The sequence below is a fragment of the Mesocricetus auratus genome, unplaced genomic scaffold (assembly GCF_017639785.1).
Source record: "Mesocricetus auratus isolate SY011 unplaced genomic scaffold, BCM_Maur_2.0 Super-Scaffold_100676, whole genome shotgun sequence".
NCBI classification, from domain to species: Eukaryota; Metazoa; Chordata; class Mammalia; order Rodentia; family Cricetidae; genus Mesocricetus; species Mesocricetus auratus.
Window position 1 is genome coordinate 158,208,439 of NW_024429266.1, and position 288,358 is coordinate 158,496,796.

General features: G+C 43.9%; 1 protein-coding gene across 1 annotated transcript; it reads right to left on the bottom strand.

The window, feature by feature from the left end:
* Positions 1–17,642: 17,642 nt before the first annotated feature.
* On the bottom strand, positions 17,643–206,952 carry Frmd4b (FERM domain containing 4B). The gene is given in 24 exon segments (XM_040737352.1): positions 17,643–19,262; positions 23,450–23,582; positions 26,940–27,745; positions 29,417–29,536; positions 31,443–31,525; positions 31,527–31,591; positions 33,651–33,707; positions 36,622–36,850; positions 37,967–38,086; positions 38,175–38,308; positions 39,895–40,036; positions 40,453–40,591; positions 42,085–42,161; positions 54,459–54,545; positions 56,334–56,391; positions 58,536–58,601; positions 59,809–59,892; positions 83,332–83,354; positions 84,166–84,222; positions 123,139–123,223; positions 139,074–139,166; positions 146,782–146,876; positions 148,055–148,120; positions 206,618–206,952. Coding segments are annotated over 24 exon segments (3,102 nt in total). The 5' UTR covers positions 206,780–206,952; the 3' UTR covers positions 17,643–19,141.
* Positions 206,953–288,358: the final 81,406 nt, after the last annotated feature.

A 288,358-nucleotide genomic window follows, 5' to 3' on the forward strand; every position in this document is an offset into this window, starting at 1 on the left:
CCCAAGTAGGGCTCACAGACTCTGCCTTACCTCCTTGTAAGTACTAATACACTAGCACCCGATGTCACCTCGTCATTCATCATCATCTCCAAATGCCTTTGAGGCAGCCTATTTGTTAGCAATTATGTGTTTGGAGCTGGTGAGATGGCTCAGCAGGGTAACACAATCAATGCTTGATGACCTGGGTTTGGTCCCCTGGACCCATATGGTTGGATGGAGAGAACTGACTCCTGCAGGTTGGTTTCTGGTCCTCACATTTGTGTCCGGTCTCATGGGTATGTTTGTGAACACACATACTGATAAATAAATACAGCTTTTTACAAAGAGACAAAGAGAGAGAAAGATGGTGTGTGAGTGAGCAACCAATCAGAACCCCCGTCCCACCTGGGCAGAAGTGAGGTGTGAAGGAGAAACCATGAGGGGGTACTGATGCATAGAGAAGCTCCCACCTCTCTCCAGACCTGAGAGCTGGAAGTGGGGTGTCAGAGAGGATGGAGTCCCAGAGATGGAGTTGTTGCTTCAGGACAGGTCAATGTGGTTGGCCGCTGTGTGACTCAGCCAGGTAGGGAGGGGTGAGTTGCTAGACATCTTCCCAAATTCTTGCTTCCCCCCCCCTCATTTCTTTGTAGTGTCTCCCCTGGACAGAGCCCCTTTGGAGTCCTTTGATGAGATCTATAAAAGGCAGCCTCCTCTGGGGACAGGAGATGTGGACTTAACACCCAGGCACTAGATAAAGTTGAAGTGATATGGCAAGCAGGTGGAGAGAGGGGGGAGGGAGGGAGGGAGGGAGGGAGAGAGAGAGAGAGAGAGAGAGAGAGAGAGAGAGAGAGAGAGAGAGAGAGAGAGAGAGAGAGAGAGAGAAGACTGGCATTGTTGTTTCCACCCAAGGACAAGCTAAGGCCACTCATGTGAAGCCTCTCAGCCACCAGAGTTCTTGAAGGTGGAGCTTAGGCTCTGCCACCTGCCCCACATAGACCAGTTTTTTCCCTTCAAGCTGTGTGGTAGAACCAGAGAGACCAGCTGGTCGCCAACAATAAGAACGGTGAGCAGAGGAAGGTGTAGTCAATGAGGCCACAACAGGAAGAGGAAGAAGGAAGGGCCAGTGACCTCTCAGGTCTGTGCTCAGGGTCCCTGAAGTGAGATTTAGGTTTAGAGAGAAGGCAAGAGGTGTGCTTCAGTAAGCAGTCTTGTCAAGACCAGGTCCTGATGGGCCTGTTTGTCTCTTTGTCTGTCTGTTCATCCAGAGGACCTGAGTTCAATTCCCAGCACCCACATGGAAGCTCACAACTGTCTGTAACTCCAGTTCCAGGGGATCTAACACTCTCACACACATATGCAGGCAGGTAAAACATCAACACATATAAAATAAAAATAAACAAATCTTTAAAAACAAAAAGAACAGGCTGTGTCAGAGAATGCTTATTGGTTCATGTTTGAAATTGATATACACATATAATACACAGATCTTATAAAAATAAGGAATAACGGTTTGCCCCACAATGAATAAATTACTAATGGATGACGAAAGGCAGGGAGCTTGCTAGAAGCCATCGTTCTAGTTGTTAATATATTGTTGATCAGGATCTGTGGACTCTGAGTTTGAAGCTATTTTCTTTCTCCCCCAGGGTCTGATTACTTTGCTAGTCTACTCCATGGCAACTTGTGACACTGCCCCAACAGAGACACTGGGCTAAAGATGTGTGTATCCCTTGAGATCCTGGTCCACATCCAGAGCAAACCTTATTCCTCTGTTGCCAGATCAACTGTCAGTGCCAATCCAGCAGCTTCTAAGGAGTCCACTGGACCTTTATGGCTACTCTGACAGTCTTCATGTATCTAATTTATGCATCTAAACCTACAAATTATGGTGTGGTTATCAAGTTGCTTGTATTAACTGAAACCAGAAATTTAAATTTATTCACAACATGAATTCCAAGAAGCTCTTCCAAATAGGACTTCAGCCAAAGGATATTAGTTACCAAAGGGGCCTCATTAGTAATTGGGCTCATTTCTAAAGTGGCCCGATGGCATTGTTCCCAAGAAAAAGAACCAGTAAACCTAGACCACGGTGCTGTTGGGTACCGTGTATTTACATACTCAGTCTACCTTTCACAACAAGACTTCCTCCCCATTCCCAGTTGAAAGATGAAACCTGATAAGTATCTATTTGTTTATCTGCAAAAGAGGACTCATGATGGTACCTGGCTCACCACACGCAGTGAGGTTGAAATGGAACACGCAAGCTGAACCTAACCTCAGGCTTACCTATTGCAGTTCTTGACTCCCAAGTCACTAGCACTTCTTATCATCTTTATATTTAGCAGTAAATGACTCCCAAGTCATTATACCTCTCAGGATAGCATGTGACCTGCCAATAACCAGAGTCACCATGTTTTCAGTTACTTGCATGCAATCTTAGGGACAGCTCCTACAGACTTTGGCATACCCATGCATCTTTTTCTATTTCCCAATTTTAACTTATTGTCTCATCGCAAGAATTCTCTTCCTTCAGCTGCCCCTCCAGGTTAAGAAAGACAAACAAGCAATTTGTACATGGCTCCCCCTGTAAGGCATTCTTTGATTGGGATTTTAGGAAAGTTATAATTATTTTAATGCGATATGCTTGATAGCAGAAGATAAAGGACCCATTAGAGGAAGGCTGGCCTATAAGCATAGGGCTGGGTAGTAACCCTGTAGTTGGCAAGTAGGCTGTAACGTTAATAGCGCAAACTGCTCTCTGCTGACTGCTCTTGGACAGATACCACCAGTGTTCTCTGACACTTGGCAAAAGAAAGAGGCTAACCAAAGCAATTGTCTTTCTGTTGTTAATTTCAGTACATGTCCCAGACAAGCACCCCACCACTCAGCTGTATCCTCAACTCAGTCTTTACTTTTTTTTTTTTTGTTTTGTTTTTTTGTTTTTTCAAGACAGGGTTTCTCTGTATTGTTTTGGAGGCTGTCCTGGAATCGGCTCTGTAGGCCAGGCTGGCCTCGAACTCACAGAGATCCGCCTGCCTCTGCCTCCCAGGTGCTGGGATTAAAGGCGTGGGCCACCAACGCCCGGCTCAGTCTTTACTTTTTTATGTTGAGATAGCTTTTAATTTTAATTTTTATTATTATGTGCATTCATGCGTGTGCGAGTGTGTGTGTGATGTGTTGTGAGGGTACTGAATACTTTAGCGTGTGTGTAGGTCAAAGAAGAGCTTTTAGGGAGTCAGTTCTCATTCCGTGTGGGACCCCTGGATCAAACTCAGGCTGTCACACTTGTACAGGCCCTGCAACATCATTGAAGGAATAATTTGCCCAGAAGTGCCTTGAACTTGCAGGCTGAGAACTTGGTATCTTCTGACTCAGTCTCTCTAGTAGCTAGGATCACCAGTTTGTATATCACCCCAAACACAGCATTCTTTCTTTGAGGAGATGTAGCAAATACTGAAGTTGCATGAAAATATACACAGAAGTTACTTCTTCCAGAAAGTCCACCTGGACTCCTCCAACATGATCAGTAGTTTAGCTGGTAGCCTGCACCCAGTCCCCTGTTGGCTTTATATACTCTTCTCGTTGCTATGACAAAAGCATCTTAAGGAAAGGCTTATTTTGGCTTAAAATTCAAGGACACAATCCATTGTGTCTTGCTTTTCTATTGCTGTGAAGAGACGCGCATGACCAAGGCAATTTATACAAGAAAGCATGTAATTGGGGGCTTACTTACAGTTTCACCATGCCAGGGAGTAAGGCAGCAGGCAGGCATGATACCAGGGCAGTAGCTGAGTTACCATCTTACTGGGAAATTGGAGGTGGAGAGAGAGCTAATTGGGCTTTTGAAACCTCAAAGTCCAACCCCAGGGACACACCTCCTCCAACAAGGCCACACCTCCTAATGCTTCCCAAACAATTTCAACCCTGATAGACCAAGCATGGAAATATATGAGCATATGTGGGCCATTTTCATCTAAACTGCCACAGAAGGCCCAGGAGCAAGAGTGTGAGTCAGCGGGCCTTTGCATTCAGACAGGAGCAAACAGACATGAACGCCAGCGCTCAGCTTCCTGGTGTCGTGCGACTTTAGGGTGGGTCTTCCCACCTCAGTTAATCCAATCAAGAAACCCCCAAAAGACAATTCTAGAAATTTGTCTCTAGGTAACTGTAGATCCCGTCAAGCTGACAGTCAGTGTTCTCCATCATATGAGTTAGGTACAGGGCACATCGTTTTGTACTGTTTTATAGTTACCTATCAACCTGGCCTAGTCCTAGTACTGGACTGCAAACTCCCTTGGGGTAGACCCTGAGTTGGAGACTATGGTATTCCCACTACCAACACATTATAGGTATTCAGCAATAATTCAGTTTTTATCTTATGTGAGTGTTTCGTAGGCATCTATGGACATGTACCACATATATGCAATGCCCGAGGAGTCCAGAAGAGGGCGGGTGCTGGGAATGGAAGTTGGGTCCTCTGAAAGTGTAGCAAGTGCTCTATCATCACCAAGTTCCAGCTCTTCTGTCTTAGCTATTGCCTCATAGAGACTATAGTACTTTTTCCTGTTCATCAAAGATTCTAGAGTTGGAGTGTGTGTTCACATGCAGGGTATCAGAACCAGGTGTGGTGGTGCTTTTCTTTAATTTCACCACCCAGGAAGCAGAATCAGGCAGATTCCTGTGAGTTTGAGACACACTCCCACAACTGAGTGGTTGGCAGTTATATAAAAAGGCAGTCAGTGCTCTGGGAAAGATGTGCTTATTTGGGACGGACCTAGAAAACTTCCTTAGGTCAGAAGACTCTCAATTAAGAATTGAAATGATCCTAGTATTTCACTCCTCTATAATTAAAAAAAAATGAATGCCTCAAACCCTCCAATGGTAGCTAACACGCAGAGGTGAACCTAGAGACATCTCTGTCTGCATCTGCCCACAGTCACATTATTAGAAGAAATAACTGCTTACAACATATTCAATTTGCTGAGCTCCGAGGAGCTGGAACCGGACTGATGTTTCAGCACCAGGTGGGCAACATGATTACAGGTATTTTTAAAGCCCTCAATTCACATGTTTGCAATCATTTGCATCACACCATAAACTGAAGTAGATTACTGGCAGAGGTCTGGTTGTTGCTCTGTCAAGGAAGTAATTTACGTTGTCCATAGATGGAGAGCTCAACACACAAATAACATTTGCAGGATGGGCAGGCAACCAGAGCACTCAGAGCATGTCCTACACTTAAGCATCCATGCAAGGACTGTCGAGGGACACTGGGGAAGACGGTGCAAGCTCAGGCTGTGCCTCTGCCTTGAAACCTGAAATACTGAGCCGGTTTTGACACCCTTTTCTATGCGTTACTCTATTAAAGCCATTTACTGATCTGTGCAGACCACAGAAATGAGAGTCCTTACCCAGGAGATCCAGGCCATTTTGAAATTGTAACTCTATTTATTAAACTGTCAGGTTGCCTGGGTGATGGGGCAAAGGATGGCATTGTCCAGCAACACAGAGGATACACGCGGAACATGGCCGCACACTACAGGTTCACCTTTGCTTGCTTCAAATTCAAACGTAACGGCGTATTCTTGGTTTCCACTTGCTCAATGAGGCACCAGTAAACTCTAACACATGGCCAGTAAAATTAAAGCTGAAGTTAGAAAACGCTGAGCCCAAATCAGTTTGCCAACAAGCAGTAGTATGAGGGCAAGGGCTGTAGCTCAGTCGGTGGAGTGCCTGGCCAGCATGTGCAAAGCCCTGGGTTCTGTCTCCAGCAGAATCAAGTAAGTCAAATTTGGTGGTACACACCTATAATCCCAGCACTCGGGTGGAGGCAGAGGAAGGGAGGTCACAAATTCGAGGTCATTCTCCACTGCATAGTAAAAGGGAGGCCAGCGGGGGGGGGGGGCACGTAAGACTCTGTCTCCCTCTTTTTCTCTCTTTCTCTGTGCCCCCCCTATATGAATGGGAAAAAGAGTTAAAAACATGACCATCAGCATGGGTTCCAGTGCTGCAGAGCTAGCCCACATGTGTGAGGCTCTGCGTTCCCCTAGTACTGTGGTCCTCCTTCATATGCCATTTTTTTATTTTTTATTTTTTTTGGTTTTATGAGACAGGGTTTCTCTGTATTGTTTTGGAGGCTATCGGTCCAGCCTGGCCTCGAACTCACAGAGATCCGCCTGCCTCTGCCTCCCGAGTGCTGGGATTAAAGGCGTGCACCACCACTGCCCGGCTCATATGCCATTTTTAAAAGACCTCTTGTGCCAGGATTGTCCAGTGGGGTGACTTCCAGACTGCACTTGACTGTGTAATCTTGTCTTTGTTGGCATGTCTGAATGGTTATCCTGAGGTCTCATTCTTGTATCTGAAAATGGGCACTGAAGACAACTTGGCCCTCTTGTGAAGTGTTGGCCCTGCCCCCCAGGTAGGGCCCCCATTTGGTGTCTGAGGCAAAGGAAAAATCAGTCATATCAATCCCATCTTTATTTAAAATCTGTTTTTAAAACATAGAATTTGTGTGTATGTATGTATATATATATATACATATGTGTATACATATGAATTTTGATTTTATAAAAGACTGTGCCAAAAAAATCTTGACAGCTGGGCTTCTTTCATTTTTTTTCACCTGAGAAAATACCTTACATCAGTCTTTGTCTTGGCATTTGGTGACTATTAAATATTGTTGGTATTTAAGTTTTATCTTATTGATATTTAAATTTAATGCCGTTACATGTTATCAACACTCTTACAGAGTCCCACTAGAATCAATAACAAAAGCTGACTTACTTTGTCCCATGAACTGGCAATTGTTACTTCTAAGGTCTTAAACGTTATTGAATCCTTACAATTCTGTTACCATTGCTTCTACCTTACAAATGCAATGATTTTAAACACAGAAACCACTTCTCCAAGAACACAGCTAGTAATCACAAGTGTTGGGAATTAGAAAGTAGAAGCTGGGCTTCTTGTTTACTTTTGTTTCCCTCCACCTGTATCCTGTTGCACCTTGTTCATATAATATAGAAAAGTCTGAATTCAGGCCAGGGCAGCTAGGAGCTCATGCCTGCAGTAAAGCAGGAAGGCCTCTAGGTGTCCTTCTTAACCAATATTGCAAGCTTGGAAAGTCTAGGCACAGCCGAACTAACAGAAGAAACTTGGCCTAGCCTAAGAGGTTCTGTTCAGACCGCGGGCCGCCTTCTCGTGGATGGGAAAGGCAGGACACCATCGGTGTGTTCCTCCACACTGCAGACATCTCACTCCTGTGTGGTACTGTCCCAGCTAACTCTAGACAGAGGCTTTGGTAATTGGGTTTGCCTAGTATTAGGTCTCAGAGAAACCCGGGACACTTGGCTAACTGAAGCGCTTATTAGCGTATCAAAGCAAATGCTGGCTGGCTCTCCTAGCCTTCACTCAATATCTGTGACTCCTCCCACCCCGCCCCTATCCCAAGCCTCTCCAGCCTAGGGGCTGGGCTTCCCTTCTCCCAGTCTGTGATCGACGTGTCACTAAGCCATTTTGGCTACACGCCTTCTTGCTGTCTTGGTTCCTGGTTCCGCTCTTGGTCTGCTTGTTCCCGCCTCCCCCCAGTGCAGTCTCGTCCCTTCCAGAAGCCTCTGGCTGTTCTCTCCCTCGTATCTACAGTAAAACCGTCTCCTCCACCATACCTATCTAGGAGGGAGTCATGTCCTTCTTTTTCACTTGCCTAGAATCCCAGATCTACAGGACCCTTCCTCTGCTGGTACTGAATGGTTTTGTCCTAAACTTTGGTTGATTTCTCCCCTCCCCCCGCCCCCACGAGGCCTTCAAAAGCTCTGGAAAAAAAAAGATTCTAAAGAACTGGCACTTAGAACTCCTTTCAACATTTACCTGGCCTCTTGTAGTTTTTGAAAGTCTCTCTGCCCCACTTGTGTAGAAAGGGCAGGAACTTGTCTTTGGGCCAACATCAGGACCCGAGCCTGCACGAGCTAGGGCGGTGCCGGGGGGGGGGGAGGTGCCTGGGCGTCTGATTTAAGGTGGCATTCACTCATGAGCTCTCACGGGTGTGCTTTGCCCTGGCCTTTCCGGGCAGCGGAGGAAGGAGGCGGTGGAAAACGACTTCCTCACATTCCTCTAGTACATACAGTCTTTCTACTCCTTGGACTGTGGGCTGCAGGAACTCGCGGCTTCACAAAGCCTGTCTCTTCTACTGTGGTACCTGGAATCCACCCCTGAGTGCTTCCTAACTACACACTGGGGCAAAAGACTAGCTTCTGAGACCTTTGGTTTGAGATTAATAATGGTGGCTTCACTGTGATGAATAAATAAGAAAAAAAATTCTAGGAGCTGGGGACATAAATCAAGTCTCAGCTGTAATGATTATTTCAGTATTGTCATTTTAGTGGCTAAATTAATGCACCCTAAATCCTTGAAAACCTCAGCTTTGGGACTGGGGAGATGACTCATTGGATAAAGCAATTCCCCTAACAGCAGGACTTCAGTTTACATCCTGAAAGTCCACATAAAGCTGAATGATGGGGCTGCACATCTGTACTCCAGTGGTCCCACAGAGAGCTGCACATCTGTAACCCAGTGATCCTACAGAGAGCTGCACATCTGTAACCCAGTGATCCTACAGAGAGCTGCACATCTGTAACCCAGTGATCCTACAGAGAGCTGCACTTCTGTAACCCAGTGGTCCCACAGAGAGCTGCACATCTGTAACCCAGTGGTCCTACAGTGAGTTAGTAGGCAGAGACCAGAGATTCCCTAGAAGTCCATGGGCTGGCTAACACTGCATAAACAAACAGTGCTAGGCAAACAAGAACCTTACTCTCAAACAGGACCTGAGGTTGTCCTCTGGCATTCCCACGGACACTGTAGCAAGTGTACCATGACGTGTACATGCCCCCATTCACACATAGGAACAAGCACATACGTTCGTGGGCACACACACACACACACACACACACACACACACACACACACACAGAGAGAGAGAGAGAGAGAGAGAGAGAGAGAGAGAGAGAGAGAGAGAGAAACCTTGACTTTCTAGATCATGTTTACTATGGAACATCTCCTATTGCTTTCCCACAGAGTATTTTCGGAAGAACCTGCTGGTTACATGCTGTGCTGTGTTTGTTGAATGCATTACACTGTACAGTGCCCTTGTGATTTCTGTACCAAGGAGGAATCTGAGGCCCAGGAGATTAATGCTAGCTCTAGAAACCAACAAGCAGTGGGGCTTGGATAGACTCCAAGTCTGATAGTCTGTCTCCAAGACTTCAAAGCCCACATCCCTAACCACTACTTTATGAAGATGGTGCTGTCTGCCCAGACACCACCATCAAATCCCTGAAAGACTTCTCCAGTAATTGAAGGGTGGCTGGGATGTCTCTCCCAACCTGGAGCTCCTGGGATCCCTGATGAGATCTTTGCTATTTCCCAGAATTTGATCTTTTTAGGATGCCTGTGCCTTCTGAAAATGAGGAAAGGGCAAGCTGGAGAATGGGTTCTCTGACATGGGGTGCACGTGTGTATGTCTGTATGTGTGTTTGTGACAGGAAGGAGAGGCATGGGATGGCGTGAGGCTCCTTCCGTGCAAGAGAAGCCTTTGGGGTACAAGTTGTAAATGCTGCAGCTCATTTCCCTCTGCATTATTTGTGACGATTATTCCAGATCACTGGTTGTTACCTGACCCTTCATCAAGAATCTCTCAAATTGTACCCAAGGAGAGCATCTGAACCGCCTATCTTGTAAATCACCCCCTGCAAATTAGGACTATGCTTTCCTCCTTGACCATTGGTTGAGATTGTCACCCTGCTGAGATGCTTTCCAGCCCTTCCTTCTTCCCGGCCTTTTCCTCTCTTTCTTCCTTCTTTTTCCTTTTTATTGGTTTCCATTTAAAGCAGTTGCTCTGTAACTGGCTGCCTTCTAAACAGCACCATGGTCACCACAGAGCACCAGATGAGGCGAGATGAGGCATCGAACGCACAGGGCTCTGAAATTCTGGCTTTACCACTTACTTATTGTGTGGTCATGGAATCAAAGGCTTGGCCACCTTTCTGAGCCACTCCCTCCATGGTCCAGTCTTCCTGTTACCCAGATTGCTTCAGTATTAGCCTATGCTGGCCTCATGTTCCTTTAGTTCCTAAGATGCTGCTTCCCAGCTTTGGGGAATGTCCCCGATGCAGCAGCATCTCCAAAGGGACCCAGCTAATCTCTGTTAGCATCCGTGCCCTGCTTTATTGTCTCTCATCACCCTTGATCTTCATACAACAGTCCTATCAAGTCATTCAAACAGTTACACTTCTCCCTCATGGGACTGAAGACTATGGGGAAACAGCCCATTCCATCCAATTGCCTGGGTCTGTGACTCACGGATATTCAGTTGGCACACCAGTTAGCTGTTGGGTGGCTTCCCACCCCTCCCCCCCAATTACATACAATTTTGCCTGACTGTCACTATCATTTTTCCCTTCTTCTCCTCTATGTTTTAAGCTGCGGAATACAGTGCCCAGATGTGACACCTGCTCCTAGGTACACAGCCCAGGGTTCCCCGAAGAATCACCATGCCCAGTCAAGGTGGGATAGTTTGCTGTGCTTATTATTCCTGGGTCCCTAAATGTCAATTTGTACCAGGATTTTTCTTTTCCTCTTCCTTTTTTTAAAAATTTAAGTTAGAAACAACCTTGTTTCACACATCAAACCCAGCTCATTCTCCCTCCCCTCCTCCCCTGCCCTCCCCACCAGGTCCCTCAGCCCCCCACCCAATCTCCACTCCGATCCCCAGGGAGGATGAGGCCCTCCATGGAGGATCTCTAGAGTCTGTCATTTCATCCAGGGCAGGGCCTAAGCTCCTCCAACAAGAGTCCAGGCTGAGAGAGCAGCCCTCATTGTGGGATGAGCACTCAAAGTCCATTTGTATGCCAGGGATAAATACTACCCAAGGCCCCATAGATTACCTAGGCCTCCTCACTGACACCCACACTCAGAGGGTCTGGGTCAGTCCCATGCTGTCCACGCAACCATCAATCTGGTGTCCAAGAGCTCCCCCCTTGTTCAGGTCAACTGTTTCTGTGGGTTAAACCAGCCCAGTCTTAACTCCTTTGCCCATCAGGCCTCCCTGTCTGTCACTGGATTCCAGAAGTTCACTTCAGTGTTTAGTTGTGGGTGTCTGCCTCTGCTTCCATCAGACGCTGGATGAGGGTTCTGTTTCCCAGACTCTCTGGCAGTGGGATTATAGGCTGGCACTCCCCTGATTTAAGTCTAAAATCCATATATGAATGAGTACACACCACACAGCATCACTCCATTCCTCTGTTTCAGGTGTAGCCTTGGCAAGAACAGTGTACCATTTGTGACTGGGTTACCTCACTCAGGATGGTTTCTTCTAGTGCCATGCATTTGCCTGCAAATTTCAAGATTCCATTGTTTTTTCCTGCTGAATAGTACTCCATTGTGTAAATGTACCATGTTTTCTCTATCCAATCTTTAGTTTTGGGGCATCTAGGTTGCTTCCAGTATCTGGCTATTACAAATAATGCTGCTATGAACATAGTGGAACAGACGTCCTTGTTGTATGAATGTGCATCTTTTGGATATATGCCTAAGAATGGAGTTGCTGGGTCTTGTGGTATACTGATTCCCATTTTCCTGAGAAATCTCCATACTGATTTCCAAAGTGGCTGTATGAGTGGCATTCACACCAGCAGTGGAGGAGTGTTCCCCTCTCTCCACATCCTCTCCAGCATAAATTTTCTTTAGGCCATCAACCGGCTCCAAATCATGACACAGAGACATTATTAGTTTTGAATGCTCTGCCTAGCTTAGCTCTCTTCTGCCTAGCTCTTTGAACTTATATTAAACTGTTTCTCTTTATCTACCTTTCATCTCAGAGCCTTTTACTTTTCTTACTTCTGTATATCTTACTCACACTGATTCTTATTGCTTCTGGGCCTGGGTGTCTCCCCCGCTCTCTCCTCCTCCTTCTCCCATTTCTTCCCTCGTTCTTTTCCTCTCTCAAGCCTAGAGTCCTCCTCCTATTTATTCTCTCTGCCCACCAGCCCCGCCTATCCCTCTCCTTCCTAGCTATTGAAGGTTCAGCTTTTATTAGACCAATCAGGTGCCTTAGGCAGGCAAGGTGAAACAAATACAACACATCTTTTCATAATGAAACAAATGCAGCATAAACAAATGTAACACATCTTTGCCTATTCAAATAATATTCTACAACTTCCGTCAAATTTCCCAACCACTGGGGGAATCTAAAACATGCACACATACTTCCCCAGTGCTCCACAGGGGCCAGCACAGCTGTACTTGACACTCACAGGCTTCTTTAGCTTTGGGTGCTTTGTGAATGGTTAGCATTGAAGAAAAGGCTCTGAAAATGCCTAACTGGGTCAATCCTGCTCTCCTCCCAGTCCCAGGTCACTGTTCTTGCCAAGGCTACACCTGAAACAGAGGAATGGAGTGATGCTGTGTGTGTGTGTTTGCATGCAAAGGCCAATGCCAGGCAAGTGCACCAGAGCAGGTCTCCTACTTGTTTCCCATTTTCTCCTGCCAGCAAGTCAGATTCTTTTACTGGCTCCATGAAGGAGGAAGAGGGTGAGGGTGTTTTAAGGGTGTTTTTGTGGTGCACTAAGATTCTGCTTGGAGTCTAATCTTAGATCACTCCTTCTTTGTGAGTGCCCAGACACACAGGGCTGACTTCCCAGGTGGCTTCTCAGCAACTCCATAAAGAGTACACCATATTTCATATTACGGTACTGCCCCTGAATCATCAACACGGTAAGGATCAATATGCAGTTTCAGGGCTACTAATCACTACTTAGTTCGTGCTTATCGATGCTTATAACAAGTCTGCATGTATTGGAGCAAGAGACTTTATCAACTAGAAAAACTGAAGAAGTAGCCGGGCGTGGGTGGCGCACGCTTATTAATCCTGGCACTGGGGAGACAGAGGCCAGCCTGGTCTACGAGTGAGTTCCAGGACAACCTCCAAAGCAATAAAGAGAAACCCTGTCTTGAAAAGCAAAAAAACAAAAAGAGAAAAAAAAAAGAAAAATTGAAGAAGTGGATTTGGGCAGTGGTGGTGAATGTCTTTAAACCCAGCACTTGGGAGGCAGAGGCAGGTAGATCTCTGTGAGTTGGATGCCAGCCTGGTCTACAAAGCAAGTTCTAGGACAGACTCCAAAGCTACACAGAGAAAGCCTGTCTTGAAACACACACACACACACACACACACACACACACAGAAGTGGATTTGGTCTATGGATGGACTCATTTGGCTTTTAATAAAGAAGCCTCGTGAGAAGCCAGCCGAGATTTGGTGACACCCTAGTTACAGGTTATCATGATCTGTGCTTGCACACAGGTCTCATTCTGCTTTTTGTCATTGGCAAATGCAATTTAGGTTTATTAATCATGAGAGCTGGGCTTAGAATGTATCACACAATTTTCATCAATCCATTAAAAGTATGTTTTCTTTTTCTTTTCTTTCTTTTTTTGGGGGGGCGGTGTGTCTCACCACTTAGCCTAAGCTGGCCTTCAATTTGTAGTCTTCTTGTTTTAGTGTCCTGTGGGCTGGGATTGTAGGTACAAGCCTCTATGCGGGGGCACCAAAATGAGATTTCATATAGTATTTTCGTTAACATTGTGTAGAAAGCAAGGATTCATAGTCTGGACTGTTTTACTCGTGGCTTCAGGTTGGTGCTCAATAAGCCTCAGGTTCTGGGGAGGGGGGTTGGAGAGAAGGCTCAGTGGTTAAGAGCACAGTCTGTCTCCTCTTATAGAGGCCTGGTTTTAGTTTCCAGCAAGCACATGAGGGTACTCACAATAGCCTGTAAGTGCAACTCCAGGAATTTAACACCCTCTGCTGGCCTCCAAAGGCACCTGCATGTATGTGGTATACATACATATACTCAGGCATATTCGCGTGCATGCACACACACACACACACACACACACACTAAATAATAAGTCTTTTAAAAAACATTACAGGTTTTGGCTTCTTGTGTTAGGAACTTTCAGTAGCTTAGAACATGGAGTTTGACCAGTCAGGATGTATTTCTTAACTTTCTCCAGTGCCAGGTTCCTTATTATGACGTGGAGAGATTCAGTGCACCTCACTAGCCTGTGGTGAGGACTAAATGAGGAAATGCACATAAAGCTCATATACATGCCAGCCTGTCTCATGTCCAACTAGCAGTGAGAAGGTTCAAGCCCCTTTCCACATCCCTCTTTCTATCCCTAGGCAGATGAGTGGGGCTAGGAGGCAGGCAGAGCAGAAGAAAAGACCTGGGGGTTCCAGAGGAGGGACAAGAGGGTTAAAACAGAGGAGAAGGGGAGCTTCCAAATTTTTATTTATTTATTTATTTATTTATTTATTTATTTATTTATTTATTTGACAGTGTCTTAATCAAGTTGACCTCAAGCTCACTGTGTAGCTGATGACTGAGTTCCCTCCTGTTCCTTCTGCCTCTACTTCCCAAGTGCAGGGATTGTGGGTATGTCCCACCACCATGCCCCGTTTATAAACTACTGGGCATGGAATCTAAAACTCTTCATGGTAGGCAAGTACTCTGTCAGCTGAGGTGCACCCATCCCCAACCCTCTCTGGCACACTGAGCCGAAAGGGGAGGTGTTTCATTACCTTCAGGGTTTGTGTCTGAAAGTGTTTTCTTTCTTTTTAAATGTATTACTTAAATCTTCAGATTTTTTTAAAAAAAAGATTTTATTTATTTATTATGTGTACAACACTCCATGCATGCCTGCAGGCCAGAAGAGGGCACCAGATCTCACTATAGATGGTTGTGAGCCACCAAGTGGTTTCTGGGAATTGAACTCAGGACCTCTAGAAGAGCAGCCAGTGTTCTTAACCTCTGAGCCATCTCTCCAGCCTGAGTGTTTTCTTTCTGCGGAAGTGGGTGCTGTCTTCATGGACTGTAAGATTATAAAGGACAGTGAGTGGCTTACCTTATTAAGAAGCATGGATGGAGCTTGGACGTTTATATCCAGGTCAGTGCTATTCAGAATACAGTCTGCAAACTGCAGTGTGGGAACTCAGGGCAAGTCAGTATCCAGACAGTGACTTTACTGGGGAGGTGTTTGTTTTTGAGACAAAGTCTCATCATTTTTCCCATGCTAGTCTCCTGGGTTAAAGGTGTCCTCTGCCAAAGCTGCCTCAGCTGCAGGGACTGGAGGCATGCACCAGGGTGCCTGGTGATGGAGTAACTTCTCATCTGCCAAAGCTAACAATAAACACCAGTGTATATCTGGATCTCTATTAACCAACTAGGAATTTACTTTTTGAATTAATTTTCTCATACAATTCGGTTTATTTTACCTTACTAATCTATAGTTTCACAATATATTGGAAAATTTAAAAACCAGTATTTTACCATTGATAGTTTGAGATACACTATAGCACAACATAGTGGAAACTTAATCAAAAGCATTATTCCAATACTGACAACTCTCTAAGGTTCAATATTAGGAAACTTCTGATCCTAAGAACTGTCCTAACTAACAGCTTAAAATGATTCTGTAATTTTTATTGCTTATTGCATGTTAGTTCATGAGTACAAAGGCAAAATTTGAATTTTTCAAATATAGAACAAAATACTAACATCCAAGGAGGCAAGTGTACTTTTTAAATCTATTGTATAAAATATGCATATTTGCTTATTTATTTTTATGTGTATGGGACTGTCTGTGAACCATGTGCATATTCAAGCCAAAAGTGGGTGCTGGATCCCCTGGGACTGGAGTTACAGATGGTTGTGAGCTGCCATGTGGATGCTAGGAATCGATCCCAGGCCTTTTAGAAGAGCAAACAGTACTCTTAACCACCGAGTCATCTATCCAGCCCAAAATGTGCATATTTGTGAGGCAGATAAATATGCACTGATAGTGAGGCCCAAGATATGTTAGGCCATTATATGCATATAATAATATGGAAGGGAAATACTTGTAATACAGTGCTAGGCTAAAAAAAATTGCAGGGACATAAAAGGTTCCAAGCTAAGGTGTTAAAGAGATGTTAAAGAGTATATCGGTGACTTTCCTGTTGCTGTGACGAAATACCATGAACAAAAGCAACTTAAGGTATTTTATCCTGCAATTCCAGATCTGGAGTTCATGTGGTGGGAAGGCATAGCATGCCATCAGAAGCAGGAAGCTGGCTGGTTACATTTTCAACTACACACAGGAAGCAAAGAGAGGGAGGGGGGAGAGGAGGTAGGGAGAGGCTGTAAATCCCTCCTCCAGTGACTTAACTTCCTCCAGTTAGGCTCTGCCTCCTAAAGGTTCCATAATTTCCCCATGTAGTACCACCAATAGGGAAGCACATGTTCAAATAAACATACCTATAGGGGGCGTTTCTCATCTGATCCATCACAGAGTGCTCTGTTACTCTTCCACAGGACCTGGGTTCCCATCTAGCATGCACACTGGCTGGGCGCACGTGCACTGCTTATGACTCCAGCTCCTGGGGATCTGCCACCTTCTTCTGTCCTCTGTGGGCAGCTACCCCCTTGTGCACATACACATATGCAGATGTACACATACACAACATTTAACCTTTTTTTTCTTAAAAGAAAAAAGAAGCCAGGTGGTGGTGTTGCACGCCTTTAATCCCAGCACTGGGGAGGCAGAGCCAGGCTGATCTCTGCAAGTTTGAGTTAAGTCTGGGCTACAAAGGGAGTTCCAAGACAGCCAGAGCTGTTACACAGAAAAACCCTGCCTAAATGAAACAAAACAGAACAAAAAATGCAAGAAAGAAAAAAAGAACTGCAAACTAATGTAACAGATTAACAATTGCATTCTGGCGAGTAACACTTGCAGGACATGATTCTCTGTGTTTCAAATGCTCGCTGTGAGTGTGGGATATTTTTGTAATAAAAAGACAATGTTTACATGTTGAAAATTTGCCTTGATCAGTTTTGTTTTTGAGTGAGCAGTTTCTACAAAATGCAGATGTGATCCCATGGCAGACCACTGCACCTCTATTCTTGAAACTTTTTCTCCTATGAAGAAGCCTGGTCCTTTTTCTCTTTGAAGGTTCTGCTTGTGATTCTAAGCACATGTTTGAGCAGTAAAGGGGGATTTTCATGTAGGCTTCAGGCACAGAAACCCTCATTTGAGTTTTCCCTCCAGTTCATTTCTATCCCAGCTCTCTCCAATAAAGAGGATAAGAAGGAACCTGAGATGTTTTCTTCAGTTTAAAGGGCTTGTTTTTAAAATGAAGATAAATTACTCATTACCAGTCACTAAAACCTAAAAATTCTCATTAGTCATTCTCAGTGAAGTGATTAACCCCAAACTTAGGGGAAGGCACAGCAGTGGTCTGGGGTCTACTGCAATAGTAGAGAATCTGCCTGGTGTGTGCAAGGACCTAGGTTCAGGCCCACACTGAAATAACAGAATGAAACAACATTTTATGCATCACTAAGAAAGAAATAAAAACAAAACCCAGCTAAACTGAAAACAAAAACCCAACCACAGTCAATTTCATTAGGAACTCATGAATATACGAACCCTATTTTCAGATGTATATATTAAAAAACCATGTATCTTGGAATCAATAAAGCATTGTAATAGTAAATGAATTTGATTTCCTTCTTAGAGCACTTCAAACTGTCTCTTGTGCACCCCAAACATAAATGCAAGCACTCAAACTCATGTTCAGTAGTACACTCTCAGTTTATTGACCTATGTAAAAAAATAACAGGTCTCAAAAAGTCAAAACGATGAAAGTATATGCAAAAGGCTATTTCCAATTCCAGAAGGCTATACAAATATGCAAAAAGGAATAAGTTATTATTATTTTTTTACTTGTGTCTTTTTTTCCAAAAAAATTTCCCCAGACTTCATTTCTAATGATACAAATGACTAAGGACCAGTTTAACAAAGCATCTTTATGTATATATTACATGCTTTGGAATACAAGTAGAAAACTGTCCCAGAAAAGCTGTTGAGAAATGTTTCTATTCACAATATGAACAAGAAACTCATATAAAAGGGAGGGAAAAGGAAGCACCTTTCATGGGATTTGGAAGCTGAATAAAGAGACGAAGATCAAGGCTGCCCTAAAAGCAAGCAAAATCCTACGAACAACAAACCTAGCTAATGTGTTCCTCCAGAAGGGGTAGGAGGTAGTTTAAGCCTCATGATTCAATCTCCTGCAGCTTGGAGTAAATTCTCTTTATGCCAATCTTGTTTTGTCACCGGGTGACAGATTTACTTCTGGAGTTCAAACTGGAGGTTTCACTTTCTACTGTTCACCACGTTAAGGCACACGATTCATCTACGATGATGTGGGTTGGCTTTGTCCTCTGGGGTCCTTCCTCTTATCATCAGGGAACCTTCTTTTCAGACCTGTGGTTCCACACTCTTTCCATCTCAAGCCGACCATTTCAAATGACAGGCAAGGTGGAGAGTCACCAGTCTGCGAATTCAGTGTTGGGAAGCACAACAGGGATTGGTGATATGTACCTTAAGAACATTCTCCAAGCAGAGCTGGCCAGTGACTTCCTCTAGCTGGGCTACAATCAAGTTATGGTGTGGGTTGCTATAGCAATCAGAATGACTAGAGTCCTTATTTATGGTGCTTACGAAGACATCTTAAAACATTTACACTCATTCAGAACTTCATGAAAATCTAACTTCTCTTCAAGTAAGTTTCCAATACTGCCTAAATTGCCATCTGTTTGTAGAAACAGTGTGTTTTCTGTCAGCTCATGAGTTCAAACCTTGTCATGGGGAGCCATGACTCGGGAGCTTCTGGGTTTCCTCTCTCAGCATTCTGAACTGTGCTTAAACTCCCATCCTCCTTTCCGTGGGACAAACTCCTCAAACATGTCCCCAGTTTCAAGGCTTGCCTTTGACAATTGTTATTCCCCTTCCTAAGAACTCGCTGTGTGTCAAGGCTTCATGTTGGTTCTCTTGACAGGAATTCCACAAAGGGATCAGACTTAGTGATGGGTTAGTGCCTAGAGTTTGAAAGGCAAGTCCTCATCCCGGGCTTTGTGGGGCTTAGTGTGTGATTCACTTCCAAACCACAGAAGTCTTCTCTTCCCCCTTTGATGCCTTTTGTTTCTAAAGCCTTCTAGGAGACGAACACACTTTGCAAGGCACACTAGTGTGAGAATGCGCAGTGCTTGGTCAGGAGGTCCAACTGCATTCAGACTAATGTTCCAGGCTTGGAGTCTTCGTGCCAAAAGAGTCTCTGCTCGCCACTCTCCAGGTTGTCTTCCAGCTGGTTTCCATCTGTACCGTCCAGCGGAGTGGTCTCTGCGTACTGTCTGGTAAGGGGAACCAAGAAAATTACTATCTGCATCTATTTTACTCCCTCAGAACAAACAGCTCAACAGGTTAGAAGGAAGCACTGTTAGGAAAAAAAAAACTTTCCAGAACCGAAGACAGGAGGCAAAGAGTGTATATTCTTTCCAGAGCACAGTAGAGCATTGTCTAGCACACACATAAAAGATTGTTGAACTCTCAGGAAAGTTCTACCTTTGTTTAACTTTCATTTACTACTGATTAGGGCCCAGAAGGTATTAAGTTACATGTTAACTTGAAGGCATTTATTGGGGAGAAATACAAATGTATCCTTTGCAGCAGAAAATATTATGGGTTACAGTTTATTGCCCCATTTTGACACTGACTGGCTTGGTGTGTAATTTAATAATCTTATCCTAACGCTCACTCTCTTTTATTGTTTTGAATTCCCTTTGAAGCGCCATAGCTGGTTTCCTTATTAATAACAATTAAAAAGTGAATCTGTGACACACGGTTGCGTCTTAATTTGTTTTTTTTTGTTTGCTTCTTAATTTGTTAATGAATCATATTTTAACTTTAAAAAAGCCATATTTTGACAACTTTTCAAATTAAGAGAATAAATTTCATGTTTTATTCAAGGGCAAGAAAAATACTTAAAGTTAGCAGGGATACCTTGGAATATACATCATGTTCTGAGGGGTTATATGGCAAATATGAATTGTCACTGACCCAGGAAATGGCATCATATAGGCATTTTATTCTGAACAATGCCAGGCCAAAAAAAAAAAAATAGAAACACATGTTTGGACGGTGTATTCAAACAAGCACAGTCTATTATACAAACGCTTCAGTTAAGCAAACCATGTTTTTTAACAGTAGGTTAAAAGAGGTTAGATAGTTAGTAGGCTTCTGTTTTCAATTCCAAAATCTTTTAGTAAAGCTGAGTTAAAAAAAAAAAAAACCTTGGAAAGAAAGCTTTGGGAATGGATACTGTGTAAATTCAGGATTTTTAGTGTTTTCAGGAAACATCAAAGCAAAGTCAAATTTCACAACCTCACACCGCAGGCAGGAAGGGCGAAAATCCTGCTGTGCAGAAGCAACAGGCAGACTGGAGCAATGTACTTACTCCCGCTGGCTACACTGAGCAAGACAGAGCTTAGCACTGATCTCACTTCGGGAGCCACAGCCATTCTCTGCAACAGAGGGCCTCGATTGTGCCTAGTGATGGGGAAAGTTAGACAGGAAGAGGAAGGGAAGAGGGAGACAGGAAGTGAAAGAAAACACGTTCATCTGAAAACTGTAGCTGGAAAGCTCAAAGCTGCCCCTTCTGAGATACTTCTAACACAAGAGACTTCTGCCTGGCTGCTTTGGGCAGTCCACCAGTGCCAAGTTTACCAAACCAAACTAGGAAAAAAGTTGCCAATACAAACTACTAGCTTTCTATAAATAACATTCAGCTCATTAAAAAAAAATCCACTTGTATGCTGCTGAGCGTTTTCGGACTTTAGTGTGGACTAGAGTTTTTTCCCCTGCATCATGAAATTTATTTTGTCTCTTACTTTTATTAACACAATGTATTAATTGTACAAAATAGGGTTAATTACAACAGTGTATGTATTCTGTCTCTGATTTTAAACATTGTGTTTTTTGTTGATTGGCTTGCTGTGTGTGTGTGTGTGTGTGTCTGAGACAAGAGTCTCACTTTATAGTGCAGACTGACCTAAAAATCATTATGTAACCCAGACTGCCCACAAGTTTGCAGCAATCCTCCTGCCTTCGCCTCCCAAGAGTATGAATCACTATGTCAGCTTTAAAAACAAGTTTCCATAAAAAAATGTGTCATGCAATCTTGAGGCAAATTTCTGAAGTTTTAGGAATTATTATTGTTGTGTTTGGCTTGTTAGTAAATTCACTTAAAATGACCAGATTGTATCACAGTTTTTAAAATCCTACATAAGACAGGTATGTACTTCTGTGAACCCTTGGGTGCCAAAGTTCCCATTCTTCTGAAAATAGGGAATTTAATGATCACACTTTTCAGTTTGAAGTATTAACTGTACTTTGGGGATGAATCCTGAGGAGGTGGTCTGAAATGCAGGCAAACACATCACACAGGATAAATTAATATCACTACTAAGAAAAAGGCTAATAGTTGTTCAACAATATGGAGCTCTTGGATAAAGCATCATGTGTTTAATAACTAGGTATATATGTAAGGTTTAAAATGTTTAATGATAGCCACATAAAAGGTGATGCACATCTTTAATTCCAGCATTCCGGAGGCTGAGACAGGAGGATCTCTGAGTTTGAGGCCAGCCTGGTCTACATAGTAAGTTCTGGGACAGCCATGGCTATACAAAGAAACCCTGTCTTGAAAAACCAAAACAAACAAACCAACAAAAAAAGTTTCACAACATAGGTTTGAATTTTTAAGTTACTAAAGTTTTAAAATGAGATGTGTAATTTCATATGTAACAAAAGGTGCAAAACTGTATTTACTGTATCATTATGAGCATCTTCAAATGGACAGAGGGTTATGGAGAAATGTGTCAAATGTTAGCAACACTGTCTCTGGTTGGTAGGTTTATGGCTCCACTGTTATCTTTTCTAGTCCTTTGTTACTTTTCATGTTTTCTCTACAGTGAGTGTGCACACCACCCACACCACAATGGAGTTTTAAATAACTTCCAATTTCCTGCACACTATGTCCCCTCTGACCCTGGCCTCCTCTACTCAGCCGTCTTGGTCTGAAATACACAGGCAGACTTGGTAGGAACAGATCTTCTTCTCAGAGTGTCTAGTGCTTCCTGGATTCAATGAGAGCAGAGTTAATGATAAGCGCACCCTGGTGTACACTGTCTCAGCAGAAAGGAGAGATACAATCTATTAGCCAAACTGATGAGAGCCGTGTTGAAAGGGTTCAGCTCAAACTTTCGGTTCCTGCTGCAAACTCATTTTAAAGCATTATTTATACAAGCCCTAGCCCTCTAGCATCCTGTGAAGTACAGTTCCACCGTGTCTATTTTGAGCACACCCTTTGTGGAGTTGAGACAATTGGCTTCATATTTCAAGCCAAGAAAAACTCTGGTGGAATGCGGGGAAGAAAAACAAGGATTGGGGGACCAAGTACTTCATTTAGCCTGGAACACCAACTGACTCTGTAGGGAGCTGCTAACTTGCCAGGTCTGCTAGCACAGACACTGTACAAGCCGTAATCACCCTACGTCTCCTTCACCAGAAGCGCCAATGGGACTTAAATAAGATCAAATTTTCAGCAACAACCAAAAAGAACCCAGACAATGCTTGTCTTCACGGCATTGTGGGTGTGGACTGTTGGGGTAAGAGGAAGGAATGAAGCTAATTCCTCCTCTGCCCCAAAATTGCAACTGTGTAATTCTAAGTTTGTGATTCTGGGGGCCCTTGTTAAGCTTTATTCCGATCTGTTTGAAGCACTTTAATAGACCTGAGGTGAGTTGATAATCATTTGCTCTATCCAGCTTCTGTCATCTGTGTCAGGGGAGTTACACGCTCACTTGGGGAGAAGCGGGTGAGGTTTTAGTCGCACTGGACGGTGTTGTGCGTGTGAATTCCCTTTTCTGTTTACAAAGAACTATTTTAAAAGACAAACAGGACAGCTGGCTGTGTCCACGTGTCTTAGTGAACACAAAAGGACACCAAGTGGTGAAACCTAACTGACCAACTGTTGGCTGGACTTTAGCACAAAGCGCTTAACCAGGGGAGAGGTATTTTGCCTGCAGGTTTTCTCTTTCCCAGAGAAGACTTAAGTGGACCTTACCCACAACACAGTTTTAAAGACACTCTTAAAATGGAAGAAAAAGAGAAGCCCAGCTGTGGGCCTGAGACTTTAATGCATACAGATGTAAAGACAGGACGGAACTTGGATGAGTTCAGAAACTCAGCAAACTTTCCGAGTGCAGCTGCATTTTTGGCTTTGCTGGCCATTTGCTGTTTGTCAAAGCCATTTAGCTTTGTCCTCAGAGTGTGAGCACACACACGGCTAACATGTGGAATAATGAGCATGGCCATTTTCCAATGAAACATTATTTACTGAATGAGGTGGCTGTTGGGTTCGGCCTGTAGGCTCTTGACCACACCCTGTGTTATATCTCTTCACACTGAGACTTAAGTGTAGGAGCCAGGTATCTTTGCAGAGAACTAAGATTCTAGAATCTGGTCAGTACTTCCTCACCTGCTTGGAGAGGGTAAGGGATTGTAGATGCTGCCATAGCAGCTGGTGTAGGGAGAATGCACTGGGTTTTCGTATTCAGACAGCCCCACGGTTAATTGGGTCCTCCAGTTCCCAGAAGCATTTGTAGAAGACACTAGAAATAAGAATGGGAAGAGAGAGTACATTAGATGAAATACTTCAAGGGACATCTGTTCAGGTTGCTTCACAGTCAGGCGTGCGTGGAGTAGAGAGAAGAAGGGCCCATGTTGCTTTTGTATTTGCCGGTGTTGGGGACCGGTCCAGGCCTTGCCCCTGTTCTACCACTGAAACAGACTCCTATTTGAGCCAGAATTTGCAGTCAATGTAATTTGTTGGCTTAGAGACTGAATGACCTTGGGCCAGTATCTTACCCTTTTCAAGGCTGTTTCCTTGTGTGTGGAGAGAATAATAACAGGTATACTCAGTGTGGTTGCATCACCACGACTAAAGGTAACCATGAACACCTTTAACCTAGTGTGGAATCAAGAATCATACATGCTAAGTATTATTATTAACAGTAGACGGAGGGAAGGACAAAACATTTTCAAGTACACAATTTTAAAGTAGCTCAGAAGAAAAAGGGAGGGGATTGTTATAAAGGGAGAGAATCTTGGGGGCTGGAGAGATGGCTCAGAGGTTAAGAGCACTGGCTGCTCTTCCAGAGGTCCTGAGCTCAAGTCCCAGTAACCACATGGTGGCTCACAACCACCTGTAATGAGATCTGGTGCCCTCTTCTGGCCTGTAGGCATACATGGAAACAGAGTGTTGTATACATAATAAATAAAAATAAAAATCTTAAAAAAAAAGAGGAGAGACTCTTGTCACAGGGGTGTCAGCTATCAGGGCAGATGGTACCTGAGAGTAAGTAGAGGTTGGGGAGGCAGAGCATTCAGCCCGTGACTTGTTAAGACTCCACTGCCAAATGCAACAACCCTGACCACTGGCACGACAGGACATTTTCGGTTGTTGAATCAAAAGCAGTGGGGGTGGGGAGAGAAGCCAGCAGCAGGAGGAAGAGACTAGTTTTGCAAAAGGGTGGAACCAGGAGAGGACACGGGCATCATTTTGAAGCAGAGCTCTATTGAAAGCCTGTCACTGGTTTCTGCTGTTCTCTCTGTAAAACCTGTCCTGCTTCACGCCTGGGCTATGCAGGTGGCCCTATGGCCTTGTGCATATCCAAGTCTCACAAAGACAGTCCCCACCATGTTCTTCCTTGTTCTCCATTATCTGCTCCCAGCTACTGACCTCTTTCCATACCCACAAACCACTTGCAATCACCACAGACAGACACACTTCAAAATGCATCTGTGCATTTGGAATACAATAATATACTCAATATGTATTGAGTATTGAATATATATTAAATAACATATATAACATAATAAATAACATATATATTCAATATATGGAATATATTCATAATGCCACATAATTTTCACCCACTGATGTAGGGGTCCTCCCGGTGGGTTTCCAAGACTGGGTGCTAAGTAAAGGTCCTGAGGCTTTGGGGTTACACTGTTTGAGCTGGAACAGAAGCCCCATTTAGTTACCTGCCAGCCTAGAGCTTAAGCAGAGTCATTCAAACTCTAAATCAGAGTCATCTTAACTGCAAAATAAGAATAACAAACAGAACAACAGCGCCCACCCTACAACACTGCTGCTCACATTAAAAAGCAGAGCATCCTGGCACAGATTGCTGCCAAGAAAAGGTGCCTACCATCCCTGCTGAAACTGAGTCACCACGAAGCCTTCAGGTGGTGCCAAATATGACTAACCAGAGACAGGAAATGTAGCTCTCTGTGTGAATGACGTGTGCCTGTAGACACACATCTCTAAAGCTATAAAGTTAGGCAGGAATGAGGAACATTCCAGAAGGGATTTCAGGAAGCCTTGATTTCATCCATTTAATTCTTTGTAAAGGGCAGACAGGTGTGGTAGGACAGGCAAGGGAGAGGCCCTGTGAACTTGAGGCCAGCCCAGGACACACTGTACGATCCTATCTTAAACCGCCAAGGGGGGCTTAGGGGGAGGAGTGCTCTCTGTGGTACTGTCAGCAGAGCTGACACCACGTTAGAACCAGGAAGTATGACCTCCGTTCTCACCCTTGCCCTAGATACAAAGCCAACAGCTGAGACAGGGTTCTGAATCACACCTGGGTTTCCTTGGGTGTGTAGTGTCCCGTGTCGCGCCCCCCCCCCGACCCAAAGCCATCCATAAGACTTTCTTTGCCTTTATTCTTGTTGACAGGTGTGATCTGTGAAAGCTTTTCAAACTTCACCCTGAACTTTGAGAGCAAGACAGGCACCCTCCAGGTCAGAGCTATAAACCACAGGAAATAATGACAGGAGCCACTTTCTGGTGTTAGATGTCGTCATAGGTGGGATAGTCCTAGCAGAAGTCCAAAGTCCTGGAAATAGGAACAAAGTGGAACCCAAACAGAAGTCTCCATGGCAATGTCTGTTGTCAGCTAACTTATGAATCTTAAAGGTACAGTTCACCCTACTGTTCCTCAGGCTTGGAAATTCCCACATATGTTTAAGGGAGGCAGCAAACCTCTCAAATCTGAAGCTTACTTAATTTTCATACATTCCTTCAGCTGTTGACTAGCACCTGAACTCAGGGAGGCCAGACATTGCTTTAGTACTGAGTTCTCATCATGACAGGCAGCCGGCTCCTCAGCTCCTACTTCTCTACCTAAATTACTGAGAACAGGTTAGGGTGTGCAGCAGGTGCTCTGCAAATGTGAGCAGAGGGCGTGGCCCAACCCCATCTAAAGGTTAAAAAGGGAACACTGTTGATGATCGAAAATCATCTACAAAAATTCCTGGGGTTTTGGCCAATGATGTTGGTCATGGAATCAGGTTTTCAAGCCCTCCAGGCAAGCACCCAGTCCCTCAAATTCCTTACATTAGCAATTCAGGAGAGCACATCCTGAGATAAGATAGAGAAAGTAAGTAGGAAAATACTTGACAAATACCTATCAGAATTACTGAAATCACTGCATAATTACTTATGCAGACAGGCACATGAATATTCAATCTTGGAATGGATCTCATCTTGGCTGTCAACGAAAAGGGACGCATGATCCTTAATGCCCTCAACTCAGCTCATGTGCTTCTTTATTCTTTCAGAGTGTCAAACTCCAACCATGAAACTACATGCAAGAGGTGTGGCTACCGGCGTAAGACACAGATGACGACACAGCTGGTAAAAGTGCCAACACAGGACAGCACACAGACTAGGTACTCGGCCTGTGTTTGCTAGGCTTGAATCTACAAATGGCTTCATCAGACTCTCATGCTCTGTGAAAGCCGCAGAGCACTGTCCAAGTCGGCAGTTGGTGCTATGGATCCACTGAATGGTGACTGCTCTTAATGACCTTGGGGACCAATCTCATGACCTTAGACAGGAATGGTTTGGGATCATGATAGATAGTGGCCCCAGGGGTGATGTGACTCCCCAGCCATCTTACCTGAAGAGTAGGAGGATGCTCGACTGCTTGGAGAACAGGGCACCTGCAGCCCCGGAAATCCCAGGCACCTCTGTGATCCCCTGTCTGAGTCAAAGCTAGTCTGTGGGCTGTGCCCCTGATCCTTTTGCCCAGAAGCCCTCTGGTACCAGCCACGCAGGTGCTCAGCAACTAAGGCCTTGTGGATGTTTTTGGTGATGTGCTCAGATTTCACGGCAGCCTTCCTTGGCAGCCGGAGAGTTGCATAAGGGTTATGGGGTACGCGGTCTACCTCATCTTCATGGAAAGACCTGCTGTAGTCCCTCTGTCGGTCGTATCCGTAGTGAGCAGAGGATCGGTAAGAAGGATTGACACTGTACTGTCCCTCGGTGTCATTCTCATAGACATAGCCACCACTGTAATACAAGTCACACTCCGCATATGGAGTATATCCGGCGATATAGTAACCAGAAGGATCCTGACCCTTTGAGTAGACACCATTTCTCAAAGTATCCTTTTGTGCTAGGTTGGGCATGCTTCCTGAATTGGAGGTAGAAACATTCTGTTTCTTGGACCTTCTCCTACCCCTGGCTCGGGTGTCCAGAGTCTGGGTGGTGTAGTAAGGGCCGGAAGCAGGTGTCACACAGTAATACTCGGAGCTTGACTGACTGGTGTAGGAAGACCCATCGTCGAGGATCTCAGTGCTACTGCTTCTTTGGGATTTGGAGAGGGTGAAAAATGGCTTGTCACTGTCCATCTCAGAGAGCAGGTGGGACTGGGACTCCAGGCTTCCGCTCCGCTGGCGGCAGTGCTGAGATGAAGAGTCGGGTCTGAGGGAAGAGAAGGGGACATGAGTACAATTGAAAGACCCAAGGAAGCAAAAGGAACACTAGGCTGAGGGCTGGGGGGGGACGGCTCTGTAGCAGAGTGCTTGCTGTGTGAGCATGAAAACTTACTACAGAACCCATGTAAAAAAGACACACCTGCTTCCTGTAATCTCAACGCTAGGGAGGTGGTGACAGGCAGATCCCTGAGGCGTGATCTAGCATAATTGGTGAGTTTAGGGTTTAATGGGAGACCTTATTTCAAAAAATAAGGTTGTGGCACAATGACAGTAAATGCCTTTAATCCAGTACTTGGGAGCCAGAGCCAGGTGGATCTTAGTGAGCTCAAGGCCATGCCTGGTCTACAAAGTGAGTTTCAGGACAGCCAGGTCTGTTACACAAAGAAACCAGTCTTGGAAAAAAAAACGTGGAGAATGATGGAGAAAGGTACCCTATGCTGACATCTGGGCTCCACATACATGGACTGTCATGCATATGAACACCCACACACATGCACATCGAGGAACACATGCAACACAGAGAAGAGAACATGCTGAATAGATTGATAACTTCTAAATTCACTTGGACTTTGCAGGTTTCCAAGTCTGAGCACGCAACAGAGTTCACCTGTTCACACACACACTGGTTCACACCGAAGTACTTATTATAGTTTTTTATAAGGGAGGAATCGGGTTCTGTTATTGTGCAAGCCAAATCATTTTTGAGGCTAGGGAAGATACACATACATATGTATGTACATACATACATATATACATGCATGCATGCATACTGGTGTGCAGCCTGAGTTAAAGCTGGAAGATGCCCACCAACAGGTCTTTGGAGGCTCCTCTCTTCTCACATAGGGTTAGGTTACTTAAGTATAGAAGAGAGGCAAGGTGGAGTGGAACCTGAGCCTATATTAGAGATTCTGGTGCTGACCACAGTTTGGCTGGCTATTCATCAGCTGTAAGAGTTAGGCAAGATACTTCTCCCAGTTCTGCTCCTGTGTTTGTAAAATGAGATGAAAGTGGTACCTAACACCCACTTCATAACAGGTTTGCTGTGGGTACTAACTAAAATAGCATGGGTAAAAAGCATTTATGGGTTGAACATACAGCTCAGTTGGTAGTGCTTGCCTGGCAGGCATGAAGCCCTGGTTTTGGACGTTGGCACCACATGTGGTGTATGTCTGTGGTGCATGTCTGTGGTGCATGTCTGTACCCCAGTGCTGAGGTGGTGGAAGCAGGAAGGTGAGGAGTACAAGGTCATTTTTGGCGACATAGTGAGTTCAAGGCCAGCCTGGACTGTATGAAATGGTGTTGCTAAATAAATAGTATCTTTTAAAAAATAAGAGAAGATAAGACTTTCTGCACAGAACTCCACAAATACTTTAAAAATCCACTGCACTTATTCTCCACCTTAATAATGAATGATGAATGGTAATATCTAGTCAGGGAAATTAAAGTACTAAAAATCCAGTATGTACCTGGAGGAATCAAGTACATGGTGTTTACTCACAAATTACAAACTGTAAGTTAGCGGGAAGTGTGGGTTGGAATGAGTCAGGGCTACTGGCAAGTAGAAAGTCACTTTAAAAGATTTAAAAGGGCAACAAAAGCGAGACAAACACTCAAGTCAAAGCTGATGGCACTGAAGCAGCAGAAAGGGAGCTCTTACTCCAGGTGGCTGCTGCTGTAGGCGTTCCGAGTCAGGACAGGTGTGGTGGGCATGCTCCGTCCTCCTTGGGGCCGCCTCTCCAGCGTTTTGTAAGGGCTGCTGTGGGTGGACAGCATTTCTCTGCAATTAGAAGGAGTTGAAAAAATGATGACTCCTGGCAAACTTGCTACATATGAAACTTACTAGAAAGACCTGGAAGGAGAGCATGGGAGAAGGATGGAAGAGGGGTCTCTGTAGGTGACCCCATCCTGAGGGGTCCTGGATGACTTTTAGTGGAAGCACATGTGGTCTGACTCTTTGGAGTCATGCACACAGCCAATAAGAAGATGTTCAATAGCGTAGACTGAGAGCTACTACAGTGAGGTTCTTCAAGCCCTTCTTTCAAGTCTAGTAGAAAGGATCTGAGGTTGGACACATACACAGTATAGAAGAGCAGGCGTGACTGTGTCCCAACAAAACTCAATGTAGCTTTCAGACATCACTAGATATTATTGCTTTTGGCCTGTTCCCTCCAATTTCTTAAAAATAATTTCTTAAAAAGTCAGCTCTTGGTGGCTAAGTTGGTCCAAAGTTGTTATCCATTGGAATTTGACTAAAGTGTATCATTTTTAAATCATGTTTTTCTACTTCCCAGAATTCTAAGAACATAACTGCCTAAGGGGAAGGCATAATACTGGCGCCATAACACACAATTAGCACACACAGATCCTGGTAGCAGCTCCCCACTGCTCAGAAGGAAACTTCCCAAAGAACTGTCTACTTCCTGTGAACGCAAACAAAGTGCATTACAGCTCAGAAACACAAAGACAAAGATTTGGGTATTCACAAAGTGAGGCCACATATAACATAAAATTTTTTCATATACTTTTCCTGTGTGTATACATATATATATATATATACATACACACACATATATACTTACAAACATCTATACTTTTATACTTTGTATTTTCAATAAGTACTTAAAAATTGAAGTTGCATATACCATTTTTGTGCTGCTTAATTTTGTTTATACTTTTAAAAATTTTATTGTCAGTTACTTCGTTAATTTTTTTTTTTAATTTTGAGGACTGGATCTCTGTTGGTAGCCTGGGCTAGCCTTCAGGCTAGCCACAAACTTATAGTAATCCTTCCTTCTTCAACCTCGTAATGCTACACTTATAGGCACAAATCACTATTTGGGACTCTACAATGTCACTCATACTCATTCTACCATGTGGTTTTATGGTAATTTATGTAAACAGTCCTCACGTTGAAAGTTGCTTTAGATCCGAGGTTATAAAATTAAACTGTGGAGTCCTAGGCCTGCTAGAATTCGACTTGAAACCCTCCCAGGGATGCATGGGTTGAAAACTTGGCTTTTAGCTTGTGGGGTTACTAGAAAGTGATGGAAACTTCGGGGCCTGAGACAAGTGGGATGAAGTTAGGGTCATCAAGGGCATCTCCTGGAAGGGGAAATTAGAATCGGCCACTTTCTGTCTCTCTCTGATTCTGAGTCACCCCAAGATGGGCACTCTGTTCTACCACATACTCCCATTACAGTGCTCCCCGAACCACAGACCCATAAGGAAGGGGCCAGGTGACCATGGCCTCCAACCTCTTGAAGCCACAAGCTTTTTCATAGGTCGCTTAGCTCGGGCTAACATCATTCCCTAATCTCAATTAGATGTTAAAGAGTCAAGGGCTTTTTAAAAAGCCCTGTTAAGAAAACACCCTCTGGGTGCCTTTAATCCCAGCACTCAGGAGGCTCACTCTGTGAGTTTGAGGCCAGCCTGGTCTACAGAGTAAGTTCCAGGATAGCCAAGGCTACGTAGAGAAACCCTGTCTCAAAAAACAAAAACAACAAAAACAAAAAGAAAACTCTCACTCACTCTCAACAACAAACCTCTGGATTATTGTCTTTGCCTCAGTTTCCTATTAGGATATTGTCTAAAGGGATAAGTAATAAGCAAGAAAAATGAGTCCCTGTTTTAGAGAAGGGACTTCTTGGTTTCAAGGCATCAACCTTAAGACGAGAACCGCTCACCTGGACTGCCTGGTGTCCATGAACTGGTCATTGATGGAGGATTTTCTAAAGTGGATTCGCTCGATGCCAAGAGACTTGGGGGGGCAGAATTCTTGGAGAATGAGGTACTGAACTTGGTCGCTGCCCAGCAAGAGTGAAGGAGTCATTGGCTAAAGTGAGTCGAAAAGCAAATGGATAAAGATGAGCGAATCAGTAAATGAGTAGCCTGTCAGTCTTTCACAAAGAAATTGGCAGATCAGATGAACAACAGTTTTTCTCTAGACTCTATTTGTAGGGCTATGTAGTAGGAATGCTTACATTTTGTAAAGTTAAGCCTTATGATTGGTATGCAAAAAAAGAAAAAAAAAAAAAGAAATATTGAAGTCTGAACCACTTTTTCCTCAACTCACAATGACCACTCTGAGTAAGAAAATCACTCAGGTGCAATGGGTGACAGTGTCACTTTAAAAACCTTTTATTAAAGACAATCTGCAATTTGCCAGGTGTGGTGATACATGTTTTTAAGCCCAGCACTTGTGAGGTAGAGGCAGGTGGATTTCTACAAGCTTGAGACTAACTACTAGTTCCAGACTACACAGAGTTACCTAATGAGACCCTTGTCTGAAAAGAAAGGAAGGAAAAAAAGGGGGTTTTGTTCACCTTTAAAGACCTCAGGCCTCTGAGGCTTGAATTTATCCTATGGGGGATGGGCTCTGTTGTTGCAGACATGGTATGTTCATGACCAAACTGTACATTTTCAAAAAATGAAGGGCAAGTATGTTGGATTACAGCTCAATGGAAAGATCCTGAAGTTGTGAGATTTGATTTTATTGACCATCAAACTCAGAGAAAAAGCAGTGAGGGACTGGTGCAGGGTAAAGGCTTCCTGGAATTCTTGAAATCACTTCAGATAGATAGGCGGTCAGCTGACTACGTATAAAGGGATACAAGGAAGTACTCATTCCCTTGATATGAAACACATTCCATCCCCAAACTCACTGAACTGTTATCAGCCACTGTAGCCATACTGCTTACTTACAGGAAATGGCAAACATGACATGAAATCTAACTCATAAAATGTGCCTTGCCGACACATAGGGGGAGGGCCTGGGCCCTGCCCTGGATGAAATGACAGACTCTGGAGATCCCCCATGGAGGGCCTCACCCTCCCTGGGGAGTGGAGTGGGGATTGGGTGGGGAGTTGGGGGGGTGGCTGGTGGGAGCCTGGGGGAGGGAGACGGACCTGGTATTGACATGTGAAGCAAGCTTGTTTCTTATTTAAACTAAAAAAAAAGGATTAAAAAATGTGTCTTGCTTCCTATATAAAATAAAATCAATTCCTACTTCTCCAGAAAACAGCGGTCTGCAAAGTGCATACTATAATTTGCTGGTTTGGTGATGGAAATCGTAAGTGAAGGACTATGTGACTTACACAGTTCTGTGTCTTTAGTTTTTTAGAAAGTTAAAAAAAAAAAAGCACTTTAATATCCTTACAGACCGACTTACTCATGCTATGGATTTCTGATTGGGTGGTCCTGTTTTAATATGTTAGCCTGCATAGAGAACAATTGTAGACCTCTCACCTCAATCATTTGTATAAAGATAGTTTATTCTACTTTCTTCCTTCCCCCTTTCTTTCTTTCTTTCTTTCTTTCTTTCTTTCTTTCTTTCTTCCTCCCTCCCTCCCTCCCTCCCTTCCTTCCTTCCTTCCTTCCTTCCTCCCTCCCTCCCTCCTTTCCTTCCTTCCTTCCTTCCTTTCTTTTTGTTACTCTTTGTTACAGGGTCTTATTGTTAAAACTATTATGTAGTAAAGGAAAGCACTGAACTCATGTCTTGCCTCCGCCTTCCAAGTCCTGGGTTATTTGGTGTTGGGGACCAAACCTAGGCATGCTAAGCTGCATCCTATACCCAAGTTTACTTAAATTAAAATATCTTAGGGACAGGAAATGAGGCTCAGCTGTTAAGAGTGCTCACTGTTCTTCCAGATGACCTGAGTTCACTTCCTAGCACCCATGTCAGAAAGTCTCACAAAATGGCCTGTTAACTCCAGTTCCAGGGGATCCTGCCTCCTTGGATACTCCCCATACATGTGGTCAACACACACACACACACACACACACACACACACACACGCACACACACACACACTAATAAAAATAACTGTTTTGAAAAATGATCTTCACACTTCACAGTACCTAATATTTTTAAATGAAAAAGGGAGCCACTTACGATCATCATAGGTGGTGGTGTCGGACAAAGAACTGCTTTCTGATGGAATTATGTCTTCTGTGAATAAAAACAGTCATCTTTAGTATAATTGTGCATTTATACAATTAGAATGAGTTCAATAGAGCAATTTTCAGTGGAGTGCATTTTATTTTCATTTAGATAAATGTAAGCAATTACAGTGCATTAAGAATGATTAGCTGTTGTCAGAATCACTTACATTCTACTAGAGATAAAAACTTCTGACCTATTGTACAGATGTTATAATGAAGTGGTCATTCCTCGGTATCCACAGGAGATTGGTTTCTGGTGGTCTCCCCAACAAATCTGAGGGTGTCCCAAGTTCTCTTGGATACTGTGAATACTCTCTCTATTACTTATAATTCCTAATATGTTGTGAATGTTATGTAAACAGTTGTTATATTGTAGTGTTTAGTACAAAGACAATTTTCCCTCAAATATTTTTACCTGAGACTGCATGTATCTGTCTACAGATGTGGAATCTGAGGATAGAAGGACAGACTATATTTCTTTTTTTATGTCTTTCTTACTCTCTCTCTCCCTCCCTCCCCCCCCTCTCCCCCTCCCCCCTCTCCCCCTCCCCCTCCCTCCCCCTCCCTCCTACCCCCTCAACACAGTCTTATATAGAAGGCCAGGCTGCTCCTGAACTCTCTATATAACTAATAATAACCTTGATGCTTCCATGTCCCAAGTGCTAGGATAACAGGTATACACCACCATGCTGTTTTCTTGTGTTGCTAGGAACTGAACCCAATATTCATGTATCCCTACCAATACCAACTGAGCTACATCTTCAGCCTCTGACTCTATCACTTAGAAAAGGATTAATATCCACAGAGTTTGCCTCTTAAACCGGCTATGGTTTTTTAATACGTTGAAAGGAAACTGCATCCCATATTTGTTCTTGGGAGTTTCTTTGTGCATTATAGAAACTATATCTATTTAAAGATCTGAAGCAGCACTCTTATACTCAATTTCAATAGCCCAAAATGCCTACAAATATCATCAACTATTTCTAGGGTGGGGGGTATGGCAGGCAAAATTGTCCCTACTTAAGAAGCAATGAATTGGAAGATGAGTTTAAATCTCATTTTTGTCATTTATTATTTTTGGGAGCTTGGTCAAGTTGCTTCATCTCAGTAAGGATCATTTGGCTCTGCTCTGCAATAGGGATAATAACAAGGTCTATTGCATAGTGCAGAGATTAGCCATTTGATTAACTAATGACGCAAAGACCTTAGCCAGCTCCAGGCACACAACAAATGCTAGATAATAAATACCAACTACACAGGTTGGAGAGATGGCTCAGTGGTTAAGAGTACTGGCTGCTCTTCCAGAAGTCCTGAGTTCAATTCCCAGTCACCACATGATAGCTCACAGCCATCTATAGAGGGATCTGATACCCTCTTCTGGCATAAAGTCATACACAGATAAAGCATTCATATATACAAAATAAATCTTAAGAAAAATGCCAACGATGCTTCTTAGTTTTACTACCCGTACTCAGCCACCTAATTAGAAATGACAGCCATAGTGTTTTGAGCATTTCTGGTACCCATTTGGCAAAAGAGACATCTCAAATAAGTTGATATGATTTTGCAAACCATTCCATATTCTGCGTCAACTGTTTTGGTGAAAGGTTCTATACAACACCTTGATGTAAGTTTTAAGCCCATTATGGAGGGACTGTCTTCATTCAAACTCAAATGCTAATCTTTATCAGAGCCAGGTGGACTCTCTCTTAATTAGACATACAGTGAAACTTGAAGGCGAGGTGCCAGTATAGTCAGCTGTTGAGTACGCTTAAAAAACATCTATCCAATATATGCTCAACCAATGGCACCATCTGCTGCCCAAATGTCAGCCACCAAAAAGAACATTTGGGTCTAGCACAGCTTGAGGGTGAATTGGCTGTGACAAATGGCCACGAACATTAAGCACACTGTTAATCACCCATGTCTGGAGGCAAAGTATCAAACCACCATCAGACCAACTGGATTGCACATTTACATTCTCCAGCTGTGGTGGACTAACATTTGTGTGTAAATGTCTGTATATTCACTTTCTGAAATTCGTATGAATCACAGGCTCTAAGCCTGCTCTGTTCTAAACCCAGGTACCACAGCTTATCAAACAGAAAGTATGTAATTATTTCGTATTCCAGTGAAAATGTAAGGTACTGCCAGTTATGATTATACCACTCATCCAATGGAGGAATGAATTCAGTTTCTCAGGTGTTAACACATAAAGTTTGTCTAAAAAGCACATTAGTATGTACATAAAGTCAATTAGACTTTAAATAAACACAATAAAGACTTCTCAGTTTTTTTCTGAATATGAACTTTTTAGATACATGATGTCGAGGATCTTGGAAACAGAAGAGAATCAGCTCTCGAAATTCGAAGACTGTTAGTATTTCGAAATAGTTCCCAATCAATCATCCTGTGTGCAGGTTTATACAAAGTCAGGATTACCTTGTGGTTATAATCTTATCTCTCATCTTGCCGCATTCCATGTTATCATCTGACATTTGCTTACTTGTAAATACTGTCTTGAAATGGGATAGTCCTAAGACCTCTCCTCTTCTATACACATGCAAGATGGGGTCTCTAAGGAAGTGCAGGGTCTTTCACATTCAAACACCTTCCAGAAACAGCCCGCATCATGAAAAGTCTCTAGGGCACTGTTGCAGAGGAGTCTGTTTTATCATGGGCCAGCATCCCTGTGAGCCTTCATCCTGAAAGTTTAAGACCTGTCATACAGAACTGCCGCTGTCATACAGCCTGCTACTGAACATCAAGGTCACATGCCCTAGACACTGAAAAGTGGACCATTTTTACGCCTGCTTTCAATGCTTGCTCTTCTGCCTTTCACCAAGTAACCAAGTGAAGGAACACTACCTCCCAGGAGGAAGACCGGGTGCAGGGTCTGCTGACAGCTTCTGCTTACTAACCTGGTAGAACGACTGTAGTCTTCTGGCTGGGTTTCTTCCCACACCGGATTCGGTATTCGTTGATGGAATTTTCAATCTCCTGCAGCCTTTTCACAGCATCTGTGTAATCTTGCTTCCGTTTTTTCTTCACGGTTTTACAAAGGTCTGGCTCACTGGCAAGTTTCTTTGCAGCTTCAACCAGCTTTTGCTGTATTAGGAAATTGCTCTCCAATTCTTGCAAAGCTGGATCCTGCATTTAGACAATAAACACTGCTTTATTTTTACAGACACATGCAGTCACTTTCTCCCATTGTTTTTTTTTTGTAACAACGAATTATTATTTATATTCTTGAAATGAAATATTCTGTGTTTTAATAGCATAGGCATCCTCACTCAACTTCCAAGAAGACGTCTCTCACCCACCCTAACCTCACCTTCTCATAGTCTGACCTCTTTTCCTTTGGAAGGAGGAAAATGACTTTGCATTTATTCACTTGGCTGGGTTAAGACCAGTTATGAGAAAAAGATGCTAAGCTGTGACTCACTCTGGCAGAATGTTACATTTATATGTGGAGCTTTAGAGACACGTCATTTGGGTCTGACTGCACTTTCTGGTTGTCCCTGGTAGCATGACTGAACATACTACTCATAAATAATCTTTTAATACTTTAGTTTCCTGAATTGGTAAAAGGAAGAAAGTACTTTACCAAAGCGTGCTGAAGATTAAAGACACACCGTGTGCTGCTTAGGTCAGAGCTGAGCGCACAGGCAGGCAAGCGCCCAGCGAACATCAAAACTTGACTCTATTATGAATGGAAGCAGAGATGGCCAAATCCCTGTAAGAACCCTGGGGTGGGTCCTAATGGCATAATTGCATGTGATATGCAATCGAGAGAGCACACACTATGTTGCCCATCAAATCTTTTAACTTAATTACCCTGACTGCTGTATATGTGTTATCTCATTTAGTCCTCACTACACCCTGCAGAGGAGAGTTCCACCGCTGTTTGCCCTTCACAGATGAACCGAAACTTTAGGCTGATGAAACCATTCGATGAAGGCCACTTGGCTTTAAGAGAAAGCATCTAAAGCTAAAATTCAATCTTAATTTCTGTAATGCTATTTGCAACTCACACACAGGTTTCCTTTAATGTGCTGGGACACGGGAAATAGAATAGCAAGAAATAAAATCAATTTCCCTCAGAGCATGCATGAAAGATTACAGTGCAGTTTGATTTACTCTATCTATTTCCATGGCTTGGAGAAAAATCTACAGCACTGACTTGGAACTTAAGGTGCAGATGGAGGACACCAAATAGATGGCCATCCTGTCTGGGCACAGGATGGCTCAGTGCCATGCTCGTACCTCTTCAGTAGGCAGCAGGTTGTCATCTAACTTGAACGTGGTCCCCACTCGCCTCCTGACCTGAGGGGGCTTCTCGCCGATGCTCAGTGGGTACTCCTTTGGCATTCTGCCTGTGAGTTCCTGTAAAACAGGACAGGGTCAAGAGTTCATAATGGACACAGGCTACAGCCACCCAACACAAGTGCCTGGAGAGGCCAAGGCCACTCACAGCCTCGCGAAGACAGATCTTCTTCAGCTCTTCAACTTTCTTCAGGAGCTTCTCTTGCAACAGTTTCTCCTTCTTCTTGAGTTCTAGGATTTTCTCTCGTTTTTGCTCCTCCATGCCTTCTGAGTCCTGAGAACCTAGAGTGGGGGCAGGGCAGGGAGGCTCACACAGGCCCTGTTTCCTTCCTCACTGAGGGACAAAGGGCTGTGGAGGCAAAGCTGCTCCTGAATGCTGGTTTCAGTTCTTTTTTCCTTGTTTCTGAATATAATGAAAGGAAACCGGGAAGCATTTCACATGCTTCTGGGCATCCGAAAGTGCCTGGTAAGAAAATTCCCGGCAACCACATGGTGACTTATAACCATCCATCAAGATCTGGTACCCTCTTCTGGCCTGCAGACATATACATGCAGGTGGAATACTGTATACATAATAAATAAAAACAATTTTAAAAAAGAAAATGCCTTTTGCACTTTGTGGCTCAGTCATTTGGAGGACCCTATGAAATGCCTTGTGGTTCAAGTGCACACAAGGACAAACTGCATTTGTTTTCTAAGAGTGAAGGGGAGATGATCCCTGAGATAGTACCACTCAATGTTTCTTTAGGAGGTAAGCAAGAAAGGCAATGGACTGGGGCTGGAGAGATGGCTCAGTGGTTAAGAGCACTGACTACCTTCTGGAAGGACCTGGGTTCAATTCCCAGCACCCACATGGCAGCTCACAACTGTCTCTAAGTCAGTTCCAGGGAATCTGACACCCTCATACCAATACACATAAAATAAAATTAAATAAATCATTTTTTAAAAAGGATCAGTCAGTGAGCCACCCACAGCACTTGGGAGGCAGAAACAGGTGGATCTCTGTGAGTTCGGGGCCTATCTGGTCTACTGAGTGAGTTCCAGGACAGCCTTGAAAGCTACAAAGAAACCCTGACTCTCAAAAAACAAGAAAGAAAGAAAGAAAGAAAGAAAGAAAGAAAGAAAGAAAGAAAGGCAATGGACTGTTCTATGCAAAGGAACCCCCTCCCTAACCCCCATTTCTGCAACTGAGACCCACAAACTGAGAGGGATTTAGGTGAGACAAGTTAACTTAGTGATAAGAAACTCCAGAATTTCTACAAAGGAAAGGACTGGGCCCAAGGATTACAGCTCATGAACTAAAGTGTGTTTGTATAGAATTATATATTCTGTGGAGAATTAGTGGCAGCAAACAGCTTTCCAGACAATCTTGGGTACTCAATATCTTTGCATCTCATGTTATTTATACAGCCTGACTACCTACAATTTTACTTCATATTCTTTAAAATTAGTTAAAGGCAGATCTCTGTGTGTTTGAGGCCAGCAAGTGCTATACAGTGAGCCCTTATCTTAAAATAAATAAATAGGTTTAAAATGTTATTTGAAGCTGTTGCATTTTGCTAAAAAAATTTCTTTTTGCCTCAACAAGATGCATGTGGGAAAGATGTAGAACAAACACACACACACACAAACCAGAGAGAAAGAGAAAAGAGAAAGAAATAAAAAGGAAAAAAAGATGGCTTATACTTTCTTTTTGGTTTTCGAGACAGGGATTCTCTGTATTGTTTTGAGCCTGTCCTGGAACTTGCTCTGTAGACCAGGCTGGCTTCAAACTCACAGAGATCCGCCTGCCTCTCCCTACCGAGTGCTGAGATTAAAGGTGTGCGCCACCAACACCTGGCTTAATACTTTCTTGAACAAGGAAATACCTGAGGATATCAGGCTGCCATTGCTTGCCATGATGAACTGACTTTTTGCTTCCAGAGTCACTAGTTTGGAGACCCTCTGTGCTCCAGTCTCCGTTAAATCCATTGCGATATCGTCTAAACTTCTAGCTGAAGGAATTTTTGCCTATGAAGTAAATAACATTGAATTGAAATTAGCACGATCACATTTTAAATCAATGCAATGATTAAGTTACTATGCAACCAAACATGTCAACACAGAGCAATTTAAACCTTTAAAGTGGCACTTTAGAAACAAGAGAAAACTTTTATTTTGCACATGGATGGTCTCATTAAGTATGCACGATTCAATGGCTAACTTTAAAATGTCACCAGCAGTGTCACCACTGTACAAGCATATGCACACCAAGTCTCACAACTTTTAAATCAGACACACACACACACACACACACACACAGCTCATCTTTTATATATATGAAAAAACAAAATAGTGGGTTTTTATATGTATTCTGAGAAAATTCATTTCAGAACAGGAAGGAAAAGGACTGAATTTGTCCCCAAAGAAGACCTCCAGTTACTCACTTTGCTCTGCTTCCGATCCAGGTAGAATTGATGCTGGCTAATGGCCATTACCCAGATGGACTTGATGAGAGAAGAGTTTGCATACCAGGTTTGTACAAACAGGCCACTCTGTCCAAAGGTTCTTCTAGACACTGAAATCCTAAAACATGAAGAGAGCCGTGAGATAGCCATCCCCGGGCCAGCAGCACATGGCGTGTTCCTGGCAGGCAGTGTCGTCACGTCACACAGCACCTCCCTTCTCCGTCTTTCGGCTGCACAGACCAAACCTGACAGGGGCTTAGGTTCTGATGTCGTCCTTTTAGAACAAAACCAGTCAGCCCCCAAGCGATCTCTGTCTAAACTCTCACAACTCAAAGCTGGATAAGGAGTTAGTCAAATGAGAAGCTGTACAGAAACAGCTAGTTAGAAACCACAGAGAAGCGGGACTACCGTACGTGGGAAAAGATAAAGGCGGTCATTTAAAGACAGCCACAAGGCCTGCAGAAACGGCACCTGCCCTAGGCGAAGAGGGAGCACCTCAGGCTTGGGTAGACTCAGCCTGCAGGGGATGAACTTGATGATACTGGCTGAACATGTGTAAGCCCCACCATGGTCCAGACTGCTGCTTGTATTCCAGGTGAAAAGAGGAAGGGCAGGCAAGGAAGACAGTCAGCGGGAAGGGGGGAGAGGGAGGGGGGGAGAGAGAGGGGGGGAGAGAGGGGGAGAGAGGGGGGAGAGAGAGAGAGGGAGAGAGAGAGAGAGAGAGAGAGAGAGAGAGAGAGAGAGAGAGAGAGCCACAGGGAGGAGGAGGAAACTGGATGGAGAAGGCAGAGAGGGCAGAAGGGCATGGAGTGTGTGTGTGTGTGTGTGTGTGTGCGCGCGGGCGTGCGTGCGTGCGCTAACGTTCTTTATAGGAACTGGTTAATCTCCCTGGTCATCGTTTGGTCACAGCAGTTTCCTCCCATCCCTCTGACCTCCAAACGCCATCTGGGGTCTAAAGAGTAACTTCTGAAGGTTGTCAGGGACCTACATTGTGACCTCCATTCATGAGGATAACTTTGACAACTGTGTTGATTTCTCTTTTTCAGGACCCAGGAACACTCAAAATAAAAAAAAAAAAAAAGCAAAGCACAGAATAGATTATTCTCCTAAGAAGTTAAACAGCCTACAAGATCCTGAAAAGAGGCTTGGGCCATGGTTAGTCCTGAAGGAAAACACAGCTCAAACAACCTTGGCTAGTTCATACACACACTGTAGATCCTGTTACACAGACCAGCCCCAGTTGCATGGGCAAGAAACTGGACTCATAGGTTTTTTTTAAGCATATGAAATTGGGCTCCAAACACATTGTATGTGTATATATGAAGTTCTCAAAACTAATAAATACTATATTTAAAAATCACACACACACACACACACACACAAATGCTAGAGAGAATGTGCAGAAACTGGAACCCCATATATCGCTGGTAGAGATGTAAACCAGCTAGTGCTTTGGAAATGACTGACAGTTGCCCTAAAGTTTAAGCACAGTAATTCTTTGACCCCAGTGACTCCACTAGGAAGTAAATTTCCAAGAGAAATAAAAAGCAAATACAAAAAAAAAACATGCACACACATTCACAATATCCCACACAAAACTCCTATCTTTACCTTCGAGGATCATGCACCTCCACCGCAAATTTCTTCTCACGGAAATACAAATTTTCCAGCTGCTTCCATTGAAATAGCTAAAAAAAAAAAAAAAAAAGAGAGAGAGCCATGTAGCCTTCATTACTCTTGTTTTTACTAAGTCTCTTAACCCAATGGTTGCAGGTTCCCCAGAGGGACAGGGATGAGGTCAAGTGCAAACTGGTGATTTATAAACTTTTTACTAATCAACTATCACTCCAAACCACTTTATTCTTTCTTCTGACAGCAATGTTTACCTAGTAAATGTCACCTCACCAGCTCATCTTTCCTGAATAACAAAACTGAGCATCCGCAGAGCACATATTCAGTTTTTCCCCTGACTCAACTGTATGACAGGAAACCTTCATCGATCACTGTAAGCTCAGACCGTCTGCTCAAAGATGGAGACTTGAATGGAAAACTACGAAAGGGGATGTTTCAACCAAGATCAGCGATAATATTTCAAAGGCATGTAAACTGAAAGTAAAAGACATTCCCAGGTTGAGGTGAGTCTGCTAAGCAGCCTCTTACCTAGCCCTAAGCCCCCGTAAGTGACATAGGCTGAGCGCCAGGAATCGGGGTGAGGGCTGACTCTTGTGGCTTTCTTAAATTGGGTGCCTCCAGGTGAGGTCAGAGCTCCCAACCTCTCCTGTTCTCCAGCTGCCTTTCTGACTTTGGACTCAGGAGTGGTCTGCCATTTGGATGCAGACAGAAATTTCGTTGGAAATGTGTATTCAAAAAATCCAAATAATTTGAAAAAATGCATATTGACAGGGTCCAGCATACCTGGCTGTATTTTTTTCAACCCCTTCATTAAATCCTGGACTGATGCAGCCTTTACAAGCTCTCATCTTGGACTGGGTGGTCGGCCCTTCCTCTCCTCCAGCCCCGATGCACTAGGGTCTGCCTCCACAGTAACAACAAAGCCTCTTAGCACACAACTAGTTGTCTAATTAAGAAACATTGCTCTGTGGCATGCAGTCAACAAACACATTTCCCGAAAGAAAAACAGAAGTTTGCACAAAAGCGGGCCCCCAGGAAGATGGGCTGAGCTGTAGGGTTGTACGGGGACACAGCGTTCAGACGGGACCTTCGACCCCAACAGCACAACAGACCAGCGTGCACCAAAGACACACAGCTGTCTGCAACCGCCCCCCTCGCCAGCTTCAAAGAATTAGTAAACACATAAAGCTACATACCAATGTCCTACAGCGTCTGTGGAGCTGATGTTGTCATTTCCTTTAATCCAGAAGCTCCCCCAAATGGGGCAGAAACATGAGAGGAAGCCCCGGGACCCTGTCTGCCTCCCTAGCCCGATAGCAGCTCCGGTGCCTTCTGAGTTTCATAAGACACTTAGGTGTAGCTCGGTTTCACAAACCGAGCCTCCCACGGTTGACACACCACTGACATCAGCCACTCTGCCGAGGGACACCTCCCCAGCACACTCTTTCCCATCAGGGAGAGGGGAGCCAGGTTCTCTCTGGTAGATTTTCTCAGAGAAGACTTCTAAAATGGGGCAGCCTGGACTCCCACGGCACTTCCTGGGAGGTGAGCCGACTTTGAATCCAGGCACGAATTTCACCCAAGGCAGTTTGAGGAAAACTTTTTACCCAGGTCTGCTCGCTGGCACAGGAACAGGTTCAACAGGAAGAGTCAGAAGGCAGCCTGGCCGTGTTTTCCTTTGCTGTCCATTCCCACACACATAAAACCAGGGCTCCACTTGAAACCTGATCTCTGAGAGCCGCCCCTCCCCCTCTTATCACTTACAAATGGGAAATGCTAGGCTGACTCCATTCACCCTCCCAGAGCAGAGGCCATGCTGGCGCCTAGCAAGAAGAAACTCTACTTAGAAAGTGAAGGGCTTCGACGTATTTACAGGGAGTCGGAAACAATCTCATGGCAACCGGGTTTGCAAAAGAAGTTATGGGAGACAGGCAAGGTTTCGGAAGAGATGGGAAAAGCTCCCTTCTCCTCCAAAATCTTGAAAGGTTATGCAAAAGGTGTCTTTAGATATTTGCCTAGAACTGTGTAAAAGCGAGCTGTAAGTGCCCAAACTGAGCTCGCTACCTGAGTGGTGGATTCGAGCTAGAGTGTACTGTGAGTGAGACAGGAAACCTCAGCTTGAGAAAAGCCAAGGTGAAGTTAAACTGACAAAATTAGTCAGTGTCCACGTGCATGGCTTTGCCTGAGTTCTCATACATTTTTATAAACTAGTCCTCAAAACTTATTCTCGAATTAAAGTAATACTCGTTTCTCAAAATTAGGAGAAAGTTGACAGGATGACACCAGTCCGCCTGTTCAGAGCCCAGATCTTGGTTGTCTGGGAGATTCTCTAGAAATTCCATGTGACTACAGTGCGATCCTATCGATGCTTACAGTTGCTGCGAACGCTTTTTATTGTAGCTGCACTTGATCTAGCTGGTGACGAGATGTAAGATTAGCTTTGTTTGATGGGTCTTTTTTTTTCTTTTCTCGAAATGTGTACAATCATTCTCCCATCGCACTTTTCCATTGTTTCTGAGTGCCTGCTTTCAAGGAGGTAGGCGAGGCCCCGAAAGTCCAACTGAGGGAGGTGGAAGAACCACCCTGGAGGGTGCACAGTGTGCTGGATCTAACAGACTGCCAACTGGGGATTTCAACCAGGGCCCTCGGGCTCTTCTCTTGGTCCAGGGCATAATGTAAAGAACAAACCAGAGGCTCCCTCCAGCCATAACCATGTGGAGAGGTTATATCAATGGAAAAGGGAAAGGGGATTAGTTAGGGAAATAGCCAAGGCAACCTGACTGGGTTAGAACTTCCTTAGAGAAGCAGCCTATGAAGACTTTTTATCTCTGAGAAACGAAGAAGATGCCAAGGGAATTTTGAATTTGAGGAGAAGATTCAGGCTCAAAGGAAGCAGCTGGAGACTTCGGATTTGCTACTGCTTGGAGAGATGTCAGGCAAGGTATGGTGTCAGGCATGATATAGTGTCTGATGAGATAAGACAGTGAAAGCATGCATTTGTGTACACAAACATAGTTGCAATTCTCCAACTAAAACAGAAAAAAAAATTGCCCAAGTCAAAATCCTAATCTTGAAGACTCTAAAAAAAGAGGAAAACAGGAAGAAAGGGGATACGATTTGTTTTCAGTGGGGTTCAGAATATGGGAAGGACATGTATGTTATGAATCAGTGTTCATTGTCAATGTGTACTTAGTAAAATCCATGCATTTGAGAATCTGTTGTTTAAAAGTGATGCTGCTAGTTGCAAAAGGGAAATAGCTGAAGGATGAAAATAAGACTATTAATTAGGTCTTCCAGATGTCTCTCTACTCTAGACTCATTTACAATGATTAGTTGTCCCCTTTGGAATCAACAGAAGGAAGTGCATACATAATTGGTAGCCGACAGCAGTCTTGGGTTACTTTGATATTGCAAAAGTAAATAAATAGATAAAACAGGGAAAGGAGGGAGAGCATAAATAATGTCAATGAAGACATAATCAAGAAGTCACAATAGGAAGATATATCTCAAAGTCATTAGTCATCTGTCTCCAAACAAAGAGGAGCTAAGAATTTGAGCACTGAAGTAGAAAAAGCATGGTGTATCAAATACTGTTTTGAAAATGAACTTGTGTAAAACACCGCACACACACACAGTTCTCTTTCTCTTTAGACACAGGAAGCTGAAGTCTTTAGTGGAAAATTGCTACATTGTGATACCACTGTATTCAAAGAAAGAAGTCTCTTAAAAGTTCAAGGCATTTTGTTGAAATCAATAGTTATTGTTCAGTTAGGTCCACCTATTACAAAGGTTCCTGAATAGGGCTGGAGAGACCACTCTGCACTGGCTGCTCTTCCAGAGTTCAGTTCCTAGTACCCAGAGGACAGCTCACAACTGCCTGTAACTCCAGTTCCAGGTGATATGATGCCCTCTTCTGACCTCCATGGCTACCAGGCACACTCTTGGTATGCAGACATACAGGCTAACAAAACTCTCACACACAAATAAGTATGTAAAAAGCAAAACAAAACAGATTGATATTTTTTCAAGGGCAGGGGTCTGAAGGGCATTTAGGAAACAGGTCTGATGTATACCAGTAGACTTTGACTCATTCCTTCTCAATGACAATGTTTTTTTGCTATTGTTAATAGTCATAGCCCTGGCTGTCCTGGAACTCACTATGTAGACCAGACTGGTGTTGAACTCATAGAGATCCACCTGTCTCTTTGCCCCCAGTGCTGGGATTAATGGCCTGCAGTACCAAGCCCAGCTCAACAGTATGCTTTGAACACCTCCTGTGGATGAGACTCTTTACTTGATAAACAGTGAGCAGGTTCCGTCCCTCATGCCATACACATCAGCCTGTCCAGGTTTGCAATTGGATCCATCATTCAGAGCTGTGCTAATCAGCGAGGTACTTGACTTTCCTAAGCCTCAGTTTCCTCTTCTGTTAAATGGACCAATGATGTCTGCCTCCAAAGGTTATGCAAATACAACTTGTATAGGGTACTTGGACCAGAGCCAGGCTTGGCATATGCAGCAGTGAGTGTATGTGTTGTGAAGGGCTCGCTCTACACTTGGCTTATTGTTACTAAATGGATGACAGCCACTTAAGAGCAGAAACAGAGCTATCAACAGCTATCTGACTCCACATTTGCCCCTCCGAAGAGGAAACAGCTCAGTGGTTCTGTTGACATAGCTGGGTCATCAGGCCTCTCTGTCTGTGACCACACTGGACTGGCAGTGTGGATCTCTTGGGTGGTTTCCTGATGCATCCTGTAGGGAGGAAATCTGTTCTTCCATCCTGTACCTGGTGGTCATTGATGAGTACAGGGACAGAGGGTGGGGTGTTAGCCTGCTCTGCAGACAGACTGGGTAGCACATTCCCTTCAGTCTGTAGTAGCCAGGAAGAAGGAATGTGCCCCAGCATGTAGAGGAATGCTGGAGAGCCAGCTGCCTAGGGCAGGGGGGTTGCTTGAGGGTCACAAGACCCCTCCCCCAGGGGAGGGGGTGGGATTTGGACAGAAACGATCCAGTTCTGTTTTAAGGCATGACAAACTGTGAGTAAACACCACATAGGTCTGATGGTAAGGTAGAGTAGGAAAAAAAAATGTCGCAGGAGTTGGGACTTTTCATTGCTCATAGTCCTGTAGGTTAATCATTTAACTGCAAATTCACATGGAAATGACTAAATTCAGGATAGTCACAGCCAAGATACATCAAACAATGAGTCACTCTGATAGGGCTATCCCCCGGTGTGATGCGGAGCAAAGCAAAGGAAACCCAGCATCTTTGACTTACTCTGTTTCATGCTAAAGGTTACAACTGGTGAATAAAGATGTTGCTAATGCCTTCTGGAGCACTGAAAACCATGGGCACCGAGTCTTCCCAGCAACCAGATGTAGAAGCAGCAAGACAACCTGAATCCCATCCAGGAGAACACACCGGCCAACTCACCCAGTCAACAGGGATGGATCTGGGGTTTACATACAGGCAGAGCTCCAAACCCCCAGCATTGTCCCATAGCACACCACTTCCGTGTTTTTAGTCAAGGAGGAATCTATAGGGACATTTGTATTTTTAACAGGAGGAGGAAGAGGAGGAGGAGAGGAAAAAGTGAAAAGGAAGGAAAAGAGTAATATTTACACTTCAGGTTAAAAAGGACAGAGGAGGCAACTATGGCAGCCATTTGTGGAATAGGAGAAGGCTAGTCTTAGATGAATGTTAATCCTCCTGCCTCAGCTTATCAAGTGCTGGGATTACAGATGTCCCCTGTCCCTCAACTTCACTTACTACTGGTGGTTTGCAGCTAGTGGTAACTGAACCATCCCCTCCACCCACCTCCAGGCCATCTGGTGATGGGAGGAGACTTGGCTAATGATCACACGGGAAGGGAGGATGCTGCCAGAACACAGCACTACACACAGGACAGTCTCATACTCCAAAGGAAACAGTAGTCCAGCTGGAATTGAGAAACGCTGCGTTAGAGGGCGATATCTTGTGCTATATCTAGGCTCTGAGAGCTAGAATATGTAAATAAGATGCTTTAGATTTTTTTTTTTAATCGTAAGTTTCAGAGTTCTGTTTCTTTCAGTTAGATAATACTTTAAGATCAAAATGATTGTTCATGTACTTTTCTAAATACAAATGCTGCCTGTTAGAGGGATTTACAATACTTGATTCAGACTAAAGAGCTCCCGCTAAGAGCATCAGCTGTGGTAAGTGGTGGTGCATACCTTTAATCCGAGCACTTGGGAGGGCCAGTCTGGTCTTCAAAGCAAGTTTCAGAACAGTCAGGACTATTACACAGAGAAACCCTGACTCAAATAACCATGGGGGAGGGATTCCAATAGAACATGCTCAGAATCTGAAAATTATTTTTTTTAGGTGTGATCTCATAGTTGTATGTGCATAAAATGTCACCTTACATGCAATCAATTAAACATTCTGGCTATTTGCAAATAAGTTTAGATGAAAAAGTTCTGGTTATTAAAAAATGTATCATATGAAAACCAAACGTCTAAAATGGTATCATCTCACCTGAGTCTCTCCTGTGACCAAGTCTCTAACCTTCCAAGGCTGAGGGACTGACTTCCTCTGTGTTAGAACTTGCGTGGGGACGCATGCGCATGTGTGTCAGACAACCAGGTTTGGCACGGTGCTAATCCCAAGTATGGCCACAGATGACCAAGGATGGTCTCTCTCTGTCTCTTCCTCTCCCTGCCACCCCACCTCTCTGACAGGGACTCAATGTTTCTCAGTCTGACTTCAAACTTGCTCTGAGGCTGAGGATAACTTTGAATTCTGACCTTCATGCCTCTGTGTCCTGAGTGCTCAGATCCAAAATATGTCTCACCAGGCCTTGTTTATGAGCTACTGGGAATCAAACTTAGGACCTCATGTATGCTAGGCAAGCATCCTGCAAACTGAGCTACAACTCCAACTCTACATGTCATTTTCTTTGTGTATGAACAGAACAATTCTACCACTGATTAAGGGCCGGGTGTAACTAGCAACAGTGTGACCAGTGGGTTATGTGGCGGTCCCTACTATACAGAACCATTTCCTCTTCTGCAGAGAACACCTGTCACTCCTATGCCAGGAGCCCTCTTATTCTTGAAGGTGTGGTTAGTGGTCTACTGTAAACATTTACCCTCCCTCCTTCCCAGCAGCCACCAGGTACTTTGGAAGCATATCACCATTCAGGTCTCAGCTAAAATATCACTTTCCTCAGGGAGGCCTTCCCTAAACACTAAATGTCTCTCCCCACCCCATGATTGTCCCTCTATATCATCAGTTCTTCCCAGAGGCGATTCAAAGTTTACAATTACCTGATTTCTTTGCTCACTCGTTTCTCACCAACCATCTCTCTAGACTAGTTTTGGAGATACAAATAGGCTAGCAGCCACAGCTTACCTCCTCCAGAGTGTGTTTTGACATTTCTTTTTGGTCACAAAACAACTTGAGTTATAGCTTTGGCTGTGGCCTGCCAGCATCAAGATGAGATGGGGACTTCCTGAAGGACAAAGGGCTGGCTCCAGAATGCCTTTCACCTTCTTTGACAATACTCAGAGGAGTCTTGGAAAGTTCTCATCACAGAATTATAGACCCTAACTGTGCTTAAGCGTAGAGGTGAAGAGAGATGTCATACTACACAGTAAAGTATGGTGTGGAGGGGGATACATTCACTCCGAACAAATTCCTTTAGCCCACAGGGTGCCTACAGCACTGTGAGAGTGTAGACAGAATCTTTTGAACTTGATAGATGAGAAAATGAGGGCACCGAGAGGTTAAGTGGCAGTTCCAAGTCAGCCAGCTGGTCAGTGGGAATGCAGAACTGGCTCTTGTTTCAAGCCCATGTTATAGGGTTGGCGGCCTCCTCCCACTGGCTCTGCAGGTTTTAACAATCAGATTGATTATTGGTGTGGCTGGAGCGTAATTACACACTCTCCAAACAGGATGGACTGGTCTCCTGACCACATTTTGTAATCAGTGTTCCTCTTCACACCAGACAGCATGTTGTACCGGTGTAGAAGGTGGGGTTGGACAGAACATGCTCTCCTGCTCTCCTAGCGTTAACTTGCTCTGGGTCAGAAGGACCTTCTGTGTGGCCCATGTGACAAGCTGCTGGTGGAAAGAGCAAGGAGTTGTGACGGTCAAGATGCCTGTGATGAGAGACACAATCAAGGTGCTGCCTTCAAGTAGAGGAAGGAGCCTAGGGCTGCTATGTCAAGGGAACAGAAGGCTCTTTTATCATGCTACAGTGTAAAAAGATGCTGATCTTGAAAGGCCCTTCGTCAGGATGGTCTAGATGATGCCTCCACTAGCATCACTACGTCAGTCTTCCATCTCTACTCTCCTACAGGCCCTGTTTTCCCAGGTGAAGTCCTTGTGTAGGGTCAGAGTTCAGTCATGACACACATACTAATGCCTTACTCACCCTTTGAAAGACATGTTTGCCCCTGGAAATGCTAAACTAGCTTTATTGCTAAAGAGAGAAGCTGGGGGTGCAGCTCAGTTGGTAGGATGCTTGCCTAGTATGCACTGAAGCTCTGGGTTTGAACCCCAGTACCACATAAGCCTCATGTGATGGTATACACTTGTACTCCCAGCATTGGGAAGTTGGAGACAATAGGATCAAAAATTCAAGATTTCTTGCCTACACAGCAAGTTCAAGGCCAGTCTGGGATGCAGGAGACCCTGTGGTAAAGTCATTAATTCAGTATTTTTCTCTTCATATATAGCACGTCTTCATGCATTCTGGGTAACGAACCAAGGAGAAAAGGGCTTACAAGGACCTAAATCTAGGGACTCCTACTATACCAGAGCTGCTTTGCAGCAATGCTGGGTTCTTCTCTGTCAGTAACGCCAAAATACTTCCCAATTGTTATCTTTAATTGACTATCTCCCTCACTCCACGGAATGGTTAACAGTTACCTAGTGATGTCTGTTTATCAGGTATGGGGAAGCATATAATGTCATTTAGTTCTCACACCCTCCCCATGCAGATAAGGAAGATAATTCTAAAGAGAGATGAAAACCATGCCCAAGATCACACAGCAAGTAAGGCTTGGCCATAGTTCAGTGGTAGAGTGCTTGCTTAGCTTAGCTTTCTTAGGTCCTCATCGTGGCAAGATGCACACAGACATATACACAAACACGCACAAATTCATACATAGGCCCAAGATCACACAGAGAAGCGACACCGAGGCCAGGCTCCATGATGTCTCCCCATCTCTTGACCTACATCATGGAGCTTCACTGATGGAAGTTGCTTGTTGCCCCTCAGCCCCAGACTGGCAAAAAAGTTAAAGCTAAAATAAATGAAGCACTTGCTAGTGGTAGTAAACAAACACAGTACTCAACGTTTAGAGGCAATAATTAACAGACATTATCTAGACAGGCTGGCAGGCCTTTGCCAGCGGACCTTAAACAACCCCTTTAAAACCAGCCTTTTGGCATCAGTCTTGGTACATCTCCCTCCTGGTTTGCTTTTACACCAACAAGGTAGGCACATGGCTCGGGAGGCCCAGCATCCTGAGGCTGGCCTGACAGCCTGTGTTCCATTAATTTGTCAGCATGACCTAGATTCTTTCCTGGCCATTGGAGAACTTGCTGCATGCTCAGATGCTGAAGCTTGAGTCTTCTTTTGTGTCGGTGCTCACAACCCTTTAAATTACGTATTCTTTTTTTTTTTTTTTTTTTTTTTTTTTTTAAATTGTTTTTTTTTTTTTTTTTTAAAGATTTTATTTATTTGTTAGGAATACAACATCCTGCCTCTACATATGTCTGCATGCCAGGAGAGGGCACCAGATCTCATTACGGATGGTTGTGAGCCACCATGTGGTTGCTGGGAATTGAACTCAGGACCTCTAGAAGAGCAGTCAGTGCTCTTAACCGATGAGCCATCTCTCCAGCCCCCAAATTACGTATTCTTTTAACGTGGGCAACCTGGCCAGGATGGAGCCTTGCCGAGCACACTGCTGCCCCCAGCTCAAATCAGTAGGCTACAGAAATCAGTAAGTTCACAGAAGCAGGATCCACCATCAGATTTCTAACAGAAGAAAGCTGGGGATAAGCCACCGCGCAGCGTGGACACCTGAAGTGATGGAGAAGGGGAGGGCAAGGAAGCCCAAGGAGAGCTCTAACGTCCCGTCAGAAGTGAGTGACAGAGCTTGAAAACGAAAGAGCAAAACTGCGAATTGAAAAAAGGAAGTGGCTGCTGACCCTTGTCTAGACTCTGGGATGAACAGGCAGGCCTGATTGTGATCGGTGTGAAGCAGAATGTTCTAATCTTTATGATTCTGTGAATGTGAGAAAGACCGGTGAGTCACAGCCCCAGAGAAGGAATCAAGCTCAGCGTGTGCTGTGCAGATCCGACTCACCATTACTTGGGGAGAAAATCTGATTGCTTGCTTTTGTTTCTTTATGCAGTGGGAAGACAGATTTATTAAGGAAAAGGGAGAAAGAACTCCGAGAGCAGGAGGGGCTGCAAGGGATGAATGCTGAGGTTGCTTGTTTTTATTTTATGTTTTAAAGAAACATGCTAGTTGATTGTAAGTGGACCTGTGCATTGGTTTAAGTTCTATTTTGCACATAAGTTTAGGAAAACCCAGCAAAAAGTCCTGTGTGTTCTTTACTAAAAAGGTAAAAATCAGGATGGACTAATGAGCAAAACCTTAGTAATATGGGTGAGCTATGCCTTAAGAAAACATGACAGGCAGTGACTTGGCTGGGACTCTCTATTATGCTCTGTACCTTGACCTCTCTGCCCGCCCACAAAGGAAAGTGTAATGTCCATGAAAAGAGAATGGGTAGTTAGTTAGGTGTGGTGGCTCACACCTGTAATCCCAGAATTGGGTGGAGGGTGGACAGGAGGATCATGAGAGAGAATCTGTTAAAAAGATTATGTATAGTCACACAATGGAACGATAGATAGCTTTCAAAAGTGGCAAGGGGGGGTAGTGTAGTGATTGCCTGATTTTTACAAGGCCCCTAATTTGATCTCTAGAATTACAAAACAGAAAATATAACACAGTATTCCTTGTCCAATGGATGTTGCTCCCAGGATGTTGCTGACAGAAAGTACAAGATGGTTGTATGACTAGCACAGAAGGACACGGTGGATAAATGCTGCTTTATTGCTTTTGCTAGTACTTCTCTAATAAACAGCCTTGATGCCCAATGAGTCTGGCCCAGTATGGCTGGATGATCATGGAGAGGGGAGCCATGGTCTGCCCAACACGACCCATCATGCTCTCTATGTTAATGTCCCAGCCAAGGAATGGGGTCAAGAAGGGTGCTCAATTTTCATAACTCAAGGCAATTTCAAGCCTTGATGTATGAGCGGAGTCTCAGAAGACACAATGCATGGTCTGTTTCCAGGGTTGCTTTATGAAGAACACAGTAGCAGGCAGGTGGCCATGTGGGAGTTGTTTTAGACTGCGATGCTGGGTTGAGATAAGACAGGTAGGCTGACCATGGTTTGTTATTAAGAGGCCACTGTTTCACTCCTACAGCCTGCAGGGATAACAGCAGAGCACAGGGAGGGTAGCAGTCTCACCCAGAGCAGTGTGCCTTCATGTCACAGCTACTGCATGGGGATCTCTACAGATTCATCAGTGGTGACGAGGTACATGTTGCACTTGAGGTGAGAGTAGTAGCTTCACAATCTAGGTTTCTTCCTCTTATTTTTGATTCTTTTGGAGACAGGGTTTCATGTAGCCCAAGCTGGCCTCCAATTCATAACAAAGTAGAGCATGATCTTAACGTCTAGGTCTCTTATTTCTGCCTCTCAAATACTAGGATTATAGGCATCTGATGATAAATAGTAACTTATTTAGCTTTGGAAGACCCAAATCTAATAGATTCTGGCCCTTTAGCTCATTTCTTTTTCTTTACAGAAAACAAATTATGTTTCTTATAGAAGACAATGAAAACAAAGATCAGCAAAAACTAGCTGCAGTTGTGGAAAGATTGCTTTTAGCTATTTTATTGAGAAACAATCACCACAAAACCTTTGGATTTAAACCAAAGTGTAGGGGCTGTGAACCATGTTGTGGTTAGCTTTGTAGCCAAACCTTAGTGCATAGTTTAGGTTATTGCCTTGGAACAGAAAGCATGTAATCCTAGCACTTGGGAGGTAGGGCCAGAAGGATCAATTAATGTCTCAACAAACAAATGAAGATGGCCCATTATGGAACTGTGTAGACTGTACATAAATTAGTTATTTTTAAAAGCTACATTTAACATGAGTAGCTTCTGTACCCCAGCTTCGCTTACTACCTGAGAATGGTCAAGGCACCCTGAAAGTGATATTGTAGGTTCTAGAACATTCAGCATTCCTCTAAGTGTCTGCAATGGTTCACACTTACTTTCCGTGGCTTCACCTTGTCTTGTAAATCATACTGGCCGATTCCTTTGTAGCTGATCCCAAGCCACCATGGAAGTCCCTGCTTATCCTAAAAGGCAGAAAACAAAACAAAACAAGAGATCTAAGATCTGTTAAGCCTTCTAGAGGAGAAGCACTATCAATTTCTTTCCTTAACAAGTGCCAACAAGCCAAAATAAATCTGCCTTGGTAAATAGAACCTTACTGAGAAACTTGTTGAAATATTTTCTTAGGGTCTCTTCAAATAATACACACATGAAAAAGCCAATACTGGTATTACCATTCAAAAGAATGAAGCATTATTGTTTTGATTAAATTGTTGGAGAGATTTTAAAAAAGTAATTCAACAAAGAATTAATCCAGCATGAAGTTAGTTATGATTTTAAAAAGACTCCTTGTTCTCTTAGTTAACAACAAGCTATAAAGGCTGGGAAGTTCCCCAGGGATTACCAGAGGAAAGACAGAGGTTCCAAGGCCCAAAGCCTAGAGCACAATTAACAATGAACAGGGAGAAGCATAAATACCTTTTGGGGAATTGGACAAGTCCCTATATGAATAATCACTGTAATAATACATATGAGAGTGGATTTATATGATATCCTATTGTAAATACAATGTGTTTCTAAATTTGTTTATTGGGCTTTTCCAATGAAAAGAATATATTGACAGAAGGAAAGAAAAATATAGTTTTAGGTATGTGTGTATATACAAAGCAGAATCATTGAGGATTAAGATTAAGTTAATATACATTTATAGCACAGGTGTCCTCAATATGAAAGTGTGTATTATGATTTCCTCACATCTGCAATGGTAAAAATGTCAACATTGCCATGACATCAAAAGTCATGGAAAAGCTAATCAGTTATAAAATTATGCTTCTCTCAAACAAAACCCCTTCATCTATGCTTCATCTTTTATCATCAAAGTATTTCTTAGCCAGCTTCTTCCTGCTTAGCAACAGAGGGCAAAACACACTGGTGAGGGTGTGATACTGCAAATTTTGCAAAATTTTCAGCATTTCCCATAGAGGGTTGCATAAACATTGAAGACTGGCATGACTCTCACACGGAGGAGTGAGCAAATAAAGAGCTGAGAGCATTCAAGAAGCAAATAACCAGAAAACAAAAATCACCACAGGGAGGTGTGAGAATGACCTAGAACCGCAGGGGAACTTTGGTGGTACAGTATGAATTTAGCATGTCATAGGTCCTAGGTTCAATAGTCAGCACACGGGGGGGAGAGGGAGGGAGAGAGAGAGAGAGAGAGAGAGAGAGAGAGAATGAACAAACTAACGAACTAAGAGAGAATATGTCTGGGAAAGCACCTGAGTGTAGCATTTTGCAAAGATAATGTGCTTTATAATCTTCTAAAAATATTATGAGGCTTAAAACTTTTATGAAAACAATTCTACTTAAAATGTTGAAATTTTGGGACTGGAGAGATGACTCAGTAGTTAAGAGCGCTTGTCTTCCAAAGGACCAGGGTTCAGTTCCAGCACAAATGTTGTAGCTTACAACTATCTGATACTTAGGTTCCAGGGAATCTGATATAGTCTTCTGCCTTCTGTGGGCACTGCATACATGTAGTGCCTTTAGTCCTAACACTTGAAAGGCAGAGGCAGACGAATCTCTGTAAGTTGGAGGCCAGCCTGGTCTACCAAGCAAGTTCCAGGATAGCTAAGGCTACACAGAGAAGCAGCATTTCGGAAAAAAACAAAACAAAACAATTAAAAACACTGCAAATTCTAAACACAGTTCATGCATGCATTTAGATGCTTTTTTAGACAGCCAGTGCTGTTCAGTGACTTGCACAGCTTGATGAGCGTTGTGGAAACCTCTGGAATTTGAGAAGCACTTACCTTCACTGCATAATAATGGACTCCATAAGTTGGCAGGGCTTCTACGATTTTCATATACCTAAAGAAAATGGATACCTATGATAAGCTAATTAAAACAGTCAAAGGACTCTTTGGGGGAAATTGATCTCAGGAAACACAATTTGCTTCCACTTCTGTCCTTTAATCATGACTAAACCCATTGACACAAGTAGAAATAGAATAATAAACCATTGTAAGGAGTAATATTGTTTGTACCTTATCTAAATGGCAGGGGTTTTCTAACAAAACAAAAACAGCCAAGGTTTCTACAACTTACAAATAGATTGCATTAAAAAACCAAACTGTAAATTTTTAAAAAGATTTACTTATTTATGCATTTTTCTTTTCCACTTTTACTTTTCTGAGACAGGGTTTCTTTGCATAGTGCTGGTTGTCCCAAGCCTTGTTCTGTAGACCAGACTAGCCTGGAACTCAGAGTACTGTGGTAAAAGGCACGGGCCACCACACCTGGCCTACTTATGCATAGTATGCATATGGTATTTTTTTTCTTCCCATACATCTCCACACAAGAAGAGGTCATTAGAATCCACAGTTATAGAAGATTGTGAGCCAACACGTGGGTGATGGGGGTTGAATTCAGGACCTCTGGAAGCTCAGCCAGTTCTCCTAACTGTCGAGCCATTTTTCTAGCCCTACATTGCAAATATTTTTTTAAGGCAAACACTTACTACACAAACAGTAAGAGTCAACTTGAAAGCCAGGTGTGCCGGCTCATGACTGTAGCCTCAGCACTCAGGAGGTTCTAGGCCAGACATGAGACCCTGTATCAAAGCACCGAAAACCCTCAGAAACTGGGGCTGGGGGTGAGGGGAGAAAGGATGACTATAAATATTCATCTCAAATATTCATCTTAGTGTCATCCTCATGATAAATTATTGAGTTGGTAATTACAATGTCTAGAAAAATTGATCTTCACAATGTCATTACAAAGTCCCAGCAAGTCAGGTGGTGGTGGAGCACACCTTTAATCCCAGCACTTGGAAGGCAGAGGCAGTCAGATCTCTGTGAGTTCGAGGCCAGCCTGGTCTACAAAGCAAGTTCCGGACAACACAAAGAAACCCTGTCTTCAAATAGATAGATAGATAGATAGATAGATAGATAGATAGATAGATAGATAGATAAGTTCCATCAGCATATGGAGATATATTGATTGTAGTCAAGTTCACTTAATTAAAGATATAACATGCCACTTCTTAGAAATATATACTTTAAAGGGGTGAACATTATCATAAATCTATAGTCTGGCCTGGAGTGTGGCTCAGTTGGTAGACTGCTTGCCTAGCATGCCTGAAGCCCAGGGCATGACCACATAAACTCAATAAGATATTGTATATCAGTAGCATTAGGAAGTGAAGACAGGAAGATCATAAATTCAAGGTCATCCTTAGTTATGTAGTGAGTTCAAAGGTAGCCTGAACTATATAAGCTACTCTTTCAAACAGACAACATCATACACACATACACACACACACACACACACACACACACACACACACAATTACAGCATGTAGTTGGAATACTTTTCTCTGCGTAGCTTGGTCCCACTTGAACTGGTTTCTCTCTGCCCACCGGGTCCCCGCAGCCACTTATAAGATAACCACTATAGAGAATATGGCAGAAACTGGTTGTGGTGCACTAACAGTCCTAGCAATCAGTAGGCAAGTGGAGCCAGGATTCAAAGTTACTCTTAGCTACTTAGTGAGTTCAGGGTCAGCCTGTCTACAGAAGACTGTCTGTCTGTCTGTCTGTCTGTCTGTCTGTCTGTCTGTCTGTCTATCTATCTATCTATCTATCTATCTATCTATCCATCCTCTGTCTATCTAAGCAATGACTATGGTCTGCTTTTGGTAGTAAGGAGAAGCAGAACTCCAAAATAGCAAATGTGTCCTGATTTCCATCCAAAGTAGCATCGCAAATGGAATTTCCATCTTTCCTTTGAAAGTGTTGGAAGATTTGGCACCATTGTGCCTGAATTTTAAAGCTAAGTCACCTTACCTGTGCCCTTGCCACCACCATTGTTACCATTCCCTAGATGGCCAACATCATCCCTCTCTGTTACCTGCCCCACACTGGGAAGCATGGGAACAGGTAACATGCCCATATGGAATCACCACGATGTTTTCTTTGAAACTATGTCTAGGCAAGAAGAAAACAGATACTTACTGGACCACAGCTTGACCCCGAGTCAGACCTTTGATTTTCAAATAATGTTCAATCACTCTGTCTTCACTGCAAAACAGGGAAATAAGCATGGTGACATGTGACTTTCTGACACCCTATTCCATTTCTCCATTCTCAGGGTGCCACTGAAAACCTGAGAGGAACATACTTATTTGGGAGTAAGAGTGGCATCCTCTGCTGTTTCTGTAGGACCCTTGTTCCTGAGCTTAGCATGTGACTACTTCCAGCATGATCTTTAACTTTTAATATAATTATGTAATTCATATTCATATCTTTAAAATGTCATTTGCTAGAAAAGGAATCAAGATGGATTTCTCAAATAGAGAACTAATATTCTAGATGCATCATACTAGATATAAAGTACAAATATTAAGTGCTACAGAGAACATCATTGAGGTAATTTTGAGGATAAGACTTATCCTTTTGTTTTTGATTAAAAGAAGAGATGGAGCTCCATTGGTAGAATGCTTAACTCGCAGTGCATGCACAAAGCCCTGGGTTCAATCCCCAGAATCACATAAACCAGGCACAGTGACCCCTGCCTGTAATCCTAGCATTTGGGAAGTAGAGGCAGAAAAACCAGAAGTTCAAGGTCATCCTTAGTTACAACAAGAGTTCCAGGCAGTTTGAGCCATAGGAGACGCTTTTGTTCTTTCTTTTTTAAAAAAAGTACTTTAAGAAATCCTGCTTGGATTCGAAACACTATCTGAAATATTCTTCTTATCACCACTTTTGGACACAGTGATGTAAAAGAAAAAAAGGCTCTGGTTTTATCCTGTAAGAGGAGAGACTATGCTGAAGAATCAGCCTTCCTCAGACCCAACTCTACCCTGCATTTCTGGTAGCTCTTCCAGTCACACCCCAGGTGTAACCTGTGAGGCTGTAAGCATCTCTCTGAGACCAATCATCATGCCCTCTTCCTCCTACACCTTTTTTACTTTTTAAAGAGACTTTCATTCAACAGTGATTTGTTCAGAAGGCTCCAGAGTCAGAATGCAATGTAGGCTCTGTATCTAATTTCCCTGTGTATTTGGAAAATGGACACCTGTTTTCATATTTGAAGCTATCAAAATAGAATGTTTTATCATCTTTATATTGTTTGTGCAAAAGTAGGCCATCTTCACTGCTTGGAGACCACCAACACTACATTTACAAGGAATACAAGTAATTTGAAAGAAAAAGTAGTGATTCTCTTTAATATCCTGCCCAGTGCTCAATGGAGATCATGACCACAACTTGGGGCCTCCTGGCTCACCAGTAAGCGAGTGATGGATGTTCCTGAAGGGTTTTGGTTGGAAAGACTGGCAGTGTCTTCAAATCTTTCCTGGCATTCTCATCACTAGGAAGAAACACAATACAGTAATTTTAGACTGTTACCTGAAAAGATATCCAGTGAAGTTCCCCTGACAAAGAGACCTGAATAGTTACTATAGGACCTTGGTCTCTGTCACTCACTAGAGACCATCCTCATATGAGACAACCACATAAACTTTCAAGTCTGTGATACTTTCTGTAAGCAGCAATTTCTTTACATAGGATGAATGGGATTGCACATATTTCATATTTTCCTTTTTTTTTACATAGTATTCTTCATATTCCATTACCTACTTTTCCATGTTCTGGAAACACTGCCCTAATCGGCTCTAGCAGCTCCTAATATTCAGTGTATTGGAACACCAGTCACCTTAGAACTTCTCACAGAATGTCTACAAGTTCTCCAATATGGACATCACATGATCAAACTGTTTACATATACATTGCAGTCACTCTTCTGCTATTTTCCTACTACCTTGGACTACAATGGACCAAGTCAACCAGCTTTGAAATGTTAGTCTCTGCATAACTCTCTGGAATATAAGAGGACAGGAAAATATATTTCTGATTAATCCAAGGGACCCCTCACATCACCCACAGTGAACCTAAATGTACTGATGTATAGTTCAGACATTCTGTATTATAAAGGTGACAAATTCTATATAAAATGGACAAATTCAATTGTCAAGAGAAAGGTGTGGTCTTTGCAGAGTATGAGCTAGTGAGAGCTGGTCATGCACTATATGAGAGGATAGAGTCTCTAGCAGCCCTGAGTATTTGAGGAAGGATTAAACATGGCTCTAGAAGGTCTATTAGCTCTTTGGAAGCAAACATGCAAAGGTGGCTTACAACCCTGGGAACCCTGCTGTTTTTCTGGCAAAGTTGTGAGATTCAGAGACACTGATCACTTGTTAACAGTTCATGGCTACTGTGTAGAGGATACATGCATTGGAAGTCAGTCCGTTTGTCTCCGAAGGTCCTGTTTTTAACCACTGTGTTCTAACCCTGATTCTTAGATGTCTTCCCAAGGCACTGTCCTAGACTATCCTAAAATGCTGAGTGAGCATTCTCAACCCCTCACAGGTATAACCCCTCATGCCCTGTGATGGCTAATCCTGTTTGTCAACTTGATAGGATTGAGAACCTCCATGGAGACACACATCTGATTTCCAGGAGCAAAAGCCCATTCGGGATGTGGGTGGTGCCATCCCACGGTTTGAGGTCATGGATTGATAAAGGGGAAAAAGTCAACTGATCTCCATCGTTTACCTCTCTTTGCTTCCTGACTATAGATACAAGCAACTGCCTCACACTGTCAAGACTTTGCTGCCATGACCTTCTGCCATCTGGTATTTGGTCACAGAAATGAAATAAGTAACACACACACACACACACACACACACACACACAGAGGGAAAAACTGGCAAGTTTTAAAACATCATTTAGGCATTTTCATATCAACTTCCTGTATCAGTAACTTTTCTGTGTCTGTGATAAAACACCATGACCAAGGCAACTTATAGAAGGAAGGGTTCACTTCGAATTCATGGTTCCAGCGGCATAAAAATCCATCACCGCGATGGCAGGGGAGCATGGTAGCACGGTAGCAAATAGCAGATGTGATTGGCAGCTGGAGCAGAAGCAGAGTACAAACGCAAAAGAGAGTTTCTTCAAACCTGAATGCTCTCCCTCAGTGACACAGACTTCCTCTAGTATGTCTGTGGCCACACCTCCTAAGCTCTTCAAACAGCCACCAACTGGGGACCCAGTATTCAAATGCATGGACTATGGGGGACATCTTATTACAACCACCACACTACCCATGATAATAAGCACGTGAGCCACCTTGTGGAAGATCATACATTGGACCAAGAGTGAATTTCCTTTCAAATCGCCCACCCAGCCCTCACAGACCAAGTGCATGTCCGTATTATGGTGGGGATCCAAAGGAAAAAGAGCAACAACAGCCACAAACGGGATTAAAACATGGCCTCCATTCGATCTGTGTAGCCTACGCCTACCTTTCAGTATTAGATATTGCTTGTTCTTATTACTTAGTTGGAAAGCTTTCCCTTTGTTCTGGTTCTGTCTGTTCTAGAGATTTCTGCAAAGATGGACTTTCCAAAGATGGCTGATTTCGGAGAGTGATAGGGGAGTAACAGAAGAACGACAGCAACGTCTTGGTCTACCATTTTTATTGACAGACGTCTATGGAAAGAACTTTGAGCAGGCTCTGTATACACTCAATGTGTTTTCCTAAGAAGAGGGTTGGGGCCTACCTGAAGGTGAAAGACTCAGCTTTCTTAATCACAACAGGAAACAAAAGTTACTTGGCTCTCGTTCTTACATAAGAATAATTCTCTCCACTCATTTGGAATCTGAGCCATAGGACTTCATCAAGCTTACAATCTTGGGAAACTGGTTTGTGCTTCCAGAAAAATCAAAATATACTACAATCCAACTTATTCAATATTGAAGGTCAACTGTCAACTCTTAGGACTAATATTTATTTTCTTAATAATTTCAGGCTCTATCCTTTAAAGCCCTTTGACACATATTCTCTCTCTCTCTCTCTCTCTCTCTCTCTCTCTCTGTATCTGTCCATCTCTATCTCCCTCCCTCCCTCCCTCCCTCCCTCTCTCCCTCTCTCTGTCTCTCTGTCTCTCTCTAGTGATTTTGGAGACCAAGGTATTGCTGTGTAGGCTGGCCTCAAGTTCATGATCCTCCAATCTCTGACTCTCCAATACTGTGAATATTATGGTATCAGGCGGGAGCCACCATGCCAGGATAAGACAGTATTTTTAGCTGTTACTCATTGCCAGCAATCCATGTATACTGCTGAATTTCAGACTGAGGTGAACAACAAGGCATATTCCAAGAACCCATGTTCCAAGGTCTAGGATAGTTTTGTTTTACAGTTAATTTTGTGGCAATGAAGAGTTCAATAGATTGGAAGTTATTATTTCTCATAAATTCACTTATTCATTTGACAGTAAGCATAAAATGCATGCCTAACATGGAGAGCTTTCATACGATGTATTGACTTTTAAGTTATAAAAATGCATGGGGCTGGAGAGATGGCTCACTGGTTAAGAGCACTTGATTTAATTCCCAGCACCCACATGGAGGGAGGCTCCTAACCATCCATTAGTTCTAGTTCTAAGGAATCTGACACCATTTTTTTTTAATTTTGAAGGCAGCAGGCACTGTGTACATGCAATGCCCATGCACATACACACAATCAGGCAAAACACTCACACACATAAAATAAACAAGAACTAATTTCAAAAAAAGTTATAAAAATGCAGCCAAGAGCCTGGCGGTGGTGGTGCATGCTTTAATCCCAGCACTCAGGAGGCAGAGGCAGGCAGATCTCTGTGAGTTTGAGACCAGCCTGGTCTCCAAGAGCTAGTTCCAGGACAGCCTCCAAAGCTACACAGGAATAAAAGAAGAAGGGGGGGGGATGGGAAGGGAAGCATTGTATCCACTCTTCTATCTAACAAGCTCATTGATGAGAGTGAGTACCCATAGCTGTTTGAAGCTCTGACTCTTTAAGATGATTTTGGTCCTATGTCCCCTGCTAAATGCAAGTATCTTAAACACTTAGATTTTTTTTAATCACTTAAGCAATCAATTAATAACTGCCAAACACAAGCTCATTCTGTGTCTAGCACCTACTCAAAGAAACAGCTGTGTGTTTCAAATGACAAATACTGCCTGTGTTAGAATTTTCTAAGATGAATTTTGGCGTTTAAGATGTCATTCTGCCAATATTTCTTAAGAACAGTTTTTGTTCTAGACAGCCAGAAGCTAGCCCAGTCAGAAGATGTGATATTTATACTATCCTTTTTCACTGTAAAATATGGTGTTATTTGTCTGGAAATGCTGACTGAATAAATCAATCGATTTTCAAAGGTTAATTGCCAGCCATCATTCTAAACAATGAATATTCACTCATGAAGAGCCTTCTTCTTACTAATCAACCATGGAGGAACAACTAATACAGGCACATTAATAGGAAAGCCCTGGGGGGGATTATTTCAAGCAATCCCCGCTTGTTTAAAGAGAAGCCAGTAGGGGATGGAAAGATGGCGCATCCATTACCAACACACACTGCTCTTCCAGAGGGCCTGAGTTTGGGTCCCAGCATCCCTCTCCGGAAACTCACAATCACCTGTAACTCCAGCTCCAGGAGACCCAACACCCTCTTCTGAACTCCACAAACACAGGCACTCAAGCACTCACATATGCATAGCCCATACAGACACACAGATAAACACATACATAAAAATATGATACAACTTTTTTTTTGAGAGAGAGAGAGAGAGAGAGGAACCAACAATGAGTTGTTCACAAGCAGAGGCTTTGTACCCATGGACTCTACCAACTACAAATTGAAAATATTAAAAACTGAGTCTGTGCCAAACACAGACTGACTTTTCCTGGTCATTATGGTATAAACAATACCACAACCCATGATCTACATGGTATTTTTGTTGTAGTATGCATAATTCATTGAGATGTGGTTCAAACAAGAACATGTGTGGGTTACATACAAAGACTAGACTATTTTCTATAAGGGACTTGAGCATCTCCAGGGTTTAGCAGAAAGGGATAGGAGGTCTTAGAATCTCATGGACACCCATACACTACTCTGTTTCAGGGGCAAAGCAGAGAAGTGTCATGGGGGTGGAGTGCCGAGGTGTTTAAGGCCCTGATTTTATTTATATGGAGCTGTAAAAGAGCACATGTGACACTATCCATTTGTCAGGACTATATAACACCTGTCTATGGAATTGTATAACAAATGCACCATGCTACTGCAAGATAATACTGTTAGGAGAAACCATGGGTGAGAAGGAGATGAGTTATATATAGGAACTTGGCACTTAATGCCCAATTTTCCTTTAAGTTTAAAGCTCTTAAAATATAGTTTACAAAAAGAAGAAAGAGATCTCCTTAGATTAGTGCTCTTCTTTTCTTTTCCTTTTTCTTTTTTTTTTTTCAAGATAGGGTTTGTCTATGTAGTGCTGGCTGTCCAGGAACTCACTCAGTAGACCAGGCTGGCCACAAACTCAGAGATCTGTTTACCTCTGCTTCTCAAGTGCTGGGTTAAAAGTCATTTGCCATCACACCTGGTGTCAAGTGTTCAGGCAGGAGGCTTCAATTGGGGTGATTTTTCCCTTCAGGAGATGAGCGCATAGCAACCTTCTTAATAGTCACAATTAAGGAAGGAGCTGTTATTGGTATGTTTTGGATGGAGGCCAGAATACTTTCCTACAGGGCACAGTATAACTCCCAACTGCAAAGAACTGCCTCTTTCCATTGCTAATAGAACCAGGCTTAAGAAACTCTGAATTAGAACCTCACAAAGAACCTGAGGTTGCTGTGTGTATAGCTCAGGAACAGAGTGTCTGCCTAGTGTGTTTCGTGAAGCCACTGGAATCCCCCCCAAAAAAACCTTCCTCACAACAGTCTGGGTGTGCGGCACATGCCTTCAATCCGAGCACTTGGGAGCTAGGGGCAGGAGGATCAGCAGTTTGGTACAGAGAGTTCAAGGCCAGCCGGGGCTGCATAAGATGCTACCTCAAAACAAGATGAAAGAAAACAAGCGGCAACATCAAAAGAAAGCAAGAAAATAAAGCAAAGAGGAGGAGGAAGAAGAAGAAGAGGAAGAGGAAGAAGAGGCTGCCACCACAGGTTTCAGGTATGGTGACACATCCCTCTAATCCTGGCACTAGGAAAGCTGAAACTGAGGAGGTGCCCAAGTTTGAGGCCAGCCTAAATTACACAGCAATTTCCAGGCCTACAACAAGAACTGGCTTTAAATAATAAAACACAGGGGGAAAAAGACCCTGAGAATTCTATCCTACTGTTTTTTGAAGCACATCTTTTACACACAAAGGCTTTATTTTTCTCATGTCCTTCCAACTATAAACGTTGAAGATCTTAGATACAAATGGGTAATGTGAACCACACAAGGAGACAGGTATCAGAAAATCAAGCAGGTGTGGCGTGTGGTGAGTCTGTCTTGGTGTTGGGTGTGCCTGTAACACCAGGACTTGAAGGCTGAAGCAGGAGGGTCACGAGCATGAGGCAAGCCTAGGATGTGCAATGGGACTCCTCTAAAAAGCTAACCCTGAAATGGCAAGGCAAACAGTATCAGACACTGGAGCATGATGGGAAATAAAAGGGAATCTCAAGAAAGAGATAACAGGGCCACATGTAGCACAGATGCTCCTTCATTTACCCACCACAAGTTGAAAATATCAAAACTGAAAACTTTATTTACTTTACCTAATATCCCAAACAACACATCTTGGTCTAGCAGCTTTAAACATGCTTAAAACACACTGGGCTGGGGAAACCGCTTAGCTGGTAAAGTGCTTGCTGTACAAACTGGAGAGCCTGAGTCTGATCCCCAGGACCCACATAACAAAGTTGGACACAGCAGCACACCTTTGCAATCCCAGTGCTGGGAAGGCAGAGACAGGCAGATCCCTGGTCAGCCAACCTTGCCTATTTGGTGAGCTCCAGGCCAGTGAGAAACCCTGTCTCCAAACAACATGGTGGATCGTTTCTGGGGAGTGATATTGAGGGTGACCTCTAGCCTCTATGTGCAAGTTCACACACACATATAAAACACATTAACTTACCTTGGCATAATTACCTGAGACTACTAAAGTGTGAAATATGTCATGAGATTTATTAAATAATTCTCTACCAACGCTGATCATGGTAAGTGGAAACTGCAGCTCGCCTTTTGCTGACTTTTCTTTCCATAAAGCCAGACCTTGACATATATTGAGGGTTAAGGATTTCAGTCTCTTTTCTGGCTGCCTGGCCATTCCCGAGGTATGGCTAGCCTTCATAAGGTTCAGTTCAGGCTATCACCACATTGTGTGTGACAAAGCATCAAGACATGCCCATTCTTTCCCATAGGCAGAGGCTGAAATCCACTCCCTCCCTTAACTATTCCAACTGGCCTGTGTGTAACTGTGTGCTGGTAGCAAGGGTGGCTGGCTATGTGCTTTTCATTGTGCAGCCCAAAACTGAAGTTCTAACATTTGAAGGGGAGATTGGATACTGGGGAAGATCGATCATATTTTGCCAAACTCAGAAAGCTGATTTTTGGTGAATAGGTGAAATGCTGCCTGACAACTGTATTTAAAAACAAACAAGAAAAAAAGTGCAACTCTGCAGACTTTCATGCAAAATATCTGAATTTAACCCAACAACTGTCCTTCATACCAAACATACCAGCAGACTATTATTAATCTACATTCTCCACCAGAACTCTGTGTGTGTGTGTGTGTGTGTGTGTGTGTGTGTGTGTGTGTGTGTGTGTGTGTGTGTGTGCCTTCTCAGCTTGGCTTCTAGTTTCGGATAATTAATTACCAGTGTAAATTGCTAGTAGTGTGTAGAGGAAGGAGACATGGAGACATGTAAGTAAATTCCACAAGCACAGTCAGGACCGTCATGGAACACACACACTCCCTGGAGAGAACATGAATTTGTTCCTTCATGTCCAAAAGGCCTCCTTTCACTAGTTTCAAATCTGGTGTGCTGTGTGGAACACTCTGTAGCCATGTGACCCCACTTTTCCTACACAAACTTACTTAACACAGGACACTTCCAGAGAGTCAGTGCTGATACAGAGTGTTAGCTTCGACACTTAACGCTAACAACAAAAGCCCATGGAGGAATGGAAAGGAGGACCGAGGCAGACAGCCTGCTGGATAAATGAGGTCAGCCCTTCAACAAACTGCAGCAAAGGAGAAATCCAAATGGCCAGCAGATAGAAGAGAACAATTCAGCAAGTTTAGAATTCTGGGAAAAAGCAAATTGCATCTTCAGTGAACTCCTGATAGACACCGCATGTCTGAAATTCTGATTCTATCTAAATTACCCCTTGATAAAAGTTAATGAGCTAGTGGGATGGTAAATCAATAAGATTGCTTGGAAATTTGCATACCTAGAAACATACACGTGAGTGACATTTCCAGCAGCACTATTTACAGTAAGACCAAAAGAAGAAAAAAAAAAGAAATGAAAGGAAGAAATCAATACAAATAAAATGGGCTGAGAATGTAACTCAGTGCAATGCTTGCCCAGCACATGTGAATCCTGAGTTTGATTGTTGACATTGCATAAAATGTGGGCGATAACACATGCCTGTAGTCCTAGCAGGCTAGTGTTAGAGGCAAGGAGTGTCAGACGTTCAAAGTCACCCCAGTTATATAGTAAGTTCCCAGCCTGCCAGGAAATATGAGACCCTGTCTCAAAAAACAAAACTACACACACACACACACAAAAACCAAAACCCAACCAAAAAAAAAAAAAAGAACAACCCCCCTGCCAAACATCTCCTAATAGTAGACATGATGAAATTGAAGTTTATTCATGTAGTAGAATAGCACATAGCAAAGAAAACAGACTCTAGCCACATATAACATGGATGAATCTAGTTGATACTGGGCAAAAAAAAAAAAATCATCACAGCCTGGTACTGTGGTGAATTCTTGTAATCCCGACACTTGAGAGGTTGTCATGGGAGGATTCTAAGTTCAAGGCCAGCCTGTACTATATACTGAGACCTTGTCTCAAAAAAAAATTACAATTCCATATACAGGAGATCCAAAGCAAGCAAAATGAAACCAGACAGGATGTGAACGCCTCTGAGAACAGACATGGCATTGTGTTGGCATGGGATGGGGGAGGGCAGGCGGCACCATGGTGGTAGCCAGAGAGGGTCCCAGGGGCTGTGCTTTTGTGGATGTGCAATGTCTAATCCGTTCTGTATAGCGCCTGTGCATTTTACATGCTCTTCAGTGTAATAATTCACAACAAATGCCATCAGACATGACCAGCGAGTGGACGAAGGGCCGCTAAAGGATGAGCTATCATTTACAACAGGAGGGCTGTGACACTAAAGCCGGGGGGGGGAACAGAACGAGAGGTGAATCCAGCAATGGAACATTATTCCAGAGGGTTAATTCCGATCGTGTTCAGAATTTTGGACCAAACAGGATTTCACGTTTGAGTGCATCACAGTGGCTGGGTGATTGTTTGTTCACCCTCCTGGGGACTTTGCCTGGAACCCAGGGAAGCCATGGAGCTTGCAGGGACAGCTAGGGCTGGCTTCAAAGAACAGGGCCCCTCCCTATGGTTGTAAGGGCAGCACTGTTTATATGAACCTGCATCAACTTCTGAGTGCAGACAGGGGGCTGGAGAGCAGCTGGGGAGGTGAGACCTCCTGGGGATGTCTCTGCCCTTCACTAGCAGTAAATCCACTCATCCTGGCTAGACATTCCTGACCCTGATGGCCATGGATGCATGATTACAAAGATGCCCTTCACCAGAACTGTCATGAGGCACTGCTTTCTCAGGGTCCCAGTCAGACAGAGAGCCCCAAGACCTACAGTGACCACACCAACGGGCTTTTCTCTGTCATTTCAGGGGAGTGGAAAGAACAGGCTTGCAGGACAACAAGATGTCTCAGAAGGCAAAGGGGCCTGCTGCCAGGCCTGATGATCTGAGTTAGATGGCTGGACCTCCATGCTGGAGAACTCCCAGTTGTAATGTGGCAAGTGTGTACTATGTACCCACACACCTAAACATAAAATGAATAAAATGTGATTTAAACATTTTTTAAGGCACAGGCTTACATTTTATCTGGTTGTCCAGTCTAAGCCCTACCCTTAGGCATTCCAGCATTCTCTTTCTATATTCCTGAAGGGGAGCTGTTCTGACTCTCTGCCTAGGACTCATTCAAGTACGGATTTCTCTGTGGATTCCAGCTTCTTTTCCTGAGTTGTATGTTTTTTCTTCATTGACCCCAGAAAACCCCATTGGAATGTGACATCCCCAATCTTTTCCAAGGAAGCCAAATGGCTGGGAAACCAAAGCCATCCTCTGTATGTGCTGTCGTATGTGGTGTGTGGGAAAGCCACCCCAGCAACTGTGAGCACCTGCTTGTGGCAAATTGCAAGCTTGCTCGCAGCACCGTCCAGCCACCTGCCATGGGACCGCGTTGAGGAAGGGAGTGCCGGCAATTAACAAACTGCACTTGTTAGCACAAAACAATCACTGCTGTTTGTGCTTGGTGTGGGGAAAACCTGGGTTTCTAGGGCAGTTGAAAGAAAAAACAAAGCAGGGCTGGGCATGTAGCTCATTTGGTAGGGTGCTTGCCTAACATGCATGAAGTCCAGGGTTTAATCTCTAGCACTGTACAAACCAGGCGTGGAGGCCCGCAGTAGAAGGAGGAGAGGCAGAATTTCAAGGTTATCTTGAGTAGTCAATGAAGTCATTCCAGGACACATGAGACCCTGTACCCCCCTAAATAAACTAAACCAAAATAGAAAACAAACAAAGCAAAGCCCAGGTCCCACATTTTATTTTGTTTATGAATGCTGCAATACTTGAAACTCAAAGCTCAGGTGCATAAAAAAAGATACAAATTTAAATTCATGTACCAAGAAGAAATGCTTGCAGCTTCATGCTACAAAGAAATAACTTTTTTTTTTGAGGCAGGGTTTGGAGGCTGTCCTGGAACTAGCTCTTGTGGAAGGCTGGTCTCGAACTCACAGAGATCTACCTGCCTTGGCCTCCTGAGAAGAAACAACTCTTACAAAGTTAATCTGAGGGGCTGTTAAAAGGGCTCAGTGGCTCAAGGATTCTTGCTGTTCTAGAGGACCAGAGTTTGGTTCCCAGCACCCATGTTGAGTGGCTCACAAACCATCTCTAACTCCAGATTGAGGGAATCCAGTGCCTTCTTCTGGATCCAGTCGACACCTACCCACACTCATATATGAACATGCATTAGGACAGACACACATGCACATAAATAAAAAACTATGAATCCTTAAAAAAAAGTTAATTTAAGCATGAACCTCTTTTGACATTGACACCTAAACATAATTCAAAATGTATATGTGGATGTAAAAAACATACAAACAAACGACGGTTAAATCACATGGTTGAGCTTCCTATGAGGACACATGCCTAGAATCCCAGAACTTGGGGGCCTGAGACAGGAGGACCTCAAATTTTAAGCCAGCATGAGCTAGATAGCTAGGTCCTGTCTAAAGGAACACACACACACACACACACACACACACACACAGTGTGTAAACACTGTAGTCTGAGGCCTGTTTCCTGTAAGTCTACCATCTATTCTAAATATTAGAAATGAGCTGGTGGGTTACAAGCAGGCCTCCAAGGATGGAGCAGAATCATCCATCCACCCAGGAATTCTATTTAATCCTGTGTTCCACACAAAGATGTACTGCTGGCGAATAGAACTGGTTGGTGCCTAACACCTGACAGCTCTTGGAATGGCCTTGTAGATAGTTTGCTAAGGAGTCCCCTTCTTCTCTATATGTGCTAAAACCCTACACATTCCCTCCAGGTTTACACCTCTCATGAAGCAATGGGAGATGTTTAGTAACCCTAATAGTTAGAAAAGTATACTTTCATGTTTGGCAAACAGGTGCAACAAGGGCCGATCCAAACCTGTTCTAACTGGATCCAGTGTTTAAGGATAACACCTTACCTAAAATTCTGTGACTGCTACAAGGATCTTGATAACTATTTAGAAACACAGTTTCCTCAACTGCTAGGCAGGTGCTGATGAATACCTGGGGTTTAAACACCAAGGGGTATACTTGGTTTCCTCTTGGGCAGACAGAATGCTGCCACTCATATAAAAGCCTGTTTCATGGATGAGGATGCAGCTCAGTGTTACTTTGTTTGTCTAGCATGTATGAGGCCTTGGGCTTGATTCCCAACCTTGCCAGATAAGCAAATAAATAAATTCCCATTTCTTTCAGTTTTCTGTGGAATTTGGCCTTCAGTAGTAAATTTAGCTTATTATCCTGCTTCACTTAGACTTGACCTTTTTCCCTCTCTTTCTTTTCTCTCTCCTCTCCCTTTCTCCTTCTCTTTCTCTTTCTTAGCTAAGGTCTCATATATCTCAGGTTGGCACTGATTTGCTAGGATGCCCTTGAACTTCTGACCTGAAAGTCTCCGCAGATGTCCTCCCATTCTTAGCATGGCAGGCATGGCCCACCACAACCAGTTTCAGCAGTTCAGGAATCAAGTCCTGGATTTCACAGATGCTAGACAAGCACTCTACCAAGTGAGACACATGCCCAGACCTACTCAGGTACATCCATTTACTAGTTCCTGGGGAAAAGGACAGTACATGTGCCAAACACACACCACACACGATCCCTGACACAAGGTGAGCTCACAAGTTTTCAATGTGGTATGGTGCGAAATTGTAATTTAGGTGTTCACTGTTGACATTTTCCGGTATCCTCTCTCATGCTGCTGGGCAGCAGTGTAAGCTGAGGGTCCTAGTCAGCTATGAAGACCGCACTGTTAACAACCAGTACTGGGTTGCTAGCCTGCAATACTCAGAAGACTAGGTGTACTAAATGCAGCTATAAATGGGCATAGTAGCATACTCCTGTAATACCAGTACTCTGGAGGCTGAGGCAGGAGGATTGTGAGATCAAGGCCAGCCTGGGCTACATAGTGAGACTCTGTCTCAGAAAAACAAAATTCAGAAATATTTTTACTTTTTTTTAAAGATTTGGTATCTTTATTTTACATATATGAGAGTTTTGTCCATTTGTCTGTGTACTATGTGGCTCCTGGTGATTGGGAAATGTAGAAACGGGCTTGGGATCCCCTGATATTGGAGTTATAGATACCATGTAGGTGCTGGGAGACAAACCTGGTCCTCTGCTGGTGGGGGAAGTCATTCTGTGTATATGTTTGTCTTATTGGTTGATAAATAAAGCACTGTTGGCCAATAGGGAAGGGAGATAGGTGGGACTAGGAGTCAAGGAGGATTTTGGGAAATGCAGTAAAGAGTAGGAGTCACCATGTGATCCTGAGAAGAGAGGATATGTCAGGATGATGTCCTCGAAAAGATAAGTACACACACACACACACACACACACACACACAGTCATGGGTTAATGCTTAAGACAGAACTAGCCAATGAGAAGCCCCGGATATTGGCCGACAGCATTGTAACTATTAGAGTCTCTGTGTGTTATTTGGGATTGATATGGCTCTGGGCCCAGGCTGGTGAGGAAGAATGCTTGTTATACTCTGCAAGAACAGAAAGTGTTCTTAACCAGAACCATCTCTCTAGCCCAGACTTCTATTTTTTTTTAACTTACATTAGTTGTATCAGGACATAACCCTGCTCTCAGTCAAAAAGCATCTCTTGCCTGCCATATTTTCAGGCTGTAGGCATGGAGGCGTGGCTCAGTTGGTAGAATGCTTGCCTAGCATGCTGAGACCCTGGGTTCCATCTCCAACACTGCATGAACCAGGCGTTGCGGTATACACCTGTAATCACAACACTTTGGAGACAGAGATAGGATAGTTAAAAGTTCAAAGCCATTTCGGCTACATGATAAGTCGGAGTCCCAGCTGACCTACATGAGACCCTGTCTCAAACAAAGAAAAAAATAATTCAGATTCCTAGGCTCCATTCAAGACCCACGAAATCACAAAGCCAGGCAATCTGTACTATCAAGTAGGTTAGGAGCTGGTGCAACAGAATAAACACAACACACAGCAGATGTGGGCAGTGACAGGAAGCATCTATCTCAAGTGAGAGAAATGGCCAAGAGGGCGGACCCATCCTTTTGGGTGCCCACCACAGGAGGGAAGTTTTGAGAAGCTCCGGGTGACTTAGCAGTGACACAGCATGATGGCATCACTCAATCTCCTAAAATAGTCCTAGAGGACAACAGCCCATGGTCACAGATGGCAAAGCTCAGATCAAACCCTTGGTCTGTAGACTGAACAGGTAAAGTAACTTAAACTGACAATAAGGATGATGCGGCTGTAATTCCATGTATGTGCTTTAGCCACTTGGTGTCACTTCTCCCAGAGTACTCAAGGAGGGGACAGAACACTAGGAAGGGACAGAGTTGGCAAGGGGAAGACAAATCTTTTTAGCAAAAGGCTTCAGATTTTCTCATTCTGGTGGCCTTGGATGAATTCCATCAGAACGTATGTTCCTTGGGTGATGACAGCCCGGTTTTAAAACTAGATTAAACAGGATTAATTTAAACTGGATTAACAGCATGAAGGATTTAAATATAAACAATGAGACTTAATGTGCTACCTCTATCACTCAGTATTTCTTGAAGCAAATCAAACCAAACTATAGACTACATGTCTTTAATATCAAAATATACCAAATTTAGTCAACATTTGCTCTTTTTCTGGGGGAAGGGACAGGGTCTCATGAAGCCCAGGCAGGCCTAGAACCTGCTATGTGCAGGTCTTGAAGTCTTGATCCTCCTGCCAACATCTCCTAAGCACTAGGGTTATATATGCAGGTATAATTATGCCCAGTTCCAAATTCAATTTTTTGAAAAATGTTTTAAATATGTGACAAAGCCAGATCACAGCTATTTTCAATGTAATCTTAAAACAGAGTGCAAACTCAACCGAGAAGTCCAACTTCTCACAGAAGCTCATTAGACCACACAAGGTATCCCCAATGCTCAGCTTTTATACCGACACACACGAAAAGTACTCATGGTAACAGTCCTACCCCCGTGACCTATCTGTTTCCATTCTGGGAACCTAGGCCTGGTATATGATGAAGACTGTAGGAAGCAAGTTTATTCGAGGTTAATCCTGAATAAGGAGAGACAACTTTCTATGTAGCCAAGGATGACCTTAAACTTCTTAATTTCTTGCCTATACCTCCCAGGTACTAGGATTACCGGCTTATGCTGGTGTTGGGTGTTGGGGAGAGAAGCCAGAACTTTAAGGACAAGAACTCTACCATCTAAGATATATCCTTAGCCTAAAAATATAGGACCCTTCCCTTCCCCTCAACCCAATCATGAGCAGAACTCAGGACCTTGGGTACCATAGGCTGCACTGTAACACTAACCCACATTCCCAGATCCTAATACAATTTTAATTGTTTGGGTTTTGACATAGGATCTTTCTACATAGCCCTGGTTGTGCTGGAACTCACAATGTAGACTCGTCCAGCCTTGAACACACAGAGATCTGACTGTCTCTACCTTCCTAGTGCTGGGATCAAAGGCATGTGCTACTATACTGGGCACCATTTTTGACTATTTACTGTAACCAGTTTAGAAAAAGTGATTACAGATTAGAGCCAGTTTCCTAACAGCTAAAATAACACACTGCCTTCATCTTATACCTGTACGGATCAAAGATGTCAAGAGCACAGTCCCAACCAGCCAGGTAAGTGAACAGGATTCACTTGTTCTAGGCCCTGAGCTGACAATGGGAAAGAGGCCCAGCCATGTCTGAAGGTTTACCAAGGCTGGGTGGTAAGTAGTAACAGGTTCAAGAGATCAAAGAATGTGATCTTGGAGTCCTGGAGCTCAGGCACCAGTGAGAAGAGGAGCAGGGAGTTCCAAGGAGGGGAAGACGAGGCAGGGAAGGGCTGGGACAAGCCCAGTGACTGGACAAATGGAGTCCCTCCTAGCCTCTTAAGTTGTAAAGTCTTTTACCTTTCTTGGAGGTCTCTCCTCACTCCTCACTCCTTTTAATCACGTCCAGGTCATATGTTAAGCCAAATCAGGTTGTAGCTATTTGCAGAGTACAAAGCAAGAAAGAATTAAGCAGCCATGTGTGCACCTCTGCTGAAGCTAGGTCCCCTTTCATCTCCAAAAGAAAAATTTCTTCATGGGGCTTCAGGTGTGAACATTCATTCTTAGTCTGCCTCTGGACTCCAGCTTCCTAGGATCTCTCACTCCTGCCTCCATAGAACAATTAAGAGAGAAAAATCCAATCATTGGCTTCAAAGGATTCCAACCCTGGATACTTTCTTCTTCAAGGAATGCTCAGTATTATGTTTATATGAGATTATTTTATTTTGTCTTCATACCAAACCAAGGTGTAGGTGCTATTTCTAATTCTCTGATAAGCAAACTCCTGTCTTCCCTGTTCCACCAGTGCAGACTCAAAAGCATCTAAGGGATACCTTGAAAAAAGACCAAAAGACCATCAGCCAGCCTTACACCTGTCATTTGCACCAACAGGGTTTGGGATTAGAACTGGTTATAGGGCTGGGGATGAGGTTCAGGTGGTAGAGTGGTTTCTTAGTGTTTCAGTTAGGGTTTCTATTGCTGTGAAGAGACACCATGATCATGGCAACTCTTATAAAGGAAAACATTTAACTGGGCTGGCTTACATTTAGAAATTTATCATCATGGAGGGAAGTATAGCAGCATGAAGACAGACAGTTTTGGAGAGGTTGCTGGAAATTCTACATGGCAGGCAACAGGAAGAGAGAGCAACACTGGGTTGGGCTTGAGCTTCTGAAACCTCAAAGTGCACCCCTAATCACTTCCTCTAACAAGATCGCACTGACTCCAGGAAGGTCACACCTCCTAAGAGTGCCACTTCCTATGAGCCTATGGGGGCCATTTTCATTAAGACCATCACACCTACCATACACCAAGCCCTGGGTTGGATTCCCTGCACTGCATACACCAGGTCTAGTGATGCAGACCTAAAATCAAAGGATTCTTGAGGTGGAGGGAAGAAAATAAAAAGTCAAAGTCATCACTCTTAGTTATATACAAAGTTCCAGGCTAGCTTGAGAGCCATGGAACCCTGTCTCAAGAACAAAAATCTTTGAACTCTACAGTTAAGAGTGCTGGCTGTTTTTCCAGAGGACCTGGGTTCAATTCTCAGCACCCACATGGAAGCTCGCAATTGTCTGTAATTCCAATTTAGGGGGTTGGAGGCACTAGGCACACATGCCTTCCTTCTGGCCTCCGCAGACACCAGTCCAGGTACACTCAGGGTACACAGACATATATGTAGGCAAATCATGCATACCCATAAAATAGAATAAAAATTTGAATTACAAAATATAAAACAAAATAAATAAAATATTGAATTGGATTTGGTTCCAAGTTCCCTGTTCCTAGTTCTATGATTTTAGATAATTCACTTTTATAAGCTCAAATTTCTGAATTATTATTCTTTTTAATTATTGAGACAAAAATCTCATGTTGCAGCCCTGGCTAGCCTGGAATTTACTGTGTAGATCAGGCTGGCCTTTAACTCATAGCAATCCACTTATCTCTACTGCTTGAGTACTGGGGTAAAGGTATGCGCTACCATGCCCCAGCTTCCAAGTTCACTTTAAAAGGCGTCACAGTGGCATGTTCATACTGTTCTTGAGAATGTTGCAATAGATGTTAGGAAGGCATCAGCTTGTGCGCAGTCAATGTCTGCCTTCCTTTCCTGTCACACTGCTCTAAATAAGACGCTGCCCAACTCTTCATTCTACCATCACCTTCGGAGCAGGCTGGCAGGGGAGCCATTATCATTATGTTTATTCGTATTTTGCATTCATGTATCTGTTTTGTGCCTTTGGGGAGTGTGGGCATACCTGCCATGGCAAGGGTGTGGAGATCAGAGGATAACCTGCAGAAGTCAGTCCTCTCCTTCCACTACTTGGGTCCCGGTGCCTTTAGTGGCCTGGGAATTGTCATTGAGGATAATGCTCCACAAACAACCAAGTGAGGGTTGCCAGAATCTGTACTAAGGACAGTGATACTAGCACATTATTTGTCAGTTTACTGAAATTCCGATTAAACTTGGCCTTTTAGGTTTCTATTTGCTAAATCTGGTAACTCTAAGGGCCCGTAACAAACTACAGGGGGACAGGAAACTGAAAGTGACTTGTTTGAGAATTGGTAGCAGATGAAAGTGTGACCTGGATGCTCCTCTTTCAACATCACAGTCACATACCTTTGCTGGTGTCTCACTCTTCCTCTCTCAGCCCCTCCATCAAAGACTTGTCTTAACACAGGACATCTGCTAGTGCTCTAGAAAATTCTGTCAGACAGTCAGAACTCCTTTGTCATTACATTCCCTTCTGTGGTCTAACTCGTAAGGTTGCAGGCTTGACTAGGATCAACTGTCAACTTTTTTTTATTAAGTCTAAAGAATTTCATTTAAGAATGAAGATGTGATGAGAGATTTTCCTACAATTACCCATCTTGCTGAGGACTCTTGTCATGTCTGCTTTGAACTGTCAACTCTTAATAGCGGGCAGGAAAAATAAAATCTTGTAAGAGTTATTTAGGCTGAAAAGCAGGTTAACACAAAAATCTGTAAATATTTTAAATAAAAGTATTTTACTTGTCATCATATTGATAGGAGCAGACGTTGACAGGGGCTTTGGAGAACTATTTATTTAATGGTTACAAAATTCCAATTTGTAAACTGAGGAAGTTTAAGAGATTTGCTGCACATGGAGAATGCTGTTAGTAGGGCTGACTTGTATTTTTTTTTAATTTTTTTTCTTTTTTTTTTTTGGTTTTTTGAGACAGGGTTTCTCTGTGGTTTTGGAGTCTGTTGTGGAACTAGCTCTGGTAGACCAGGCTAGTCTCGGACTCGCAGAGATCCGCCTGCCTCTGCCTCCGGAGTGCTGCGATTAAAGGTGTGCGCCACCAATGCTCAGCTCTGACCTGTATTCTTAAAATCCAGAGCTAGAAAACTGGTAGGTTGGAGAACAAGAATCTATACAAGTGCTGTATAGAAAGTCAAAGCATAGAAAGTCAAAATCTGGAACCTTCCTACTAGAGAAGTCAAGATTATGTACAGTCAACCTGAGGCCTGGAAGTTTTGTATCTTCCTCCTGCCTTAGGTGATGCAACCCATCCAAATCTATCAACAAGTGGATTATCCGCATTAGCCACGTTGGTCCAGCTGACGGCACTGGGTTATGTTACAGCTCTTGCTATGACTCTGTGTTTCCAAAACCATACCAAAAGACATGCAAACAGGTATGGGCAGGAATGCAAGATGCCTTCCTTACCATGTCATCCTTAGCTTTGGGGAAGTCTTGCCTCTGAGGAGCATAGGTAGTTCATGTCCACCACTATCTATTGGTATGGAAGACTGACTGGCCAATGTCTGGGACAGCTACTGTCAACACCACACTGAGCTTCACTCCAGGCTCACACAGCTGTCATGAGTGCCCTGGCCTGGTTCACTCTCCTGGAGAGAATCTCAATAGGTCAAGAGAACGGAGTTGATCTATTTGGAGCTTCTGTTGTCTAGTTGCATCTTATCCTTGAGATGTTGAAGGTATTTTGAGGTACTGAATACATAAACTGTAGAACACCAAGCCCCTGGTGCCCCACAAGACTATGGTCAGTGATATGAAGCCCACAGAGCACTGGCCAGCATGTTGCTCAGACATTAAACACTGCTGATGTGGCCCTTCTTGGAGAACTCAGTGTATATGAGCACACTGAAAAACTGGAGAAAAAAAATGGGAACCTTGGTTTGACTTTTGGTTGTTTGAACCAGGGTTTCATGTAGTCCATGCTAGCCTCAACTTCACCATGTAATCCAGGATGACTTGAACTTCTGATTCCCCCTACTTCTACCTCCCAGGAATGCACCAAGAGGCCCCATTTTATTCAGTAATGGGGATTGAACGCAGGGCTTCATGCATGTTACCAAAGGGCAGTATCTCTGGCCCCTTTGTTTAACTTTTACCAAACATCATGAATAACACACATGAAGAAACATACTCCTGTCTGTGTGTGGATATGTTTTCTTTGCGCTCTAGGACACCTGTAACACAGTTGACTCGTCCAGGACCCCAAAGCTCGGCATCCTTGGGACAGCAATAATGCCATCTTCACAGGGCTGCAAGGAGGGTGGAGGTAATAACGCAGCCACACCAGGCTGCTTTACATATGCAATACTGAGATAAACTGAGTTTCAGACAGGGCAGCTGCCTTATCTATCAAGTGATTTGAAACGAAGTGGTTAAATTCCAAAGCTCCCGGGCATTGCTAATACCTCTGGGCTCATTCACGCCCTCAGTACTGCTCTCTGGGAGCAGTCTGGTTGCTGCTACTTTCTTAAACTGACATAAAGAGTCTGTGGCCACTGTTGTACCTCTGAAACGTTAGTTTCTCACTGCATCCAGACACCCTAACCTGGCTTCCCCAGTGCTTCTCTGTGCTGCCCGCCTCCGCTTGCTGCTCCCTCTCATTTTTCCTCCAGTTCCCCACATTATTTTGCCTCCAAACAGTCTTTGCTCAAACTCTTCTTCCAGAATGCCTTTAAAAATAATCAGCCCCACCCTGCTTACTTTGCTTCCTGCCAGGGATCCTCCAAAGTAAGTACTTAAGTTAGCATTATCGCAACCAGTAGGAAACCCTGCTCTCAGGGTTTCATTAGGGGTGGAGTGGCGACTTCCATTTGCTTTAAATAGCTGACAGCCTGAATTTCCAAGTCGGTCCTTACACTGCTGAGATAACAAGTGCTTTGGTAACACAACACAGGCCAGTAGAGAATTCCTGAAAGCTCAGCCAGCCAGCCGTTATCACTGAGCTGCTAGCCACAAGTGACTTTGCAAAGGCAAAGGGGGTTCTCTTTGGTTTTGTTTGTTAAGAACCTGAAAGCTGAGCCTTACCAAGTAGGTAAGTGTTAGGATGCTTCAGTTTAAGGAGTGACTTCAATTTTCACTTCACTATGGGGGGTCAGAATAAGGGTGTGGTTAACACCCACCTTCAAATGGGAACCGAATATTCCCAATTTATGGTGGTGTTATAAAAATGCACCTATTTCCCATGGGAAAGGAACTTTTCTGGATGCTTTAGAGCAATTAACTAAAGGGGCGGGGGAATGGCTCAAGCATGAATGTCACCAAGCTTGATGACAACATGTGACTGTGATATCCCCCCATTAAAAAAATGAATGGAAAAAAGTAAAAAAGAAATAAAATTTGTAGTCTTTAAAAAAAACCAAACACAAATCGTTTCAGTTTCAGATGTACCCAGATATTCACCACGGCATTATTTACAGCAGCTAAAACCTAGGCATCAACTCACTGTTGTAACAGGGGAATGGTACACATGTCTGTCAATTTGATGGACTTGGTAAATATGATGGCAATGCCTACAATTCCAGCAATGGAGAAGGGGAGGCAAGAGGATCAGAAGGTCAAGGTCATCTATGACTATACAGTGAGTTTCAGGCAAGTTTAGGCCACACGAGACACTGTCTAAAAGCAAAACCACAACCAATAAGCAACAGCCTAATTCTGGTGGTATATTAAAGCAATGGCCACAGGAATGGCTCTAGGCATCTCATAAATATGAATTTAATCCTCATACCAACCTACAGCATATTTACACTTATTGGAAGTCCCATTTTACACTCCAGGAAACAAGGCTTAGAGAGGTAAGTAATTTTTTTCTAGATTATACAGGCAGTCTACGGCCGAGTCCATTTGCCTATAGCCTTCCATCTAACCATGATGACATTGGCTGGTCATAGTTTAAATTGACTGATTTTCCTACATTATTGGTTCTATAAAACATGTTTGGCAGAAGAACATAATGCCCATTGGGGAGGAGATTAGGCAGGAATGGGTGGTAATAGATTCTGTTCTATTGTCACTTTCAGTGACAGCTACTCATGGTTTTTATTTTTTCATCCTTGTCATCAATAATTAATGCCTTTGCAATTTACAGTTCTTCCACACCACTAACTTCCTTCAGACCCCAATTTACAGATAAGGAAACTGAGGCTTGGACACTGGTGGCTTGTGCATGACTCAGTTCCGTGTTCTACTACTTGGTTTTAAGACAGTGTGTGACATATCTTCAGCCCAGGGCTCCTCAAGGAAACTGCTAGAACCCGGCTGGAGATGAGGAAGGACTGGGTAAGACTTGGCCGGAACTAAGTCAGCATGAACAACTGTGCCATCCAGAACTGAAATGTACGCATTCCTCCAGGTGAGTGCCTGGCAGCCTCCCTCTCTGTCAGGTCCTGGGCTCTCACCAAGGAAAGCTGATGAAACCATTCTTGCTTTTTTTGTCCCCAGACATGTTATTACAGCTCCTATGGACCTACCTTTATCCCAAAACTCTTCTCAGAGTAGCCACGAGGCCACACAGAATTTTGATGCGGATTATGGGGACAGTAACCACTGTAGCAGCTGAAGAGCCGTTAAGAGCTACGGGTACCGCCCCAGCAACCTTCACACGGTTAATTCACAGCAGTCCTATAGGCCGTGTTGCCTTGCTGATGAGAAAACTGAGGCTTAGACTGACAGGGGCTGAGATCTCACAGAGTCAGGAGTGGGAAAGGGAAAGTAAGTGACCCACGTGACAGAGCCTGAAGACATTATAAACTGACTTCACAAGTGCCCTATACAACCACAGACTGTATGGTTACACAAAATCATGTACATGTATGTGTATATATGAAAGTAGGAGAGACTGAGAAGATGAATGGGATCAGAAGTAGGGGGATAAAGACAAGATGAGGGGGATAACGACAAAGCATGATCTCTAACTGTGAAATGTCATGGAATCAGTCCCCATGGATAATGAATATACAACAACACACACATACACAAACATACGCCCACATATACACAAACACACATACCAAGTGCTCTCAATGAGGGGGTGGTGAGTAACTGAATGATGGGGTGTTAAGTGGAAACCCTACTCTATCAGCCTGAATGGGCAGGGTGAGGAGAGAGGATTATTCCTCAAGAACAGGAAGCCGGCAGGCTTGGAAGGCATTGTTTTATCAGTTCATTACTGAGCACATTATTCAGAAACTTGGCCGGGGATGAGTACTAGGCAATCTGGAAATAATCTCTGGGAGAAGCTTACAGAAGTGGAACGTTAGCGTGGCAGAGGCCAGGCTTTCAGTGGGTCATTGACCTGGACACTGCTTCCCATCAGAGGCCTCCCCTCTAGCTTGACAATTCCCACTTTGCTGCAGGACTGCATTGTAGGGGCAGCACGGGTGAGGGTGAATTCACACACACACACACACACACACACACACACACACACCAAACAAATGACCCAAAAAACACTCTCTGCTGTGGCCAGTGAGGAACTTAGCTCCAGTGTCTGTGTAGCAACAATACAACTGCTAGCTAGGTCAAGTATATTAAGGGTGAGGCCCCTTCAGGGCAGCTGCAAAAGAAAAACCCCTATTAATCCATTAACTAAGCAGCTGATAGATTTAATCTGTTTCTGCATACGTTAGAATCCCTTACACACAGCACCATTATATGTTAAAAAACCAAACCAAACCAAAACAAAAAACTAACACAAGTTAGCAAAGCTTTTGTAGATTTCTTCATCTCAGTAACTGATGTTGTATAATCCTGGAACTTTGGAGGGCTTCTGATTATAATTTCCTGTCACTGTGCCCTTAAAAACTGTGAGAAAGTCTCATTCTCAGAGTCCTTGACCGAAAGAATAGGTCTCTATGAGAAGGAAGAGGAGATCTGAACTGCCAGCCTTGAACCGCTTTCTTTTGATTTTGCATCCATTATTATTTAAAATATCCATTATTATTTAAAATAACTCATTCCACAGCTGGGGAACCTCATTCTACATAGTAACATCAGAAAAGAAATCATTACCTGGTATAATCTCCTTTGCTTTCCTGAAAGAAAAATAAAGACATGATCAATATGTATTTATGCTAAGCTCAATGAATGATTTATTCTTGGTTATTTTCCCTCTAACAAAGTCCAGAGCTTCCTGTTCAGAAAGGAGCTTAAGGAGCACTATCCCCACGGTCACTATTGATAAGAAAACACAAGTATACATGACATGCGTCTCACCATTAGCAGAAGCGACTTATATGTATATTACCCTGTATAGTCTCCATATGTACATAGGAAGACACACAGGCAATCATTTCTCTGTTGCATTTCTAAGATCACAGGATACATTTGTTTGCCTTGCAGTGTCACACTTTGCGCACGAGATGCACTTTGTAGACTATGACCCAGGTAAATCAACATACACTATTTACTTTCTCTTTGCTTTCTAAATGAGGACAGGAACTGACTTTGCTTCTCAACTGCCAGTGCCTTTACGAATTAAAGGGCTCTTGACATAACCTCAAGGAAACGTGTACAAAAGTTGCTAAATTTAAATGAAAATTACAGCTGTTCTAACAGCTGCAGCCTCCCAACTTCAAACAAGCAGGAGTCCTTTTCCAGGAATGTGGTCTGACCTCTTTTCCCTTGGTGCAGCCTAAATGTCGCCGTCTTTCAGAAATACTGTCACACACTAGCTAATTCATGCAATCGATTTGGAAACAGAATTCAGCAGGTCGCAGCTTTCACTGATAAACCATTTCCTGGTTTGAAAATCCATCAGGGGCTGGCCAGGCAAAAGTTTCAGAGTTGCAGGCAGTTAGCAAGAAACAGAAGGGGACTGCTTAGAAGTAGTGAGCGAATTCTTACCTGCAAAACCAGGGCAGCCAACTTGAAGATGGTCTCACTGTCTACTTCGATTTGTCCCTGTGGGTGGAAGAGGAGAAGGAGAACATCACTGAACACATGTCTTCCTGGGCTGGAGCAAATGGCTGTGGAGCTGAAGAAGCTGTCACAGCTTGGCACCTCCAGTTTACGATCAAATGCAGAGCATACCATTGCAAGGGAGGGGGGTGAGCAGAGAGACCTCAGGAGGGATAGGCAGAACTTCGTGTGTGTGTGTGTGTGTGTGTGTGTGTGTGTGTGTGTGTGTGTGTGTGTGTGTGTGTGTGTAGGGAATTTTTATTTAGAAAACACAAATAACTTGCAGGCTAAAAATTTAAGTGGAAATACTTGAATACTTTTTTATCTCTGTAAATTCTTTTTTTTTTTTTTTGGTTTTTTGAGACAGGATTTCCTGGTGCAATGCAAATGCATTTTTAGGTTCTGCAGATTTTTCTATATTATTATATTTTTCTGAGTTTTCTTGAGATAATTTCCCCTCTCCAACTCACAGCATGGTTGCTTCAGCATACACATGATACAAACATTATTAAGGCATAATTTCACTTCATTGTCAGTAGCATACAACTGAGTTTACATGTGTTCCATCCTCGCTAAAATGAGAACTCTTAAACATCAGTAGCAGCAAATGTGGAGAAGTCTAAAATTTTGTTGCTCTGAAAGGTTGATGAACTCAAATTCATTATTTTTCCATCCTTTTATTTCTTCATCCTTCAAGATCCCAGGGAAAACTGGGGTCCTATGGCTTGATTATCAAGAATGTTTTTGTTTAAGCTGGATGGTGGTGGCACACACCTTTAATCTCAGCACTCCTGAGGCAGAGGCAGGAAGATCTTTGTAGTTCAAGGCCAGCCTGGTCTACAGAGTGAGTCCCAGGGTAACCAAGGCTACACAGAGAAAACCTGTCTTGAAAAATGAAAAACTAAAAAAAACGAAAAAAGGATGTTTTTGTTAGGAGTCATGCTTAAATGTGTGTGAACAAACATTCCATGCACTTTATACCTTTAATGTGTGACACGTGTAAATAGCAGTACTGTACCATGTAATCTTACAGCAGTAAGCTGGTAAAGAGGAACTTCGAATTTAAAGTTGAGGGGCATATGAGCTTGTAAGGATTAGCACGTACAGAAATAGTGCACCCAAGCCCTTCCCTGTTCAGTACAGCATCCTTAGTACTCACTGAACGTGCCCATAGTTTAAAGGCCTAGGAATTGCCTGGTGCTTTTTCTTCCTCCCTTTTGTCTGTTGAACCTGAACTGTAGAATTTGTTAGTTATCCCAAGTCCATCACTGGGAATCACTAAATCGTTTTAAGCCAGTGTACAATAGGAGGTTTACAGGGAACACTATACTTGGTGAGGGTTTCTGGAAAGACTAAGATTGACTCAGCATTAACTTGATTAACGTTCTCAAACAGAAAACAAACAATACTTCTTACAGAAGCTGTAAGGGAAAGCAGAGCCAGTGAGATGGATCAGGAGTTAACTAAGCAAGCCTAGGTGATCTGAGATCCGTCCCTGGGACTCATGAGGTTAAGGGGAGACCCAGCTCCATAAAGTTGTCCTGACACTCCACCTCCCCCATCAAAACATTACAGACAAAAACAAAGAAGAGAAAAAGGAAAAACCCAGGGTGTTACACTAGCAGTGATAATTATTGGTTCCCTTATATTAGCAAATGAAAACAATTTAATTCACCCATCAACGCCCAGTTGGGTCCTCCCTTCTGAAACCCAAAGCAGAAGATCTGCTTCAAAGGTTTGTTTCAAGAGTAGAGTTCACAGACCCCAGTCTTGGAATTCAAAGCTCGCCTACAATCTCTAGGAACTGATTATAAAATCAAAGAGAAGCCGGGCTGAGCTCAGGAATCAATGGCTCTCTCTGTCTTTCCAGCGAGACACTGGCTTTCTAATCGTAGAGATGATGAGTGGCTAACCCACCAGGTGAGGTGGGTGTTGACTAGATTACATTTGAGGAAGGTCAAATTCCTTAAATTCAAACACAAAGAAACTCCTGGAGAGGAGCGTCGGGGCTGAAAGGACAATGACAGCAAAATCCCTGAGCTTGAAAACAGGCCAGAACTTACATTTTAGGGAAGAGAAAAGGTGTGCTACTTGGAGTCTTATAAAAACCCAAAATGAATAGAAAAGTAAGTTGAAAAGTCCTGCCAACTCCCTGGATTCCCACGGACTCCATTTGCCTCATCAAAACCTTAGATGAGTCATCTGAAAAGCATTCTAGACACCACCTTTTCCATTTAGCAAATGGAAGTCCAGCAGACAGATAAAAAAAAGATAGATACCTAAAGCAGATATCCCTTAGGGAGCTGCCAAATAATTCCCTACGACGGAAGGCTCATTAAATATTAAAAATGCCGACAGGAGGAACTGAAGCATGGAAAGTACCAGTCTCAGACAGCACCACACTCAGGCTGCAGACACCAGCTCACCTGTGCCCTCTTAGCTTAAGTAGCCCACACTCAGTTTGGGTGGGGGAGGGGAAGGGGGGGTGAAGGCATGTCTCAAACCTTGTTCCAGATAGGGAAGAAAACACAGTTTGTCAAGAGCCTCACTTTGTCTCATAATTCTCATTCTACGCCTCACCTTGCATATAACCTATACATATAACAAACCCTGTTCTAGATATTAGAGGTGAACCATTCTGAGCCTTAGTACTGATCACTGTCACTTGACTCATTCGTGGAGTTCATTAAACAATGCATCCATCAAGAACAACCCATTTGTCCAGTTCTCAGCACTTTTACTTGGCAAAAGTCAACTAAAACTGAAGTATCCAAACTGTTTTAAACGTGTAGACTGCCCAGGGCAGAAGAGTTCTTTTATCTCCAACCATGGCAACAAGGGTAATCGGATACAGGGCAAGCTAACACTTGAGAGAGGGAGCTCCTTACAGAGCAAGGTGAGGACATCCTTTAGTGGGTTTCCATGACTGCCAGCAACAAACAAAGAGCCAGAGACAGGAGTCAGACGACGGGGCTGAGCACACCCCGGGAAGCTGAGATGGGTGTCCTGGTGTTTCACAGGAGCTGAGGCAGCAGTTCAAGTACCAGGTCACCGCCCACCCTGTACCTCTCATCATGCTAATGAGGTGAATTCTAGGTCTCCAATTAAGGGGACTGAAAAAAAAAAGTCCTAGAACCAGAAAGGGAACTGAATGAAATAGGACCCAAGTTGGCACTGAAGATCGGGGAGATGACTTGTAGCATCCGATCTCCCTCTGTGTTGTGGCTCCAGACTTCCTGTCCTGTGTTCTCCCCATTCTTCTCTGCACAGTTAACCTATAATTTCATCACCACATCTCTCACCCAGCAATCTTCCAAAGGCATGCTTTGGGTAATATGTGGGTTCAGGCAAGACTGGAAAATGACCCAGAATACTACCTTCATTGACAATGGAACTATGTTAGCAAGCACACTTTCAATAGTAGGGCAGGAAATCATTTCTGAGGACTCATTCTCTTCTTCCTAGATGGATGCTGTATATCATGGAAACATATTCTATACTATAACAATCTGTTGCAAACTGACAAACTGTGGGGACAGTCAGTATGCTTCCCAGTCGTCTGCTAGTTATCTATTTTAAGAATAAGTTTATATTGTAAAAATGTAAAAATCAACAAAAAATGTGCTGCAGCTCAATGGTAAAACATTTGCCTAGCGTGCATGAGGCCTGGTTTTTAACCTTAGTGCTGCCAAATAATTAAGAAATAAATGCCAAAATGAGAGAGAAAATTACTGCTTTAAATTACTGCAATAGTAATAGATTTGGGAAGTAAATCTGTTACTGATCTTGTAGTTATGGTTCTGGGCATGAGACTTGAGTCTTAGGCACACTAGGTAAGTACTCTACCACTGAGCTACATGCCCAGAGCCCTACACAATAATCTTTAAAAAATGAAATGAAAGTTCAGTTGGAAACAGGAGAGGGTAAGTATATCCTCATAGGAATGATGTGAGTACTATCTCTTCATACATCACTCATCAATTATGAAGGGGGAAATGGAGAGTCTTCTTCATAGAGAACCAGATAGACCCTATCTCAACCCAGTGACAAGAATGCCAGCATGAGAACAAAAATATACCATGCTTTGCTTTGCTTAGGACACACACACACACACACACACACACACACACACACACACAAACACACACACAGTGCCAGTAAGTGTAAGCATCTTCCAACTGCAACCCAAGGCTTCAGAGAAGCTCCCAGCTACAGTATTAGCTGACTACTCCGAGGTAACATATTCCCATCATGGCCTATCGCCAGTGGCCAATATAACTTTACAGAATTTGGGGTTAAAAAGCTGTGTGAGAAGTGGCTCTCAGGAGCTAGTCCAAGCTGTCTCCAGCATAGCATGGTGCAGAATTCCTGTCAAAAAAAAAAATCACACCTTTATCTCAGCACCCAGGAGGCAGAGGAGGGCAGATTTTTGTGTATTTGAGGCCAGCTTAGTCTACATAGTGAGTTCCCAGACAGCCAGGGCTGTGTAGGGAGAGACCCTGTCTCAAAAGACACACAAATGAAATAACTAGATTTAATAGCGAGGAACTATTCATGATACACAAGCAAACTGAGGGTCATTCTAGAAAACATCCTGCCTACACTTATGCCACCACACTGAGTGTGTGAGTGATGGAGATCACAGGGTCACAACAACTGAGTGAGGTGGGTCAAGGGGGGAGGCGTGGAGGGTGTAATAATGAATTATATACTAGGCAGCAGTATGGGTCCAATGTTAAATGTTCCAAGTTGGATCATAGTAACATCGCTGTGCAAGGTTTGTCCCTGACCTGAAGAAATACACAGCGGCATTCTTAGGGGTTAACTGCTGTTATTTGTAGTTTACTTTTGAGTGGCTCAACTAAAAACTATATACAGGGCACAGAAAAAGCGTGAACATGGATGTTGTACACCATTAAAAACTGATGTGGTTTGGTAAACATATTTTATGTTTTGTGTTGTTCTTCCAGATTTTTTTTTTTTGGTGGTGGGGGGGTTTCGAGGCAGGGCTTCTCTGTGGCTTTGGAGGCTATTCTGGTCTTGTAGACCAGGCTGGTCTAGAACTCACAGAGATCTGTCTGCCTCTGCCTCCCTACTGCTGGGATTAAAGGCAGGTGCCACCACCGCCTGGCTCTTCCAGATCTTTTATAAGTTCAAAATTATCTCAAAGTTTTAAAGTTTATTTAAAAGAAGAATATCCCATTTTCCTGGTAGACATCCTTCTGTTTTGCCTGACAAGTAATTCTCCTTTGGAAATTACTTCTCTCTCTCTCTCTCTCTCTCTCTCTCTCTCTCTCTCTCTCTCTCTCTCTCTCTCTCTCTCTCTTCCTCCCTCCCTCTCCCTCTCCCTCTCCCTCTCCCTCTCCCTCTCCCTCTCTGTAATCATCATTTTTTGGGGCAAGTGATGGAAGTTGGTCCAGACACCTTTCCAGGGCTTTTCCAAATTAGAACCAAGGGAAGAACGTTTTCTGTCATTAGAGACAAAGCTGGGAGGATATGATCAAGACGGGATGAATGAGCGACCAAACACAGGAAGAGTCTTCTGGACACTGAACTTAGTTAGGTCCACTGTGAGTGGGGCTGACTTCTCAGTCTAGTTGAAACTCAGCCCTTGCTGGAAATGATGATGTAGATGCTGGGTCGGATGCTCTCAGTGTGCTTTGCTCCTAAGACAGCAACTGCAGTGAACAGATGTGACAAAGACACAAACAAATACACGCACACTGTTCCTGGAGATTTCCCAATAACACAGGACCACAAAGAAACCTGCCAACTAAGAGATGAACATGCTATTGTCCACAAAGCCAGGCTGGTGGGATAGCCAAGCTCTGTTTCTTTGCAGGTGATTCTCCCTAGTTAATGTGCTACTTCCAACTTTCTAGGGATTACTATGCTTATAGCCTACATCCTCTGAGTGTATGACCCAAAACTTTCTTCCTTGTGATACATTATTCATTCACTCTTCTGGACCATAGCATCTTATACCGTAAGCTGTGACCCCATATGGGGATGTGTAATTGAAAATGGAGGTGATGAAAAACTTGGCCACGGTGGAAGGTTTCTGAATGCACAATGACCAAAACATAATTCAAACCCAGATGTGTAATGAATCTGAGGTGTTTGTGTCAGTGCTGGCCTGCGTTGAGTCACAGGACCACAGGACTTGACTGAAGCCTTGGGTCTACAAAGCACAAACCATGCGACACCAACGAATACTGTCTGAATCACCTCAGCTCAGACCAGAGATGACTGGATATTATAAACTACATTGTAGTTACTGAATATGTCAAATTTTATGCTCTTATACAAACATAATAGCTTAATTACAGAAAACAAATACTTCTAATATTCCTCTATCATCATTCTTGAGGGTGTAATTATTAAATAACCCTATCTATGAATTACATTGGGTAAAAAATGTTTTATTTCAAAAGTTCATGCTTGATCATTGATGAGGGTTGGAACGAGCCAGAGAATGGGGAGGAGCATTATGAGACGCTGTGTTCTGGACATGGCATTGTTGGGGGAGTCTTTCTGGATTAAGTACTCTGACATCAATGAGAGTGGAAGAGAAGAGATGTTACTGGTGGGCTGCAGCCAGGACAGCTCCTGAAAGCTCCCATGCCAGGCCCAGTTTAGATTCTCACGTTATACTCTAAAACCACAAGGTGGACTGGGACAGCAAGCGAGGTTTTGCAGCGGCCTTCATGGCAGGCAGCAGGTTGTGGAGGGCAATGACCCATTGCTTCAGCTATTCCTCCAGGTCATTCTATTCCAGGTAGCGACTGAGGTAATGCTTGGCAAGTAGGCAATACAAACAGTGCTTTGAATAAATCTCTAAATAAGTCAATATCTGATAACTGGTCTTCTCTACCTTAGTCTACCACGTGAGCATTGCAGTTATGAACTCACAGCAGCTGTGGGGACCTGCACAAGACTTACACAAGATCAAGCCAGCAAGATCAGTGGACATCCCAGCTGGCAGCACTAATTAGGCTCATGGTTTACAAAAGCAAAAATGAAAACAAACATGGGAACAACAACAAAAAAGAGGATGTTGTCGTGGTTTGAATGAGAATGGACCCCCGTAGGCTAATAGTTAATGTTTGGTTTCCAGTTGGTGGAACTGTTTAGAAAGGATTAGGAGGTGTGGCCTTGTTGAAGGAGATGTGTCACTGGGGATGGGCTTTCAGGTTTCAAAAACCCATGCCAGGACCAGTTTCTTTCTCTCTTGCTTGTAAATAATATGTAAGTTCTCAGCTACTGCTCCAGTGCCATGCCTGCCTGCGCTCATACACCCTGCCATGATGGTCATGAACTAACCCTCTGAAACCATAAGCAAGCTTCCAACTGAATGCTTATTCTATAAGTTTCCTGGGTCACAGTGTTTCTTCACACCAAGAGAACTGTGACTAAGACAGATGTGAATGTGGGCAAGAGACTCGTTGGAGAACAACCAGAGAAAGTGAGAGGGGGAAACCAGGGAGTAGACAGGATCAAGACACATTGTAACAATTAAGAAATGATGTTTAAAAAATGACTTTTGAGAAGCAAGCATGATATCAAAGTCTGTAATACCAGCTAGAGACCTCATCTGGAAACAGAAAAGGAAAGGAAAGAAAAGGGGCAGGCAAGCTGGCTATGGGTAAAGGCATCTGCCACCAAGCCTGACAAACCGGGTTTCTTCTGTGGGAACCACGTGGTAGGAGAGAATGCCACACTCATTGTACAGTGCAACACACATAATATAACACACACAATTTTTTTGTTTTTGTTTTTTCAAGACAGGGTTTCTCGGTATTGTTTTGGAGACTTTCCTGGAACTTGCTCTATAAGCCAGGCTGGCCTCAAACTCACAGAGATCCTCCTGCCTCTGCCTCCCGAGCACATTAAAGGCATGTGTCACCAACACCCGCACACACAATTTTTTAAAGAAAAAGAAATACTGTAAAAATTGCTGTCCAAGTTGCTGATCTGAGTTGCAATTATTAAAAAAAAATCATTCAATGAATTTGGCATTGGGATTAGGTCAGAAAATTTCAACAATTTGTAAACTGACCCTAAACATATTTCTGTCATTTTGTCCAGAAAACTTGTACTAAGTCCCATTCTGAGCACTGGGAATTATGAATCAAAGTATCAGTCATCAGTGTCAAATATTCAGCCAAGATTTAATCTTTTCATGTGAAATGAATAAACATATCCATGTCATTAGGATGCAAATTTTCTTTCATTGTTAATAAATGGTAAAGTTACTCGTAATACCAAAGACTTGCTTTACAATAAATGTATGTCAATGTGTGATGCGTGAAGTTATTTTATTCACCCTGAGCCAAGTAACATTTTTGGGGGTAAAAAGGAGTCATGATAGAAAAAGTTGAAGAACTGTGCTCTAGCTTGCAAGTATGGAGCAACTGACTGCTCTGATGCTGTCCTCCTGCGGGCGCTAAGTAGCACCAATGGTCTACATCCTAGGTGTGGGCAGCATCCTTTCCCTAGTTGTGACAGCTAAAATTGTCCCTAGACACTGCCATATGTCCCCCTAGGGAACAAGAGTGACCCTAGCTAAGGACAGCTGCTCCAGACTTCCAATGTTTTATTCTTTAGCTAATCCAGAGTCACCAGAAACCTACCTAATTGAGCCCTGAGGGTTATCCTAGATAAAACAGCTTTTGGGGGAAACTACGCTTGAGCATTATTCCACTGACTTCAGCAGCAACACTCAGAAGTCATTATTTTAATAACCCCAGGTGGTTATTGAGGACATTGTTGATTACATCATGTAATAGCCCTTTATGAGGACCCATGGGAGAAGTTTCCAAGCCTTAGTACACAGGTTGACTATGTTCCTTCCTGCTTTGTTTAAATCTTTATGGCCATGGTGAGCTGCACACTAGCCAGAATACTATCTTGCTTTGGCCCTTAAGAGAAACTAAGTTCATATTTGTGAACTGACTGCTTTGTATTGGCCAAACTAAATTTAGTTTTACACCAACTGTGTTTCTCACAGCACCTAATTATTTCTATTTATCATCTCACTTAAGGAAAACTCTGATTTCATCACTTACCATATGTGAGTTTTGACAGTTGAGATAGATACAGCAATATGAACTGACCTCAGAGCACAGCCTGATGCTCCTGCTCATTTTTGTTTAAGGTTTTGTTTGGTGGAGACAGGGTCTTAATTTGTGATCCTCCTGCTTCAGTCTCTCAAATTCTGGGATTACAGGTATGTGCCATCATGTCCAGACAGCTAAATGCATTGTCACACATGTGTGTTACTTGGGTAATCTTCACCAATATCAGCTATCAGATATACTCGCTATCATTTTCATCTTAGGGAAATGTGTCATTTTATAGATGACATTAAATTAGCAAAATATCTTGATAATTAAGAAATCTCATTTATTTATTCATTTATTTGTTTGTTTGTTTGTTTATTGGTGCTGACATGGGACTACCAGGGTCTCGTGCATGCCAGGCAAGTACTCACCACTAAGTCACACCTCCAGCCCCAGTAAGTAGAGAAGTGTGAAGTAATGCTACAAATGTGACTACTCACCTGTGGGAGCCTTTGCAATTGCATTCTATTGGCCATGACACTATGTTCCCCTTCTGTCTGAGAAGCTGTGTAGTTCCGGCGCTGTATATGTCCCAGTGGTCAGTTGGGTTTGCCCTGTGTCCTTCAGGCTTTTCCCCTTGAGCCTGCTCCTCCTCTGACCTGTGGTGTCAGATTGTGCTACAACCTATCTGGGTTTTGGGTGGCTTACTTTTTCTAAAACTCAGTTCCTCATCTGAAAATGGGAATGTCTTAATTATGGTTTCCATTGCTTTGAAGAGACACCATGGCCATGATAACTCTTACAAAGGAAAACATTTAATTAAAAAGCATTTAATTGAAAACAGTTTCAGACAGGAGGTGGTGGCGCACGCCTTTGATCCCAGCACTCAGGAGGCAGAGGCAGTCAGATCTCTGTGAGTTTGAGGTCAGCCTGGACTAGAGAGAGAGTGCCAGGACAGGCTCCAAAGCTACAGAGAAACCCTGTCTTGAAAAACTGAAAAACAAACAAATAAACAACAACAACAAAAAAGCAAGCCCAAAACAAACAAACAAAAAGCACCAATTTCAGTGGTTTAGTCCATTATCATCATGGTGGGACATGACAGTGTTCAGGCAGACACGGTGATGGACAAGGAGCTGAGAGTTCTCCATCTTGATCTGCAGGCAACAGGAAGCGAACTGTGTCACTGGGCGTGGTTTGAGCATAGGAGACATCAAAGTCCACCCTCACAGTGACACACTTCCTCCAATAAAGCCACACCTACTCCAACAAAGCCACACCTCCTAATAGTGCCACTCCACATGGGTTTATGGGAGCCAATTACATTCAAACTACCAGAGGAAAGAAGCATCAATTTCCCTAAGTTTTCTAAATAGTCAAGTGAAAAATGAATGTAAAACATTGATCAAGAAGCCCAAAGAAAGTAGGGCTGTGGTGGTGCACACCTTTAATCCCACCATTTGGGAGACAGAGACACGTGGATGCAGAAGGTGACATCACCTGGTTCCATAGTGAGCTCCAGGGCGGCCAGGGATACGCAGAGAAGGTATCTTGGGAAAAAGAAAAACTGGAAAGAAAACAACAACAAAATCCAAAACCCAAAGAGGGCTGTGAGACGGCACAGAACCTTACAGAACTTGTTCCTAAGTCTGATACTGAGTCTCATCTTTGGGACACACATGATAGGAGAGAACCAACTGTTGCAGATTGTTCCCTGACCTCCATACGTGTACCCCTGCATATGTTGCACCCACAATGACGCACATAAAACTAATAAGCAAATACAATTTTAAGAAACAGGACACTCCAGATGGCTTGTGAGTGAGGACGCTTGCCACCAAGCTTGGAGACCCAACATTGACCCCCCCTGGACTCACACAGGAGAAGGAGAGAGCCAACTCCTGAAAGTTGTCCTTGGACTCCTACACATCCATGAATGCACCATGGCACATGACGCCCACTACCCCACCATTCCAGGCTGTCCCCTGCTGACACAAACAAGATGAATAATGACGTGCAATTAAAAAATTAAAGTCCCCCATTTAAAAAAATTTATTATTTTTTAAAATTTAAGTTAGAAGCAAGCTTGTTTCACATGTCAATCCTGCTCCCTCTCCATCCCCTCCTCCCCCCGCCCTCCCCAACAGGCCCCCCAGTCTCCCACCCAATCTCCACTCTGATCCCCAGGGAGGGTGAGGCCCTCCATGGAGGATCTCCAGATCTGTCTTTTCATCCAGGGCAGGGCCTAGGTCCTCCCACAAGAGTCCAGGCTGAGAGAGCATCCCTCATTGTCGGATGGGCACTCAAAGTCCATTTGTATGCCAGGGATAAATACTACCCAAGGCCTCATAGATTACCTAGGCCTCCTCACTGACACTCACATTCAGGGGCTCTGGGTCAGTCCCATGCTGTCCATCCAAACATCAATCTGGGGTCTAAGAGCTCCCCCTTGTTCAGGTCAACTGTTTCTTTGGGTTAACCCAGCCCAGTCTTAACCCCTTTGCTCATCAGTTCTCCCTTTCTGACACTGGATTCCAGCCCCCCCCCCCAATTCTCTTAATGCCGTGTTTTGCATCAACACTTTTGATGTCACTCTTTGTTTCATTGTTCTGAGACAGGGTCTCCTATGGCTCAGGCAGGCCTCCAACTTCCTACACAGCCGAGTGATCTTGAACTCCTGATCCTTCTTCCTCCACATCCCAAGTGCTGGGATTATAGTCGTGCAACAAATGTCACCTCAAGTTTCACATGAAATCTACCTGCTTCATTCTGGGACACTTTGTCAAATTCTGTTACTCCATACAATTGACTTGATGTTTCCTATTGACCTTCGGCATTACTCTCCACTTTTTTTTTTAATTTGAAAATAATCTTGTTGACTTAAAAAAAGTAATCTATTTGTCTTCCTGTTTGAACCACAACATGCTTCTCCAGAAACTGCTCAATGGTTATTTGTAAACAGAGTCTGTGCTATGAAGGTCATCAAATTCTATGCTAGAATCAATACTTCATATTTTATATTTTCTTTTGTCAGTAGACTTATTTTTCATCCTTTTACTTGTCTGGTGACCATCATTGCATAGGATTCTTTATGAAAGTTAATAACCTTTGTCCCTTTACTTCCATTTTCAGGCAGGTGGTAATATTGTCTCTGGTAATATTTTGGTGCAGTTCTTTGCATCAGATGGGGTGTAACTGGGTTCACTGTATGCTGAATATGCTACACTCCTCTGGTTGACTGTAAGTTGGGCTGAGACCAACCTTTGGGCACGGTCTACTAAAATTTAATATACATTATATGCCTTATGGTCTAGGTACTTAATGTATAACAATCCTAGGTACACAAGTCACAGACACATGTACGTATCTACAAAACAGTCATTAGCATCTTCATGGAAGTGCTATTGAGAACAGCTAGGGTGTAAGCTCCCAGACACCCATTAGTGGATAAACTATGGTATAGTAACCCTGTGGAGAGTGAAAGTGGACTGTGGGCACTTTCTGTGGGAAGCAAATATACACAAGGACCTGATGAATCTCATCAAAGGAACCCAAGAAACCACACATTCTGAGAACACACACCAGTGACTTCTGCCCTGCTGAGGACATGGTTAGCTAAAACTTTGGTAACTATGGTTGACAGATAGAACTGGGAGGAGAGTCCTAACTGGGAAGGAACATACCAGGGGCTTCTCAGTGGCCAACAGGGCTCTTTTGCTCTGATATTGGCACTGGTTACACTATCGTACCTTACGTGTGAATTTTCACCGAGCTGCACACTTCAGTTCTGTGCACTTTGTTACTTGGACTGATACTTCAGTGTAAAGTCACGAAACAAGCAGAGCTCCCAGTCTTATTACAGCCTCTCTCCATCTTCCCTGACAGACCATCCTCCATCTTTACCTGCACACTGTTTGTAGCTACTATTTAAACCTTCTGATACATCACACATCTCATGCACCTTCTTTATTTTGTTAGAATAATTAAGAACACAAAATTTAAGCTATTTTGGCCAAAGCATGATCTTCAGGACCCAGAATTCTCCCCGCCCCATACAGCAGGTGTTCCATAATATTCATAGACTATGTGCGGATGAACACCGAGGTGATGAGGGTGTAGAGTATACTTTTAATAATGAGTGTGTCTTGTATTTGTGGTTTCATTGCATACTTGGTTTGCTTAGTCTTTAACTCCTCCCCTTTCAACTGTGAGGCAGGCTATACCTGTGGATCATGTAGGTGGAGAGTGTGAGCAGTGGTTCTAGTTATGCAGACTGGAGACAAGATACAGAGAAGTGTCAGATTCCCAAAAGACATTTACTCTTCTGGTCTCACTGGCTTCACATACAGCAAGAGCACAAGAACAACTGGCCTTCGCACTTTATGGATTTTGGAGGACAAAAAGAAAAAGGACAGAAAGATAATCTGAAGAAGTAAAAGGTATCACAAGAAAACAAGTGTGGAGGTTTTATGGGTGTGTGCCCTAATTGCAAAGACACAAGCATCATGACCAAAGTGTCTGCAGACAGCGTCTCAGAAACTTGATCACAGTGAAGATAGGGATGGGGAGGGAGGGAGAGGGGGAGACAAAGAGAGAAATGGAGGGAGGGCGGGGAGAGGGAGAAAGTGGAGGGCTGTGCGGATTAGTGCTCTGCTGTCAACTTCAGGACAATGATGTAGATGAACTTACAGTGATAGACATGAGAAAGGAGGGGAAATTGGACCATGCTTTCCCCAGGAATAGCCCTGGTTACTGAGTAAAGTTTACTTCCAGTTAAAGACAGACAGAGGACTTGAATGTTTATTCTTGGAATGAGATTCCAATTCACTTAAAAAGAAGCCAGATCCAATTCTCCACAAAAGGAAAGATGGCTGACTCCAAAGCCATGGCAATAAAAATACAAGGACAGCCTGGGCTTGTCCACTGTATCAGAAAGTAAAAAAGCGTGCAAAGGGTACAGACTGTCAGGTGGTAGCACGGGCCTGTCATCCCAGCTCTTGGGAGACCAGAGACAGAGACAAGAGAATCAGGAGTTAACGTTCAGCCTGGTCTACACAGGTAGGCCCTTTTTCAAAATAAAATAAAATAAAGTCAAACAAATATCGAGCAAATGATGAGATAAACCAAAGGGACACAGGATCCATTAGCACAGCGGGAGGGATGTGAGCATCAAAATGAATGGCAGAACTAGACAGCAACAGATCGAATAAAGAAGAGCCCATGAACCCATGTAAAACTATTTTAAAGGGTTGAGATGAAGAAGAAGGAAAAGTTGTTCTTTAGGTGAAGTGTGAAGGTGTCAGAATTCAAAATCGCCATTGAAGGTGACCACCCTGGCAATGTTAGGGTTGACCAGGACTGTGGGAAAAGAGGATGGTCTCTAAGTATCATCTCCAGGCAATTTGTTTATTACAAAGGGATAAGGTGGCCTCACAGTGTAGAAACTCAGCAGACATCAGTTTAATTCCAAATGAGATGTACTGGTACTCTGCCTCCTGTGAGACATCCTGAAGGATTCCAAAGCGTTTCTGTAGTATCCCTCCAGACATTACAGGACCTGTGGTCCTCAATCTTCCCTATGTAGCAGACGACTTGGGTATCCGGAAAGGATGTAGGGGCCAGGCTCATCGAAGCAAGACAGGGTGTGGGTTTCTATGTTTTCACTCAGTTTCAAGGGATCTGGAGACACACCCAGCCTGATATGTGTTTGAAACTTCAGAGTTAAACAAATAGTGGAGAGACATTTTCCAAGACAATCTGCCTGTTCTCTTCAAATGTACTAGTGTAGTAAAAGCCACAGAAAGTCTGGACCCTAGTGCTTTAGTGTACAAGGGACTGTAGAGTGGCGAGAGTATGTGATCCTAGGTGGGATCTTGGGTCAGAAAAGAGAAGAACAAAAACAGTTAAGACAAAACATCAGAATCAGAGAGAGATCTGAGTCAGGACTGTGGATCACACACACAAGTTGTGAACCGGGGGTCGTCGCATAAGAGATGTTTGCTGCACACCCATTACCTAGGTAGTTCCCAGGACCCAAGAGATATTGCGAAGGTAAGTATTTTTTAATGACTTCCTCTGTATTTGTGTGTGTGTGTGTGTGTGCACACGTGTGCATGAGCACATGTTTGTGGAATCCAGAGACCAACCTCAGGAGTTTTTTTTCTTGGGAATGCTGCCACCTTGCTTTTTAAGGCAGCGTCTCGGTGGGAGTAGAAAGCCAAGTCTAGCCAATTACTAGGTTGGTTGATGAAAGCTACCAAGAATCTGCTGTCTCCAGCACTGAGATTACACATGTGTACCACCAGGCTAGGATGTATGTATGTATGTATGTATGTATGTATGTATGTATGTATGTATACATGGATAAACACACACACACACACACACACACACACACACACACACACACACACACACGTATTCTAGGAATGGAACTCAGGTCTTTATGTTTGCCTAGCAAGCAATTTACCAACTGAGCCATCTCCCCAGACCACCTTCTATGTTTTCTTTTACTTTATTATTATTGTTCTACTTTTCAATACAACATAGGTAATCACTCCCCTTCCCTCAATTTTTTAAAGCTAAACTTTTTCTTTTAGATTTTAATTCCGTGTGAGTATGTGAGCTTGTGTGCACATGAGTGCAACCGCTGGAGGAGGCTGGAGGCATGAGAGCCTCTGGGGCTGGAACTGCAGCAGCTGGGAGCTGCTAGATGTGATCCCTGGGTCCCTTGCAAGAGCAGTACACTCTGAACCTCAGAGCCATCTCGCCAGCTCAAAGCTAAACTTTTGATGACAGTGTCCTACCAAAGGCAGTGTCAGCAGACTGTGTGTTCCCTTTTCCTCTGCTTTCATTCTCACTAGCACCCCCAATCTGAGGGCACAGTCCCCACTGTATTCCCAGGTAGAGGAAGCTATCCCCCTATCTAAGGTTAGACTGGCTCCACCATTCCACCAAAACTGAACTTTCATTATATGCTCTTGCGCCAACACATTTTCAAAGCAAGGGAGTGAATGTTTATGAGTCTACCCTGGAAATTGGAGGTGTGGTGAGCTTGGCCAAATAGTTATGCATGCAAGAAAGACCGGGAGCCTAAATAGGTCAGGTACTGCTAATAAGCAGGCAGCTTCTAAGGCACCCACATCTGATACCCAAGCGGAGATGACGGGGGAAGGGACGGATAACCATTATGAAACAAACAGTGAGAACCAGGTGTCCTCACCCTTACACATGTAAGATTACATACACATCAGGCTTTAATTACCGCCTTCTAATTGCTTAAACACAGCCCGGCACCAATTTACAACGACAATTTGAATTTGTAGTAGGAGAGCATTTCTGATAGAAAATTAGTCATTTAAATAAAAAAGTGCTAGGTGCTTCCAAGATAATCAGACATGATTAGAGGGAGAAAGGGATGAATCAGGAGAAAGTTATGGTCCTGATGTTAAAACTAAGTCTTTGAGTGAAAAATGCTCTCTGCTAAAGTTACTGTCCTATCTGGGTGTTTTTCAAAAGTAAATATACAAAGATAATGCTTGTTTTCAGGACTACTGTGCCTCCATCAGATTAGGCATTCCATCCATCCATCCATCCACCCATTCACCCATCCATCCATCCACCCATCCACCCATCCACCCATCCACCCACCCACTCATCCATCCATCCACCCACCCATCTATCTGAACAGCACATACAACATTCCATGAGAGTCCTGACTAAATGAAATGGAGAAAGTGAGGCACGCTCCTGTCACCATGCCTTCCTCCCACGACTGATCGACTGTATCTTCAAACTGTGAGTCAAAATAATCCCTTCCTCCCTTAAATTGTTTCTGTTGGACATTTTATCAAAAACATAATTAACAACATCTTATTTGTGGTTGTCTATGCTCAGATACTGCTAATTCATGAGGATCTGTTATGACATGATCCTCTAGGTGTTGGAGAGTACTGTTGACAATAGAAACAATACACTTTGACTTGGAGTTGGAGAGATGGCTCAGTGATTAGGTGAGATTAAGGCTGCTCTTCTGGAGGATCCAGGTTCAATTCCCAGCATCAATATGGTTGCCCACACCCTTTTTATTTCCAGGGGCTCAGATTGCATCTTCTGCCCTCCATGGGCATTGCATGCGCACAGTGAACAGGCATACTAACAGACTAACACGTACATTAGAAAGAAAGAAAGGAAGGGAAGGAGAGAAGGAGGGAGGGAGGAAGGAGGGAGGAAAGGAAGGAAGGAACTTTGACATAGTACTTCTTGCCCAAGCTGAGACCTTTTCCTACAAGCTGATCTGCTGACTCCTCAGAACAAGTCTGGACTAGTCTGTGAAGAGCTATGGTCTCAAGCCTGCTTCAAGGTAGAAAGCAAGCTCAGAATGGTAAGGAGGTACTCTGTGACTTCACCTGTAAATGGTGAAGCTGGGATTCAAGGTTACATAGTCCTCTCCCCATGTCATGATGGAAGCCAAAGTGTGCTCCACTTTTCCAAAGAGTGAAGGCCCATCTTGGCTGGTGTCTACCACACAGGAATTACTGACTTTAGGAGAAAATTCTGCTTTTGTAAGGCAGGGATTATTACATGGTCTTTGCAAATTTAGTTATGCTATATGTAGCCAATTAAATGTGTTTTCCTGACAAGAATACTTTGATTTACTAATGAATCTACATTGTAATCTGCCCCTGTGAGATAGCCTTTACGTTGCCTACTTTATTATGACATGAATGTTTCTGGTTCGATTTCTAAAGAACAGAATAGGAACCCTCACATCTCCCAGACCAGGGATCCTAAGCTTCTGAAGGGTTGCAAAATGACTAATAACATCAGCTTCCAAGATGGCTTCAAACAACGAAGACAGAGCCAGGCATGGTGGTCCTTCACAATAATCCCAGGCCTTGGGAGACTGAGGCAGGAGGATCAATAATCCTGGGCCAGCCTGGAGAGACAGTGTCTCGAAAAATCAAAACCAAAATGAAACACCCCCCCCCACACACACACAAAATAAGACAGGGAGAGGCTAGATGGATGAGTTGACAGGATAGATGGACAAAGAAAGAGAACCTAGAACTCTGTGTAGATTAGGATGGCCTCGAACTCACGGTGACCTGTTCATCCCTGTCTTCCATGTGCTGGGATTAAAGGCATGTGCCACCATACCCGGCTGTAATAAAATTCTTATAGCCCCTTTCTGAGATGATGGTATTCCCAACATATCAGTATAGAGTATAAATGTTTAACAATAGTTCATATTAAAGCATACTATTATGAAATTCAGGTCTTCCAACTGGATTTTGAGATTCTCATCCCAATGTATTCAGCAAATATTTGAGTTCCTACATGGACCATCAATATACCAGTGAACAAATAATTCAATATTTGTTTAAAAAAAAGGCTAGCTAGTTGTTGGGGGGGTATTTTGTCTTCTGCTTTATGGCCATACCCTTTCACATTGCTGGGCTTTAGGTTTTTATCTTTGGGAAAAGGGAACAATTACATTTGCTTCCACCAGTTCAGGGAGGTGGCAAAGACAAATGACAGTGCAGGGGAAAAGGCCCCAGGGACTTTGGTCCAAATGGCAGGTGCCACACAAGCTCCTATTATGAAAACTCTGGTTCCCACACTTGTGGCTTCAGGAGGGAACATGCATCTGAACACATTGTTTAAAACAAGCATAGTTTCAATGTCAGACAAACACAGAGGGAAAACCCACAAAGCCACATGAAACAGGGAAAGGTGAAGTATTTATTACAGACCTTCCACAGTCCTTTAAAACACAGCATTATATTTCTTTGTTCCTCGTGGACTGGCTGGTCTTCAAACCAGCTCTGATGTTTGGTTTAGGACTTCACTTGGTAAACACTGGTGTTTAGATGGCTGAGTGTTAGGAGATCACACCCAACTGTCCTGCCTGACAATTCAGTTTCTGCTACTGAGTCTTTAAACTACTTCTTAATCTTAAAATGTGTGGAGAATGAAACACACGCACACAAATTCACATTTGTAAACATTCTCAAATGTCAAATACTTTGTGGACTTTTGGGAGTGTTGGCTGTGGAGTAACCCCTTGACAAGAACCACAAGTGTGCTGCTGACAGTCATGGACGGGGTAGAGAGGAGCACGCTTCATGTTCCATTAAGTGACGTGGGCGCTAACTCCTCTGTGGTTTTTAGTTTGTTTGTTTGTGATAGGCTGTCATGTAACCTGGGATGACCTTGAAATTACTATGTAGCCTAGTAGGGTGACCTTGAAGTCATGATCCTCTGGCTTCCACCTTCCAAGTCCTATTATTACAGGAGTGGGCCACCGTATCTGGTTTAAGTCTGTTTGTCTGCCTGCCTGCCTGTCTGTCTGTCTTCCTTCCTTCATTTCTTTTGTCCCTCCCTCCCTTCTCTCATTTTCAGTGTGTGTGTGTGTGTGTGTGTGTGTGTGTGTGTGTGTGTGTGTGTGTGTAGGTAGGTCAAAGGACAATCACAGGTTTGGCCCTTGCCTTCTACCTTTCTTTGAGACAGGGTCACTTGTTCACTTATTTGTACCTGAGGTTCCATCTCTGCCTCCCATGCACCTTAGGAGTGATGATGTCACAGACGTGAGCTGCTGCGTCTGGGGATCTGAACTCCCAGCCTCATGCTTGTGCAGTGGGTACTTTACCCACTACACCATCATCCTAGCTTTGAGTCCTTTTTCTTAAAGCACCATCATAGGACAGTGAAAGTCTTTCCATGAACACGGACTAAAATAAAGCCTCCTTGCCATGCACAACCCTGTGCTAAATATTCAAATATTTCCTTTTAACCACACCCCCAGAGATAGGGCCTTACCATGCAGCCTAGGTTGGCCTAGAATTGGAAATCATTCTGCAAAAACCTCCAAAATACTGAAAGTATAAGCGTGTGTTACCATGCCCTCCAAGTGCTTTTTCCAGGTTAGAACCCTCTCTTCTAAAACATAGGTAGCTTTGATTATTTATGGTCAAGTCTCAGTTTTTATTTATTTTTTGAGACATTCTCTAGCTAGTCTGCAATTCAATATATAGACCAGGTTGGCCTTGAACTCAAGAGATATGCCTGCCTCTGAATCATGAGTGCTGGTATTAAAGGCATGCACTAACATACCCAAAGTCATTGATTTTGATAGACTCATTTTTTTTCTGCTTTTCTTTCTATCCCTGAGTTGGTGCTTCCTGTGGTACAGCAAAAAAGAAAGCCAATTACTGTCAGGGCAGCTGATGACAGAGTGGAGAATATTTTGGAAGATTTGGCAAAAATAAAGTTGTATATTTAATAGATTCTCTCTTTGTATATGTTCAACACCTGTTCATCCTAGAGCAATCGGAAGCTGATGGCTTATTTGCATAGAGACACATACCTAATTCTAAGAGCTGAAGTAGCCCTGTGGCTGCTTTTACAGTTCCTCCAAATGTCTTCAAAAGATGCTCACCAGTAAGCGCAGCATCAAGAAGCATGGCAGGCACACCCCTTGGCCCCACCCTACCACACATTACTAAAATTGCATTCCTGGAGCTTCCCTGTATTGGATTTCAAGGCTCCCACTACAGTATCCACTCCAGAAAACTGGACTTAGAAACAATCGGCTCCTGTTTGGTAGTGAAACTGAAGGAAGAGTGAAGGTTGAAAATGGCTAATTTTATGGTTGCTTCTCAGAATTGCTTTTCAGTTTGACTTGATCCTTTCCTGGGCCTGTTTTGCAGTTTGATCCATTTATCTTCCCACATAAGTTACATCCATTTTGCTCACTGGATATATAATTAGTGAGTGCCTGCTATGGATGTTTGTCTACGAGTCATCAGTGGGGAGATAGAGATGAGACTGAACCCCAAAAATGGATTAAGAGGGGCTGGGGGTGTAGCTCAGTAGTAGAGCACTTGCCTAGCGTGTGCCTGAGGTGAAGCCAAAGTATCGCCACTCCCCTGCCACCGCCGCCACCGCCACCACCAAGTGATAATAATAAACGTATCATAGAGATGGATGAGAACAGTGGTAGAACAGCTGTCCGCAGAGAAGGGGCAGCAAGGAATGAAGAGTGGATGGCTAAGCGATGCAGACTGGTAAGACAAATGACTTCTGCTGGACAGCACAGGAGGGTACCATGGCCGGGAAAAGTAATTGACTACTTCATGATAGCTCTTGAAGAGAATTTAAAGTGTTCTTAGCATAAATACTATGAAGGCCACTTACCCTGATCTAATTGTTACAGATGGTACACATGCACCAAAATGTCGTACAGTACCCCGACCTGATAGACTAAAATGCCATAATAAAAACCAGCAAAAGAGTTAATGTGTTGGAGGAGGGGCAGACGCTGGAAGGAAAGAGTTGCCCTCTGGAGTCAGAAGCAAAGCACACTCTGGAGGAAATGGTGGCGGTGGTGGGGACTTGAAAAAGGGAGAAGCTGCCTCCAGGTCAGGACTCTGGAGCAGAGGGACACAGTGAGCGCAAACGTGCAGGAGGGAAAGAGAGGGAGAGCAAGGCATTCAATGGAAGTGAGGGACGGACCGACTGACCGGGAGCTAGACGGAGCCCCTGGCAGGCAGACAGACAAAGAGAAGGTCTGTGACCAGATAATAAAGATTGTGAGCTTCCAGATGGTTGACCTCTTCCTCAACCTTCTGACTTGAGACGAAAGCCTCGTAGCTTAAAGCAAAGGTTTGACTGACTTTTTCTCCTGCCAATAAGGAAGTGTCCGTCCGCCCCCCCCGTTTCCGCCTCCACGCCTCCCCGGTCTCCTCCCCCCCCGTTAATGGACAAGCCTGACCTATTCAAGACTGAATCATGATATATGTTTACAGCAAATTTGTGGGCCTATTAGACACTCCATCTTTGTTCAAAACGGCCAACCCCAAATTAAGAAAGAACTCCCCTCAAAGTCCCTTAAAAACAACAGCCCTTGAGGAGAGACTTGGCGTCCTTACTTAGTTTGTAGAGGTCTTTCTCATGTTGCCTTGCTGTATGTGTGTTTCCTCGGCCCCAAAATAAGCCTTTCCACACTGGCTGATTCTGTCTGCTGTGCTTGAGATTTTTCCCTTGCTGCTACCCTGCTCAGGAATATCCCCATCTTTTAATTCTTTAACTGACAGAGAAAATGAGCCCAATCAAGACCTTTAGATGGTAACATAGGACAAGTACAGATTGACAAACTAAGCGAGACAGAAAGTGGATAAACATCAAGAGTGGCCCGGTCTAGCCCAGTGTGTCTCACAGAAGACCTCAGAGTGTAGCAGGAAGCTAGACGTCATGAGTGAGGTCATGCATTACCTGCTAAGGGTACTCAACAGTCACACAGCAGTCTTACCTGAGGGCTTGCTTTCTGCGGTTTTAGGGATCACAGACGATCAGTCTGAAGAACTTAGATGCAGAATTGTAAAAATAATTTGCAGTTTTCAATTGTGAGTTGTGATGTGGAGCAGAGGGACGCCTCATACGGTTTTACCTGGGACTTGAACTGCTCTTTGTCTAAGTGTGTCCATACTGTGTATGCTCCTCAAATACAGGTCACCTAGCTGCCATTTCAGTTATCAGATGCTTTTACATAGACCACATCCACAAGACTGTTACTACAGCATTTTTTCGTTTGTTTGTTTTTGTTTTTCGAGACAGGGTTTGGGTTTCTCTGTGGCTTTGGAGCCTGTCCTGGAACTAGCTCTTGTAGACCTGACTGGTCTTGAACTCACAGAGATTCACCTGCCTCTGCCTCCCGAGTGTTGGGATTAAAGGCATGTGCCCCCACCAAGCGGCACTACAGCATATTTTATAACCGCATTATTTTATGATTAATTACTGTTGTTGACTTCATACTATGCCCGATTTATAAATAAACTTCATAGGTATGTACATTAAGCAAAACCAGTACATGTAAGTGTTGGTTCAGCTTCAGATACTCACTGGGAGGGAAGGAGGGACTACTACAGTAACAACAGCAAACATACACACAGCAATACAGTGCCATTACTAGATACTTTTCTATGCTTCTCATACATATTAATTTATCCACTTAGGAAGGAACTGTCACCTCTCCATGTCGAATGACAGAGGCTTAAAAAATGTAAATGGCATAGCCAGATTAGTGCCAAGGCCATGTTGCTGAACCCAGGTTATCTGGGTCCAGCATGCAAACTCTACCAGCCCAGCGCACAGCTCTTCAAAAACTAATATATTTAACAATAGGGATAAAGCAATGCCAGTTGTCTTTCCACACAGTGGACCCTTTGCTTTTCTAGATCATTCAGACAGAAGTCTCAACTTCCACTGAGTTTGGCTAGAAAGAAGGGTAAGTAATGTCTTTGGATGGAAAGCAGTCAGCAAAATCTATGTATTCTCTTGATACACATTAAAATATTTAATGGCTATCCCGATTTTGTATCTATCATTGTGATTTAAACCTAATCCCAGGGATTTGAGGAGTTGACTGGGTTGGTAAAGCGCTTATCATGCAGGGATGAGGATATCAGTTAGGTCTTTGGCACACATAAAAGGAGAAGAGGAGGGGCCTGGAGAGATGGCGCAGAGGTTAAGAGCATTGGCTGCCTTCCGGAGGTCCTGAGTTCAAGTACCAGCACCCACATAGTGGCTTACAGCCATCTATAATAAGATCTGGTGCCCTCTTAAAAAAGGAAAAGAGCAAGGTAGTATATGTAGAAATGCATGTCTATAATCCCAGAGCTGGGGAGTGGAGACAGGAGGCTCTTTTTAGCTCAGTGGCTAGCCAGTCTAAATTCAGCGAAACACAACTCTAGCCCCTCAAAAAGGCAGAGAGTGACTGAGGAATATACTTGACATTAACCTCTGGCCTCTGCATGCACAGGTGCACAAGCACATGCATAAACATGTACCTACACAGGAACTCATATGCATACACACTCTCACATGTGGACACACACAAACACATACACACACTCATCTATTCAAATAGCTAGAAAATTCAGTTGAGGTTATAAAATTAAAAGTATGAAGTGTATTAACATGAAAACCAAAACTTCCCCCCAAGTCTCTCCCAGCATTAAGAAAGGTGCATATGATGCTACACACTTCCCATTTCCTATGATGCATTCTTGGAAAGGTAAGTAAACAGTTCAGTTAAACCTAACCACACTGTACTCAATGTTCTGTAGCTTAATCCATTTGAAGCCTAACAGCATTTATCCTTATTTCCACGTCAGTCAAGGAGAGCTCAAATACTCTTGTCAATAGAGTCAGCACCCTACCGTGTGAGTGGCTTGCTATTTGTTTAACTAGTTCATGTTGAAATACATTTACATAATTTCTGGTTTCCTGCTATTAGAAATAATGGTGGGAAGAAACTTTTATTTATTTACTTATTTAAAAAATTTATGCTGAAACTGGGCATGGCTCCACACTATTGTCATCTTACCACTGGGAAAGCTGAGGCAGGAAGATCAGAAGTGGAAGGCCAGCCTGGGCTATAGTGAGACCTCACCTCAAAATACAAGTAAACAAAGTGTCTTTTTGAGAAGGCTGGGTTTTGTTTGTTTGTTTTGTTTTTGTTTTTGTTTGTTAACTGTTTTTTGAGACAGGGTTTCTCTGTATAATCCTGGTTATTTTGGAACTTGTGCTGTAGATCAGTCCAGGCTGGCCTTGAACTCAGAGATCTGTCTGCCTCTGCCTCCAGAGTATATGGATAAAAGGTGTGCGCCACCATGCTCAGCTTACTTATTGTTTTTCAATAGAGCCTGTGGTTGCATAGACTCAGTAGGCCCTGTAAAGATGGATCCCTCGTCTTGCTCCAAGTGGCCAGATGACCTTCCATAAACAGCCAGGCTTGTAAGAGAACTTCGAAGCCTCCAGATTCACACGCTTCAATGCAAATGGCATTGAGATTCTGGGGACATTGTGCAACACACCATCAGTGAAAGTGAGGCTTGGCATGCCAGGCCCAGGCTTCTCCAGTCTACTAATGAAAGAGCACACCGTATGGAGTCTGGGTTGAGAAATGGGGTAAGACGAAAGACAAAAATAAACAGTGTTGCTTGTCCTTGCAGAAGCTCATTTATTTAACTGGGTTACTAACGTTGGGCTCACCTGCATTTCCACATTTATTTAAAACACAGAGAGGTGAGTAGTTAAAAGGGTGTGCAGCGATACCCAGGAGGCCTGACCGGCTGGGCCACTGTGTCCTCTGTGTTGACAGACTGTCTTCTGCTACTAAGTGCATGGGACAGGAGGTACTGGCTGGCATGGCACCTAGCTCAGTGTCTCTCACTGACTTCAAAGATGCTCCATTTAAAGGAAAAAATATTGGGGTAGGGCTCAGTGCTGAGGAATGGGGCAAATAAGAGCAAGGAAAATGACACATCTGTGTGAAAATGCCACAATGAAGCCAGAACTTTGTAAGTCAGCTAAAAATAAACAAAAACACTCGGAAAACAGTAACAACAAGTAATCGGAACACACCTAGGTTTTATCTGTGGTATTTCCGTGAAAATGGTATAACATTGACAGTCTTTACAATTTTTTTACTACGTTTATTTATTGTGTGTGACCATGTACGTGTGGGAGCATGAATGCATGCCAGAGGACATCCAACAGGAGTCTCTCCTTTCACTCTGTGGGTCCAGGGAACAGAACCGAGGTCCTCGGATTTGGTAGCAGGTGCCCTTATCCTGCCAGACATGTCCCCAAGTCCCAGTGTCTTTTTTGAGAAAGGGTCTCATTATGCTAGTAAGATTGGCGGCAATTTCTTGTGATTCTCCTGCCTCCACTTCCCACGTGCTAGGGTCATAGCTGTGTGCCACCAAGCCCAACACTCAGTCTTAAGCTCATATTGGCCTGAAAAATTAAATTGTGTTGAGAATCTTATACCACGTTCCTAGGTATACTATGCAAGTTCTACCACTGAATTACCTCCTCAGCCCTTAGAAAATCAATTTTAAAAGCTAGTGTGTATGCATGTGCACATATGTCCATGGAATGCATGCCAGGGCACATCTGAGAGGCCAGGGCATAACCGTAGATTCAATTCTTTCATTCCACCTTCATATGGACTCCAGGCACTGAACTCAGGCTTGCACAGCAAGCATTTTTATCTGCTGGTCTTTCTCACCGCTCTCACATAGGATTTTGCTTTTTTTTTAAAGCTGTTTATTTGAAGTACATTATTTATGTGTGTGTTAATTGCGAAATCTTAATTCTATATTGTAGAACTAAGAAAATGTTTTGAATGTCTTTTTTTTTTATATTTTCCAAGGAAAGAGGAACAAGTACTACCTGGAGGCTACAGACATGTCCAGTTTCTGCAAGATCCCTGGAACTGTGAGGTAATAGTAAATCTTAAAAATATGCAAGAGATCAAAACCTGATGAAGACAGCATTTTTAGGTTGCAAGAAGTATAAAAGTAATAGCTATGATAATGATAAGGCAACGTTCATCAGAGGCCCTAGTCCTTAACAGAGTACAATAATCGTTTTACTAGAAAGAAAACAGAAAGATAAATAATATGGTTTCTGGAGCCAGTCTCCCTAGGTCTGATCACTCCATTAATGAGCAATTTCATACTTATCAAATTATTTCCTCTTTTCATGCCTCCCCTTCCTTATTTGTTAAAGCAGTTATACATCCTCATTGACTGTGCTAAGCCAGTCCCTGATACGTGATAAGCTCTTAGCAGAGAGTGCTGTGTGTGGCTCAGCTTTCCGTCAGCACACTAAATACAGATGGATGGACAGGTAGATAGACAGACAGATACATACATACATACATACATACATACAGACATACATTGACTCATGGTTTTGGAGGTTTCAGACCACAAAAGACTGAACCACTGACGAGGCTCCACAGTGCAGGAAAACAGTGTTACAGACCAAAATCACTGTCTTCTTGGCCAGGAAGCAAAGTAAAAGTAAAAGATGAGGTTATTGGGGTCTTGCATCCCAATCAACAATGTGCCTCCAGTGACCTAAGAGCTTCTTACTAGATGCCACAACTTAAAGTTCCCACCACTTATTAATTGTGGCACCCGGGGACAAAGCTTTTTTATTTATTTATTTATTTATTTATTTATTGGTTTTTACGAGACAGGGTTTCTCTGTATTGTTTTGGAGGCTATCGGTCCAGCCCGGCCTCGAACTCACAGAGATCCGCCTGCCTCTGCCTCCCGAGTGCTGGGATTATAGGCGTGTGCCACCACCGCCCGGCTCCGGGGACAAAGCTTTAATGCTTGGGTCTTCGGGAGACATTCAACAACTTTAGCAAATTACTGTTCTCCCGATTCTTCGGAGGCAAGCCACTGGGGTGTCTGATCACCACCAGAGAACAAACCATGGGCTTGCTTGTTCTTATGTTCTGTCTGTTTTTGTTGTTTTCCCACAAGATCATGGACTTAGAGAGAGAAGGTACTGGGCTCCGTGGATACTTACCATGATTCTATGCACACGAAAAGAGACAAGACAGCCAATGCTATCATAATTTGCCCAGCCTGGGTTCAGTGCTCCAGGTAAAGTCTAGGTACCACTGCATTTCACACATGGTCAGGAAAGCCTGTAGGCATCATAACCTGTCCTGTTTCCTTTGGTTTCTCCATGTGGACCACAGCTGGCACACAGGCAACTCCCACAGTTCCCTCCATGTGGGTTTCAGCATTTCCACACCATCCCCAGCTGGCACAGGTGGCTGTTTTTCAGAGGTGAGGTGTGCCCGCTGTGCTCTCACCAGGGAAGCTGAACAGGTCCAGGGATCCCACTTGAATGATGACTCAGACAGAAACATGCTTCTTCTTGGATTGGTTGATCAGTAAGGGTAGTTTCTCACTACCTTGGAGGCTCTGTTCAACACAAGGGCTAATGCACTTCTGAAGAGTCTTTTCAGAGGAGGGAACTTTGTCCTCAAGCCTTACCCATGGAAGTCATCTTGTATGTAATGTACATAGGAAAGAGAAAGCCCAAACTAAAGATACCGCATGACTCTCATGAGGTAGGTAATTCTTCATTGAGAGACAGGATTTGGGCTGGTCTGATGGTTCATCAGGTAAAGGTACTTAGTGTTTTGGAGGCTGTCCTGGAACTCTTTCTGCAGACCAGGCTGGCCTCGAACTCACAGAGATCCGACTGCCTCTGCCTCCCGAGTGCTGGGATTAAAGGCGTGTACCACCAAGGCCAAGTCTGCCACTAGTCTAACTCCAGGGACACCTTTCTCGCTTACTATTCCCATGATTAAAATCTGGTCTGTGTCTCCTGTCTTTAATTTGTAGGACAGCATCCCAAATCTCCTTCATGAACTCCTGCGGGGATCAAATTCAACAACATGCCCTGCGCACCCAACAGCTGGAGCATTGAAGGGGCTCTTCATTCATTTCTCTCCTTCCCGTTAGGAAAGGAGTGAATTTCATACATTCATATTTGTTGATTTTTAAGTCAAGCTCTTACTCTATCCCAAGCTGACCGGGGACTCACACTGTAGCCCAGACCCAGCCATGCACCAACCCACGTTCATCCTTCTACCCAGCACCTCAGTCTCCCAAGTGCTGGGATTATAGGTATGAGCCACCATATCCTCTCTATTTCCCTTAAAGGGAAATCTCAAAGCAAGCCCACGGAGTAAAACTGAAGAGCCGACTTGAGAAGGGTTATTCCTAGACTCCTGTGTCTTTCTGGGCTCATCTAACACAGTATGCATTCTACAGGCTGAACACAAGCAAAGCCCGAGGGCTTTTCCATTTATGTGTGCAAAAGATCCACTGAAATCCTTGCTCACAAGGCTGACTTTTCACTCCTTCCACACCCCGAGTCTGTGGCTGGAGACAGGCAGGAAGGCACGAACCTACTCATTGATAATGAGAAGTTGGGGGAGCCAGGGAGATGATGGCTTAGAGGCTAAAAGAACTTACAGTGAGAAGCTGATGCCCACAGAACGCATGTGTGAACACATGGTGATGAGTGTCTGTAATCACAACACTCCTATGGTGATCATGGGAGACAGACAGCAGAATCCCCTGGAAGTTCCAGTGCTAACAGACTTGGCGTAAATAGTGCAGCCATGAACAACATGAGACCTCCCTTCAATCAAGATGGAAAGTGAGGACTGACACATCACACATAACACACACACACACACACACACACACACACACCATATAAGCACATACAAATAAAAATAGCTATTTTTCTTTTTAGTGTGGGGATAGGACAGGGTCTCATGATGTAATCCTGGCTAGCCTGAAACTTGCTGTGGACTGGGTTAGCCTTGAACTCACAGAGTTCTGCCTGCCTCTGCCTCCCCAGTACAGGAATTAAGGGCACACATTGCAACACCCTGCTTCCACTGTTTAAGCAATAATGAATATTGGGTGTAAATCAGATAGAAGAATTCACAGATCACATGATGAGAACTGGTACCCTAACCTCACCATGTTATCCTGAGCAAGCTGTCTGTGGGTTGAACACCATTTTAAACCACATATCTAGCATAGGCCCAAGGTAGACCTCACACTGAAACCTCACCATAAAAAATGGTGAATGTTAGGGTCAACGAATACTATCACTTGATATTTTCTCACACCTCAAACTGCCGCTGGGAATGAGGGACAGCAAACAGAGGCATGCCATCATCTGCACTCTTTAACGAGACAGCCACACAGGAAATGGGGCTTTGTCAAAACTACTACTAGGGTAGATGTTCTTTATTTTTCTTTTCCAGAGGAAAAATATTTAATTTTCCCTGATGTTTACATTTGAATTTAAAATATCAGAAGAAGAGTTAAGAAGTCTTCTGGGTATCTCCAGCGGTAAATAGCCACAAACCAATATAGGACACACAGGCTCCAAGTACATGCCTGCTAAATAGACATGCTCTCCCATGTTCTCATGAACATGCTCTCCTGTGTTCTCATGAGCATGCTCTTTTGTGTTCTCAGGCCCAGCCATGGCTGAGTTTGGTTTGCACACCAATGCTTCACAACTGAAGTCTAAGAACTTTCTTTCTTCTGGCTATGCTGGCACACACTTGTAATTCTACCATTTGCGAGGCTGAATCAGGATTATATATTGGAGGCCAGCCTGGGCTACATAATTAGACCTTGTCTCAAATAAACAAACACTAGTTCTTATCTCCTTTTGTTTTGAGATAGGGTCTCAGGTGTCATACATTAATCTAAAACTCACTATACAGAGGAACATGACCTCGAGCTTCCTGTCCTCCTGCCTCTACCTCCATAGTGGGGCAATTACATTCTTGTGCTCCCAGGACTGATTTCTGCAGTGCAGGGTCTAGGGTCCTGTGCATGCTAGATAACCACTCAATCAACTGAGCTACTTAACCTAAGTCACAATTAGTTTTCTGTAAGGTGACAACTGATCTTTAATTGACACCTGAAATATTAGAGATTGCTTTAAAAAATTAGACTGGACATGGGCAGTTGACTAAAAAATTAGACTGGACATGAAATCTCTGTACAAAAATATTATCATTAATCTTCTTACAGGAATAATTCTAGTGCTGGGAGTGGTGGTGCCTGCCTTTGTTCCCTGAAGAGGCATGGAAGATCTCTATGAATTAAAGACCAGCCTGGTTTACATAGAAAATTCCAGGCTAGTCAACACTATATAGTAAGACACTGCCTGAAAAGGAAGAAGAAGGAGAAGGAGGAGAACATTCTTCAACACATCTCTCTCCCATCTTCGGTCCTTTCCCTTTTTTTCTGAAATCCACTAAATGCAGTTAGTGCTGCCTACTGGACTGTTGACTGATCCATTGGCCTCACCTCACTTAGGTGACCATGGCTGCAGGAGTTTATGAGTGCAATGGCCGTACCAGGTCCAGAAGGTAGCATCTCACAGCACCCTACTCCCCATCCTCCAGCTCCTACATTCTTTCTGCCCCTCTTCCGTGGTGTTACCTCAGCTTTCTTGTAGTTGACACAGATGTCTCATTTAGGGTTGAGCATCAATTGTCACTTAATCTCAGCACTTTGATCAGTTAGCTATGTGACTCGGCAATTAACAGCTGCCTAGCACATAAAGAAGTTTCCCCAAAGAAGGTGAGAGCAGAATTAATCTATCTCAGTCATCCTTTCCCGATGACTATAATTGAAGTTGGCCACAGCACAGATAAATGTCATCAATAATTCCTCTAGTATAAACTACAGTAAGTGTAAATGCCCAGACACTGTCATGTATTTCTCCCCTCTGAAAAATTCTACCTCTGTTTATGTCTTTTCTGAGATAGAGTCTCATGTTGTCCAGGCTGGCCTTCAACTCATAATGGATCAGAGGCTGGTCTTGAACTCCTGAGCTTCCTGCTTCCATGTCCCAAGTACTACAGTAACAGGCACATACCACCACATCTGGCCACTTTTGTTATTTCTTGACTGCTTAGGAAGTAAGACATGTTGATCATAAACTCTTCATATTTACTTACTGGATAGCTAGGAGCAGTTACTGAATGCCAAAGTTGTGTTAAATTGTGCATATGAATATGCTTTTCGGTAAACAAAAAAGAAAAATCTTTATCTTTTTTCCAGACTCTCCTGGATACTCAAAGTCAGAAGTGAGGTATTTCTTTCAACACAGTTAAAGGTCACCAATGGCATATTCACAATGCATATGGGCAATGATATTTACAAAACCACCGGCATTTCAGATGACATATTACTGAAGCTGAATCTGGTGAATATAAACCAATTTTTATATCAATGTGCAGAGCTCCAGCTATTCTATTAAATCTTATAGTCATATTTCTTATAATGAAGTATGTCAACATTGTGGCTTTGTTGACATGAGCTCTCTCATCTGGCTCATTCTGTCCTGTGTGGAAGGAAAAAATAACAAGTTAAGGGAAGCTTCTTGGCAAAGATGAAGAATTATGTGTGGGGGCTGGAAGAGAGATGGAGCACATCTTGTCCTATACACTGTGGAGGGAAGTTCATTCACTCTGAGATATAGCAGTAAGCCCCAATTCATAAGAGTTGTCAACACCACTGACTCACTTTTGCCAATCAATAAATCCTCCTACACATGTTCCACAGCTGGGGCTATGTGTTCATAAAACTTGTTTATTTCTATGGCCATGGTTCGGTTGACATTTCTTATGTCAAATATCCTTAATCAGACACTTGAAGAAATTATTTAAAACTGGACTGACAGTCATTCTGTTCTATGAACATTCTCTTTTGACTGGCATGGGTCTGTACACTAACTACATAGAAAATATCCACTCTAAATTCCTAACACTTGATTAAAAAATAACTATCAGAACAATAGCTTCACACACGTACATATAATAATAGTCAATATTATGTTTTATAAAAATTCTAGCTAGGCATGGTGACACATGCTCGTAACCCCATCATTTGGGAGACTGAGGCAGGTGGGTTGCTGTGAGTTTGATATGAATCTGGGCTATATATAGTGAGATCCTGTTTCTAAAATAACAGCAAGTATTCTAACTTCTCTGAAAAGGCATGAGAAAACTCCCATTAAGAAAGGAGCACCTGTAACTGACAGAGTATGATGGCATGAGATGAAAAGATCTGCTTTGCTTTATTCCACAAGACAAGCAGAGTTTAGTATATAAAGCAGCACGAGAAACAGAATTTTAAAACTTTAGGCTTTAAATCTTTCTTTTTCTTTAACAGTAGAGCAAACAAGCAATGGAGAAAGTCATTCTGTTGGAACATGGTCAGCCTGGCAGTGAAGACATCACATAGGGTGACCATATCCTCTACACAGGAGGATGACCAGGGTGGTTACAGGGTACTTTCTCAACTCAGTAAATGCTGCATTTGGGGATTGGTGTTGACTCACCAGTCAACGTTTAGGGAAACTGGAACCTCAAAAGAAAGGGTTATAGTAAAGTTTCAGTGTAGGAACATTTGTTTTTCTTCCTAGCACTAACCAAAGATTCTGCTTCGAATACTCCAGCTTTCAACCAAGATTGTCTTCTCTTATCTGAAAAACCTCACCCAAACCCACAAACAAACAAACAACCTCAGCAGTTTTCAAAGCACTGAGCATTCGGCAACAAAAACAGTGAACCTTGAACAAGGGAACTCTCATATTGTCCCTACTTACTGCTGAGATGTCCAGACTATGAACATAATGGAACATAGCAGACACCTTGAGTTGAGGAGTTGGAAGATGAAAATGAAAGGACTAAAATGAAAGGAATTTGCAGAACAGAGGGCCAGAGGAAGAGGGAGGGGCTTGCAGGCAGCGAGAGAGGGGCTCAGGGACACCTGAGCAGACTACCAACCACTCTGTATGAAGGATTACCTGAATATGGGAACCGTGAAAGGGAACAGTGCTCGCTCCTCATAGGGGGTTGGAAATGGTGCTTGTTGGAAGACTAGGAAGCTTGTCATTCCTGGGGCCCTGCTGAGGCAAACCCAGGAAAGTCTTGCCTCAGCAATGGGGAATAGCTGGTTTACAGTGAGTTCTGCTCTGGGCACACTTACCAAATCCTAAAACTAAGTCTGAAAAAAACAAAACAACTGAGTGTATCCTAACAACTAAAGCGTACTTGGAAACAAATGTGAAGTGTAGCTACTGGTTGACAAAAGCAAGTAGCATTCACAAGGTAAAATTAGTAACATCTGGGGCATTGTGGAGATGGCTCACCAACTGAGAGCACTGGTTACTTACTCTTCTAAAAGACTTGAGTTCAAGTCTCAGCACACAAATCAGGCAAATCATTATATACTTATAATTAAAAATGAAATTAAAAATTTAAAGATAAGAACATTTAGCATGCAATCACATATTACCAGGCTGGCAAAACACGACCAGAAAGTGAAACCAATTGAAGCCACCCAGAACTGAGGCATAAATTAGACTTAGCAGCCAAAGATATGAAAAAAGTTACAATGATTACATTTTATACTGTCCAAAGTTAACTAGTCACATATGACCCGTGAAACATGTTTCTAAAAAATCCTTCTAACAATAAACACTCTACCACACCAGATGTGATTAGTGAAGGTTACACCAGATGTGATTAGTGAAGGTTGCGAAGGAAGAGCAGAACTGAAGATGTAGCAACAGAAACTACGTAAGATCACACACACACAGTCATGCACGCTCTCTCTCTCTCTCTCTCTCTCTCTCTCTCTCTCTCTCTCTCTCTCTCTCTCTCTCTCTCTCTCTCTCTCACACACACACACACACACAGACCCCCTCCCTCAACCTTGTATGCACACACAGGTGAAGCAGACAACACAATACCCAACAAAGCAAAACAAAATAACCCAAATCGAAATGAAAATAAAGGAACAACTTAACAACTTAAACCTCAGAGTCACTTCTAATAGTCTAAGACCAGCTCCTGAGATTGTGGGAGTAACATGGCTGAACACGAGATTTGCAAAAAAAAGAAAGAAAGAAAAAAAGCAAGAAAGGGAAAAGAATCTGGCCACAGTAATTGTTTTCTGAATGTGCCACAACCAAAGCCCGATTTACAGTCACGGTAAGAAGCCGGATGTTTCAGGAGATACTCGACTATGCAGCATCACTCTCCATCACTGCAGGCTCAGTCCGGACACACGACAGGCACACTTTGCCCTGTACAATCCTTACATAACAACCAGCCACCAACAACGTCTGAAACTGGATAACCACAGTTAACAATGGAGTGTTGGGAACTGCAATGTGTTTACTGTGTCTCCTCTTACAGAAGGGTAGTGGAGTACAGAGACTTCTAATATTTTCCTACCATGATTCCTGTGTAAGTATCAAACCAGTGCATCCTAGGGTTGTATTGTGTTAGAGCATTTGACTTTAAAAACTACTGTTGAGTTGTTGGCTTGAGTTTCATAAAAAGCATTTCAGCACTTGGGGTTAGGACCACATTTCCAACAATTCCTCAAATGACCCTAGACATACTTCTGCCATTTTCATCCCATAGTTGTGTGAAACAGTGTTCTCAGTCCTGACAATTATAAAATCAAAATATTAATCAACTATGGAAAATGTTGAAGAGTCTCTATATCTTTCAGTGTCTACTACTCAGCCCAGACTAAATTCTATATGCAAAAATAAAGAAACATATCCATCACATTGATAGACAAATTACTTTTATCTTTAAAAATGATGAAAAAGTGTATAACAAATAATTGTATTAAAATAAAATTCTATATGTTTTGCTATCAATAATCTCTATGCCTATTTTATATACCCAGATATCTGGAGTCAGAAAAACAAAACAAAACAAAAACCAAACGAACAAAAAAACAAACAAGTCTCAGCCGGGTGGTGGCACATACCTTTAATGCTAGCTCTTAGGAGTTAGAGACAGGTGGATTTCTGTGAGTTTGAGGCCAGCATGGTCTACAGAGGGAGTTCCAGGACATGCTCCAGAGCTATTGAGAAACCCTCTCTCGAAAAAAACAAAACAATACAAAACAAACAAACAAACAAAAAACAGGTCACAAGGAAATTATTGGTCACCCAGCTCAGCCAAATTGGTGAGTTCCATGTCCTAAGGAGAAACTGTGTCTCGAAATGCAAGGTGGATGGTTCCTGAAGAAAGACATCCAAGATTGACCTCTGATCTCCAAATGCACACATATGCACTAGCATTAGCACACATATGACCAACATATACCTAAACACACACATATACCTTACCTCTCCATATACACCCCTTTCTAAATTTAATATAAATAATAAACCTAAAAACCCAAGACATTTAAGTCACAGGAAACACTAAGAAGTTGTATCAAAGTATGTTACAATCAAACTGCCTAGAGTGGAAATGTGGAAAGGCAGCAAGAGAAAAAAGACACGTTGCACACTGAATCACAGTCACTTGTGTGACACACTGAGCCACAGACACTCATGTAACACACTGGACCACAGACACTCATGTGACACACTGAACCACAGACACTCATGTGACACACTGAACCACAGACACGCGTGTGACACACTGAACCACAGACACTCATGTGACACACTGAACCACAGACACTCATGTGACACACTGAACCACAGACACTCATGTGACACACTGAACCACAGACACTCATGTGACACACTGAACCACAGACACGCGTGTGACACACTGAACCACAGACACTCATGTGACACACTGAACCACAGACACTCATGTGACACACTGAACCACAGACACTCGTGTGACACACTGAACCACAGACACGCGTGTGACACACTGAACCACAGACACGCGTGTGACACACTGAACCACAGACACTCGTGTGACACACTGAACCACAGACACTCATGTGACACACTGAACCACAGACACTCATGTGACACACTGAACCACAGACACTCATGTGACACACTGAACCACAGACACTCATGTGACACACTGAACCACAGACACTCATGTGACACACTGAACCACAGACACTCATGTGACACACTGAACCACAGACACTCATGTGACACACTGAACCACAGACACGCGTGTGACACACTGAACCACAGACACTCGTGTGACACACTGAACCACAGACACTCATGTGACACACTGAACCACAGACACTCATGTGACACACTGAACCACAGACACGCGTGTGACACACTGAACCACAGACACGCGTGTGACACACTGAACCACAGACACTCGTGTGACACACTGAACCACAGACACTCATGTGACACACTGAACCACAGACACTCATGTGACACACTGAACCACAGACACTCATGTGACACACTGAACCACAGACACTCATGTGACACACTGAACCACAGACACTCATGTGACACACTGAACCACAGACACTCATGTGACACACTGAACCACAGACACTGGAGGGACACACTGAACCACAGACACTCGTGTGACACACTGAACCACAGACACTCGTGTGACACACTGAACCACAGACACTCATGTGACACACTGAACCACAGACGACTCAGCAGTGACACAAGTGGAATCCAAACAAATCACTGTCTCCTTAGAAATGAAAAACTGCCAAGGTTCACTTTATATCCTGTGAACTCTCCTTTAAAAACTGAAGACAGACTGGCGGTGGTGGCGCCCGCCTTTTTCCAAGCACTCAGGATGCAGAGGCAGGTGGATCTCTGCCTGGTCTAGAGTGAGTGAGTTCCTGGACAGCCAGGGCTATAGAGAGAAACCTTGTCTCAAACAACAACAACAAAAACCCCAAACAAACAAACAAACAAAAACACTGTAGCTAAGAGAATAAATCACTAACAGATTGTCACACATCAGAGAATGTTACTCAGTGTATTTCAGGAAGAAGAAAGATGGAGTCAGGCAACAGAAATGGAGGCTCCACTGATAAATGTTTTTATAGCATTTTTATATTTTTTGAAGGCGATCAAAAGTTCATACAAAGTATTGATGTCCCCAGCACCTACACAGCAGCCAAAATTGAGGCTTGCTGGAAATCTCCTACACCGACAGGTAGGGGGGGGGGTCTTACACCATTCGTGAGATGTATACTGTAAACTCTAAGCGATTATAAAAATAACAAAATAAAGATTCAGAGCCAATCCAACAAAGGAGGTAAAATGAAATCATAAAACACTCAATAAAAGTCTGGGGAGACTGTAAATCCCTTGCCAGGCATGCACTAAGCCTCAGAAGTCACAGAGAGTCTGGCACAGTTGCCCGTGTAATTCCAGTGCTTGTATGAGATGTTAGGTAGCGTAGCTGGGGACTGAAGGGCAAGCGTGCCTAGCAGATACAGGGTGGTGAATACTGTCTCAGAGAAGGTAGAAGGTGAGCGTCAGTCCCCAAGGCTGTCCTCCGACATAGCATACGTGCTATGGCAGGCATGAGCTGTCTTTCACACACATTCAGATACATGAATCTCACCCCCCCCAATTCGAAAGAAGTCAGAAAAAGTAAAACTAATAGGAGGTGACAGATTTGCACCCAGTCCTGTAATTAATCATAGTATATGCAAACAGAACAAATACCCAGTTTATGAGGCCCGTGAGACGGCTCAGGATAGACTTCGAGTTTTATCCATGACTTATGTAAAAAGGGAGAGAGCAGACCCCAGCCCTGAAAGCCGCCTTCTGACCTCCATATGTGTGCCGTGGCATGTGCAACCCAGCACCTCAGCACACACAATACAAATAAATAAAAGAAAAAGAGCCTGTGCTGCACAGCAAGACTGTCTCAAAACCCAACCAACCACCCCACCCCCCAGGCCCATACCCACACCATACAAGATGGAAGCAAAGCAAACCAAAGTTTGGGCAGGCAGTTCAACCTGGCTGCTACACCTCAACCTGGATCGTCCCCTGCCTCTCAAACCTGTCCCTCAATGAATACATCCCCTGCTATCCCATGGGTAAAGAGAACTGAACCACAGAGAGAGCACTTGGGGTTGAGCTGCCAGCTCTGTTTCCGTGGGGCTCAGGTGGGAGAGGGATGGGCAGGTGGATAGGGACTGGGGCTGCGCTCTGAATTATGGTAAATGCTAAAATGAAGAGGCTTCTCACACCCATCTTTCTCGCTCATTCCACATGGAGCCTCAGCTGCCTTTGAAGCACTGACGGAGTGGAGGTGTGGCCATCAGCTTACCATACAGCTTGAGAAGAAGGGCTGGGGAGGGGTGGCCTGGGGAGGGGTCAGCTGGGGAGGGGTGGGCTGGGGAGGGATGGGCTGGGAAGCAGTTGTCTGGGTTGGAGAGAGGTGGTGGACAAGGGGTGGGTTGGGGAGGGGTGGGCTGCAGAGGGGTGGGCTGCAGAGGGGTGGGTTGGGGAGCAGTGGGCAGGGCTGGGGAGGGGTGAGCTGGGGACAGATGAGCTGGGGAGGGGTGGGTTGGGAAGTGGATCGCAGAGACAGATTACATTCTTTCTCTTTAGTTTGGAAGTGAAAAGGCAGACAAGGCCATATCGGAGTCGTCGGGGAATATTCCATGAACACAAACAAGCCCCTTACCTTGTGTACACAGGCCTTTGCATTCAGGAAAAACAGTTCCACCGTGTTCTTATCCTTTAGAAAGGATATGCTCTCGATGTAGAACCTGAAAGACAGTACAGAAGTTTGTTTCTTTAGGCTTAATTTCCTTCTCTCAGTATGATTTCATTTCCTCAAAGACAACATTAAAAGTCCCTGTGGCTGTGCTTTTGTTTCTCCGTGGCCGCAGCCCGCCACCTCAGCGCTCACATACAAACCTGCAGATGGAATTGCCTACAGAGCGTAACTGTGTGTAGGATGTGAGTTAAAGGGAGACTCAACATGACCCCCCCGAAACACTGTGTGTCTTATTCCCTGCCCCATGTGCTGGGAGGGAGCTCAGAAAGCCTCATGCGTCTTCAGCACAGAAGCCAGGTAAAAGCCCAGAGCCAAAAGCATCAGTGACTGACTGAGCAAGCGGGGCGTATCCAAACCTTAAGGCATGCTGCTGGCCCAGTGGTTCTCAGAGTTGGGGTGGGTGGGGGGCTCCAGGCCCACCTTACACCACCTCATGGTTACAGTTAGGCCCCGTCCCTTCTCTTAGAAAGGAGGAGGAGTTAGTTTCCCTTGGCTGGAAGCCAAGTTCCCCATAGCTATTAATGTTGGTCTTTTCTCATGCAAATTAGGGGCTTCTGGGCCCCAGTCCTCAGGCCCTCTCTAAGATTTTCCTAGTACACTTTGTGAGCCTACAGATCCAAAGTTCCTTTTTGATCAGGGGAGCTCTGACAGCTTTGTGGTGGGAAGGGAGGGAAACTGAGTGTGTTAGCCTGTTTTCACCCCCCCACCTGGCTGAAGCTGGCCAGAGAGGTCTGGCACTCTGTGCTGAGTCTCTGTGGTTTTTGAGTTCTCGGACCTTGTTGTTGAATAATAGTACAGGAGAGACACACACTCTCCTAGGACAGCTCACACAGCTTGCTCTCAAAAAGAACTTGCTCTCAAGCCAGTGAGAATCACAACAACCAGGGCCATGGTAGGGGATGAGTATCCCCAGGCCTGCAAAGTCACAGTGGGACTTGGGCATTCGGTCCTGTTTTCCTTCCTTGTTAATGAAATATGTGAACCATGAATGCAGCTGAAAAGGCTGTAAAAGAATTCATCGCAGAGATGAATCGCAAGGTGTTTGGAAAATGCCATCTCTGTGTGTTAACTTGTCAAGGGAGGCTTCAGCAGGAGAATAAATCTGGGATATTTTTACTTAAAAGGGTTTAGCTCACTGCTAAGTGAGATTAATGAAGGCTGGAGAGACCTGGGTTTTAAGAAGTATGAAGGCAGGAAAGGAAATAAGGGTTATAGGAAAACAGGCTTTTGAGTATGAAAAAATCTAGAACGTCAGTCACCTCTGTTGCTGATTAGGCGTATGGTCTTGAGTAAGTTACTGGGGTCTTTACCAAGGTAGGTATCATGATTGCACTTATAGTTTTGAAGAGTTGAAATTAGATACCAAGTGTAAAATGTTAAAAAAAAATAATCTTAGAATTGCTAAGAAAAGCTCTCCCCTGTTCCTTACTGATTCCCATGTAGCAGTGGTTCTCAACCTTCCTAATGCTGCAACCTTTTAATACAGTTCCAAAAGTTGTGGTGACCCCCCAACCATAAAATTATTTTTGTTGTTAGTTCATAACTGTAATTTGATTACTGTTATGAAATGTAATGTTAATATCTAATACATAGATAGTCTTAGGCACTGCTGTGAAAGGGTCATTTGACCCTCAAAGGGGGTGAGACCCACAGGTTGAGAACCACCACTGTACAGCAAAAATGAAGTCATGTGAGCTGTCTAAACTCGTCCTTGTGTATGAGGCAACACCACTGACACTGTTAGGAGGGCTCTCCTGTGATTGTGAGACAGATAACAAATGATGTGCCCTGTATAATGCCCAGTATAGTGGGAACCCAGTAAATTCTAGCTGTTGAGGCTCAACAAAACCCTACTGTCTTAAGCAGGCTTGAAGGTTGTGATGGATTTTGAACTGTATCTGTAGATCAAGAAGACACAAGATCCTGCTGAGCAAAAGAATAAATCCAGGAGATACAAACAGAGCCTTCTTTGCACAGTGTGATAAGCAGTCTCCAGAATTTGACCTTCACCAAGACAGCATTCATGATATTTTGGGTGTTCTCTCGTTGTTTTAGGTTTTTGTTTTTTGTTTTATTTATCTTGACCACAGCTCTGAGGACCAAGGTGATGAAGTGGCCTAAAAGAGAGACAGTGCTACCCAGGAGAGCCCTCTCATTGTATGAAAAGGGGCAAACTCATCACATACAAAAGGCTTCTTGGAGAGTGGGAGAGGAGGGATAAGAAGGATAAGGAAGCTGAGAGAGGCAAAAAACAGAAACCACAGGAAGTGGGAAGGGATGTGGAGGGGAGAGGAAACAGCAGGGGTTTAGGAGAGTGGCCCCATCATTGTGGTGGTGGATATCAGGGAAGGAGGACCAGAGGCTGGCTGCTGCTGTGGGGCGGAGATGGACAGCTGCCTCTAATCTCATTCAGCCAGCTGGTGGTGACCCTTGGTTTTCTACTCACTTTCTGTTTTTATGTTTGTTTGTTTTGCTTTCAAACTGGGTCTCACTGGACATGGTTGGCATGCAACTTGCTATGTAGATCAGGCTAGCCTCAAACTCACAGAGTTCTGCCTGCCTCTGCCTCTGGAGACTGGGAACAAAGGCTTGCTTATGTCACCACACCAGGCTTCTTTGTATTTTTTTTAAGTCTCTGAGTCTATCTGTGAGGTCAACCCAAGCAGGTTTTCAGTAGGAGACTAAAGGGCAGCATCAGGAACCTGACAGTTGACTGGGCTCCTGCTTGTGAGCTCAGGTGAGCTCAGGGTTCCCATGCATTCTTTGATTTAACAGTCACAATCTTAACAGCTGCTTTCATCCTTTCACAGATGCAGCCATAGAGCTTCAGAGCTCTGCTTGCAGAACAGGCTAGGTTTGACTCGGGTTCCATAGACTCTGCTAAGAATGCTGTTAACCAGATTCTCTTTCTGACCAGTAATGGCAGCCATCTCAGTTATGTTAATAACTGAGTTATATTAATAAACACAGAGAGAAACAAGAGTAGTGAGATCATAATTGTGTTAACATGTATGGACATATGTTTTGTCTATGCTTTCCGAAGAGAAAAGCCAGCACCCGTGACAACAGCTAGCGGGTGATAGATCTTAGACTAAGGTATAAGGTTGAAGGTATCCAGAAAGGAAAAGCTCTCCCAGGGCAGGGATCTCCTAGCCCTGAGTCCCCAGGTCATACCACAATCCCATTTTCCACCCCCAAATTCTACGATTCTATTCCCCTTTACCTTTTAATCTCTCATTCTGTATTCAATATATATCTACTGTCCAAAAATTTAATTTTGTAAATTGTTGAGAGAACAGCAATTTTATTGTCAACAGCAATTTCATTCGTTGTCAACAGATCATCATTCAATCAATCACCAGTGTGCATGAATTTATATATAACTAGAAATTGTTCATTTATCAAACATTGAATACCTGATTGATACCAGACATTGAGAAAGATGATAGGGGAATTAAGGACAATAATGATAGTATTGGTAATGACAATAGCAACGATTTATCTAGAACCGTCTCTGAGCCAGACACTGTGCAAGAATTCTCCATATTATTTTATCTCCATTTTTAGGTTGAAGAGAATTAGAGAAAGTAAATGCCAAATACAAATGTTCAGATCTGTCTATAGAATCGTCGACTGAGTGATGACCAGTTTGACTCAAAAGGTGTTCAACTCTATCCCACCATTCTCATTCAAAGACACTGAAGATGGACAGGCTTTCCTTCAAAGACCAATGCCATAGAGGAAAGGCAGCATATATAGCCACAAGCAACGTGCTTATGATTATGCTTGGATATGGTCACTATGAACTATTTCAGCGAGTACCTCTCCCAGAATAGCATTGTAAATGCAATGGATTTTCCCACTAACAGATTCATAACAACTCTTTCACTCTGTTTAAAATCCAATTCTCATTCAGATTTCTCCTCTGCCTCCATCATTTTTAACTTAAATTCTGTGTCTGAATCAATAGCACTGCATCGATTGGCAGTGGGAAATCACACAGGCAAAGCCAGAAGGCTACTGGATGAATATGAATGAATGAGGCTGAGCAAGGGACTACCCTGGGACGATAGGGAGAACACTCCAATGTATAGGCACGTGACCTATGTTAAACCAGACCAGTCCTTCGCTGTGGAATGTAACACTGGTAAAATGACCTACAGATAAAGGCACCTAAATTACTTGTCCTGTTGGCAGCATCCTAATGCATGCCACCTACTTCTGGTTCCTGCTCTCCATAGTCCCACCGAAACTCTGTCTCTTCTGAGTCTTTGTTAGGTTCATTTTCCTGCAATGAGTTTTCTTTCTGTGTTAGCTGCAATTGGAACCCATTTGCTGGCAACCACGGAATCTAATGAGTGCTAGCAGCAATATAACAATGCTCTTCTACAGACATCACCACACCCCGTAAAACTAGATTCAGTAGGAAGCAAATTCTGAACCCCTCCTGCAAATGAGAAGGTGGAAGAACAGAGATGTAATGTTCCCCTCTCTTGACCACAGAGCTAGGAAGTGGTGGAGCCATGATCCAAACTGAGTTGAATAGACTTCCTAGTTTATGTCCCAAACAAATGTGATGTAATTCTTTCCTATAGTAACCATCACAATGAAATACACTATGAACAGTGTCATGGGAGCTTACAAGAGGGATACAATTAACTTAACTGATTAGTAAGAGGGAGTGTGCTGCCAAAATGAAATCCATCACTTATGTGCCACAGGAGAGGGGCATTTGAGCTGAGTCTTAAAGAATGCATGAGGTCAGCAGGTGACAGTGGCAGGAAGGCCATTCCAGGCACAGGACATATCAACCTGAAAAGTTCTTGTACCAGGCTTTGAGAACTGAAGGACCCACATTGCTGGTGGCCCAGCATCAAATCGATCTGTAGCTCTTCCAGAAGTGAACAGATCCCTCCATACCAGACACTGGGCTCATCTCTGATGCCCGGACCCCTGACTGAATCCTAGTTCCAGAGATCGAGTCCTTATCCTGTTTCTCACTAGCCTCCAACGTTCTTCCCTGGTTAGAGCTTCTGCCCAGGCATGCAGTTACCAGCTCTGTGAATCCACCACCCTGTCAAGGAGATCCTTGTGACATCTTTGGGGTAAGGTCTGTATGAAACATCTTCAGGAACGAAAACTCTCTAGACTCACGGATGAACACAACACCGATTGCTTCAGCCCCTTTCCCAAAAGACAGTGTTTCTCCTCTGTGAGTTTATTATGAGGAATTTCACCAGGATTCTTCCTGTGAATCTGATGGCCAGGCTAAATGTTCAGCTTCAGAACCAATCCAGGTTCTTTGGATAGGTGTCTCTCTGGAGACAAGCCACAAACATGACAAAGGATAATTCCTTGGGAAGAAAATTTGCACAGGGAGCTCTAGGCCTTACTTTACTTGCCCCGCCCCCACATGTTCTCACTCCCTCCTGGTTCACCTAATCACTCATAAGGGATTCTGGAGCATCGTCTCAAAGTCATGGCCTGCCAGTCAGATAGCAAGATGGCCTATGGGAAAGAAGAGCAAGAAGAGCAAGTGGAAAGATGGCTCAGTAGGTAAAGTACAAGCCCTGCAAGCAGGAGGACCTGAGTTCAAACCCTGGCACCCATGTAAAAAGGTCAGGTGTGGTAACACTCATTTCAGACAAGTGTATTCCTGGGGCTTGCTAGCCAGACAGCCTAGCCTACTCAGTGAGCTCCAGGCCATTGTCACTCTGTCTCAAAAACCAAGATGGACATCACCTGAGGAATAACTTCTAAGGCTGACTTCTGACATCCAAATGTGAAGGTGCCGGCACACACACACACACACACACACACACACACGCACACACACACACACACACACACACCAGAATTGTTTGGGTGGGCTTTCTTTTGAATAGTCAGTGACGTTTGGACAGTCACCATTTTTATGTCATGGTATTTATCTGTAGCGGTCAAAGCAATGCTGTGGGGCCAGGTGGATACTTGTCTATATCTCAAAGCCTACATAGGTCTGTCTCCAGAGTTGGGGTCATCAGTCTGTCTTTCAGTGTCTCTCTTCCCTTTCAGATCTCCATGACATCTGACATGGGCCAAACACAGTGGGTAACATATGCTACATGGCATAGAATTCATGCCAGGAGCTCATAAAACATGTAACCTAGGCTGCCCCTGGACTTCCTATGTAGCCTAGGCTGATTCTAAACTGGTTACCCTCTTACTGTCTGAAGGCTGGTTCTCCATGTGAAACCGGATGGGAAAATGCTGCTAAACAAATGGCTGCCCGGTCAACCATGATTTACACTCTCCTCAAGTGAGCACATTCTCTTTCTTAACTAAGGTCTTGGCTGTGCCTGAGTGACAATCTTCTAAAGGGCTAACGTGGGCAAGAATCACTCAATCACTTGTGTTCTGAACAATACTGAGCTGGTGGCTGGCAAGAGGTGGAGCCAGATCAACAGGTCTCACTCTGGTTTCTCTCGGCCACTGTGGGTCAAGCTAAGAACGTACTCGTGGCTGGGGAGGTAGCCCACTCGGCAGAGCGCTTACTGTCTTCTAGCCTCCATTAACAAGCACATACAGGTGTATCCATCTACGCACAGGCACCTGCATATATGAACACACACACACACACACACACACCAGAGACAGACACACAGACACACAGAGACAGACAGACAGACAGAGACAGACACAGACAGGCAGGCAGGCAGATATACACACACACACACACACACACAAACAGACACACACAGATGGATGACAGATAGATGAGAGAGAGAGAGATAAACAGACACACAGATAGATGATAGAGAGACAGAAAGAGAGAGAGAGAGAGAGAGAGACGGACGGACGGACGGACGGACGGACGGACGGATGGAACTCACTGTAGCCTCATGCCTCAGAAGAATCTCATCAGATTCTAATCCACACTCTGAGCAGAGTGATCAACTCCTGCTTACTGCTTTTAATGACCATTCAGCGCAGCCATGGCTCCTTCACTAGCTGAGGCCCAAGCTGTAATTTAAATGCGTATCTTGGTGCCCCATTGCATCACTTTCTCTCAGCTGCTATGCAGTCATAGTGGGGAAGGGAGTCCGGTGTGAGGAAAGCAGTCTTGGAAAATTCCCAAGGGAAGCATTCTTTGCTTCTCCTCTGTGCTTAGGGCCCAAATTGCACCTCCTGGTCCTCCTTCCTGCATTTCCAGACGGGCTAGGGGAGCCAGACGGACATCAACTGAGCCTTTAGGGGCCTGCCCTCCTGATCTTCTCCTCAAAGGAAACTTGAGTTTTTCAAGCTTTCTAGAAGGGCTGGTGACCTTGAGTGACAGTGTGAGGACCTTGCTGTGACCTGCTAGGGACTGAGGTGAGCATCCCTAGGGACTGTTTACAAAGTGCTTCTCTCTTTAAAGCAGGGTGCTGTCAACCTCCTGAGGGCAAACAGAGGCTAAGGTTTTGCAAGGATCTGGGGAGAGGTGCAGGGGAGGCATGCCTGACGGGGAGAGGACAGCTGGGTATGGTGAGTAAGGAGGACAAACGCTGAGCCTCTCCACCCCAAGCATAGGGGACTGGGTCAGACCCAAGCCAGACAGTCTCAACTCTCCCACAGTGAAAGGCCATATATCACCTAGTGGCTGTTTTGCCTACTCAGCACATGGAGACAGACTGTGGTTTAAACCCTACGAATACCTGACATGCATTGCAAGCCTCCATGACTGTACCGATCCAGCAGACCCTTAGGCTAGATTAGCAGTGCCTGCTTTGTTTTCATTGGTGAGCTGCACCAAAAACTACATGGCTGGGAGTGAAAACGTGGGGCAGGAATGGGAATGGAGGGAAAGCCCCACGGGGAGGAATTGAGAGATGTGGAGGGTGAGTTTTGATGATCAGAGCTTGGGGCGGGGGTGGGGGGTGGGAGGGGTTGGGGGGATGAGGGGGTGTAGGCAGCGGTGGATGAAGCCAGACAGACATGCCTCTCAGCATTTTACAGCCAACCAAAGACAGTCTGGCTCCAAATACCAGCTCTTGAGAAACCCTGCATGAAAGAGCAAAGAGCACACATTTAACTCAAAAGGTTTATTATCTTTTCTATTCCTGTGTATGTGTGTGTGGGGGGGGGGAGTGGTGAGGGGTTCTCTCAGGCTACCACAGGTTGTCAGGGTACAAGTCTGTAGACGTGATTCTCTCTCTCCACTTTTGCTTGGGTCCTGGGGGTTAAATTCAGGTCACCAGGCATTTAGGGCTCTCTCTCTCTCTCTCTCTCTCTCTCTCTCTCTCTCTCTCTCTCTCTCTCACACACACACACACACACACACACACACAGAGAGAGAGAGAGAGAGAGAGAGAGAGAGAGAGAGAGAGCACACAGGTATTCATTTGTGGCCTGTTTTCTGTTTTTGTTTTTTTTTTTTTTTTTCTGGCAGCAGTAGGCAGAAACAGCCTGCTATTTGATTAAGGAGCAGAAATGTAAATGTGTAAGAAACTTGAGTCTGGATTGAGAATGAATTGAGGAGATTCTGTGTCTTTCTTGAACTTGAATTAGGATGGTGTTAACTTCACAAATGGAAAACGACACACTGCATGGAAATTCAGAATTGCTCTGGTCACTGACAGGGTCACAGTTGACGTTAAATGACTCACAGCTACTTCCAGGTTCTGGGATGTTCCGAATCCAGAAGGGAAAAGACTCCCTGTCTGCCCTCTGCTGTGCCAGGAGGGAGGAGTCTGTTACTTGGACTTTTAAATCACATTTCTCTTTAAAAAGGTGGTTTTTCCTGTTGCCTTGTTACTGTCACTCACCTCCTCCTCAATGGCTGTGAGATAATTCACATGCCATCTTGTCACTGCCATGGGAGAGCTTCTTTTTATTACTCTTTGCATTTGAATTAAAGAACAAGGTTTGGTCACATAATTTACTATTGTCCATTTCAGAAAGAACTTAAAGAAATGTCAACAATGCATCACTAATGTCATTCTACTCTGAAATTTAACCCCTGCTAATATCTGAAACTCCTTTTTCTTTTTAAATGATTTATTTATTTTAATTTCATGTGCATTGGTGTTTTACCTGCATACATGTCTGTGGGAGGATGCCAGGTACCCTGGAACTGGAGTTTCATACAGTTGCTAGACACCATGTGGGTGTTGGGAATTGAACCGGGTTGTCTGGAAGAGCAGCCAGTGCTCTGAACTAATGAGCCATCTCTCCTGGCCCTGAGAGCCTTTTTCAATGTGTTCAAATATTTTTCAATAGTACTTTCATGGTGCACATTCTATTTTGTGATCCCCTGCCTAGAATTCGCTTGAAGCATCTTTCCACAACAACAAATCTCTCTTCACTGCAGTATAGAAATAAATAACAAATACAGAAATAAAGTTTTGTTCTTTTTAAAAATATTTAGCAGGGTAATGAAGCCCACTGTTGTAGTCATGATGTTCCAGAAAGAAGAACCATTCCTTGTTCTTCTCTATTTTTGAGACAAGGTCTTGCTGTGTGGCCTAGGCTGGCCTTGAACTCAAGATCCTCTTTCTTCAGCCTCCAGAGTGCTGGCATTAGAGGAGGTGTGCTAGCATAGCTGGTCCTTGCTCATCTCATTCCAGGGGCCTGACTTCCAAACTCAGGCCCGAGGAGGGTGGCGAAGGACACAGTATGCAGGAGGCTTTCAAAGGCTCCTTGTTCCCAACAACTCAGACACAATGACAGCCGTTTTCCCTCATGTTTCCTAACAGAATTCTCTTCTAGGCTGAAGAGCATTCAGTACTGAGTCCCCAACAATGCTTTGGGGGGGTTCCACAGGGAGGATGTGAGTAGTCTGGGACAGAGCAAGTATGAGGAGGAAAAGAAGGGAGAGGAAAAAGACCCCCCCACACACACACACACAAAGGAAGGGAGAACCTAAGAGCTATCCAGGGGGTAAGGCTCGTGAAAGGTACTGACTGAGTCCCAGCGGGTGGAACTGGGTGGTACCAACCTGTGCCAGCCCTGCTCCCTCCTCTGAGGGGTTGGGAGCCTTTCCAGCGAGGCCAGGCAAGTCCCTGCCCTCCTGTTTAAATCAAGCTTGTAATAGTTCACTCACTATCAGCTTTTCAAATGTTCACATCTGGGCCGCATTACCAAAAAGGCATATGTTTGCCAAAGACAATTTACAGCTGTAAGATAGCAAGCCCCATCTGGGAGGAGAAATCCCCAGAAGTCTGAGGGAGTTTTCACTCACATTCATAAATTATAGTGGCCCATTCACAAATGGGTCATGTGCATATTTTTTTCTAATTTTATTTTGAAATTTTGAAAATCTGTTTATTTAGTGTGTGTGCACATGCACACACACACGACAGAGGATAATTTGTGGGTGTCCATGATCTCCTCTGACCGCCTGGATCCTTGGGTTTGAACTCGGGCTTGGCGGCAGGCACCTTTACCCGCTGAGCAATCTTGATGACCCTTATGCAAACATTTCATGTGTATCTTGGAGGTTTTGTAAAAGGGAGGTGCAGATGTTTAATGCTGAGTTCATAAAGAAAATGCTGTGTGTCTCCTCTGATTCTTTCCCTCTCTCTCTGTGTCTCCCTGTGTCAGAGCTGCTTCCTGCATCAGGGGACAAGGTAGAGCTTCATTTACTCCGTGCCCAGCTCAGGAGTAAATGTGACAAGTCATGCCCAAACATTTAGTCCATTGCCTACTACAGGGCTTGTTATATTACGGAAAGAGGAAACATCTCAGAGAAAGCATACAGTGTTTCTTTTCTTTCTTTTTTTTGCATAAACTCTAAAACAAAAAAAAGGACACTTTCATATTTGCATAAGGTTTTGTAAAGTCAGCTGACATCTTCTGCTTTCTCCTGTATTCTTACAAGACCTCTTGAAGGCGTCCATTGTCATGTCCAAGTCACTGGAGCATGGGTTACAGTATAGTCCCCCCTGTATTTCACTTATTTCCTGGATCTTTGCAACTCCAGCTTACCTCGGATCCTCCCAGCCTCCTCTCCCCGTCCCCCACCATTCCACTCAGAAGCTCCAGTGAGTCTGTTACAGAGATTGTCTGATTACTCTCTTAAGCCCCACAAGCTCAGTGCTTTGCCCCTGACTCCAAGCTGCCGTCTATTCTCTGCAGACACACAGCTCCCTCCCTACCAGACATGCTCCCACTGCCAAGCCTGCTTACTAACTAGTCTCCTGGCCTGGCATGAACCTCCCTCCCACAGAGATCTGATACCTCCTTGCCTCATCTCCAGGTCTTTGCTGATAACAGCTTCTGTGGTAAGACGTCTTGGACCGTTCTGATTAACACAGCAACCTTGGCTTCACTAATACTCCTGTTCTCCATCCCGAAGGCATTTTCTTTTCCCAGAATCCCTTCCATAAGACACCCTACACATTCACTGCTTTAGTGTCAAATGTCCTCCCAAGGGCTGTGAGAGCAGGGCTCTGTCACTTTCATTTGTCATTGCAGCACCAGTTTCAGCATGGGATTCAGTAACTACCAGACATAGACTAAGGGATGGCTGTCCACTTTCAGATGAAGATGGCAGAGAAGTTTCTTCACACGCGGTTGCTTAGCTCTCCTGAGCAGAAACAATAAATAATGAAGAAAAAGAAGGAAAAGGGAAATGTTTCTTTGAGGCTCAGCATAGTTCCTTCCAGATGGTTCCCCAGACCCTTAAATACTTCTGAAATGTACCAACTTAACAGAAATCCCAAACTTCTCTCAAGGATTTATTAGCATCCATCATAAATACACAATGATTCTCTATTTGGTCAGACATAACCTGCCTCATCATGCAGGTGCCCCGGAGACAAGGTGGATGAGGATTTCCTGAGAACAGCGACTTACAGAAGTTGTGATTCACAGGGGAATAACGGAGAGTGGGACTCAGCAACAGAACCTCTTCCACGACACTAGCAGAACAGGGGACAGGACTGGCGATGAGGTAGAGGCTTTGGCTCTAAAGGGGAGAGCTACTGCGTCCTTTGACACTTTTCCCAATGTGATGACTCGGGCCCCAGTTCTTCCTCTGGAGGAACCGAAACATAGCAGATGCTCTTTCCTCCTTCCAGCTTGCTGTGAGATGCCAGAATTTGCTCCTCCTATCTCTAGTGCCAGCATTTGGGTATTTCCAATTGCTTGAATTAAGAATAACAGTGCTGTGCATCCTTTTTGACTGTGTGCTAACTCATCATCTAGATGATCATATCTGTGTATTAGAACATCACATGACGTCCATGCATGAGGGGCCCTTGTGTTCTGTATTCCAGTATGTTACTGATGTATGTCCATGTGTGAAGGGTCCCTGTACTCTGTACCCCAGCACACCACCTGGCATCCACATATGAGGGGCCCTGTGCTTAGCACATCACCTAGTATCCATGCCTGCGGGGTCCCTATATGTACCACAGCACATTACTTGTGGTACCTTTATAGTGTCCAAAGGTCAAAACAACCAAATAATACCTTTGGTTGCATTTGTGTGACTGTGAGTCCTGTGTGTGTGTGTGTGTGTTTGTGACGTCTCCAATCCCCATCCTCCACCCAGTGCCCAGACAGAGCCTCTCTCTACCTGGGGCTCACTAATCAGGCTAGGTTCGCTGGCCAGCGAACATCAGAACCCACCTGTTTTGGCCTCTTTGGAGTTGGGATTACAAGTGAGCATCATCATACCTGGGCTTTATACACACACACACACACACACACACACACACACACACTTAATTCTAGTTTGACGTACACACACACACATACACATACATACATACATACATACATACATGCATACATGCATACATATATATATTTTAATTCTAGTTTGACTTCCCTGGTTGCATTCTCTAGCCACAACAGGTAACCTGTGTTGGGTTCTTTCCTCAGAGAGGAATGTCACCAGCAATTCTGTGTCAATTGGAGGTGTAAGACCCTCAGAAGAACAGGTAGGTGTGTGTGACAAAGATCATTCACTAGCTGTCCCTGCACTAGGATCCTCCACTCTGTGACCTCAGTGAAGCCCATTCAGGATTCAGAGAGTTCTATCCTGCATTACCATTTCTTTAACCAGAGTAACAACAACTGCTTAATTGGAATAATAAAGGCTATGATGATATCTCTGTCTTGTTGGAAGGATGAATTACATGAATCATTAAAGCCTTGATAAGGGTTTCAAACATGTTAGCAGCTAGGAGAAAGTTAACACCAAGTGGTTACAGGACATTTGAGATAACATGCTAAGTAGGGGCTGATGCCCCAGGAACAAGCCAGCAACTGCTGTGGAATCCCAGGAACCTGCTGGAAAAGATAGCATGGCTTTGTGAAAGATAGCCAGGAAGGGAGGCAGGATCTGTGCTCTGGAATTTTCAGACACTCGCTAGACCACAGCAGCTGTCAAAGAACAGGCACACAAATGTGGTCACAAAATAAATGACACTTGTTAAGATTCTCCAAAGACATAATGCCTTTGCTGAGCTGTGACGTGGCAGAAAATGGCAAGTGTACCCGAAGATTAGCGTGGAAGGAGAGATGCCGATGGTGTTCAGATTTGGACACAGCCAGGAGCAGCACATGTGCTTACAGGAGGCAGGACAGCTGAAGTGTGCAAGGGCAGAGAAACAGAACTTTCCATCCTTAGTAAGATACCAACTGTAAGCCACGAAACCGCCCACCCAGTTTTCCTCTAAGGTGGGAAACCAAAAGGGAGGTGGAGGCTGAGGCTGGTGGAGAGGAAGGTCTCATTCTGTATTGTCTGAGCTTGAAACGCTCACAGTGAGAACTTCATTCCTTACGGACAGGTACCTCATTTGCCTCGAGCCACTTTCCCTTAGCTAGTCTGACTCCGGCTCAACCGCTAACAGGCAGCATCCTCCTTGCTTTTGCTTGTTCCTCCTTTCCTTCCGTTCTGGGTACACAAGCCCTCACCACTGCGTTTCAGTAAAACTCCAGGTTTTCATGATGGCACTTGAGCGCTTCTCTATGCTGTGATTTACACTTCCCCACGTCATCTCTGTGTGTCCTCCTTCTTTGGCACTAATAAACCTTCCGAGGGGTTGGGTGCTCAGCTCAGTGGTGGAGCACAGACCTAGCATGGGCAGGACCCTGGATTCAATCCTCAGCACCATTAAAAATGAACCAACAAAAAATAGAGCTAAGGGCAAGAGAAAGAGTTCAATGCAGATCTCAGAATCAAAAATTTAATTTTATGTGTTTTGCCTGCCCATGTGTCTCTGCCTGGTGCCCACAGAGGCTCTTAACTACTGAGCCATGTCTCCTGCCCCCAGAAAATGGACACCAGCAGGGACAAGACTCCCCTCTCCCACCCCAGGGCCGTGAACAAATTACATGCAAGCCAAGGCCCAACCACTCTCAGTGGTTGATTCATATAAGAAGCACAATTTGAAAAGGGGTAAGACACAAGTATTTTTGTGCTTCTGAATTTTGTGGAGCACATGAAGTAAAGAAACAATAGTGCATGTAAAATTTCATGACTTACTTTGCCTCAACATTATAGGAAGGAGCAGGACAAAAGGGGGGGAAGGGAGGAGGAGGAGAAGGGGAGAACAGGGCAAGAAAAACAAGGAAGAAGGAGGGGAAAGCCGAGCGATGATTGCCCTTTCAGTCTGAGGTAGAGCCAGTGATTGGCTGTTTAGCTTTTCTGATCTTCAGCTTGAACCTCTCCCCCGTACCTGTCTCTGGGTTTTTAATATTTGTGTTACAAGGTGGGGTTCCCAACGTCATAGTATAAAATGAGATGTGTCTTCCTCATTAAAATTAAACTTGGTCTTAGAGTATTCTTCTGTTTGAATTAGCTTAAAATGATTTTTACACTTATCTAGTGTGTGTGTGTGCACGCACGTGTGTGTGTGTGCACGCACGTGTGTGTGTGTGTGTGTGTGTGCGCGGCGCGCGCGCGCGCACGTCTGTGTGTGTCTGCATGTGGATGTCAGGGAACAGCTGTTGGAGTTGGTTTTCTTCTTCCACCGGGGTGGTTCCAGGTATCAAACTTGACAGTAAGTGCCTTTCCTGAATCAGCTTTATGAAAATAGATTCGATTTTGAAAAATCTACCCACAATAAAAATTTATTTGTGAAGCTGTTCATTAGAATTTAGGCAGGGGCAGGGCTACCACAGAAGGAACTTTGGGCTCCATTGGTAGTTATGTATCTTAAGCTAAGGGGAGAAGGTTAGTCTTCAAACATTTTTCTTCTCTTAGATTGGTAGTAGTTAAGGCTCAAATGTTTTTCTGGGCCAGCTCTGAGAAATCCCTGATTTAACTGATGCATTGGCTTCAGTCCCTTCTTAAGGGACTTGCCCAAACAGAGCTTACAGAACATGGCACAGGCTGTGGGAGTTACCCTTGTCTGTCCCTGCAAGAGACAGTTTTGATCTCTGAGCTACTAGGATTCTTTCTCTGGGCATTTGTTTTGCATTGTATCTTCCATTTCAGCTAAGACATGGAATTGCATAAAACTCAATTGTTTCCACATCGCTAGCACACATTATCCCAACATAAAGTGTAACAGCAAATGTTTGCCAGACTTCAGATTCGAAGAATCCTAACAGTTTATTGAATAATAAAGAAAAGAAAAACAGGCTTAAACATTAAAATACATCTCTCGGGTTTTTCAGCCTTACATTTAATCTAAGAATCTTTGGGGAATAAAGCAAGATGATTCCCTCCTTTATCTTCAATGAAAGCAACTCTACACAGTATCTATGGTAACCGAGACCAAGACAGTAGACAATTTCTTTCACATGGTTGTGTTCTCATTGGGGTCTATTCTCTTTTAAATCACTATCTGTGATGACTAGAACTGTTGAAAAATAAAAATAAAGTAAACAAAAAGGATGGGGATGCTGAATGTATGAACACATACCTGACAGCAAAGTGCAGAGTAGCTGGGCCAGGTTTCTTAGGCAAATCATGCTCCAAAACTCTGTGGTCCAGCTGCAGCCAGTTCTCTTGACCCCTGTGAGAAGAAGCAAAGGCAAAGGATGTCATGGAAAGTTCAGGAACACACAGTACTGGTAAAGCTGCCTGGAAACAGCCATGCTCACATACCAGGCAGAGATACCACAGGCTGTAAGGCTAACTCAGCAATTTCTGTCAAACCTATTGAACACATACTTCTGAGCTAGCATTTCCAACTGAAGGAGCTTGTCAAGAGGAACTTGCACATTTGAAAAATGAGCTATATGTAAAATCATTCATTTTGATAGTCTGGTAATATCCCCAAATATTTATAAGGTATTGTTAAAGTAATGATCTAAGTCTATACAGAGAAATAAATGCAGTCATTAAAACAAGCTGGAGAGACTGCTTGCAAAGTTGCTTGGAACTATTTCCTAGATTCAAATCTTAAATTTAGCACTTGGGAAACAGAGGCAGGAAGATCTCTGAGTTTGAGGTCAGCTTGGTCTACAAAACAAGTTCCAGGACAGCCAGAATGGTTACACAGAGAAACACTGTCTTCAAAACCCAACCAACCAGCCAACCAACCAACCAACAAACCAACCAACCAATCCCCTTAAATTAAAAAAAAAAAAGCAAGATTCCCTGGGCATGGTGATGTACCCCTTTAATTTAAGCAATGGGGCTGGAGGCAAGTGGATCTCTATGCATTTGAGGCTACTTCAAATTTGGTCTATATAAGTCTGAGCCAGCTAGGACTATTCAGTGAGACCTTGTCTCAAAATAAACTGAAAATTTTAATAAAGAGAATAACAGTAAGTTCAATATATTATCTATATTGCTTTTTATTTATGGAAATAGAGTCTTGCTGTAGCCAGTCTGCTATACAATGCCTAGCTTGCCCATTTTTAAAATCAATGGGAAACCATACAAACTGCATGCACATACTTAAAGAAAAACTGAGAGAATAAATAAGAAACAGATAATACTTTGGGAGAGTAAGACGCCGAACAACACTAAATTAATCTTTAAATTTATATGAAATATTAAATGAAAGGTTAAATATGACATATTTTAGCTAAGAAATCTTGAAGAAGGTTCCAGTCAAGTACAACACTTCAATTTTCAATGCAGACACAGGTTGGCACTCTCTGGAGCTATTTCTGTGGACATGTGACTTACAGATGTTTAAATATTGATGTGCTCCCGAGCCTCGCCAATTCACAGATATAAACAGTTCTCTCAAGACCTTGACCTCTATGGCTTGATGCTCTGTAGATTGTTTACACGATTTCCAAGGTTCTTCAACCAGCCCATCCATCGTAGAGACTGCCTAAATGTGCTTACACTAAATCCAGTTTCAGAGCCTGCTTCTGGCAGTGGGAAGGGGATGCTGAATTCCAGCAAAATCTGTTACGAGCTAGAAAGCATTTTCCAGCCTATTTTGGTCCTTGAATAAACAATTAAAAGACAAACTCAGGAAATTCCAAACTGCCATTCCATAAGTATATAGAAAAGGGGGCTGGAGAAATGGCTCAGCAGCAGAGTACCCTGGCTGCTCTTGCAGAGGGCCTGTGGTTCAGTTCCCAGCACCCTCACGGCAGCTCTTAACCAACCATCTGTATGTGACTCTAGTCCTGGAGATCTCAGTGCCTTTTCTGTCCTCTGTGGACAGTCTATGCACACAGTACACATGCACACACAAAGGTAAAACAGACATATACACAATATTCTTTAAGAATTAGAAACAAAGCACATAGGAAGTGTGGGTACAAATGGTAACAGTATAAACGATAACAGCTACTCTTTATGGAGCAAATACTTTTTGTCAACTTTTAGGTACCAGGCAGTTCATGTGTCTAGAAATGAGACCAAGCTGGCCTATAGAAGGATTTCTGGCAGTCAGGTCATATAAAAGCCAGCATGATTTGGGATTTGTAAAACAAGTCCCTCCCATCTCCAAGGTAGTCATTCCCCTGGTTTCTGGCAGAATCGACAAGGCTCTCCATTGATGGATATATGGACACACATCAAAGCCCATGCTGGCCTCCAAGTGCCTGAGTCTCTATTCACAGATCCTTGTTATACATTTCAAAGTCCATGCAAGCTAGCGTCCTGGCCCTTCCCTCCCCACAGTACTGTCCTTATAACCCACATGATTTGCCCACTCCTCTTGATCTCCCCCACTGGCCCTCTTCTCTAACAGATAATCCTGGCCATGTCCAGTCTACTTTTACTCTCTTCTTTGGACTCTTCTGGATGCCTCTGGATATTTTCTTCCTCTTACAATAACTCCTTAGCCATTCGATGGAGTGGCCATTTCAGTGCTTTCTTTACTGTGACCCCCTCACATACATCAACCAAGTTGGAAATCTTTATCTATTAAATATAGTAGGAAGATGGTAGGTCTGGGATTTGAATCTAGGGCTCTCAATATGGGTACACAATACCAAGGGATTTCCTACCCTGTATAACAACACTGGGCTCAGTTTCTGTGTATATGTTTTTATAACTACACGTTAAGGATCCTGGGAACTTCCCCAAGAGTTCCTTGGTGGAACACTAGGGAACTTCTTATAATTCGTGATTTTGAAAAAGACAAAACAAAACAAAACAAAAGAAGGCTGAAGTTAAAGGATTCTTGCATTATATTTTGTCATGATTTATGTGATACTTTTTACAGACACTTGGACTTCAAAGCCGTTAACAAGTGTTAAAATATGTGGCACATCAGTTTGAAGTCTATCAAGGTTTCATGGGAGCAGACTAGACTAACTTTGAATCCTTTCCCCTTCTCTGTTCCTCCACCTCCCCTCTTTCCTTTGCATTTCCTCTTCCTTCCCTTTTCTTTTTCATTCTTTTCTTCTGGAGAGGGTCTCCCTTTGCAGCCAGGCTGACATTGCCCATCAATCCTCTTCCCTCATCCTCCTGAGTGAGTGACACATCATCACAAGTGGGTATGTCTTTCATTCTTTCGTTAAAGAGAAGATGTGGCATAATTTAAAATTTGTAACATGTTTTATATGAACTCGCATTAAATATTAGGTAAGAATGAATAAAGCAAGTGGAATATCACATACACAACACATTCCAGTTAGGTTAAACGCTGCCAAAACAGGCTCAAGACACTATTAAACATGGAGGAGCACTTTAATATAGAATTCTGGAAAGATACAGAACAAGTTGTGAATATTGGTTACCTCTTTGGAAGAAACTACAGCCAGAGTGGGGAGGTAACAAAAAAGACTAACGTTAATCATGATAAATACTCGAATTCATGTATATGTATTAGTAAATATTCATATTTCATGCCAGCTTCCATTTCATGATCCTCCTGCAACAGCTTATGATGGGCTGAGATTATAGGCATGTACCACTAATATGCAAATTGCATTTTTAAATTGTTTTTGAAGTCTGTTTATGGTCCTGTTAACAGAATGGAAGTTCTCAAAAAAAATTACCTATGTCTAAATACTAAGATATAATATGGTTCCTTTAATGTTTTTATCTTTCTGTTTTTAAGTATTTTTCATCAATAATGATGATATCAAATTAATTTAAAAAAAACAAGCAAAACAAAAAGATCAAAGACAAGCACTCATAACCACAAGCCACGTTTTCTCCTTGGTCCAGACTCTGTACAGCGGAAGCCCTATTGTGTCAGGCTCACCAAAGTGGACAAGGATCCAAAGCTATCTTGTGTTGGAAAGCCTATTTGTTGTTTCTTCATCAACAAAGGTCACTCAGCCAAGTTTTTCAAAGTGGGTGAACGGATGGTGAAAGAAGGTCCCTGTGGGAAAGGAGGGCTGAGGCTGCCCTCTAGGGGTGGAGGACCACCCTGCACACAGAGCTGGGAAGCCTCAGCCTCCGGATTCCATCCTTCTCTGTCAGGAATTTTCTTTCCTTGGTCAGCATCGCTGCTGCCTTGGTTACATAACTGTGGTCTGTCTTCCCGTGCCTTGGTTACTTAACGGTGGTCTGTCTTCCCATTTCTCTTCTGGTTCCCTGAGCCGAGGTAAGAATGGTTGCTAGTTTCATTGACACTGTCCCTTTCAGCCTTGCCTTCCTCTGTTGAGTTTGCAGTCTCAAGGCTGATGTGGCACTAGGACTGGAAAATGCAACTCAGCCAGTGCCCTGGGAGGGATCGACTTGGTGGTTTCATGGGGGTGGACAGAAAGGGAGTGCCAGGAGGAAAAAAAAAACCTTCCAAAAATATTTACCAGACAAAGAACTAAATTTCTGACCAAGATTTTCCAAAGAGACACCCTTAGACATAAACATGTTTCCAGGCTTGTTCCTGGGAAAGGTGGGAATGGCCAAGACCTTCCTTCTCCCAGAAAAGACAAACTCATACTCCCAAAATAAACACAGACAGAGCCAGGAGACACCTTCCCCAGCTGGCTGTAATCCAGACATTAGGTGTTGTCTGTTACCTGTAGGGGAGTCGGGGTACACAAGGTTCCTGGGATCCTCTGTGGCCCAAGAGTATATTGGAAGGGAGCCCACCAATCCCAGGCCAGACAAGGAAGATGGTGGTCCAAGTCCTCCAAGGAAGTCATTCATACTGTCCCACCTCTCTTTTTGTGTGTGTGATGCACATGCTTGTGGGAGGTTCATATATATATATATGCCAGAAGAGAGCAGTGGACGTCTTGCTCTATAACTCTTTGTCTTACTCCGTGTGGCAGGGTTTGTTATAGCATCAGGAGTTTGGCTGGCAGCCAGTAAGGTCCCACAATCTGCTTCCTCTTCCTTATACAGATGTATGTGGCCACGCCCAGTTTTTTTTTTTAAACATGAGTCCTAGGGATTAGAACTCAGGTCCTTAAGACTGTACAGCAAGCCCTCTTACCCAGTAAGCCCTCTCCCCAGCCCCTTTCTTTCTCAGTAGAGTGTTATATGTAGCCTAGGCTGGCCTAGAGTTTGTGGTGCCCTTTCCAGTGCTGGGATTACAGGTAGGCAGCACTACGCTCAGATATTTTTCCTTTCTCTCGGAAGCAAGTGAGAATGTCTGGACAAGGCACTGCGCTTGGGGCTTCCCCAGAAGGCCACTGCAAGCTCCGGACCCTGCTTTCCAGTGCTGACACTGTAGTTCCACACCCTGTTCCTTCTCCCTAGACCGTCCTTCAGTGGCTGGAGGTGCACAGCCGTCTCCATGGTCTCCATGACGCATGCGGCTCACCCGGGATCTTGTCCTCTCCTCGCCTCTTAGTCCTCAGACTGGTGTCTTCACACTGAGCAAGATCACTGGGTATGTTTGTTTCCCCCTCTGCGGGTCGCGTGGGCCCTGTTCTCGAGAGAATTGTGCGAGAGCACTCCCGTGCCTTCTTGCTCTGGACTCTGTATGTCGTAGTTAATACGCTTGAAGTCCAGAATGCCAGCACTCTATTCTGGGCCCCTCACAGGGTAGTCACCATATAAGGACTATTGTTATGTGCAGGTTATAGATGTGACGCATGGGTGTCAGCGATACCAAATTCTGCTGTCCTATCACTCAGCTACAGGATTCTGGGTATTTCCCTAATCTTGGACTTCTTTCCTACCTGCTTTCAGTACTCTGCCACAATGGCTTCCCCTAGCTTTCTTAAAAACTAAACTAAGTCGCCGGGTGGTGGTGGCGCACGCCTTTAATCCCAGCACTCAGGAGGCAGAGGCAGGCGGATCTCTGTGAGTTCGAGGCCAGCCTGGTCTACAAAGTGAGTTCCAGGACAGCATCCAAAGCCACAGAGAAACCCTGTCTCGAAAAACCAAAAAAAAAAAAAAAAAAAAATTAAACTAAGTCGAGCATAGTGTTATATTCTAAAACTCCAACACTGAAGCAGGGGCAGGAGGGCTGGGGGTTCAAGACCAGACTGGACTACATGAGGCTCTGTCTCAAACAAACAAACAAACAAATATCATATTAAAGCAAAACACGGGCTTGTAAGTCAAGCTGGGTTCCATCTTTGGACATTTTGTTTGCAGAGCTGGTTCTTGATGTTCGATGCATGCTGTCCTCCAGACATCATCCTGGCCCACTTTGCCTAAAACTGCCCCCATCAACTTTTCTTCAGATGGCCCGTCATGTGGTCTCAGTGGACTTACAGTTTTTTGTATTTTCTCATCATCTCTTTGCTTGCTAAACTAGACCACAGCACTGCAATATGAATGCTTGCAAGCAGGGCATCTTAACTGCGCTGCTCAAAGTTGATTCCCCAGGACCTAGAGTGCCATCTGGTAGCTTGTGGACACTCAGGAAACATTTGTTAAACAAATGAACACATTATTCTAGTCTTCAGGCTTTTAACTTCAAGTAGATATGATCTCCTTCTAAATGACAGTGTCCACAGCCAATTACAGTTCATAGCATGCCATCCAGTTATGATGTATTTATGCCCATGGGTCTTATATACTTTCATGCTTACACAGATTCTGCCTATGCGTGTGTGGCTGTTCAATCACTGATTCATGTAAACTGCTGTGGCTTTCTGGCTAGTACTTGTGGACAATGGATTTCCTAGTTTATCCAGCAGAGGGCAGATGACCAGCTATTGGGTGATCAGAGGATGAGGGTGATGGCCACTGCATTTCCCTCCTGCTTTGGGTGAATCATCTTCAGAAAACATTCTGAGTTTACTATAGGGTTTTTTGGGGGGTGGATGGGTGGGTTGTACATCTCTAAAAAAGTATCTGGATTTTAGCAGCCTGAGTTGAGGGTTTTTTTTTTAGGTTTTGTGGAGGTCCTGGGTGAGAAATCATTGGTCGGTACAAGGTGTTAAAAACAAACTAAGTCTTGAGGTTATTTCCTCCTGGTTTCACTGAACAACTGAAAAACCACTTACACAGAGAGTTATGGAAAGAACGTGGTGGTTGGCCAGCATATTTTATTTCTGGAACACATTTTCTTGAACTTTAGTATTTAAGGAACTCTGGAAAATATCTTCAGAAAAGGGAAAGATTCCTCTCATGACATAGCAGACCACATATAATATAGACAAATTAGGTTGCTATAAGACAGACAGATAGGAACACACAGACATGCCAACATGTTAATGGAAAGACTAGAAGTAGACAGAAAACACACAAACAGCTTCCAGGACAACATGAAGGAGACTTAGATTGTGGTAAAGGTTAATTCCGTATTCAACTGAATACATTTTTAAGGCGAGTCACAAATTGGGCTTTAAAGTTTCTAACCATTAACACCAAAACATTAAATTAGCCTCATGACACATGTGAATGACAACCTAGTGTCTCCATCACTGATATATGAGTGAATTGGGGAGCATTGCCACACATTCAAAGACCAGTAACACAGACTCAAACTCATTAACATTTCTAAACACATGGTTCTTTTGTCTTTGTTTTTCATTATTGTGCTTCTTAGCCCTGGCTTGCCTGGAGCTCATTAGGTAGATGAGATGGCCTAGAACTTGCATCCTTCATCCTGCCTTTGTTTCCTGAGTGCTGTGATGACAGCATTTACCACCGCACCTGGCGGTATTTGCAAAACTTTTAAATGCTCCATGTTCCTTTTCTTCTTCCTTTATGACATTTGCAGGAAAAGCATTTCCATGCTGGGACACTTACAGCAAAATAAGATACAGATACATTCCCCCTTGTTGCCAACCATGAGAATCAGCAAGTGCGTTGTGCAGGCAAAAGGTGAAGACATGAAAAACCATAACACTCACGTGTCATCTATAAATGTTATTCCAAAGTACTCCTTCTCTTTCAGGTTGAAATGTGATGCCACAAGGTCCAGCAGCTCTCTTGATAAAAGCTTGGGCTGTCAAAACACAAATCTGATTATGAGCGATTTCCTTTCCCATCTCTCCCATTGCTATCACCCTTTCCTGCCCTAACCATCGAAAGCAACCTTTGCATGCTTGTGTGACTTTTTTTTTTCAAATACCATGCTTTATGCCACTATCACCACTAAGTTCTGAGAACCCAGTATGAGAAAGAACTACTATGAGGTTTGGAGATACTATGGGCCTGGTGGGGAGGAATATGGCTTGGAATCTGCCAGATCATCCAACTGATGACTGATGCTGGTCCTTCAGGAACCAGGGACCAGGGCATCACTGGGTATCAGCCTGAATCCTGAGCCTAACAGTCAGGGTACATGATGATTGTCTGAAGTCTGGATGTCGCTGTTGGAGGACATGAAATGGTGGGGGGGGGAGGAAAGGAAGATAGAAAGAAAGGGAGGAGAAAGATAGTGAGAGGAGAGAAGGGACAGGGAAGGAAACGAGTGGGGAGGAAGGAGAGGAGCAGGCATTAAACTGTGCTGTGTCCTATACCTCTCATTCTTTTGAAAGACTTATTCATTTTATTTTACATGTGTTTTTCTGCATGCATGTCTGTACACCATGAGCATGCTTGGTGCCTGTAGAGGTCAGACCCGGAGTTTTGGGTGGTTGTGAGGCACCGTGTTGGTGCCGGGAATTGAACCTGGATCTTCTACAAGAGCAAAAAGCACTCTGACCCACTGAGCCACCTCTCCAGCTCCTGCCCTATGTATTTTAATTGCATTGTGGGAGAAATGGGTGAGAGACAAGACTCAATGAGAAAGTAAAGTAGGATTGGTCTTGGGGAGGCATCTAGGCTAGTCATAGGTGTAGTCTATCCACAGGAATTCAACCTTTTAAAAAAATTTTTGGTTCAGGATATTGGGCAAATAGAAAGAAAATAACCAACAAGTAAAAGAGATAAGACTCATACAGCATTTACAAAGAGCTTCCACTCATCCATATAAACCAGCTTGACTTTGCCAGGATTCTTCCAGGAAGACTAAGCTACAATAAGTCAAGCGTAGACCAGGTTTGCTGACCTCAGAGCCACCTCTTCCCCTCAGTCACCTTCAAGCATTGAATTCTAGGCAGTTAGGTGAGCAACCTGGACACAGGACACCACTTTCCAAAGAGGGCAGGGAGGGGCTACCCCAGAGTATCCAATACCTACCTGAACCAGCAGTTCCAGTCTCCTGTCATCCAGCAGGTGAACCTGGCAGTGCCTGCCCTCTGTCATCTGTGGGGACAAAAAAAATGGAGAGGTATGTCAGAGCCCAGTTTGTCAGCAAAATGCAGACTCACTTAATCGTGTGTATGTGTCATGTTCCGGTGAGCTCATAGGTGGGCCTCCCAGAAGCAGACACACAACATACTTGCAATGTCTGTAGACTGAACTACAATGTGCGTGCTGCATGAGGCCAAGGACAGCTGTGAAGGTGACCCAAAGCAAAATCACACTTCAGACATTGTGAGATTTCTTTTCTTTTCTTTTTTGGGGGGGGGGTTGAGAAAGGGTTTCTCTGTGTAGCTTCGGATCTTATCCTGGCATTCGCTCTGTAGACCAGACTGGCCTCAAACTTAGAGAGATCCGCCTGCTTCTGCCTCCTGAGTGCTGGGATTAAAGGCGTGCGCCACCAACACCCAGCATGAGATTTCTTTTTAAATAACTAGATTACACAGTTCTTGAATAGGGGCTTTGGAGATGACAACATTCTGTGTCACAACATCAAACGGTTGGATATGACTGGGAGCATTCACATGGAATTAAAGTGAGAAAAAGATGAAAAGCAAAGACTACTTAATGTCTGGGGGAAACAACAAAACTAATGCCCATGTAGTAGGCCAAGTTCACACAGGGCACAAGGTCATGTGGAGAGAAGCAGGTCTCCCAGAAGAAAGCATATGTTTCCTGGAGTCATGGTGACATTTCACAAATGGAAACACCTTTGATCATGGCTGTGCTCTGGTAAATGTGGTACTTACATGACACAAGGGGAAAAAGAAACACGAGACTGAAGTTCAAACGCAAAGGCCTCAGCTTTTGAACTCTTTGCCCCCTTTTAATAGACCACCATCTACAGTTAGCAGTTAAGGTGTGTGGTTGAAATTTGACATAACAGCTTTCAATGTGTAATTTTTTTAGAATTTAAAACTGCAGTGCTGGGAAATACTGGTTGTAAAATGTTGACCCTTCCCTTGATAAACTTACACTCCAAACCATTGCATCTGTAGATGTCACCACTCTGTCCCATTGAGGGGCATCCTGAAGGCCACCTTTATGCACACTTCTGATATGAATAATTACAGGCATTTTCTTTCTGAGATAGGGCCTTGCTGTGTAGTCTAGGCTGGCCCTAAACTGGAAACTTCATGGCCTAAGCATGCTGGGCAGAGGGATTACAGATAGAAGCCTCTGCTCCCTCTTTATCTATGCTCTCTCCCCTCTTGTGCAGTGCTGACATTGGACTCAGAATCTCACATGTTAGGCAAATGTTCTACCACTGACCGAATTCCTAGCCACTGGCTTGTATTTCCATATTTACATTTTACTAAAATTATTATATAATATAAATATATTTGTATTAAACACATTTAAGATTGTTATGTTACTGCAGGACAGTGGTGGCACATGCCTTTTATCCCAGCACTCACCAGGCAGAGGCAGAGGCAGGTAGATATCTCTGAGTTCCGAGGCCAGCCTGGTCTACAGAGCAAGTTCTAGGCTAGACATGGAAACACAGAGAAACCCTGTCTCAAAAAACAACCCATCCAAAACAACGCCCATATCTGTGTGAAACCATCCATCCATGTAAATATGTACACTCACATATACTTTCGATTCAAGTGTGATTAAGCTATACCCATGGCTTTGCCTCCTGTATTTTTCAATGATATTTCTTGGAAATTTTCCCTATAGGGGTTTATTTTTCTTCATTGTCTGTGACATAGCATCGTGTATTGCTATCTAATAATGCTCTGAGTTTCCTTCTAAGAGATATCCAGGCTGTCCCCTGCATCTCCCTGATATGAACAATGGCTCACTGAAGTCTTCATGTCTGTTTTTTGACCACAAATGTGGGATTGTTGGGGGTACATTTGAAAAGCTTGGAAAACATTCTTTTCCTTTCAGGTACTGTATAAAATTCAGACATTTGTGAACCCTATTTGTAAAGAAAAATTGAGTTGGATGTGATGGTGCACACTTGCAGTCCCACTGGACAGGAGTTCACGATAAGTTTTGGCTACATAATGAGTTCAAGACCATCCTGAGCTACATGAAATCTTCCTTCAAAAATTCAAAATGAACAAATAAATTAATAAAAATGAGTTTAGTGGTACATGCTACACCTAGATACAGATGAGCATATCCCTAGAGTGTAGGAGTTTGAGACCAGCCTGAGCAACATAGTGAGACCCTATCTCAAGAACAAGACAGACTCCATTACTGAATACCAGCTGTGTACATACGTTGTCCTAGCTGTCTCAAATACATATACCTTCGAGCTATAATGACACATTCTGCGATTATTTTTATTATCCATATCTAATAGATGAAGCAGCAGAGGCTGGTATAAGTAACGAGTTTGCAAGGCAAGACATCATTTATGTACTCATAGTCTTGATTGAACTCTGTTTTAAGCATCTGTGAACTAGTTTAGTGGGTCAGACCAGGGGGTTATAGACACATGGCCTAGAGGAACCACAGAACTGGTGATAAGAGGTGAATGGACAAGCTTTGTTTAGTTCATGGTCACAGATTACTCTCTCAACTAGTCAATGCCAAGGTCAAATACATACCTAGGGTGGCTAAATGGATGGGGGTTAGTTCTGGTCACTGAGCTGGGCAATGTACGTTATGTGTATGGTTTCATGGGAGATCCTCCAAAGGGGTTGGAGATGGCTAAGAGGAGACAGAGCTTGCCTAGCATGCATGAAGTGATGGGTTTGCTTACCAGTACCACACACCCTGGGTATGGTGGCACATGCCTGTGACCTCAGCACTGGGAAGGCAGCAGCAGGAGAATCAGAACTTCCAGGTCACCCTTGACTCAATAAGAGTTTGAGACCAGCCTGGGACATAAAGAGAACCCGCTTCAACCCCCTGCTCCCTAAAGGTCTGCACATAACATCATCAGGGCCACATCCTCATTTTACAGGCTAAGAAGTTGACACACAAATGTTAGGATAATTTATTCAAAATTACCCAAGAAAGTAAAGAACCAAGTCAAATGTGAATAAGGTGATTGGGCATAACCCAGTGGCTGAGTGATTTGACTAACGTGTTCAAGGCCCCGAGTCTCCAAGTCACAGGTATAGTGGTGAACAGAGTCCTCAGGAGGCTGAAGCAGGAGAATCCCCAGGAGTTCAAGGATATAGTCTGGGCTACATATAGAATTTGAGACCTTGTATCAAAAACAAAATGCTAAACTAAAACCACAACCCCCTAACACAACATAATACAACCCCAGCAACACATAGAAACAGAGGGGAAAACCAAAATAAACAAAAAATACCCCCATCCATTTTTCTAGTTAGACATATTGGGGAAGGGGGCAAGGAGGATAAAGAAATGTGTTCCTTTAAATTATTTACTTTTGCAAAACTACCCTAGAACTAATTCTAAATGTGTCCTACAGAAAGTAAAACAATCCTTAAACACACACACACACACACACACACACACACACACACACACACACACACACACACACAAGTCCATTAAGGAAAATACTACAACTCACATAATATTTCAACTTACTAGGTTGCCTATAATCCAAACACATTTGTTTCTGTTTCAGAAATATACCCGTTGGCACACACCTTTAATCCAAGCACTGAAGAAGCAGAGCCAGGCAGATCTCTGGGAGTTCAAGGGCAGTCTGTTCTACATAGTGAATTCTAGGCTAGCCAGGGCTACACAGAGAAACCCTGTGAGTTTAATACCAGTCTCTTCTACATAGTGAATTCTAGGCTAGCTAGGGCTACAGAGAGAAACCCTGTGAGTTCCAGATCAGTTTCTTCTACATAATAAATTCTAGGCTAGCCAGGGCTACACAGAGAAATCCTGTCTCAAAAACAAAAAGCAAAACAACAACAAAAAAAAAAAAAGAAAGAAAGAAAAAATGATTTATTTGCTATGCCAATTTGTTTTGGGCCTTCCTTCAGCCAATCGACACCCCTATTCTCAACACATAATTTTATTATTATTATTATTATTATTACTATTATTTGGTAGTATTATGAGACAAAGTCTCCTGTAGCCCAGGCTGGCTACTGGTTACTTCAGGTTAATTATTCTGTCTCCAACTCCCAAGACCTGGATTACTCTAGACTATTAAACAATGAATGTCTTTTTGATCTGGTACTCTTTGCAGTGACACACAACTTGATCTTAGTTGACTAAACTAGACATGGCTATCTTCCCCCAGCTGGGACAATCAGAACTTCAGTCCAAGGAATCTGGAATTGGATCTGGAACCTTGGCTGCTGTGGGGAGAAAATCCTGCAGGAAGAATTTGGAGGTCAGATAGCTGAAGGAGGCATGATAAATCAGGTGGGCTGAGGGGAAAACTTGGGAATTGCTGTTGGTCTCTAATGTCTTTCCAGACAGTTTTCATGCTTCTGGTCTACGCGAACTCGTTTCTTCGCATTCTACAAAACTGAGAGTATCAGAGTGACACACTTCCTTCCACTGTGACCCTGACTTGCATTGAATTCTACTTCTTCAAGTAACACACACAGGTTGTGTGGTGGGTGGGGTAGGGTGGATACACCCTCAGAGGATCTGTCCATTTGTGCCTCCCATCTTATCATCCCGAAAATTACAGGAGCACACTTCTGCACCCAGTTCTTTCCAGACTTCTGTGGAGTCAACCCAAGTCCTCATACTTGCTAGACAGTGCTTTACCAAGTGGGCCTTCTCTCCAGGCCATACACCATGGGTCTTTGTAACTAACAACAACAACGTTTCTGAAGGTCAGACTCCAAAATGATGGCCCACACAGTCTTGTCATCATCGTGTCGATGTGTCATGGTGAGATGATGAGAAATAGCCCTCAGAGAGACTGACATGTGGGAAGGAGAGTAGCAGACACTTCCCTGCATGGCCTGGTAGGATACGATAAGGACCAGTGAAGGAGGGCCAACTGAGAGCACACAATGATATTTGTCTGTACTCAGAGCATCCTGTTCAATATTCCCGCCCTTCCTCTGCAGGATGGTGCTTCTGAGAGGATGTCATAGAGTTCATTTGATTGCCACTAGCAACACAGGGGCCTGCCCTTGTCATTTACTTACATTGGAGGTTGAAAAGTGAGGGAATTTTGTTCATCAAAACAATGCTTATGAATAGATTTTAGTTGACAACAGAAACTAAGAGAAGCCACAAAATTTGAATTTCAAGCAAGATCTTCTTTGACAAGGGAAAGATTTGGGAACATGGGGTTTGATTTCCTCCATGGCAGTATTTGGCAGCACAGGGCACAGTATTGTGGTTTCTGGTTTGCCCAAGTGTATGACCTGCAGGGAGTCATGCTAATGAAATTTCTGATGAAAGTCCTGCTGAGCACAGGGAAATTGCTCAGCAGGATTAACCTGGATCATCAATTCAGATAGATTAGTAAATGTCTATTAGTGTTGCCCACTTCTGGATAAGTCTGTGAGTGTGTTTCCAGAGACCATTAGAGAACAAGGGCTCTAACCCAATGAATGGAACAATCCTTTGATGAATTTGTGTAATAGTAGTGTTGGGAGGTGTTAAGATGTAAGAGGCAGCCTACTTGGGGGAATGAGATTGCTAGTGGAGTGTTCTTGGAGGCTGTGACTTATCTTGTCACCTCTACATGTGCCCTTTGCTCTGCACCCCCCCCCCAGCTACAGTAAGGTAAGAAACTTTTCCAGCACAGCCTCCTACTATAACGCTCTGTCCAAAGGCATGGGCCAGGGGATCCACAGTGGGCTGGATTCTCCTGGAACAATTAGCACTCCAGCTAATGTGACGTCCTCATACATGTCTCCACAGACCAACATGTCAACACAGACTGACAAGTCCTCATAGACATCTCTACAGACCAACATGTATGTGCTCATCAAATGTCCACAGACCAACACGTACTCATAGAAGTGTCCACAGACCAACCTAGTAAAGACAGTTCCTCAACTGAGACTTTTCTCACAGATGCTTCCAGGCTGTGTCAAGGTGGCAGCAGCAAAAGCTAGCTTTCTTTGAAAACTGGTAAACAGGCAAACTTCTGTAATCTTATACATACTCAGGGTAAGTTAGTAAGCCAGTTAAAAAGCACGTGACAGAAAATTGTGCAGAGCTGATAGGAAGAAATAAAGGAAGAGAAAGGAGCATGGGTTCCTGCATGCCTCCAGGGCAATCGCACAGCCAGGGTACTTACATAGCAGTGCCCACAGGCACCCTCTGCAATCCCGGTGCTGCCACACAGTCAATGCTGTGATGTCCCTGAGGAAGGTACTCTCCTCATTCCAACAGCGTGAGGGAAATGGAGGGAAAAGCCCTATGACCCACGAAGTTCATAAACAATGGAACAAGAGTTCATCTAAGACCCCAACTCTTAGCCACACAGCACTGCACACTGTCCTGCATGCAGCACACACTGACAAACATGGAAAAGCCTTCCTGTGAGCACCACGATCAAAGGACCACATAAGTGGGCAGCAATGGAAAGACAGTGCCTTGAAACAGTTATGGAAACTCATTCATTCACTTCTGATAAAAAGCACTTCCATGGGAAGCACTTACGACTATGGAATTTATAAACAGAATAGGGAGATCGTCTATTAATGGCCATTTGTTTGAGATAAGGGAAAAATAAGGTCAGATTCACCAAAGCCACATAAATCATTATTGCTAAGCCTGGGAATGAGATTCTGAACTCTGCCTCCTGAGCCAGAGCATAATTGAGGTATGTAAAGTTACCCAGATTTAAAAGAAAGCTACCTAATTCAAATGAACATTATGTCACCAGGTCAGCTACATATGCTACATATGTACATATATACTACACACACACACACACACACACACACACACACACACACACTGTAATAACAAAAAGAAAACCCCAAGCCAGGCGCATCTCACTTTTTTGTTTGTTTGTTTTTTGTTTTTTGAGACAGGGTTTCTCTGTACTGTTTTGGAGGCTATCCTAGAACTCTCTCTGTAGACCAGGCTGGCCTTGAACTCACAGAGATCAGCCTGCCTCTGCCTCCCGAGCGCTGGGATTAAAGGAGTGTGCCACCAACGCCCGCCACATAGCTCTTATTTTAAAGCCCGACCCTCAAAAGTGCTTAACTTTCTAGTTTCAACCAGGGCTCTGTTTAAGAGACAAGTATGTGGAATTCTTTAATTATATATCTAAATCTAGAATCACTTTTGAGCCCCACAGAGAGCATGAGAAAAATTTCATAATCTACCTCCAGCTGTCAACGACAACTAAGAGTAGCAACTTCTCACGTAAAATCACACAATATATAAATTCAAATGTGGTCTCTTTGGAGACCTCTGTGCAACACCCACCCAGACAATTCAATTCACCTCCTACCCGTTCCCCACCCAGCTCCAGGTGCATGCTGGGTTAGAACTCCCACCTCAGGCTGCGTTTGCTTCCCAGCTGATAAGAGCGGTCCTCAGCCTGCAAGTGCTGGTCGCTGGTGGAAATGCTTTGTCCAGTGGGTCAGTTGTCATGCGGGGAAGATCTACAGGGAAGTGAGAATCTGCTACAGGCTTGGCCTCTGTTTCTAGCTGCCAGATGTGACAGCACTTGGTGAACTTCTGGTCTATAAGGGAACACTCCCCACCTGGCCGCAGCCCCAGGCTCTCTTCCCAGCAGGAGACATGAGAGGAGGAGAGATGGGTGGTAACAATCCCACCCAGGACAGAAGGGACCCACTTGCAATATCTGGGGTCAAACTAAAAAAAAACAGGAAATAACAACCCTGAAAAAAGAGCAAACTCCTTGCTGCCTTTGGTTTTGCTTTAGATGATGTTTGGAACTCAGAAACTCAAACACTTGATAAGGAAGTAGCAAGCGTCTTGTTTCCCCTCTTTCTTTTTGTTCCCTACTGACTTCCTGAGACTCAGCAGAAGACACCTGGCTTCAAAAAAAGGCTTCCCAGGGTTCTGGGTGGTGTGATCCAGCTGAGGTCTGACCTACTATCTGGATGTCAGGTCAGCTCTCTGACCAGTTTCATAGTTCCCATGCAGCTAGGCAATGGTCTTATAGCCGTGAGGAAATGGCCATATAGTGATACCTTCTAAATGAAAATTGGACCTCTCCACTTTTCTACTTAGAGACATCCACTCTCTTCACACACAACACACTGGGAAATTCACTCCTCACTTGTGTTGACAAGGACAGACCTATGATGGCCAATATTGCCAATAGGCTCTGGGAGCACCTAGGACAGACACCTCTGGGCATGTCTGTGAAGGAGCCTAGATGGGTTACCTAGGGTTGGAAGACGTGTCTTAAAAGTTGGTGGCAACATCCCATGGGCTGATGTCCCTGACCAAATAAAAAGAAAGTGAGCTTAGGGGTCTGTGATGATGTCCATGGCCTGTGTTAGCACATGGGGGGTCATTAGAATCATGCTGTGCTGAGTCAGTCGGCTCTTCTTGGTCTTGGGATAACTAGACCCGCCCCTTGATGGATACTGCAGTAACAGAGCTGGGCCCCTGCACTCAGGAAAGATGGACCCATGCTTTACTACAGGCGTGCACTCCACCTGGGCAGCGCACTAGACCTGAGCCGGCGGTTGGGGATGTAGTGAGGGCATGGGAGCAGGAGAGCTGACCCTGACCCCCACTTCTGCCATGTGGCGGCATGGGTGAGAGAAAGATGCTCCCCCCCTCACCCATTACTACCTGCGGCAAGTGGGAGGGCTAGAGAGAACTAGTCCTGCCCCTCAACAGTTGCAGCACACAAGAGAATGGTTCCTGCACCTCTCTTGGGCAAAACAGTAGAACTGGTCCTAATGGTTTGAGTGTGGGTAAGCCGGACCAGAGAGGAGGAGAAAAGGTTTCATCCCTTGCTGCAGGCTGCGCTGGGTGAGCTAGCCAAGGCCTTGCTGGAGAACTCATCCGGGTAATGATGATGAGGGAGAGCTGGCGGGCTGGCTAACCCAGCTACCACCTAGGCCCAGAACCAGGGCTGTGAGTTGGCCCACCCCAACATCCCCCTCATCTATGAACTGCTGGAGCAGATGAAGGGCCAGACCTGCAGATCCAAAGCTGCAGGATCTCCGCACACAGGACACCAGGATATCCAAGAGAGAGCCCTAGTGAGGGTTCACTATCAGTGGTGTAGCAGAAGCCAGAGTGGAGCCAGACCAATGAGTCGTGGCAATGAACACTTGCAAGTGAGGATGAGTGGACTAAAGGATACACTGTGTGACTCAATGGGCCGCCTACAGCTTCCACACAAGATTCATCTCCCCAACCCCCTCTTTTGGTTTTTGTTTTGTTTCTTTGTTTGAATTTCAGTTTTTCCTTTAAATTTGGTTTTGACTGGGGGAGTTGCGAGGGCAAAGGGTAGATACAGGGGGATGGGGAGATGAGTGGAATCGGGTTACATGATGTGGATGAAATTCACAAAGAATCAATAAAAGTTTTTTAAAAAAGAGGGAGCTGACCCCAACCTCCCCCATCTACTTCCCTCTATTTCCTCTCTCTCCTCCCTCTCCTCTCTTCTTTCTCTCCTCTCTCCTCCCTCTCTCTTTCTCTAATTCCTCCCCCTCCTCCCTGTCCTCTCTTTCTCACCCTCCCCTCTCTTTCCTCCCCCTCCTTCTTCTCCCCCTCCTCTCTCATTTCTGACCTCTGATGCAATATGATCAGCAGTGATGAGCTATTGCCGCCAGGTCTTGATGCTACGCCCTGTCCCCATTCAATCCATCCTCAGGTTCCTTCACCTCCTTCAGATCTAAGATCACATGTCCCACACCTTCTCAGAGATGCCTTCCTGATCTCATCTAAGTGGAGCCTCCTCTAACCCATTGTGCTTTTCTGTGTCCCTAAGACCTACAGTCTCTCGTTAAGCGAGTTGTTTGTCTGCCTGTCTTCTCCCACTAGATCTTAAATGTCACAGGATGGGGGACCTTGACTGTGTGATGTTCTACTAGTCCCCTGGGGCTTCAACTCCAAACAACAAAACAAAACAAAACAAGTCTCCAAAATTTTCTGGGTGAAGGTTAGAAGTTACATGCTTCTGAGTAACTTGTGCAAGCCTGAAGACCTGCTTAGGATCCCCAGATTATGTGTATATCTGGATGCAGTAGAACACACATCTGTAACCCTAGTTTTCCTATGCACAGGTGGAAACTGGACACAGAAGAATCCCTGGTAGTTCACTGGCCAACTAACCTGGCATAAGAAGTAGTGAATATTACATATACAGTATTCTGTCTGTGTGTATGCCTGCATGCCAAAGAGGGATCAGGTCTCATTACAGATGGTTGTGAGTCACCATGTGGTTGCTTGGAATTGAACTCAGGACCTCTGGAAGAGCAGTCAGGGATCTTAACCTCTGACTATCTATCTATCTAGCTCCATGAACCAGACCAATGACTCATTGTGATGAACATTTTGCAGGAAGGGCTGATGCCATTAGGATGAATGAAGAGGTGTTAGAAAGATGGAGAGAAGTGGTTTTCTTTTTGTTTGTTTTATTTTGTTTTTAATTAATTTTGGGGGGCAGATTGCTGGAGTGAGGGGTGGATATGGAGGTACTGGAAAGTGAATGGGATTGGGGTACTGATGTGAAATTTCCAAAGAACCGATAAAGAATTATGTTAAAAGAAGGATAATAATAATAACAATAACAACAACAATAATAATAAGTAGTGAACAAAAGGAGGTCCCCACTTCAAAACAAAGTGGAAGGTGGGGTAAGGTTGTCCTTTGACCTTCATGTGAGTGCCATGACACCTGCACAAATCTCCCTGGTGAATGAACTGAATCTAGATGCTAAAACACATTCATAAACATCCATGCCAGTGGTTGTCAACCTTCCTACTGTATTGGCCTTTTAATCCAGTGTCCTTATGTTGTGGTGACTCCCAAACATAAAATTATGAATTGCAATGTAAATATCTGTGGTTTTCCAATGGATATGTGACCAAGTTCAACCCTCCAAAGGGGTCTCAACCCACAGATTGAGAGCTGTTGATTTACATTGATAGAACATGATCTAAAGAGAGGCCATCCCGAGCAACTCCCAAACCCTGGCCCAGAAAACCTGACACACCGGGAAACAAATTTTCCATCCAAAGAGCAAGGCAAGCTATGAAACTCTTCATCAGTCTCTGGGGTGAGAGAGAGGGCGATCTAGGCCAGTCTTGCTCTGAGGCCTATTGAGTGGATGGAGTTTTATATTTCACCCAGATGATGTCAATCCCAACAGAACAGGGCCCTCTTTATCATCTCTGGGTGGTGACTGAGCGTGAGCTATTGACACTCTGGTCCCGAGAATGGCCTGCACTGACACAGATGTCTCCAGAAAAGTCAGCTGTGATTTCCCCTTTAGTATTCTCAAGACTGTGCCTGCCTTCCCAGCATGCAACTGCACTTTCTGTTAAGCAGGGACCTAGTGGCACACAACGTGTGTATTCTCTTGTTTCATGCTGCTAACAAGCCCAGGACACAGGAAGCAGTACTACTCTGATTGTACAGAGGCCAAAGCAGAGTCCCAGAGGGGCTGGTCACACGGCTGCAATGGGGGGTGGGAGTCCCAGGCCCTTGGAAGGCCCCTTGGGAGGCCTAAGGTAAGAGGGCCAGGAAGAAAGGCAGATAGCAAAAAAATTAAAAGAAGAAAAATAGGTGAGGGAGGAATGAGGAAAATTGAGACTTCAGTTTGCTAAAGATGAAATTGAATGCTGGGCATGGTGGTACATGTCTGTGATCCCCAACAACTCAGGAGTCTGAGGCAAAAGGACATCATGTCAGAACAAACAGACACATAAACAAACAGGAAGGGAGGAAACTGAACCACCGAATTTCTGTCTTAAGAAAATGTAACAGTAGGTAATGGCCAGGCTGAGCACCTCCTGAAATCACTGCCTGTGTTTGCTAGTGGGTTGTACTGCGCAATGGAGATGGGATTCACCCACACTGAGGGAGCGGCTCTACCACACGTTTGGGATGCCCTGTGATGCTATTTATCAGTTTGGTGGCATCTTGGACCCGAGTCCACATTAACCTGGCTTGTGATTGAGTCCTGTAGACAACGCCAAGCATTCAGGCTCTCCATCATGCGCTCACACACCTGCTCAAGCAGCAGCATTTGGAGAAAAAGTGCCACTGTTAGTAAAAACAGGGATCATTAGATGAGACCCCAAGGGCACTGCCAAAGGAGGTCGTCCTAGAGTTCTCAGTCTCAACATCATGGCCATTTGCAGCTGCCGAAGGTTTTGGTGTTCCTCTGGTGTGGAGCCCCTGAGCATTACCCACTAGAATACCTCCCACTCCGATGACACTAAATACATTTCCAAACATTGACAAAGGTCTGGTCTGCTCCTGGGCAGAATGGCTCCTTTGGACAAAAACTGCTTCAGGGATAAGGAGAGAAGCTATGAGCAATCAAACCAGTAAGAAAATTTCAGATCACGGAAAGGGCTTAAGGTCCTGCAGGTCAAAGGGCATCCCACCAAGTTTATGTCTGAGTTTGATCCCTGGAACTCACGAGGCGGATGACGAGAACAGACCTAAGTTGTCCCCTGCCCTCCACAGATGAGCCCTGGCACACACACACACATAACCACCTACCTACCTAAAGAAATAAATAACAACCAAAAAGTAAAAACGAGTGACAAAGGAGAGGGTGGGGACTTGAAATAAAGCCAGCCATTGAGCTGAGCTCAGAACCCAGCTAGGGCTCACATTCTCTTTTCCCTGGAGGCACAAGAAATGAGACTGTCCAGGGAGAGAATGTTTGCCTGTTCCCTGTTGTTGACAAGTGGTCACCAGCAGGGACTGAAAGGCTAACCTCTTTCTGGGCATTAGACTCCAATCCCAAACTCCTATGGGCCTGGGGGGGGAGGGGGGAGGGAAGGAAAGTCCACAAGGCAGGCCTGGAGTTAGACTCTGCATTCTGTGAACAGCTGTTTGTTTGTTTCCCCAGCAGCAGTACCGTGGAGCAAGACAGTCCCTGGGGGAGGGCATTTTCACAAGAGGTAATCCCTCAATATGGTAGCCTGGTATTACAAAGCTGGCTGAAAAGAAAAGACAACATCAGTCTTGGAGCTGAGGTCACCAGGAGATGCCAGCCTGATGTTTGAAGAGCTGCAGACAGGATTTGGAGTCAGGAAGCTTGGAATTTTAGTTTTTATTTTTGTTCAGGCTTAGCAGTTTCTGAGACTCTGAGACTGTGACCTTTTCTGAGTCTCAGTTTCTGTCCCTGTATAATGGGAATGAGAAGGGAAAAAAAAAACTTCATGGGCTTGTGATGCAGCTCAGCGCATAAAAGAGAGGGATGCATCTGTAATTCCTGCTTCCCAACAGTGAAATAAGTGGTGGAGACCACGGAACTGTCTAGAAGCTCTGGCCTAGCTAGCCGGAGTACCTGGCTAACCAGCTAACGGGCAGAAATAGCAAGAAAGACCCAGCCTCAGCAACTCTCAAAAGTTGTCTTCCAACTTCCACACATACCACTACACACACACACACAGACACACACACACACACACACACACACACACACACACAAGTTAAAAAAGGATAGACCTCAACTACCTTTAGAACATTTGCCTGTGTGTGTGTGTGTGTGTGTGTGTGTGTGTTCATTGTTGTTTGAGGCAGGCCTCATTCTAGCTTAGGTTGGCCTGGAGTTGATTATGCAGCTCAGACGTCAGCGCTGTTCTGAGTGCTGGGGTTCCAGGTGTGCGGCACTATGCCTGGTTTCCTGCAATTCTCCGTTGTTCTCTTTGATGTTGGCCAGTAAAGCCAGGGAGCTGCTCATGTTAAGACTTGCTCCACCCATAGACTTCTAGCCTTTCCTGTTTAGTCTTTTCCTTCTTATATTCAGGTCAGTTGCACTTGAAGTTGATTTCAGAGGAACTGAGGGTAACCATGCAGAGTGGGAGACACAGGCCTTCACCCTAGGGCAGTGAGTCCCATAGCCAGTCAACATGGTTTGTCAACTATTCTGCTAACTGTAGATTCTGCTAACCACAAATACCTAGATTGCTCAAGTGGCTTAGCACCACTCCCACCCCTAACAAATGTTTCTTTTGGACCATTAGGATGTCAAACAGTCATACTCGAGTTGAAAATCAACCCATTAGTCAAACCCTGGACAGGGCAGCAATCAAATACCTGGGATTAATTCCATTCTTATCTCCCTGTCATAATCAATAAACTAACTCAAAACCACCATTTAGGGATAAACTTAATCACCAGTCCCACACACACAATTTACAGCATCCCCTGTACCTGAAGTCAGGGAAAACTGTTGTCAGTCTCTTGGTTTTTGTATGATTGTGACTAGATTATTCCCGGGGCAAAGTTCCTTAATTCTCACTTCTATAATGACCACCACCACCAACAAAAAGGAAATTAATACATGCTTTATTTGCCTACTTATTTATACATGTATCGAATGTTTATTCTTTGAGAATGTTATACAATATATTTTGAACATATTCTCTCCCCTCTCCCTAGTCCTCCCAGGTCTCCCAGATAAAATATTTTTAAACTCAAGTGTGGGACTGGGTTTCATAAGGGCATTTATACAGGTGTATGATGTACTTTGAGCACACCCCCCAGTCCCCTCCCACTTCTCACTTCCGGGTCATAGAGACATGCATAATTTCACATCATGCTTCTCTGTACGAGTGTATGCAATTCACACATTCGTGTGAGTGCATGTGCCCTTGTGTGTGCTTGGGGAGGTCAAAGGATAAGTAAGCCTGGATAAGTAAGCATTGTTCCTGAGATACTGTACACCTTCGTTTTTTGAGAGAGATTCACTGTCCCGGAGTTTCCAGTTTGGGCTAGACTGCCTGGCTAGCATGTCCCAAGGTTCTACCATCTCTGTCTCCCTAGCAGCGGAACTATAAATAGGGTTGCCATGCACAGCATTTTTTTTGACAAGGTCTCTCTGTATAGTCCAGGCTGTCCTGGAGCTCACTCTGAAGAACAGCCTGGCCTCAAACTTACAGAGACCCAGTCTCCTCTGCCTCCCGACTGACTGCTGGGATTAAAGCTGTGTGCCACCATGCTCAGCCTGTTACATGGCTTTTTAAAAGTGTTGTGAGGAATCAAACTCGGGTTCAAGCCACCTCCACAGCCCTTCCTCCATCACATCCATTTTTTTTTTTTTTTTTTTTTTTTTGGTTTTACGAGACAGGGTTTCTCTGTACTGTTTTGGAGGCTGTTGGTCCAGCCCGGCCTCGAACTCACAGAGATCCGCCTGCCTCTGCCTCCCGAGTGCTGGGATTAAAGGCGTGCACCATCACCGCCCGGACATCACGTCCATTTTACATACATTTTGTTTACTGCATTCTCACAGATCCCCGCGGAATCAACAGTTTCTCTTTTATAGTTCGAGCACCGGGCACCCAAGTGTTTGAGAATAACTCCCTGAGGTCCCAGCAGGTAATGAGGGACTGAGCCAACTTGGCAAGGGGCTCACCAGGTAACAAGGAAGGAAAATGACTGGGGCTGTAGCTTCGTAGATGCCGGTGCAGTGGGCACCATATTATTCCTAGAAATGGTCTGAATTAGGTGCTTCTGCAGCTGGTACCTCCCCGCAGGCCCAGAGGAGGCTGTGGAGAGTTCACGGCCACAGAACCACTCAGGTTATTTCCGCAGTTCCTCTTTTTTGAAAACTAGTGGTTAGGCTGTATTTTTAGACATTGTGGTGCAGTACCAATGAGGGGGGAAAAAGCAGAGAAAGAAGGGAGAAACAATGAGGAGGGCACAAATCCTGCAAACAGGAAGTCACCAAAGTGTAACCAAGGACAGCTCTGCTGGGTCTGCTGCGCCGGCTAGCTGAGTGAAGTCCGCAGTGGAATTGGAGAAAGTGGAAATTTTGGCTTTGAGGTTATGCAAGTGGCAGACACCCTGTGGTCTGGAAACTTTTAGTTCTGCCAGCTGTTTTCTCTTTTGCTGAGAAAAACAGCCAATCGGAAGGGACAGAGGTAGAGCGCCTTTCGAATATTTAAAAAATAATGACGTGTGCAGCTAGGGGAAGGGCTTTCCCAATGAACGGCTGGCCGTACTCGCCATGTACTCCAAGCCTGACTCTAAGCCGCCGCAGGGCAAACACAGTTCACATTCATCAGACCTAAACGCAAACCAACCGTAGAGAACCCAACCCCCTTGCCTTTTTTTGGAGTACACATCTCAGAGTTACTCGGTTTCCACTCCTCATCAACTCCATTCAGACCTTTGCCTGGTGTTCATCAATCTCCCTCTGTTCTTTGCCATCCGTGTGTAAGCAGAGGTTGAAGAAATCCTCAGGGAACTCGCAATTAATAAAAACCGACTGTATTAGAGGCAGAGTCCTGGCCTGTCTTGAATTACTTGGTAGAGATGTCATATTTGGGCAAAGGATTTAGAAAAGTTTACCAAATTGGGGAAGTAGAAAAGTTAAGTTCATTTGGGGATTTTAGAAAAAAAAAAAAGAACCTTCTCAACTGAGTGGTGGTGGCACAGGCCTTTGATTCCAGCACTTGGGAAGCAGAGGTAGAGGCAGGCGGATCTCTATGAGTTCGAGGCCAGCCTGGTGTACAGGCTCCAAAGCTACACAGAGAAACCCTGTCTTGAAAAAAAAGAAAGAAAGAAAAATATCTTTTCTCCTACCCCATTTCTTTTACTTGCTTGCACTGGGGATGGAACACAGGGCCTTTCACTCACTGGGCAAGTGCTCCTCCAGTGAGCTACTGCCCCAGTCCAGAGAAACTTGAATCTCAAGGTCTAGGGCTCATTGTATCATCACAGAAGAAATGTCCCTCTCAGTCTAGAAGCTTCCAACACTCGGGCATGAAAAGCTTTCGCAGGCTGTTTTTAAGTGTCATTGTAGAGTCCTTTTGAAGTTATCATGGGATTAAATTCTAGAGAAATGAGACAAAAAAAAAAACTGGATGGCCACAGGTTAAGAGAAGACAACACTATGGAAAGGAGAATGACCTTTCCCCAAAACAAACACACAACCCCTTCCCCCTTTTCTAGTAAGCTGTAGGCAAATAATGAGGAGAATAAATCCTTTTCGAGAGACTGTGATAAGATCAGTCACAGCAGGTTCTGAGGACACAATATTCTTTCCAAGCTGGTTGTGAGGTGCAAATAATATTTTTAAAATGAAAGCACACATCTAATGCACTGTATTTAAGTACAGACGTCAAGTAGTGAAATGCACAGCTCAAGCCAAAGACATCCGGAACACCCCGGTACCTGCTCTCCTACATTTTACGGCCACCTCTGTTACTGAGGGAATTTATGTTCTCTAAGCTTGGAGGGGAGCGATGCACTTTAGAGACAGACTGTGGTTCAGCTCTTCTCAGCTCAGTGAGTTACAAAGCTCAGCTCAGTGAGTTACAAAGATTGGCAAATACCACAAGTCCATGCCACAGACCCAGAGGGCAAGTGGTGAAACCTCAGCCAGCACAGCACTAGGTAATAGCATGGGGTACTCTTGGGGACACAGCAATATTTGCCCTGACCTTCAGGATGCATAGGCCACTGTGAGACCATGTGGTAGAGATAAAAAGCAGAAACCTCGGATGTACACAGCTGTGCCCAAGCCACAGCTTCCTAAAATTAAACTTTTGAAGGATTTAAAAAATATTTTCCAACGGTGATAATGATACCTGCCAGCAGGGTGGCTGCATCCTGGGCACAGAGCTTGGTAAACAGAGGCCATCATGACAGCAGACTGATGTGTCTTGTTACACCTGTGAGCAGGCTCAGTGCTCAGCTTCCCCAGTCCCGTGTCAAGTGCTATGCCATCCCCCTTTCCTGTCCTTCAGCCACTAGAATACATGCTCCATGAAGAAAAGGTGCCTCTCATTCACTGACGTATTTTGAACCCTTAAAATGGTACCCAGCTCATTGCAGGTGCTAGAAAACATGTACAAGATGGGTGAATGAATGAATGAGCTCCATTTACATCTCTAGCTTCACTTCTGAGATTTCACCCCTTTCTACAGTTCCAGTCACTCAATGCTTCCTTTGCCTGTTACTTTTAACTTTTTTGTGGGTCTGGGATTGTAATTTGGTTGGTAGAGTTCTTGCCTACTGTGCAAAATCATGGGTTCGTGCCCCAGTGATGCACAAACCAGGTGTGGTCCCAAGCGCCTGCAATCCCAGCACTGTGAAGGGAGGAAGACCAGAAATGTAAGCCCATTCTGGGCTATACAGGGAGTTTGAAGCCAGCCATGGCGACACGAGACCTTGTCTCAAAAAATCAAAACAAACAATCAAAAAGCCTTGAATGCATTCATGCAATTCTTTAGCTATGGAACTGTCAGGTTCCAAACAGCTGTGCTGCCACTGTCCCTTGGGATTCTTCCCTTAGTAACCAGGGCGGCTGCCACCTGATGGCTTTCTGCAAGACGGGTCAGGATTTCCCATTCACCAGCAAATCAGAGCACATGTCATGCTCACGAGTCCTGCCTTTCTGTTTAGTCGGCAAGTTTCTCCCCACTCCTCTTCCTGCTCTGTACGGGTCTCACTTCCCTCCCTTGGAAGGCCTGCGTCTTGGGAGAGGAAATCTCACCCAACACATAGGGCCGTATCCAGGGAACCAATATTTTCCCCTGTGGCCCACATGGGCTCTGTTCTGACACTTGTTCTCCTGGTGTGGCTTTCTCAAGTGGGGTCAGGGAAGGATGGGGACACAAGGTTGGTCCCTGGAGTGTGCGTGGAGGAGTTCCACTCTTCTCTGAGGCAGGCAATACATTATATTAGCTCTCTACAGTCACTCAATTCTGTAATTCAGGGTTCTGGTCACACTCTGGACAGGTGAAAACATAAACTAGCGTTTGCTTTAACCATTTAGGACAGGACAGGGGAGGAATAGTTCCTTAGGAACCATAAGTGTCTGGAGTGTCTGATTCTGGCCTGTGGCAACCTGGCAGGTCATACCCCACTCTCAGAGGAACTGCTGTAAAACGGATAGACACTTGCTCAATTCATTGTAAGCATTTCTTAAGAAGCAGCTGAAGTACCAGTAAACCCAGTAAGACTGCTGCAAGTTCAAAGCCAGCCTGTTCTACACAGTGACTTCCAGGGCAGCTAGAGCTGCACGCTGAGACCTTATTTCAAACCTTAACAAAGCACAATTCAAGATCGGCCTCCCAAAGTGCTGCGATTGAAAGCGTGGGACTCTGTACCTGGCTCCTTGTTTTCTTTGTAAGACAGGGTCTTAGGCAGCCCAGGCTGGCTTTGTAGTCTCCATGGCCTTTAATTTCTCCTCTTCCCAAGCTCTGATTACAGGCATGTGCCACCATACCTGCTTTTTCTTTGTTGATTTGCATTGCTTTTGTTTTCATTTGAGATATTCATTTGACCAAAATGTAATCTTGGTCAAAATACTTTGACTTCTATTTCCTCTTTGGAAATTTATGAGCCATGTTTCTGCTTCACAGGTGAGGTCACTCTGATATGATTTCTCTTCATGGTTCCACAGCTAGACAGTGTTTAGACTCCTGGCTCCAGGGCTAGCAGGGGTGAGGGCGTGGGTGTCATACTTTTCTGTAGATTCTGCAGTCTTAATATAAAATTCTTCAAAAAGTAAGGCTAAAGTACACTAGAATATAAGCCAGTCTGGTATGCAATGCTTCCTCTATCTCCTTACAGTGGAAAGTCTTCCATGCGTGGAAACTATTTTTTCTTTACTATAAAATCTTGGACATGCACACGCCTTTAATCCTAGCACTCAGGAGGCAGAGGCAGGCAGATCTCTGTGAGTTCTAGGCCAGTCTGGTCTACAGAGTGAGTTCTAGGACAGCTTCCAAAGCTACAGAGAAACCCTGTCTGGAAAAACCAAAAAACCAAACCAAAACAACCCCCGACAACTTAGACATAAATAAAAATATCACACACTAAAATTAATCATACCCAAAGACTATACAACTTAGTGAACTTATCTACAGTTAGAAATAGCATTCAAAACTGAAGCTGTGAAGCCTCATATGAAATTCTACACTTTCAGTATTGAATATATTTCACGCATATATCCGCCACTAAAATCAAAGCAAACCATGGCAGAGTTAGAACTAGAAAAACACTTAGCTTTATCTACATAAACTCATGTCCAATACCCAAACGCACTCTTCCTCGTAATTGAATGGAAATTAAAAGTGGCAAACTAATGCTGAGTTGTGTGAGGCTGTACACACGTGTAATCTCAGCCAGAGGCAGGAGGAAGTCATGTTTGGAGTCAGCCTGGACTAATAGTGAGACCTGTTTTAAAAGGGAGAACCCGGAATAAAAAAACTAAATAAGTGAATGTAGATCTTGCCTAGGAGGATTTCAGCAGTCAGTGGTGGCCTGTCAGGGTGGATCTGCTGGCTCTGTGGCCCAGCCTTTTATGACACTGAAGTCAATGAAAATAAACGCACCCAAGAGTTTTAGTAACTGCCCTTGGGACAGGTAGGAGGAGCCCTAGCAAGCAAATTGGATCATGGAAGAGTTCTATCATAAGAAGGGATTTTTTTCATTTTTTTACTATTATTATTATTAGTGTATTATGTGCCATGCTATGGCACATGTATGGAAGTCAGAAGGCAACTTTTGGGAGTCGGTTCTCTCCCTTTTCTTTCTTTAATTTAGTTTTAATTTTATGTCCATTGGTGTTTTGCCTGCATGTGTGCCTATGTGACAGTGTGGGGGCCCCTGGAACAGGAGTTACAGACAGTTGTGAGCTGCCATGTGGGTTCTGGGAATTAAACCTCTGGAAGAGCAGCAGTGCTCTTAACTGCTGAGCCATCTCTCCAGCCCTGGTTCTGTCCTCCTATTGTGTGGGTCCTGAGCATGGAACACAGGTTTCTAGGCTTGGCAGCAAGTGCTTTTACCAACCAAGCCACCTCGCCAGCCTTGAAGTGGCTTGTTTAAATAAATGGATGTTCTCATCATGTGGACTGGACAAAGAGCGGCACAGAAGACAGGACTAGGAAGCAGGGAGCCCTGCTGTCCCTGCAGTCATGAATATTTGGGCAGAAGTCGAAGACACCTGAAGAGCTCTGTTTTGTTCCGTTGCTGCCTGTTTCTTTTTGCGTTCCAGACAATCTGGGTTCTGCCACAGAGATTCCCTCAGCAAGCACTTATGAAGACTGCATCTGGGACAATAGGGATTTTTTTTCCTTCTCTGGCTGAGTCTGATCCTACACTATCACTTCTTTTTCTTATCATCAGGAGAATACGTGATTCCGGTGAAATTGTGAACATGACCCATTCTGCCTGTATCTTTTGCCCTGTTTTTCCTCTTTCCAGTGAGCGGACCTACTTTGAGCCAGGCTCTCCTCTTGAGTCTAGCACGATGGTGTCATACTTCATTCAGCAGATGATTATCAGACAACTGAATCTCATGTCATAGATGAAGGGACCAGAAATTATTTATATTTAAGTTGTGGATCATGAGATAGGCCATTTTAACTAACTTCCCCACTTTGAAGGCTAGGATAGACTCAAGATGAAAAAAAAAAAGCTCTTTTCATCTATGCCCAAAGTTTACCCTGAGACAAAGGGAATGCTCTAGAAAATGTGGTGGCTCACACTCTTAAGTAGATGGGCTAGGCTCACTTGTAATAGACTCACGGTTAGGCTCCAGAGGAAGGCAGAGGGAAAGGATGGCCCAATACTCTCTTTAGCTGTTGGCTACTCAACTGTGCGAATTAGATTAACGGTGTGAATCCCAGTCTCCAGTTTGTTAAATGAGAGGATTATATCACCTTTAGCCCTTGGCACAGACATCCTCATTCCAGGCTACTGGAATTTCATATTCCCTCCCCTTATTCATGCTAGTGAAAGTCATGGGAGAAAGCAAAGCAGTGGGAAGCACATTCGACGATTTGACCATGAGATGCTCACAGTTATCTACAAGCCCAGTAAACTATGATGTCATTCTCCTGCCAGGCATCTTCATTGGCTCAAATCTCAGCCCCACTTCTCTATGGGCTGTGTGATAAACATGTCTTCCTGTGTTCACAAACAATAGCAGGCTTTTTTTGCTACTCTAGAACTTACTAATGGAGTCTGGAAACTCAGCAGTGACACCATACTGAACAGGCATGGGCTCTTGCCTTGCTCTCTGGTAAAAGGAGGCAGCGAGGGGGCAAGCTGGCCAATGCACAGGACAACTTCAGATCAGTGAGTGCCACACAAGCAGGAAGCAGAGACGTGGGAGAGTGGGAGAGCTGTTGCTCTGGGCAGGGCAGCCAGGAAAGGGCTGCTTGAGGGGGCTGACACTTCACCTGCAATGGTAATGCTGAGGAATCAGCCTTGGTAAGACTGAGACAAGAATATTCCAGGCATCACTAAGAAGGGCAAGGCCATGAAATAAAAGCTTGTACAAGGCACTGTTTAACAAGTTTTGTTTTTTTCTCCAGTATTGAAAGTTAATAAATTGCTTCCCTGACCCCAATACTTCAACCCTAATGAAATTTTAACCCCACAGACATCTATATCTCAAAGGCAGAACTAAGCTCTGAAGAGCCACAGACTGCTGTAAGTCTCAACTTTTTCCTTTACCCCTCAGGAAGCAATTTTCATTTTCTTTGGGACTCAAGTCACCTACAGAGAACGAATGACTTAAGAAAACAATGGCAGAAAGTGTGGCCGGAGAATGGTGCCAAGAGCACCATTGTGGCTCTCAAAAGGTGCTTCCTGGACCACCCCTATGGTTAGAAACTAGAGTAGGGAAGGGACGTGTCTCAGTAGGTAGCATGCAAAGACATCCTTGGCTAGATACTGAGCTAAAGCTCAGCCTGGGAAATATGAGACCCTGTCTCAAAACACAAGTAGACGCTCATGATGCACCTGCAACCTGTGTTTCCACCAGCCCTCCTGAGTGTGCTAACTCCAACACCAGGCTGAAAGTTGGCAGCCACTGGGCTGGAATGTTGACTGTACCACGTGCCACAGAAGACTGTGAGGTTTATTACAAGGCAGGGCAAAGCCTCTGGAGGCTCTGAGGCACAGAGGAGGTTATCTGGGGACATTTAAATAAGATGATTCTGGTTACTGTGAGATGAGACTGGGGGCGGGGCAACAATGGGAGAGAGAAACAATCTAGGAAGTTTTCCAAGTGGTCCTTATCTGCAAAATGGGAGAACAGTGTGCTTAGCATCACTGGATCACACTGGGTGACGTGTAATATCTGTGAATCATCTCTTAGTAATGTAAGTGTAAAGTAGATGGTTTCAAAGATAAAAGGAAGGCAAAGGAGGCTGTGGTGACAGCTTTGTAAGGCTGTTAAGCAAATTAGAATGAATGTGAGTGAGGGACTCAGCACACTCATAACTCTATTTACATATTCATAGATACCAAAGCCCATAGGCAGCCCCCAATAAATGTTAAAAGTATATTCTGTTCTAGCCTTCAAGTCTCCCTTCCAAACTTCTACTTGTTAAATTTAAACACACATCCCCCACTTCTCCTTTGGAGTTTCCTTGTTTTGTGTCAGCATGACCAATTCAGTGAGCCAGCAAGCCAGTTAAATATCTTTTGGTCTGGTAACTTTGTAACATGCTTAGCGGCTGCTTCAGGTCAGGGGAAGGTACCTGGTGTTCTAGTCAATTTACTTTCATTTTCATGCTCCGCCTCCCTGTCCTCAGCTGTGGGATTTAGCTGTTGGGGCCCAAAGAGTGAAAGTTAACGTAAAATCATTAACTCTGGAGAAGTGTTGTGCTGGTAAAGTAAGAAGTGTTTTCTGCGGGGAGGGGAGACGGTGTAGGGGTAAGAGCCAGGCAAACTGCTGTCCAAGACTAATATACCAGACGAGTTAGAACCAGTCTGGCCCTGGCATCCCTGAGAAGGAAGCCAGGCTTGGCTACCAGTGCTCAACATGCCATGTAAGTAAGTAAGTTAAGTAATAGTGAAAAACACAGAGATGAGACTCTCTTCCCAGTGTGGCCACATGGGAAGAAAAACAGAGAGCTAGTGACCTCCAAGTCCATCTTTGAGGTCTTAACACGAAGCTTAGGCTTAAATAGAGGTTTAGACAGTGTTTCTCAACATGTGGGTCATCCTTTGAGGATCAAACAACCCTTTCATATCAGATATTAGATATCCTGCATATCAGATGTTTAGATTATGACTCATAACAGTAGCAAAATTATAGTTATCAAGTAGCAATGAGAATAATCTTATGGTTGGGGGTCACCACAACAAGAGGAGCTGTATTAAAGGGTTGCAGCACCAGGAAGGTTGAGAACCACTGGGTTAAGAGGCATGCATAGCTAAGCAGTCCTGGCCAAGGTGTGGTCTAGTCATTGTGACTGCCTCTGCTCCAGTATCTCCTGAAAGGGAATCTGACAAGTTGTCAAAAGCGATATGTCTCTTTCCAGGAGACAAGCTCCCTGACCTTTCCATTTCCCAGCATAAGATACTGAGGAAATTCCAATTTCTTGGGGTCCATTGTCTCAGGAATCTGATAGTCGAAGCACATGATTCTGTTTAGAATATCTTCATTCCTGCTAGGTCAATCGCACAGATTCTAGGAGCAAATCATCTAATTCCTGTAAATCGCTTTCTTTATCTGACAAACATAAATGGTGACAGAGGAAAAGAAGTTGTCATAGCCTCCAGAACAGTGCCCAGACTTAACTGCCATCTCCGATGGTTACTACTGACTGAAATGGCCACAGGAACATGTAGGTTCATGAACCATCAAGGGAACACCATTCTTCAGGCCTTCAAGAATGAGCACAATTGTCTTGGGATGGACATTGGTGGGATAGGACAGTACATTAAATGAAACATTTCCAGGCTGGCTGCTCTCAATATATGCATTATGTTTATCTGAAGTGCTCATGCAGCCCTGAAAGACACCTCTCTACATCTTCAGATCATATGCCAGTCTGGAAAGGTCTTCTTGAAACAAGGGCACAGTCATCTTTGGAGCTGACCTCGCTCAGAATCCACCCCCACACAATCTTATCCCTTTCCTCTTTGTTTTCTACTCCCTTTTCCTCATTCCCTGGTCTATATCCGTAGACATCTCCTTTTAGGTTTTCTCCACTCCATCTCCAGAAATTGGGGCTGGAGATAGTCTAGCTAGCATATTTTATCTTTAAGCACATGGATTAAAATTGTTTTTTGGAAAATGATTCAGTTGACAAATATCTTGCAGGTATGAGGGTCCTAAATTTAAACCCTCTGTACCCATATAAAAATCAGGCACAGTGGCAATGCACCTATAATCCCAGTGTTGGGGAGGAGAAGAGAGGAGGATTCTTGGGGCTTGCTGGACAGCCAATCTAGTCAAATCAGTAATCTCCAGCTTCTGTAAGAGAGCCTGTCTCAAAAATCTGGGAGGAGAGAAGAGGAGCAGGGGGAAAGTTGGGAGAGGCTGGGGAGGGACTCAGTGGGTTAAAGTACCCACCATTCAAGGGTGTGGACCTGAGCTTTTACCTGATCACTCAGATAAGTTTGTGGGGGGCATGGTAGCCTACTTCTAACTCCAGTGTTCACAAGGTAGAGGCAGGGCAGTTCTAGGGCAAGCTGGCTAGCTACTAGACTGACTGGATTCAACTGAAGAGGTCCTGCTTTAATATACAAGGCAGACAGTGATTGAGGAAGACACCTGTGTCAACCCCTGGCCTCCACAAGCACATGCACAGACATCCATGTACACCTTCACACACATGTGCAACCCACACACATACACTCATGCATACACACCACACCACATATACACAAAAAGAAAAAAGTGGAGAGGGATTGAAGAAGGTATCTGACATGAAACTGGCCTCCATAAGTATATCAGTACACATGTGCACACATACATACACCACAAACAATATCATTTTCTTATAGCTACTATTGTACAATGCTTATGGGAGAAGATAGACCAACAGTGGTTCAATGCCCAGCTTAGTATTTCCCCTATTGATGTTGTTCTCAACTTTCCTAAGTTGAGACCCTCTAATACAGTGCCTCATGTTGTGGTGACCCCCAAGCACACAATTATTTTTGTGTTTACTTTATAACTGTAATTTGCTATTGTCATGGATCATAACGTTAATATCTGTGTTGTCTGTTGGTCTTAGGTGGTCCTGCTCAAAGGAGGTGAGACCCATAGGTTGAGAACTACTGTACTCATGTCATCACCATGGACAGCTGATCTCATGTCTCTGTTTCCTGGTTTCTGGTCTGAATGACAGAGGTTTAAACTTATGGGTGCTGGGACAGACCACTGCTCCACTACTCCCACTCTGTGGGGTGTTCCTTTGGTTATTTCTATACTGTTTGCTGCACTTTTTACAGTACTAACTAAATACAATGCTGTCCACTAGGAGTTGCCGATATCCAAGGACAAAATCAGTCTTTTTAAGCCACTGAATACCCAGCATGCAGCATCCTCTTTCCAGAAGGGACTCAACAACACCCATGGAATGAGAGCATGTACCTGCCATTCATTCTGTAAAAATGGGGAAAGCAACACGAATGGTACTTTGTATAAAATCATGCAAGAGCTAGTACGGTGGCCCATGCTTTTAATTATAACACTTGAGGAGGCTAAACCATGATGACAAGTTAGAGAACAGTCTGGGGTATATAGTGAATTCAAGTCTAGTCTGAGATATGTAATGAAACCCGACTCATAAACAAATAAATAATCATATCACAAGATGACCAGTTTTTTTTTTAAAAACAAAATGGAAAACTGAAGAGATGACTCAGTAGTTAAGAGTACTGGCTGCTCTTCCAGAGGACCCAGGTTCAATTCCCAGCACCCACATGGTGGTTCATTACCATCTGTAACTCAAGTTGCAGGGGATTCAATGTTTTCTTCTGACCTCTGTGGGCTCTATAGATGTGTGGTACACATATGGAGGCAAAAATTCACACACAAAAAATAAACGTAAAACAGTATTTTTAAAAAGAGGAAGAAACAACTAAGACAAAGCAAGAAATGCTTCACATTCGACCTTAGTATTTGTTAGATGAAGTGGAGAGCTTACATTTCAATGGGCGTCGGGCATGCTCATAGTTACCTGAGCAACCCTCTGTTACTCTGACTCCAATACAAAGGTAATTACAAAATCTCTGCAGATTTACAGATGAATCCTTTAAAGCTTCTGGCTGTTCTTGTGGCGAGCAGAGCAATGGCTCTCAGGTCCCACTAGGGTGATCTGGCTTTCAGCACAACACAAGGCCACGTACCAAGAGGGCATTGTTACCTCTGGACCTGGGTGTTACTAAGGTAGGACTCCTCCTCTCAGAGGAGCAGTATGAATAGCTGCGGAAGGGAGGTGTCAGGCCCTGTTCTCAGATTCAAAACACCTTCTACAGAGCCCTGGTCAATGCCAAGATACCATACTTTTAGCACATTCAAATAAGGGGAGATGCTAGCATTCCACAAAACTGCATTTCTGGGGTCTTAGGATGCTATGGGTTTGCTATGAATGAACCCTCTGCATCATCTGAGTGTGGCTAGGTGGAAGAATGTAACAGATGGGGTCATAACTGTAATGAGGCTTCACGCCCATTTCTTCCATGATGGACTGAGGCCCTTATAAAAGAGACTGAATGCAGTGTCAGGATACGTTTGACAGTTAGATATTCTGCCCTCTCCCATGTAAGGATGCAGTAAGAAGGCCCTCGCCAGTGTTAGAGAGCAAGAACAGCAGGTCCATTGAACAGAGCTGCAGAAAGTCACCCTCTAAAATGAGCTTTATTAAGAGAGAGAGCCTCACAACCCTAGACAGCCAGGATCGGGTCTTAGAGTGGGAGAATTTCAGAGGAGATAACTGCCATGGTAAGTGATGGGAGTCCTGAAGGGAGAGCGGCAGACCCTTCAGTTCTGGAGACCAAACAGTGTTTCTGACTCCTACAGTTTTTCACAGGGCAAGGCGTACTCCTCTCCATGCCTGGCCTCACCTATATTCTACATGGAGGCAGGCAGATTGAGTAGGACCATAAATGTATCCTGTAGACACAAGGAGTTGGACTGCAAGGCCACAGCCCAGCTTGCTTTCTTAACAACTCTCTATCTAGGAGTTGCAGGGGCTGTGACCTGATGTCTGGTTGAGGGAGAAAATGTACCAAGGGAGTCTATGTGCTAACAGCAAGGTCAAATGCTGACACCTGGAATCTGAACGTCCAAGCCTTCACCACGGTGAGAAACAGTTCCTGTTTGTTTCATTTAAAAATCAACTACCCACTCTCACGTTTTCTGTTAGGTAGAACAAGCGGACTCAGAGGCATCACATATGCAGGCCAAGCATGCTGCCTTTCTCATGAAGATTCAGTCTGTCTAAGACAGCAGACCCCAGGCTGAGACCCGTCACTGTGTTCTAATGCAGTAAGGTGAGTGTGCAAGGCCTCATTTCCCACAATAGAAGCAAAACGTATTGAGGAGACTTTCCAGGAAGACATTGTAGAACTTCCACTCCACCTGTTTTGGGTTCAGATCCTGAACAGGGCTGAAAAATACGTCCATAAAATGCAAACACCTTCCTGTCCGCCTTCAAGTCAATACCACATCTGGAAAAGACATTCTATTACTCTCTTCCCTGCCTCTGTTTGTGAATTTCTGCCCAGTGAATCCAGACAAATGTCCACAGGGCCAAGTGGTCTGAGTGAAGGCTGAAAGATGCTCTAGCAAGGAAAAGATGTCAACAGATACACGATACACGCGGAACCAAAGGGACCACTGATGCTTATTCATGTGGACACACGCATTACATTCCCTGAAGAATTACCCATTTGCCACACACTTGAAATCCTGGTAATATCTGAATACTTTCACCACACCATTGTTTTTACCTACTGTATTTGGGCAGACACATAAACACACTATGAAGTATTCATCACCTACCTATTAGGCACATCTTTACAGATGGTAGGTGGCTCTCCACCCCCAAACAATCTGTGGCTGGGAAAGCAGGATTTACACAAAAAGACTGCTGTTAACTGCACACACTCAATACTTCCTTTTTCTGTTTCTGGGGGACAGATCATGTCAAAAACAGAATTTCCAAACATATCAGAGAGTCACTATTTGTCTGGACCTACTTGATAGATTTCTGTCTATATACAAATGATTCTTACAAGTGGAATACAGTGGTTAGTGCAAAAGTCAGTTAAATCTTTGACTTCAAAATCATATTAATTAAATTCTACTTATGGCAGGTGCCCACTGAGGCTGTCGGGTCTCCCTGGAACTAGAGTTATAGATGATTGTGAGCTGTCACGCAGTTACCAGAAATTGAACTCAGGTCCTGTGAAAGAGCAGTGGATGCTCTTAACTGCTGAGCTATCTCTAGCCAAATGTTGGATGCTTTTGATTATAGTTTTGTTTTGAGAATTAAGTTTCTCTATCTCACCCACCCTGATTGTGAACTCCTGGGATCAATGGCCTTCCCTCCTGTTTCTGGCCCCACATAGCTGGGGTTGTGAGTACATATCACCACACTATGGTAACTTTTTAAAGACATTTGATCTAAGGAATCGTGCACACATGGAATAGGGGAGTTATACTCATAACCCACATGTTCTAATTTCTTCCTAGACAGCACCCTAGTGTCTGCTTCCAGTTAACAGCTGCAGCAACTCTCCACCCCAATTTTACTTGGCTGTGTTGCTTCCACATCCACTGCCGCTGGCTCTAAGGAACCTGTGACAGTCTAGTTTCTTGATTTCTTTTCTAGGTAAAAAGTAAAACTTGTGGAAAAGAAGAAAGAAGGGAGAGATGGAAGAGAGGAAGGGAGAGAGGGGAGGAAAGGAGAAAGGGGATGGGGGCAAGTAGAGAGGCATGCATGGTTTCAGCTTATGGGGTGCTAGGGAAGTCAATCAAATGACTTGGAGCAAGATGGAGAGTTTCTGAGCCGGAAGGGAACCTCAGCATCAGCCTCAGCTCTGAACTCAGCAAGGAAGATGCGGAAGTGCGGGGAGGAAAAGAGCATGCTAGGCAAACACTTCACAGACAGAACTATGTCTCCAGCTCATGCTCTTAGCACTTCAAGTTGAACCTAGCGTTACTTCTCACTGTGTCTGGAGACTGTTTCTTGGGGGATCAACCAGTGGTGTATCTCTCCCTACTTCCCCATGTTCTGCTGGTCACTGTGGGATGGGGCACAGTGCCGTTCAGCACGTCCTGCATTTCCACAGTAACGCCTTCCCCAGCTTCCAGATGGAAAGCCCAGCAAATAGTTCACTGGAAAACAGAATGCGCTCTGACACGGAGGCGGGAAGGTCAAAGCGTGATAGCCCTGTATAAGAGCTGCAATTTCTGACCTCTTGAAAGGGTTGCAGAGCAGGATGGCTTTGCTTTGCAAGGAGAAATCTCTCATGTGAATCGTGTCACATGAGCCCCTGGGACACTACAATGCTACACCGAGAATCTAGATCACAGGGCTGCGTTTCAGAAAATAATACATTCTTTCAGACATCAGGCACCTTTAGGTAGGGCCTATTTAGAGACAGATGGCTCACTTCTAAGGCCAAACCATTGTGTTCTATTATGATGGGAGGTCCCATCTCAGTCTCCATTGTGACATATTTATTTCTTTAAGGTCTCTCTCCTCTTACCCAATCCCACCTACTTCCTCCACAGACTTCCTCCTATCCCCCAGAGCTTTGCACTCCACTGCGTGAGCTAATTTCCTTTCTTTTCTGAAGTCTACCCAGATTTCCCTCCCTTCCCCCATCACCAACAACTGACCAGGGGAGAAAGACGAACACACGACATTGGCTTTTAATGAGTTTACCATAACCACATTACAAGGGGGAGAGAGCAAAAAGCTTCCCTTTAATAAGGATGTAGGACTTCCTCTGACAAATCAGAGGAGTTTTATTAATTAATTGATAGCTATCCACAAAAAAACGGCACATCCAAGGTCTCTACTGTGAGCTGATGGATTCTGGTCCCACGACAGCTTTGCCATGAACTAGAATAATAGACAGAATTCGGTCCTCCTGCCTTCCCTAGGCAGAGCAGGGGCACACATCAAAGAATCCTTTCAGAGAGGACACTAATGAGTCCTAGGACACCAGGACCTTTGCCAGACAAAACTGGAAGGACCCCATCTCGATGGTGAGGTGATTAACAGTTACAAATCAAAAGCATTTTTGTGCTGCGTGTGAGGCTCCTTTTCATAGTTCTTTCCAGGGTAAGTGAAGGAGCTTGAATCTTTGAAATTACCAAATAATTAAGAGAAGAGAAAGAATAGAAAAACAGTAGGTGTGTGAGGCTGACGGTGACCTGGAATGACACACTTCAACAATCACTGAAGTGCTAAAGAAAATCAGAAAACCAGCCTTTTGAGTCTGTTAAAGAAGCCACAACAGCATTTTACACAAAACAGGAAAACCTTCCAGAAGACGGACATTAAGAGCTCTCTCTGCTATGGTATTGTTCCGGCCCTTACCCAACAGGAGTTAGCAAGGAGGAATTCCTTGAGAAAGAGAAAGATAAATCGGCTTTGTTAGTTCTTCTGTTCCTTAACTGTTGGTTTCTGAAATGTTCTGCTTGAGGGAACCCTCCCCCGTATGATGTTAAAATCTGTTCAATATTTTGATAAGACACACTGGCGAAAGCTCACAATGCCCCATGACACTGCCTGTAATCTGATGTTCAGAGAGAGAGAGTACTCTTACCTCCAATCCATGATCGAGGCTCATTTAAAGGGACTGGCGAGAAGGTGCAGGACTCAGGACACATGTATTCAGTGCTGTGGGGTGTGTGTGCTTGTGTCCTCCAACTACAAACCGGTAGAAGTGAGGACCCAAAGCCCCTGACACCTTCCGCTGCCATATAATCGCAAGGAAATGACCTTACTGTTTGTTTCTTTGATTAGAAACAAAAGCCTGACATGAGTCAGGATAGCAACAGGGGGAAATCCAGCTAAAAAGCCTGCTATTTCTTTTGGCCACCTGAAGCCTCTCTTCATTATACTCTTAAAACATATGATGACATACTGTGTGCTGTGTTCTCAACTTCATTTACAGTGTCCAAGAGGGGTTAGCCTGGGAATTGAATGCATGGAATAAAACATTCTATAAACTTCTCACAGGCATCTCATGCCAATGTCTTTTCCACTCAGAAATAATCTCAGAGTTCCACGGGGGAAAAAATCAACATCAGGCAGCATCAGAGATGCCAGGCACAGGGTGTCTATCTTGGCAGCCCTCTGTGCAGTGACAGAGGGCTGATTACATCATTTGCATTTTAGAGAATAATTTACTAATGGGGTAGGGAATATTCAAAGTATATATTACTTCAAGGTAAAATGAGAAAAAGCAGAAATATAATTAATGAACTTATTTTTCTTAGGGCAGTTGAGAAAGAGCTCATAACATGGAACCATGTTCTTCCATCTGAAATGTAAGAGCCTTGGGGCATTATGGGCAAAAAAATTAAATTCTAGAGTGAAACAAACCTTGGGGTTTTGTAGTGGTTCGTCTTTGAGAAAGTTACTTGATCTTTGTGGGAACCCATTTCCCTGTATCACAATGGCGTTGGAGGGGTTAAACGAGATAGCGTAGGCAGACCAGCCACTGAAGAATCTGATGGCTGGCAAGTGTCAGATGCCCCAATACTGTAGGCTGAGCTGCCTCCCCTCCTCCACTGCAAATTCATCTTTCAAGAAGCAGGAATTGTCCTTCAAAGGTTTTTCTTACTCTGAACAACAGACAACAGACTGTGGGAAAGACTCAACTAGAAGCCAACTTAATCAGCAACAAGTTTGGGTGCAGACAGAGGTGACAGGACACGACTGGTAGAAACTTAGCGATTATTTGTGCACACTCATTCTGACAACAGGAAAAGCTGGAAGTTAGAGACACAAGTTGCTTCTGCACTGTAAGGGGCTGCACAGTCAGTGGTTTTGCTGTGGAGCCCACATGCATACACTGATAGGATAAAAGAGAAAGCACACAGAATGCTCTGTAATGATGTCCCTGGAGACATTCAGACAGTTGTAAGTCTCAAACAGCCTGGGCCCAAGTGAAGACGCCACCATTAGGAGGCCTGTGAAGATAACTCAAGGAGGGACTTTCTCATCGGTGCCAACACACATAAGCAGAAGTGGGCATGAAGGTGAGAACGCGGGGTGCTGCCCACAAAGGCTCGGGTTAGCTCTCAGCACCATATGTGTAGAAAGAGCAATAGCTATTACTGGTCCTCAGATTATTAATTAGATTATGAATGGCATTAGGTATTGGATTAATATCTCATCTCTGACTTTAGTATTCTAGAAGCTTTCTATAATTGTTTAGAGAGACAAAGTAGCTGGGATGACAGCCTAGAGCTATCAGGACATACCCTAGTAGGCAGCATAGTAGGAGACACACAGGCTTCACTGACATGCTCTGGATGCCTCAATGACTGGATGTGACTGTGTCCAAAGGCATTCCCTGAACCTTTTGGTTATTCAGTCTATCATCTCTGCTTCTACTTGTGGATGGAAGGATTATCTGTAATCTGTCAGTTCTGATAGAAACGACAGTGTGACTCGGACACTCTTAACCAATTGCTCCATGTGGCTCTGGATCCTGGTGCTATCAACACAAGGTTGGATGGGATCTAGGTATAAAGATGACAGAAGCTTAGGGATATGGCTGGGCTCAGAGTGAAGTGGTTCATTCAGGCAGCATTAGGCTGTCAGACAGGTGACAAGTGGCATTGAAAGATCAGGGGCAAGGATGGGTGAATCCCACTCTATCTGACTTGTTTGTTCTTCCCAATGCTTCCTGACAAGAACCCAGCTCCAGGACAGACTTAACCTGGGTTCCGGTTTAAGAACTCTGTCTCAGTTGATTTTCTGTTGTTATAACAAAATACTACAGATAGGTAACTTACAAAAATAAAGATTTATCTCATGGTTCTGGAGGCTGGGATGTCCCGGGGGCATGGCCATGGCATTTGTCAAAAGCCTTCTGGACACATCATAATGTGAGTATCACATGCGGATAGACAAAACAAGCTTGCTGACTTGGCTTTCTCTTCCTTTTCGTATAGTATCACTAATAACCACCGTGGGCACTCCACCCTTATGACCTCATCCAATCCTAACTCATCTCCAACTCCAAGTAGCATTGCCACAGAGTTTTGGGAAGTAAGCTTCCAATACATGAAGACTGAGGGTGCCAATGTCCATCCCACAGCCGAGTCCCTGTGGAAGTGAACTGACTTCCTCAAGTGGAACTGAGTGAAATTGAGCTTCTGGGAAACAAGACTGTCAGACATTCATTGTTGTGCAGCTGTAGGCTCACTGACTCAGTGAACTCAGGCAGGTGTACTGGGGCCTTTCCCTGCTCCTGGAAGTAAGATAAGAGAAAATACACATAACAGTTCAGGGGGGAAATATGTGTATATGGGGCACTATTTTTTGAAAATTTAATTATTTGTTATTTTATATGTGTGAGTGTTCTGCTTGCATTATGCATGAGTACCACATGGGTGCAGTACCAGAAGAGGGTATCAAATTCCCTGGAACTGAAGTTACAGGCAGGTGTGAGCTGCCATTGTGGGTGCTGGGAACCTAACCAGAGTCCTCCACAAGAGCAGCAAGTACCCTTAATTGCTAAGTCATCTTTCTGGTTCTTAGGGTTCCCCCTCTTTTTTTTTTAAAAGGAGTATAGAATGTCCTTGTAATGTCACTAAGCTATCCTTTTCATTCATTTCTAACACTTTACATGCCAGGCAAATGCCAGATGCACTATAAACCCCAACACAGGCAATGCATCACCATCTTCCAAAACCAACAGCTTAACCTAGCACCAAGCCACCTGCCGGAAATAAGGGATGAGCTGTACTGCCAAGTGTAGTGGGCTTTGCAGTAAAGCAAGGAATATTTCCTTTCAGATTTTGGCCTCTAGACGAGTGTAATTCAATTCACATATGCTCAGGTACCAAATACACACAGGGCTGTTACAGGGAAATCAACTTTGAAAGCATAATGTTCTAACCTCAGCCTACTGCTCTTTGTGGCCGTGGAGGAGAGCAGTGGCCACTGGGTATGATACTTCCCTGACTGTCTGGCACCAGCATCTCTTCCACACACTGTCTTCTGTTCTTCATGGTCATCAGCCTGCAACCACAGCACTTGGATGCCTCATGGTACCTCCTAGGTTTTCGATCATGACAAGGACTACTCTGGGTGTTCCTAAGGTGGTAGGCACCAGAACCCGTATCATGGATGCTCAGGGTGGCATTGTGGTCCCACAGGATCCCAGGCTAAGAAGGACCTCATGCCTGGTTTAATGCTTGGCTTCTTAATACTACTGTTATTAAGTTCTTAATACTACTGTTATTACTGCTTTGTTTTGCTTGGGGTAAAACTAAGGACTGTGTGTATGCTGGGCAAATGTTCTACCTGTGGTTTTTTTTTGAGGCAGAATATCAAAAGGCTTGTGTTAAACTTGTGATCCCTCCGCCCTACTCTGCCTTCCAAGTGTGAGTGTTACAGGCCCTGCCATTCAACTCCTGTTGAATAAGGAGTCGGGTGTTTTCCTTTTGCCCAGGGTCATATCAGCAATGTGGTTCTCTCTGCCTGGCGTTGTGCTGGGTGGTAGAGACCAGTGAGTGATCAGGGGAGAAATCCAGACAGGAAAGGAATAGAAAGGCAAGTAATGCACAAGATCATTTCAGATGAACATAAAAATCCAAAGAATACAGCCAGAAGTCAAGATAGAGAGGGCAAGGACCATGACCAGGAAAACTGCTGGGCAAGATGGGGAGAGACAAGTACTACAGGGACTGGGCTCAGACAGGGCATGTCCGTTATGCTCAGGAGGCACCTGGGAAGCTCTCAGCAGCTACTGAATGAAAAAGAACTTCTGTTTAAAAAGGAAAGTCACCAACTACAGAAAGTGAATTCATAAGTTACCAAAACTGGGGCTGATAAGGAACACTGAGAGTTTATTTAAGGTTTCCCTGAGATCACATGTGTGGCCGTTGGGTACGCTGTGTCCAGGAAAAACAGCTCCGATGGAAAAAACTGTTACTCATGTTCTCCTCCAGGCAGAAAAAGAGGGAAGTCTCTTGTGCAGGGTGGATTTTCTTGCTTTCTTAACCACAAATGGAAAAGTAGAGGTGAAAAACTTGAGGGAGAGAGGCAGGCATTGTGGGGTTCTCACGTCTGTCTTACAGCGAGAGGCTGAAGGCCCATGTGGCTTTCCAGGCGATGGGCACAAACTCTGTAAAACCTAATAGCTGCCTCATGTTTGGAAAAATAGAGACAAAAAGGCCTTTGAAAAAATCTGTGTGAAGTCCATTTACACATAGGAAACTGAGAGTTGGAGAAGTTAGTGCAAGAAGCCTCCCCGTCAGGGGTAAGAAAACAGACTCTACACCGAGAGCCCAAAGTCCCAAGCCACACCTTTCTGAGAGTCTGCTGTAGACACTGCAAAGAAAGTGGCTGACCATGCAGCCTTCCATTTTACTTCCTTCCTGTTATTCTGTGGAGTTTTTTTCTGTTTAGTTTTCTCCTTTCTCTGCCCATTTGCAATACTTTGAAAAGAAAACAAAACTATTTCCTCCTCTTCCTCCTCCGCTCCCTCCTCCTCCTCTTCTTCTGACACTGGGGTCTTCTCTTAGTCAACCAGGCTGGCCTTAAGTTAGAGTTACTTCTGCCCAAAATAAAACTTTTCATGAAGGAAGACTTCAGGGACACACCCAATGGCAGACTGGTGTCATACACTGTGTCCACCCTGTTTCTGCACACACCTTTCAATCTGGCTACTCTTGCTTCATCTATATAGATGCCCTCTGGGTCATTTGGAACCAAATCTAAAACATCAGGCATCTGTAAATATTTCAACATAAAAGATTACGGCATTATTTTGGAATATAATCCCAGATAGTTAAAAGGAAAAAGAAAAATCTCAATATCTTCAAATGAATTAGAGTTCAGATTTACAATTGATTAGCATGTTTCCTTATTTGTTTATTTTTGAGTCAAGGTCTCATTATGTGGTACATCTTGGCTTCAAACTCACGATCCTCCTACCTCAGCCTCCAGAGTTCTGGGGTCATACACATGTATCATCTCATCCAATTATTTCCCTTCCCTCTTCTCTCTCCCTCTCTCTCTGTGTCAGAGTCTCACTATGCCCAGCCTGACTGTTCTGGAACTTCCTATGTAGGACATCCCAGCTTTGAACTCACAGAGATCTCTCTGTCTGCCCTTACCTACAGAGTGTGCTGGGATTAAAGATGTATGGTACTATGTCTGGTCTCATTTTCTTCCAGCTTTGTTGGAAACAAGTTCCAAAACCAGGCGCCATATTTTCGGTTCACATTCCTCTTAGATTTTGACTAATCTACAGGTACGCCTACCTCATTGTTATTTATTTGCTGATGAGGTGGAGCTGTTTACCCATCAATTCTCCTACCACCCAAGCTTGCCAACTGTGTTTCCAAGGCGTTTTTTAAGACACCAAGGGCTTCTGCTTCTGGTTGCATCTTTTGACGAGGACTCTCTCCTAGGTCCTGTAGCCTGTGTGTTCTTTCATTGGAAGGTCATTCTGTCTGTTATGTTAAGGTCATTTATTTAATCATGGCTTGCAAGGTGTTAACTTTCTAATTCTGCCAGCCCTGTTCACTAGACTATCTTTCTGAGGACAGATCTTCCCTCATCTGTAAATGGGTGGTGCTCTGTTCAATATCACTGAAAGACTGGTCACCCATGACTGTCACCTCTCAGGAAAGAGAAGCTTTGCACTTTCCCTTTCTTACCAGATCTTAACATCCCCCACCCCCGTTTTCCAGCCCAGGATCTCACTGTGTAGCAGCAAGGTGGTGTTGACTGCGAGTATAGACATGCGCCACCACTGTCAGTGCTATGCAGTTGGGAACAGAAGGATCGCTAGGGCTTTCTTTTCTTTTTTTGTAATTGTTATTTTTAAATTTAAATTAGAAACAAGGTTGCTTCACATGTCAATCCCAGCTCCCTCTCCCTTTCCCTCTCCTCCTCCTACGTCCTCCCACCAACCCCCCACACCCCCTCGTTTCCCCAGAGAGGGTGAGTCCCTCCATGGGGGTTGTCCATAGTCTGTCATTTCATCCAGGGCAGGGCCTAGGCCCTCCCTCCAAGAGTCCAGGCTGAGAGAGCATCTCTCATTGTGGGATAGGCACCCAAAGTCCATTTGTATGCCAGGGATAAATACGGATCTACTACCCAAGGCCCCATAGATTGCCTAGGCCTCCTCACTGACACCCACATTCAGGGGGTCTTCTAAATGCCTGCCTGGGTCTCAGTCCGGTGGGAGACCCAGTTTCAAGAAAATAAGACAGAAACTGATACAGTAGGATGCCCAGAATCCTCCTCTGGCCTCTGTGCATCTGTACATACATGTGCTTGCACATCAACACACACACACACACACACACACACACACACAAATAAAAAATCAAATTGGAATTTATACTCACAACATACACACATACCCTATGTATTACATCCATGGTATAAGCAGCTACCAAGATAGAGAACAGTACTAGAAAGTTTTCTCTGACAATATTACACTCTCCAGAATGATAGCAACTTAGGTAATTTTCTTCTCTTCTAGAATTTGGATATAAATTGAATTAGAGAGATGTGTTCTTTTAAGCATAGCTTCACACACTGAACCAAGTGTGTGTGTGTGTGTGTGTGGTGTGCACTCAGACATATGTACATGCATTCATTTTTCTTTAATAAATATGCAAGAGCTGAGCAAACAGATTATAGGATGGAATGCCTTTAATATTTTTTTATGAAACTGCCAAATAGTCCCCCTCCTCCAACTGCCTTATCTATCATTTTGCCTGCCTACCAGTAATCTGTGAGAGGTTCAGCTATCCTTTATTTTCACCAGAACATATTATAGGTCTCCTCCTCCCCTTTCTCCCTCCTCCTCCTCTTCCTCCTCCTCCTCCTCCTCCTCCTCCTCCTCCTCCTCCTCCTCCTCCTTCTTTTAGACAGTTTTCTGAGAAGAACCTTACTCTGTAACTTATGGTGTCTTGGTGTTCTGGAACTCACTATGTAGCCCAGGCTGCTCTCAAATCTCAAACTTGTGATCCTCCTGCCTCAGGCTTCCCCTCAGTGCTGGGATTCTATGCCTGCCACCCACTCTCAGCTAGGTGTTCTTTTTAAAGTTATTGTCATGGCTCTCTCTCTCTCTCATTTTCTTTCTCTCTCCCTCTCTTTCTGCCCCTTCCTCCCTCTGTGGTGTGAGTGTGATATATACGGGTGTATGTGAGTGTGTGTGTGTGTGTGTGTGTGTGTGTGTGGAGTCCAGAGGACAACCTTCAGGAGTCGGTTCTCTCCTCCTACCACGTGCCCTCTGGGGACTGAAATTTCATGGTCAGGCCTGTGCAGCCAGCATCTTTACCAACTGAGCCATCTCACTAGCCCTAGGTTTTCTTCATATAGTCATATCAGGGACTGTACTACTGAGTGACTATTTCCAAGAATATAGGTTTCAATGATAACTAAAGATTAGGAAGAACATGGGGCTGGAGAGATGGCTCAGAGGTTAAGAGCACTGCTGCTCTTTCAGAGGTCCCGAGTTCAATTCCCAGCACCCACATGATGGCTCACAACCATCTATAATGAGATCTCGTGCCCTCTTCTGACTTGCAAGGGTACATGCAGACAGAAAGCTGCACACATAATAAAAAATAAATTAAAAAAAAGATCAGGAGAAACAAACACTTCTGTAGTACTTTAATCTACCCCCGGACCTGTCTATTCTCCACCTTGAGGGTTACCTAGTATAAACCTTGTAATACCTTTGAGGTTGGGACTCCTATTGCTATCTCCATTTTACAAATGAGAAAATTGAGGCACAAAGATGCTTTTTGTTTGTTTGTTTGTTTTTCTTTTTTGTTTTTCAAGACAGGCTTTCCCTGTGTAATAGTCTTGGCTGTCCTGGAACTCTCTCTGTAGACCACACTGGTTTCAAACTCATTGACTGAGATCCGCCTGCCTCTGTCTCCCAAGTGCTGGAATTAAAGATGTGTGCCACCACTGCCTGGATGCTTTTGTTTCTTGAGACAGGGTTTCTTTGTGTAGCCCTGGCTGTCCTGGAACTCTGTAGACCAGGCTGGCCTCAAACTCAGGGATCTGCTTGCTTCTGCCTCCTGAGAGCTGGGATAAAAGGCATACATCATTATACCTGGCTGATGTTTTCAGTTTACATACAGTCACAAAGCTGGGAAAGGGGCTATAGCATCTGAGCCTCCACAGAGCTCCAGGTGCAGGTTCCTGCTGGCCATGCTCTTCTGCCCCTCAGAACTGTCCCTGAGAATCTCTGCTCTCCCTCTAACATTTAATTAACCAAGGAGTACCAATGGATGTCACATGTAAAGTGCTCTGGTCACTTTCATATAAAGGGCCTTAATGTCGTCAGCATTTCCCCCCACTTCAATCCATCTGCCTTTGAGTTTAAACATTTTCCTTTCACGGGCACAGCTCTAGGTTTTGATCTCTTTTCTCAGGAGGTTCCTATTTTGAGCCTCTTTTATTCTTTCTGTTGTTGCATGACTATTTTTTAAGTCCCAGGCTTGAGTGGCTATAAAGTTTTTCTACAGTAACAACAATGAAACTAAGTGGAAACTCTCTGCGATAGTTTATGTTGATTATGAATTTGACACCAAGGAGGCAAGCCTCTGACACCTCTGTGAGGGATTATCTAGAGGAGATTAACTGAGGTGAGAAGATTTATCCTAAACATGGGTCCTAGACTCCAGAAAAAGGACACCATGAGCTGAACAGCATCCTTCATCGAAATGTGACCAGTCCCCTCATACTCCAGTCACTATGGCTTCCCACCATGATGGGCTGTGTTCCCTCTTTCTTCTTGCCAGGGATTTGGTCACAGCTAGGAAAACAGTAAGTGATACATTTGTTTAACTACTAGAGAGTTGGTGAGTTCCACCATTAGCAATACACCGGAGGCCCCAAGCTCTGTCTGTATTTCTATTTTAGCATGTTTTCTACAAGCAGACATTCATAATTGCAACATGGCTACCACCCTTCCAGGCATGATATCTTCACCCTACCCCTTTTGAAGAACAAAGAACTTTTCATTATCTGCCTTAGGCCACATGTTTACTCTGATCCCATCACTAGCAGAGCAGTGATGGCGCTGTGGTAGCTTCAAACACAGCATCACGTGCTCGGAGGGTTCTGAGCTATGGGCCTTCTGAGCCTGCAGTGTAGCCACAATACTAACAATGGTCACATCCATCCCTGTACCAGTGTCATGGAAATGTCACCAACTTCTATGATTTCTAAGACCTGAAACAGTTGAGAAACCCTAGCTCAGAGACCAACCAGGATTTCCCTAGGAAGCATGGGAGGTGCCAAGGATTTCTGAACCAAAGCAGATCTATTGGGTGATGGTGGAGGAACTGTCTATGAAAAGAGGCTTGGAAAACGAGCATGGAAGGAGAGAACTAGGAAACTAAACAGCCCATGATGACACCATGGCATACACACAACTGTCATGCCTAGATCTATCCCACATGCCACACACACCGCTGGTTCTGACTCTCAAACTTCTTTTCTTAGTTAATTTTTGTCAATACTGTGACAGAATATCCCAGAGAGGCTACACATGGGGAGAAAGATTTATTCTGGGTCACAGTTTCACAGGGGAAGACATGGCGGAGGGATCCATGGTGGCAGGAGAATATGGTGCTCTTTACACGGTGGTCAGAGTGGAAGATGGGTATAACCCATGAGTCCTGATGCTATCAACTAGCATCTGTCACCCAGACCCTGAATCTCAAAGGTTTCATAACTTCCCATTTCAGAGCAACCAACAGGACACCAAGTGCTCAAAAACACAAGCCTGCTGAGGGACAACTGTGGTTGAAGCCATTTATTTTAAATTAAGGGTTTAGAAACATGTAAGCGTTAGGCTAACTAGGTTCATGGGACAGAGGGTCAACCTCTGTCAGCCAGCATAGGAGATGCTCACTGAGACTGGTCTTTCTGCCAGTCGCCTGGTGGGCACTACCAGAAGAGCAGTTGAAAAGAGTGATGAAGCCCTTTATGGATGGGTTTCCTGCAGCAATTCTGGTTGTCATCTATGGAATCATTTGAAGGAGGGAGCCAGGCAGCTTCAGCTATCCCTCAAGTGATCAGTTCTGCTGTGTCTCTCAGAGACATGGGACAGTTCAATAATTGCTAGTAGCTGAGAAAACTCATCGAGACAAACTCAGGCTAAATAACATTTAATTTAATAACTATGAATTTAAAAGGGCAGATAAACAAAGGCCCAGGGCATTAAGATGTAAAAGAGAAAAGACAGTGCTGTTTTCTCTCCCTACCCATGTCTTCTCTCTTGCTTACACTAACAAATAAGTGTATTTGTTTACAAATTTCCATCAGGTTTATCTAAGTGAAATTTAGCACATTTATGGCTGGGATTAGACCCCCAATTGCTCAAATGTATTAAACAATAAATGGGGAATCCAGAGTATGAAGCCATACAATACAGTGACTCAAAGAAATAGCTAGGCTGTTTGTGAAGCTTGAGATTTACATGTATGGTGGAGGAGCAGCATGGCATATCATATGAACTTGGCATGACCCAGTGCTCCATTTCAACCCGTTTTAACTGCACAAAAAACTCCATACCACTCAATTTGATAAACATTTTTTAAGAGACTAAACCTCACTCTCAGGTTTGACTCTGAAACATGTAAACCAAACACACACTATGATCCAATGCAGAATACATGAAACATGTATACCAAACACACACTGTGATCCAATGCAGAATACATGAAACATGTAAACCAAACACACTATGGTCCAATGCAGAATACACTTCCCCGGATGAGATCAGACAAGAACAGTTCCACTGTTCCAAGAACAAGGCCCCTAAGAAAGCCATGACAGTTGGAAAGCTCTACTAATAAATGAGGTAAAATGAAGACAGATAAGAAATACACAGTTTTGACTAGCAGACCGGTATAAGTCAAGAGTTACTGGCTAGGATGTTGGTTCGCAATGTCAGTATAAACTGGTCCAGTCTTTTTGGAAAACCAGAAACCTTCCAGCAGTACTGCTTCAGGTCATTCATTTTACAGAATTTACCAAAGTATGTCTTCTTCTGCTTCAAAATATCTTCATTAATTATTATTTTAGGTAATTTAACTTTTATGAGAGAAGAGAGAGTCTCATTTCCAGAATACCTTCCCTTTTTTAAAATTTAATTTTTTAAAGTAGGCTAGAACTTTGGGTTCTTGTTAGGACATTGCTCCATTACTCTGAGCAGTCACATGTATCCTTCCATTTAAATTTGACAATGGTCTTTATCTGGGGGTGCTGGTGTTCAAACCCAGGGGCTTGTATATGCTAGGCAAGTAACTATATTATCGATACACACCCCAGAACTTGTTTTGTTTGAGGTAGTATCTCACTATGTATTTCATACTGGCCTGGAATTCACTACATAGTCGAGGCTGACTTCAAACTCATGATCATCCCATCTAAGCTTCTCAACTGATGGGGTTACAGGCTTGTACCCCCATACCTTACCTGACAATACTATCTTCAGATATCTCATTGCTGCTTGTTGAAAGAACACACTAATCTCCAAGGGGTTAGTTATGTACTCTGGATAACACAGGAAGTAAGGAATGAGGCACAGGGCTGAAAGCATACTGCCTATTAGTCTTGGTTCCATAGGATTAGTGAATACTGCTTAAAGGAATCACATAAAACTCATCTCACTGAAAGGTCCATCTTTAAAACAGGCTGATATCATTCGATTCCTGCAAGTAACGAAGTTACTGTGGTCCTGGAAGGCCCCGAGCTGCTTCCGTTAATTTTCCTTCCAGGTCTTCCAGGTCTGTGACTGCCTACCTTGACCTCAAAGAGGGGGTGGGCCAAAGGGCAACAGCCATATTGGTTTTTTCATAGCTGGCCCTCTGCCTTTGTACCTAATATCCATTCATCACTATGTTCCAGGTTCACAGATACACGGATCAGTCAAGCCAGCAGGAGGTTCAGCACCTATAAGCTCTCTGCTCTTCTTTAACCAGTGGACATGGACATCACTCACCAAATTTTCATATGCTGAACTTCTGTAAACTTTAAAGGCATTTCCTAAAGAATATATCACCAACGGAGTCTAAACACATTGGTGGTAGACTATTTCAGTCATGTTATAAGCTTGGAAGTGGTGTTGACCAAGGAAAAGAAGGCAACAGCTACACTTAGTGAATGCACAAGCTCATGACTTTAATCCCTGGGAAAACTCAAGACAATCACATATATACACACACGTGTGGTGGTTGATATTGATCGTCAGCTAAGACTGCACAGAGAAGCGTCTAGGAGATTGGTGAGGCATACCGCCGAGTGTGTGTGTGTGTATGTTGGGGGGGGATTTCCAGAGAGGATTAACTCAAGAGAGAAGAGCAATCCTGAATGCAGGTGGCATCATCCTGGAAGCTGTGGGTCCAAGGTAAAATCAAAAGGGAAAAGGAAGAAACCCAACTATTGCAGGCATGTTCTCTGATTCCTGGATGCCATGAAGCAAGCTGTTCTGTCCACCAGACCTCCTACTGTAATGGACTTGGAACAGTTAGCCAAAACAAATCCTTCCTTCCTTAAGTTGTTTATGTATGGTTGGGTTTCAGTGACTGCCAAACCAACACAGCATGTCTGCATGTGAGCATATGTTTCTATACTTATTTCACATATATACAGATGTTAGACTTGCACGATTTATTTATTTATACATTTAAATATAGTCCATTGACTGAGAATAAAGCTAAAAATATAAAAAATAGAGGAAAGGAAGACAACACACTAGTTTGACTTATTCAAAATAACAATATTCAGTTTATAGTATGGCAACCCTTTATTTTCAACCTGTAGCATCTGAACATGAAAAACTTATACTGTCAGCACTGAGTAGTAGGAGACAAAGGACATTGTCCAGACTCCAGAAACTACCTCCTAAAAGTTGGCTTCTGGAGTTTATTAAAGGAAAATGAACTCACTAATAAAATACATTTCCAAAAAGAAGTTAACAGCCAATTCTTCTGAGCTTGGCTTGCCCTATATTTGGCATCAATGCCTTGCAAGTCTAATATACACCAACCCTATGGAAGAAAGGGTAAGAGTCTGTAGCATGGCACTGGTGTTAGCTTATTTATTAAAAATAAAGCATTATTCTCTTTAGTAAATATTTGCAAAATACCTTGCATTTCACTTGTTTCCAAGATTACGATTCTGTCATTATTTGAGGGTCAGAGTCTCTTTCCATGGCCTATGCTTGCAGAATTGAAAACACCTGCACAGAGCCAAGAGCGAGGCAAAGCAAGTTTTTAATTAAACACCAATAAAGGCCAGGAGAGAGAGACAGAGACAGAGAGACTCACTTTTGCTTCTTAATCCTAAAAACCAGAGAGAGAGAAAGAGAGAGAGACAGACAGACAGACAGAGACACACAGAGAGAGACAGACAAACAGACACAGAGATACAGACACAGAAAGAGAGAGAATCACTTTTGCTTTTTACTCCTAAAATCCCAAGATGGAGACAGAGAGAGACAGACAGACAGTGAGACAGAGAGAGAAATAGGGAGACTCACTTTTGCTTTTTACTCCTAAGAGCCCAGGTAAATAAAATAAAATTATAATAACAGCCCTACCACCCTTAACTTCAGTGGGTGAGAGAGAGAGAGAGAGAGAGAGAGAGAGAGAGAGAGAGAGAGAGAGAGAGAGAGAGAGAGAGAGAGAGAGAGAGGCCAATGGGGAGGTAATACCTGGCAAATGGTAAAAGACACCAAGAAAAGAAAGTTAATGGTTTGAGACAACCATCGGCATCTGTCAGGAAAAACAGGACACCTTCCAGAGCCCAGCCACAGGCCTGTCAGGAAATGCCCATCCCTTGCATTCAGAGCTGTTGAGGAATGCAGGGCTGCCAGCCTCCTGCCTGGGGTGGGCACAGAGGGTTCTGGTCATGGGTGAGTTTCCAAGCGGTCTTTGGTGTGCCTGCTTCCCTGTCTGCCCCAACACACATCCCTCATGAAATGATCATCAGAGAAGCCCCACAAATGTGCTCTCTAGCACCTCATACTGACTCATTACTTTCAATGCCGAAGAACCGTAAACACACACCCAAATAAATGCCAGTCCACAAGGCATTCTTCTAGTATGAGCCTTCCAAAGCTTTCCAGAATACAAACAGGCCCCCTGGACAGAGCTGCAGCAATGCTACGTCCTACCATGTGCTGGTACTGGTAATCACAAATGGCCTCCTACGTGCTCCACCCCAGAGCCAGCAAAGTGTACGGCAAGCACACCCACGTGCGCGTCTGACAACAAGTACCTCTTGAGTTCACACCAGGTGCCAGGCACTGTTCCAGAGGACACCGCAGCAAAGTCCCTGTCTACCTCTTACTAACGCCTGGCCTGGAAGGTATAAACGAGCAAATCAACAAAGAGATTCATGAAACCAGAGATCCTAACAGTTATAGAGAAAAATACAGTGGGTAAGGGACGACAGTGAGTTGCATTCTGGGTAGGTGACATGAAAAAGAGAACTTCGGGAGGTGAAGCGGAAGGGCACTGAACACTGCTGGGGATGGAGGTGGGTCATGAGGCTGTAAGAAGAGACCAATACACAAAGGGTGAAGGCTTGGAGGTTATGTTGGGGGACAGCAACACAGCATCAATGAGGGGCAGAGAGGACAGAATTAGAGGGTAAGACCCAGAAGTGGGTGTGTTGGCTGGACGTTGGGTGGACTTGGAAAGAGCATCGTGGAAGCACTCATTGCACAAGTCCTTTCAGTGGTAGTAAGGGCAATTCTTTCTTAGTATCCTGAAAGCCTTGGTTGGACAGGGCAGTGGCTTATTTTGACCTACTTTGAAATGGTCTCTATGATGGTAAGTTTGAAAACAGGCTTCAGGGAAAGATGGGACCAGGAGAGGCCCATCAGGAAGGTGCTGCAAGGGTCCAGCTAAGCCAGGAAGGGAGTCTGGCCCAGAGCTGTGAAGATGAGAAGAATTGATGTTCAGTGTGGAGGTGGAGACAATTTGACATATGGTGGGACTGCCATTTGTAGGGGAGTGGGTTTGGGGGAAGAGAGCAGGGGTGAAATGTGGGTAGCACGTCTAAGATGCAGATCATTCAAGGAGTGCAAACAGCTCAAAATATAAGCCTGAATTTTATCAGAAAGGGTCAACTATAAAGGAAACTCCAAGAGGGTAGGCACTTTTCTTTGGTTCACTACAATATTTCCACAGTTGAGACCTGAGTTGGGGCATAATGGGCCCTTCATAAATATTTGCTGGATTAATGAATGTAATACCTATGTATGTGCATATTCTTGTGTGTGCAGGTACATGTATACTTTCATGCACATGTGAAAGCCAGAAAACAACACACCAGCTGTTAGTCCTCAGATACCGTCTGTCTTGTTTTGTTGAGACAGGGTCTCTCATTGGTCTGGGGCTTGTCAAGTAGGTTAGGATGACTGGCCAGTAAGCATCAGGAATCTACTTGTGTCTGCCTCCCCAGTGCTGGGATTATAGTGCCTGTCTTGCTGCTGCTGCTGTTTTGTTTTAATGTAGGTTCTGGAGCCCCCAACTTGGGTTCTTGTGATTTCAAGGCAAACACTTCATTGACCAAGCCATCTCAGCAACCCCTTTCAATGGCTTCCCACCATACTGGTGAAAATTCCAAAACAGCAAGGGAGTCAGCTGTCCCTTTCTACCTTATGTGGGTTCCAAGGTCCAAACTCAGGCCGCTAATTATATAGCAAGAGCTTTAGCACTGAGCCATCTTCATAGCCCTCCCTTTTAAATAAAGGTCCTGTTTTCACTTAGATAATGAATATTTTATTGCATTTTAATGAGACAAACTAATTTCTGTAAAAATATTTGCTGGCCACTACCCAAGGGCAGTGTGATACTTAGGATATCTGGGTCTCCTAAGCAATCAAAAATCTAAGGTTAATAGCACAGACGATGTACACAGAAAGATGACAAACAACAGGGTCACTATGGTCACATGGGAATCTAGAGTTTAGAGTCCTCTAGGGTGGGGTTTAGGATTAGGAGAACTAGAGTTAGAGCTCTGTTTGGAGATAAAATTGGATGAGCTGTAAGCATTTAGCCTTCCCTGAATAAAACAGGACAACATCAGCATCAGGACTTGAGCAACCGAAAACAGCCATCAAATGATGTGGCCCTCATTTCCCCACACGGTGATCAATTAGCCCCTTTCCAATGATCATAAAGACTGTAATTCTTCATTTGGAGTGATGGGAGAAAGAGGGACAAGGCTCCTCTATATTTTAGAAGCTATAAAGTTTAAACTGTAAGTTGAGAGCCGTGAGTATATGAAGGCAACTATTCAACAAACATCTACCTATTATCCATCTATCTATTATCGTCTATCATTGGCCAGTCAGGCAGCCCCATCAACATCCTTCAGCTATTCTCCATCTACTACCTATTATCCTTCCACATAAAAGTAACTGATTTTAATTAGCAGTACATTAAATTTTTACAACTACCTCAGGGAAACAGATCTCCTAGGGAAAATAGACTATCATTGTCCACATTTAAGCAGACAAAAACTGAGCCTCAGAGAACTCAACATAGCTAATGACAGCTGAGTTAGGATTCGGGTTCATGCTTGTGTATACATGTGTGTGTCTACACATGCATAAACGCCAGAAGACAACCTCAGCTGTCCTTCCTTGTGTGCTGTTCACCTTGTTTTTGGCTGGCCCGTGAGTCCCAGGGATCCACTTGTCAATGCTGGGATTACAAGACATGATACTGTACTCATACTTCTTACAAAAAACATGGGTTCTGGGATTGAACCTCATTCCTTGAGCTTTCAGAGACACACTTTATTGATTGAGCAATCTCTCCAAGCCCAAAATTTGGACTCTTGAAGTCTGGATCTCTAGATACTATTTTCCAGCTTTTCTTCCAGCTCATTCTGAATGGATGAATGAGAGACTCATGGGTCTGATTAGACAAATCAGATCATAATAGGTTCTTTGCCTTCCAACAGCTGAAGACATGATTAGTGACCAGAGGCCTTGTGCCGACTCATCTACAGCACTGTCACCCACTGGCTAATACAGTCATAATACCAGTGACATGGGCTCTTGACGTCTTCATGATGAGCCAAAGACACATCATGCAGAAGTATCCAGTGATACTTGTGTTCCATACATACCATGGCGAAACTTCTGCTTGTGCCATGAAGAAACAGGCACACTAATTTTTACTATACTTCTTTAGACAAACTAGGAAGGATGTGATGTCCCTTAGCAAGAGATGGGCATATTTATCACTGGAGTGCTTGACTAATGGAACTTTGAGATGCAGTTCAAAAATGGGTTGAGAGGAAAATATAGGGGAAGAATAATGCATGTGCACATGTAAGTTTGACAAAGATGGCATAAGTAGTATACATCATTTATAGATAAAAGCAGATGCAGCAAAATTATTATTCTTTAAATTTTCCTGCCAATGTCTGGGTAAGGAGACAAGTTCTGACCTTTAACTCATTGCATTCCTCCTGCCTTAGCTTCCTAAGTGCTGGGATTGTAGACAAACTTTATCTTCACGGAACCCTGAAAATGCTGAGCAGGCATTCTGCTGCTGTCATACCCCCTAGGTGGGACTATTTCTAGGAAAAGGGGGGAGGTACAAAAGAGGTTTCATCTGACTCTGTAATTTCATTACACCACTTGGAAAAATATCAATAATCTGCCTTAAAACTACTGAGAGTTACATATGCTTTTTGTGTTTTTATATATTTTTTCCCTTTTGGGACAGGAAGTTGTTATATAGCTGCTTTATAAAAAAAACACAAAAAACTATGATTCTCCTGCCTCAGCCTCCCAAGTGCTCCAATTCCACCTGGCTCCTTAAAACGGCTTTTTTTCTTTTTCCTGAATGCCAAATATTGTTTGTGTGAAGAACCAAGTGTTTAATGCCCAGTAGCATAGTCAAACTCAGATGGCAAGATTCAAAAAAGCACCCATCAAATGGAAAACAGCTATTCAGCAAAAGCTCTACCCAAACACAACGTTCAACTGACTAAAAGCACTGGGACATTATGAGAGAACGAGACCGGAGAACTTGCTGTATTTACCTGTTTCTTTCACAGCAGGGTTTATTTCAAGATGACCACATGCACATTTGCATACGTAATGTCGATGGAATTACGCAAGAGCCTTCAGTAATTTTTTTCTTCAAAAATGCTTAATTTTTGCCTTCTTTCCATTCTGCAGGTCATACAGTCTTACTTATAAAATTTAGAACCACAGATCTTATTTCTTATTTGAGACATGCAAGCTCTTCCATAACAACCAGTCAGGAGGCCAAAATATAACATTCAGAATAAATCTAAGCAGGGGGTGAACAAGGACTTTTTTTATACTGCAAGAGAAAAACAAACACTCGTTTGAAATGGCAGGAGAGTCCGCTCTTAGCCTTGTGTTTGCCAAGCTGTGTGACGAAAAGTTCACAAACATATTTTAAAGACTGCGAGACTAAATTCGTTGACCTTAAATGCTATGATGCTGAAAAATATATTTATGTTATGTAATGGGCTAAAAAAAGTAAAGGCCACTTTGCTTTTCAGAGCGAGAATGAATGAGGAGCTTAGCTTTGTGCTGCTAGTTGGTAGCTAGGTGTAGCAGTTAGTAGTAACTAGTACTTGATCCCATGGCTACCCAATCTCTTCAGCAGAAACAGGTGACTGTCAAGTGGCCATTCTGAACGTTGTGCAATTTTTAATAGGTGAATCCTGCATCTTCCTGTTCGTGTGGTCTTCACCCTGCACTTCCTTCCTGCTGGCCCTGATTTAGTTCCGGCCTGGGGCCAGCACCTGTTGGGAGGCATTTGTAGAAGATGCTATGATGTATTGCCAGGCTGATCCTCCTCAGCTGTTGGGAGCACAACGGACGGAAATTGCCCTCCCTTTAAAGAGAGTTGCCTCTTCCAAGGGTAGCCCAGCTTTCAAGGGATACCTTCAATGAGGGACTATGGGGCGAGAGAGGAAAGTGAGTGCTCTTGTTCCACTGAGGGATAACTCTTGGCTTCAGAGCTACCTGTGGAGTCAGGTGTGGTTTCACTGATTGTGAACTGTAACTGAACTTCTCGTTTGCTTAACTCTTCCCTCTTCCTGGTCTTCTGCACATGAAACAATCCTCACAGGCCTGTTGATAACCTTCCTGCTTATTTAGCCCAGTCTGATCGCTAAGCAACAAAATCTGCACCAGCTTGTATGCTGTTCTTGGCTCTCATTTATGCTGAGATGGGTGTATTATGGAGCTTCTTGGAGGCTGTGCATCTGTTTTCCAGACCCTAGAAGGCACTACACTTTCCTGGAAACTGGCATTACTGTGAACATTCTATGAGCCTGAAAGACAGTAATGAACTGTGCTTGTCACCAGGTGACAGGCTGGATAGCATGGGGAAATTCAAACCTTAAGTTCTGTATGACCCTGGGCACTTTGTTATCACTACTGCATGTGTGCAATGCCCACAGGGGTCAGCAGAGGGCATTGGATTCTCTGGGACTCAGGTTGTTGGCAGTTAGGAACCATTATGTGGATGCTGGGACTTGAACTCACTCTATCCTGAGTAATGCACCAACATTGCCAACATAACTTTCTTGATCCCCTTCCCTTCCGGCCTCCATTATTCTACCCTCTTGAAATCTACCAGCCTCACTACTGCCAGCATTAGTTCTAAGTCAGCTCCCTCTCCTAAAAGTCTGAAGGAAAATGTCAAAAGTACAAGATCACTTGATGGCAGGTGTTACACTCAGTCCAGATTGCTCTGCTACTCTTTCTGCTCACCAGGCTCTGAAGAAATCCCTTTCACCCAAATGCCCTTCTGTTTCCCTTCACCTGCAGAATTCTGCTTGTCCTTCAAAGACCAGCACAGGAATCATCCCCTCCAGGAAGTCTCCCGTTGTCTGCCTTTCAGATTACTCTTGACTGGTGTAAAAGTAAGCTGAGTACTTATCTTGAACATTTTAAAAAATTAAAACCTTAAATTTTTGCACTGTGTATGCATTTGGGTGGGGTACTTGTGTTTGTGTGTGTGTGTAATGGTCAGAGAAGGACATTAGGTGTCCTCTATTGCTTTTTCTTATTTCCTTCAGACAGGGTCTCTCACTGAGTCAAAGCTTAATTTGGCAAGGCTGACTGACCAGTGAGCTGTGATATCTGATGCTGGGTTTACAAATACATGTTGCTGTACTTAGCTTTTTGTTTGAGTACTGTGGATTCGAACCCAGGTCCTCATGCTTGCATAGCAAGCACTCTCTGCAGTAAGCCATTTCCCCAGCCCCTAGATTTTTGATGAGAAAATCTTTTGAATTCTGTTTTTTTCTTGTGGTAGAATTGTGGACTTTTCTTCTCTTAACATTCTTTACCCTGCACTGCTTTTCAAAAATTTGTTTGTACTCCAGAGATTGGCAAATGTTTTCTGTAAAGGGGAAGGTGGTAAAAGTTTTTTTTCAGATTTTTACCAGTCATTTAACTCTAAGCCACAGATGAACATTCCACCCTTGTAGTAGCAATGCAACCACAGATGGGTAATGCATGGTTGTGTGACAATAAAACTTTATTCATAAAAACAGAAGGCAGACCAGTTTCAAGAGTGTAAAATGAGGGATCAGAGCAAGAAAAGTGAATGTGTTTTAAAACAACAGAGAACACCAAATGCTTGGTGAGGAATTGTCTTGGCATCACATGACTTTTCCCAATCAAGCTAGGGAGATAGGAGATACAAAACTAACTCTGTGGATCATCATAGATAAATTATCTCAGAAACCTGACTACAAGATGCCTATGGCTTCCTAGATTTATGTATGGGCTTATAAAGAATATGGGACCTGTAGGGAGAGATGTACCTGCAGCTTTGGCCACGACTCAGCAGGCGTGGCTGCAGGTAGGGGAAGGAAGAAGGGAATAAGAATAGGAGGGGCACCCGGGGCATGCTCTCTTGCTTAGATCCTGACCGTGTTTCAGAGACCACAGAGCACTCCCCAGCTTCCCCTGTAAGTGATTTCTATATTTAATAAAGTATCCTAGACCCCTTCTTTTCCCGGTGCAGTTTCCCTATCAGGGACCACCAGAAGAGAAACTTCAAATACCCTACATCTAACCCATACATGAATGAATTGCTGCCTTCTTTCTTAGTGAACATTTACCCACTGAAGATGGGAACTTAATTTCCATACAGCTTTTCTCAGGTACAAAACCAATAGCAATACTGTCAGTGACCTTTTATCACAGACACTCTGAGCTCAGTGCTAAGGGTTTATATAAGCAAGAACTGGCTTTTATTAAGCATTTTTTTAATGCCAGCGAAGTGTCGAGTGTTTTATGAATATATCTCATGAGTATCCCATGAACGCAGTTACAGCACTTCCTTGTTACCCAGGAGGAAATGAGGGTCAGAGGGGGGAAGTACTTTGTACAAGGTCAGGCTTGGTCAAGTGGAGCCTGCAGACTCTTCAAGTCCTAAATGCTGTGACTTCTCTTCTGTGCCAGCTGCCTGTCCCAGAGGAGCTGATCCAGCCTCTCCTAGTCACTTAAATATCCCCGATTCGGTTCAAGTTGCGTCCTGTTGGAGGCAATGACTCCATTCAAGGTTTGTAGGAAATTCTACCTTGGGGACTCTGGTGAGGAGAAAATCCAACCCCAAATAACAAACTGAGAGCTTTGTTAGAACATGCCACACTTCACAAAAAGCAAAAAGAGTTGATCCTTTGTTAACAATATTCCCTCAACACTTTTTAAGTCACACGAGCAGATAATTAATTACTATGATGCATGCTATCCAGGAGAGGTATGAGCAGGACAGACAAGCAGCTGAAGAATGAGCTTTGAGAATTTTGCCTAAATTAAAGGTGAGTTCTCAAGTCTGGTACCTGGATCAAACTCCAATCTTCCCTTACACAGTGGGTCTTTGTCAAACAGTCTCAGGGGAACCTCTCTTCCTGCTGTTTACTTAGCTCCATTACTACAAAAATGCCTTATAGTAAATGCCTTCATTATTCATCGTTTGTTGGCAAATTAAATCATTTGCTGTTCCAGCATCTAGAAGTAGAGGAAGTGTTCAATTCCAAGGAAACTATGCCTTCCCAGCTTTGCCAGCCAGGCAATAACACTACTGCCAACTGCTTTATGAATAGGTGAAGGATCATCTTTCAAGTGTAGTATATGAATAAACAAAACACCCTAGGGGCCTGCCAGATATTTCAGGTAATGGATAGCTCCTGCCCCACCCTGATCTCTCTCTAGAGTGATTCTGCATTGGGTTTCCTCACAAACAAGACCATTGAGACTAGAAGCAAGAAAACTGACACCTTAAAAAAATCAACAAGATGTTTAAAAAAAGCATGGACTCAGTAACATATGTGACTCTGGTGTGCCCAGCAGCATACTGGGCAGAATAGTAGCATATCATTCTGCACAATTTCTAATTGAGAATTTTAGGATACCAATACAAGTATTCTTGTCATGAGCCCCAACATTCAATTCAAACAATTGCAGCAAAAACACTTTAAAAGGTGTTTGTGTCTTCATCTTTGGACTTACCTTGAGGAATAACCTTTTTATTGAGAGAATGTTTGATTTGAGATTCCCATTATGTGGAGACATAGCTGCTTGCATTTCAAGTGTGTGTGTGTGTGTGTGTGTGTATGCAAGCCCTCAGAAATGTGTGTGCCTGAAGGCCAGAGGAGGATTTTAGGTGTCCTGCTCTATCACTCTGTCATAGTTCCCTGAAACAGGGTCTCTCACTGAAGCTGGAAGTAGAATTGTAGACAGAAAGCCCCATCAATCCTCCTGTCTCAATTAGCCAAAGGCACACATGGCCTCACCCAGTTTCTTACATACATTCTGAGCATTTGAAATCAACTCCTCATACTCGTATAGCAACTTTGCTCACCCTTTGAGCCATGGGGCCCATGCTTGCATTTTAATCAATGTTGTACCCTTCCTTTGTTTGGCAGAGCTTTGGGGAGGGCTTTATATAATCAATGGATTGAACCATGGATGGATTCATAACTGAGTGGAATCTGTGAAAGGTGGAGGCCTTGATCAGAGGAAATGGGTGAGCAGGATCATGCCTTTGAAGGGCACCTCTTTTCCATGGAGCTATACTCTATATCTGTATCCTGGCTACCAGGATGTAGGCATCCTTCCCTTGCCATGATCTTCCACTATGATGCTTTTGCCTTGCTATAGGCCTAAAAGGATGGAAACAGCCAATCATCCTGGACTGAAATCTTGAGCCTGAAATCCTCCCTTCTAAGCTGTTTTCTCAGAAATTTGTCAGAGCATCAAACATGGACCAGCCCAAGCAAGTATGTGGTTAGCTGGCCCTACCTCATCCCCAGTTTCAGAAACTGCCTTGTACTCCAGTCGGTCAATCTGGTGTTTCTTACTCCTTTTGTTCATTATTATCACCTTAAAGAGTCTTTTATTTTAATGTATGCTTTTGTTTGGCCAACTCATTCCTCATTTAAAAAATTCTTTATTTGTGCTTTTTTTGTTGTTGTTGGTTTTTCGAGACAGGGTTTCGCTGTATTGTTTTGGAGGCTGTCCTGGAACTAGCTCTGTAGACCAGGCTGGCCTCGAACTCACAGAGATCCATCTGCCTCTGCCTCCCGAGTGCTGGAATTAAAGGTGTGCGCCACCAACGCCCAGTTTTTGGGTATATGGGCACCATGGGTATCAGTGGGGGTCAGAGGAAAACTTGTAGGTGTTTGCTCTAATTCTACCATGTGGGTTCTGGGGATTGGAATCAGGTCATTAGACTTGGGGGCAAGCTCATTTACCTGCTGAGCCAGCTCACCGACTCCCCCTTTTGCTTTTAATGTCATACATTGTATATTTGCTTATGTATTATTATGCCTCACATGTGCTAGGCAAGTGCTCTACCAGTGAACTAGCTACGCACCAGTCTGAGGAAGAAGCTTCTTTAAAAATCTTTCCCAGAAATCATTTTTTCTCCTTTTGGGTTGTATCATGCCACTGAGAATGCATGGAGAGTAATCCTGTTCCCTGTGCCAATCAGGGCATGGCATCGTGGTAGTGCATGGCATCGGGAGGACACACCCGACATTAGTGGCCCAGAGGATACACAGGGATTTTTTTGAGAGTTAGGTGGATATTAGAAATTCACTTTCTTTCTGCATATGTTGATTTGTAAGCATGATGAATGGCTACAGTTAGCAGAGACCAGGAGGAAAGGAGTCTGTTGCGGATAAGCCAATAACTGAACATAACCAGACTGGGGAATAAGCACAGGGCCCTCATCAAACCACACCTCGCGTTTATTCTACAAGTAGAGTTGTAAGCTGTGGCGCCGTCACTTCTTTCTACTCTGTTTCTAGTTCTGAGTTAGGCCTCTTACTGCAGTAAAAAGAGATGCTAGATGATAGATAATATTTACTGGATGCTTTCCAAGCCCTAGGCAGTGTGCTAATATTCTACACGCCAATTAACTCTTATTAACCTCTTTAATTAGCATTGTTCTATGCCTCACTTTACAGAGGATGAAAGGGAAGCATAGGAAGGTTAATTTCCCCATGGTCCCACACAGAAAGAGCTTCGATTCATCCCTGGCCTATCTTGGGGGCTGAGAGTAGAAATCATTTTCTTTACTGCTTTCAGTCTATATAATCCATATCACTATTTTATTGCTCAGCATTTCTATTTTCATTTGCTTGGGTATGTTTTTGTTGTTGTTTTTGGGAAAATGATCTCTCTAAGCTAGCGATGGAGCTCGCAGGTAGAGCATCCACCTAGAACGACCAAGGCCCCTGGGTTCCACACCCAGAACTAAGCAAACAGACATCTTTAAAAACAACCAAGCAACTAGGTCTATGTCTCAATCTGGGATACTGGATAGCAAGCCCCAGGCCAATGAGAGACCCTGTCTCAAAACTAAGGTGTGTGATATTCCTGAGGAGTGACACACGTGCACATGTGCCACACATGCCTGCATACATGTGTGTACCCACACACTCATGAATTCATACACACAAATCATTTTCAAAATGAAAAAGAGAAGCAAAGACTCTTGGGTTTTTGGATCCTTCATTTCTAAATTGCTCAGTAACAGCATTAGCAGTAAGCCACAAATCATCTGAATCCATGGCCGGCGGGGAACAGAGCCTATCTGGTTGCCTACGATATTTGTGCTCTCTTAATGAAAGTTTCTCAAATATTAGAAAGAAAAGGCAGCTCTATGCAGAAGGTGTGTACCTACTCTATAGACAAAACTGGGCAAGCACTTCCCAAGAAAGAAACAGTCTGAAAGGCAGACATGCCAGGCTCCCAAAGACCAGGGATGTCGCCAGATGGGCTCTATTTAGTGTTCCCTAATGCTCTCAAGCCCCAGCAGCCTTCCAGGGCTCTCACTATGCCCTGCTGGTTCCATTTCAAAATGCATAATATCACAGACATGTTAGGCAAACCAGGAGCCATGAAAGCAGAGGTTAAAGTGGTCTTTGTATTTTAACAAGGATGGAAAGGGAACATTCATCCCTCAGAACTCTCGGTCTGTCCTGAGCTGGCCTTTATTCTGTCTAGTTGATGGAAGACTATGACTTTTCAAAAATCAAAGCTGGGTCACATGAGGGAGACACTATGACAGATACATTTCAGCCCTATTAGGAATAGGGTCAGGTTACCTGTGGGGGTTCCAAAAATTGTAACAAACTACTCCATACCCAGGAAACAAGCCCAGGTGAAATCTTCATAATTTAATAACATAGTTTTTAAATTTTATCTTAAAGGAATTAAAAACCAAAACAGAGCACTTTAAAACCCATATACTGCCGTTCACAAAAATCCAGGCAAGTTGATGTCCCAGAGAGGAGAAATGGTCTCCTCATTGGGCAAAGCTGCTACAGATTTTGCCTTCAAGATAGGGCCAGCAAAGCAATAAAGAGACTGTTGTGTTGTGTGACAGATTAAATCCAAGAGTAAGCTTTCCAGTGCTTGGCCAAACCACCCTTCCCTTCCCTAGCCTCTCAGCCTCCCACAAACTGCTCAGAATTTGCTATCCTTCCTCCCCAGTCAACACAGCACAGAATCAGCTTTTCCTGGCTGTTCTCTGCAATCTGGGGCTGCCTTGTGGAAAAGTGCAATAAAATCAGAAGGGAGAAGGTAAATTCACTAAGACATGCTCTGACAGCAAGCAATGATGGGAAATCATAGCTTCTGAAATGGCCACCCCCAATGAAATGAAGTAGAAATAATCCTCTCAACCTCCAAGTCTCTTTCCACAAAAGCTCTGCGGCAAAGCCACAACCCCCTTTGCTAGTGCCAGCAGGTATCTCCATTACTTTGGTGTGTGTATGGGAGAAACTCCCAAGTGGCCCCATGCCCAACTGGAGAAAAAAAAAATGTCAGGTCACCGTTACCCAGAGCTGCTGAGGATTTGGCCCCAGCACCAAGCTACCCGCTAGAAGTTGAAAACAAAGATATCTGAAGCGTGAGGTTATGAAATCATACAGGTGGACCCGCTCCCGGCTGAGCGCCCGGCATCCCGCAATGGCCCCAGGCGCGGGCTCCCAGGCTCACCTGGTACACGTCCCGCAGCCCGCACCACGACCGCAGCACCTGGTGGCAAGCCCGCAGCCTCTCGGTGTACCATCTCCGCAGCGTGGACACGGTCAAGTTCCACACGAAGCGACTGCCGCTGAATAGCAGGTCCTCCACTCCGCACATGAACACCGAAGCCATTGCCGCTGCTTTCTCTCCAAGCCTGGAGTCCCTGATACTGGGCTCGCTAAGCTGCTGCAGCTGACAACCCCTGGGGGTCAGATCTGCCACCAAACTCGCCTTTCACTGTGTGTCCTGGCCAGGTTGGGGCGGCATGCCCCGGGATTGGGCGTCCGCCAGCCAACGGCTGCGGCTGGCACGGAGGCTGTGTGTCACCCCGCCCGCCCTCAGCGCCAGCTTCCTAAGCTCCACCAGGCCAGCCCTGGGCGCTCCCTGGGCGCGGGAAGCCCTGGCCAGTGAGGACTCCCCGCGGCGCTGCTCCAGGGCACAGGATGGCTAGTGGATCCCAGCAACTCTTTGCAGGCCTGGTGGGGAGCTGCATTTCTGAGGGTTTGCACACACACACACACACACACACACACACACACACACACACACACACACACACACAGAGCTCGGGGACCCCTTTATTCTATTCTATACCTCTCTGCCTTGCATCTTGCTCTGTCTCTGTCCACAACTCACTGATAAACACCTTTGGAAAAGCCACAGAAGCAGAAGGAAAAAAAATCAGTAGCATCTCCCTTTAGATCTCACCCCTGGGGGAATTGTGCATGTTTTCTTGGCTCTACTGAAGCCAGATGAAGAGCTTCAATGCAACAGTGTTGTGCATGTCTCTGGACTGTCTTTGTTCCTACTTGAGGGTCTCCAAAAACAATGCCAGCCTCCTGTGGCCACAAGCAAAGCAAGTCCCCTGACACTTCTACGAGTCCAGTTCCAGGGTAGCTGTGAGGTCAGAGGAAAACAAGGCGCTTTTGGTCCTCTACAAACAGCGTCCAGTTGTGTCTCACTGGGAGACCAGAAACTTCGAAAGAGGATCCTGGTCAGTGTGTATAATAGTCAGGCTCAGGACAAGCCTAGCTACAGCTGGCATCACAAACCAGAATAGGGAGCTTGTCACTCAAAAACAAATAAGAAATGAGCAAATAAAGAGAAAAATGAAAACTGTTCCTCACTCAAGAAGCTGTGGGACAATCCGTGCTTTTTGAAGTCTCCCAAGGGGACTAATACGTCTAAGGCATTTGAAAGGGGGAATCTAAGGCACCCCAAGTCTGTATTTTCCTTTTGAATGTTTGTATACTGCAGTCCCCCAGAATCCTATCCCATTTCTCAGAGCAACCCCAATTGAACCCAGTTGATCACGTAAGACACACAGACATGAGAGTACAAGAGGGGATACCTGGGAGAGGAGACCAGCAGGAAACAGAGGGAGCCAGGAGAGGGCAATGGGGATGAGTATGATCAAATTACATTATTCATGTGCATGAAAGCATCACACATAGTCATTATTACATATAAATATATGCCAATAATGATAATAACAAAACCCCCACTCACTGTACCAGCTTTCAGGATGGAGATATGCTCAGGTGTTTTTCTCTGAATCCACCTGCTGGACAACGGTGAGCCTCTCACTGGTGGATTCACACCTGCACTATTATCTTTGCTGCTAAGTGGCCAAAAGGTAAGATGCCAAAGCTTTTCTTCCTGACTAGCTCCCGAGACCTCAGGACAGAATACTGGCCAGTTGATCAGCTTCATTCCATGGTTTCAAATGTGCCTTTAGCATCTTAATTCGGGTGAAACACAAGCATTTAAAACAACACAAAAATCTATCCTAAAAACAAAGCAAAACAAGATAAAAAAAAAGTCCCGCTGATTTCAAAGTGGCTGCAATTGGAAAACGTTTAAAATAATTTTTGCTTGGGGTTCTGTAAGATTCATAGACACAACTACTCTGAGAGTGGCTGATGTTTGTTGGCAGTAACCTGTCTGCCTGTCCTCCCATTCGTATTTCCATGCTGACTGTACTTCACCAGGACAATAGCTATGGGGTTTACACACAATCGGATCGAGGAGGTTTTACTGAACTGGAATAAAATGAACCAAGCATAATTTGGAAAAGAAATGTCACCTTGCTAATGGGAAATTACTGAACTTCAAAAAAATGGCCTGCTAGAGTAAACCATGGATACACACATCTTTTTTTAATGATGCAGTTGGTTCAGTTCTCGGAAATGTCAGGCAGCCTAGGGAATACCAGAATAACACCCCCAACAGGTCAATTACCAGTGTCTCGTGACACTGTCCTCTGAGGAAAGACACTCTCAAGACACTTGGGCAGGTACTGATCAGGTCTCATGTCAGCAGTCAATTGTACCCTGGGACGTTTTCACTCAAGGTCCCAAAGCCAGGGCTTAAGAGAACTTTCCTTCTCCCTTCCCCTTTCACGTGTACGTGAGTATGTGCACCCATGCTTGCTCACGTGGAAGTCAGAAGTAGATGCTGATGCTGTCTTCAATCACTTGTCCACATTATTATCATTCCTTCCATCGGGGGCATAAAGAGTCCGGCTGACCTCAAACTTACAATATAGCCAGGATGGTCTCGAACTCGTGATCCCCCATCTCTATCTCCCAAGTGCCGAGATTGCAAGAAAGTACTACCACTACACCCAGTTTATGTAGTACTGGAGATTAAGTCAAGAGCCTGTGCATGCTACGCAGGTAGATATTCTGGCTGAGTTATATTCCCAACCCCTCCACTTTATTCTTCCAGACAGGTCAAGTCTAGAGCTCACTTCTTGGCTAGATTGACTGGCTAGTGTGCCCCCAAGATCTGCCTGTCTCCTCCTCCCAGTTCTGGGGTTACAGGCACTCATGTTCACCTGGCGGTTATTACTTGAGTGCTAAGGATCCAAACTTAGGTCCTCAGACTTGCAATACAAGCACTTGGCCCACTTAGCTGCCACTCTCACCCCTCCCCCTGACCGAGGCCTGGACAACTTTTTAGAAAGTGAGACATGGTATATTACATGGTTTGCCAGACCAGTCAGTCAGCAGCACTTGGGGGCTTGCTCAGGTTGTAAGTTTTCAGGCTACATGTGTACCAGCAGCCATGGGATAGATGTTAGTGATCTCACTTTTCACCTGGTCACAGAGAATTCCAATTAACATTAAAATTGTCACCCTGAGAAGGAGGAGAATAGTGGATGGGCGCTAAACCTGGTTTCAAACCCTGAGTGCCTTGAATATACCCCTTAAATAATAAAAGTCTGACTGTCCTCAGGTATGACATGGGCACATTTTCAGCGCCCGCTATGCAGGGTCGGGGAAAGATCAAGCCAACATGCTCTTCAGGATGTGTTTAGAGTGGTGGTTGACAAAAAGCAAGCATCCAGGACAACTAGCCGCCCTCACTACCAAGAGCAGGAATTGTCTGAACGTTTTAGATTTAGACAAAACAATAAGTAAAATATATATTAAAATTTTATATTATGTGTGTGAGTACTGGAGTTGCAATTGTGAGCTGCCATGTGGGTGCTGGGACTCGAATCCAGTCCTCTTGAAGAGTACCCAGTACTCTTAACCACCAGCCCATCTCTCCAATATGCATTTTTAAAGCTGGCTATGGTAGTCTGTGCTTGTAACCTCCATGCTATGGAGACAGAGATGGGCAGAATGCTGGGATTTGCTGGCCTAACCTAATCCTGAAGCTTCAGGTCAGTGACAGACCATGTTTGAAAAACAAAAAACAAAAAACACAGCAACAACAAACTAACAAACCAATAACAACAACAAAAACCAAGCTGGAAATCTCTGGCCTAAACATGCACATACATGTGCATAAGTGCTTGCACCCATACATGTACCCACACAAGCATGCGGACATGCACACACAAATGTGCTGCTTTGAAAATAATTTTTAAATGACTCTGTAGGTCATTTCCCTTTGCTGAGGGTAAGGGTCAGATGTGACTTGCTTTGAAGTTCATTTCTGATGCTCTGTTTCAAGTTCTCCAAAATGCATTTAGAAGCTCAGTCTTGCCCACCAGAGCCGGCTTTTCCTGTGGACTTAGGAAAACGGAGTACTCTTAAAGCTGGATGTAAGACAGAAGCCATCGTTCCCACCAAACACAGGTATAGATGCTTCCTCCTCCACTCCAGGAACTGAGGAGGGTGCAGCTGAACAGAGGTGGGGAGCAGCAGAGTAAAAGGGCAGCCTGGATGACCCGCCCCAGGGTAGGGCCAGATCCCAGACACACACCTTAAAGCTGGTCTATAATTTTCCATGGGAAGAGAACTACATTACACCATTAGAAATCTGTCTTGTTTCCCCCTGTTAGCTCAAGAAGCAGGTTTCCCCTCTCCCCAGCATCAGAGCTCCCTGTAACACACCGTAATTTCCTGGAGCTCTCTCCAGAGGGCTGGGAGATACTTTGGCTGACAGCATTACCCACACACATGGGAGTGCTGCTGTGGACGTCAAAGACCATTTGTCATCCTCCCCGAGGCTTCTGTAGACTCTTCTTTAAACAACCAGCAGGAAGGAGCGCAACAGTGAGTACCAGGAAGATGGTACACACCAACGACACCTAGAAAGGGAGAGGCAGCCAGCTCCAACACGGCCTCCTGTGGCTCCCACTGCATATGAAAGAGTCCATCTAAGCTGGGTGTGACGATGCAATCTTAGCACTGGAGAGGCCGAGGTAGACAGAGCTCAAATTTAAGAGTAGCCTGGGCTACACGATCAATTCCATTCCCACCTTGGTTACCAAAGGGAACCCATCCCTAAAGAGCAAGAAGAAAAAAGAAATGAGTTCTTCTAACATCTGTGGACATTGTCCACATTTTCAAGCTCTGAAAACCCATGGACATCTGACCCAAGGCTTAAGGTGGACAAAGTAAAGTCTTGCTCAATGGTTTCCAAATAAGAACAGTTTTTCATTCCTCCTTTAAATCTGTGCAATGTTCGCATGTATTTCTGGTTGTCACAACCAAGGAGTGTTCCTGGCGTCTAGTTAATAGAGGCCTGGGATATTGCTCAGCATGCTGCAATGCACATGACAGTACCCCAGCATCAGAGATCTAGGGTGGAAGGACCCTCAAGTCTAGTTAAACTCCACACCCTGCTTCTTCCCTCCTGTGACGTCTACCATTTAGAAACATCCTCCCTAAAGGGCCAGCAGGAGACAAAATGAAGCAATCACTCTGTTTCAGCTTTCACACCCCACAAAGTATAAGGAACTCAAAGCCTTCAAAGATAGAACTGGAATTCTGTTTCCTACTGTTTCATTTTCTCTTTAAAATATGTATAATAAAAAGAAGGCATAATTTTCATCAAAAGCTATTGATATTTTCTTGCTTTACTTTTGGCTTATTTTGTTTAAGTTAAGCTTTTCCTTGGTATTTTGTTTGTTTCTTGAGACAATGTCTCATGATATAGTTAAATCTAGCTCGAAACTCACTATGTTTTGTAGTTTGAATAAGAATGGTTCCCATGGGCTCAATTTGAATGGTTGGTCCCAAGTTGGCTGAACTGTTTTGGAAAGGATTAGGAGGCGTGGCTTTGCTGGAGGAGGTGTATCACTTGGGGTGGGCTTTGAGGTTTCAAAAGCCCATGCCAGGCCCAGTCTGTCTTTCCCTCACTCAGCCCACTCCTACTTCAGATAAGATGTAAGCCCTCAGCTACTCCTCCAGCACCATACCTACCTGCCTGACGCCGCACTCCTGGCCAGGATGGTCTTGGATTCACCCTCTGAAACTGTTAGCAAGCCCCAATTAAATGTTTTCTTTTATAAGTTGCCTTGGTCATGGTGTTTATTCACAGCATTAAAAAAGTAACTGAGATATCATGTAACTCAGTCTGGCTTTGTGCTCGGGCTCCTGCCTCAGCCTCCTGAGTGCTGGAATTACAGGCATGTGTCCCCAGGCCTAGCTCTTTGGATTTAAAAACATTTTTCCCTCCTAGGCTGACCCCAGGGTGGAGCATTAGTCCTTCTCCAGGGACATGCGCTGTTGTGAAGATGTCTCACCACAGACAAGGCAGGGCAAGGCCACTTGCAGTTAGCTTTTCCCTGCTCTGTGAGGAATCCCACAGCACCGCCCTCCCAGAAGCAGGGCAGCCTGGCATAGCTCCCCTTGCAAAGATCATCACGTCTTCTGGAAGGTGTTTATGACTATGATAGTTGATCTTGGTTGTCAATTAAATGGGACTTAGGATACCCATGAAAACAAGTATGTCTCTGAGGGACTTTCTCTACTGGGTTAAGTGAGAAGATCCAGCCTATATGTGGGCAGCATCATTCCACGTGTGAGGCTCCCAGACTGAACAAAAAGAAGAGAGTGAGCACTGGCCTTCATCTGTTTCATAATTGCAGACTTATGACCAATGGTCAGCTTCCGTGCCTCTGCTTCTTAAGTACAGTCATAAGGAGACAACTGCCTCAACACTCCCATTGCCAGGTTCTTGTTAGACTTTCTCTAAAACAGCCATGAGAACAGTAACTAATACAGTGACTTCAGGCTTTGCCCACTAAATCCTAGTAGTACCCAGGTCATCACAACAGCAACACCAAAAAGCCTTCCACAGATTCTACATGTTATTGTGCAAACTAGTCCTCCCCTGAAACCACCCCTGGACATTGGGGAAGTCTTATCCCTCTAACCATTATACTGGCTGGCACAGAGCAGGCAGTCTCTAACTGCTGACTGACCTGAACAACGAATGACTGTCTCAGCAGCGAATACAGAAAGCCATCCATCCAGTCTCCAAATACATACTTGTCTTTGCCAACATCCATCATTTGTACCATGTGTCAGGCAGGGACCCAAGCAACACACTCAGAACACACGGTGGCAGAACTGGGACCATCTCTGCCTAAGAGGGCATACAAGGAGGATCAGAATGTCAGATGTTTGAGGGAGGACCATAAAGGAGCAGGCATTGCCACAGGGGGATCACAAGAGGCATGTCATGCAGTGTGGAGTCAGGAATGTCGCCCTGAACAAAGAACATTGAAGCTGGTATCTGACATCTGGGGAGGGGAAAGCTAGTGACAGTCAAGGAGGGGGTGGACTAGAAATTCAAGGTTCATACAGCTGTGACAGCTAAGGTCCTGAGATCAGAAACCTTCTATGTTTGTGAATTTTAGGGAGAAAGACAAAAAGGGTCCAGGAGATATGAGGGATGAGGGACCAGCCATGTAGCATGTAGGTAGCGGTGCATCTTCAGAGCCACGGGGTGCAAAGGAAGAACTTGAAGTAGGTTCCAGGAAACGCTCCATAACTAAATGGAGAGTCCCTCTGCTTCCAACATACCTAACTTGTAGAACAGAGGGAGAGGAGCTAGGTCTGGTAGTACTGGCCTTTCCTCCTAGTTACTGGGGTTAGGGTTAAGGTATGAGGATTCTAAATTCAAGGTCGCTTGGGCCACACAGTGAGTTGAAGGCCAGCCTTGGAAGCACACTAAAACCAAGTCTTAAAATAAATAGTAAAATGAAAGTTATGGTAGAGGTTGGTAGAGTACTTGCATAGCACTTGCAAGGCTCTAGATTCAATCTTCAATTGAATAAAAATAAACAAATAAATAGGTAAATAGATAAAGTAAATAATAGACACAAAATGGATGAGGAGGTCGGTAGGGGAAACTGTCCTCCATAAGCAGCCAGCTCCCAGCCCCTGGGAACCCACCCTGCACATCATCCCTCTGCTCTCCCTCACCGCCAAAGGTTGGAAGGCCTAGACAGCAGGGTTACATTCTTTTGCATTCCCACTAGAGCAAAGACTAGGTGTTCCACTCTTTCCTGTCTTCTGTCTCCTTTCCTCATGGGGCGTCCGGTTCCTCGGTCCTGTCCTCAGGCAGCAGGAGAGGAAGTAAGCAGGTAATAGAGCATGTTCTCAGGTACAAGGAACCGGCCACTATTCCTACAGCCATGAAGGATGGACTAGTTGACTTCTGTGCCTATGAATGGCATCCCCAAAGGCTGAAAGCATGATAAACTAACATCCCACATGAAGGCAGCGATTCAGCTTCTACTTTGGCAAGATCATTCTATCAGAACAGGAAGAGGGGTGATGGGAAGGGGAGGGAAGGAAGATGAAAGGAAGGAAGGAAGGAATGCAGGGAGAGAGAGGGGAAGGAAATGGGAAAGGGAAGAGATAAGGAAAGGGAAAATTCCTCATTCTCCTAAAAAATTCATCCTTCATTGTATCAAGTTGTATTCTCCATACTCAAATGCAATAGAAGGGACACTGCCTTTCTTGTGCGACTTACAGTGGGGTTCTAGGTTCCCAGTTGCTCCCATTTTGCTCATTAATCTCTGAGCAGATGCTGGAAATTCTTCCCAGGTCCAGTTTTAGACCTCACTGATGCAGCTGTGAAACTGTTGGGAGGGGATGCTGGGTCTGTGGAAGCTGGTGTGGACCAGACAGAAAGGGACGACCCCATTTATAGAAGCAATGGGGATAGTCTTGTGACTGACTGCCCACCCCATAAGCTGTCACCTTGTGTTTGTACCTCATTTACATCCACATCCACAAGGACAAAAATAGACTGTAATAAATTCTATAGCATCCCTTTCTCCCAAATAAATACAGATGGCTTCACCTACCATCAGTTGGTTTTCACGGCATTTTCCAAGATCAGATGAAAAAGGTCATTTTGATGCTACTTGATAGTTATGAATCTGATATATTGAGAGGTTAGACTACCTGGCAAAGATCAGTGGGGAAATTTTGTAAAGTCATCCTTATATGGTGCAGCTGCCAAATTTTCAGTCCTGCTCTGGGAGACAAAAGTTTCTTTTTGTATTTATCAGTGACAATTTTCTTTGGCCTCATACTGAAATTATAAGATATTGGCTTAGTCTGGGCTGCTGTGACAAAAGGCTCATACTGAGAGGCTTCAGCAGTAGAATTTACTTCTCATCATGGTGGAGGCTAGGAAATCTGGTATTAAGGTGTCAGCTCATTGGATTTGGAGGAGGGGCATTTCCTGGACTATGGATGGCTGCACCCTCACTGTATTCTCAAGACAGTAGAGTGGATACATTCTTGATCTCATTTCCTTATAGGGGCACCTGTCTCCATAAGGGTCAATCTCTATGATGCCATTTCAACCCCCTTTCCTCCCAAAGGCCACACCTCTACACACCATGGAATTGGGATCCACACTTCAAATGTAAATGTTGGAAAAACATAAACAGTCAGTCTATAGCAGGCTTTGATGGCTCCAGAATGCGTTTCATTATTCTAGGAACTGAGTTTGACAAAAAGCACACCCTTTTAGTTTACCAGGATTACATAAGTAAAATGATGAAAGTAAAAAAAAGACCTAGATGACAGAATAATATATGGAGGACAAGTTATTTAAGACACAGTGGCTCATTGCTTCTATACAACAAACAGCAGAAGGGAAACAAATACATTTATGCAAATTCTTGATTCTTAAAAGACCTGCTCGCCTACCCTCCTGGGTACAGATAGGAAAGCGAAAAGGAGAAATTGGCCAATGTCAATGCTAGGAAAGTACTTAAAACAAAAATAATACAGAGTTTAAGGCCAATCCATCTTGGGTCTTCAAATGAATGTGAATGATGGGTCTTGAAAATAGACCATTTTCCCATCACTAGTGAAAGTACAGAAAATTTGGTATGATTATTCCTAAGAAGTTCAAACATTTGGCCCTTGGCAGTACAAGCAAAAGAAAAGCCAAATTGAGCATCAAAAAAAGATTCAAAACATACACAAAAGTATTTCTTGTATCTTGCTATTCTATAATTAACTTCACAGTGGAAGGTGGCATCATACTGCACTTCACTATGAAATGGACTGTCTACAAGAAGAAGCAAAACCCCAGCATGGCAGGCTAGGAATTGTCTATACAGTGTGCACGGAGCTGTGGACAGTGTTGAGAGCACAGGGAAAGGGAGGTTTGATCTTCTTTGAGTCAACAAAGAAAGAAAGGCTAGATTAATTTTTGGAGGTTCAGGCCAAAGACATTGAAGGCAAATGTCCACTCCTAGGAATGGGCTGTTATCACCTCAGTATGGTAAGGTTAAAGGTAATCTTGGGTCATTCCTTGTTGGCCTGCGTATCTGGGCAGCCTAGTCATCATCTCTCCCTTTCAGAGACTCCAACTCTGTGGGCTGCCTGCTAGGATGGACTCTGGCTGATTTAGAACACTATTCCCAGAATAAGGCACAAAGTAGAACCTTCTAAAAATACACCTTTTGGCTGGGAATGTAGTTAAGCTGGTAGAGCATTTACCTATACCACATGGGCCCCAGAGTTCCATTCTTGACACTGTAGAAACTGGGTATGGTGACACTCATTTGTGTTTTAATCTTAGCACTTGAGGGGGGCGGGGAAAGGTCAGAAATTCCAGGCCATCCTACACTAAATAGTGGTTTGAAGACCTGGTTTACATGAGAACCTGTCTAAAAAAATAAAATAAAGAAATCAAATAAAAACATGCCCCTCTTTAAGAGGTGGAACAAAAGAAAGATTTATCAGCACATGGAAAGAGATACAACATCATTAGTCAGCTTGGAAGTGCAAATCAAACCACAATAATATACTGCTTCAAATCCACAAAAATAAGTAAATATGAATAGTAACAAGTTGTTCTGGCTAGGGTTTATGTCAACTTGATATAGGCTAGAGTCATTTGAGAGGAGGAAACCCCAATTGAGAACATACCTCCATAAGATCAGACTGCAGGCAAGCCTATAGGGCATTTACTTAACTAGTGACATGGGAGGATACAGCCCTTTGTAGGCAGTCTATGCCTGGGCTGGTGGTCCAGAATTCTATAAAAAGGCAGGCTGAGAAAGTCAAAGGGGGCAAGCCAGTAAGCAGAACCCGTCTATGGTCTCTGCATGAGTTTCTGCCTCTAGGTTCCTTTCCTGTTTAAGTACCTGCCCCAACTGCCTCTGATGATGAACTTGTGACATGGAAGTGTAAACAAAATAAGCCCTTTCCTCTCCAAGTTTCTTTTAGTTACAGTGTTTTATCACAGCAATAGAAACCCTAAGTAAGACACACTTGTTAGCAAAGACTTGAAGAATCTGCGATCCTTCTATTCTGCTGGTGGGAATAGGGTGTGCTGTGGAAGGGATGCATTTCTTCAAGAGTCCATATGACACAAGAACTCCACAAGGAATAAAGCAGGCATTTAAAAACTATGTATGCACAAGAGTTCATAACAACAGTATTTAGATGGATGGGTAAAAATTCACAAGTACTACATGGTGAACAAACTTTTAAAATGCAGGCCTGAGGATGAAGATGTGGTAGAGCTCCTTGTCTTAGCATTCACAAGGCCTTGGGTTCAATCTCCAGCACTACACATGCAAGAATATGGTACACTTCCATCCAATCCAATATTCTCAACAATGAAAAGGAACATGGCATATAGCAAAGAGAAGTGAAAACATATGCTCCACAAAAACTCAGACACATGTGTTTACAGTGATATTGTTTATAGTAGCTCCAAAGTGGAAAACTCAAATGCCTAACACCTGATGAGTAGATACACAGAATGTGGTATATCTGCATTATTCATCCATATATAGGAATAAGGTACCAACAGATGTTACTGTTTTCTAATACTGAAAGCATCCTATTAGACAAAGGTACATGTATCTTAAAATGGAGAATAGGTTAGTGGTCATGCAGTAGTTGGGACATAGATGGGGTGGATGAGAAATGACCACTAATGGATAAGGGAATTGTTCAGGGAACGATGAAACTGGTATTACAGTCATCACAGCATAATCCTGAACATATTAAAATACAGTGCAGTCTTAAGAGTATGAGCTTTATGGCATGTAACTAAAAGTAAAATAATTAATAATAAATAAGTAGCTGGTGCTAGATATGAATATGCACTCAAGAGAGGGGAAAAAGATCATAAGTTCAAAGTCAGCCTAAGTTACAGAGTAAGACACTATTGCAAAAACTAAGGGCTGCCAGGTGTGGTGGCAAAACCTTTAACTCCAGCATTCAGGAGGCAAAGACAAGACAATTTCTGAGAGTTTGCGACCAGCCCAATCTACACAGTAAGTTCTAGGACATCCAGGGACCCTGTCTCAAAAACAAAACAAAGAAGCACACAAACATCAAGGGCTAAGACGTGAGGAGGACATTTTTGCAAGGCTCTATGTTCAATTCCCAGTACCACAGAAATAAATAATCAATAGGAGTCAGGGAAGTGTAAGTAAAGAACAAATTATAGGCCCTTGCCAAGGATGAATCTCAAAACATTCCACCAAGTGAGAGAAGCTGATTACAAAGCCACAGCATACAACCCCATTTGTATAAAAGGCCTCAAGCCATATAGACAGAAAGTAGATTAGTGATTGCTTAGACATGGGGGGAGGAAGTAGGAGAACTAGGAACTGACTGTGTGTGGGCACAGGGTTTCTTCTTGGAACAGTGAAATGTCTTGACACTGGGTTATGTCTGTAGAACTAAAACTACACAGGAAGTTGCTGAATCATATACTGCAAGCATGTGAGCCTTAAAAGAAAAGGTAAAAACACAGACACGGCTTTATCTGGATTTACAAGTATTCTACAATAAGTGTGTGAACCTACTGCCTGCCACCGAAAAACAAGGTGCTAGACTTTCTATTGATGTGGATAAAGAACATATTTTATAAGAACGAGTAAAAAGAAAAACAAAAATGCAGCATATGACCATAGTTGTGAAACTTGAAAGATGGAGGGACACAGAGTGGATTGTGTTACTGCTTTTTCTATCGCAGGCTCTCCTGTAGTTTAGGTTGGCCTTGTACTCCAAGCTAGCTCCAAACCCATAATGTAGCTGAAGATGACTTTGAATTCCTGAATCTCCATGTTCACGGTTCTTGGGTAAAGGCTGCATTACTCTACCCGGGGTGAATTATTAACAACAGTGCTTTCTGAGTTAAGCTTACTGGATGACCTGTACTTGGTAAAGGGACTTCCTTCCCTCATTGTCTATATTAGCACATGTTACTTTAAAATTTTTAATTCTGAAGTGCACACACCGTCAAACAAAATGCTAGTCAGTGAGAGCAGGACAGGCTTCCATCCTTGGTCCCCAGCCCCCCATCTTCAGGGCTGCTTGATGAGATTGCTCACATTGTTTTGCTGCCCAACAGTCCTGCTGGTGAAAGAGGAGACTGTGCTATATCCAGAGCTCTAATGAATAAGCCAGAACTCACAGCTTCAACAAAAGACTTCAGACAGGTGGGGTGGTATTTGCTTGTAATCTCAGCATTTGGGAAATGGAGACAAGGGGAACCAGAGGTTCCAGACCAGCCTCAGCTACATATTGAGGTCAGTTTGGTCCATGTGAAACCCAGTCTTAGAAAGATAACACCAACAGAGCACACACTGACAAATAAAAAGAGATAACATCCCTTTCATCTAAACCACACTAAAACATTATATACCCAAATAGTTAGATAGTGTCTCTTATGCAAGTCCTATTTTTTCAATATCCCTCCAGATACAGCCCATGCCACAGAGACACACTCCTCAATGCACAGGTATCGAGAGTTATTTTACAAGAGTAATTTAAGAATGATGCAATGGCAAAAAAGGGGGTAACTCAGTATATTCAAAACTCACATTTTTTTGAAGAAACCATTTGAGGCAATCTGGTCAAATTGGATTTGAAGGAAGAAAAGAATTGGAAGAAATAAGTCCCAAGAGAAGACTCTGATGTGCCAGGACTGATAAAATGGTTTCTACCCCACAGAATGTCAAGTCACAGAAATTGTCTGAACAGAAATTGGTGCTCTCTGTCGCCAAATGGGCAAACAGTCCACACCAAATTCGTCATTCCTCTCAAAAGAGGGACTGAAGGTAGTCCAGCTTCCACCGTGAGAGTTTTAGGACTACGACCTCTGAGAAGGCTGTGAAAGAGTGTTCCCATCCCTGTGTAGCCTCACTTTCATTTCCTTCGCCCTAGAGTCCTTCAAAGCAAGAATTCCTTCAACAGGTAACCCCAGAGCACTCAACTGATTCTGATCCTAACATCTCTATATCCGTTCAGTTTGTGCTGAAGTTTCCACTTCTTTGGGGGAAATGATGGTTTAAGTCTGAAAATCCAGACAATGGAATTTAATTGTAGGAACGGTTCCTCTCCTTAGTAATGTCTGAAGCTGCTCCAGTGTTCCTTGGTTTAGTCACTTTCCTATGGCTGTGACAAGACACTATGACCAAGTCTTATAAAAGAAAGAGTTTCTTTGGGATTGTTATTTCAGAGGGTTAGAGTCCATGATTGCAGAACAAAGGCATGACAGCAGGAACACCTGAGAGTTCACATCATCATCCAATAAGCAAGAGGCTAACTGGGAATAGTGAGGAAATTCAACATGATGCACCTCTCCAACAAGGCCACACCTATTAATCCTTCTCGAATAGTTCTACCAACCAGGGACCAGACATTCAAACATATGAACCTGTGGGGGCCATTGTCATTCAAACACCATGCCCCTGTTTTATGCTCTGCCTCACTAGAGAGGGTGACACTGTTCTTACCTGGGGTTCTGAGGGTGGATTAAGGAAGTCCATGAATGCCCAAACATATTTATATGGGGAGCACTCACACACAGAGAGAGCCAGACCCTCCTCTTATGAGGGATCACAATCACACACCGAAACCACATCCTAAAGATGGTACCTCAAATCTATTGGTGGAACAAGTTGCCATTACACTTCCCCTTTTTGTCTAAATAAGAGGGTTTTAAACCAGCCACAAAAACTATATACAATGATAATAGATATCACGTATAGTCCAGGAGAAAAAAAGGTAAAAGATACACAAATTTAGACCTACAACCAGCAAGAGCAACAGGGTTTTAAAGCTTTGATCCCAAGACCTTGGTACTCACTATTCTTTCAGACCTGGAGCATCTCCTCCAACTCCAACTTCCATCCAGACAACTCCCACCTATTCTCAAGCCTCAGCTTTGACGCTGATCCATCTAAGATGGAGAATACTCCATCTCAGTCTTCCTTGCTATAGCATTCATCAGGTTTGACATTGCTTAACTCTGGTATGAACTCTATGAGCACAGGGACCCTGTGTGTTTGTCACTACTACGGTGCCTGGCACAGTACCTGGCTCCTTGGAGGTCTGCAAGATACAAATGTAAAAACTGTGACCCTACAGTTTGAAAAGTTGGTTTTAATTTAAGAGAGCATCTAGAAAATTGATTGAAAATGAAAACAAATAGACTTTGCTCAGTCAGCGAAGTGCTTGCTCTACAAGTACAGGGACCTGAGTTCTATCTTTGGGAATCACATTTTAAAAAAAGCCACTGGGGGCGAGGGAGATGGCTTAATGGTTAAGAGCACTGGCTGCTCTTCCAGAGGACCCAGGTTTAATTCCCAGCACCTGGATGGTGGCTCACAACTTCCTGTAACTCCAGCTCCAGGGGACCTAACAACACTCTCTTCTGACATCTGTAGGCACGAGGCATGCGCCTGGTGCAGCGACATAGCTGCAGTCAAAACACCCATGCACACTTTTTATCATTTTTATTTTAATTTTAAGTAGCTTGTTTTACATGTCAATCCCAGTTCCCTCTCCCTCCCCTCCTCCCGCACTCCCCTTTCCCCCCACCCTCCCACCCTATTGCCAAATCCTTCCACATAGGGGATCTCTAGAGTCTGTCATTTCACTCTGGGTAGGGTCCAGGTACTCCCCTAAGAGTCCAGGCTGAGAGAGCATCCCTCTTTGTGCTATAGGCACACGATGACTGTTTGTATTCCAGGGATAGACACTGATCCACAGCTCAGGGCCCCATAGGTTGCCCAGGCCTTCTCGATGACACTCACATTTGGGGGGTCCAGATCAGTCCCATGATGGCCTCCCCACTGTCGGTCTGGGGTCCAAGAGCTCTCCCCTGTTCAGATCAGCTGTCTCTGCTGGTTCTGCCAGCCCATTCTTTGCCAATTTGCTCATCACTCCTCTCTGTCACTGGGTTCCTTGGGTTCAGTTTAGTGATTGTGTGTTTGCCTCTGCTTCCATCAGTCACAGGATGAAGGCTCCCGGATGGTTATAGACATCAAGTTCATTATCAGGAATGAGCATTCGAGGTGATCTCTCCACTATTGCTTAGCTTGCCAATTGGTGTTATCCCTTTAGATCACTCGAGGACACTGGTGCCTGATCTGTCTTCGATCCTATGATTCCCTCTTCCCCCTATTCTACCCCCACCCACTCAACTTCCTGTTCCCCCATGACCAACTCTCTTCCTCTGCACCCCCTCTCTTCTTCCCAGCTCCCACTCCCCCCCCCTTGCCGTGTTCCCCATCCATTCAGAGGATCTTGTCTCAATCCTCTTCTCTTGGGTACTATGCATATATGCATATTTTTAGGTTCTTTCCTGTTTCCCAGACTCTCTATCAGTGGAAGTGCAGACTGGCACTATCCTGATCCATGTCTAAAACCCATATATGAGTGAGTACATACCATGTTTGTCTTTTTGCGACTGGGTTACCTCACTCAGGATGGTTTCTTCCAGTGCTATCCATTTACCTGCGAATTTCAAGACTCCATTGTTTTTTTCTGCTGAGTAATACTCCATTGTGTAAATGTACCACATTTTCTCTATCCACTCTTCAGCTGAGGGGCATCTAGGTTGCTTCCAGGTTCTGGCTATTACAAATAATGCTATGAACATAGTGGAGCAGATGCCCTTGTTGTATGAATTTGCCTCATTTGGATATATGCCTAAGAGTGGAATTGCTGGGTCTAGTGGTAGATTAATTCCCATTTTCCTGAGGAATCTCCATACTGATTTCCAAAGAGGCTGTATGAGTCGGCACTCCCACCAGCAGTGGAGGAGTGTTCCCCTCTCTCCACATCCTCTCCAGCATAAATTGTCTTCGGTGTTTTTGATTTTAGCCATTCTGACAGGAGTAAGATGGTATCTCAGAGTTGTTTTGATTTGCATTTCCCTGATGGCTAAGGATGTTGAGCACTTTCTTAAGTGTCTCTTGGCCATTAAGAGCAGTGTAGTAGCATTCTAAACAGATCCCCCAGGCTCACTTTCAATTAAGAATTTAAAAAAGGAAGGTGGACAGTATCTGAAGAAGGACATCAGTGTTTGCCCTCTGACCTCCACATACATGAGCACCCCTGTACATGCATACTACCTCTTCATATATACCCACACAAACATGCACACATATATACAATACACACAAAAACATCAGCATCCTCATAATGCTTGTGACTAAACTTCAGGTCTGAAGTGTTTCCCAAGAATGGGAAAACCTGAAGCTGGTATTTCAATAGAACCAACCACCTGCTGAAAACGAGAAAAATAACTGGGACAAAGTGGTGGAGACCCGGGGACCAGACACAGCTAAGTGTGAGATATTTCCGGTAAGATGGGGATACTGGGAGGTAATAAAGAAGATGGTGGACCAGATTCTAGGTCAAAACCATGGTAATCTTAATTTGACCTGATTCAGAGTGGTCTTGACAGGAGCAACAAGGATTATGTGAAGTATATTTATTGCTCCTAAGTGGCTTAGTTCTCCACAGTGCCTTTCTCTAGTGCACTGGTACATGCCCGTGCTACTTCTGTTCCTAGGAGAGGTTACGCTAGGGGCAGGATAAGGATGATACAGCTCATGTCTCTAAAATAGAACTTCTAAGCTCCTGTCCTGATTAGCAACAAAAGGACAGAGAGCAACAACAGTTAATTACTGACAGTTCTCACTTCCATTTTCAATGCCATTTTCCAAGCACACATTCTATAGTTTTAGAGAAGAAAAATATAATTAAAAGAAAGAATTTAAGATGCAGAGTACAGGTGTATGTAAGCACTGTGTGTACATGAAAAAGCATAACCACACAAGCATCAGATTATAGCTAGCTGAGGAAGCATTTTCAAAATCCCATAGTCATTAAACTATGTTCATGCGGTGAAGAGAGTCTCCAGAATAATTTAACTTATTTTTACAACAGTGAAAACATATGGAGGCAGGACCTTTTCAACTATTCCATCAAGTAAATTAGATGCCAGGTAGATTTCTTAAGGCAATTTCATCAACATTTTGAATGTATCTTGCTGTTTATCTTTTTGTTTGTTTTCTTGAGACAGGGTTTGTCTGTATTGCTTGAGGGGCTGTCCTGGAACTCACTCTGTAGACCAGGCTGGCCTTGAACTCACAGAGATCCTTCTGCCTCTGCCTTCCGAGTGCTGGGATTAAAGGCATGCACCATCAACACCCAGCCTTGCTGTTTATCTTAAAGATTCTTAGGAAGTTTTGAATGCTTCTTTGTAATATATCCTTGACTTTTTTCCTTAAAATGTACAATTAGCACTATTGCTCCAGGAGGATTTGGGTTGATGTCTAGTTCTTCAGAATCTCTTGTGGTACCCCCGGGGACCCTTCTGGGGACCCTTCTGAGGAGAGTCCATGGATGTGGTGGGGAAACACAAGCACAGACAGCGGAGATCAATCACTATATGTCTGTGCAGATTTCAGAAAGCTTTGAACATAGTTCAAAAGACCATGCCTTTCACAATAAACGATTCAGTATGGCCGCCTGTGCATAGATGATCCTTCTGGGATTTCATAAAGCCTCCTATTATCATACCACAAACATACTACCATGAATCTCCCATTCCTTATCTCTGTCACCAATGTGGCCCATTGGTGATTACCCAGCATCTATTCTACCCCAACCAGGAACCTGGGACAGTTATAGTAATTAATTCTGTTTTCCGTGACATAAGATGGTTTAGGAAAAAAATGTGATTCCAGTTTGGGCCATTAAAATCTAAGGAAAAAAAATCAGCTAAGAAGTCTTCTGGAAGCTTTGCTTGAACCAGGTGGAGACATCTTACTGTCAGTTTGGGGATGGAGCTGATACAGAGGGGTTGCTTAAACATGACAATCACCAAGAAAGCAACTCAGAAACTTTAAGAACTGCACATGAGTCTAGCTCAGGATATCCTGAGATAATATCTCCTTACTAACAGTGAGATGGCGGGGTAGGGGTGGGGCTGGAAAGATGGCTCAGTGGTTAAGAGCACTTGCTGTTCTTCCAGAGGACCTGGGTTCAGTTCCCAGCACTCACATGGTAGTTAACAATTATCTCTAATTCCAGTTACAGGGGATCCAAGCCATATTCTGATCTCTTTGGGTTCTAGGCATGCAAGCTGTGCACATACATACGTACAGACAAACACTCAAACCCAAAATAAAAACAAATTTTTAAATAGAAAACCTGGAGATGATATGTCTTCTTATTAACTGAATCAACTGATGTGTGGATTCTCTGTTACTTTTGGAAAACTTGAATTATACATTTTATATTTGACTAGAAAATTTTCTGTGAAAGGTGAGAGTTTATCACTGCATTCCAGAGCCTAGGGCAAAACACCACACATAGTAGATGCATAATTCACATAACAATGTCTAGTCCATTTGTATTTGACAAATTCAGAGAAAATACTCCATTATCTATGCTATCCTAGTTAGTCCTAAGTCTTATACCTAAATTACTTTTTATTCCAATTTGCATTATCAAATTTATTTTAATGTCTTTCAAATCTTTAACATGTTATATATCTGTAATGAGTTTCTTTTCTGAATCTGGAAAACAATGGCAACTATAACTATAACTATCTAGTCTTCAACTCCTTCAGAGACCCAAGAAGGAAATAACATTAACTGAGTAAGCAGGAAGTGCAAGTAAACAACCTCCAAACAATGTGAGAAATGACAAAAACAGCTGGTTGCCTGGACAGTCACCCAAGGTTCCTCTGCAATGTTAGGGCATCCATCTTCAGTCTACAGGCCTACCGTATCTATCAGATATTTCTGTGAAGCAGGATATTCTGAGGACTTTCATGCCTTGTCTTGGCAAGGTTTACAGTCACTCTTTTTGGTGTCCTGTTTGTCCAATTTGGACAGTGTGGTGTCAGCAATTGAGGGAAGGGTGTTTTCTCGCCCATTGGCTTACTTTTGCCACAAAGAAAGTAAATTCCATGTGAAATTTCTTTGATGCACATCATCTTCTACATAGTTCCTTCCATGACCATCATCTCTGAAGCAGACTGGTGCTGTCATAAAAAATACCCATTTTATTAAAACATTTTAAATGCCATGTTATGTAGTTCTCTGAAGTGTTTGGAGTTTATGTAGAGTGAAGAAAGTACAGCCCTGAGGTCCTGGATTGCAGTGACCATGCAAGCACAGATGCATGGAGGAGAGGAGCATGTTCCCTGCCCGAGGAACACTCAAAGAGCACAACAGTTGATTGTGTAGAGATTGTGTGGTGATGTGATGCACGCTCACACTGAGAAAACACAAAGGCTACACAAGGTCCTCACTACTTAGTTCATTTGTTCAAACACTTTAGACTATGGAGGTGCTTGGGGATTCAGCATAGACTCACCGGCCTCAATGTGTGCCTCCTAAAGGGAGACTTATTCCCTTCTTTTGGTTACTCCTTATAAAATAACCTATGAAGCCCGGTGTGGTGTCCCCTCTTCTGTAATCCTAGCACCCCAGAACCTGAAGCAGGAATAACCCTGACTATATAGTGAAAACTTGTTTCGAAGAAAGAAAAAAAGCAAAGAAAGAAAAAAAAGGAAAGTAGGCTAGTCTGCTATAAGGTATTGGCACAGGAGTTCTATGTGCATTAAACCACCGTGCTGTCTTCAACAACTCAGAAGTATTATCATCTCCATTTAAAATCTGATCTAAGTGGGCACCTACTTCATTAATGAAGGCAAACACATGGGCGTCATTGTAGCACAGACTCTAACAGAATGCATTGCTGTCATAGTGCAGAGGTTCAACAAGAGGGAAACTTCAATAAGCGAAGAGGAAACCATTCTCCATCAGATAAGTGGAAGCACAGACTCCCTTCCTGCCACTGCTGCACAGTCAAGCAGTCCCTGGACCCAGGCAGAGAGGAGAAGCAGGAGGGGCAGGGTTGATAGTTAAGAAAGAAACCTTCAATGCGTGTCCAAGGAAACCTGCTTTAAAAAAAGGCACAAGGACCCGTGGGCTCAAATGCGCTGCCCCAGAAGGAGAGTAGCCCTTTCTCTTTCTCTCTTCCTGGTGTGGGCCTGGGTATTTCTCCATGCAAATTTCATTTTAATCAGAGTCGGAGGCAAGTCTTTCACTTAGAACATTTCTAATGCTCTACTTATTTTTAGTTTTCTAAACTTCATTAAATACAAATTCAAGTAAGTAAAAACTTTACACACCAAAAATTAACCAGACCTCCAAGTCTATACAACCCAGTTGAATTACAGTTAGAAGAAGCATTTGCAATGGAAGCTGTGAAGGTTCACATTCAATTTTACACTTTTAATATTGAGAATAATTTATTCACTTCTCTACCACCAAAACCAAAGAATCCACGACAGAACTAGGACTAGAAAATAATCAGCTTTATGTCCTTTTTCATAATTCATGTCATTCCTTTCTGTCTAAACTAGAGAACAATTTTGTTAGCGTTTAAGAGAAAAACACAGCACAGGTTAAGTGAAGGCTCCTAAGCTACCAGGAGGAGACAGGAAAGTCACGCCTGCCAAGTCAGCAAGGAATAGGAACAGACAGCTTGTTAAGAAAGGAAAGTGTGAGCCGGGCGTTGGTGGTGCACGCCTTTAATCCCAGCACTCGGGAGGCAGAGGCAGGCGGATCTCTGAGTTCGAGGCTGGGCTGGACCGACAGCCTCCAAAACAATACAGAGAAACCCTGTCTCGTAAAAAAAAAACAAACAAACAAAAAACAAAAAAAGAAAGAAAGAAAGAAAGAAAGAAAGAAAGAAAGAAAGAAAGAAAGAAAGAAAGAAAGGAAAGTGTGTCTCCCACACTGGAAATCTCCTGGTTATCTGAGGAAGGAGCCCAGAAGCCTAGTGTGAGTTTTCTGCAAGACAGTCTGTATTCATTCACCTGGGTTTTCTATCACAACAGGTTACAAGGTAAGCACAATGAACAGTATCGCAGGCTCATGCTCTCAAGTCTCATACTCAGAGGGGAAAGAGACTCTGCCTGCAGAAGCAGGCCAGGTCAAGAGGGACGAGAATTTACCTAGCAGCTCACAGAAGGAATGTGGGATGCCAGCACACAGAGGCTGAAGTATCTCTGACAGAGCTCTTAGCTGCACATGATGGAAACACAACTCTAACTAATTTAAGTAGAGAAAAATGTATTGACCGATAAGACCACGCAAGGGAACAGGAGGGTGTCAGGAGCCAGTGGATGCCAAGAACCTTTTGCTCCTGTTTTTTCTTGTTACTGTTCTTTGTGTTTTTGTTTTTAGTGTGTGTGTAGTTTTGTTTGTTGCTGTTGTTGTTGTGTGTGTGTGGTTTATTTTTTATTTTTTGCATGCATATCCACTCCATTGAATGTGGTGTTTTGCAGAATGTATTCACTCGGCTGGGTTTTCTATCACAACAGGTTACAAGGTCAACACGATGAACAGTACCACAGGCTCATGCCCTCATCCTTTCATACTCAGAGGGGAAAAAGAGCTCCTCTCTGCTGGCTAGCAATTAACTCAAGGGAGATGTGCTGACCGACCATCACGAGCACTGTGACGAGGTAAGGAAGTGGGATGTGTGCAGTGATTGAGTCCAGGAGTGTGAGTGCCATGATTGCTAGCTCCTTGTAGTACAACGTGATAGTAGTTCAGAAGGGATGCTTGCCCCAGCAAGGATTTCCTGTTTCCAGAAGAAGGTAAACGCATGCTGACTGGCAGGAAAAGCCAACATCTTTTTTGGGCCATTGCTATGAAAACCCCAGCTAAGTCAAGAAGCACCCAAGGCTATGGCATCCTTTCTCTGGGATACAGACCAGCTGCTTGCTCATTCCAGTACGATGCTTCCCTGCTCTTCCTTCCTGTGAACTAACTCATGGTGCTTTGTTCTCTTGCTTGGGTAAAAGACCTTCTAGTGCCTTGGCAGCCCACTAAAAAGTGATTTAATTTTAATCTGGTCTCTCTTAGTGAAACTATACTGCCTCATATGCAGTGTATTAATAGGAATAGCCTTTTAATGAATGTGACTTCAAATAATATTTTTGTATTTTCAATAACTTGGTTGTGTGGTGCCTTGGGTAGTATACTTATTAAGCTCTTCAGTCCCATACAAAGCAATGGTATTGATTCTCTCTCTCTCTCTCTCCCTCCCTCTCTCTCCTCCCTTCTCCCTCTTTATTGTCCCTAAGGATTATCAATAATATCACCTTCTTAATCTTATTGGAATCCCAAAAGCTTAAAACACTATTTAAAAGGTCCCTAGTCCCATCACCTGGGAGAGCATTTTTACCATATTTTCCATAAGTTTAACACAAAAAGGCATAAGGAGCCAAGAGCCAAAGGTGCCAAGCACCAAAGCTTTTGCCAAGGCTGGCGTACTGCTTTAAGTGGGCAACAGCACACGCAGTCTCTCTGGCTTGGCTTCTGCGGCGCCAGGTTCGATGAACAGCGGTTCTTGGAAAGCCCCACACTGGATTGTAGCCCATACGCCCAGTTTACAACTTGGTTGTCAGGATGCCAAACTGTGCAAGGCTCCAACCTTCCCAACACTGTGGGCTCCTGCAGGTCCTCCATAGAACTGCTAATGCTAGGAAGAGGGGGAGAATCTCCCAGCCCTTTAAATAGCCTTGCTACATCTCCTTGGTAAAATACTTCCTTGGGAAGAAAAAAGAAACCAGAAACTGTGAAGTTGGAGCGGCCTCCTCATTCACAACTTTCCTATCACCTCCTCCTCAGAGGAAGCTTGCTCAGCTGCTTGCTGGCAACAAACACAGCAGCCAGTGCAAGCCCATGCAAACTAGCTCCTCCCCATCTCCAAGAATGACAGGTTTCAGAGCTAGTACCTGCACTTGTTTTGAGTGTGTTGTTTAGGGTTATTTCTGAACTGTCTGAAGCAAAAGACGGTGTGTATAGCCTGGTTTGTGGCCAATAGGGATCACATAGACGACCAGCCCCTATAAAAAGAACACATGTACCTTTACCTTACGTAAATCAACAACAACAGAGGCTTGCTTATAAAAATCTGTAAGAGTTAGCATGAGAGAAAGAATATACAATCAGAGGCTTTACCAATGAAGCCATTTAATCAAGTCAATATCAGCTGAGTTTATTGAACATTTCAGTGGGGCTTAGATCCTGGGTGTTTCTCATGTTGTGGGTATTGCCTGGTAATGAGCCTACTTTTTTAAAGGGAGGAACTTTTCTTCAAACACAGACCCTAATTATACAACTCATACTGTTTATGATGTTTAACCAAAGAAGCACAGAGTAAAGGTAGATCCATGGCTTGACTTCACAAGGAGTGCTGTCCGAGGCAGGATAAACCTGAGGACGTCCATGTGTTACATTAAAGGTAATTGTTGTCTCGCATGGCTTTCCTGACCTGGGCTAGGGAGGGAGACTATTTTTCCACTCTAGTGCTGCAGCCAACTTCGGAACAGCAGCTGCAGGGCATTGCTCTGAAAAGGGGCTGGAGAGTTTGGCAGGCTAGCAGTGTCTACCCTGGGACAGCCACCTACCTCTTTTAAGTGAACCTAGATGAGGCGATGTTTTGTTCTGTTTTCCAAATATCAAGATTTACTCTGGACCACAGTAGTAGGAAGGGTAGTTAGAGTCTGTGGATGAGCATCTATGAAGTCACTGACCTTAATCAGGGGTCACCTCACTTTTCTTCAAAGGGACAGAATATTTTGGACTTTCCAGAAAAAGATCATCTCAGTTGTAACCAGGCTACTACTGCGTTGGGGGAGGAGCCGGAGACAACGCATACATGATGGACATGGCTGTGTGCCAATAACACTCATTGATCATGAAGGCCGTGGCCAACACTGAACATGATTATGAGAAATGTAGGCAGGAGATAAAACATGGAAGAAGCAAGAAGGTGAAATGAGGGGAAAGTTTTGGCCGGGGAAGGAGTTCCGGAGTATCTCTGGAACTTCCCTTTGAAGTAACAGAACCATGCTGTATAGAGACTTAGAATGTTCCTTTCCACTAACGTCCTGCCGACACCTCCATGTGCAAACAAGACACTGTGTGTACCCGGAGTGGTTCAAGAGCCCAGTGCTGCAGGTGGCATCGCCTTGTTTGCGTGAAACTTTCCCTATTGAGCAGGACAAGGCCCTTGTTAAAAAGCAAACTGTCTCCACGAACACATTCAACACAATCAACAGCACTTGGGGACTTGAGCAGTTAAGACACAGCAGGGCTGTGACGGAATGAAATGCATGTTTTGAATTTAAAAATGATGCAAACTGGGGAAGTGAAATTCTGAAAGAAGCAGGCAGGGTTTAGTGCACTGGACAGGCAGGTCTGGGAAGGTAGATAAATAGAGGCAGCTGTCCTGAAAGGGAGGACAGGGGCTGTGTGGGGTTCCGGAAAAAAAATGAGCCAGAGATGAGGAGGACTCCAACATGGAAAGGCAGAGGATGGGAAGGTTGCCTCCTATTTCATCCTGGGAATCTCAGGTTCCTGCACAAGTTCTAGCAGACATAGGCTAAAATTCCACTTTCTTCTTTATCTGCAGCATTACCTTGAGGGAGTTATTTCACCCCATTACAGCTCTGGCTTGTTATCTGTAAAATGGAGAGAAAAACTCCTTCTTCCTAAGACTGCTCATGAAGAATACACCTTCAGTGTCTAAAGGGGCAGCCTGGGGATATGATGGGCTACCAGTAAAGGGCCCATTTGTTCACGAGTGCACTACTCCAGCTGCCTCTGCAGGTTTGTTTTTCAAGACAGCGTTTCTCTGTGTAATAGTCCTGGCTGTTCTGGAACTCACTTTGTAGACCAGGCTGCACTCAAACTCACAGAGATCCGCCTGCCTCTACCTCCTAAGGGCCAGGATTAAAGGTGTGTGATACCACCTTCCAGCCCCTGCTAGCTTAGCGCTTCTTGGGGTAGAAACCACGAAAGGAAGATGGGGTAGGTTTGATCCTTAGCCTGGAGGAAGATGTCTGAATTTCTTTCCTCGTGATGGAGAGGCAATCCACTGGGCTGTCGAGAGACTTCCAACAAATAACCCACAAAAATGGACACCAGCTCAAGCAGGGAGACGATGAGACCAGCTCCAAGTGTGAGTGTGTGTGCGTGCATCTCGGGAAGTTGTGATGAGCAGGGGATTTACACTGTGTCATCAGCCTTTGATAACATGACATGAGAAAAATAATGAGCTCTCCTTTTAGATGGCTGAAGGTCTCAACAAACAGTTTAGTCACCAGCGGCAACCATCTCCCTTCTTGTTGTGAAAACCCAGGTCTTCTGTTCTCAGTCTCCACTCTCCTCAATTCCACTTCAGAAAGAGTCTTTCTGATTTAATTAACTAATTTTTTCAGACAGATCTCAGTTTCCCCTCTCTCTCTTCTCTCCTCCCAGTCCCTCCCTCAACCTCCCCTCTTCCCTTCATCCCATCCACTCCTCAGTCTCAGAAGGAATCTTGCTTAGCATGAACCCGTTAACATGTGAGTGGAGTTGGGGCGTAAACCGGCCCACCAGAGAGAGTGTGAGGCCTGTTGCTTGGAATTCTGGGAGAAGGATATGTCTCCTCTCTCTTCTGGATATAAGACTAACTTCCAATAGTGTTTCGTGGTTCTAAAGGAAGGCATCTGATGGTTGAGCTCACCTGAAAGAAATGGATAACAGAGGGAATGGGAAACATTGCCAGCCTCAATCTTGACCGAAACAGGACCCTCTAGGCAACTTAGTTCCATGGGCCAGTGAGTATCTCTTACTGTTGAAACCAGTTTAAACTGCAGATCCCTCCACTTTCAAGATCTACAGGAGCCTCCCCCAGAGCCAGCAAAACCCCACCTTTTCCTCAAAAAGATTACATTTCCTGAAAACAAATGCTATTTCCCAGGACACAGAATAGAACCTGGCTTGCTGCCCTTGGGCTCTGTAGCCCAGTTTTGGCAGCTCTGAAAACCAGGCAGCCCCCATGTCATTCCTGTGTCAAAGAGGGGGTGGGTGAGTAGTTGAGGTTGTGAATATGGGACATCCAGGAGAACAGGAATTGCTTTGAGTGTAGTGTGTGGCAATTGAACCAGCAGGAATGTGCCTAGCACGGGATGGTCAGAGAGTGCCCAATGTGAGTAGTACACACACCCTGTCGGGCAGCTGTTTCTGGGAAAGGGCTCCTCCTAAGGGGGGGCTGCCAAACATATGCCCTAGAGAGAAAGGAAGTAGTTAGGGCCTCGAAATGACTACTGAGAAGCAAAACAGCATGGCATTGCACCACAAAACACACTGTCTTCTTTGCAGTGCTGGGAATGGAACCCAGGGCACCACACATACTGGGGAAGTATTCCAGCACTGAAGTCCCCTCCAGAAGCATCCTCTTTTAGTGAGCGGTGCTTGAAAGGTTCTGGAAGGGAGCAGGGTGAGAGCAACTGGTTGCTATTGTTCGTTTTTAAATTGTACTGGAGAACGCTAATGTTTGAAAACCTGCAGTTGGACTTGTAGAAAAGGAGCAGGCTTCACAGGAATAATCTAGATTAAATTCACAAATCCTGCTGACTAACCTGTAGTAGCAGCAGGAGACAGCACTCCTGATTGACAAGGGGACACTGCCATTTATCTCTCAGTGGTGTCACATGGCAGTGACAACTCTGGGCTGTCAGAACTCCAGCTTAAACCCAAAGCCAGCAGACAAGTGACTCAGATTTCCTGGTTTTTTCTCTGACAACTTCTAATTCTTGGGCTATTTGTGCTACTCACCACTCATGCACGGCTGTGTTGGGATTCTCTGTTGGCTGCTTTTGTTTGGAGAAAGTTTAACTCATGACCCCTTTAACTTCTCACTGCCCCAGCACTCCCACAAAGAGGATTCAGCTCACAAAAGACACATGATCTCAGCCTGCAGCAAGGTGCACCTGAGTAATTAGAAACATGTCTGAGCAATACCATTCCTACCTGGGGCAGAGAGGAAGAGACAGCATGGCTTCCTACGCTGGTTTCTCATCCCACAGGATGTGAGTTACCCCAGGCCTGATGGTCCTTCTTTGTCAGGAGAGTCAGAAATCTGGCTTTTGTGACTTCTGGAGAACTATGTGACTGCACAAGAAAGTCTGTTCTTCCAAAACTGAGCCTGCACACCTTCCTGGGGTGACTTTCCACAGCCCAGGAGTAAAGGGGTGAGAAATGCATGGCATACCCAATAACCACTCAGCAACACGGCTATAAGAAAATGCACACTGGGATTCCAACTTAGGACAGGCTGTCTTTCAATGGAGCTTCCTCATTCAGGGTTTCAAGGGGAAGTTTCCAAGTCCAGGCTTTTCAGTGATTATCTAAATCAAATCAGAACAAACTCTTCACTCAAGGATTTAAAATTTTTCAGTTTAAAAAAAAACCAGAGCTTCATAAATAAGTGATGGATTATTCAGAAATATTACCCACTTGATGATCTAGTTGGACAGACAGTACTTTTCTCTAGATGAGGTGACGGTGACCTTGAACATTTACTGGGGTTGACTATGTCTCAAGTACTATGTTCACCACTTTTCATCCATTAAGTCTCTGATGGGCTCATCATCCCTGAGAGGTACACACTGCTATCATCCTCACTGTTTAGATGGGTAGACAGTGGGGAGGGGGAGGGAGAGGGAGACAGAGAGAGGGAGAGAAAAGGAGAGAGGACGAACAGGAGAAGGAGGAGGATAGCAATATGAATCAGACAGGTTCCCTAGGTCCAAGGTCCAAGCTCTCTGGCTCATAACCAATGCTAACTGGCTCATTAGATGGAAACACATTTAATCAACTTTTTCAAACCAGAACAAAGAAACGACAAGCCCAGGATACCTGACACCACAAAAAAGGGACACTTGGTATTTCACCACAGGACACAGAGCCTATTTTCAGGATCCCTACTCTCTTGCTACCCCAAAGTTAGTGAGAATAAACAGAAGAAGGAAAGAGACAAGATAAGGGTGGGGGTATGTGAACTGCCTGAAGTGGACAGTCCCTGTTCAGTGGCCTTCCCTCCTTCTAATGGTTAAAGAGAATCTGTTTGACTGAGTTTCTCTTGAAACACAAATTACTTGAGTGTGATGAGTGGTGCACTTATAGATTCAGGCATTTCATTGTGTTGATTTTTTCTGGTCATTGAAGTTTCAGAACTAGAAATTAGTCTTGCCAATCACTTAAGGTTTATTGTAGGAAAGAGTTAACGTAGTTGAATGCTGGAAGGGATGGATAAAGTGACAGAAGAGAACTGAGAGGGTGCCAGCGACAAGTTCCACAGATCCCTTAATTTCAATGGGAAGTTTCTAGGCTATCAACATCAATGGTGGGTCAGTGTTAACATGTTGTCCTCTTTGATACTGCTGCTACTCATATCTTCATTACAGTAGTTCCCATGGCAACTACTATACCCTTAACACCTTGCACAGTGAATGGTATATTTGAGGTGCAATAGTCATGAATTGAAGGTCAGATTAAAGACACTGGACTAGATCAATACATAAGCTCATGGGTAATACTGATAAGAGTAATTATTATTTACCGAGTACTGATGGACTAAGAGCTTACATATATGACAATCTCAACTCCCCTCCCTGTGACTCTATAGTGTAGACATTGTCTTGATCATCTCAAAGTCACAGTTAAGGAACAAAGGCACAGGGATGTTAAGCCAATTCAAGGACACATAGGCCAGATTTGACTCCAGGCAATTTGATGTTCCAGTTAGCTCTCCTAACCCCTCATACCAAATCTCCTTCCCGAAGGCAATTAAGCATGCATTCCTTCTGCCTAGTTCCCACATCCTCTCCCACCATTAGTCCCTCTCCAGAACAACACTGGAATAGTCAATCACATGTCAGTAAAATCCTACTTCATAACCAGGCTTCCCAGATGTCTTCAGATTCTAAGGCAGAATAAATATGCAAAGGCACTTGGAATAGCCAAGGTTCCCATCGTTCCATCTTCTCCTAGCAAGCTGTAGAGTTGCATTTGATTGCCTCATTTATCTTAAGACAATGCGATGGATTCACCATGCATCCAAATGATGTGTGGCTTTCCCTGAAGCTGCAGGATGAAGACATTAAAACTGTGTCTCTTATGCTGAGAGCTGCATACAAAAACAACAACAACAACAAATGTGCGAACTGCTCAGAAAAAGAAGCGGGGAGAACTTCCTAGTTGCCTAATGACTTCTAGTTACGTGAATGCTTCTAAACTCCTGTGGGGAGTTGGAAACTTCTGGAATTTCTCCATTCTTGAACTCTGTTGGGGCATTTACCACTGAATTTTTATTATTAAGTTTGGTTTCTTTTCAGAAGGGTAGTGCTTGCCTGGGGGAAAGGTATGCACCTGGAATGACTTTAACTGTGTTTCTCAGGACACGTGTTTCCATGTCCAGAGCAACATGAGTACACATCACAGTTACACTTCCTTTATACATGGTTTCCACAGGAGAGATACTGGGAAAGATGCCTTGCTTTAGATATGTGAACATGATACCTGTTCTGAACTTGTCAAATGGGAACAACGCATGCCTCTCATAACTGAGAATGTCCTGAAGAACAAGACTGTCCATCTGAACCACATGTAGGGGGTGAAGGTATAAAACCAGTCTGCAATAAACTAGGGTCTCTCCCCACTTTAATATATTGATGCTGTGCAGCTAAGAACCATCAATCTTAGAAAACAGTCAGCTCTTCCTATCAGTAGGGAAAGTGGTGCTTCCTTGTAATTAGAAGGTATTTCTTCAATGAAAACCCAGTGGCAAAGTCAGTAGTAACATCTCATGTTGGCAGTTTTGGATCAATAGGGCCTGCTTATCACTACAGTAGGCAGTGCTGCAAGCCGCTTCTGCCAGTGGCACATTTCAAGAGGACTTCAAGGGGTTGTGTTTTAATGCCATCACAGGTGCCGCCTGAGGGACAGTACATGTGCAGACATTGGGGTTAGCAGTCTTCTGTAGGTGGCTGAATAGTCCCTCAGGAACACCCAGAGGAGCTCGTGTCTAACATGCTTCTATTTATAACAAACAAGTCTTCTAAGGTACTCACCACTGCCATGTGAGAGAAGGGAATATTGAAAGGACTGGAAGGATGGTTTAGTGGGTAAAGTGGCTTTCTGCTCAAGCATGAGGACTGGAGTTTGAATTCCCAGCATCCACATAAAAGCTGGATGTGGCTAGAGACATCTGTAACCACAGTGCTGGAGGACAGAGACAGACAGACCCTGGGGGCTCATCAGCCAGTCCATGAGGCTAAAACAATGATCTACAGGTTCAGAAAGAGACTTTCTTAAAAACAAAACAACAACAAAAACCAAGAAAATCAACAAGGTGCTAACATTTCAACTAGGTGTTCCTGGCTTCAAGGTTTTCGGTGTTCATGGCCAGGCTCTGCCTACCTGTTTGGTCTCTATGGTCCCATTTCCTGGCATCCTTCCAGTCCTCCAATGCAGTGACCAGCAGGCCATGCTTTCCTGTGTGCTGTTACTTCTGTGGAATACCCCGACCTCTCCCTCTCCTGATTGGGAATGACCTAACCATCAGCTCTCAGCTAAAAAGACACATCTGGTAGAAAATTGTTCATGATTCAGCTTCAAACAAGTTCTTGTGCTAAATAACTTTCTAAAATGACATTTTTTTTGGTCTCCAGACTTAACTCAGTCTGCAAGCTCATGTTTATTCATAAGTCTATTTGATTTTTGATTTTTCCCTGGATCTATAGAGACTTTTGAGAGCAGGAAGTATTGCCCATTAGTCTCTACGTGTTTCCACCTCACACGACACACTGATGGGCATCAATGCATGTTTGTGAAATGACAACATACTCAAAAGTATCTGTTTGAAATCAGTAACATGAGGCCGGGGTGGCGACCTACATCTGTAATTCCAGGGTTCAGGAGAATGGTCAGGAAGATCAAAAAGTGTGAGGCCAAACTGCTATAGAGAGAGCCTGTCTCAAAATAAAGCAAGTGAACAGAACGGTCAATGCTTGGACCAGGGCTGTCATCCGTCCGAGTTAGAGCATTTGCCTAGCGGGGAACAAGGCTGTGGGCTCATCCCTTGCATCAAAGGTGGAGATGCTCAGGGAGAAAGACAAAAGCAGGGCAGGGTAACAGTCATCTTACTTCCCCTGAAAGATGAGCTACTTATATACAAGGAAAATGAGGCTCCTTGACTGAATAAAGTGCCCCATCTGTTCAGATAACATGAAACCATGTTGGGCTTCATTTGGGGTTTGCTGTCAGCTACTGGCATGACCCACAGGTATCTCTGAGTGGGTTGTTTTTAAACCAGCACCCACAAGACTGCAGAACATACATTCCAGAGATGTGGTTGGGAGAAGTTCTATTTTGTAAGTTGGACTGATATCTGACCAATCAAATTGTCTTTGAGCTCAGACACCTTACATAGGAGCTGGGTTCTAAGGCTCTTGGGGCTTTTGTTAGGAGTTCTGCAATGAACCACCACAGAATGGGAGGCTTGAGACAGCAGCAATGCAGTTTGTGTGGTTCTAAGAGTCAGAAGACCCAAATCACAGTCACTGGGTTGAGGTCACAGTCCGGAAGGACTGAGGCTCTGGTCCTTGCATCTCCATATCTCCATGCTTCTTCTGGTGGCTGTTGTCACTCCTTGACTAGAGGCCACATCACTTAATTCTCTGTCTCTGTCTTTATATCACTTTCACTATCTATCTATCTACATATATATTTATATATATGTCTGTCATCTTCTGTCTCTCATAGACATATGTATGATGATATGTAGTGTCCATCCAGATAATTTGGAGTAAAGCCCCCATTTCAAAAACGTTCATTTAATTCCCCCTGTCAAGGCAACATTTACAGATTTCAGAAATTGGGACTCCATACCTCTGGGACCATTCGTTATTCAGTCTACTACAGTCATCATTACAACCCCAAGATATATTCACACACCACACTCTCGCTTCTGTTTATACAAGACAGTTTTACTAACCAGTAGAAATCACTCCTGAAGTGGGCTTAGACCATTGGTGACAGGTCAGTGAGAGGTGGTGGCCCTAGGTGTGCATTCCCTGGATAGTCCATGGTTTTGTGTGCAGTTGGGGCTTGCAATGCTCTTCAAGCTAAGGGAAGATGACAAGGATGGGCTGCCATGACCCTGATCAGCTTATGCTATAGGCCAAAGGCACCACATTATTACCTCGGTGATTACTCCGCCACAGCATCGTGACAGATGGGAGAGAAAGATGTTTTGCTGTTTTTGAGGAAGCTCACAGCCCTGTTGTGGAACCAGCTGAATGTGGGAGAGTTATCAGTGGCTGAGGGCTTTGGCCCCACAACTGTAGTGAACCATATTCTCCCAGCAGCCAATCAGCATGAAGGAGCAGCCTGGGCCTCTGAAAGATCATAGCCCAAGCCTGCACCTTAATTTCAACGTGGTGAAACCCTGGGCAAAGGGCCCAATTAAATTATGTGAGAGTCCTGACCCACAGTCACCCACGTGTGCTGAGTAGGCCGTTAAATCTATGGTAATTGCTTATGCACAATGGAAGATTGATGTGCTTGCTTTGCAAGGGGAGGTTGTTTTTCATATCTGAGCTAGGGAATAGATAAGGGCAGGCAACCCCAGTGAAAAGTCAAGTACAACAAATGCCCAGGCAGCAAAGAATCCTGGGAAGAAAATGTCTCCTGTGTAAGTGAGATGGCTTAGAGTCAGGAAATAGATTAACTGTAAAATATACCAGGAGACAGATTTGCAAACTGAGAAATGGAAAAGGGAGATGTTTAGTCAAGCTTTTCAACTGCAGGGATAAAAGTCCAACCCAAACAGGCCAAGCAGCCATGAATGAATCCAGCAGGGACAGCCTATGGGCTAAAGTGTTCAGTGGCTTCTGCCTCAGTCTGATGCCTCTCCCCCATTTCTTTTACTTCCCTTTTCACTGCCGACGTCACTGTCAGGCAGGCTCTTCTAATAGTCACCAAGGGCCACTCAAATGGTTACTCAAGGGTCCAGGCTAGTAGCTGCCTTGTTTAACAACTCCTGAAGAATGAGATTTTTCCTAGTCATTCCTGCAGGAGTCCCTGGGCCACCTTCGATCTCATGAGGGAGGGAGCTAGCAGCCTCACCTGAGACCAAATGGATACTCAGTAGGCAAAGGTCAGAGTCGCTTGTTTGCCCTACACAAAAGGATGTTAGAAATTCATGAATATGACTCCATGTTCACGCTCAGGGAAAAGAGGGACAAGACTGCGCATGTCAGACAGCCAAGACGTAAGTGTTAAACCCCGACTCCTGTACGTGGCAATTGCCTTCTCACTCACTACCACACTCATTTCACCAATAGCCCTCTGTAGCAGGCACACTAGGACTCAAATCTAGGTGTGTGGGTTTCTGAAGTATGGAATTAGATGGTCTCTTTCTAAATTAACCTTAAGCCTACTACAGCACCGGGGTGGGGTGACACCTAATAAAATGTAGCTCTCTTCTGTGAAAGCCCACTTGAAAGCTAGCTTCCCTTGGGGACTTAATAAGTAGCCTACTTTCATTTGGGACCAGAAATTCACTGGCTAGGACTTTAGAAGAAAGCCCAAAGGCCTCTGGGAAAAAGAAAGTGAATCTCAGTTAGTATAGGCATTGCAGGGAGCAGAGATGTGGGGGAAGATGAGCAGCCTGCAGAGGGCCATCAGATACCCCAGCACTGACAGCCACCACAGTGCCAGAGGCAGACAATGAGAGAGGAAGTCTGAGAAGGAAACAGGTTCAGGACTCCCCCACGCCCCCAAGCCCTCATTCCCATTGTGCCTCTCACTGAGTCAGCTTAGAGAGGAAGAAAACACTTCATCCTCCCCCACACCTCTAACCTACCCATGATGTGGAAGTACACAAGGACAACACATGAGCACGGCTAGGACACAAACAGGTCCCCTCCCCCACCTCTGCATACCCAAGTGCCCCAGTCCCCATCTCTACACCCATCTCTACACACTCAGATACTATGTGATACCCTGCCACGCCAACGCGGCACAGCAGAGAGTTTAGCCAGGGTTCTAGGGAGAGGGCATATTTTTCAAGAACCTGGATTCGGGTGCCAGCCTAAGATGTGCCAGGTAATTACAGAATGACAGGCTACGGGCATAGTTCAGTTGGTAGAGCGCTTGTCTAGCATGCAGGAAGCCCCAGGTTCAGTGCCTAGCATAGTACAAACTAGACACACCCATGAGCCCAGCACTGAGGAGGTGGAAGCAGGCAGATCAGAAGTTCAAGGTTATCCTCATTTACATTAAGAGTTGAGGACAACCTGGACTGCATGAGACCTTGTCTCAGAAAAAAAGTTACTAGATGACTTCTGAAGTCCTTAATGTCTCTAGATTTTAGTACAGGGTTGAACTAGATGATGATGATGATGATTAGGGTTAGGGTTAGGGTTAGGGTTAGGGTTAGGGTTAGGGTTAGGCTTAGGGTTAGGGTTAGGGTTAGGGTTAGGGTTAGGGTTAGGTTAGGAGGCAGGCTATACACATATATGATGGCTGGGCACAGGAGCAATTGGGAAACAGGGCTTGTCCCCTCAGAACATGCTAACTCTACACGTTCTAGTTTTCCATAAGAATCCAGAATTCTGACCTTTATATAATATCACCTTATCTTTAAATGTTGGAAACAAGCCCAGCCTTCAGCCAGCTTGTAATCTTGAATCCACACAGGTAGCCAGCAGTCATGTGTGGCTACTTGGATTTAATTAAAAATGAACAAACACTAAATGTTCAGTTCCGTCGGCACATTTAAAGTCCTCAATGGTCCCCGCTATCAGGGGCTGGCATATTGGAGAAAGCAGATATAGACAAGGTAGAAAGTCCCAGAAAATTCTCCCGATAGCCCTGCTAAATAGTCTCCAGGATAACAGTCAAAATCAAGACAAGAGAAACAGACTTTAGATTCAGGGAAGTGGCCCCTGGAGTGTGATGATTGACTCCCAGCACTCGCACACTAGATAGCGAATATAGCCAACTTCATGGCATCAAAGGTTTCTTATGGTAACTGCTCATCTTACTGCAAAGAGACAGCAACTGACGATATAAAAACACGTGGGTACGACTGTGCTTCAGTAAAATTTTATCATGGACAAAACTTGAGGTTTGTATGATCTCCATAGGTCAAAGGAATAGCTACCTAATTCCCCACCCCAGTTTAAAAATGAAAAAGTCTGCCTCACTCTAACATAATCTCAAACAGACAGCTGGATGCTGAGTTGGGCCCATAGGTAGTGGCCTGGTGGTCATTGAGTTTGCCCTGGGAGCTTTCTGATAGAGACATGTGGGCTGCAGATGGGGAGGGGGGGGATTTGGACACAGGAATCTGATACCCTGGACACTTTTCCCAGGCAAGCTCTACACTTAGCCAACACTGATCAGAGATGGAGGGCAGGGGCGCCACAGGTCCTTCTGTGAGGTCCTTCATCAACACAGGCAACCCCATTAGTCACAATTCAGAAATGTGTTCATTACCTGAAATTCGTTTATAACTCTAAAGTCAGCACTGGAGGCACTTGTTCAATCTTTCTGTGACTACACAGATCAGAGAGAAATGTGAGTCTCCTGATACACATGTTTGCAGCTGGGGTGTACAAGGAACTCGCTGCCTCCTAGCTTTAGCTTTCATGGTGTTTATGTCCCATGGTCTCAAGGCATGTCCAAGAGTCCCATAGGATAGCTATGGATGCAACCCAACACATGTGTAGATGACAACATCATGTCTCCATGTCAAAAGACTGGGTGCTGTTTTTGGTCTTTGCATGATTTATATACTAGGCTGGGCACTGTCTCTAGTTCATGCACGATTTGCATGTGTTTGTTTGTTTGATGATTTTGCCGGTGCTTAATGTCCTATAAGTGTTTGTGTCCCTCACGCCTTAAAACACTCATGTTGAAACCTAATCACCAATTAGGTCCTGAAGACAGACACCTCGTGAATCTAAGAAGTGCCCTCAAAGGCAGCCACGGAGAGCTGCCTTGCCACTTAACACCAATAGAGGGCAGCACTAGAGGATGCCATATGCATAAGGGACCTTGCCAGACACCAATCAGCCTCGACCTTGAACTTCCAGCCTCCAGACTGGGAGACATAAATTCCTTTTAATTACAAGTCATCTGGGTTATGGTTTTGTTTTAGAACAGTTTTCTGAGTAGAAGGCCATGATGTCCTTGAGAGAAAACAAAACAGAAAAGCCATGGTAAAGGCCAGGGAGATGGCTATGTCGATAAAGGTCAGTCTAGGCTACAAAGTGAGAACTTGTTCAAACCCCAAATGCAACTAAACCAAACCAAAACAAACTATCTCAAGGAATGAGACTTTGATGACATTTAAAAAAAAGACTCACTAAACATACTGTGTGTTCTGACTCTACCTTATAAATTGAATTTCAGGTTTAAAATGACCTTAAACAAGTTATATCATGATGGTATGTTTCTGTAGTTCTATGGTTCTCATCTTCCACATAAAGGGACTGGTAAATATAGACTATAGCACAGAACTATTTAAACAAACAGACAAAATACCACTTAAAAGCTAATTTATTTGTGAACCCACATACTGTTATCCAAATAGGAGCACACCCTGGGCCTAACAGCAGCAGGGTCCCGAGGGAAAATGATGTGATGAGCATTTTGTCTTGCTCCAAATGGCTAACAGAGATGTGTGACCAACTGAACAGCACCGAGCATCAATAAAATGTAAATATTTGTTGCATAGACCACCCAGGGTTCCACTGGAGACCTTTGCTTAGCTATGGGGTATGATTTTCATTAGCAAACACTGCATAATGTATGGGTGATATCTTTTGGAAATGCGTCCTGTGGGGTGGTCCAGGGGAAGTTTTTTGGAAACGGAAAAGGATGCGGGAGGTGATGCAGCTGAGAGCTGGAGCTCAGCTAGAGAAAAAAAAAAAAGGGAACTTTCAAGTTTATTTAGCAAAATATTAACAGTAAGTTCATTTAGCAAAATATTAACAGTAAGTTCTTTGGGACGTACCCACTCATCTCTTTCTTTCCTTCCTTCCTTCTTTCTTTCTTTTTCTTTTTTTCTTTTTCTTTCTTTCTTGTTAATAATTAACTGCTCTTAGCCAGGTACTATCTGTCTTCCTGCGATTACAGAAGCACTCTCTGCTTTGGCACTCTTTATCACAGCCTCAGCTCCTTCCCAAGAACTTTTAAATATTACACACCTTTACGATACCTACTGTGTGCCTGACTCTTTTCTCATTACTGTAAGCACTTTAAACATGCAAGTCCATTTAATCCTCAAATGAGTGAGGTGAATACAGTCGTGGCCATGTGCATTTTCTACTAACGTATGGCACAGAGATATCTGACCATGCCCTGGGTCACACAGCAAACAGGCATTGGGAGTCAGAACTGGAACACAGGCGCACTTGTTTCTGAGTCTTAACTTCTGTTGCTGCAGGAACCCTCCCCGGGTACTTTAATATAGGAGGGATTGTAAAGGGGTTGCTTCCATTGGTAACAACATCCAACTCATTATCTTTTCTTTCACACTTCTTCCTTTTCTTTCTTTCCTTCTCTGCATTAATGTTTAATTTACACATAGCAGACTTCACCTTTTAAATGTGCAGATTGTAAGTTTTTGACAAATGTATGCACTCAAATAACCACCACCATGGCTAAAACGGAGCAATCTCATCATCTTAGAGGCTTCCTCCATGTCGCTCTGTTGTCAACCCCTGTCCCTACCCTAGCTCAGAAACCATGGGACATTAGCCAGACAAAGGACCTTTGAAGAGAATTCAAGACCAGAATATGGGTTAGAGGAAATTACACCGTTTATCATCACCATCTACAGCTTAAGTCTAGCACCCTTCAGTTGCTAATGTGGGCAACAAGCTGCATGAATGCCACAGTTCTCTTGGCTGTGTTACCCCCAGAAAACACAGATCTGTTTGTACCATACTGCAGGGGTCTAAATGCAAAGTATTGCTTATCATCCCTACTGCCCTGACATCTCAGTAGCCACCACATCCATCCATAGAACTTGTATTTTGTCTTAATAGAATAAGCACCACCAGAGACCCTCTTTATGGCACTAAACATCAGTTAGATGGGAATGTTCATGGTGGAAATGAACCAGAGTGTTTATACCAAGACTCGTCTAACATTTAATACTTGCATTTCACTTTGGTTTACATTTGACTAGTGCATTTTTTTCCCGAGAAGGGGTACACAAGCTTTGCCAGCTTGCTGGAAGGGGTCTGCTTCTCAGAGCATTCCCTGAGAGAAATGATGGGTAGGTAAAGTGAGTCATTGGTAACTCACTTTGTGATGACTGGCAATAATGAAAATACGTGGGCTGGAGAGATGGCTCAGAGGTTAAGAGCACTGACTGCTCTTCCAGGGGTCCTGAGTTCAATTCCCAGCAACCACATGGTGGCTCACAACCATCGGTAATGAGATCTGGTACCTTCTTCTGGCCTGCAGGCATGCATGCAAACACTGTATACATAATAAATAAATAAATCTTAAATAAAAGAAGCCCAAGGCCATCTTAAAAAAGAAAAGAAAATATACAATCATGTAAAACACTTCCACAGCTCATCAAGGCAGCATTTCTGCTGAGTGTAAGACACAGACTGCATGTGGTTTCCTGGCTGCCCACACTGGTGGCTGTGGAAGCTGAGCTGCCTGCCATGGAAGGGAAGCACTCCTGAGGGCACTGTTGTTGCTCAGCAGTGCCACCTGCCGCCTAGTTGAAAATCTGCATGAACTCCAAAGAATGGCTGCTCTTGCAGGCTTATCCATGCTGGCTGAAAGGGCAGAAGAAAGAGGAAACAATCCTCTGATTCCACGCGGGAGGGAGACTTTGGAGAACGGTTTATCTGCCACAATACCACTAAGTACAGCAAGAAGGAGCTGAGAGTTCATGTTGTTCAATTATTTGGTACAGCAGCTTGAACATCCCCTAAAACATAAAATGAAAATACTCCAAAATATGAGTCAGTTTAAACATCATCAGTGGAAAATTCCATACCACAAGACTCACATACAGAATTATTTAAAATATTGCATAAAATTTCTCCCAGGCTGCATCCCCAGGTTGCATGTATACCATACATAACAAATTGCATGAGAAACACAAAGAAAGATTTTTATAAGATATGTAACTGGGAAATATATGTAATGTAATATACTATATATACCTACTATATATTATATTAATATGTATTTCCCTTGATTTCACTGCTAATAAAAATGAGCATTGAACAAATCAGGTACATTTTTTTTTCTCTTGCCAGAGACCAAATGACTTTTGGAAGACACATAAACTTAAAAACGATAGATATCTGTCAGTTACTTTCAGTCCCAACGTAGCTGTTCATAATGACACCAAGGCAATAACATATTTCAAAGAGAAGAGATAGATTTAAGATTCGCTGAGGAACACTGAGTTACTTTCCAAAGCTAAAACATGAAGCAAAGTTAAAAGAATGAGTATAAGATTCTGAATCCCAAGCTGTGCAGATGCCACAGAATAGACGAGGCTGATGTTGACTGTATCTGTCAATAATCAGGACTTGGAAAGTAACAGCATTTTATTCCTAACTTTGTACCCAGCATCTCCTCTCGTACCTCCCCCTTTGACATGGCCAGATGGAGACTCGGGCAGCATGGAAGATGGAGGCATGCTATTCCTCCCGAAAGACAGTTTCTGGCAAAGCTGTCTCATTGGCAGTTAATCTCTCAGTGTGGCACGTCCACAGAGCTTTCTTCCCAATATACAATGTGCGCCCCCTCCCCAACACGCCATAAGTTCCCCAAGTACTTCTGGGAAGCTCGTCAACAAATGCTAGTCTATTCAGCTGTCATAGTAATGTAGATGGTGTGAAATTTCACAGGAAACAAACAGCAAAGTCGAGCGTGGCTGTTCATTATTTTCTTACTCTCCTAGTGAATGGTGACACTGTCCTGAAACCAGCTCTGGAAGGGTGCTGTTCCGGCAACTACCCCACCGGCCACAAGGGGGAGAGTTCATTTGTGAGTTAAATACTGATCTAGGGCCTAGCTGTCAGATTTCATAGCTGATGGAATTGGAATTCAAGCTTACATATGGGTTGCTTTTGTCTTCGTCTTTCAACGTGGCTTTGTTGGGGCCTACGGGTGCTTTAAATGTCTGCTAATTATGCTATCAAATTGCCAGCTCCGTTTGATCCTCACGGTGGCCAGTGGAGTGTAATATCAGTACACCCTGAATGTACAGCACTGGCTACACAAACGAGCCATGCGATGTAGTCGTTGAATGTGTAAAGCCAAGGAGAGAACCCCACCTTGCTACAGAAGCCATGCTTAGTGGCTATGCCATTCTGTCCCTTTCTCTGTAATGCTAAGTACGTGTTCAGCACTCAACAGAAACAAGGCTGTTGACAGATGCCAACTCAGTGTAAAGTTCACTGTCGCAGATCCTTCTTCTCATACCGTGCCCCCCCCACACACCTGTTTCCCCAGCACTTCATTTACAGAACTCACTAATTCCAGGGACTTACTAATGAATGTGGGCTATGTCATATGACATTATCAGAAATCAGAAGGTAAACCACAGGGCGGCCCAGGTTCGGGCCTGTGGGTGATGCTGACATGTAGCGCATTCCTGTTTCAGGGGTGGGCCCTCATGGGGAAGCCACAGTAAAGATGAGCTGGGGCTGTAGAGACAGACACTTTACTGTGGGCCAGAAATAGAAGATCAAAACGAACACCATTTCCTTGAGACATGATCTTGAATCCAAGATCCTCCTACCTCAGCCTCCCAAGAGGTGGGGTTTCATGTAAGTGTCACTATATCTGGCTGACTTCTCTCTCTCTCTCTCTCTCTCTCTCTCTCTCTCTCTCTCTCTCTCTCTCTCTCTCTCTCTCTCTCTCTCTCTGTGTGTGGTTAGAAGGTTAGAGTAATTCAAAAAAGTTACCAGAGAAGGCTCCAAACATGGAAGCAACCTACATCCTAGCCTTTTTCAAGGAGAGAGTTGTCTAGTAATGTTAACTAATTGCCTTTGATTAATAATGCCTTGCCCAAGTCAGGAATTTTTATTTCTGTGGGAGATTGTTGATGTCTGTCCTGACATGGAAAGGGAGGGCGGCTCCCACATTTTAGGTTTATTAGCTGTAGTCAGGTGTGGGACACTGATCTAATGTCACTCATAGTTCCCATAGTTCCCAGCAGCTTCCTCAGAACAGCCAACCAGGCCTGATAGGAAACAGAAGCTTAAAATGGAAGAGGAGGTGTGGTTCTCACAGGGTCTAAGGACGCTCTCCTCAGGGATCACAAGAGGTCCAGAGGTATTCCTTGGATGACAGAAAGGCCATGTCTCCAGGAGAAATGGAGCTGAGACTCCCCAGGGGAGCACAGATTCGAGGCAGAGGTTCTGAGAGTGCGGCTTTTGAGAGGGCTCCTTGTTCTCTTACTTTCTTCATGCATCCCTTGAACGTTAGCAAAGCCTTCTCGAATGCCGTCCTGCCTCAGGTGTGCAGAGACGCATCTGGTGAATGAGGATAGGGTAGGGCGGGGGTGGCGCTGGATGAGGCTCGACTGACCCCTAGCGGTAGATCTGGAAAATTCTTACTTAAAAAAAAAAAAGGCCTGCCAGAAAATGTGGCTAGACCCCCCCCCTCATGATTTTCCATGGAAAAAGGACTTTGGGATAAAATAGCTAAGAAAACTTTATATTATATAATCTGTGTAAATTCTAGCCTTTTCTTGTTAATACACCATGTTTACTAAATGTCTGAGAATTCTTACAATAAAGTAACTTAAATTCCCTTCAACACCCCAGTTTCTTCACTACCTGTGAGTCGTGGGTCTTTGGAGGAAGGAAAGAAGGAATGCACGCTCCTGTATTTCCCTTCAGTATGGAAACTTCATGCACATTTTGTCTACCAAGTCTCCCTGTGAAAGCCTCTGGAAACCTGCAGATTTGGTAAGCAGCCTTTCCCTGTTCTCCACCATGACTGGAGTTAATAAAAAGCCTAGATGCTGAAGACTCGTCTTCCAGCTATAAAAGAAGCATTTATAGACCTCAGGTGAGAAGCTGTACTGCAGAAAACCAAGTCCTTCAAGACCTTCTAGCTCTATAAAGCCTCCAAGAAGGAACACTTGAAAAGCTTGCACAGCCTACAGTGGCTCCCTGCTTCTGGAGCTTTCAGAGTGGGAGTCGGGGAGATACGTGGGTGGCTCTGGGTCAGCAGTTCTGGAGTCATCCCCCCACTGACTCTGCCTCTCTCGTGCTGTGTGACTTTGGGAGTGTTGTATAACCTTTCTGTTCTCAATGCTACCATCCATGAAATGGAAATGGGAACGTCTCTCCATTCTATAAAGGCTTCAATGAGCAGCTACTTATAAACTACTTAACCTGGTGACTGCAAGTTAGTGAGCAGTTTTTTTAACCTTCTCTTCACTTTTTCTAGTTTGGGAGTAAGAAGCATCACCTCAAAGGAAAATAACAAGCTTTGGGGTTTGAGGAAATAGCTCAGCTGGCAAAGTCCTTGCTTTACAGACACAGGGATCTAACCTTGACCCCTCAAACCTGCTCAGAATCTTTGTTTTTATTAATAAATTCTTGTTTTTTTAAGATTTTTAAATTTTATGTATATGTGTGTTTTGCTCACAAGTATGTCTGTGCACTGTGTGTGTGCCTGGTGCCCATGGAAGTTACAAGAGGGCATCAGATCCCCTGGAACTGGAGTTACAGATGGTTGTGAGCTGCCATATGGGCCGTGGGAATCGAACCTAGTTCATCTGCAAGAACAAGAGCTCTTAGCCACTGAGCCATTTCTCCTATTTTTAAACTATGCATGAGTGTATGTCTATGAAGGTTTGTGCACACGAGTGCAGGGGGCCAAAGAGGCTAGAGATGGAGTGACAGGCAATTGTGAGCCGCCTGATATGGGTCAAACTTCAGTCCTATGGCAGACTAGTGCGTTCTCTTAACCCATGAGCTAGCTCAACGCACTTTCAGAAAAACCAAGCATGGTGATGCATGCTTTGCATGCTTGTCCTCCCCGACATAGAATGCTTGACCAAGTCCACTTTACACACACACACACACACACACACACACACACACCCCTGCCTACTTCATGGATGATTGCCTGAGACTATCCTCTGGCTTGGACATGTACCAGCACAAACATGTGTGACCCTGTTCCCTTCCTCTCCTCCCCTGCCATACAAAGTACATCAAAATATTGTACTTTTTATTTGGAGCAATGAAATTACTAAGCAATCTTGGCAGTGAATAAACTATTTTAAACTATTGACATATTTTCTTTGAAAAAGATTTTGTCAGTATTTAAAAAAATCAGTCAATATAAATAAAAGTTATCACTGAAGCCACTTATTTTTTAATTGTGTTTTATCCATCTATCTATTTTATTTTATTTTCAGTATGTATCTGAGTCAGAGAACAACTTTCGGCCATTGTTTTCCTCTCCCCAACTGTGCTGGCTACTTGTATGTCAATTGACACGAGCTAGAGACATCTGAGAAGAAAGAACCTCAATTGAGAAAACACCTTCATAAGATCTGGCTGTAGGCAAGTCTGTGGGACATTTTCTTAATTAGTAATTGATTGGAGAGGGCCCAGCCCTTAGACTGGTAGTCCTGAGTTCTCTAAGAAAGGCTGAGCAAGTCATGGGGAGCAAGCCAGTAAACAGCACCCCTCCATGGTCCCTACATCAGCTCCTGCCGCCAGGGTCCTGCCCTGTTTGAATTCCTTATCTGGCTTCCATAGCTATGACTATGATCTGTAAGTGTAAGCCAAATAAGCCCTTTCCTCCCCAACTTGCTTTTTGATCATGGTGTTTCATTCCAGCAGTAGAAATCCCAACCAAGACACCAACAATTAGATCCTGGGGCTTGAACTCAGGCCCTTAGGCTTGATGCCAGGTGCCTTTACCCACGGAGCCCTCTCACTGGCCCACTGCAGGTAATTTTAAGTGTGTAACTCAGTGTACTGAGTACATGAACACCCTGCAGTCAGCCCCGCCTACATCTCTAGAATTTCCCCTTCTAGGGTGGGCACTCTACACTTTATATGCTCTCAACAGTCACTGTCCGCTTGCCTCCACAGCTCCTGGAAGCCACCAGGGCTTTGTCTCTGCTTGAGACTGAATTGGACACCTCAAGGAGGCGGAGTCATGCAGCAGCTGTTCTCTTGTAATTGTGCATGCTTCTCTTAGCATGCTGCCTAGTTCATCCATGTAACATGGATCAGAATTCTATGCCTTTCAAGGCGGAATAATATTCCATTGAGCGTGTTTCTAGATTCTGTTTATCTATTCAGATACTGCTGAGCCTTCTGGGAGTTTTCACCTTTGGTCATTGTTAACTAGATGGCTGAGGCCAGGTGTGGAAATACAAGTGTAATCCCAGAGAGAGAGAGAGAGAGAGAGAGAGAGAGAGAGAGAGAGAGAGAGAGAGAGAGAGAGAGAGAGAGAGAGAGAGAGAGAGAGAGAACGAGCTATATCTGGCTTTCTTTCATGAGTATGAGTCATTTGAACTTTGAACTCAGACCTCATCTTTGTCCAGCAAGTGCTCTTACCCCTGAACTACCTCAGCACCCCACAGTATGGTTTCCATTTCTCCAGTGATTCCTGATGCTGATGTTGAGCAGGACACGGTTCTTAATGCCTTTCCAGCCAATTCTGTGGGAAGAGTTCAGATACCAAACCTAGGACTCAGTGGACATTTAGACTTTTGGATAGCCTGTCTGTAATGGGTCACAGAGCCGAGAATAAGTGACTGTTGAATGTTTAGCCCTAGACAGGCCGTTTACATTAATCCCACCCTACTGTAAGACATAGGGAAAGGGAACAGAGTCATGGAAAAGAGGGAAGAAAGAATATGAGTCAGAGTTACAAACCAGTCCTGAGGTCCAGCCCTACCTGAGGCATTATTGGCAGCTGGTGGCTACTGGGTAAGGAAGAGTCAGTTTTCGTTAGGGGTGTGGCCTCTGGAAGGGCCCCATGCTCTAGCGGATGGCCCCACACCTATGCATACATGGGCAGCACTAGTTGGATTCCGTAAGGTATTAAAAAAGAACAAGAGGACATGAGTGTTGAAGGGGCTGTGTTGGGAGGGTTGGATAAGGAGAAAAGGAATAGCAGCATTTGCTATGATCAAATTCACTCATGTATGTCATACACATGTAAGAAATTGTCAAAAAACAAACAAAATCATTAAATATCAACCATGAGCTTTGTTCATCTGTCCATTAGAGCTGAGCTCGTTAAGTGTCTAACTGTTAATACAAAGGAAACAATTTGGGGCTAGAGAGATGGCTCAGTGGTACAAAGTACCACTGATATTCCAGAGACTTGGGTTTGATTGCCAGTACCTACATGGCAGCTCACAACTATCTCAAGGACTTAAATATCAGGGACTCTGATGCTCTCTTCTGGCCTCTGGGCAGCAGGCATGTACTTTGTACATAGACATGCATGTAGGAACAATAACCCCCACACACACAAAATTATTTTTTACAGAAAAAATTGCAAATAGAATGCTTGTGGAGAATTTAGCAAAATATTACAGGTGATTTGCCTAAAGTGCAGTACAGTTGCTACTTTAAATTTTCTCTTTCTCTTTCAGTTTTATTTTATTTTTCTCTCTGGGAAGATAACCTCTATAAAATGGGAGTTTATCGTTCAACTTTGGTGACACAGATGCTTGGATGGTTATAATGCTGTGAGTTTTACTCAGTCCCCACTGGACACCTCAGCGTGTGTTCACCGACACAGCCAAGGCTTCGCTAGTCACATAAGTGAGCACGCACCTTTGACCAGTGGCTTCTCTCGAGTCCTCAGTCTGTTCTCACTGGAAGGATCACTGGGTTCTGTCGGGCCTGGGCTGATGTCATCTTTTTGTTCCCCACATCCTTTCTTCTGGGTTCTTCCTCAAACCCTGGAACAGAGAGGCTCAGTCATTCCAGCAGCACAAGGACGGATCATCAGTCTCGAGTCAGCGACAACTACCGTTTATTTTTAATTCCCGCCTGGCTGGCTACTGTTTAGTCACAGTTTTAGAAGTTCACATAGTCAGATATTTAGAACAGAGCTCTCTCAAAACACAGATGAAACTGGGCCATTCTCTTTAACAGCTGAATTTGACAGCAATTTGACCTCCGTGACAACACATGTCAATGGACATCTGGTGTCAGGCTTGCCTGGTCTCGGTAGGAGGAGATTTTGAACTGCAGCGAGTTACCTACCATATAATCAGGGCTGTCGGGTAGGAGTGAGAAGTCAGGATAATAGCACCTCAGACTCATGTCTCAGGATTACTGAAAGCAGCATGGCAGTTTTGACACTGGCTGAAGGATGAAGCCGGCTGTGGATGCTGCCCAACTAACCGTTAGTGTGGGCATTGTTCCTTGAGACCATTTAGATGTGTGTGTCACACTGGCTATAAAAGACATGGCTTTCCCCTGGAGACACTGCTTCAGTCAGCAAGCATACCGCCCCCTTGTCAACTGTGTGGCCAAACTGCTTCACACAGCAGCGAACAAACACTGGTCAAGAAGGGCAGACAGCAGATGTGGCTTCCATTGTTCCGTTGTGTGAATGTATGAGACGCCTGTATCCCATCCCCTTGGCAACTTTCCACCCGCTTGCTCCTCTATACCCACTCTGGACACAAGCACGAGGGCCAGGGTGGTGCAGGAAGCAGAAGGAACTCAATATGGTCCCCTACAAGCACCTTTGCCCTGCTCTGTTCACAGATGCCAGAGAACAAGTCCATCTTCCCATGCCAAAGCCATTCCAGTCAATTTGTCATTGCTGCATCAAAGATCTTAAATGATATCAAAGGAAGAAATCTTTGTTCATGATTTCAGAGGATTAGCTCTGGCTTGGCTTCCTCCCTTGCTATCAGGTAGAAAAGAGCATCATGGTAGTAGGAGCATGTGGAGGAGGAAAGATAGAGGGAGAGAAGAGGAGAAGGAGGGCGTCGAGACCATCAAGGACCCACCCTCATGACTTATTCTTTCCAATTTGGCCCCACCTTCAAATATTTGCCCCACTTTCCAATAGCAGCAACACATTTAATCATTCATTAAGGTGTGAATCCACGAATGAGGCCAGAGTCCGTTGACTGAGAGCTTTAACACACAGCCATTTGGAAGACACTCATGTCTAAACCATAACAGAAACTCAGTATTTTAGGAAATCAGCTGCAAATAAAACATAGTGCAGGAAAGGAGTTCCCTGCAGCATTTTCCAGTGTCCTTATAGAAGGAAACCCCAACGTGTTTCAGGAAAAAGTTCATTGACTTTAACCTTCCAGAGACGATGAGAAAAGCTGCTTTTGTGGTAGCTGCTTTAACTAGACATCAAAATGCCAAAAGCTGGCCATGGTGGCTCCCACTTGCAATCACAGTACTCAGGAAGCTGAGGCAGGAGGACTGTCAGGAGCTCAAGGCCAGTCTAGGCTGTGTTGCAAGCTCTAGGCTTGTTTGGCTCTAGTGTGAGACCCTGTCTCAGCAGAGGAGCAAAGCCAATAAGATGTGATTTAAATAGTGAGAAGTGGTATTTAGACTGGGTAGTGAGGGGAGGAGGAATTGCATAATACAAAGATGAGGATGAAGACTGTTCATTCCCTTGGCCCTCATGATTTCGGGGTAAACCGTTGGTTTCAGAAGAATTACACAGACTAGGCTAAGCCCCCCACTTTGTAGATAAGATAAACGAAGGTCAACAAGAGGAGACATGCAAGAGCCAGCAAGTCACCCTTGAAAGGCTTACACACTTTCTACTTTGCTACATCTTGTGCCATGTCTTTGATGTATCCACCAGGCATCAGAAACTCTGTAAGCAGCCAAGCCATTTAGTGCCGATATACCGAGACATAGTGTGTATGCACAGTGCTGATACACTGAGCCATATTGCATACACCAAGCATAAGAAACTAGTTAAACCTCTTAGGTAAGCAAACATAACACAGCCGAAATAAACTCAGACCACAAGGACAGAAAGGGGGAACTAAACAGAAACTTCCTGATTACCTAGAATAGCTGCCATTGATTGAGGACCAACCATAAGACATCCAGCATGCCATACCCATCACTTACAGTGACACTAATGCTTCCAGGAACTCTGAAAATAACACATACATTAATGTGCCCTGAAAACTGAGGAAACTGAGCCAGGAAAATGAGATGCCCTGTCTGAGGTTGCACACAGCTAGTAAGTTCTCGGATCCTATGACTCCCCATATACACACCAACTTCCTGTCTGTGACAAGCTGCTCAATAAGCCACAGAAATACGCGTCTGCTTGGAAACCCTAGAGTCCAAGAATAGACACAATGTGGAAAGCATTTAGAATGAGCTAAATAGGACAGAGAAGAAATGGACTTAGAGCATTATTGTGGTTTCTACAGGCTCCTGCTTGGAGCACTTGGTCCCCAGCTGGTGGCAACTTGTGGAAAATTGTAAATTTTGGCAGATGGGATCTATCTGGAGGGAGCAGTCACCGGAGGTCTAATTTGGAGATTATTCTAGGCTTCCAGTGCCCTTCTTTCTCTTCTTCTTGTCCATCATGGGGTGAGAATCTCCTCTGCCCCAGGCTCTCTTGTTCTGCCCAAGTGGATGGAGCCAAATAACCTTGGATTGGATCCTCTGGAACCAGGAACCAAAGTCTGTCCTTCCTTTAAATTGTTCTTTCAGGTATTTTGGTCAGAGTGACATGAAGGTAGCTAATACAAACACTGTAGGGATCTATTTTACAATGATTCTATCATTGGAGGCATGACAAAAATCAGAGAACACACCAAGCACGTAAATGTGATTACCGCATACAAGCTAATCCTTACAAGTCAACAGAAGATAAGTGTGATATCAGGTCCTTGAGATGAGACAAGACATGCAAGCTCTCAGTGGGTTAGGATGAATGGTTTGAATCAACAACAGTATTACTTTTCTAGGATTGCCAAAACAAAATGAGGCAGCCTGCACACTAAAATGAGCAAAAACTATCTCCTCATGGTTCTAAAGGAAGTTTAAGATCAAGACAATGGCAGGGTGACTTGCATGTGATCTCTTTTCTTGGTTTGCAGATGGCTGCCCTGTACATTCTTCATGTGATCTTTCCTCTGTGCACACAGCCTGGGTGTTTCTCTCGGTGTTTACCCTTCCCCTTTTTACAAGGACATTAGTCAGATGACATTATGACTTTTCTTAACAGACCCATTGTGCTGGCTTGTTTTTATGTCAGCTTGACACCAGCTGGGGTCATCTGGTTAGGAATATTAGTGGAGGAAATGTTTCCATATATCAAGCAACAGTCATGTCTGTTGGATATTGTCATGATTAGTGATGGATGCAGGAGGGCCTCACCCATTGTGGCTGGTGCCACCCTGGGCAGGTGGTCCTAGATGGTATAAGAAAGCAGGCTGAACAAGCCATAAGGAACAAGCAAGTAAGCAGCACTCCTTCGTGACTTGGCTTGTTTTCTTGAGTTTCTGCCATGACTTCTGTCAGCGATCGAGTATGACTTGAAAGTTGTAAGATGAAATAAATCCTTCACTCTCCCAGTTGCTTTTGGTCATAGTGCTTCTAAGAACATCTAAACTAAGATGCCTTGCAGAAGTCTAATAAAAGAGGGTGTCACATCCACTGGGACTCTGAGAATTAAACTTGGATACTTGGGAGGAACTGCCAGCTCTCTTAGTCACTAAACCATCTCTCCAGCTTTACAATAAAATTCCATTTTATTTATTTAATTTGTATTTGTGTGTGTGTGTGTGTGTGTGTGTGTGTGTGTGTGTGTATGTGTGTGTATGTGTGTGTGTTCTGGTGATTGAACTCAAGTCCTCTGGCTTGGGAGCAAGCACCTCTACCCATCGAAATATCTTGTTAGCCCAATAGGTAAAATTTTAAATTGAGTCTCACATCGACCATAGTTTTTATGTAACTGTAAAGTAAAACTGTATACAATAAAATGTAACACTGGAAAGTCCCTTAAGCAGAGCCCGGTGGCAGAGCCCAGTGCAGCACACCAGCCTCAGCACAGCCAGCTTTGCCTTCAAAGTTGCAAGTGACACCATTCTCTTTGAGCACCACATGAAACACTTGGCTTCACATGTAAATGAGCAGTGTAAAAAGATGCCCATCATTAATGAGAAAAAAATCACTTTACACACACAATGCTTGTAGAAACTTCTGAGTGGGACCAAAGCACAGGAAATCAAGGTTGCCATCTCACACCTGCCTCTTGAGTTTGCAGACACTAAACACACATGATAAGAAGCCACTGACATTGGCACCATTTCTTAGCTTCTATAGCCAGGGAGTCTCCCTTCGCAGCTTCCCACCCCCAGTGAAACCATGAACAAGACCTGCATTCTGTGTACTGCAACTGGGAAAATGCTGAACCCAGCCTGAGTGGTAAGTTGCCATCAACTGGTCAAAAAAAAAACATGTAGAATGCTCAGCACTCATTATTAAGGAAGTAGGGTATAGTCAAGAACTACCTCACATCTATCTGGGTGGCTATTAAAAGCAGGAAACAGCAAGAATTGACCAGAGCTGCTACACGGTGCTGATGGGAATGTGGGGTGCTGTACTGTTAGAGAGTTTGTAGCCCTTCAAAATATGAGTTATAAACATCCCACACGGTACTTCATTGACCCCTCTAGGTGTGTACCTCAAACAAAGTAGGGATATAAGCAAATATTTGTACCCTGATGTTCACAGCTGCACTTTTCACAGTAGCTAAAGCAAGAGACAATTCAGAACTCCATTGACAGATGGAGAACAAAATGAGGTACACCATTCAATGGAAGGTTACTCAACCCAGAAAAGGATGGAGTTTAGACACATGGTAGAATTACACTACACTAAATGAAAGGAGCCAGAATACAGAGGACAAATATTGCTGACTAAGAGACAAAAAAATTGATGATACCAAGAAGTGAGGAACCAAGGGATGGAAGTGATTGCTAAAGAAGAAGAGTTTCAGTTTGAGATGATGCCGAAGTCCTGAACATGGCTTCCTGTTGGACTTTCACAACAACGCAAATGCACTTACTCTGTTGAAACTGTACATTTTAAATGGGAACTCCAGAATCTTATACATTTACCATCAGAGAGAAAACTACACAGAATAAAACCCCACAGGATTAAAAGTAGGTGGGAGGATGAGGGCCCATTCCTTAGAATCAGTGAAACATGCCATTTTTCTAAGGAACCTAACAATTGACAAATGCCTCGCTTGCTCAGAAGACAACGTCACTGTCTGGAAAGCAGGGAGAGCTCTGAGGGAAAGTGTCATTCTCGGAAGGGCTTTGTGTGATGAAGACATGGAGCATGTCCTAGCCAGGGTTTCCATTGCTGTGACAAAAACACCGTGACCAAACAACTAGCTGGGGAGGAGAGGGTTTATTAGGTTTACACGTCAGCATTGCTGTTCATCACTGAAGGAAGTCAGGACAGGAACTCAAACAGGTCAGGATCCTGGAGGCAGGAGCTGATGCAGAGGCCATGGAGGGGAGTTGCTTACTGACCTGCTTTCCCTGGCTTGCTCAGCCTGCTTTCTTATAGAACCCAGGACCACCAGCCCAGGGATGGAACCACCCACCATGGGCTGGGCCCTCCCCTATTGATCTCTAATTGAGAAAATGCCTTACAGCTGGATCTCATGGAGGCATTCCCCGACTGAGCCTCCTTCCTCTCTGATGACTCTAGCTCATGTCAAGTTGACACACCAAGCCAGCCAGTGCAGAGCACAAAGGTTACCCTCTGCTCTTGGGAGTTCAAAGCCACAGAGGGAGGCATCACTTGAGGTCTCTATTTCCAGCACAGTCTCTCACATTGACTCAGCCCTACTGGCAGTCTCTGTAGCGGTTCACACGGGTGAAATACAATAACACGGACAAGGTAAAATAAACTCCATCCATGAGCCACACTCAAAACATTAAATGCCCCTTTTAGTCCGATTTCACATCTTAAAAAAAAAAAACAGAGCCACACAGAATTTAACGACCTTGGGTTGATTTCTCCAATTCAGTTTCTCCTTAACTAGATTGTGGGCAGCCACTATCACGAATTAAACATCTGTTTATGTGTGCACGTATTTGCCATGGTTTTGTGGGTTTCAAACTTTAAAAGAAGTGCTTCATATTATATTCTACATTTTACCCAATGACTTATTGTTTTTAGACATTTTAATTTTACTCCACAGAGTACTCTGTTCATGTATCATTTTTGCTCAAAATAATGGACAGCACGGTGCACATTGGATTAGTGACTGTGCCGTGCCCGTGACAGCAGACCAGGCAGGATGGATGACTTATGCCGCTCGTGGTCTCAGAGGGTCATAGTCCCATCACAGCGGAGCAACCATGACAGAGCCGCACTGCGTGGGACGGGGTGGAAGGCACAGGCTTTTCCACATGGCACAGACAGGAAGCAGAGAGCTTGGGGTGGAACCAGGGGTAAGCATAACCTTCAGAGGTCCGCCTCCAATTACCCACTGCTGCCACTCACACCTCGTCCACTGAAGGCTCCACAACATCCCAACAGTGCTCCAAGCTGGAGACTGAGCACTTAGAAGCCAAGCCTGTGTATGACACTTCAGAGTCAAACAGTAGTCTATGTCCTAGTTAACTTTAGGTGCCATGTTGACATGTCTGGGGAAAGGAAACCCTCAGCTGGGGAAACACTTTCATCAGACTGACCTGCCAGCATGTCTGTAGCACATTTTCTTTCTTTCTTTTTCTTGAGAGGGGGAGGGGGGAGTGCGTGGGGGGGTTCAAGACAGGGTTTCTCTGTGTAGCTCTGACTGTCCTGGAACTTACTCTGTAGACCAGGCTGGCCTCGAACCCAGAGACCCACGTTGAGTGATGGGATTAAAGGTGTGCACTACCTCCCAATGGCATGTTTTCTTAGCTGCCGATTGGTCGAGGAGGGCAGTACCATCCCTAGAAAAGTGGGCCTGGGCTATAAAAGCAAGTTCAGCTGAGACAGGCGGTAAGCAGCTTCTCTCTGCGGTCTCTGCTTCAGTGTCTGCCTCCAGGTTTCCCCCTTGACTTCCCGAGATGACAGAATAGCACTGCAGTGGGTTTGAAGGAAAATGGCCATAATAGACTTGTATGTTTGACGCTTGGTCCCCAGTTGGTGGAACTGTTTGGGAAGGACTAGGAGGTGTGGCCTTGTTGGAGGAGGTGTGTCACTGTGGAGGGCTCTGAGGTTTCAATGTCTCCCAGTGTGCTTTCTCTGCTTCCTGTTTTCAGATCAAGATGCGAACTCTCAGCTGTTCCTACCAGCATCCCTCTGTTCTGCCATCATGGGTTCTAACCCTCTGAAACTGTAAGCCAATTAAGTGCTTTATTTTATAAGCCGTCTTGGTCATGGTGTTTTGTCACAGTGATAGATACATAACTAGCACAACTGTCTATAAAGCTAAGCTGCTTTTGGCCATAGTGTTTATCACAGCAACAGAAAACAAACAAGGAATATAGTGAATCTCTGCTTGTTCTCTGTGCATCCATGAAGGTTGTGTAGGGTTCACTGTCTGAGCACGAGGCCACACTGTGAGGACATGAGCAGGAATTTCTCCTTGGGTCCTCTGAGTATTTGGAAATTCGGGTTACACAAGTGTCCAGAATAATTAGGCTTGTCCCTCACAAAGCAGCAAGAGGCTCCTCTTCAAACAGCGTCTAATTTGAAGTAGGATCTTTGTGTTGCAGAGGGTGTGCATCTGTGAGTCTAATTAGGGGCTGTCAGCTTGGTCTCCATGCCAAGCGCCACAGCTGAAGTGCCTGTTTGCCTTCCCTCCTTGCCAAATGCCCCTGCCAGTCTTCAGATTTCTGTTACTCCAATGGGTGTAAAATGCTGTCTCACTGTGCTTCAAGCTTGTAGGAGTTTGGTTGTATTGGTGATGCGGGAAACTTGTTCATATTTATGGTTCACGTTCATCCCTAGGAAGGCATCAACTAGTAAGGCATCCACTCACTGGGTAGTTTGAACTGCCCTTTGGTGGTGGGAGCTACGCTTTGGGGTTGTGAATGTCTTCCACCAGCTTGTCATTCGCTTTTGATTTATGCTATCATATCATGTGGAAATTACATATTTTGATTATAGTGAAATCTATGTAATCTTCAGTGATGCATTCCTAATCTATAAAATCTACCTTAACAGCATGAAGATAACCTTTATTTTCTCACTATTTCCCTTGATTATGGGTAGCTTTTTGATCCACCTCATAGTTTGGTTTTGTATAAAGTGTGAATTAGGAACCTGAGTGTGTTTTTCTTGTGGTGAGTCAGTTCGAGTAACATCATTTACTTTTGATATCCTGTGTTTCCCCCTTTTAGATTTCCAATATACTCTGTGTGCTTTTGGAGGGGGTAATTTTGTGTGTGTTCATTTGCCCCTTCCCCTGTGCTGTGTGTCTGTGAGTATAGGCACATGTATAGCACACATGTGTAGGAGTCAGAGGATGATCATGCTTAGCCCTGCCTAAGTCTTGTATTTTATCTCATATCAACGGTTATTTGTCAAGCTTCAGCCACACCAGTTTTCTTTAGGCACACTAAATATCCCTAGCTTATTTCATCTTGGGACTCTAGATCTTGTAGCTTCCTCTTCCAGAAATTAATTCTATAGTTAGGTGTACGGTTGGTTCTTGGTGTGTGTCCCTCAGCTCAGATGTCTGCTGTCAGAGAAATCATTCCTAACCAGCAAACAAGAGCCGTCCAACCACCCATAATGGTGAACCTCCTCTATTTTTTCCCCACTTAAAATTATCTTCTTTAACATTTTTTTAAAAGATTTATTTATTCATGTTCTTTATGAATGTGCATTTTATGAATGTCTTCATGCACACCAGAAGAGGGAATCTGATCCCATTACAGATGGTTATGAACCACCATGTGGTTGCTGGGAATTGAACTCATGAATTCTGGAAGAGCAGTCAAGTGCTCTTAACTACTGAACCATCTTTCCAGCCCCATTTCTTTAGCTTTTAAAAACCACTTTTGTATGCAAACATATGTATGTTAGTGTGTGTGTGTGTGTGTCGTCATGTGAGTGCAGAAGCCAAAGGCAAACCTCAGTTGTCTTACTTCAGGATGGCATCTAACTTGTTTTGTTGTTCTTTTGTTTTTTGGAAACAGAGTCTCTCACTTTTACCTGGAATCTAGTTTGGCTGGTCAAGTAAGCTATAGGGATCCACTTGTCTCTGACTCTGCTCCCTTCAAATTTTTTCAAAATTAGTTCTTTTTTTTATGAGAAAAAATATTTTAAAAGGTAATATTTCTCATTGTTTCTGGTAAGAGAAAAAAATCAGAGGCAGCTGTATGACAACACACCCCTCAAATCAACTTTAGAAAGGAAGGGCTTATGCAGCCTAGATGCATGAAACATCTGGTCACTTTGCATCTGTATTTAGGAAGCAGAAAGCAATGAATACTGGGTCTCAGCTAACTTCCTCCTTTTTATTCAGTCTGGGGTTCTGGCTCATAGAATGCAGCTGTCCACAGTAAGGTTGAGTCTCCATACTCATCCTAATCTAAACCTCCTTCATAGGGATGCGTAGAGATTTAGATAATCCTAGAGGCAATCAAGTTGACAATCAAGATTAGTGCCCTACATTTATTTATAAGAGATGGGTATGGGAGAGAGAAAACATAAGAACAGGGATTGCTCAACAGTTCTGGGCCAAGTGAACACTATCCTAGGTCCCTGGGTATGTGCAGGCACCACAGCGTCGTCATTATTACCTCTACTACTCCAGAAACAGCAGCCACTCCTCCTGATGATCTATCCCATTCCCAACTTCTCCTGTTTCATTTTATCCTTCCCCGTCCTTGTCTACAGCTGATGTTGGTTCAGCCAGATGAGTTATATTTTCTTTTTCCCAGTTTTCACTGGAACATTGGCGAGAACTCTGGGTCTCACGGATTTTTTTTCAACTGGTTTCTAGTCTTGCTACTTGTTGCCACGTTTCAAGACAGTCCTTCCCAGCTAGCATCTGTCATGGCTCAATCAGTCCCCCTTACCATTTCTTTAGGAGTTTGAGCTTAACAAGATTTTCATAGGTTGAGATGACTGCTTCTATTTTCCACATGTGCATGCATGCAAGTGAACATTTGGATATGTGACAGAGGCTAAAGTAAAACTGGGGTTGAGCTCCTAATGTACTTAACGACGACCTTGAACTTTTGATCTCCTGCTTCCATTTCCCAAAGGCTGGTATTATAGGCATGCACCACCATACTTAGTTTACTTGGTGCTGGGGATCGAACCAAGGGCTTTTTAAATGCTAGGCAAGAACTCTGCCGACTGCGCTATATCCCCAGTCCCCCTGACTGCTTCTGTTCTCAGTGCAGTTTACTACTCTCCATGAGCATGAGCAAACAACATCTCTACACTCACTTTTCTGTTTTAATGGGCAAATTTGGGTCTGGGACTCTAAATGACCATAAATAGCCCAAGGATCAGATTTCAACTAAAATCTCCTTATCACGTGGAGAAATTAAGCAGTTCTTAAATATTTAATAACACCCTGTACGTTTTTTAGACTCCTGGGCTCCAAAATAATTGACTAAGTCATTTCTAAGCCATAATTAACAAAAACAGGCAATCTTCCAAAAGGCTCACAAAGCTAAAGGAACCTCCTTGGAGCACTCACTGTGCAGCCAGCAGGATGCTCACAAGCCGCACAGCCAATAAACAAGAGCAGGCAGGGAAGGGTTGGAGCCACCCTGAGCTGCTGTCACTGGAAATGCTCTAGAAAGACTGGGCAGTGATTGGAAGACTGGGACATTTCCAGGACCTGCTTATTATCAGGTCTGGAGAATCATAGGGGGAAAATGAAGAGGTCTTTACAAGCAGAGTTCCTCTTGAATGTTTATAAACACTGTTCTTCTGTCCTTCAGAGTGTCCTAGTCACTGCTCTTAGGGCTGACAAAGGATGTACAGACTCAATTACTGCAGGTCATCTCATGGGACAGTTTCCCACCAAATGCTTAGCTGCTTATAACCTCCTGTCATTTTGCTTCCCCATGCTCCCATTCATCCAGACCTAGTAGCACTCCCTCTTCAATACACCCTTCTACCTGTTCACATCGCTTAATCTCTGATGCCATCATCATGGTACCAGCACTAGTGTCTTTCCTTAGATTGTGCCATTAGCCTTTGTGTGTGTGTGGGTACATGCACACACATGTCTGTGCATACATGCAGAGCCCAAAGTTGCTAAGTGTTGTCCTCAATTTGCTTTCCACCTTAGGCTTTCCAGACAGGATTTCTCAGTGAACCTGGATTTGGTTGAGTCCAACTTTGACCTCCTTCTCTGCCCAGGCCCCTATTTCCACAGTGTCTTTGCAGTTGTAGTTCCCTTGCCTTGGGCCACTGTTTCTCCCCATCTTTGCCTAGCGGACTCACCTCACTGTTATAATTCAACTCAATAGGGGAAAGATACTGCTTGTCCTGTTCATGGGGACATCCTCTTCCTAGGAGAAGACATGCAGTAGATACTGAATGGCCACTTATCAAATGAATGCATGTGCTGTTGTAGGCTAAATCTGGAGCCGACATCACAGCGATTCTTCTCCCATTCAGAGTAACAGCTCAATTTCCAGTCCGGAAGGCAATTGCTCATTTTCAGCAGAGTCACAGCTCACTCTATGACTGTCGGTCACCCCACCACCTGGTAGAATTTCTAATATGGAACTCATTTCTCTAAAAGCATAAAAGTCAAATGATTTAAGCCTTGGTGACAAACTAAGATGATTCTCTTGATGCTGCTTGATGTGAGGGAACAACTGTGTAGGATGTCACTGCTGGAAGCCAAGGGTGTAGAGCCTGAGTGGGCAGAGCCGGGTATGGCAGCGGCAGGTGGAGGTTTATCTTTTCAGTGAGAAAACTTGTTTGGATCCTGTGTGCTCTTGCCAAGCATTCAGTATGAGGGGAATTCATTTACAGCCCAAATAAGGGGATCAATTCTTTGAATTATTAATTCAGTCTCAAGTTGAGGTAATTTCTCTCTAACTCTCTGAGTGAAACAGCACCAGTAATAGTAATTTTTCTGTACAGTATCGTGATTTATAAATTTCTTTTTGGACATCCATTATTTCTGTGGCACTGGCCAACTGTAAATATCATATCTGCTATTTATTTATTTATTATACTTGAGATCCAGCCCTAGGCATCATGCATCCTAGATAAGTGTTGTACCACTGAGCTGTCCCCAGTACTATATTTGTAGTTACAGGATCCAAGATCCTCAACTGAATAAATACCAGAGTCTTGTCTGAGAGTCAAGATCTTAGAAGGCCAGCTTCCAGAAATGCTAATGAATCAATAAGAATGACATTGCAAAGAGCATGCAAAAAGATCAAATTTGTGAGCTACTGAGATGGCTCAGTGGATATAGGCATCTGTCACCGACACTGATGACCTGAATTCAATCTCTGGGTCCTACATGGTGAAGGAAAAGAACTGGCTCCTCCTGCAAATTGTCCTCTGACTTCCACATGCTTATGGTAGCAAAACACTCGAACCCCATTCAAATAAACAGATGGACAGCAAAAGGAAAGCTCAAACTTGAGCCTGAAAGATGGTTTAGTTGACGAAAGTGCTTGCTGTACCAGCATGTCCCTCTGAATATCATCACCAGGAACCCACAGAAAGCTGAGAGAACAACTTCACAAAGCTGTCTTTTGACCTCAACACCCATGGCATGGTGCCCCCAACACATAATAACAAATCATGCATGGCACAGTGCCCCATCGTATACGCACATAATGACAAATTTTTAATCAGGTCTATTTTAGGTTATAAAATAGACCCAAGTGTAAGGTCCAACACATATTGACAAATACATGCATTCATATTCCTGTACCCACTACTGTAATGGAGACATACATCTCTAACCCCTGAATTTTTTCTTCATGTCCCTCTATACTCATGCCTGCTCTTCCTTCTTCTTTCTTCATGCAATTGGTAATGTGATTTCTCTCGTGATATGTTAATGGATGGTTTTTAGAATCACATGAATGGAATCATCAAGTCTGATTTCTTTTGTGGGTTGGGCTTCTTTTGCCCAGTATAATTTGATTGATTGTTTGATTTATTTTTAGACAAAGCCTCACTCAGTAGCCAAGGCTGGCCTGGAACTATTGGTGAGCCTCCTTCCCTAACAACCCAACTGTTGGGTCTATAGGAATGTACCATGATGCTAACTTGTTTCTTCTCTCTCTCTCTCTCTCTCTCTCTCTCTCTCTCTCTCTCTATATATATATATATATATATATATATATATATATATATATATATATATATATATATGCATATATATATCTTTCTTTCTCCCTTCCTTTCTTCCTTTCTTTTCTTTCTTCCTTCCTTCTTTCCCTTTCTTTCTTTCTTTCTTTCTTTCTTTCTTTCTTTCTTTCTTTCCTTCTTCTTTCTTTTTTAAACAGGGTTTCTCCATGTAGTCCTGGCTGTTCTGGAACTTGTTCTGTAGACCAGGCTGACCTCAAACTCACAGAGATCCACCTGTCCCTGCCTCCCAAGTACTGGGATTAAAGGTGTGTGCCATCACCACCTGACATCTTTCTTATTTCTTAAAGGCATAATATGTGTTCTCTTTTGTGGGCACAGCATGACCACTTAAGATAAATATACAATTTGTAGTAGGGACATTTGCGTAATTATCATTTCCATGGACTATACAGATTATTATTTCTATGTTGGGAACTTTAAGATGTACAACACAGTACAATCACTAACTCACAGCTTTTTACATGGTATTGAGGATTATAAACAATCCAGAGATGGTTTAATGTAAACAGGAAGATGTATAAATATGATATGAGGAGCGTAACACCTGCAGGTTTTGATACTCATGGGAGTCCTAGAACCACTCTCCCATGAAAACCAAAATGTGGATGCATGCACTCATACAGCACCCTAAGAAACTATCAAGGGCTGGATTTGCAGGAAAGAGTTATGGCTGAGTGAGCTTGATTCCAGAAAAGAGGGAAAAGATTCTGTTCTCTTCACTTTCAATTACTCTCTCTCTTCCCTACACTTCATTTTATAGACCATGGGCTCAGTTAGTCACAGGATCTTTTTATATCCAGCTTCATTAAAACTGTAAGGTGAATCATTACAAAATTAATATTCAACAGGCTTTATATAACTCTGCTAATGCAATGCATAACTCAGACTTCTATCACACTGAAGCCTCTCAAGATCTATAAATTCAACCAAGTTGCTAAGATAGTATTTTATTTCTAATATCCTCTCCAGTACCTCCACCCAACAAGATCACTAAATTTAGACCTAACATGACCACTAAAATTAACTCACAAGAGGGGAAGCTCCTGTGAAGTTAACAAAAGCTCTGTTCTAATGAGTTTGTTTTTGAGATGCTTAGGGCCCTCATAGGCAGCAGAGAATCCACACAGGAACCAGTATAGATTTTTAAACCACATAACCCATGAGCTTCTGATACTTACATTATCATCACTTCCCAGGGGGAAGAAAATGCCAAAGAGTTCATTTAGAAAGAAGCCCAGACTCTCAGTGATATGAATGTGAACAGTGGCCCACCCAAAGAGGCCTGAGAGACCATTCAGTCCAATGGTCCTGTTTCACAGAAAGAGAAGCAATGGCCCCGCAAAGTGAAATTACAGTCAGTTCAAAAGATCCAGACCTGCCCCGGACTCTGCTTCTCAGCCATGAGAGACCTTCCCCCTCAGTTTTCTTTGTTATAGGTACAGTGTGAAAACTTGTGAAACACTCAGGTAAGTACAAGCTAATTACTGCTGAATGACTCCCAGTCCTGACTCTGAGATAACCACTTACAGGCTTCCCATGGAGCTCGAGGAGGAAGACGGGGGAGTTGACAGAATGATTTCTGGAGTCACATGTTTATCATAATACCCTACTTTTTAATGCTTAATAAAGAATTAGGAGACCCCAGGAATTACTTAACCCTCTCTGGCCTCAGTTCTCTCATCAGTAAAATGGGAAGGGTCAAGTCACTTCTTGGACATTGCTGAGAGAATGAACTTGGTGAGAACATATCAATGGTGACACGTAGTGACCACCAGGCATGCAGCACTGGGGGTTAGCAGCCACAGTGGTTGTATTGTTATGGAAATCCCTGTGTGTATATGTTTTCTATTTTTTCATTTTTTTTCCCTAGAATGAAAACATAAGTTTGTTTCATCGGACATTTTATACTCAGTAAAGAACACAATTTCACAAGTGTGGCAGATCAGAGTTGATGACCAGACATGTTACTAATATGTCAAAAATCAATAAATTTTGTCTACTGAAGAATATATTCAGAGTCTCTTAAGAAATCAAAATCAACTATTATGCACTCCTATACGATACAAAATGATAATTTAACTGTATAAAAATCTTCTCCACAAACCAACTTTCAAAGAATACATATTAAATGATGAGCACATCACCATCATCGGATGGCGTGAATGAGAATGGCCCCCATAGGCTCATGCATTTGAATGCTTGGTCCCAAGCTGGTAGAACTGTTTGGGAAGCATAAGGAGGCATGGCCTTGTTGGGGCAATCATGTCACTCAGGGTGGGCTTTGATGTTTCAAAAGGCCACCCCTTTCCCAGTGTGCTCTCTCTCAACCTTCTGCTTGTGGGTCAGACGTGAGCTCTCAGCTACTGATCCAGCACCGTGTCTGTCTGACCATGCTCCCTCCCATGATGGTCATGAACTCACCCTCTGAAACTGTAAGCCCAAGATACTTGTTCTTCTTTAAGTTGCATTGATCATGGCACCTTAGCACAGCAAGAGAAACAACCACTACAGCCCCTTATTTAAATGTCCTCCAGATGTCTTTGTCCTCTGTCATCATCCACTAAACATGAACATGCCCTTATTGTGGACACTGATTTGCCAAGTCATGCTCAGACTGGTAGACATGTACGAGACCAAGCATCCCTGCTGCTTGGGTACCACAGCAGGCAGGGCTCGGAAGGTCACAGTTTTCTTTTGAGCAGGGGGTGAAAACAATGCAGCACTTCGCAGCTACATCATACTTAGATCCATCCTGCTCCACCTTGTTTGGGATATGGCTCAGTTGGTAAAGTTCTTGCTGCCTGGGCATTTAGACCTGAGTTCAGATCTTACCAACATTTAGAAAGTCTAGCTCGGCAGAGCCTCTCTGTAACCTCAGTTCTGGGAGGTGGAGAAAGGAGGAACCCCAGGGTATGCTGGACAGCTAATCCTGGCACACAGACTAAAATTCTGAGATGCTGTCTGCCTAGGTTGCAGTTGCTATTGAGATTTGAACTTCTGTGGGTTCATGTGGAGAATGATTTTATTAACAGATGGAAAAGCTATAGAAGTAGTCTCAGTCTCTCAGCTTCTCTCTTAGTTTCTCTCTCTCCTTTCTCAGGCACTGGGGATCAAATCCATTGCCCCTTCCATACTAGAGATATGCTCTACCACTGAGCCCCCCCAGCTGAAGTTTTATTTCTGTGCATGTGTATGGCATCTCATTCTCTCTCTCTCTCTCTCTCTCTCTGCATATATATATATGTATATATATATATGTATATATATATACACCAGAGATTAATGTATTAATGTTGTGAGTCTACCTTTTTTTTTGAGTCAGGTTCTCTCACTGAATCTACAGCTTTCCAATTTGGAAAATTAGCCTACACCCTAGCTACATCCTAACACAGGCACCCTCATATAATCACAGAAAGGAATCCTTCCGGGCTTCTGCCATCTCAGTGGTAACCTGTGGTATCACCCTGGTCGGGGTGGTGACTTCCGGGTGAAGCAGGTAGCTTTGGAGAACTATATTAGTGCAATCTCTTCTTTTTCTACTCTAAATAAACAACCACAAACCATTGCCATTCCTGAGACTTCAGAAAGTACTACTGCCCTACAAATAGTCAGGCATCGAGGGTGACAGCTACAGACAGTAACGGGAAGGTCTATGGAAATGCACCCTGCATCAGTGGGAGAGTAAACCATAATTGATTAATGACCAACTACCTTCCCCATTGATATGAGACAATATCCTGACAGAGACAACTTAAGGGAGAAAGGCTTTACTCCAGCTTGCCATTTGAACAGTTCAATGTCATCACAGCATGGAAGGTTTGGCAGCAGGAGCAGGAGGCCAGCTTGTAAAGGGAAGCCTTTTCCTTGAGAGAAGCCTTCTCGCTAGCCTGGTTCTAGAGCCGCATCAGTCCCAAATAAACACACAGGAGGCTATATTAATTATGAAGCTGTTGGCCTGTTGGCCTTGCTTGTTTCTTACTGGCTAGCTCTGACTTAAGTATTTATCCCATAATTGCTAATCTAAGTATTTCTCTTACCAGAGAGGTTTCCGGACTTCCTACCCCATGGCGTTACATCTTGACTCTCTGTGTTTCTCCCACCCAGAGTCCTCCTCGACTCCTAGTCCCACCTATCTTACTTCGCTATTGGCCAACAGTGCTTTATTGACAAATACACAGGACTTCCCCAACACCAGCTGGGCACGCTCCATCTGTACTCAGGAAGTAGAGGGTTAAAAAAATGGGACCAGACTATAGAGTCTCAAGGCCCATCACTGTCAAAACTTCACCTCTGAAAGGGCCCACAACCTTCTCAGATAGCACCACCAGCAGGGAACCAGCATGTTAGCCTGTGTGGACAATTCACATGTAAACCACAACAATTACTAATGTCTGTGCTGGACAAGAGCAACATTCAAGTGATTCACAAGCAGTGCACTGTCCTCCATGATCTACTAAAGTTCATGGTAACAAGGAATCATGACTTATCTAAGATTCGAGTGACAGTACGTGGCAAAGCCAGAGTCAGTAACCATTCTTCATTCTTTTTTTTAACCATTCATTTTTATTTTATATGCATTGGTGTTTTGCCTGCAAGTATGTATGGGGGAATCATATCTCCTGGAACCAGAGTTACAGACGGCTGTAAGCTGTCATGTGTGTGTTGAGAATTGAACCCAGGTCCTCTGGAAGAACAGCCAGAGCTCTTAACTGCTGAGTCATCTCTCCAGCCCCCATTCTTCATTCTTTATGGGATGTAGTTCAGCATTTCTCTCTGCACGCCTGGCTGTCATTTCTTCTTTGGTGGGCTGGATGGTTTCCTGTCTTGTAAGCATTAGGTGGTCCTGGCATGTTTTAACCTATTCAGATCACTTCTGTAATGAATAAATTATGGCATGATAATTAAAGAAAACCCTAAGCTTTGTACCAAAGCCCAGCCAACAGCCAGCACACAGCTGTTTTAAGGATACGTGCCTGTTTTGACAAAAGACAGGTGGCCTGCTTGGTCATGATGGTCTGAGGACCTATAGTATGCTGAGCTACTACAAAGAGGGAAGCAGAGGTTTCCTCCCTAGCCTCATGCATAAGTGGATTTCTTTGCATAACAGAGCTCCAAATAAATAAAATACAAAGTGAATGCTCATAAGAGCACAGTTGTGGAGCAATGGCTTTCAAGAATTGTTGTAATTTGTTCTAATCTTCTGCAGGAAAATAGCATGCAGTATGAATTTTTATAATGACGGTGGCCTGATGATTTATTTCTTCATGTGCTGAGCAGCCATTACTAAGTGCTTGCCAAGCCCCGGACATGTGAGAGGCCTGGGGATGTCAGAGATCCGGAGGGAAATAATCTTGCTTCTCACTTGAGACCTATGGGGAAGATGGACTAGGAAGCATGGTAATAAGCGTTCACGTACCAGTAAAAGAGAGTTTTTAGAGAGCAGTCAGGTGGGGGTGAAGGATCCACAACTGGCTTAGCACACTTAAGGAGAGGGTCCATATGACCTGAGACTAAACAAGACTATTGAGGTTCTGTCTCCTGCCACTCACCTGCTGGGTGACCTCAAACAAGCCACTTAACTTTCTATCTCAGTTTCCTTACCTGTGAACTAGAGCTGATCATACCTACTCTGTTGGCTGTGTCAAGCTTTGAGGTAAAGTCCAAGTTTTCAGTCAAGTACAGCACAGAGGAAGGCTCAGTGTGCTTTTGTCAAATGAATGGAAGGACCGTTATCAAACACCTACTGGATGTCTACTACAGAAGGGGTCACTTGGGAAGATAATGATGGAACAAGAGTGAGGGAGCACTAGTTCTGCTTTGTGTCCAGAGAGGCCAAAGTCATGGGGAGGCACAGCAAAACCGTCTAAGACTCTGAGAATACCTGAGTTACGGGTATACATGACTGTGTGTGCAACACTAGGCCAAGAGAACAGAAATGTGTGGCATAAGTTTAGTAACATATTTAACCTGGACAGCAGTGTAGCATAACCAGCAAAGTGCTGGTGCAAGCCTAAGGACCTGGGTTCAATACCAAGAACGCACATGTAAAGACCTGGCATGCACTTGAAATCCTAGTTCTGGGGGAGTGGAGACAGACAGGTCTCTGGGGCTTACTGGTCAGTCAACTTAACCTACTTGGTGAGCTTCAAGCCAGAAGAGAGACCTTGTCTCAAAAGACAAAGTGAACAGCACACAGCATTGACCTCTGGCCTCCACACACAAGCAGACACATGTGAATGTGCAACCCCTCCCCACAGGCATCAACATAAAATATAGACAACCCAACGGTATTGGCTGGCTTTGTGTCAACTTGACACAAACTAGGGTCATCACAGAGAAGGAGCCTCAGTTGAGGAAATGCCTCCATGTGATCCAACTGTAAGGTATATTTTCTCAATTAGTGATCAGTGGGAGAGGACCCAGACCACTGTGGGTGGTTCCATCCCTAGGTTGGTGGTCCTGGGTTCTATAAGAAAGTAGGCTGAGCAAGTCAGGGGATGTAAGCCAGTAAGCAGCTCCCTTCCATGACCTCTGCCTCAGCTGCTGCAGCCAGGTTTTTGTCCTGTCTGAATTCCTGTATTGACTTCCTTCATGATGGACAATATGGAAGTGTAAGCCAAATAAACCCTTTCCTCCCCAACTTGCTTTTTGATCTTTTTTTTGTCACAGCAGTAGAAACCCTAACTAAGATACCAGTAGAGCCCAACTATAACTATTTTAACCTCTGAGTAGTATGCCTTTACTGAGGCATTGTTTTGATTCCATTTTGTATGTGAGCCTTTGAAATAAAGATGTACTTAAACACTCGCACTATCTCCCAGTTTGGTCTGGCTACACCTCACATGCTCAGTAGTTGTATGTTACCACTGACTCCCATATTGGACAACATGGTTCCAGAAGTCTGCAGACGGGAGAGGTTGCTGAAGAAGCAGACAGCTGCTGTCTCGGGGAGGAGGTGGGCTTGTCAAGTGGCACAGCCACTGAGAGGTCTAAGTCTTCTGAAAAGCCATCAGGCAGAACCTTTGATTGCAGCATCTTGTAAATGCTTCCACTGCATGGTTATTATGCCTCAGGGGCTCTCTCAGCTTGCTCCTGTGGGTGCAGGGGTCATACACTCAACCCATGTGACCCAGCATGTCCCATGCTGAATGATAGTGTTGGGCTGGACCCGGGCCTGTCTTTTCTCCTCAGTGTCATTCTAATGCCCAGGAACTAGCAGCAGAGCCGGAAGCCAAGGCGAACAAATACAGGAGAGTTGTGGGTCCACAGTGGAGTCCAACACCCCAGCCGCCTCACAGCACTGATGAATTTCTGACTGCTCTTCAGCATCCTTCCAGGAAGGGTCCACCCTCTGGTCTACCCAGCTGTCAGCAAGTGAGAACGGAACTCCAGTCCATCTAGGGGTTTTAATTTCCCTTAAGTCTTTAGTGAATTTCATACAACACCCATCGATTTTTAAATGTCTCTAGCCAAGTCAATAAACTTACGATGGTGCTGACCTACACTACTCAAGCCAAAGCAAGTGGCTGGCAGGGCTGCCCACTTGTGGCTTGGGCTCTGGATTTGAGACTTGGTCAGGGACATAGTTTCCACCATCATCTGGCTCTTGGTAGCATGTCAGATACATGTTGTTTCGAGGCTTTTGTCAGAGTCACTTCACTTGGGTTGCATTTTACTCTGAGGTTCAACTCAGCTTGTGAACGTAGAGGTTTTAACAGTCTCTGGCACACAGTGAAGACAGTTAATAGCTGGTGTGGGCTGGCTCTAAGCAACATGTGAGATTTATTTCTAACTATTATTTATGGATCAAATCACAAGAAGTCCCTAGAGACAAAACATCAGAAACTACATTCCTACTCCCACAGAGGAGTCTCTACCTCACCCGTTTCTGTATCACAACTTAGATTAGCGACGCTTTCATTGTACTATGCCCATTTATCAAAGTCAATGTATTTGCACAAAGTAAGAGGGAGTGAGCAGGCTGGGTGAAAATAGAAGTTAGCTTACATTTTCTAGAAGCAGTTGACTAGCAAACAACCGAGATAGTGTGTGTGTGTGTGTGTGTGTGTGTGTGTGTGTGTGTGTGTTGACTTGGCTACTGCAATGAATTCATAGGAAGAAGAAAATGATTTGTGTGTGTGTGTGTGTGTTGTAAAGATTTAGGCCTGAGAACATTTATGATGATGGAGTCTGCCACAGAAACAATTAGGGAGATTAAATGCCAATAAACAGAGGAGGACTGGTCACAAAAGCTATGCTAGACTGGAATGCTTATGTTTTTCCACTACTGCTCTTCTTTCTCTTAAAGCACACTTCATGCTAATTGCAATCTCCTGCAGTAAACTCCCCAAGAGCAGGGTCCTTATTTGTCACTCTCACCATTGTCTGCACCACTGTGTATGAGCTGGTACATCACAGACACCAATAAATATTTAAATATGCGAGACAGAGTGGGTAGAATATAATTCCACTTTTGTTGGTGGAAAACATTTACATTTCTGGAAATATGGCTATTAGTGTTCATACTGAGAGCAAGGGTCAGAAAACTGCAGACCCTTGTCTAGTTAAATAAAGCCTTTGGAACACAACCATAATCATTTCCTTACATATTGTCTCTGGTAACTTGTTCACTGCAAGAGTAGAGCTGAGTGGTCATAAGACTGTGTGGCCCACGAAGCTGAAAATGCTCCCTCTCTGGACCCAGAGAGAAAAAGTTTGCTGGCTGAAGCTCTAGAAGATGGAAATCCTTTCCGAGTAATCGAATTTATATGGACACATAAATATACACAAGCATATAGTATATATATATATACATAATACATACATAAAGGTATGATATACATACATACATATACATACATACATACACACACACACACAGGTATGGCATATATGCTTTTCTGATTAACATGCAGTACTTTTATGACCACAGAAAGTTAGGCTTAATTTTACAAAACCATTAATTAAAGAACAAAAGAAAAGAGGGAGATACATTCTCATACTTTTCAAGGTAGAAAGTGTTCACCAGCACAAATGCTAACAGTGGTGTGAGTACTATGACTCTGGTTTACTACTGTATAAGCAAAGAGATGGGAAGGACTATGCCAAGAGTCTCATGGCTGCATCTTGTGAGAGATCTATGGATGATTTTCCTTTTATTTTACTTCATAGATCTTGGTTGCACTTTCTGAGTTGCTAAGCATGCCGTACTTTTGTACTAACACAACCAAGAAAATAGGTACTATTGAAGAGAAGGACAGAGCAAAGGAAACATCGGTCTACATGGGTAGTGGCAGTGTCTCTGCCAGTGTTTGACCAGACAACAAACTCAAGAACTCAGAGTGGTTTCTTTGCACTGCCTTCTAAAATGGGACCATGGCCAAGGTGGCAGGGTTAAAGTCTGGGGTCACAGTTGTCCCTTATTTCATGTTCCTTAATGATAGGATGGAGGATGGGTGTTTTTCTTTACATATTAAAACATGATTGAAATAAACCTCCCTGAAGCACAACTTAATTTCTTCAAATGCATAGTTTACTAGTCTAATTAGGCTAGGAAACGCCTTGGGGGTATTTCTGCCTTGACAGTCAACATGTGTAGTGCCTTCCTGCTCTGGTTGTGGTGACCCCTCAAAGTCCATGTGACAAAGGCTTGTTCCTCAGAGTGGTGCTGTAGAACTTTCCTGAGATGGGTGGGGCTGAACAAAAGAACTTCTGGTCAGTGGAAATGTGTTCTTGAAGGGGACAGTGGGACGCCGGCTCCTTCTTCATCCCCTATTTTTGCTTCCTGGCCAGAAGGTGCATGGCATTCCCCTGCCATGCATTCTTGACATGATATCATGCCACTGGCCCAAAGCAATGGAGGCAATAATTATGACTAAAACTTCTAAACTGTGAGCCAAAATAACTTTTTCCTGTGTAAGTTCATTTCTATTAGGTATTTGCAATGGGAGGTTGACTTGTTCATATGTCTTTTACTTCAGTCTTAGCTTCCTCTAGTGTCTCTTAGCTTTTCTGCTTCCAGTATGGGTTGGGGCAAGTAGCATCCTCAGGGTATCACTTCACAGTTGAGGAGCAGTGGTTAAATGGCCCAGCTTGTAGCCCTTGGGTCCTGGCACAGAGGATGCCCAGCACCATGGAAGGCCATCTTTTGTATCTTTTCTCTTCCATTGTTCTCTCCACCTCTCTGCCATGCTGCTAGGACATCTCCTCTCAAATGAACCTCCAGTACTAAGATATTGCTTCTGGCCTTTTTTTCATTAGAAGGCAAACCAAAGCAGCTCAAATCACACCACAGAATACCTGAAAACTTACATGGATGATATCAAATAGAGCTCATTGGTCTGCAGGATACACTATTCATTCCATAACTATTGGATGTCTTTACTAGGCCATACACATGCTGAGTATATAAGAGCAAATTAGAAGGATAAGATGACAACACCATGTCATGCAGTGACTATGTAGGCTATTCCATGAAAACACAGGAAAGGCAGGAAAGTACTGGGAAGGTTAATCTCACCAGGGATTAAAGAAAGTGTTTAACCTGGACCCTAAACAGTGAGGACAGACTATGATGTTCTTTCCACATACAAAGGTTGAACAAAGAGGTGGGCATCTGCTGGGCTGATTAATGATATGAAAGAGGTCTGAAAACTTCAAAAAGTACATAGCCAGCAAATGTTCTCCCCTTTCATCTCACTTGTATTAAGCATCCCAAGAGCTGAACAATTTCATGGTTACCTGCAGGGTATTAATTACTGAGAGGCCCAAAGTTGCCATTAACTTTTAAACACAGCCTAGAGAAACATGGTTGCGACTGGAGGCACTGCAGAATGGATTCTACTCCTATTGTCTGGAAAGGAGTGTGGCACCAAAAGCAATGTAACTTCTTTCAAAACCCAAAGCTCCGGATAACAAAGATGTTGCTAGAACTGGTTTGAAGAGCACCTGCCTGCAAGTTCTCTTAGGAGTAGCTTCAGAATAAGCGGATGATGCTAGGCTCCATCAGTAAAGCACATCCTTGTAAATGTGAGAACCTGAGTTCAGTCCCTAGAACCCACTTTTAAAAAGCTGCTCTCCGTGATCCATGTTTGTAGCAATGGCCAGATTCCCACCTCAGAAAGGCAGATCCCCAGAGGCTTGTGGGCTAGGCTATGGTCTGCTTCGCAAAGTTTCAGGCCAATGACAGACTCTGTCTCATACAAAAAGTGGAAGGCACCGGATGAAGAATGACACTCCCAAAGCTTCAGGGCACATAAACATTTCTCCGTACTTCGAATGAGCTTAGCTGAGCTTAACTCCTTCCTCTGCACGCACATGTCTGCACAGTGTGTCTATGCCAAGGAAACACTCTATAAAGCCATCATTGGCACTTGTGTGCTATGATCGATGGCCCTTTTTCTCGTAGCAATCTCGCACACGTTTTGCTTCGTATTTGTATTATTCTCACTGCATACTAATTCTTCAAACACTAGTAAATTATGGATTCCTGGTTCTACTGCAGAATCGTTTAACTGATTTAATGAGCTCAGTCTAATTATTGCATTTCATCTTTGTGTTAGGGTACAGCCGTGTTTGAGCTAACTGGCAGTAGTTTAAACCCTCAAAAAGGAAAAAAAAATAATGACAGATAACGCAGGACCCAGTGCAGTTCGTTTTATAGCAGATATTATTCATAAGAAGACAAAGGTATAGGTGGATGCATGTTTTAATTAATTCACTCAGTCATAAGGTTTGTGCATGAACCAGCCACTGTGAAAGAGGGGAGGGCAGCTTAAACACAGGTTCTGAGAGCAGCAAACCCTGCTGGGACATGAAACACAAGACTCAGACGATCTGCACTATTGTCCTTCAGCACCTCTACGACTGGTTGTTAGCACCTGTAAGAACAAAGTCCCATGCTATCTGTCATAAAAAATAACATAGTATTTGCATGCAGTCCACATACATCCTTCCATACATTTCTCACTTATTTAGACACTCTCTGATATGTTACCTAAGCTGGTCTGAAACTCCTTAGTTCAATTCTCCTGCTTTAGTCTCCCCAGTGGCTGGGATTGTAAGCATATATCACTGAACTGGACTTGCTTCTACCTCTTCAAATCCTCTCTAGATTACTCCTGACTTCATATAGTGTCATTGTTATGGACACATTTTTATAACATATTGTGCAAGGAATGATGACCAGAACAAAAGTCCATATACATGCAGAGCAGATATGATTTCTTTGTCAAGTATATTTGGTCTGCATTGGTTTCATGTAAGAATTCAGAGCTCATGCACACAGAGAGCTTGTATATATTTAAATTCTGGGTTTATTACTTCTTACTCCTGTGATGTGGGGCATGCCAACTAACCAATTCATTTCCCCTTGTGTAAAATGTAGATTAAAGTAGCACTGACCTCCACAGGTCAGTTGCAGATGTAAGATGTGTCAGTAAAAGTAAAACATGCAAAAGATCATCTGGGACATAGCAGCCACTTGGTAATTGTTGCCTGTGTGTGTTGCTATTATACTGTACCTGTTTATAGTACCTCATGGCAGTTACAACCATCTTTCTCCTATTAACTCGTCTATTTAGTTATCCAATAGGCACTACTATTTACTGTGGCTTTCTTCATCAAATTATAGGGTACATGAGGACGTGCTTGATGCCTGGCCTTGTACTTGACTTAACGTAAAGTATCAGTACACGTTTACAGAATGATAAACAAAGGAGTCGATGATCTTATATCATCAAGATGTATGACTCTTTTATCTTCCTCTAGCCTTTCTCTGCAGAGATTTCCATCAGACGTGTCCATCAAACACCATTTGTTGGAAATTCCACACAGCTTTATGTCCAGATGGTGCTACGACAAAGGGAAGACATGCTGGCATGCCTGAGATTTACAGTGCCAGATGACAAGCCAGCTTGCTGTATTATTCATCATAAAATGCCATTGGCCAGCACATTGACTGCTGTCAGCAAGCTCCATGCTGGTCAAGTGGAGAGGCTGTTTCAACAAAAGCCAGTGGCATCACTACAGACACACTAGGAGGCTGGGAGGTACAGGGTGAGGCATTTCTCGTTGCTGTTTTGGCTTTTCAACCCTGGGCAAAGCACTTACCCTCAGTGTTACCCCTCCTTGCTTATTTTTCATGCAAACAGAACACACAAATTGTCCTCTGTCATCACCAACTCTGAGAACACACCACAATTTTCCTGTGAGCTTTTAGAAACCAATTCTTCCAGGCCTGTAGGTTTGCAAACCTTTTCAGTGACAATCCAGAGAACTTTTGTAGCTGTACACAGGCTTTGTGATCTGCCACAACCACTCATCCTCTGCTCTGCCACTATGCTGCCAATGCTGCAACAGTCATGCAAAGTAGAATGGGTCAGAACCAGCCAGATTGCTGATGGACCGCAGCTGGCTGGCCACTGACCTAGACCATCTACTGCCTTCTAGCCCAAGGATCAGTTCCCTGAGGATATACAAAATCTGTGGCCAGTGACTGGGAACCACCAGGCAAGAGCGTGGCTAAGACTCTTCCAGGTCTACTTGAGAAAGAGTGTGACAAGTGACTGCTCCTACTCAATGTGGTTTGGACAGTTAAGATTGTCTTCCAAATGAATCACTTTGGGGTATGGTCTTTTGATTTCTGAAATGTTTCATTTTCATACTATCTCTTCAAGAAATAAAACAACACAACACAACGGTCCTCTGCTGTAAGAAAATAGAATACAGGAACTAGGGAGATTGCTTGGTAGGTAAAAATGCTTGCTGTGCTAGCATGAGGCCCTGAGTTCAAGCCCCAAGGACATACATCAAGAAGCTAGGCATGATGGCATATTCTTATCATCCCGGGGATGAGGATGAAGAGGCAGGCAGATCCTTGGGGCTTGCTAGCCAGTCATCCCAGATTTCTTGGTAAACTCCAGGCCAGTGAGAGGCCATGCTTCATAAAACAAGGTAGACAGCGCCTAGAAAATGATACCCATGACCTATGACCTACACACACACACACACACACACACACACACACACACACACACACACTTATACGCACACACAAAAGACACAAGAATGCAAAAATATGAAACTCTAAAACAGACTGAGGGCTGTTGTGTTGGTTTTTATACAGTGTTTGGGCTGTGACTTCATCTCTATAGAGGACTCCTGTATTTCTTTTTTTTTTCCTTTTTTTTTTATTTCCAGTTTAAATTTAGATAAGAAACAAGGTTGCTTCACAAGTCAGTTCCAGGTCCCTCTCCCATTCCCTCCCTTCCTCCCGTGCCCTCCCCGCCCCCCGTTATCCCCTCATTTCCCCAGGGAGGGTGAGGCCCTCCATGGGGGTGTGCATAATCTGTCATTTCATATAGGGCAGGGCCTATACCCTTCCCCAAGAGTTCAGGGTGAGAGTGCACCTCACATTGTTCTATGGGAGGAGGACTCCTGTATTTCTGAAAACCCAAACTGTTGGTTATAGCACAATCTGATTTTCCAGAACAACTCTGGTTTTTACATATTGTCTGTCTGTATTCTCAAAAGTTTCTCATTTAGGAGCTGGGGAGATGGTTCGTCACTAACGTACTTGTCACGCAAGCATGAAGGCCTGAGATCTGTTTGGTCTCCCCCAAGAGTGTCTGCCCTGTTCTATCTTCAAAGGGCACTTGTTCCTGTGGCTAGACAGAAGGCCCAGTGAGTTTGGTAGTGTGCATGAGAACTTTCTAGAGACAGCCTCCTCTGGAGAAGGCCCAGGGGCCCTGTCAGTCAGTCATCTCTAGTCAGACTGAGGTTTAGACAGGTTAGGTCACTGTCTCGGAGATGCTTAACTGGTGAGTGGTGGAGACCAGACTGACGCAGCCATTCTGGCTTTGCAAGGTTTACGCTCAGCCACAGCACAGCCCTGCCAGAGCCCACACCTGAGTCAGCTCTGTTCCACCCTGGATCTCAGCACAGGTTTTGCCTCTGGTCTGAGGAACTCTGGTAAACGTCTTGTGAAATTCCCATAGCCACACAGCCAGGTAACCACGGCCTCAGCATTAGCCTCCAACAGAGGTCCCTGTGGTAGGAGATGCCTCCTGGCCTCTGAAGAAATGACAGGTAAGTACTGCCCCACACCACCCCAATCCTCCACCCCCACACCACCCCCAGAACTCTTCAGAGCACAGTGAGTTCAGAAAGCCACCTCCTGAGGTAGCTCTCTGAGACCATGCCGTCAGCCGGTCACTAAGCAATGGCTGGATTCCTTACACATAGCACACGTGCCTGTAGTCACCACCTTGTCTGCTCTTGTCACCATTCTATCATTTACCTCTACTCCTGATTCCCTGGGATTCAACTTACAGCAAACTGATAGCACTGACATTTTTATTTTGTAATAAACATAATTCACATACAATAAGTTTTGGTCAGTACTGACATCTACACTTGTGTTCAGATCTAGAATAAAGCCAGCACTACATACAACTCTTCCTACTCCATCACCCTTCAGGGCAACCTTATCTAACCTAGAACTTGTAAGTGTAAGCCTTGGCCATGGGCTGTTAAGCAGACAGCCTAGGGTAAGCCTTGCCCTTCTAGATATACCTTAAGGATTTCCCATACTTGTGACCCACTGAAGAGCACAGAAGAGAAAGGAGCCCCCCAAAAAGGGCAAATGCTAGTCTTTAAGGTTCATTGTCAAAATGCTTTTCTTCACATGACATGTGATACAGGACATAAGTGCCTTTTAAACTGTGACTTCCTCCAGTAAGGAGGCTGGGAGGCAGGGTGCTCTTCGGGTCACAGCTAAGAAGCTAGATCCCTGGTGAGGTTGAGTGGTGGCTTGAAATGACAAACCTTGCCTTAAAGGGACACTCACTCTAGGCTCTTTCACAAAATATCCTACTTACATTTATCTGAACATAAATCTTCCTACAAATTTAGCAGCCATGATTCTGAGGAAGGCCCAGAAGCAAATACTGGCTCATGAATGAAGCATGAGTCGAAGGGGTAAGAAAGTATGTTTGGGAGGGCTCTCCTCACAAAGAAATAACTGACCTGCCTCCTGACAGCAGGTTGGGAACGCTTCCTCCTAGAGCTCCACACAGAGAAAAAACTTGGGCTACTGCAGAAAACCCCAATCACCCTGCCCAGGAGGCAGGCTGTCCAAACAGTACTCTGAAGAAAGAGGGAGCACAGCAAACAGACAAACCTCGCCTGATTAATTTGGAAATGTAAATATTCATTTTACTCACTCAAAAGTATTTAGGGGCAACTACTACAAATGGACTTCCGTTTAGATGCTGAGGTTACTGCACTAAATATGGCCGAGTCACTGATTAAATGTGGCTCATAGTAATTTTCCCTCTTGTTTTCTTGTTTTGAGCCATGATCTCAGTATGTAGCCCAGGCTTGCCTTAGACTCATGATGATCCTTCTGCCTCAGCCTCCTGAGCTCAGGGATTCCTAGCAGACAACATCACAATTGGTGCCACTCATTGTAAAGTTAAGATCTGTTTGCCTTCTCTGCCCATCAGTCCCCATTGTGATGGGAATGGAAAGAACATGCTGGGCTGGCTGAGAGGTTCTTGGTTGGAGAGCAGATGTATTTACTGGCCTTTCAGAGGTTATCTTGGCAACCCATTGGCTTGGCTTGTGAATGCAGGCAGTGTCACAACATGGTCAGTGATCCTCCACAAAGAATGTCTGCATTTCTTGGGTCTAACTACTAAACTGGTGAGAGCTGGAAAAGGGTTTTCCTTTATATAAAATATGAAACTAGGAGACTGTAAAGTGCTTACGTTGCAAGCATGAGGATTGAGTTCTGGTCCCACAGCCCATGTGTGAGAGAAAACAAAGCAAACCTGGTGTACTTGTGATCCCAGCACTGGTACGGCAGAGGCAAACAGATCCTGGGGCTCCCTGGATGACCAGCCGAACATACTCAATGAGTTCCTGGCCAGGGTGACACCAGGGGTTGCCCTCTGGCCCTTACATGCATATACATACATACACACCCGCATACACATGAGCATATGTACTCATGCATGCACACATGTACACACACATACAAAACCCACGAGACTGGGACTAGCAGATAAGTGAGCCTGCAAACATTTTAAATATAGAGATGCATTGTGGAAGCATTTCTGTTAGTACGGAAGAAGGAAAGACAAAACTGGAATTAGAATGTCACTATTTGGCAACCGTGAATGAAGTGATGGACCCACCTCCATTGATACCGCAGACTGACCGACAGCCCCATACATGGACTTCCTGAGAGAACAACACACCATCCTTACAAATTAGTCTCAAAGAGGAAGGTAGAGTATGAGTCTGAGCAAACTCCTGGATCCACTTACCAAAACCCAACAAACAGAAGAACAGAGGGAATGATACCATGAGGATGGTGTTCACTAAATCCAGATAGTGAGAAATTCTTCAGGTAAACAACCCAACTTAGATATTGAAGGAATATCTAAACTGCAAAACAAAACAAAATAAAACAGCAACAACAAAAAAAAAACGAATGGCACAAAAACTTCTGGAGTAAAAAGGGACTTTACACACATATCTACTAATGCCAATACTTTGACATTATTTGAATCTCACCTGAAACAATATGCAGAAAAATATGAATCTGGTACATTATGTTTATTTATTATGCTTTCTATATATTGTTTGAATAAATAATTTATGCATATAGTACTAGAGGCATTAAGGTTTACCATTGATTGTATTTTTAAGAGGAATCAACAAAATGACCACCACCAGGGTCCTGAATTCCTTTCTGTCCCAGTCTACACCTCCTAGCTCCTGGAGTGGAGTATGATTCACTTGTGAAAAAAGAAACTTGTAAATGCACCATGCAATCCTGGCCAGGGCTGCTTCCAGTATGGGTGGACATTTCTGTTGCAGATTCTCCAAACAGCGGTATTGGTTCCTCTCTGATACTGAAGAAGCATAGCAGCCCGCATCCTGAACCTGCTAGACACCTGCATACCGAGTTAAGCAATATAAAGAAAACCAGATATCCAAGCTCAAATCTACCCACACAAGTTCCAGTCATTCCTCCAATTCCCTAAGGGCCTAAGCCATTCTGAGCATAGGGCAGAGTTTCTGATAAAAGTCACTGCTCTGTGCATGCTATCTGGGTTCAACACTTACATGCATAGGACTGATGTTCTCTACCTGGTATTTATTTATTTTTATTTTATATGTAGGAGCATTTTTTTCCTGCATGTATGTCTGTGTACCACACGCGTGTCTTGTGTTCTCAAAGGCCAGAAAAGGGCATTGAATTCCCTGGAACTGGAGCTACAGATGGTTGCAAGCTGCTATGCAGATGCTGGGAACCAAATCCTGGTCCTCTGCAAGAACAGCCAGTGCTCTTAACCATTGAGCCATCTCTCCAGCCCCCTCCACCTACTTGTCCTTCTGCTGGTTTGAATTATTTTTCTCTTGAAAGTTGTTTAAAAATACAGACAATTGCAAATACACAGAAAACGAAGAGAAAACAATTTTCAGTTCATGGAAGCTATGTTTTGCTCATGCCCTACTGCTATAGTTTACTTTCTGTTGCTGTGAGAAAGCAGTGACCAAAAGCGAGTAGAGAAGAAAGGGGTTTATTTCACTTACAGTTCACTGCAAAGAAAGCGTAGGCAGGAGCTTGGAGTTAGAAACTGAAGCAGGGACACTGAAAAATAAAAGCTGCTTTCTGGTTTGCTTAGCTAACTTCCCTATGCAGCCCAGGTCCACCTGCTCAGGGATGGTGTCTCCCAGAGTCAGTTGGGCCCGCCTTCATCAATTAGTAATTAAGAAGGTGCCCCCCCAGACACACCCACAGGCCAATCTGATGGAGGAGATTCCCCTCTTCCCAGGGGTTTTCATGTTGACAACTAACCCTAACTATGACACCTACATGCTGCTTCCTATTTCCCACTATTCTGAAGCAAATCCACAATGTATGCCTCTTTCATTCACAATTTTTCCCAGACCCTTTACAAAGCCTTCTTAAGTAGGAGACATTGTGGTGACTTGTCTATTATTCATGTCTTCACCTGATATATTAGGTGAATTTCTTAATCCTTCCCTCATGAAGTCCAAGGTATAAATCCCATCTAAAGCCAAGAGGCGAGCCTGTTTGCTCATGGGTAATTTAATTCCACTTGCCAGCAACACGGTTAGGAATACTATTTAATATTGGCCATTGCAACACCAACAGGACATTATGACTGAAGAGAGAAACTTCTGAGCAATTTTATGCTCCCTGTGAGGCAACCACAATAAAAACTGTCTCCCTGGATGTGATGTTCAGAAACAGAACAACTGGATTTGCTACAGGGACCATAATAAAGTTAATACCAAGGACGGCACAAGACAGGGGAAAGCAGGTCCCTTGGTGAATGGAGTAGCCAGAAGGCCCCACCTCCTCAGTGTGCTCCACTGTGTTTAGACCTGGGATCTGTCACTTCTGCTGAAAGTATTTACTTTTATTACCACAGAGTCTAAGAGATGTTTGGTCTGAGTTTCAAACACTAAGGAATCATAGCTCTGGCGAGATGGCTCGTCAGGTCAAACGGTTGATCTCATCACCTACTGAGGTACCCGTGGGAAGGTGAAAGGAGACAACTGACTCCCCAAAGCTATCCTCTGGCTTCCACACGCATGCCACGGCATGTGCGTCCACACACACGTATGCAAATGCGCACACACTAATAATAATAATAATAATACAGTGGGGAGTGGCACAAGGAGGAATCAGAATTGGACGCTGTAACAAATCATTCTGCGATGAAACAGCTTAGACCAATCAGAAGTGGGTGGTGGGTGTGTGGGTGGCATGCACAGGCCTGACTAGGCTAAGGGAGCTTCACAGCCATCACACACAGTTTTCACTCCACCCTTAGCATGCAGCCTGGATCTTTTTTTAATTTTAATTTTTAAACTTAAATTTAAATTAGAAACAAGGTTGCTTCACATATCAATTCCAGGTCCCTCTCCCTTTCCCTCCCCTCCTCCCACGCCCTCCCACCAACCCCCCAATTTCCCCTCATTTCCCCAGGGAGGGTGAGGCCCTCCATGGGGGTGTCCATAGTCTGCCATTTCATCCAGGGCATCTCTCATTGTTGGATGGGCGCCCAAAGTCCATTTGTATACCCGGGATAAATACTGATCTATTACCCAAGGCCCAATAGATTACCTAGACCTCCTCACTGACACCCACGCTCAAGGAGTCTTGATTAGTCCCATGTTGGAATCCCAGCCATCAGTTTGGGATTCAAGAGCTAACCCTTATCAGGTCAGCTGTTTCTGGGGGTTAAACCAGCCCAGTCTTAACCCCTTTGCTCATCAGTCCTCCCTCTCTGTCACTGGATTCCTTGAGTTCAGGTCAATGTTTAGCTGTGGGAGTCTGCCTCTGCTTCCATCAGCCATTGAATGAAGGTTCTGTTTCCCAGACTCTCTGGTCATGGGATTGTAGGCTGGCACTCCCCAGACCTATGTCTAAAATCCATATATGAGAGAGTACATGTACATGCCATGTTTGTCTTTTTGTGATTGGGTTACCTCACTCAGGATGGTTTCTTCTAGTGCCATCCATTTGCCTGCAAATTTCAGGATTCCATTGTTTTTTTTTCTGCTGAATAGTACTCCATTGTGTAAATGTACCACATTTTCTCTATCCACTCTTCGCTTGAGGGGCATCTAGGTTGCTTCCAGGTTTTGACTATTACAAATAATGCTGCTATGAACATAGTGGAACAGATGTCCTTGTTGTATGAATGTGAATCTTTTGGATATATGCCTAAGAGTGGAGTTGCTGGGTCTTGTGGTAGGTTTATTCCCATTTTTCTGAGGAATCTCCATACTGATTTCCAAAGTGGCGGCCTGGATCTTTACGCTACGAACAGATGTTCTCACTCACACCAGCACGCACACTCCCACACTACACAGGACATTTGCGGTCATGGTCACTCAGCCCCTTCCAGGTTAGAAGCCAGACAGGAGTTACATACACATACTTCACCTCACTGGCCAGAAGTTAGTCACGGGGCCTGAAGCGGAGGCTGGAAAATACAACAGTTATTCTGGGAAACTAGTGGCCAGTTCTGATACTCTGAAGAAACAGGGACAGTAAGTGGGGAAATAACAAGCAGACTCCTCAGCTGGAAAGGAAACACGGGGGTGGGGGGGAACACGACTTGATTTGGTTCAACTCAGGATGTAAATAAAACTTCAAATAACTCTTCTTAAGAATCACCCAAATGATTCAGCAAGATCATCTTGCATATAGATAGATGCCCCTTGCCATTGTATCACTTCTTTCAGGGTAGGCTCTAGAAGGGTCTAGTCTATTATCTAGTTAGTGTTAAATTAACAATTGAACTTTGTCAACCTCCTTTGACTTCTAATGTCTTTTTGTCATGGCCCAAGGATGATTTAATTATAGTGTGCTGGCTAATCACCAGGATACCACAGGGAGCTGCTATGTCACAA